The 271,832-nt window shown below is 41.8% G+C and overlaps 6 protein-coding genes across 14 annotated transcripts; 2 read left to right on the plus strand and 4 right to left on the minus strand.

Moving 5' to 3' along the window:
- Positions 1-33,142: 33,142 nt before the first annotated feature.
- Positions 33,143-61,389, minus strand: foxo1a (forkhead box O1 a). The gene is made up of 3 exons (XM_030108321.1): positions 60,490-61,389; positions 37,975-38,166; positions 33,143-36,918 (listed from the first exon to the last, which is right to left on the minus strand). Exons 1-3 carry the CDS (start codon positions 61,117-61,119, stop codon positions 35,719-35,721), a joined length of 2,022 nt encoding a protein of 673 aa, XP_029964181.1. The 5' UTR covers positions 61,120-61,389; the 3' UTR covers positions 33,143-35,718.
- A 3,377-nt stretch (positions 61,390-64,766) lies between these two features.
- slc25a15a (solute carrier family 25 member 15a) lies at positions 64,767-71,218 on the plus strand. 6 transcript variants are annotated; one of them, XM_030108567.1, is made up of 8 exons: positions 64,767-64,770; positions 65,087-65,159; positions 66,138-66,396; positions 67,847-67,987; positions 68,071-68,246; positions 68,331-68,489; positions 70,167-70,329; positions 71,163-71,218. In XM_030108567.1, the coding sequence occupies exons 2-8, from the start codon at positions 65,105-65,107 to the stop codon at positions 71,167-71,169; spliced, it is 960 nt and encodes a 319-aa protein (XP_029964427.1). In that variant the 5' UTR covers positions 64,767-64,770; positions 65,087-65,104; the 3' UTR covers positions 71,170-71,218. The 6 variants fall into 6 exon arrangements, 4 of the variants coding, with proteins under 4 accessions (XP_029964427.1, XP_029964426.1, XP_029964428.1 ...); XR_003932815.1 differs by lacking the exons at positions 64,767-64,770; positions 71,163-71,218 and adding an exon at positions 68,685-68,858 and having other exon boundaries at positions 65,014-65,159; positions 70,167-70,289; XR_003932814.1 differs by lacking the exons at positions 64,767-64,770; positions 71,163-71,218 and adding an exon at positions 68,685-68,858 and having other exon boundaries at positions 65,014-65,159; positions 69,993-70,256.
- A 125-nt stretch (positions 71,219-71,343) lies between these two features.
- LOC115400582 (erythrocyte band 7 integral membrane protein-like) lies at positions 71,344-74,494 on the plus strand. Its single transcript, XM_030108570.1, has 4 exons — positions 71,344-71,462; positions 71,586-71,789; positions 72,553-72,687; positions 72,781-74,494. Exons 1-4 carry the CDS (start codon positions 71,382-71,384, stop codon positions 72,970-72,972), a joined length of 612 nt encoding a protein of 203 aa, XP_029964430.1. The 5' UTR covers positions 71,344-71,381; the 3' UTR covers positions 72,973-74,494.
- Positions 74,495-76,269: 1,775 nt separating this feature from the next.
- Positions 76,270-94,013, minus strand: mtus2b (microtubule associated tumor suppressor candidate 2b). The gene is made up of 13 exons (XM_030107691.1): positions 92,034-94,013; positions 91,659-91,845; positions 90,798-90,986; positions 85,870-85,968; positions 84,359-84,558; positions 78,622-78,688; positions 77,866-78,080; positions 77,653-77,758; positions 77,487-77,560; positions 77,299-77,397; positions 77,090-77,209; positions 76,810-76,910; positions 76,270-76,534 (listed from the first exon to the last, which is right to left on the minus strand). The coding sequence occupies exons 1-13, from the start codon at positions 93,798-93,800 to the stop codon at positions 76,327-76,329; spliced, it is 3,432 nt and encodes a 1,143-aa protein (XP_029963551.1). The 5' UTR covers positions 93,801-94,013; the 3' UTR covers positions 76,270-76,326.
- A 7,719-nt stretch (positions 94,014-101,732) lies between these two features.
- On the minus strand, positions 101,733-122,032 carry LOC115401113 (high affinity cationic amino acid transporter 1-like). Of its 4 annotated transcripts, XR_003932866.1 has the most exons (13): positions 109,878-110,050; positions 107,864-108,273; positions 107,030-107,188; positions 106,741-106,954; positions 106,537-106,670; positions 106,230-106,452; positions 104,775-104,911; positions 104,537-104,639; positions 104,151-104,356; positions 103,920-104,071; positions 103,734-103,842; positions 103,021-103,651; positions 101,733-102,708 (listed from the first exon to the last, which is right to left on the minus strand). XR_003932866.1 is itself a non-coding variant. In XM_030109290.1 (12 exons), exons 2-12 carry the CDS (start codon positions 108,243-108,245, stop codon positions 103,488-103,490), a joined length of 1,983 nt encoding a protein of 660 aa, XP_029965150.1. In that variant the 5' UTR covers positions 108,246-108,273; positions 121,931-122,032; the 3' UTR covers positions 102,996-103,487. The 4 variants fall into 4 exon arrangements, 3 of the variants coding, with proteins under 3 accessions (XP_029965150.1, XP_029965149.1, XP_029965151.1); XM_030109290.1 differs by lacking the exons at positions 101,733-102,708; positions 109,878-110,050 and adding an exon at positions 121,931-122,032 and having other exon boundaries at positions 102,996-103,651; XM_030109289.1 differs by lacking the exon at positions 101,733-102,708 and having other exon boundaries at positions 102,996-103,651.
- Positions 122,033-129,388: 7,356 nt separating this feature from the next.
- On the minus strand, positions 129,389-236,675 carry gbe1b (glucan (1,4-alpha-), branching enzyme 1b). The gene is made up of 16 exons (XM_030108469.1): positions 236,501-236,675; positions 219,771-219,940; positions 214,207-214,322; positions 211,874-211,999; positions 209,641-209,776; positions 205,043-205,133; positions 202,337-202,546; positions 190,502-190,617; positions 189,145-189,272; positions 188,679-188,777; positions 177,919-178,029; positions 177,667-177,838; positions 159,448-159,632; positions 152,671-152,801; positions 143,581-143,698; positions 129,389-131,466 (listed from the first exon to the last, which is right to left on the minus strand). Exons 1-16 carry the CDS (start codon positions 236,596-236,598, stop codon positions 131,404-131,406), a joined length of 2,070 nt encoding a protein of 689 aa, XP_029964329.1. The 5' UTR covers positions 236,599-236,675; the 3' UTR covers positions 129,389-131,403.
- Positions 236,676-271,832: the final 35,157 nt, after the last annotated feature.

Raw genomic sequence — 271,832 nt, forward strand, 5'->3', positions numbered from 1 at the left:
GAGAACACGTATCCTCCCTTCTGCTTGATCATTTTCACCATTCATTATTTTTTATTTGATGGCGTTTCATTATTGCCCCCGTGCCCTCGTCATCCTAAACCGCCTCCCGGCTGTATGGTGTCTGATCACGTTTCCCTCATAATGATATCATTCATTGAATTTTCATGACCAAAATAATACAGTCATGTGTAATTTTGGAAATGCGTTGAATAAACGCAGTGTGCTAAAAGAAAACATTTGCTCCACTGTAAAATCTTTACGGTATAAACGCTCCAGGCGACCATGTGAGAAATAATGCAGTGCCATTATACGACTGGAAAACAACTTCATAATAGAGTGAGATCTGACATGAAGAGAGTTATATGTTGTTTTTAATAAATAAGATGCTGATACAAAAAGAAGTTGTATATTTACTTATCTGAGTTTTGCCTTTGAAGTTTGAAAAATTCAGTGTAGCCGTATGAAAAACCGTCTCTCGGTCTGAATGTTGCAGGTTTAATTCCCCATCTGTCTACGTGTCAAAGTGTCCCTGAGCAACATATATCTACTAAAAACACAGCTAATTTACCATGAAGTATAACACTAACATCAAATCACTCGTAAAATATATTTAACAATTATAATGAAGTCGACTATTTATTTCTTGACTTTATTCTAAATGATTATTTATGTAGTTCTTTTAAAAAAAGCAATCCTCCATTTTTTGTTTGTTTAATTGTCTGCATCAACTTTGTCAATCATAGCAATGCAACGGTCCCAACTGCCTCTTAACAGATCCACTTTATTTTTGACACATTTGTTCGGCTGCGACGCCACGTTACGGGTACGATTCCTCCACCGACGCTCCAGCCGTAATCTCTCCTCACAGATAAGACCCTGTCCCAGAGGAAGCTGTTAGGAAATCAGTGACGAGATAATGGACTTTGTGAGGCCAAACTGCAGAGGAGCACGCTGCAGGCCGTCCCGTGTTGATGTGTCATTCGTTGTGATTCGCTTCTTCTTTTTTCCATTCTGTGCCATATTCTTCACTGAACGCCAGTATTCAGCCAAGACGGCACGTGTTTATCCCCCCGAAATGTAATTTCTCAGTTATAATGTTCAGTGTGGTCTTATTCAATATTCTAAATGTGATTTCTCGCTGGATTTCCTCACGTCAGCTGAATTCTTGGTTTGAATTGAGCCTCTCATCCTGCTTCTCTCCTCACATCTCTTATTAGGCCCATTAGAATAAAGACATTAGTTATGTAATGTGCTCTTCATGCGTTGTGCCCGAGCTTCAAGCACAGGAGATACGGTCATCCTTCTTATTATGAAACTGAAATATCTCCCTCCTCGTATCAATACGACTCGTAATTATTCCTCCATATTGCTTTTGTCATGTTGAGAGGTTACCTCATGTCAAAACTGCCCTCTCTTTGGAGGCTGTTATGTAATTTGTCTATTAGCGCAGGAAGGGGAACACTGTGAAGTAGTGACCTGAAACTGGAGTGCACAGTAATTAATTTTCCTTTCTGATTGTCTGCCGTCCCCATTACCCTAATCAGCATTTCATTCACTGTGCTCGGCTTCACCAACTTCAGAACTCCCACAGAAGTCGCCTTCTTTTTCGCTCGCTTGTGATATTTGACACACATACAAACACACACACACACACACACACACGCAGTTATTAATGCACATCCATCTGGCGCCGCCATTGACAGGCCCACTCCCTGGCTGACCAGATGCATGTCCAGGTGGCCCGATAAACAAAGCATATCACAGACGCCAACCAGCGCCGCCGTGTTTGGATAGTTGTGGGATGAGCGGGAGAGCGCGGCGCTGACTGGCTCGCTCCGGCCCCGGACCGGCCAATGGCGGCGCTCGCTTTGCCCCGGCGCTGTCAGAAAAGGTTGGACCCCCCGATGGTGCCCCAGAATGCTTGTACAGTATTGCGTGTGGCGGCGATGCTTCATTGTGTAAGCTCTTCCTCCCAGCAGAAACATGTTTGCTTTGCTGGTATGAACACTCTGTACCGAGTCCCGGACTCGACACGAGCTCGTCCAGCCATTTCCAGATTCTGCCACTAATGATGGGGTTTTTCCTGTGTTATTGTTGGATTTTTTTTTTCTTTTTTTTGTTCATGCTGACATTCTTCACATGACAGACATGAAACGAGATGAATGTGCCAAAGAGAAAAACACCGGTCGAACACTTTAAAGATCAGCGGGTTTTAGAAATTTTTTCTGTTTTTCAGCAGAACCATGAACCTGAGAGACAGACCGACCTATTCACACTCACAGAATAGAGAACAAGCACATGTAACAAATTTGCCATGACTAATGCCGCAGTGAGTAATCCAACATGCTGTCAATCATTACTCACACAGAGAACAGTGTCTTCGCTCTCATTGGCCCACATGCGGCCGTGCTGTGCTGTGCGCTTCTTCAAAGCACAGTCCCGTGACTCGCATCCTGAGGCAACAGAAACTGGGCCAGGCTCCGTGCGAGTGTGTGTGACCGGCCTTGTTCCCGGTGGGGACGGGTCAAGCCGATCGCACACTGGCCCGTGGGGACCCCGGTCATCGTTTAGGGTTTGGCGTTAGAGCGATGTCCCCTAAAGGCACGGAGGGAGAGTGCGTGTGTCACTACATGAATGAGGGGGGGCGCTGCTGCTGTCACGGGGGTCACGGCCACAGACCCGGTCAGACCCACTCTCATGTGCCCCAGCTCAGGGACAGTAAACAGACGGGGCTGCGAGGAGCAGCCATGGCAGCATTCACACGCTGCTGTGTTTTGATGGCAGAGAAATGAAGCAGGAGGATTTGAACCAGTCACCAGTGGCTCTGTCTGCCCGCTGCTGCGTTCAAACTACAACCTATTCATGCCTGATCGAAATGCATTACAACTTTTATTACTTGTAAACCACCCAGTTTGTCCTACAATCCCAAAGTCGGTGGTTTGACTCCCATCTTGAACATCCTACATCCTGTGTTGAAGTGTCCTTGGACAATACATCAAACCCTAAGTGGCTCTTGGTGTGCGAGCGGTTTGCATAGCGTGTCAACTGCTGAATTAAAAGAGAGAAAAAAAACAGCCAGAAATCTAATACGTTATGATTTTTACATTGTTGGCTTTAATACATTTAAAATAATAATGATTACATCATTGACTGTTGACCCAGTTTGGGAAACATTGTGTCACTTATTTGTTTAATCCATCAGATACACACACACACACACACACACACACACACACACACACACACGTGACACTTGCCATGCAAGGTGCTTGTAAGTTACACTACTGGTGGTTGTGTGCGTTGCTCATGGACACTCAGTCATCTTTATATAAATCTATTTATGTTTAGTACCAATTAAAGATCATCGCCTTTCTTACATGTGTTTCTATTATTATTTAGATTTTTTTTTTTGTTTTACCTGCTTCACCTGATTTCTTTTAAAACCTCCGAACAGATTTAAATAACCCAACTTGTCCTGGATATAAAACGGACTCAGGCCCCACTGAGTCATGAAGTTGTGTCATCCTTATAAAAATAAATGAAATTACAGTCTCGGATTGAAGAGCACAACCCTCATGAAGTCTGCTTTTCTGTTGTGAAGAGGCTTTCAAATGGTTCATCGCTGCAAAGCTTCTTCTTTATGTCCTTCTCAGCATTTTAACTGTGTCGTCCAACTTTATTTCTTTATTCATTATAGTCTCCCATCATCAGTATTTACAATTTCAGTACTAATCTGTGAATGCACTTTTCTGTACATTTTCAACAAGTTCATGTTTTCATATTTTTTTTAACTTTCCATCATTTGAGAACTGAAGCATTTTGCTCCATTTCTCTTTTGCTGAAACCATCACGACGATGGAGAGGATACACAGATCCAGCTGCAGTGTGTGTGTGTGTGTCCTGGAGAGAGAGAGAGAGAAAGGTGATGTGGGGGTGGGGAGGTGGGAGGTGTTCCAGCAGCGGCAGAGAGGCCGGAGAGGGGAAGGACAGAGCCCCGTAGTTACTGAGTAACCCGGAGCAGAAGTCCCACGCTCAACCTTTCCCCTAATAGCCCCTCACCTTTCGAACCACGTGAAGTGAGCCTGTATGCTGACTCCCCATAGTGTGCACTGTGTGTCTCACGCACACACGCACTCAGTCACCAAGAAAGTTTGGCAAGGGTGAAAATCACAGCTATGCATGTAAATACAAGCATCGAGGGAAAATTCCCTGCGACAGCAGATCCATCTTCAAGGTGGAGTTTTGTCATTTTCACTGTATTCGCTGATCTCTCAGGCTTGAAAGGTCTTCTCCCATGGAGGTAAAAACAACGCCGAGCCGTCAAGACGTTGCTCGTGTGTGTTCGGGTCACCTTGGTCATAATGTATCCAAGAAAATCCTTTTACTGAACAGATTCATCTGACTGGAACGTTTGATCACACTGAATGTGACCTGACATCTCTGAAACGTGAGCTTGTTTCAGAGGTTTATTAAGCAAGAGTTTTTATTGACGAGCAACGTTATGTCAGGTCGGGTTGGGTTACTTCATCTGTGCCCAGACAGATATTTGATTTACAGTCCGAGACACAGACGACACGACGACCAGGACGGCCCGCCGTGTGCAATGATGCTCGAAGCAAAGCAAGAAAAGATGTAAAATGCAGCAAAGTAAATTGAAAGATGAATATAATTTGCACTTTGTCATCTATATTTTCTCAGTAAAACCAACCGTTTTCTCTGCTTCTTCATCCAACTCAGGTTTCAGGGGTGTTGCCTCCTCCTCACACTCCACCTTCTTCCTATATGAGGTCTTTATTTACTATGTTGTGGCTCCACCAACTGCATTTCATTACTGACCAACTGGCCGCTGTTCACTTCTCACCAATAAACAGACAGTTTATTAGAAACCAACCCACCTCTTTTCATGAGACTACAACTATATTTAACAAGGAGTCAAGCTATTAACTACTTTTTATCAGCAACAAATCATATTTTTACGAGAAACCAACCAGTAACTTTTATTAGAAATCGTCCAAGCAATCTGTTCTTCCTAGAAACTAACTGCTAGCAACAAAAAACACTTTTTATAATCACCAACCAACCATTTTTTACTTCCTCTGTTCTTCCTTGAGCTTCTAAACTAATGTATATATATTTATATATACATATATATACATATAATTTATATGTATATATATATATATATATATATATATATATATATATATATATATATATATATAAATTTCCTGAGTTTTGATTATTAATTTACTCTTGAACTGTAATTTTCAAAATCTCTTCCATCAGTGTAAAGGCGAAAATGAAAGTTATGGGTCCAGAATTACGGTTGTCTACGGTCGGATGGGGTAACGTGTGGGATTATGTGTCAGCGAAGAGCCGCTCCTTCTCGTCGACGCGGCTCAATGAGCAAGATGTCAATGGAAGAGATGAGTCACTCGCCCTACAACTCACAACAATAACATGTGGCATGAGTAGTGAAGTCGGAGCGGCCCGCTGGAGGTGGATTTGCGATTAGTGGCTTTGTGCTCAGTCTGGGAGCGGCTGTGACAGAACTGCTGGCCTGACACCATTAATCCGCCCCGGCCCACACGATCGGGAGACGGAGGTGGAGGAACGAGCTGGAGGGCGACGAAGAGCAGAACCGGAGCGAGCTGCGGCCCCGTTTGATCGCTCACACTCACATCACTGTCTGACCCGGGCCAAAAATACAGACGGCCAAGTCATTAGCCAGATTTAAGCTCAGTCAAGGGATATTTCCAAAATAGCATTCCTTGATCAAATTTGAGATGTTTTCTATTTTTGTTGTGGAAAATTGGAAAATGGGCTTGTTTTGCTGATCATGGTGTAAAGTACAAACTTTATTAGATCACTTATGATGGGACAAGGAACAGACAGCTCAGATTTCTTTTTTTAGAAAAAAATTAGATTGCAAAAGAATGAAAATATTTCTTATTAATTCTTGCAGTTTTTTATATCAGAGCATTTAAATTTTTAAGTATTTTAGCTCCCCGATTGTTTTACTATACTTACCTGACCCTGTACAAGCCGATCAAAACCTTTTAGTCTTGAACACATACAAAAACTTAAACAACTTTTTAAACACCAGAAATTAAAGAATCATTTAGTTTTCATCCCTTAAGCTTCAGAAACCTGTGATGCCTTGTTTTATCTGATGAGGAAAATTGTGTTTCTAGAGGATTTAAATTCCTGTTTCCATGAAAGATCTCGTTTTGTCACTTTTTCACTTTAACCTTGACTGTCGGAGGCCTTTGAGGTCTAGTTGGGCCTGACGCTTGAAAGACACAAGGTCAGATTAGCTTTTTTTTAAAGGGGCTGTATCATGCAAAATTCACTTTTTGTATTTTTTAACCTTGTTATATAGTTATGTACTCACCAAAAACACCCCCAAAGCGTTTTTTTCCTCCGTGCCTGCGTGTTTGAGCTTTCCTCGTGTTTCTGCTGCTCAGAGAGGCAGCCCCTCCCGCACCCGTGAAAATGCTCTGTTTCCCACGTTCACGTCACACGGTGAAGATGGCTCCCCTGAGTCCCCCTCCCGCAGGCCCTCGGCGTTGCCGCTTTTTCTGACTCTGATTACGGAGACAAACTTTAACCATCGTCTGAAAGCAACAGTCAAGCAAGAGCAAGAGTCTGAAGGGTCTGCTCTTGGTGAGTTTCTCACCGGAAAAGATGTTTTCACTTGTCTTTGCGTGTCGAGAAGCTGGAGCTAAAGAGCTAAAGCTAACCAGCGTATTTGTTTTGAAGCGCTGATTGGTTGAAGTACGCTGTCAGTCAAAGTCCACAGGGGGAGAGGCGGGATTTCAGTGAAATAGAGCGTTTTCTCTTCCGGGTTTCAGAATTAGCCCCAGAAAATCTTTTATTTCACACAAAATGACTTTTCCTTAGCGCCAAAAATAAAATATTACCATGTTAGTGCCATTTCTAGGACTTGGACTAGCTAAAAAAGCATGATACAGCCCCTTTAAGTAGTTCATTCACATTTGTGAGTGTTTCACATGAAGATCAATACAGTGTTCCCAGTACAAGTCAAGGAAGGAAGAAAATACCGAACAAAAATAGAACAGAATCTATCACAAATGATTATTTAGAACCGCTATGAGTAGACTAATCTACAAAACTTCTGAATCAAATTACTGTAACATTAGTGTGAAAGCAGCCAATACAACATAGCGTTGCTCTTATTTTGAAGGACACTTCTACACATCAATCAGATGAGGGATGTTTTTTTTTACCTCGCCGTAGCACCAATCAGTCTCAGAGGACAGTGCGACACAGGGCAATGGTGGCATGGAATTCATTACCACACGTCTTCATTGTTCAGAGGCATGCAAATATGTTTTGTAAAAGGCTGAGATTGTTTATACATACACGAGATTAAAATGATTAGAATATTTTTGTAGTAAATTGTGCGCAAAACTAATATTTTGAAGAATGCTTGCAAATGAGCTATTATATTTTGCTGAAGTATGTCTATTTATTTCTGAGAGATTTCATTGTTTTTTAGAAGAGAGAGCTGAGCTATCACATTTGTTTGTACTGTGTTATTGTATTGTGTTCTAGTGTTATTATGTTTGTGTTGTTTGTGTCTTTGTGAAGGTGTCATGTTGTATTGTCTGGATGAATGCTGTATGTGCATTCTGTTCTTTCGGATGAGTTGGTGTATTTGCCTTTGTTTAATGATGAGTTTAGACCCCAGGAAGAATAAACACTGATTTTCAGTGGCTAATGGGGATCTTAATAAATAAACAAATAAACAAATAGACTTTGTTTACCCAATCTACATGTTTATGATCCCATCTTTGCCAATATTCAATTATTAGAGTAAATAAGCAAAGAAAGACTAAAAAGTAACCTGAAAAGATAATGAAATGAAAAACTTTGGTGAAGTAAAAGTTGATTCATGTAAGTTTGTTATTAACTTAAATAACATTCATCAAGTCTGGGATCCATAGTTCCTGTGCTGGACCGTCCAACGGACTGTACTCAACATTGTCCTAGGCTTTACTTCTTATTGTCTCATGCTAGCTGTTGCCAAAGCTGTCCGTCCCTGGGAGAGGGATCCCTCCATACTGTGGTTCTCCCCAAGATTTCTTCTTTTCCCACTGGGTTTTTGGAGTTTTTTCTTGCCGGATGTGAGGGTCTAAGGCGGTGGTTGCTTCGTTTTGTCTCGTTACTGTGAATTTGACATATTAATATTATGCTTATTCACTGTTTTTATTTTTACCAACCAATGTAACATCTTGAAGCCCTCTGAGGCAACTGTTGTTGTGATACTGGGCTATACAAAAATAAATTGATTGATTGATTGATTGAAAGACATGTATTAATACAATCAATGATAATACAATAATGAATATGAATAAAGTCTGACTCATTGATACAATGACGATGTATTTCTACCATTAAATGAGAAATTAAAACAATTTTTCCAAAATATTCATACAAAAAATAATAAAAATACTATTTTCTTTGTAATGGTAATTGGTAGCTTTGAAATACATTACCTTATCAATGAATCAAAGTACATTAATTCTTGCTAGATTTGAATTGATTGTCAGGGGAATTGTTTCATGGGGAACTTTAAGGTGCTGTTTTCTGCCGCAGTGCAGTGAGGGATGATCAAGGTGCAGGAGCATGAAAGATTCTGATCTTGATCTCTTCATTCAGACAAATGTATAAAGGCATAAATCCTAAAGCAGCCGGTAATAAACCCCTCCAGGGAGCCGCCGATGAGCCTTGACAGTGGTTGTAGAGGGAAAAAGCTGCTGTGCAACACAGACGGCAACATCAACTAGGAAGGGGAGGGAAAAGTTAATGTCATATTCATGATCAATTTGTGTTAACAGGAGAGATTAAGTAGCTAATATTTATTTTATTCCAAAGATTCAGTCGAGCATATGACCGTAGAATAAGTTGGAGAAAAAGTTTGACATCCCACAAACACAGAAAAGCTTGAGAAACATCCAAATGCAACTCAGCAGCAATTTAATGAATGAGTGGAAAAAAATCCAAGGAAAAACACTTTTTCTATTAGAGATGTTGTGCGAAAAACAGCAGAGGAGCAGCATTTTGACTCCGTTGGCAAGAGAGAAAAACAACAAACCTATGAGACAAATGAGCGGTTTATAGGTAATAAGACTCACATGAGAGTCAGCTGCAGACCCGATTCAGCTGCTCCTCTCACACCCAGACACCAGCTCACGAAGCATCATATGGGAAACAATATTCTTTATTTTCTTAATGTGCGTAGGGCAAATGCAAGTTGGATTCGAGCTGTTTAATGCACTGAAACTTGCACTGCGACCTGCATCTGATCTTTTCATGACAGTCTGAACAACACAGATCCGATTTTTTTCAAATGCGACCCAGGCCACTTGGAGATGTGGTCCTAAATCCGATACGTATCTGATCTTTTGCCATGCGACTTCAGTCTGTACGGCCAGGTTGCATTTATCCGACCTACACATCACAATATGGGGCGCCAAAGACGTGTGTCTTGCCGTGAGAGTGTTAAAAAAAGGCGCTCGCAAACGTACATAGAGGTAGTTCTTGTCATCCGAAAATTATTAATGAACTCCGTATAGGGGTGTGCGATATGACGATATTAGATCGTTAAGGATTCTAACGTCAGGACGATCTCATGAATCAGAAAGATCGTTAAATCATCTATAGGGTACGTTCTCCTCCTCGTTCGTTTTTTCACCCATATATAATATTTTTTGGAGTGATTTTCCTGAAAGCTTCAGATAATATTAACTAAATGTTCCCTCTAAGCACAGTTATCTAAATACATAATAGATACATGCGGAGCAATGTTAATGATGGTTAAAAAAAAAACAAAAACCCGCATCCACAGTCAGTGTTGCATTCAAGTTGACTCGGGGACACAAAGGCAGCTAACAACGAGCAGAGCGCTGTGGAGCTTTTCTGACTGGAGCTACTGCTGGGTGGAGGCTGTGTCAGGCAAAGCTAGTTTACAGCAGCAGTACAGGATCTACGAGAGACCAGCCGCCATGGAAACACCCTAACAAGCTGGAGGAAGAGACGCCGACGTTGTTGTCTTATTTACAGTATGTATGCTGTGAAGCACCTTGTGGCTTTGTGTCTGTGAAAGGTGCTATATACATAAACTTTACTTACTTACTTACTTACTTACGCTAGCACCGACGCTAGCTAGCGAGCTAACGCTAGCGGTTCACAAGCTAGCATATGGGATTTTACATACAACAAATCAAAGACATGTGAAAAGACAGTGAACATATCATCAAGTTAACAGCTGAAACGGCCCTTTTGTCTGATAACTAGTGGGACGTCTTTGATTTAATGCGATTATGAGGCAGTGTATTTCGATGGAGACAGAGCCCTCTAGAGGCAATATAGCGCAACTGCAATAGAAACTGCAATAGAACAACAATAAAGTATATGAAAGTGTACTTTATTGTTGTTCATTACCTTGTACCTCATTTTGAAAAGGAGATAAAAGCTTAGATCTCTGAACAAAAACTTTTTCTCAAGCAGATGTATTATTGACTCAGGTTATAGACATTAAAGTTAAATCATTTTTGTTCTAAATTGTTGCCCTTTAAAACTCGTGTCCGGAGTTTCCGTTCGTTTCCAATGTATGTATCATTTTTTTAACAGAGCTTAAATGTGTTAGCCTGGTTCGATGCAATAATATAATATTAGCATAAAGCTGTATAAAAATTTATTTATAAGCCCCGCCTTCGTCTCATAGACCCCCATGTTATCCGAAAAAGCGCCGGTCAGCTTCAGCCAATAGACTTCGAGCTTCCACTTTGTCATGCTGTCAATCAACGTGTGGAGCAGCCAGAGAGCGCGGCCGCTCGCCCAGGCAGAGGTGAGTTAGCTACACGGCAGCCCGCCCGCTTACCTCGGATATATCCACTGTCTGCTGAACATCCACCGTAAACAGCTAAACATGGAGGATGCTTGCGGACTCGTGGCCCTCATGTTCACTCCACGGGTAATGAGCGTGCACAATTAAAGGGGCGTGGCTTGGTCACTCAGAAAGCAGAGGGAGGACGGAACCTCGAGACGTTGGATTACTCTCATTCTTTCAAAACTCCGGACACGAGCTTTAAGAGGTAACCAGCTAAGTTTTCATTTTTATTGACCCTTTTTAATAAGCTATTTGGTGTGTTTAGTTTTTGTGTTACAAAAGTGTACTCTATTGTTGTTCATTACTTTTTATTTTTGTGTTCATTGCACATTTTGATTAGAAAAAAACCTGGACTATTTAAATTAAAAGCAGTTTCTTTGGCTTGAATTGTCTTTTTTTTCTTTCAGGGTTTTACATGTTTAAATACATTTTATACGTTTTATATGTTTAACGTTGGGGGAAAAAACGGTCAAACTTGCAAATTAGTCTAGAAAAATTAATATAAAAAAGAATCGTGATAAAATCATGATCATGACATTGATTTAAAAAAATTGTGATAAGATATTTTTGCCCATATCGCCCACTCCTAACTCCATATCATTAAAGCCTCTCACATCACTGTCCCACCTCTCCTGGCTGCGACCCCGCACCCCTGCGTTTCTCTGGATGGATGTTGATGCCACTGCCCCACAAAACGCGATGGCCAAAAACTTGGCTCTCTTCCTTCTCAACCTTATTCTTAAAATCAGGTTGGAAATGTGCTTGCTCCGGTTGGACAACAATGTCAGAATGGTAAAATACGTCCATATTTACTTCCGCAAACACCGAAGCTTCTTCTTCTTCTTCTTTGGAATAATGGCGGCTGGCGACCAACAGCTTATTTGCATACCGCCACCTGCTGTATCACTTGGTGAATGTAAATGTCCTCTTCTGAGCACACGGGACACTTTTGGGTGGTATTTCAGTTCAGACGGGAGATCACATACAAGTTGCATTTTATTATAAATGTCAACGAACTCGCAAAAAAAAATCAGATTTCACAAAAAAAATCCGAATTGAGCCTTAAGCCCTGCAGTCTGAACGTAGCCTAAAGCACCTGTGATACGTCGTAAGGCCAACAAATAAAAAGGATCTTATAACGTCTGTTTTAATGCAGAAAACATGTTTGTTTGATAAATTGGACTTGTACAAGTGTTAGCATCCAGAATTTAGAGCGTCTTCCTCACACTAACAGGTGGACCTTAACTGGGGGAAATGACCATGTTTAGTAACATTTCTCAGCATTTTTTGTTTCCAAGCTAATAAGTAAATGAGTCCAACAATCCATAATTAAATAGTTGTAGTTTGAGTTTGTGGCTACTTGTGTCCCTTTTGCTCAGAATCAAAGTGTATGTTGCCTCTTTGCCTTATCGGAGGCCCTGTTTACACGACGGGGTTTTGCCCACGAGTGACCTTACAGGAAAACTACATCATTCTCAAAATGTTGCTGCAAGTAAACACAAAGTTTTCCTGCAACAAAAACACAAAATCAGTGCGTCTTCAGTCCCTTCTCAAACTAACAATTTGTTATTTAGCTATAAATTGTGAAATAAGTTAGATTTTGGTCAGTCTACAGTGGATTTTATTATATATTTATTTGTTTAAAGTAACATCATTGCTAACTTTAAAAAGCCACACTAGTGGAAAAAATAACAAAATATTGCCAGGGTTGAAATTTTCAGTGTGTTCCCTATAAAGAGCTAATATGGTACGACAAGGCTTCAATAAAGCAACTCTGACAAAGGATTAAAAATAAACTGCTTTATGTTTCTATTTTCAGCGACCAGTGAAGTGATTCCATTACTTTTCTGATTTCACAGAACCTACGAAGTTCCACTTTCATGCAATGATTTCCAGGGAAGCTGAATTAGATTCGGACTGAAGTAAAATGCATCAATCTGCATGTGAATCCAGTTTGAGGCTCGACTTTGCGTTGTTGACTCAGAAAATGAATCACGGGACGCGCCGAGGGCCCAGATCATCGGAGCAGCTGTCCCAACAAGCCGGGCGCTGGGGCCGGGGCCAGATCGGGCCCTGTTTTCACCGCGGGGGCCGGCGGAGGAGCGCAGGGTCACGTTCAGATCGCGGAAGCAAATCAGATCCACACGGAGCAAACACGCTTTGGTATTTAACCTGAGCACACAGAAGCAAAGAAAGGGTGTTATGATTGAATGACTGGGCTTAGTGGGTAAACTCTCCAGCCATTTCCTCCCATTCATCCACCGAAAGGTCTTGACTTTCTCTTAAGTGATATCTTGGCTCCAACATATCGAATTGTCCAGATTGATCAAGAAGTAGGAAGCCGTTTGACCCGAAATAGGAAATCGCAGTAGGAAGCTAGATAAAATTCAAGAAGAGGCTCAAGCTTTCACAAAACACCGTTCCACTCGTCCTGCTGTGTGAGTTATGACGTTTTGTGTTTTTTTTTTTCCTCCCCTTTGTCTGAGTTCAACATCTGCACAAGCAACACGCCAAATCATCTGTTTTCAAAAGTTTTTGTCTCACAACACTCATGGTAACAACTCAGAAGTCATTATTAGGGATGTTAAGCTGATCAAAATTCCCTGTCATGTTGGATCCAGAAATTATTCTCTTATTGCATTATTCTGTGTCAGATTAAAAAGAGGAGGAAGAAAAAAAGCATAATAATAAAAAGTTGTTTTGAAGGTTTAAATTATGGTTGTTGTGGAAACAGTGTGATTTTAGCTTGGCGCTCTGATACGTGGGTGGCCCGAACATGAGTCAGCGAATTAGACCACTCACATTGCATCTGCTGTCACGATATGAGACATTATGAACTCTTATGTATTTTTTTTTTTCCCTAATTCCCTGAAGCGAGGCCATATGGTCAGAGCCTCGATTTTCATGCTGCTTCAATCCTCTTGTTCGGTTTAATTTTCTCGACTGGTTCAACTAATAAATGAATGAGTGAGTGATGAGAACATTAAAATAATGTATTGCAGTTTATAAAGAAAGCAGAACATTTGCTTAGGTGGTGCAATTCAATAGTTCAACTGAAAAAGTGATTAAAAATATTCTGAAAATGCTAAGGTTAAGGGGTTCAACATTTATAATTGTGATTTTCAAGAGCAGTTCAGTGTTCAAAATAGTCACAATTGCTCCATTATGCTTGTTTTCCAACAATCAGACATGATAAACTCTTTATAGCCTTGAAATTGCTTTGGAAAAAAAATCCCCTGATTTAAAGAATTTGCAGGAAATACGAAGGTGTTGCAAAGCCCATTATTCTCTAGCCGGTGAAAATACTGCAGCACTAATGAGCTCTGCGAGTCAAAGAGGCAGCTGTAGCCTTCCACCTGCTCCCTGGCACGGCCACCCGTGGGAGCAGGTCTGGATCACACCGTGCGCGAAGCCTCGGGGCCTCGGGAGACGTCACGCTGCGGAGGAGCCGTGTCCAGACTTGCCGGCTTACAGTCAAACTGACTCCCACCTTACAGGTCAGGCCTGTTTTCCTGTCTAGCCTTGAGCAGTATAGGGATAATTAGCTAACTTTCAAGGATATGTACAACATCGGACTCAGTGTAACACCTGAGCCTTACTCTGTGTGTGTGTGTGTGTGTGTGTGTGTGTGTGTGTGTGTGTGTGTGTGTGTGTGTGTGTGTGTGTGTGTGTGTGTGTGTGGGGAGCTGTTTTAACCTCTACTTCCTCCACTTTGCATTGCTACTTTTTTAAAATGTGTAAAGGGAGCTACTTCGCAATATAACATCATGGAAAGACGCTAGTGACTGGTTGTGTTAATGGTAGTCGAGTTACTCGTGGTTAGAGAAGAACTAAGGATCGGATGCCTCATATTGAGAAAATAACCAGTTCAAGTTGAAACTAAGTAACTAACTTCCGCCTCAGGATTGGGATGCTCTTGGGGTTTGAATCCCCCTGCTGATTGGTTCCCACTGTGGGGCTCTGACCCAGGCTCTTAACCTTCCATTAAGCTGAGTGAAATGCAGAGAAATTGTTTTGCATTTTGTTTCAAATAAGCTTAAAAAAAACAAAGACAATTGTCAAGTTGCCACACAAGCATGATTCCAAATAAATTGTTTTTTATTACTCCGTAGACTTGAGGTAACCATTGTTTCAAAAAGAGTGACGACTCCTCAGCTCTTGTTCATGTTTCATCTTCGAAGCTGACAAACTGAGAGCAAGTTTGACTGAGAGGATTTCATTCCATCATATTCTCATGTCAAGGCTTGGGGGATTTCTGAGAAGTGATCAGGTGTGTTGGTCAGTTTGTAGCGAATGGTTGATCCGCAGTTGATCACGATCTCTATTAAAAAGTTGTTGGTTTCTGGTAAAAATGTTTGGTGGCATTTGGCTCTTTGTCAATTTCTTGTGAAAAAAATGGTTGGTTTATTGTTAGTCCTACTGGTTTCCACTCAACAGAGGTTGGTTTTTTGATGAAAGCGGTTGGTTAGTTTTAGTACCCTCTAGATTTTACTCAAAAGCGGTGGGTTGTTTTTTAGTACTAATGGTTTCTACTGAAAAGATATTTTTGATGAAAAAGGGTTGGTTGGTCATCGGGACTGCACACCGGTGTCGGCGTTTATCACTTGTGCCTCATAAAAAGTCGTGGATAAATGTCATGGATGTCTGGGCTGGGCCAGTTTGCATACACTCCCTACGTGTGTTCTGCTCCGGATAGTCTGATTTCATCCCACAGGCCATAAACACTGATTCAAGGGTTCTCTATTGGTTCTTAAAGTTTGGTACCTCTAACTTACGTGAGAACAGTTTTCACACTGAGGGTTTGGGGTGTGGGGCTGGTTTTAGGCTGTTGATCACAGTCGTTGGATGTGTGTATATGTACATCTTATCAGCGATACAACTCGGTCTGAATGTTGTGAGTGGGATGTAAACATGAAAGCACTACCAAAATAGGATAATTATACTTCCCTGCCTATCAAAACCCATCTGATGCTGCGAGCCCTGTTATTCCGCAGCTCCCCCGGAGGTTGGAGCCTCCCGGGACCAATAATGTCTGTCATGCATACTTTAATAGCGCCGCAAACCCGAAGGTGAGAGGCATTAGCTGACAGATAGTCGTGCGAGAGTGCGGCGGCGTTGCACCGCGCCTGTGGGCATCAGCTGGGAAAACAAGCCCGATAACAGATCAAACCCACATTCCTGGCTGCGCCGGGGGACGGAGCGGACCACCGATTCTCACACGCAGTGATAGCTGTAAGCATGGGAGTAAGTGTGAGGCCTTACAGACGAGCAGCGTCTCGTAGGACTTCCCATGCTTTGATACGTATCTGGTGTCATGGCCGGCTTCCAGCGTGGCCGTGTGAGCGTCTTTGTGAGAGGAGAAAACAAAAACATACACCTCACTGACTTTATTCGGTGTCAGTTTTAGGCGAGTCTGTTTTTGATCATGTGAGGAATGGTTCTGGGCCGCGAGGCCCAGGTGCTGACAGACCTCCCGCCGGGTCCGCGCTGCGCAGGCCCGGCCGGGCCCGGCTGGACGGCCGAGTGCAGGTTGCTCAGCAGGCTGTGTTGTCTCAGCCTTCAGCCGAGGGATGATAGATGGAGCTGGAAATGCTCCCAGAGAGGGGCTGAACACGTGTGGCGAGCCGTGGCAGGTGGCGAGCGCTGACTTGACGGCAATTAAATGTACAAATCTTTGATTAAGCTCGCGGAAAGGCAGTCATTAGCGCTGAATCGACTCTCTCTCTCTCTCTCACACACACACACACACACACACACACACACACACACACACACACACACACACACACACACACACACACACAATTATCCACAGCCTCTTTCTCACATTACCTACACACACTCTTCGTAACACTGACACTGATGTATGAGTGTGTCTCCTGGTGACTCATTCAGCATTTACGTCCCGAAGGTTACATTTATGTTTCTATTTCCAAATTTTGTCATAAAATGACATTAAAGTAGCATCAAAACATGAGTCTAAGTGAGTTAATATTTCTGTTATTGTTTGTTGAAAGCTTTGGAAACTTTAGCATCATGCATTTCACTCTAATACTGCACCTTATGTGTGTTTTACAACCTGTGTGATCAGTATACCTCCATGCAGTTTGTTAATCTAAATTATTCTGTATATATGTGTAAGTTGGAGTAAATCAGGGATGTCTAACCTACAGCCCACTGAATGAAACAGAAGCCTCCTCAGAGGGCCCAGTGCACCTCCACCTGTAATTCTTCACTGAAAGTAACCCTTATTCCTAATTTGTCCAAAATGCAGTTCGTGGTCCAGAGAAACTGATCATAGGTGGGACCACCAAAATGTTTAGTTCTTGTTTTTGTTTTTTTTAAATAATCTTGGGCTTCAAAGAAGGCAGATGGGGCCTTATATGGTCCCCCGGGCCACAAGTTTCTCAACAAATCTATTAATTAACTTTTTTTTTTTCACTGACAAAAATCTATGTGAATAATCAAAATTGTCATTCACTTAACAGGAGCTGATTTGGCATTCAATAACTTTCAGTATTTATATATATTTTTTTATTCCGTATGATATTCTATTGCGGTTTGTAGCTGGTTTTCATGGCTGCTTTACAAGTATACTGAATTATTTATTCAATTTTTTTAATCTATTACCCATTAATCCAACTTTGTACATTTAATTCAATATATTGTTATTATTAATATTATTATCATTACTCCTGTGTGAGTTAAATAAAGCTTATCATATCCTGTCTTCTCTGAACTTATTGATCTTCTAATGAGGCGTAGTGGACCAGGACGGGGGAGCATCCTCCTGTCTCTCAGAGTGAAGACGAGCCTCCACCTTTACTTACAGTGTTTCTATCACTCGGCTAACAAGACCCTTCAGAGCTGCTGCCGTCTCCCTGTGGGACTCAGAGTGGTAATTGCTCTCCTGGATCCAGCTCTCTAACGAGAGCGAGTCCATTTCTTACCCCCAGGTTTGAAACAGCCTCACCGTCTGCATCCCATAATCCCACTGCCACGGAAACAGAGGAATTCCTGCGGCTTTATACCTGACAAATCTCCGGTGAATCCGGTGGAGACGCAGGATTACTGAGGAGGAATCGCAGCTCAGGGCAGAACGAAGGGATCCAAACATCACAGAGGAACTCTTCTTAAAGTGTCTGACTCATAGCGATGTTACACATCCGATCGATGATGTTTACTGGGAACAAATTCATTATAATCATTGTTATTATTGTTATATTCAATTCGCTTTGCTAATGTTCACATCCAAAATAAATATTTGACCTGACAAAATTCATATAGAGTCACAAAACATATCTAAACTTTAAAGGTAATTTAGGGAATTTTGCTACATTTACTAAAACTGTGGCTTATGTTGCATTTATGGAATTTTAATTCAAACTTTGTTATATACAGTTGACAGTCACCGGGAATAGCAGTTCACCTTGCTCCTCTGTCCATACCAGTGTCCTCTGTGTATGTGTGTGTGTGTGTGGGGGGGGGTTCCACTGCAAAAACGACCAACAGCACCCACTAGTGGCCCAGCATGAAAACAACATAATTTTCAACATTTATGTTTAACGTTTCATTTCGCGAACGTTGCTGTGCAAACGCACAACTTTTCTAAAACTGCAACTTGCTAATTTTAATGATTTAAAATAATGTTAGCCCTTTTAACTATTTAGCACCTTTAGTTCTTTTAGCTGTTGGAGCTTGTTTGAGCAGTTTTAGCTGCTTTATTTGTTTTGGGTTTTTTTTTATGTGCTTTCGCTATTTCATTTGCTTTCTTTTTTGTATTTATTTTGCCAATTTCTCTCCCAAATTAAACATAGAGCTAAACCAACATGGGTACTGAAAGTAGATTAATGTGTCCACACCGAATAAGACTCTTTATTTTTGTTTGAAACTTTTCTTTACTTTGGATTCATTCATCTCATTGAGAGGAGAGACTGGAAACTGGAACATTTATCAAATAAACTGAAAGCAGAATTAAATCCTTCATTTATTCAGGTCACTTTTGTCACTTCAAATCTCTTTGAAAGATTGTTCCAGCAAAGCTAAAGGAGGAAACATAAAATACTGTGTGTCACAGACCCCTGTTGGAAGGTTCGGTGTAGTTTGTTTCTAATGAAGGAAAAGTCTTGATGTGGAGCAGCTCGTGGGAGTTTGTATCCGTGGAGATGTGAAGGTGCTCTCTACCTGTGAGTGTCCGCAGAGACCGCAGCACGTCCCGGCGGGCCGAATCCATCCTCAGAATTACATCAGTAGCTTCTGCATGATCAACGCCGTTAATGTCATGTTGTTAGTACAAAACTTAACAACCGTAAAACACACTGATACACGTCTGGATGACGGGCCTCACATATTCTACTGTAAAAATCTAAAGACCTGGTCTTCTGAAGTTTATGCAAAAGACACATGAAAACACCTTCTAAAATTTGAATTGACTAATATTTCTTCTTAGAATCAAATACAGGGATAAAATAAATGCAAAATACATGCAGAAATAGAGTTTTTGTTCTGTTCACTGACTCTTAGTGGCAACGTTTGGTGACCGGTGTGTTTAAGAAGAAGATCCATTTGGATTACTGAACCACACCAAATGAAAAATACATATTTAAAGTATTTGTTTTGCTCCTCTCTGCCTACATCACATTGTTGTAATGAGAAAGCTCATGTCAAGCAATCAATAGCACTTCCTGGGTCTTGTTTCATTTCCCCGTGTTTTTCTGCTCCTCCTCTCTTCTAAGAATACGCTGGCCGGCCCTAATCACAGGAACCGACCCAGGCTAGAGGTGCATGCCTTTGCACATGGCAGCACAAATTAAAATGTCTCCTGCCACCCGCCTCTCTAATTCCCTGGCACTATGCCCCGGCCTGTCCCGCGAATTACAACCAGACCTCCATATGGTGCAGCCAGCATGGGGCAGGCCAGCTTATTGACATGAGCTCCTCCCTGAACGCTCTAAGTCAATAACTGAGGAGCTCAGAACACACACATTTGGCCAGCCGCGGAGGGCTAACCTCATAACATTGTTAGAAGCAGAGAGAAAGGACCGAGAGAGGACTTTTCTTTCTTTCTTTTTTTTTTTTTTTTTTTGTATCGTATTTGAAAGAGACAATACAACAACACGGGTATTATCCAGGATGTAGGAAAAAGGCTAACACTGATGGAGACATAATATGACCAGTATTGTTAAATGTAATGCTGGGAGCATTTTACATCGATGGCCTCTTTTGAGTCCGTCATCAGCAACACATTTTACTATCGTTCTGGGATTTTTTTTTTCTGTGTATTTTATCATCAGTTTTCGTCTGATCTCTAAATTTACGGTAATTCAATAATGTACAGCCTGAATGCCTCTCAGATCCTCTCAGGATCACGATGATAATAAATAAAACAAATATTGCTAATGTGCCGATGTTCATATTCATCACTAATGCATATCTCTCACCTCTCTGTAGAACTGTCATACAGGAGAGCAGTTTTGGTCTTGAAAGTGATCTCAAGACTACATTTTCAAGGCCTTGGCCTTGACTGGGTCTCAGCTCTGTAAAGTTCTGGACTCGGTCTTGGGCCCCTCAATTCTCGGTCTTGCCTTGGTCTTAGGATGCTCCTCCTTCCACACCCGGCTCACCCACTCATCTCTGAGTTTAAGACTGATCATCCGTCTCTATAGAATCACCACAACGTCTGCAGTACTACTTGTATATTAACCTGGAAGACCTGTGGCCTTATAGATATCAGTATCACTTATTAGGTAAGCTCATCCATGGTGGAGTGGCGATGTCGTAATGAAGCCAATGCTGGCATCAGAAAGTAGGCCAACGTGTGATAAGAGGGAGTGGAGGAGCTATCGCTGATCAAACCAGGTTTATGGCTATTTATGACTCTGAGCTACCCATATTCACATATTCCAGACACGCAAGTGAAATGTCATGTGATTGAACAGTTTGTTAAACAGCATTAGCTTGTTCTGGCTCGTTCAGGAAAGGTTAAAAACCTCGACCAAAAGATTGACATTTTTAAATAAAAGGAGATTTTATTTCAGTGTTTTTAGGTAATCGTATTGTGTTTAAACACAAAGCAACTGCAGACTCAAGTTAAAACGCTGCCCTCAAACCAAGAACCAAAAACTGTTGTTGACTCTTTTATCAGAACAGAAAATCTGCAACCAGCCCAGGGACGAGATAAATCCTGCGGTTGCGCCACGGAGACGAGCAGCCTCCACCTGCAAGTCCGAGCCAGACTTTTCCAAACACACACGCAGCGTTGTCAGGACGGGCCGTCAGTGTTTGTCAGCCGCGCGGCGCGCTGTTGACGGTGTTGTTTTCAAATGTCCTGCCGATACTTGGCCCTCGCCCACATGTACCCTGGATGCATATGATTAGGCCGCCGCTCAGGTAAACGATATGTTCCTGGATAAAACGTAAACAAGCCCGAAACACCTTATGACACGCACGAGTGGCGGGGACACAGAATCAAATACACCGATGAATATTTGCATCGCCGGCTGAATGAGCTCAAGCTTTTGCCTCACACACACTGCCATTGAAGCTCATGACTTAATATCAGATAAAACTAAACCCGCGCTTTTACATGAATTAAACTACAGATCGCAAACAACAAAACTAAAAAAACTTAGACTTCTCTCTCGTTCTCTGGAAAGCTGCAAAACAATCACTCGGAGCACTCACGAGGAGGGGAGAGAGGAAAAATGTTAGTGGTTTTGTGGGAATTAAGTTACGACTCAAACATTCAAGCAACTACTATTGTTCCAAAACAGTAAATAGTACCGCGCCGCAACCTACAACCGAGGAAAGTACAGTTACAGCATCCTGTGGTTTTCATATTTTAGTCTCCGTGGAGGTGTACAGCTGCTATCTATTTAGACTCATGATGGATTTGTTTCTGAAGAAATACAGCTTTTCTTTTGTAAGGACAGATGACATGCTGGAGGAATTCAACATCTAAAAAATTTTGTTTCAGTAGGAAATAAGCACATTTGCATTGTAGGAGCATGGAAAGTTGGATCATTCCAGCCAACGTTTGATTGACGACATTGTCATTACTCATTGAAAAGGCTCATTTATGCTCCATGTGCGTCAAACAGGGTAAAACACCTTCATACTGCTGTATCCAGTGTGTTGGAATAAATATCTGACATTCAATTCACCAGGAGTTGTCACTCTAAAGTAACAGAGAAACAAAGAACACAACAAAGAAATAGAGAAAACTAACATGGCAAGAGATGCTGATATCCCAAAGACGACACAACCCGGGGCAGTCGTGCAGCTGAGACGTCACATTCTTCGAAAGCGTCCACCATTTCTGTTATTAGTGATTAATCTAAACAAAAATACATTTGAAATTACAAAAAAATTACATTTGAAATAAAAAAATGAAATGACAAAATTCACTTCTAACTGAGAAATGTGAAACTTTTCCAGTCTTGCAACTTCATAAGGTTTAAACAAAAAGGTTTTAATCTTCTTGTACTTACATAACATTATATTTTCCATTGTAAATGGTGTACACATGTTTTATGTATGTTAACCGTAAATCATTGACACTGCTGCTTTGATCCATACCTGTGTGTAACAGATATATCGGACTCAGAATGTGGATGGATGAATATCTGAAGTGAAGCATAAAGAAGCCTTCAGTGAGCAGATGGATAAAATTATGTTTGTAGAGTAAAAACCATCAATATCTTTCATTTTGTTGTGGCTAGCTATCCATGGTGGTGAATGCATTGTAGCTATTTCTACAAAAAAAAAAAAAGACTCTTTGTAAGATATAAATCATGCCGGTTGTACTTTAGGCCGGACTATTGAGACACCTTAGATTCTCTTTTGACAGACTTTGACAGTTTTTGATCCTTTGGTCTTGGCTTTTTTCTAGCAAGCTGCAGAAGTCCACATTCAGTACGTTGGTGAATGATGTGTATCTAATATCGCTGGACTCCTTCACTCTGTAAAAGCGATAGGAATCAGGCATTGTTGTGTTCACTGTGTCTCGGAGTGGTACGCCACCTTGTGGTTAAACTCGCAACGCGGGAGTAGACAGATTGGTGTAGATAACTCGCTGACTTTGGTAGAAATGGGAACATCACTTCATAAAATCATCTTATTGTTCTTGTGATTTCAGATGAAACAGACCCAAGTATGACACGCTTTAAAACTATTTTGGGTTTGTTTGTCACTGAGTATATTTTCAAAATAAGATGTTTAATTGCTTTTGGAGCTTTCTGAGTCATTCCACTTTCCCAGTGGGAAAATCGCTCTTTGACAGCACGTTGATGTATTTCTCCAGGTCAGAAGTTGGAACTTTCCCATTTCCTAGTTTCAGGAAACAGTTGAGTGTTCAGAAGAGTGTGTGCAATGTTTTTTTTACAGGCTTTGTGCAACAAAAAAGACCTTTATGTCTTTGTAAAGTGCTTTGCTTCCTGTCTATTAGACAGTCAGTGGAGAATTTTTTAATTTACTTTCACTTTTAATTAAATCTCACCTGTGTTTTTTATCAATCTTTTGTTAGTTGGTCTTTTGAAAGTGCTAATAGTCTATGCCGTGATTAATTCTGTGTTTGAAAGAGACTACACAAACAAAACCTGCCTCAACTCATTTTCTTTCTTCTCCCTGTTGATGTTTTTCACTCCGTCCGTGTCTTTTTGCTTCTCTCCCTCTTTGTCCTCTTGTAATTTTACCATAGAGACTTTAATGTTTACATCCTGTGTGCTTTTCAGGACCTTGTTTATTCTTGCGAGTGCCGGTGTGTGACTCTCTTACTATCATTCGGGAGGAAATACCATGAGTCGCGTGCCAGTCACAGCTAACCACAAACCCAAGCTGGGTGGAGAGGGGCATTTTTCATGTAAATCATGGAATATGGCTGTGGGCGAGCCTTCGCAAGGCTGAGTGAGGAGCCACAAATAGACTCCCCGTTGCATGTAGTAACAGCTTTGAGCAACACAAAGACAGACTGTAGTAACCATCGCCCGGGGTATCGCTGTAGTAGAAAGGGCTCCTATTGTTTGTGTGCGTTGCTCAGTTAGTCATGAGATATTGCTGGACCGTCGAGTTCAGTCCACGAACCAAATGAATGCCTTGAATTCTCTGAATGTTCGCGTCTTCGCTCGCAGCAGCGGCCGAGGCTTTGACCGGAATGACAGAAAACCCCCCCTAATGAACCCCGCTTCAGATGTCAGCCGGCTGGCTTTGACACACTTTGGTCTCCGACTGAAACGCTGCACAAACTCGTCTCTATTTCTCAGGATTGCCTGCATCACGCCACATTAACAGTGCTCTCTGGATTTTATATCCAGCGCTGCGATGACAGATGCTAAAGTAATGTCATAAGTGGGTAATGGGGCCGGCCTGAGCCGCCGGGACGTTTGACGGTACAAAGGCTACACGGAGCAGAGAGTGATGTGGAATGTAACTAACCTGGAAGCCGGAGTCATATGGGGATAATCGGTTCCAGCAATGCATAAATTACACAGTGATGGTCAGCAGCACAGTCAGAAACAATAAAGATAAAACGAAAGCCGGAGCAATGAAGAAATATCTGATTGGCATGTGTGTGTATTTGTGTGTGTGTGTGTGCGAGATGCCTGTTGGGTGTCTTATCAGTGTTGCAGGGGAGGTCAGGTCAGGACACAAATCACACCCCCAGGCTGGGCCGTCGCCTCTCGACTTACCCAGCAGTGGAGCTACATCTGTTTCTCTTTTGCTCATTCTCTCACTTTCTGTCTCTCTCGCTCGCTCTTTCCACTCCTGGGCGCCGCCGTTTCGTGGTGGTGTTTCCTGGCGCCGAAGCGGAGCTGCTCCGCTGCAGGTTCATGTGAAAATGATACAGGTTTTCCAGAATAATGCGCACTTGTGAAGAGTTTGTAATGTCAAAGTTATGAAGAGTAACCGTGTCTTGTTGAAAAAGTGTTCGAAAATTAAATTGGATCCAAGGGACCTGACCCACGGCCTGGCGACCCTGAATTGGATAAAGAGGGACAAACAATGGATCCACAGAGTCGGAAAATATTGAAAATCACCTGCAACATGAAGAAATTTACTCTTTTCTATAAAGGTGGCTCCTATTCCATCCATCCATCCTCTATGCCGGGGTTGTGGTGTGCTGGAGGCAATCGAGCTACACAACAGACACCAATGGGACAAACTGTGACACACTTTCACTTTCAAAGACAAAAGATCAAAGCAATAAGCGTCAGTCTATTCAAGCGAAGATCTCGAAAACGTTCAGTTTTCAGTTCTCCTTCACACTGCAGTTACAACCGCTGCTCACTTGGGGCGCTGTTGCCCAAAAGAAACGCTGGCGAGGAATTCAAATAAACAGAAGGGAAGCGAGTCCATCTCACAATGGCACAATTTCAAAACATTCTCCTTGTGGGTGGCCTCTAGCAACTGTGGTTACATAGTCGCCTAACGTTTTCTTTCAGTTAGCGCTGTTATCTCCTCAAAACGCTCTCTGCCACTCTCTTTGACTCACTTCCAGTATTTAATCTGCCTGATAGTCAGCTGGCATTTCACATTGTAAACAAACTACACCACAGGTCAACTAGCAAGAGAGCCGAGTCAATGTTTTTAATGGGACCAGAGTTGTTTGGTAGAGCCTGTACGAATGAAGCAGATTGAAGTGGAGCACAATTAACCTCACGTGTGTTTAAAATATGGAAGGAAAGTCCTGAACAGGGAAGCTCAGAAATCCCCCTAAATTGCCCAAAGACCTAATCTAATGGTGTGGTGGGAGAGCAAACCACTCCATCACTCTGTGTTCCTGTAGGTCTGCACTGTTTGAGGAGGGTCATCAATAATGCAACGCTGAGCTGTAGAGCCGAGCAGGAGATTGCCGAAAGACGCTGTAATGAAGACTTGCTAAGTTTTTGCCAGCAAAGTCACATTAAGGTCACAACTGTGTTGTAAAGGTGAGTTTGTAAAACCAGGAAAAGTTGTTTTTTTGAATGTATTAAATATGAACATTTTCAGAAGATACCCCAGAAAGAAAGTTGGAGTTCCTGGTATTCGAAGGTTATCAGTTTTACTTGTCCGGCCCACTTCAACTACTATACATGTTGCCAACTGAAATGACTTTGAGCCCCATGTTCCAATAAACAAGTGCAAGAACTATTCAAAGACTTTCTTTGATGGAGCTCTATGTCATATATGTTGAAATAATCCCAAAATGACACTTTCCTGAACTTGAACGTCACAGAATTGATCTCTTGTCATTGATTTTGTCAGGCAAACTGGACTCCATACAGCCAATTATTCACTTTTGATGTAGTCCAATGTATTCTGGTTGATCAGTGGAATGAACATGTTTTGTTTTATATATACGTATATAAATAAAAGTGATAATTGCCTATGAATATAGTGCAGAAGCAAAGTTTTATGGTGAGGTTCTGGGTTGCTTCTTTAGCCCATGGGTTACAAAGGTTTATGACCGACTACACATATACTTAGTCTTACCAGATGGCTGCTTTTGCCAAAAGGAACCTTTTTTGGTTTTACTAAAAGCAACCAAACGGGCACTTGAGAGAACCAAAGAGAGAATATGACTAAATCAAAGAGAGCCTGGCAAAACCAGATGGCTATTTAAGTCAAACCGAGGGACACCAGGGAGGCGCATGGGAAGGTGGTGGACACAACTAACCACACGTAGGATTTCAGGAAGCACCATTCAGTAGGTAATTGAGATAACGCCTGGTCTCACCAAATGAAGAATTATAGGGAGTTGCTTCAAGAGCTCAGAGAAAAAAACCTCGAGTGACAAACCAGAGGTGGTAGTTTGGCTGTTTAAAGATGTGTGTGCACACTGATTGAGTGCTTGAGAATACCAGAAGGGTACTCGCATAATTTGGAAATGCGCATTGACCAATCAGTGTGACTCCTACAGCTACCAGGTCGACCCAGTACTTACACTAACTAATGGATGGGCTCCATATGGCAAGAGAAGGGCGGCTCTGGAATCACACTGAGGCACTGAGTGGACATGGAAGTTTATTTAACTAGCCCAATGAAAACGTGGATTTACCATAGAACTAGAAATGGAGTCCTCTTGGTAGCAAATTTAGGCCCAAATGACGTTGAAACATTCAGAATCAGATTGCTTCTCTAACTGAAGTGAGTACAATCCAGAACCTAAAAACTGCACATCATGGCTCATTTAGGTGGAAAATGCAAAGGTGGCGGGTTTCGTCTTTTCACAGCAGCATGTTCAAAACAATGACAGAAATTTTGAAAAAGACGTAGTTTCCCTGTTGGGTTGCTTGTGAGTTTGGTTGTTTATTTTTGCATCAAAAGCACAAACACATGCATGCAGAGAACAATACATTGTAAACATTAACAATGGTAAGTACACAGACAGTGAACAGCTATCACAGCAAGCTGAACTGTTATTTTGGGTGATTCTCAACGGTAAATCTCTCAAGTCCCAGAAGAATATCTTCAGAAATGTCATTTTCAGAAAGTTGCGTTTTCTCTCTTTTCCACTGAGACAGTTCAGATGCATCATGCAGCGATATCTGGCTCTGGGTCAAACGTGCCTTTGCACCATCCTGCAACCATGTGGACCTAACGAAACTTGCTGGTTGCCATGGGGAGTTGCTAATTTGCATTCAAGAAGACATGAAGTCCAGCCTGAAAGAATTCCTGTTGCGTCTGTGATGCTGTTGAGATTTATTCTTTGGCGTTTTGGCCCAAAGCGTGTAACTGACTTTTCATGATGACGGTTGAGGCTGTAATATTTGAAGAATGTGAAGGCTTTTGACAACTGTGCTGAAGTGCATAATAAGCATGACTTTCAAGTTATGCAATAAGAAAACTAAAGGACTGTAGTTTGTCCAAGTTTCCCAGATTTGCTATGCTTTGTTGCAGCAAAGTCTTTTCTTATCTGTGGGAAAATGTTTCCATCATTGGAAATACAACAGGAGTTAAAACAAGTGGAATGATGAACTGCCTGACACAGTAATATTATGTTGAGTTGTGCAGGGTCAATTCCCAGCATGCAGCAGTCAGGCAGGCTCTGGCGGTGCTGGTGGCCCCTGGGCCCTGTCATCCACATCGGCCCCACACTAGTTACATACAAACCCCTTTGCTGGAAGTCTTCTGGGCCCGGAGTCTCTGTGAGACTTATTTGTGTCACCAACAACGCCCTGAGGACTCACACCTACATACCCTCCTGCTGCGTGCTCAGGCCTGCTCGATTTCTCATGAAACAAATGTAGAAAAGTACAGTAGACACAAAACACTCTTGAAATTATGCTTTTAGGGTTTTCGTATTCACAGTTTGCATTAAAAGTACTGGATGATAACACTTTGAGAACACTGTGTTGCATGTAAATGTTCTTATATTCATGCGTGCCAGGGTGTGAAAAGTCCCAGAAGGCGTTTTTTTTTTATGACAGATTTGTCTGCTGGTCGCAGTGTTCCAGCTCTGAATTTTGTGTTTGCAAATCCTACTCAACAGTCCTGCTATGCATTGACAACTTTTTTTGTTGTTTTTTTTGCTTTAACTTCTAGATTTCATCTCAAAACAACAGCAAAATGAAGGAGAAGTTGGGAACTGAAGGGTTGTGGTGGAGGTGGAGGTGCAGGGGGGGGCTAAAGTAGGAAAACACACAGGGCAGCAGCAGCAGCGAGCGTGAACTCAGTGGCATAATACTACGTCCTCACACTACATCTGTGTCCTGACACGGCCCCAACCGTCTAACCGCATTTTGTCTTGTGGAGCCCAGGGGAGCATAAGGATAGCATATGCCTTTGGCAGGAGTCCACGCCCACATTCCTCAGCTATGTGCTCACAAGGGTTACTCTCTGCCTCCCCCCACTCCCCCCTCTCCCCCCCTCGCCGCCTTCCCACCCTCCCCTCCCACTTCGCTCTGACACCAAAAACTTGGCCCACATTGCTGTGCACTGTAAAGAAATGCTCCCACTACTTCTTTTCCCCCCGGACACTGGGGGAGGTGAAAACGTACAGAGTGGCACATTTCAGACTCAGCCCGGGCCATTCAGCCGCTTCTCGGTAAACTTCAATCCAGGTGGATTGCTTAGCTTTATTATTCTCCGCTCGCGCATAAATCTTCTTCGGTGTGAAATTCAGCTTTGTGGGAACAAATAAGGGGGGGGGAAGATTTAATGGCAAGAAAGAGAGCTGAATGCTCAAACAAGTATCGACTGCTCCTTCTTAGCAAGATTCTCACCCAGGACTTTTTTTTTTTTCTTTTATAAGACGAGTCCCCTGTGGCTCGTCAAGTTAAAGGTTATCTTTTACTTACAAGTCAAAGTCAAAGACGGTGGGGCCAGGGAGGCGGTGCAGTTTGCTGTCTGGGGTGACTGAGTTCAGTGGTAGGGGGGTGCACAGTGCGGAATGTGGCTGAAAGAAAAAGCCAGGAGGAATCATTATAGGGAAGAAATGAGACGCCAGAATGGAGAGCAGAAAGGTTTTTTTTTTTTTTTATAAAACAAGCTTCTGCACATGGCTTACATCTTCTGTTCTGGGATCTTTTATCCTCCTCTCACAATGTGTGTGGCTTCATTTTCTTTTTTTTGTAAAGAGCAGACACTGAATGGCTTTATTCACTGTGTGAACCTTTTCATTCTCAAAATGTGGGTTAATTTCTCATAATTTCATTTGCCTTTTCTTTTCGATGTCCTCAGCCTACGTGGCGTCAAATCCAGCTAATAACCTTCTGCGGCTTCACAGGCAGATGTGTCAAGTGCTTCTCCGGGAAATGTCAGTCGCCTTATTAGTTAGGTTGAAAATGTCACTCCTGACCAGAAAACCTGCTAATCACCTCCCGCCACGGTGTCATGTGATGAAAGGAAGAATGACCCGTGCATACACTCACATGAATTATTTTGCTCTGAGTGATCAGAAAACAAATCAAAATATTAATCTTTGGTTTCAACATGTTATTACACTCAGTGTAATCTGAAGGGTCTGATTTACAAACATCCTGCATAACTCCTGCTGAGCTGCTCTTTCAGTTTTCGAAGGGAATTTCGAAGAATGACACCACGAGTGAAAAACGCGGAAAAAAGGTACATTTAAGTGATGATTCTTGGGAGTTTTGACAATGTTTTCAGAAGAACAATCTGCTTGACTGTATTGTTTTCATGTTTACAAAAAAATTAAGTTGAAGGACGGTATCAAAAATTCTGGAGCCTTACAGGAAATTTATCAGTTTGCATGTTGTGCATGAGCTCTCTTCTCTCAGTACCCTGGTTTTCTCTCACATTACAAAAACATACATATTAGCTTAAACTGGTTCTTGTGTGTGGATGGATGGAAAGTTAACATTAAAAGTCAATAAAATCCAGTTTCCTGCAGAGGACTGGATGGATACGCCTCCCTCTGGTCAGCGTGTCCACCTTCTACTAGTCTGTTGTTATTGCAGGGAGGAATCCCTTCACAGTGACTAACCTTGACAGGACACAATCGAAGGATACATTAGTTAGTCATAAATAAACATCACTGTTCCCTAAGCTTTAAACCAACCAATGATCTGCAGATTTCATGTATTGTGCCGTTAAACAACCTCTGTACTTCATTAATTTCAAGGAGCATTCAATTCAATCACTGTTCCAAACGTAAGTTAAAGTAAACACAGCGTAAAAAGGAGGGTGAATGAAGTTTGGCTAAGAAAAAAGCAGTAAAATAAGTAAAGTGTATTGTTTTTTTCAGACTGTGCAAATAATGTTTTAAATCCTGATTTAGAAGAAGTGAGTGTGTCAGCAGACCTGTAAACACACCATTATAATAATGCAGCTTGCTGAAAATAAATGCACCAACAAGTTCCTCTGAATCTAGTTTGGCCAGAAATCTTTTTACTCCTTACAATGTTGTTCAGATAGTAGCGGATGAGCTGATTCTGTTATTGTCTTAATGTAGTCGTTGAATTTCCGGTCTGATTCCATCATTACCTCCAGACTTCTGGCTCAATTTGATGACATAAAGTCAAGATGGGTACTGACCTTTAACCTTTCTTCTTTGGGACGAAGTGACTGTTGGAGGTATGTACAGCAACACTTTGCCACTGCACATCGTTTGTGTTTGGAGCATAAAATAGGCCCCTATGCAGAGCACTTGAGTTGCGGGCAGGAGAGGGGGGGGGCGTGCGCACATAATCGAAGATGTTTTTATTCGAATCTAAACAACTATCCAATCTTGAATGTTTAAACAATGATGTCAGAAATTTCCTAGTTTAAAAAAGTAGCTTGTATTTGTCACAGACTGTTGCTGATAACTTCAGCGTCTCCTGCTTCACTCAGTAGAGTAAAACAAAAAAAAAATTAAACAATAAGCTGAATTATGAAATACCTGACAGTAGCAGCCTGGAGTTACTGTGGCTGTTGTCTTCAGTCACCAGCTTGTTACACAAACTTTCTTTTAAGACACATATAATAAATAATTATAATTCTGTATTGCCAACAATTTAGAACCATTTGAATGTTGTCAATGATCGCTTTTCCTTAGAAACGAACATATAGAAGCACCGATTGTGAGTATTTACAAATGTTTGACAAGATCTCTGATCTGAAAAGAGCTGGATTGTGACTTTGGAACCTGAACGCCTCACAGCTGAGCCACAGTCAGCTGCAGCTCCTTCACTCCTGAGCGCAACATGATGATCACTGAACAACAAGATGAAGATAAAACAGTAAGTAGAACAGTAAACAGCCACGATAAACTGAGAAATTAAACTTACCAGAACAATGTTCCCCTCGTTCTCTCCAAGCTGCCGCTATGCCGCTCAGACACTTCCTCTCAGAACTGAACTGTCCTCAATAACTACCTTTCCCGTTCTGTCCCAGACGCTCAGCGTTTAAATAGGTTGTTCACTGACGCAGAGGGTTTCAAGGTGTTTCACAGGTAATGAAGGTGATTTCTGAGGAGATGGGTTTACTGACAGGTTAATGGATGGTGCTACTACCTCCGTGAAGCAGGTGCCTCAGATTCTCAAAATCATCTGGTGGGCCAGATATTATTGTTTGGCCTGCGGGCCACCAGTTGCTGACTGCTGCTCTATGGTATTTAATAAGTATCAGTACTCATATTGACAGCTGAAAAAAGTAGTGTTGGTGCATTCTTAGTATTGTTGCTTTCTTCTTCTGTGGTAGTTTTTTTCTCTTACTGCCCCAAAAGTCCAAATAGGGTTTTACCAGCAAGTGCATCAACATTAAACAAGAAATCGAGAAATGACTATATATGGTGTCTTACCTAATAACGAACTAAACACATCAAAAACTTGTATTTAAATGAAGCTGAGCCTGAGCCACACAGAGTTAATCTCAGGGCATCAGCTTCAATCAAAGGTCTGTAGGCAATCATAGCATTAGTAGACAGGTAAACTAGTTCTGCATGACATTAATTAGACATGCAAAATGACCTAGGACAAATAAACAATTAAGATTATGATGTTGATATCTTTGTTTTCATACTTCCAAAATAACAGCGCTCTTTTCTTGTTGGATCTAAATAATGCTTGGGGTTATGGAGCCGTTTCCACTGAGACTTTATCACTTTTAGTAATTCGTCTTTGATTGCTGTGGTTCTGATTTTTGCCCTGTTGTCGCAACAGATGAATGGATGAATAATGAAGTAAAATCAGTTTTCAACACAATGTGGGATTCAAGTGTTCTTAACCTGCAGAGCAAGAAACGCACAATTAATTTAAACCTTTCATTTATTGTCATTCAGTCAGTTTATTGCTATGTGTATGCTGTGAACGCTGATATCACAATCTATGATATATATCATATGTTCTGGCATACACTATGTTCAAAAGCATATTATTACCAATCAGTGTTCATGTGGCAAAAGGTCTACACTGAAAACCCCTTCAAAAAAAATGTCAATGACAAGTCTGGCACATCTTTCTTTTTACACAGAAGTACATTTATTTAGGTCTTAATACATTAATATTGAACAAGTTACATATTCTCATTGATTGCAAATCACACAGCGAAATTCCAATTTATTCCTGTAAATCTGTATAAGGCAAATGTAACAGATCGTTCTTTTAAAATATCTGATGGGAACTCTCCCTCTTCTGATGAGGAGCCCTTGGTTATAAAATGTCAGTAAAAGTGCAATATCTAAATTGGTCCAGAATCTGCATTTTCAGCAGGAATTCTCTGACAAATAAATATTGTTGTTTTTTTTTTTTTCCATTTTAAAAATGCAATAAATTTTACAATTTTTTTTTCAGTAATTTGCTTTTCTGATACTATTTTCTAAAAACCTTAGCTGAATACAATAAAAACGACATTGTCAGTTTACAAAAGCTTTAGCGTATCAATCACTGCATTATCTATTTTCTAAATAAACTTCATTTTTATCCCCCATAGAACTATCTGGAACATAGAGTTTCGACAGCAACGACACCAGAACATCTCACAGCGCTATGTTACAATAAAATATCTCTGTTAAAAGTTCAAGAAAAAAAAAAAAAAACAGAAAATATAACAATAGCAACATAAAATTAAGGAATACAATGCATAGATTCAATCATTTAAAAATGTAGAGATATAATTTACTTAGTACAGCTCTTTAAGTTTTAGAGTGAACCTACACGGATTCATTACAGTTTATTGTGACTTGAGTGACCGGCACAATTTATTTTATATATATGAACATATCACATGATAGAAACGCTAAATATATATCACTTTGACTTCAGAGAAAGGCAGATTTTGGCTATAGTACACTGTGGCATGTTCGGGTGAGAAAAGGCAACACCTGGCAGCAGAGCCAAACAGCAGCAGCGTCTTGCACGGCTCCTCTGCCTTTTTTGAAATGTTACAAATTTACTTTAAATCTCTTAAAACCTGCTCACTCTGTAGTAGCTTTATTAATCATAATAATAAAAAAAAAAAATCTTTGTCAGTGGAGTCAGTTCGTTTGGCAGTCTGGAGTCTGCAGGTTTTTATTGGAACCGAGAAAATGTTAATTAAAGAGCTTCCCCCTGTGGTTTGAGGTGAATGCATTAGCTGTGTTGGTGTAAATAAAAATCTGCATACTCCGAGGACGCCCGGCCACGAAACACATGTTGCTTCTGGGTTAACTATACAATTAACAACCATCAAGAGGCAGTTTTTTTTCATATATATATTTTGTTAAATCTTCAAACTACTTGGTCTTGGAGCCGCTATGTTTGCAGCCATAAACTTGTGTAATAGCTTCGACTCTGCATAATAAATCACAGACAGGCTTCAAAGAGTTTGCGGTTTGTAAAGCAACTGAAGTGGGGAAAAACGTGTTAGAAAATGCAAATATACAAGCTAAGACAAGATCAGATACTTAACACTTAGTGGCGCGTTCTGGGGAAAGCTAAATAATGACAATTAGAACTTTAAAAAAAAAAGCGTTTAAAAATGACGATCGGCGCTGTCGAGTCACACGTTACCGTTACGTTTGAACAGACGTGACGGTAAGCAGAGGTAGGAGGGGCAGAGTGAAAGCGGTAAAGCTGTGACTCCACAGCATCAGAGGGCTCTTCTGAACAAATAAACACAAAAAAAAGACTCATTTTATACTAAATCTGAAGAAACAGCAAGCAAATAGAAAGAGATTCTGAAACCAAACGGGGGCTGCTGCTCCGTACTCAACCCGTCGACGGGTCTTCCTCAGCCGGATAGAACGTCTCTTATCCACCTCGTAACATTCACAGCGCCGAGAAGCATCCAGAAAACCTCAACAGCAACAATTCACACTCACTTTTTTTTCTTCTTCTGGAGGAAAGTGAACGCAGGGAATTGAAGAGTCCACTGTTCTGTTCCTTTAAGACTGCTTGGATTTGAGAATATTCCGGACCAGAGACATCTAACACTACAAAACCCTTCAAAACCTGCAGTCAAAATCTACTTTGTTAGGCACAATAAATAGGCCCCTGTGGTATTAAGGTTCAGAGTGACGAATGACGTCCGAGTGCAGGTTACGCACCAGCATAAATCTATGTTAACCACAAATAACTTACGTCTCAAATATATACTAAATCTAGTAAACATCTACTGTGACATTTTAATATACATTCGTAATGTATGTACAAGAAATCAGAAAGTGTCATTATCATTTTACAGCCTGATTGATCTTAAGAATCGGGTCCAGTTTTCCTCTGGGAGCTCATTTCCGCTGGCTTGATTTTTGCTTCCATTCTGTAAACACTATTTACAATCGTTAAAAATGCACAACGAGACCTGATTTTACAAACTCTATGATTACATTATGTACATTCAGGTAAGTACGTCATTATGTAACATCACTCGAGGATTCTTTTCTGAGAAATCTCCCACTTTTTTTTTTTTCTTCCTCCCCTCCATGCCACGCCACGCGTCCGCAGGCCGTGGTCAGGTGTGATAACTCCAACGTATAAAAACACGGTGGACAGCATGAGTTTGTGAACAGATTGTGCTGCAGCTGCTGATGAGATGTAGTTGGCAGTGTCACTCTTGCGAAAAAAGAAGAAGAAAAAGAAGAAAGAAACGACTACATTTAAGAGTGTGTAACCTGTGTGTGAGTAAACCAGAGAGGGCTGTTTCCGTTTGGCTCTTTTGTTAAGGCAAAATGTTTGGCACTTAAGTTTGTACAGACCTTTAATTCTAGATTTTAAAAATAATCCTGATTCTTCCTTCCAGGGCTCCAATGGTGATCTGTCCACGTTTTGTATGAAACAGGAATGTTGACGGCAGATTTTAGTCTCAGATGAGCTCTGATTGTGTGTGTTTTTTTTAATTTTTTTTTTTTATTTTCACCAAACAGCGGTATCAAGTGAGTGAAATAGAGACTTCTTCCTCCCCCTCTATCCTGACACCCAGCTGTGTGTGGTGGTCTTCACCCCGTGCGGGAAACCCTGCTGGGCCACCACCGGCTCAAAGTTGAAGTCCAGCGAGTCTCCATCCATCAGGGTGTCGTGCAGCACCGTCTCCATGTCGAACTCGAACTTCTCGATGGACATGTCGTCCAGGTCGCTGGGCAGTTTCTCCGGGTGCGTGGGCGGAGACAGGCCCGGCCGGCCGTACCCGTTGGTGTTGAGGGGGCAGAAGCCGCCGGGGATGCCCCCGGCATTGAGGTGGCCCGACAGGCCGTACGGCATCTGCATGGGGCTCTTGGTGGGGGGCAGGCGCGTGCCGCCGCCACCGCCGCCGCCGTTGTAGCTCAGGGACATGAGCAGACGGCCGTTCATGGCCGGGGACGGGGCCCGGGCTTGGCTGTGCACATTGTGCGGGTGGGGGTGAGAGAGGGCGTGCGGGTGGCTGTTCCCCCCGCCCATCAGTTTGACCGCGTGCTGCGTGCTGCTGTACGGCGGCAGCATGCAGCCCCCGCCGGGCTGCGGCGCCACGGCGTCCACCGGCGGCATGAGCTCGCCGTGCTGGTCTGTGTCCGAGGTCAGCAGCTCCTTCAGGAGCCCGGCGGTGCAGCCGTACTGCCCCATGGCCGGCCCGAAGCCCGGCTTGCTCTCCGACAGCGTCTGCAGCGGCATTGACGACAGGGCGTTCATCCCCGCCTGGCCGTACACGCACTTGTGGTAGTCCTGCTGGGACTGGGAGGCCATGCTGGGGGAGCTGTACGACGGGTACCCGGGGCTCGGCTGCATCATGGGGGAGGGGGAGGACTGCGAGGAGCCGGGCGTCGTTGCCCCGCCGCCGACCTGGGAGTTGTTGGGCGAGAGCAGGTTGAGGTTGTCCAGGAGGTTCTCCATCACGTTCTCCGTGCTGTGTCCGAGGGAGCCCGTCATCTCCGTGAGACTGGGCAGCGTGCCGGCCATCTTGGCCCCGGGCGGTCCCGGGTAGCCCATGTGCACGTCCCCCTCTCCGAGGTCGTCCTCGGGCATGAAGGGCGACAGGCGGCCGCTCAGGGTGCTGGCGTTGGAGCTGGTCCGCGGCCTGAAGCTGTTCCAGGCGTCGTAGTCGTCGTTGCTGTGGGAGTTGGGGCTGCCAGGCCACTTGGAGTAGGAGCCCGGGCTGTCTGCGCCGCCGTCAGGGCCGCCCTGCAGGGACAGCTGCGGGGAGACAGGAAGGCTCTCAGTGTGCCGACAAAACCATGTGCGCCAAAGACCCGCAGCTCAACATACACTCGAGGCAGAAACCAGTGGAAATTAAGCACAGATCTGAGCGACACTGAGAAAATGCCAAAAGACGTCTTCCAAAAATGTGTTTTCCATATTCACATTCGGTCTTCATCACATGATAATTTGATTTAGTGTAATTTAGAAAGCATTAAATCATCCATCTGTCTGTCCTCTGAGCCGCTCTGATCCAAGCTGACCACCCGTCCGTCACACACACGTTCACATCTACGGCGGTTCTGGAGCCACTAATGACCCTCAAATGCATGTTTTTGGACGGTGGGATGAATTCTGACGGAGCAGAAAGGCGCATCAACATACAGACATCAAGCTGTTTCCAATATCTGCTCTTCATTCTGAAAAAAATGTCTCATTATGGTTTACTTTGACAGGAAACTCTACTTTTGACAACTTTGGGATTTTCTATGATCTATTGCGTCCCCACAAGAAGATCCCAGACTGCAGGTAGAAAACTAAAGAAATAAAGCATTTCATGGATTGTATTTTAGATGTCACTTTAAGTAATTATGATAATTTTGTTTATACTGAATGGTGGAGAACTGTTTAGCACGTTGGAGTCAAAAGACATTCTAGTTCAGGGGTCACCAACAGTTCAATTTCCCCTTGAGTGGGCGAAATAGTGCAATATTGAATTTAAAATTTAAAGTTATTCTTTACTGTGGTTCAGAGTATATGTGAAGAAAATGTCTATATTTTCACAAACCCAAACAATTACCACCAAAAAGTACTAAAACCTCAACATGAAGCTAATTTTGATGAAACCTTCTGGTGGAAAATACAGTGAAATGTCCAAAAAGAATCTCCTGTAGTTGATGCATTATGCGTGTTTTCACAAGCTCAACCTGACAGCATGGCTGTTGCGGGTCGGTTTTGGCCCACGAGCCTTATTTTTGACATCTTTGATTTAGCATTCTCTACATCATGTGATTTCTAATTGGAGTTTGCATGTTCCCCCTGCGGCCGACGTACCTTTTTCTTGGCTGCTCTCCCTCTGCTCTTGGTGAACTTGCTGTTGTTGTCCATGGAGGCGGCCCGGCGCCGCGGGGACTTGCCGCTCTTGCCTCCCTCGGGGTTGAGCATCCACCACGAGCTCTTCCCGGTGCCCTCATTCTGGACGCGAACGAAGCGGCTGTGCAAGGAGAGGTTGTGTCTGATGGAGTTCTGCAAGGAAAGATAGACGAAAAGAGTAGAAGTGAGGATCTGCAGCTGCCCTTTCCCACAAAACACCTGGGTTCTGCTGTATCACACGAGTGCAAATCCATCGGTGCAGCTGGTTCTCATTCGAAAACACCACGCAGAAAGGCGAGATTTTTAAGGTCACTCAAACTAAACACACACACACACACACACACACACACACACACAATAAATCAATGCACATTTACTCCAGTTTATACAGAACAGAGGACAACTTTATTGTATGTAAGGGTTCAACGTCACAAAAAAAATAAATAAATAAAAAAATCACATTCCACCTGACTGTGCTCCTCTTTACACCGGCGCAGAATCAAAGGGAGGAAGCAGACTAATCTTTCCTCCTTACAGACACATTAATGCTGTGCTTCAACGTTGCTTAGTGACACCGCCAGTGGAAAAACTAATTTTTTTGTGCAGGAAGCTAGTGGAGCGTTATAAAAACAGGGCAAACAAAAGATGTTGAGCAAATGTCTGTCAAACCGCAGAAAGTGAGAGTCTTTCCCACTTTGCTGGAACTGCTTCTGGGGGATCACTGTTCCTCGGACAAATCGCACCCGGCTTGTTTTTTTTTTTAGCTTGTTATGATTTTGTTGCTGCTATTATTATCCCTAAGTGCAGCTAAAATGACCGCCCAGGCTTTAATGTGTAGTGATCCCAGTCCAGACGTTACTGTGCATGCGTAAAGCTTGTTGTTTTGGAAGAAATGCTGGAAGTCCCGGCACACACACACACACACACACACACACACACACACACACACACACACACACACACACACACACACACACACACACACACACACACACACACACACACACACACACACACACACATGCACGCACAGCTTAGCATGCATAGTGGCTAACGTCATCAAGCCTGTTCCTGCTGTGACTCACCACTTCACATCTGGTTCACAGTCTGCCCTCTGTGCTTCCTTCACCTCTGCTTCTCCTCCTCATCTCAACCCTCTCAGCCTGAAGTCTTCAATCTGGTCCCAATCTGAGCTTCTCATTCAATCAGGAATATTCACTCCAAGTTTTTTTTTGTTTTGTTTTTTAACTTAGTCTACAAATCTTCAACATATATTCATAGTATTCTGCATTTGCCCGATATTGGGAGGCAAGTCTTACGACTTACAGTTAAAATCAAGTAACAAGGCATTTATCTTGACTTTGAGTATGAATTGAATGTGCCAGAAAAACAACTCCATCCTATCATTTTCCATAGCTTAATTCCAGTTTGTAACAAGCTCTTGTTAAGTGTGCAGTCCAAGCTGAGATAATTCTCATGATCTCACTTTGACATCATTGGAGTTATTTTCTTAAACTTTAAAGATCCCCTGCAACTATAAAAGGCCACAAGCAAAACCTCCAGCTGACTCAGAGAGAAGGAGTCTGTTATAATGTCCAGTAGAGACCCTGAAATACATCAGCGGCTTTGACAATTCTTATGTGTCACTCACATTTTCTCGTTTGGAGAAGTGTTTCTGAGCCTCACAACCTCGGCCTCGTCTACACAACGATGTTTTCAAGTAAAACTTTCGCAGCATTTTGGGTTTCTGTTTAAATGACAACAATGCTTGGGGCTACTGAAAATGCAACTTTCTGAAATCACATGCTTTACTGATGTAATTATTTAGACTTAAAGAACCAGTAAAATGCAGCGGGGTCAGCACTAACCCTAACCTGATCAATTTTATCTTTTAATGATTTTAACCTGCTTCCGTTCCAGCCATGGCTCTTTAATCACCCTGTAGCTCTCTAACACCCACAGTTTGACCATTTTTCCCTTCTTTCTTCCCTTTTCCTTGACTCATGTCAGCCTTTCGGGCACACGAGGGCCTGCATGAACACTGGTCCTTTACAAATGAATGCAATTATCTCTGAATCAAATGACCTGACTGGGCTGGTTTGCATGATCTGAGGTACGTGACAGGCCTTCCCTGATTAGCCTAGAAAATGCTTTCCTCCTCCACCGCCTCCTCCTCCTCCTGGACATCGGTAGCTATGACAAAAGCCAAGGAGCAAAGTCTGGTCATGAGCCTCTTTTTCCCATGACTGCTCAGAGTGCTGCTGATTTCAGCTGTGCAGCAATAAAGAATGACTGCAATGTGTGCCGAGACGCCGGGATGTCCTGTTACAGCCCTATATCATCCTGATGACAGGAAGGACAAACTCACGGCTAGAGTCTCTGCTCCGACTCCCGTTTCCAGTTTGGCTCGTCTCGCAGTTGAAAACACAGGGTGCGATGATAGAGGACATTTTAAAAGCCGTTTCAAAGCACTGATGCAGGAGAGGGAGCGCAAACTGAGGGTTATAAAATCCGCTCTGATGGGAAATACCAGAACTCGGCAGAACTCAATGTGCCGTGTGGGGAGTGTGGCTGAGGGTGTCTGGTGGGGCCAATGGAAAAGCCTCGTCTCCCACTGTGCGTGTGTGTGTGTGTGTGTGTGTGTGTGTGTATGTGTGTGTGTGTGTGTGTGTGTGTGTGTGTGTGCGTGAGAGAGAGACAGGGAGAGATTGCCAGCTCATGTTTTCAGTAGAATGGCAGCATGACCAACAGCAGCTCAGTATGGTTCTGATTTTCTATCCTTCAACGGGCGACATAGCAGTTTCAAAACACGCTACTGGAGACACACACACACACACACACACACACACACACACACACACACACACACACACACACACACACACGCACAGTCATCTGTTCGGGGACACAAACACACACACGTATGACTAGTAATCTTCGGGGTACTCAGATTGTATTTGACGAGGATTTATCTCTGGCCGCGGCACGCAGGAGTCTAAACATTCCAGCTAATCACTGCGTGCAAAGTTCAGTTGTAATCACAGCCAACTTGTTAGTATCTCTTAGGAAACAGCGAAGGCAGGATTCCCAGCCAGGCCGCCATCACAATCAACATTCCTCAGCAAGGTTACAAAACCGGCAATTTCTCAACCCTGATTATTGTCGCCAGAGGATGGTTCTATCGTGTGTTATGTAAAAATACGACCAGAATTCCATCTCAGTGCAGAATTGATTTTTAAAAAAATGATGCACATAAGTTTAGAGAAACAAAACAGGATTGAGAGAGAAGAGACAGTTGTGGCAATTAATATGGAAATAACGGGCATGAAAATGTTTTTCCTGGCATATTCACAAAGGTAGAGACGACAGCTCCCATAGAGTCTGACTGTTTGATTTGTTTCGTGTTTGACTTCGGATGGCCTTCCTGAAATAACCTGAGCAGTTTCACAGTCAATCAGCGAACGTCCGGCTACAACCTCGCTTCTCTAATCACTAATCAAATAAATAAATAAATAAATAAAAACAAAACCCGCAGCGTCCCAGTCTGATATTGTGTCTCTCGATCAAGCCGCGGATCGTTTTCTGTGTCGTTCCCGGGTCCGCCGAGAGGTGCGCCGCCTCCGTTCTCTGAGTCAACACAACGCAGCCGCGCTGGCAAAACACGAGGAAGTGACCACATGAAAGAGGCCTGTGACAGGAAACAGAGCTAACTTCCTGTCTCACAGGAAACATGGCGGTTGGTAAGCAGAGAAAAAGGCGAGGAATGCGGAGCTGCAGAGTTGCGGGCCAAGTGGACACCGCAGAATTCACACCCGCAGGGCCCCCACTGCCCGGGGAGTTTATGTTTAGCACCAGGCTCTGATGTCTGCTGCAGCGCCGTATTCATTAAATGAGAGTTGACTTTGTTGTGTGACCGGCTGTGTCCTGGCTGTAGGATGGGCGTCCGGGTGACGCGAGTGTGTCAGAGCAGGAGAATGTGTTTGGAGTGTAGGCTGTTTAAGAAATAGAGAAAAAGAGGGGTTGTGTGTGACAGAGTGGGCTCGGATCAGTTAGGAACACACTGTGCTGATTTAAACTCCCTCACTGGCAGCACTACTGAAAGGCCACACTGTTCGGTACATCAGACTCTCCTTCTCTTCACTTCTCTCCCTCTCTCTCTTTTTTAAAACTGTCTCCTTCTTGTATCTTCTCACCTTCTTCTTTTTTCACATCTACTTGTTTCCCACATCTCCTTTCCTTCTTTCACCTCTCTTCACTCCTCACCTCATTTTCCCTCTTGGTTCTCCCCCTGCTCCCTCCTCCTCCTCCTCCTCAACCTGTTTCCACACTTTACTGCTCCTGCTTTCTCTCGCGAACTGTAGCCCTGTAGGTGCAGAAGAAAAAGAAAAAAAAAATGGCAACAGTGTGCCAGACAGATGCTGGCACACTGACCGAGGCGCTGACGCTCTGCGAGCTGCTCAAATGTCAACTCGCCTAATGAAAAAATCCCCAGAAGATCGCGACACCACCTACATGCAGTGCTGCTTTCAATCAAGTGAAGCCACAAGCGAAACCTCAGCTGCAAAGCGTTTTACAGCAGCGGGGTTTTGAAGTGCAGTAACTCTTCTGAAAGCGTGCGGCAGGTAGAAACTCACGCATTTACCAGGCACGGAACAGATAAAGGTGAAAAATGCGGTTCCCCTGCACTCTTTCCACTGAACTCATTAGAAAATCGGTGCTGTCCTGAAAAGGCATTTTCACCTTCCATCACCCAAGCTGCAGGCTTCAACCAGTGGGTGTGTTCATGCAGTGCAAACCAGCTATTTTGTGTGTCATGTCTGCAGCTGCGACCGGGGGGGGGGGGGGGGGGGGGGGGGGGGGGGGGCAACCTATAGAGCATGTGCCCCGTTTCTAACCGCCAAAATAAGTAGTCCTGCAGCAGCAGCAGCAGCTCGGTCACGTCTGGAGGTTTGTGCTGACTACGGCCGAGTCGGGGCAGTGCGGTTCAGACGCAAAGTGTGTAAGCTTGTTATTAGCCGAGCACCAGCTCAGCATGTCTGCCCACTTAACAACAGCGTGAGGCTGAGCACGCAAGTCCAGGTGAGCCGGCGGCGCAACAAGTGACAGTGAGCTACCACTGACTGAGATCACTGGGTTCGTCTGCAGGTACAGTGGCTTTCTAAAAGCTGAAATCACTGAACGTGCAGGAATGAGTCTTAAAACCGGTCAGAACATACTAACATGCCAGGCTAACTCGCTTCAAGACAGAGAGAGAACGAGAGAGAGAGAAAAGGGACTTCCCAAATTGGAAAATTCAAATAAAATCCAATTATGCAGTGGTTGAAAATCTTTGAAAGTGAACTGACATTGACAAGTATATTTATTTGGTGTTTTTGCAGACATTTAGTAGCTTGATATGTTCCAGAAAGGACAGGCTATTTGTCAACTGGTTATAAGAGCAGGACTTTGATTGTTGAGGGAGAGAAAAGAGAAAAAGTACTCAACAGGATTTTTTAATTTAATGCAAGATCAGAAGTGTCAAACATAAGTCCCGTGGGACAAAACACGGCCAGAAAATGGCCCACAAGAAGCTTCAATCTGGACAAGAAAATTGTAAAAATTTCAAACAGAGCATTGATTTTTCAAACAAATTTCATGAGAGTAGCAGACACAGCACAACGCTGAGAAGACAGATGAGATATCGGTAAAGCTGCCGAGCATTTGACTCACAGCCATGCTGTCAGGGTGAGTTTGTAAAAACATGCATAATGCAACAGCTATAGAAGGAGGTTTTTTTTTTTTTTGGACATTTCACTGTATTTCGCACTAGAAGTTTTCATTAAAATTGCCTTCCTGTTGAGATTATAGCTATTTTCTGCAATTTTGCGTAAATATAGATGTTTTCATCACATCACAGGAGAAATAGAAAGTATCAATTTAAAGGTTATTATGGCACTGTTGTACCGGCCTGGCCCACTCAAGATGAAGTTGGGCTGTATATGTGGCGCCTGAACTAAAAATATGTTTGACACCCGCTTCAGGTAAAGTGGCAACTTCGTGCAGATCCGTTATTTTTACACTTCCGCTGATCTACAGGGAGTGAAGTGAATAAAGAAATGAAAAGTAATGAAGTATTTTCAAAATTACAATTACACAGTTTTGCATATGCATTCTGCTGAGGTTTTTTTCTCATCAAATAGTTTAAAGTGATATCGCTTCTTGGAATTGCAGACTGTTGAGGTCAATTCTCCACAGTCTACACCAATATTTAGTATTTATGATCAGTTAATGTGGCTTAATTTAATTATGCATTTCACTAATCATGACAAAATAACGTCTCTGCTGTGTCTGGGTCAGTTCACGCCTCCAAGGCTGAAGCTAAATGTGTCACAATACACTGCAATCACAGATTATATCATCAATTTGACCTATTTAAATAAATAGTGCTGATCATTAATCAAGGAAAAAAAAAACTATAAATAAGCTGAAGTTGCCCCAAACCACTTTTTTTCCAGTTATTTCACTGGGCAGTGTTCTAAAAAGATTGTGATATTTTAGTCTGCGCTGCTCAGCCTCAAGCATACAGTTGTTTTTATCCGTCGCTCAGACTTGAATGCAACAGCCAAAGCGATACACATTCACGTCACCGCTTTGGCCAAGCAATCTGAACAGACTGGGCTGAGTTTGCGTGTTTGCAGTTTGATAGGTTATCATCAGCAACAATATTGAACCGACCAGTGATAATCACTGACCTATTTACGAAAGTCAATAAAGCAAAGATCATAAAAGGGGATTGGAAATAAAAAGGCAGAGCACAGGAAATGTAAAGCCTCAGGCTTTATTATTTACACCCTCCGCTTAAACAGTCTGAAGAAAAAGGAAATGATTGTTGCTATTAATGTTGCGTAGCAGCGAGGCACAGCACCTCATATTGGACTGGTCAGGAAAGCATAAACATGTCACGGTTAGCAGGGATATAAAAAGATCTGTGTTTAACCACAATTTCTGTTTTTAAAAGTGGTCTGGGATTAAAAATGGAATCTGACCCTAGGATATGGTTGAAGCCAGAAACAGGTTGTTTCTGCCCTTTTATTCCACCCTATTTGCCTCATTACCGCCTTGCTGCTTCACCTGGCTCCTCTCAGGACTTGCTGCATGTACACTACAAGTCATACACTGGTGTCGCAGCAAGAAAGGGTCCCTTTCTCACCCGCTGACGTCAACTTCCAATAAATCAATTTGGCCAAAAGAGGGAGAGAGATGAGGCCCGGACACAGAGTGCCCAGTGTGCAGCTCCTCAAATTCACTTTAGAGCCCAAGTAGCAGTGTATGACTTCCAGGAAAAGGACCTCCGCAGAATGGCCATTGTCAGATGCTGAGTTATACGGCCATCATAAAATGCAGATGGGGAGGCAGAAAACGCAAGTCATGCAGGAGCAAATCTGTCTGCAAATGTATTTACTGACGGCCTCTTGGCAGGATTGCTTTTTCACAATCCTCTGCAGGCGATCTCAGAGCAGCCAACGCACAAAGAACTCAAGGCTGGAACTGGGAAGGTGATTAATTGAGTCGCAGAGGGTCTCGCAGACTAATGATAAATACTGTCTGCTGTCTGGTGAGAATCAGCAAAAAAACCAGACACTTTCTGATCTTTCATCACCTGACGACAGCGCGGAGTGGAGCGGCTGGAGAGCGCGGTGAGTGGCAGAGTGGCTATTAGCGAACTTCCTGCTGTATTGTATCCGCACAGGAAGAGCTGGCCGGCCCTGATACTGATCCCACAGAAGCGTCCAGTCTCTATGCAAAGCGCCGCAAAGTGAGGCTTTGGTTGGGTGACTAGACGGTGAAAACAGTGGAGTTCAAGAGCCACAACTTCCTAATCAAAACTCTGAAGTCTGACGGGGCAAAACAAAAGGAAAAAGGAAGGAATGGGGCCTCGTCCAGGTAGGCTGCTCCAGCAGGATCACCGTGGCGGGAAAAGCTCCCAATGTATCTCTGCTGGTACATTTGCACTTGCTGTGAGAGCCACATAACTTGAAGAGAGAATGAGAAAGAAAACATTTTTGTCTTGATTCATATGGTCACATCTCCAAAACAAGCAAAGAGTAACTATGATTTTAAACCTGGAACTGTATAATCAACAACTTAAACTTAAAAACAATAAATAAATGAATGAATAGAAACTTTTTCTGTGGTTAACCAACCATCACTTTAAAGTTCTGCTTGAACTTCCATTTATTACATGAAACACAACTTATTTTAACTTCAAATACATGTAAGGCCCTATTTCAGCAACATGTTCAAGTGGAAAAAAAAAAGTGTCCGTTTACACAACAACCATATTCAGAGTCACTGAAAACACACAAACATGAGTAGATGGACAATAGCGGCAACAGTGGCAAACAGAGTTTCATGACTCCCAATCCATTTTCTCGTTGGACTTGGTAGTTTATGAGTTGAGAGTCAGCCGTAATAACAATCCAACTCAGCCGTCTGTCCACAGGAATGTCCGTGTGCTCACCATTGTTAATGTTTATAGTGTATTGTTCTCTGAGCGCATGGTGCCCAACAAGAAAACTACACAGCTTTCAAAAAGTTGCCATATAAACGCAAAAATGATTCCTTTTCACTTGAAACGTCGTAGTTGAAACAAGGCCTAAAGCGATGATCCAGGTCAGCTGTGATCTTCACTGGTGTTGGTGAAAAAAAAAGAGCTCTTTCTTGTTTTTGTGTATTCACATATCGTAGATTTGGCTACATATATTCCACTAGATCTTCCATTGTTAATATCTTTTTTATAATCTGAGCACAAATGTGATTTGTTCCATGCTGTATATTTATTTAACAACGTCTCTGCAGTGATTTAAGGTGGGAGGACAGCCAGCGCTGTGTGATTGCCTTCTTACCTGCCAACATGAGGATTCTTCATAAATATTTATCACCGGTGTTTAATGCTTTCAACATGTTTGCCAAGTACACAGACAGGTAGCTCAGTCTGCAAGTCATATGAGGGTAATATCAAGGGAAAGGCCCAGAATTTACCTCTGGAGATTAAAGATACCGACTCACTGAATTCTCTTCTTAAGTTAGTTTCGATTTGGGTGCAGATGAAGAAAAAGCCGTTTGATAGCATCGCTGACTGTTACGGTCATTTCAGCGCAGTTATATAAATACAACCGACTTTTAAAGGAGTCCTTTAAAGTCTAGACGGAGAGATCGCATTACCGCCGCCAGCATCTCTTCAGTGGCTGTATTTAGCTTTTACGATTGATCTTCAAATTCTTTTGTTCGGTTGAAGCATTTCATGGCTGCATACCTGTCCGTCTGTCTGAATACGCTCCAATCTGCCCTCTCAGCTCCTCTGGAGACAGTTCGTCCATCCTACTAAATATGAAGTACAAATATATAAATGTGCTGAAGCAGCATTTCTAATGCTTCTGTGGTTGGACCAAACTGTCCTCAGAACAGCTCAAGGTGTATAATCATCCACTTGCGTACTTGTTTTCATGTTAAACTCCTGATCTTAACTTGTACTGTCTGTGTAAGCTTTATTTTTAGTGTACTTTTCGCTGCTGCATGCACGTTTCACCTGCTTTGATGTGTTCTCTGTGAACGAGGAGTGTGATATAAATAACTGTCACTGTTGGCCTCAGTGGGGACGCAAGCGATTAGTCGGCTAAGTGAATTATTATCCACAACATGACAAATTTTAAATTTAAACAGGGCTTCATTTATTTACTGCAAACAATACTTCTAAAAGGAAGTAAACAGGCAAAAAGACAGATTTTTTTTTTTTTCCTGAGGTCTTAACCATTAAAACACCGATTCATCAGATGCAGTACTTTGAGAGTAACTTGAAGGGAAGTAAAGAAAGATTTCCTGCAGGAACAGTACAAAGTGAACTTCAACACAATTTCAAAAGACCTTAATCAGCCAACGTGTACTTTGGCAGACTAACTGAGTGACTCACATGACATTAAATATTGCTTTTTATGAACATACGCTGTTTACGAGGGCTGCTTTCATGTCCCACCAGCCACTGGGGCTCTGTGTTTACATGCAGCGCGCGCTCTGTCTCGGTCTCTCGTGCTTGTTGATTTCCTGACTCAGATTTAAGCGGCGTTGCAGCTCATGTGTACAGACAGGGCCCGGGTTGTGCCGGCTAAGCTCACCATGCTAAAATATGTGCATGTGTTGCTGCGTGCAACACAATGTGCGTCTGTAAATGCACAGAGCTGCGCCTGTGGAGCTGGGGGGATATTTTTTGCCTCTGATCGGCACGGCCCGCTGGGCCGGGCCCGCTCGGATAAAGATGCAGTGTGTGGAACCACTGCTGGGTGTCTGTGTGGCGGCCTGCATCCAAACGCCCGAGCCGCTGCCGGACGGACGGGAGGTGGAGGGGTGTTTCAGCGGGGATATTTATAGGGTTGTCAGACCAGTACAAACACGGGGATATCCCTGAGTGCTTCTATGGCTAAACGATGGATGATTCCACCAAGAAATCCTCTCTCATATGCAAGATCTTCTATGATCTACACAGAAACAGTCTGTAAAAACGCACACATTCAGAAAAAATATGGCAATCTCTTCCCCTTCTTCTCAAAACTGCATATTTCACCAAAAAATGTCACAAAAATACAGAACATAAATTGAAGGAGTTCAAAAGAGGACGCTGCTGTCAGTACAGCTATTAAACAAGACTTTCATGACAATATTTGATTGCCAGCATGAAGTCACTGATCATCATAATGCGGCTTCAAACGAAGAAAAAAAAACTGAATAGCTTTTGGATCCTTTGTGGGGCAAATCCAATTTGTTTTAGTGAATAACTGGCTATAATGACTCCCCATGTCTTTGCATTAGAGCAGCAAGGTGGTGCAGTGGTTAGCTCTGAGGGCACTGAGGGCCTATTTACACATATCAACCACTTAAAATGAAAATGCTGAACCGTTGTTGAGTTTTGGGAGTCCGTGTACAAGACAACACTGCTCCTGGACGTAGTTTTGGTCATTTCCGTGTAAACAGGCACCGTTTTCAGAACACTGCTGAGTGATAGTGAAGCTTTTCTTCAGTAAAAACACAAAAATGATTTAATTTTGTCTTGTAAATTTTGCCTTAGCAAACATGGATGTAGAAAGCAGATTAATAAATGACTGAAAGTACTTTATTTTCTTGCATTTTATGCACCATTTCATCATCCTGGTATAAACTTAGATCCACTTGAATAAGGCTGTGATGCACTGAAATGTTTTATTGCTCTGAAATTAGAATGAAGAAGCACATTAAAAAATAAACATCATCACTGGCAGTGGAACGATTCTGTCCTTTTCTCTCAAAAGTTTTCTATATATCACAAGAAACGCATGACTGCATCTGCGGCTCGACTTTTCACCGCAGCTCATTAAAGATATCCTCGTGTGGTCTCAGACTCATAGGAGAATTTGTTTAACATTAAATCATCTCTCTGTTCACTTGTAATCAGCTGCTGTTTTTCAGCCTTGACCCTATAACAGTGCAGAATGCAGACGTTCCCTATACGTCAGTGAGCTGCTGTGATAAATAAAAGTCACATGAGGACAGCCCTCTTAAACTGCGGTCATGAAAATGTCCTCAAATGTTCTCAGAGTCTAAAGTTCTAATTCAAATATTCCCTGGACTCTTGGAAAATGATGGACTGGAACATTAATGTCAAGTCAATACCAAGAGAACTGGTCAAAAAGATGCAGAAGAAAGAATAAAATCACCAAAAATCCCACACATTTAATACAAATACCTAAAAATACCACTTCATTACAGGAATAACAGTAATTTGTAATCTAGAATTTTCACCTCAGTGAAAGCAGCAAAGCAGTAAAATGAAAATATGTTTATTTCTTTGTGCTTTGATATTTTCCCTTTCAAGTAACAGTGCTCTTTCTCTTGCCCCTAACTTACTTGCACATTATGTTTGTGTGAGGTTTGTAATTTGGGGTTTTACAAAAAAAGAAAGCATCCCTTTTTAAGCTGATATCAGTGATAACAAGTCAGGTGACGTGATATCCAGAGCTAAATTAAAAAAAAAACAAAAAAAAAAAACTTTTTCTTCTGTTTAAGTCGAAAGAGTGGATTTTATCTTACTATATTAGGAGATTTAAAATGTTTATAGAGGTGTCCAGCACAAAATCCCTTCCCAGCTCTGAGTGGAGGAAGAGGAAGAATGAAAGGTTAGAAAAAACGAGGAAGGAGTCACCAAACCGGGCATGACTCTCAGTGTCGCTTCCTCTCGTGACGAGTTCACACGGCGTGCTGCTGCATACCTTCAGCTGCTTTCAAAACGCTCACTTCCTGTCAGGCTCAGGCTGAAATGTGCATCTCTGAACAGGTGGAAATCATGATAGCTTTCAGAAACGGAGTTGCTCTGGCAGTGACGGCATCTAACAGTGTGTGGAAACACCATCATAACATGTTTTTGTTATTACTGCTGGGGTTGTTTTTTCATCACTTTTCACTTTGTTATTGTTTTCTTTAATTCTTTAAAAAATAAATTAGTGGCTGGTTAAAACTACTATTTTATTACAAGTCACTGAGCAACTGTAAGAGCAGAAGAGAAGAATTACGTTTTAATTTTTTTGGAAAAAAATGTATAAATCAGCTTTAGCGGTAAACCAAGGTCCCGTTTACTTGACATTTTCAAGTGAAAATGGAAAACTTTGGCAGTGTTTGGGGAGACCATTTCCATGACAACAGTTCGACTCTGTCTCCGTGGAAACGGAGGAAAAAACAACCTTTCTGAAATTCTGTGATGATGCATGCGCACCACAAAATAGTTCTTCTGCACATGTCGATGGACGATAACGACAACGGCGGCCTCCAGAGCGCCATTACTCCCAGTCCGTGTTCCCCTGGGACTTGGTAGTTTCATTATTGAGAGTCACTCTTTTAGTAATCCAACTTGGTCATCTGGCCATATGAATATTCATTTACTTCCCATTGTTAATGTTGCCATTTGCAAAAAAAAAAAAAAAAAAAAAAACCCTAAAAGCTCTGGCATTAACCTTAAATGACTAGATGCGCATTGAGGAGGCTTAAAATTGTAATAAATTCTATTTCACTTTTTTGTAAATAGTTAAATAATCTTCCATATCAAAACTCAGCAATAAGGATGTGTCTGGATGGACGTATCGTAGGGGGACGCATTATTTTCCTGATGTTATCTTTACTGTCAATGACTTCAACCAGAGTATGAATGAATCATTGAGAAAAAAGCGAGCACGCACAGGCTCACACGTCGAATCAGATCGACCGGCACGGCTGCATTTCCAAGAATCAAAAACAAAAACAATGACGGAGGAAGACGTAGATTCCACCGGCATCGCCCCAACGGCAGGCAGGACAATGTTTATGTCATGCAGTGAGAAAAACATTAGGAAAACCTTTTTTTGTTCTCTCTCTCTCTCTCGAGGTCAGATGTCCGTCATCACGCAACAAGTGAAACTCAAGTAACCTCTTCCCTCCCCTCTGCAAAAGGTTTCTGGCTATACAACACAAACAATGGTGCAGCGATGTTGCAACTGCAATGCAAACCTGGAGCGAACACTCCTGAGGGCGGATCGCTCGCTGCTGTTACGCACTTTGGCCCCGAAGGCGGGAACCCTGCCGTCACAAGCACAGTCATAACGACACTCCTTATTAAAACGTAGATTTGAGTTTCCACCCATGCCAGCCAGCCAGCCAGCCAGCCGGCCGGCCGGCTTCAGGGCCCCGGTGAGCATTCATGTATGTATGATAGAGGGCCTGAATGAGTATGTGATGGTGTGATAATGCCGGGCGAGTCTGACAGGCACCGTGTATAATCGCTTTAGGGCAGGAATTGCACAACAATGTGGGTCTGGGTAATGCCTGTGGTTTGGGGCCCTCAGCAGAGAGCGGGCCCATAAAAGTGTTCCCTCTGCTCACTCCTTGTGTCTGAGCAGCCCATACACACACACACACACACACACACACACACACACACACACACACACACACACACACACACACACACACACACACACACACACACACACACACACACACACACACACACACACGCTCAGTCTTGTATTTCTATCCTTGTGGGGACCGTCCATTGACTCCCATTCATGTCTAGCCCCTAACCCTGACCCTTACCCTAACCCTAACCCACACCACATCAAAGCCTAACCCAAAAGAAATGTTTTTGCACTTTTACTTTTTTCAGTAACAACAACATGGTCAAGAAAACACTGTTTCTCCTACTTAGGACCGGAAAAAGGTCCCCACAAGGCACGTCGTTCCACGTTTTGCTATCCTTGTGGGGACATTTGGCCCCGACAAGGATAGAAATACAAGAACACACACACACACACACACACACACACACACACACACACACAGGAGAAGCTGATGGCGCGCCACATTCATCTTCTGTGTGAAGAAACATTAAAAGGCTTTCACTTGTCATTTTAAATCCATGCGACTCTTCCTGACTCTCGCACTACAAAACACCTCTGAGGTCTTCCCCACACACACGCACACACACCCCAGCTGGAGGTTTTTTTTTTTTTTTCCAAATTTTCTGCCTGATGAGAAGTTGCGATAGCACACAGAGCAACAGCACAGTCTGTGAAACAAACTGCCATGCCTGGGCAAAACCCACTGCCAAAACAAACAGTCACGTGCTCTCGTCCCACTACTACCAAACCCTCAGTGGGAAAAACAAAACACTCTGATTCATCCCAAATGACTGTTTACCTGACAAAAGTAGCTGGACGTCAACTCCGCGCCTTCCAACTTTAGCGTGAAGCGGCCTGCGTGGGCCGAGCGAGGCCACGATCTGCGGCGGCATCTCTCTATATGTAACGTAGAGTCGGCGTGCAGTTACTCTGAAACGATACCTTTGGGCACAGAGCCAGAGGAAGGGAAGAAAGAAAAACAGAGAGCTGGCAGGAGCGCTCCAGAGCTGTGCCATGCCAGCAGCTCAGGTGGGCAGAAACACCCCCTGCGCAGACTGGACCTGATTTTAGTTTGCAAAATGAAAAGAGGCACTTTGTGGGATTTTCCGATGCGATTTACAGTCAGAGAGATGCTCATCAGGTGTGAACGCACCATCTGCAGCGCTAACCGTTTTACCGAGTGTTATTCAGCTAATATTCATAAAAACAAAAAAAAAATACACATTTTTTTTTGCACTAGGCCCATTTTAAAGGCCGATGTTCAAAGTGAAAATGCATTGTTTTTTAATTGTTTTAGGCCCCCTCCCAATATAAATGTAAGATGGATAAAATGAAAATAATAATAATAGATGGTTTGATGTATGTTCACAACTAAGAGAAGGCTAATCTAACCACATTTCATCCCAATGCAAACTGTAACCACTAATTACCAAATCTAATCAATCCAGACTCAAGATATTAAAAGCTTTCATGCTAATTTAATAAACATGATTTAGAAACCTTCTCTTATTACTTTTTCTTGGTAATGAGGTGGAAACCCTTCACAATGATCTGAATGATAACATCATCAACACTCGGCAGCTGCTTAATGACACTTTTTCGAAAGCTAATTACAAAATATTTCCAACGACGTTTCAACTCATTTCGATTTCCACCCATAATTGTTTGCTTTCCGAGATTCTCGGTGATAACGCTCACATTTGTGATGCAGGGAAAACCTCGACTCCAGCATGCGAAGCATCAAAAAGCACATCAACCCCCTGCAGACACGGCGGAGCCTTTTTAGATGTGCCAAGCAACAGCGATTTCAACCCGCGATTCATCGCAGTAGAACTTATTTGCGGGTTATCTCGATTCTCCATGTTGTGAAGGCATTTCGCTGGGGGATTTTCTGAACTCGGTCGCGGAATAACCTCTGTACACATAAAGGCAGAGGAGAAAAAGAGCACCGCGTGGGATCAGCTGCCGGTGTAAAAGCGACGTGACTTCATAGCTACAGAATGGCCGGCTCCATAAATAACGTGCACGTGGACCACGGCGGCCCCCCCGGTGCTCCGCGCTGACCCGCTTTCCCGCCTGGTTAACAGTTCAGTCTGCTTAAGGTTTGATTAATACCACAAAATGCTTTTAAATGGCGGGGAACGAAAGCCAGGAATGAGGGTCAGAGTGGAGCCGGATAAAAAAGGAAAACATGACATTGTGAAATAATCTGCAGGGCTACTAGTTTCACGCTGTTGCTCAATCTGATCACCACGGACGAGCAACATTACATCATCTGGATCACGTTGTTGAACCAGATGAAAACACCGAAAAAGACGGATCAGTCAGTTTCCCTTTAACTTAAAATAAGATTTTCTACCATCAAAAGTCCTTCATGGGGTTCAAATTTAGAGTAAATATACCTTATTTTTCAGTTTTTTTGTGATCATTTCGGCTGTATTTACTCAAATTTATGGGATAAAGATATGAAGCGTTTAAGGAAATAATTATGACTGCTGTCTGAGATGGAGCAGATTAGAGATTAGCGGGTGGTAATCCTCGCGACTCGCAGCTGCTTTTTGACACCCCCGGTGGGCCAAGCGCTGTGACTCAGCACTCGAGTGGTACGACAAGTGGAGGAGGTACAAAACTCAGAAGAAGATACGGGATTAACCTCAGCTGGGAGAGAAAAAGGAAAGGAAAAGAAAAGAAGAGGCCGAATATCACGCCACAATACAAAAGATATAAAAGCCTGCGCTGGAATGTTCCCTGTGTCAGCCTGTCTGTCTGCCATCGTGTCTGTGCATCTGCCAGCAGCAGGGCTTTAATTATGAGGCCCAGGTTATACGCACACACACACACACACACACACACGCACAGACACACACAGGAGACTGGAGTCCTACATATCTCTAACACAGTGCCTCACAGTTCCGCTGACTAACCAGTGGCACCAGACTTTGGCCTGCGGCTCCCTGATTCCAGTAAATGTCTTGTTATGCAACTCCTAACAAGTGTCACCCAGACTGAACTTGGAGCATTCTGGGTCTCTGCTGCTCTGCTCCATCTCTCTCTCTCTCCCTTCTGCTTTTTTTTTTTTTTTTTTTTTTTCGCAAAATTTTTCTGAAGTCAGCGAGCTACTTAGGATTTCACCGAGGGGGTGGCGGGATGGGGGTGTGGTGGTGCTCAGTAACCCTTCAAAACACCGAGTGTGGCCCTGCTTTGTGCCGCGGCAGAAAAAGCAGGAATGGGGAGGCAGGCGGCGCAGGCAGGAAATGGGGAGGAGGGTGAGGAGAGCTCCTTCAGCTCTGTGCCTGAGAAACACAGCTGCCCCTCATGTCTTGGGGCAGTGCCAAGGTTGGACTCCTCGAATGCCCCAGTGTGTGTGTGTGTGTGTGTGTGTGTGTAACTGGCAGAAACAGGAGGACTGCTGTTCTATCCAGCTTTCTGTCCTACTAATACACTTTCAGACCCGGAGAATAAAAAACAGCCTGTGACTGGTGAAAAAGTACAAGCAGTTTTGTGCTCACTCAGGATTACAGTGCCTTAATTCTCCCCTTCTGTATTTCTTTAAGCCATATTCCAGGAGTTCATGGGAAACACTCTCGGGGTCAAACACAGCCGATACATACACCTCTGCATCTTCTTATGAGAACAGTGCATCTTGAATTACAGAGAATTACAGCTAATGTGTCAAAATCATGACCCAATATGCCCCTGGAACTTACTTATTGATTAGATTAACTTAAATAATTTACCTATAATGTGGTATTGAAATGCAACAAGTGCTCCACTAGTGTCTTTATGAAACTGATTCAGATAAATCCAAAAGCTATAGAGCGACACTAGTGAGACTAAGTGTAACTTTTGGCATGCATTTTTGCAAAAACGTAACAAATGTATTCACTTTTATCAGCAGCCGATACTTCAGAACAATTTAAAAAACTTCAAAGTTTTCCCTTCTGCTTTATCACTCATTCAAAGTGAAGATTGTTTGATATTGCTCCAATATTTGACATAAAGCAGAGTGTTTTTAAGGGAAAGACGGCTCCAGAAAGTAAAAAAACTCATGTTTAATGATCATGAAGGTGTTTAAAAAGCCATTCTTGGCAAATTATTTTGTAACACATTATTGCTGGCTCTGCTCAGCAATATCAAGTCAATCGTAAAAAATGAAGTGACCAATAGAGGACATCATCAAAACCCTTCATCAGGCACAAAATGTGCTTACCATGTGAATAAATCAATAATCTTAAGCTTAAAACGGAGTTTTCTCTGACAAAAATAATGAGGAATTATGAACTACAAAAAAAAAATAATAATAATGAAAAAAAAGAAATAATGGATGCAGTTTTAGGAAAACTAATAATAGTAAATGTCATATTTCCAGATTTTTTCAAAGCTGCAGATGTTAAAGTAACTTTTAGCATTAAAAATGTGCAACGTAATAAGCATTTTTAAGATTACTACAGCCATGGACTCACATATTCCATTGGAAAAAGTGAAACTGAGCATTGATCATTGATGTTAAATCATTCCATAATCAATACAACATATTCTAATTACTGCTCATTAAGTTAAGCTGATCAAAATCCTTGGCTTGGATTTCCCTGTGAGCTTCGCCTCTCCTGCGTTTCCTGTAGCAGCTGCTGAGTTAAGAGTCAAACTGAGAGCGGCTGGAGTCAATAGGTGCACTCACATGGTAATGACCCTTGTGTCGCCTGCTGTACAATCTACTCAGACCTGCGTGTTTCTCTGCTTCGGCACAGTTTGTTTTGAGATCTGTGGGAGTGTTTACCAGCGTAGGCTGTGGAATTTCAGGTCAAGAGAGCTTCGTGTACAGCGAAATCCTGCAACCGAATTGATCCCGATACTGACATCAAAGCGTACCTGAGCTGTCCGGCTCCATCGGCCGAAAGCAAATATTTACTCTGTGGTGACGTACGTATAGTAGAGAAACACAAGAAAGAACTGTTTTTGGCGCTGATGCAGGAATGTGTGCTGCATTTATTTAGTGGTATTAATGTTATAGAATTATCCAGCCTGAAACCTGTTTCAGGTATTTCATCTGCGCGTAGACCAGCCGTAACCTAACATGACTCTCTCCTTTTAACAGCACCTGTAAATTAGGCAGCAAAGGAACATTTTCTCCCGAAAGTTGGAAAAATAAACAAGAGTAAGGATCTGAGCGTGTTTGACAGGCCAGATTATGACAGCTGGATGAAAGCATCTGAGGACCTCGAAAACTGCAGTTCATGCGGGGCCTTCCCAGTCTGAGGCGGTCAGTATCCGAGGACACAGGACACAGACATTCGTATGGACAGACAAGAACGCTGGACTGCTATTCCGAGTAACTCTAAACTCAAAATCTACCAGGTCCCAGGAGAGTATGGACTGGGAGTCAGACCACTCTAGAGGCCACCACTGCAGTCCATTTACTCACAGAACAGCAGTGTGTCCTCTGTCCACATGCAGACGGACAACAAGGATTTCCAGAAAGTTGTGTTTTCCCCCTGTTTACATGAAGACAGAATTTGAGCATTTTCGAAAAATTTCACCTTGGGGGCCCGTTCTGGAAAACTGTGTAAACGGCACCTGAGAGGAGTCCACACTTCTCCTGGTTTGGTAACAAAAAGAAGGCTTACATGATGGTCGATCACGCCACTATGCCTGATTGGTTAACGTCGATCACATTTCACAGATTAAAATATCATTTTCCAAAGGCAAACAGTCCGCTGTGAAAATGGACATATCAAAAAATTAACAACGGGCTTTTCAGAAAAGGTTTGGTGACACATCATTTGTGCCATCTGTTCTCCTTCCTGTTGGACGGCGTCCCGTGCCAGGGCCAGAGTCCAGTCCATTCTGAGAGCGGCTCCAAGCTGGTCCCACCTGGCACAACTGTCCCGAAAATTCACACTGTCACAGACGGCCGAGAAGTGTGGAGGCTGTCATGACTCAGTTCAGACACGACCCACTGTGGAGGATCAGGAGGGCCAGCTTGGCCCCGAACAGTTACAGACGGACTGATGAAGCCGCTTCACGAGAGAAGGGTGGATGAGTTCACCAAGACCAGAACGCAGCTAAATTACAGCTAATATTTAAAGGTGTCGTAGATACAAAGCACACTGACGCTTCTGTCAGCAGACTCTCTGTGTCTTTGAGTACAAAGGAAAAGCCACCAAAAACTTCATCATATGACTAATTCAAGCGGTGAATCAGCCCAATACTTCCACAGACCAGACAGTTTTGTTTTGTGCTGTCTTGAAGCCTCACAAAGGAAACACTTTACTTTCTTTGGTTTGAGATTTTTTTCAAGTGATTCTTGCAAACTCATAATCTGCTCTGCCACAAAAGAGTTTCATGTATATAATCAGTCATTTCCCCCCTCCTGCTGAGACAGAACGTAAAACAGCTAAAGGTCACATATGTGTGTTAAAGGCACCCAGACATGCACAGGAAAAATGTGCAGATTTCACAAAGACAGGCCCTCAAACAAAGAAACCAGACAGGGCTTGAGTGTGCTTATCAATACACCACAATGAAGACTGAAAACAAAAAACAATTGCTGAATATATACGAACTGATAATTGATTAGACCATCTGGGAAAACCTTTGTGCACCAAAAGGCAGCAAGTTCACTCGCGAATTTGCATTTTACATCATCATCTTCGCCACAGAGGCGTTCTCACTTTATCGCGCCCCGTCTTATTAAGTGAGCTTGCTCTGAGGAGACAATGTGTGATGGCCCCCTGCGCAGAGCTCTATGAATAACTCCCTTCGCAGCAGTGAATGGCACTTTGCTTTCCCACAGTATTACTCAGTTTACACCCCCGATATGGCAGGATAAGCAGCGAACCCAGGCGGCGGCTGCACACCCCTCAGTCGCCAAGCAGCCAATCGCACAAAAAAATAAAACTGAGACAGAAGCGAAGACATACCCGCTCTTTGTCTCGGTGGCTCTCCTACACACTTGACAGGATGTAAATGATTCACTATTGCAGGTAATGATGTTGGAGACAAGTAATTTTGTTATCTTAGCCTCTGGACTAGAATATAACAACCACATTACACTGTAACCACTGGGAAAAAGTGTTGGCCAAGCAAGTGTTTCGAAACCACTGAACGCAGCACAGCTGACACTCATGGTCGAGTCAAAGGAGCACTTTCACTTCATGTGGGTCTTTTATTTGTATCATATATTTAATCTCCTGCGAGAATGCGTTGTATTTTAACTTTGTTATTTGGGACGACTCTCATTAGAAAATTCTTTGCTCTAAACTGTGCTTGATATTCTCGTGAGAAACCCTACCCTGGCATTTCTAACAGTGCCACGCACTCCACAAATGTGCTTCGTGAGCTGCTGCGGTCCATGCAGTAATCATAAAATCACATATTGTGTTCAAAGCACCCTGCCTACAACTAATAACAAAGCCGTAGAGCAGCACATACGCACAAGCTTTGAAAGTATGAATGTGCATGACGAATAGACGCAGGGGAGGAATAGCTTTTAAGGCCAAACCTACTTGGGCAATATCACCACCCTAGCAACACATCTGTCCAGCGCTGGCTTTGTTGACTGTGCCTGGTCCACTACAATGAAGGGGTTTTTCCACTCTCATTTCGCGTCACTTGACATGACTGCATATGACAGCTTAACTCAGGGTTTGTACTCTTCATAAACACTGAGGTCTAGCAGATGAAAATTTAATTCACGCGGGGTCAGCTTCACAAAACAAAACAAAAACCCAACGTTTGTCATGAAAACAAAAGTCACGAGTGCTATTTTTAAGACTGTCGATGTGTCTGTTTTAGTGAGAATTTAAAAAAATGCTGTGGCATTTGTGACTGACATGAATGTGTCATATGTCAGCACATGACTCAAACATGGGAGGACAAAACACCCCACCACTGCTTTAAATTTCATGGGCAGAGCAGACGGCCTATAACAGAGGGAAGCCGTAATAAATCTCTCACTGTGTGGCTACAGGCTCAATATGATTTCCTGCTGGGAGTGTAGACTGTCATTAATTTATTGTCAGACACTGCTGAAACTATGTGTCTCCAAAGAGAGGTTCACGCCCTTCAATAGTGTGCAGTGGGAGGGACTGTCACACCACATCAGAAATGTTAAGGCCCCGCTTGTGTAATGTTTTGGACAGCGTCTGGGCCACATGAACGCCTCTGGTATCTCCTTACAACACACATATACAGATAAAAACAACCAAAAGCAGACAGAAGCCTCCATTAATCAAACATAATGGCTTTTTTTGTGTGTGTGCATTGAGAAAAAAAATAAAGTTTACTGAAACTTGGTTACATGTGATGGGAGCACAGGATGAAGAGCCACTTAGCTTTAAAAAACTGGTGAAACAATACCTTCATGATAATGAGAGGAGAAAGTGCTGGACGGTAGATGATGGAGATCCCTGAATCCCAAATAAAGTGACTAAGAATTCATAGAAAACAAGCCAGATATTTCTGGAGTGCAGCAGTGTAGACACATCAAAACTCCTCACTGGATAACTTCAGTGCAGTCTCAGTACAGATGAGGGTTGAAACTCACCTTCCAGCCTGCAGAGCTGTTGCTGTCCCCCTTGTCCTTGAAGTAAGGCACGCTCTTCACCATCCAGTCATAGATCTGAGACAGAGTGAGTCGGTTCTCCGGAGAACTCTCGATAGCTTTGGTTATGAGGTCTGCATAAGACATATTCCCCCACGCGTTCCGCCGGGAGGAGCTGCTCTTCCTCTGGGCAGCGGCTGCAGCGGCAGCAGCGGCGGCCGGGGACGAGGAGCCCACCGGGGTGGAGAGCAGAGGCACCTGCTGCTGCTGCTGCTGCTGCGGCTGCGGCTGCTGCGGCTGCTGATGCGGGAGCTGCGGGTTCGGGTGCTGCTGATGCTGCGGCGGCTGCGGAGCCTGATGGTTTTCCTGACACTGGAAATCAGAGCAGAGGAGGACGGGTTTCTGCTCCGCGAAGTCCTCGGTCTCCTCCAGCAGGCTCAGGTTGTTGATGAACTCGGAGGCGCCGGCGGCGGGCTCCTGCTTCACCGACGGCACCGGCGAGGACGTGTTGGAGTCGCCCGGGTTGATGAACTCCGGCCGGGGCAGCGGCCAAGTGCACGACCGGGGCCGAGACAGGGGCTCGAAATCCGGGTCGATTTCCACCAGGTGTGGCTGCTGGGCCGCTTCCGCCATGGTCGAGAGGTAACTTGAGAGAAGTGTCACAATGTCATGTAAATATGACGGACCACAAAAACACGCAACTTCGCCTTCAGAGTAACGTGAGAATAATCAGAGTTAAGTGAGGTCCGCCAGAGCGCAAAGTCTGCACTGGAAGTCACATCCCAAGCCGGTCGCAGCCTCCGCGAGCAGAAAGAGAGACACAAACGTGCGTGTGAAAAGGCCTTTTAGGTGAGATGTAGTAGAGTAGGCGCTCCGGCGTGCCTGTTGTTGTTATCCAGCGGTCCAGCCTGTTGACTCTGAGCGCAGCAGCATGTGAGGACTTACTGGAAGTATCAACTGTCAGCTGGCCCCGCCCCCCGCGTGACCGGCAGCCCCGCCGGCCAATCAGCGGCGAGGACGGACCACCGAACGAGACGATTTTTCCTTTTTTTAACAGCATTAACAACAAAACATCAACCTTTCTCCTAATACTGTTTTACTCTATATTTGGCACATTGAAGGAATAAAATAAACGTCTCACCTCTTTTTATTTTCTGAGAGTCCTGCATTATCTTCACTAAAATGTGCTATCGATTGCTTTTTATATTATTAATCAGTGTATTTATTTTTTATGTTTCATTTTTATTTATTATTAATGAGGTTACCAACAAATACACCTCAGACACAGGACAAACACACCTATGGGTATAATGTCAGGGTCATGAAATAGCCTCACAGTCTGTAGGGACAAACACACAATGACATTATTGTCATTTATTTATTATTATTATTATTGTTGTTGTGTTTTGGTGGGTTGGTCTCACACAGTGGAGCAGTAATTAGCTATCCTCACTTCACAGAATCAAGGTCCAGGCTGAAATGCCAGCCGGCGCTTTTCTGTTTGGAGTTTGCATGTTCTCCCATTGTCATTGTGAGATTATGCCCATAGTCCACAAACTGATCCACAAACCGGTCCCGACTGGTGACCTGTCCAGGTGTACGTCCACTGCCCATAGTTAGCTCGGTTTGGCTCCAAATCCTGGAACCAGGAACTAATGGGAATGCTTTCATTGCATTTTATTACATTTTTCAAGTATCACAATGTCATTCCCCGTAACAGATATTCAAAAGATGAAAACACAGTTATGTGGATTTCAACATTAAAAGAAGCCAATGAAATACCAGCTTCAACTGTATTGGATTTGTTCCGTACCATTGTGGTAATGCTCCGTCCATACAGTCTCTACACGTCAGTAAATTATTAAGCCTCAATTGCCTTGTTAAAATGTGCTGGGCAGGTCAAAAGTTGTTATTAGGAACAGTTAATCGATAACTATTGTGTGTGTCATTTATTTGCTGACTAAGTATTTGAAAATCTAGAGAAACTGGGCGAGGAGGAGGGGAAGCGATCAATGCAGGATTTTTCCAGAAGAACGTTTAGGAGGGTTTTAACTGTGGATCACTCAGAAGTGATGCATATAGTTTGATATATTTTACGATAGAATGTCTTAGTTTGTATTATTGACAAATAGGTCCTTAGATATTGATCACGTTCTCAAATGATATACTGGGTAATATAGTTTTTATAGGTAGAGTGCCTGTAGTAGAGATCACCAAAACGTCAAAGCATCAGTTATCATAATGAAACTGAGAGGAGGTTTGACTTGATAACATTACAGCACAAAAAAGAAAAATAAAACCCTGAAACATTCAAGTACAAGAAGAAATACTGGTTTTGGTATGTGTCGACACTATGACGAAATTACTGAGAATATGTCGGCCTATGAAAACATGCAAGTGGCTGACATCTGAAGGATAATGTGCATTTTCCAATGCAATTGGATGTAAATCCTGGAAGATGTACTGCTTGAAAAAGCTTGGATTCTAGTTGTCTGTTAGTTTTTCTACACCTTTCTGTAGCTCAAAATGCACTATGGCTATGCATTATGGATCAATTCCAATATTTGATATTAAGAAGGATGTCTTCAGGTGCAATTTTAGCAAAAGTAACCTGTTACTGACACCATCTTCTTGCACTTAAGAAAAGTGTGATTGAATAGATCCTGCAAGAACTTGTTGCTCCAAATCATCAGGAGTCAAAAATCCCTCATCCAGCTGTCTGCTTTTGGAGGAGTGTCAAACACATGGCCCACCAGCCATAACGGACTTTCCATGGACTCCATGTCATTTCGTGACTTTTCAGAGTTTAAAAATACAAAGAAAGGATCAACTTTTCTTCTTTTTTTTCTTAAAGTAACAGCTGTTTCTAATTTATTCACAGATGGATTGCAGGGCTTTAGCAAGAGCAGCAGACATGTCTCATCACTGAGGCGTCTGCTGAGAGATCTATAACAACCCCATTATTGGTAGTGAAGTAACATTAGCATCAAATCCATACTGTGATGATAAACTTGTAAAAAATTGCTGAAGGCTGCAGAAATCATGTGCCCAGCCTTAGCCAGCATCAGCCTTTTAATTGAATGTTGCGTTTTAATAATGTACTCTTACTTCTTCACAATAAAATGAGCCCATCTGAATAGATAGATGTGATTTATAACTTATAATGCTATCGTTTTATTTCTGCTCCCCACTTCCGATCATATGCGTTTCATGTGACTTCTAATAAGCACCTTAGTTAATATGCTTTAGATGAGCAATAAATTAGATCTTAAAGACCTTATTCAACCCCTAAAGCCCCAGATAAAGCAACATAACATAAAATAAGAGCACCAGTGTATTCGACAGATCTGGAAAAAAAAAAAAACACCCCTGAAAACCACAGCAACATTTTACATTAATTAATGATTAATGAACATTTTGATCGTGAACAAGATGTAAAAGTAAGAAGTACAAAAACCCGACTGAAAGCAGTCATGAGTTGATACATAGACCTTCTTCCAGCTGAAAGCCGACGATGCTGTGCTGGGATAGAAATCTGGGCTCTGCTGACATCTCGTGGTCATTTTGGGACATTATAACATGTCACGTTGTACTGCAGTAACCTGAAGTGACCTCACCTGAAATGGCCCACTTATCCAAACTCACACACACACACACACACACACACACACACACACACACACACACACACACACACACACACACACACACACACACACACTCACAGAGACAGAGACAGAGAGAGAGAGAGAGACAGAGACAGAGAATATTAAATATTAAAGTATTAAATGCCAGAAATTAACTGGAATCTCATCTATAAGTTATTTGAAATGACAAACTCTAATAAATAAAGTTGTTTAAATGATCTTTTTTTTCTCTCTTTTTTGTGCTTTTGACACGTCCTCGTGCAGTTGCATCACCTTTTTGGCAGTAGCAGATTGACTGGCCACCTGCACCAATCAGATCCCTGCAACCCCCGCCCCCCTCTGCAGTTTTCTCAAACCTTGAGGTATGCAGAGTGTGGAAGTCTGCAGATAAATCACCTCACTGAGGGGAATCAAAACTGTCCTGTTTACTCTGCTGTGACTTCTGTTACTTGAATTGTTTTTAATCCCCCCCACCATCTTAAGAAAATAAACAGTGCAAGGGTTTATTGCCACACTTTTCCTTCTGTAATAGAAACGCCTTTCTGCGCCTCTCCAGAATTCTTTGCGCGCTCCTCGTGCGTAAAGTACGCACGGCTCAGACTGGATTGCGTAAGTCGTGAAGAAAAGGGAAGAGCCGGTAAGACACGGAGCACACGGTTCTCTTTCATTTCAAAGTCGTGGTTGTTGGGATTGTTTTGTCCAGGTTTGATTCTCTTATGACAGCTTTTCGCGCGGGGGGAGGCTCCCGGAGCGAAGTGCTGCAGCTTTATAAATGTTTTATAGAGTTTTATTGGAGCGACACTGCAGCATGCAACACGTTAATGTGTCATCAGAAAATAAACTTGTTGGTTTATTGCACACTTTATTTCCTCTTGATAGCTGATTGATTGGTAGCTGCTCTTGTGTCTGAGGTTTATTTAATTACACCTCTCTGAATGTTTGACCATATTTAGGTGCGCATTGCTTCAACCATGGCTCCACACCCTGCCATCCAGGCAATCATCGACTTCTCAGCTGGAGCTGCAGGTGGGTTGAAGTTCAAGTTCTGAAGGATCAGACCTTAATGATTACCTTTAATGTCAGCAAAAGTGGAGAGATTACTGAAGATGTGCATGTGATCCAAGTTCTGGTAAAGAAAAAAAAACTTTAAAGCAACGACATCAAATATTGAACTGTGTCAATCACCACTTAGTAATTAACTGGAGCTATAAAAGTAGGAAGTTTCTCTAACAGAACGAGAAAGGTATTGGTTTCAAACATGCAAACCGAAAAGGATGGCTGCTTGTTCTCAGTAGAACTTTTGTACATTCAGAGTTGAGAAGATTGCATAAAGCATTTATGCACATGTAAAATATTTAATTAAGTTGTAACCCCAGTGACCCTGAATTGAATGAAAGATAAATGTTCTTATTTGATAACATTTCCTACTTGCATGTTTTTACTTGGGTGAGCCCTTCACATGTGACCTGCCACACCTGTTACCTTTCTGGTTTGGCTCTTATCATTTTAGCTTAATATTGTTACAAGTACAGTACATTCAGTCCAAAATGAGTGTTTTAATAAAATAAATAGAAAGCTAATCCTAATCTTACTTCTTTAAAATAATAATTTGTTCTCCAAAATTAAAAGGTAACTTGCATGTTGGGGGGGAAGTTTGTCATTTCCATCTGAGATTACTCCTCTTAAAAAAAAGAGAGAAAAAAGAAAGCAAAAGACATCTTACGACATTTGTGTCGTAAGTAACTACTTCACGGTGACAGGAGGCTGGAGTAACACGTCAAAAGTTCAAAGCTCAAACCCAGAGAAATAAACTCACATGGACATTTACAGGCAGTCTAATTTCCCTATAGGAGTTTGCATGTCCGTTTTATGTAATGAAACATTAAACAAATCTTGAATAATCTTCTTATGCCGATTACTTTTAATTTTCACGTATTTTACTGTATTTCCTGCTCATTCAAACCATTTGTGTGATTTCCACCTTACGCGCCTGTCCTGCCGCAGGTGGCACAGCGTGCGTCATGTGCGGCCAGCCGTTCGACACCGCCAAGGTCAAGATGCAGACCTTCCCCACCAAATACCGCGGCTTCATCGACTGCTTCGTGTCGACCTTCAGGCAGGTTGGAGTCCGGGGCCTCTACAAAGGCACGACCCCGGCCCTCATCGCCAACATCAGCGAGAACGCCATCCTTTTCCTGAGTTACGGCTTCTGCAAAGACCTGGTCTCCCTTCTGTCCGGGCTGGATAAAACAGCCGAGCTCAGGTTTCACATTTACATTTTCTTCTCAAATAAGTTGCATGTTATGTTTAATATCTTGTTTTTTCACTCTATGCAGGGGAACTTCAGTTCCTCCACAGAGTCTGTGTTATGATCATCATTACTATGCTATACTGCTTAGTGATTCCCAACCTCTCTCTTGATTGCCTACAATTTTTTACCATTGCATAACTTGGCGACCCTCCACATCCTGTGTAATTACAAAAAATTTAAAAATGGAGGCATGTCATAACACACTACAGTTGAAATACTGTTTCCTCATTATATTCTCTAATGATGGGTTTCTTTTAAACTTCAGCTCGCAGTTTCAAACTTTCATTCACCGGTTTTTCAGTTCTAATGTTCACTGCTTCTGTGAAGTGATATTCTGTGTAAACTCGTTTTATACACTCCTTTTTCCTTTTATCCTGGCGCATCGTCATTCTTTCTCGCATTGTTTACGCTTTTAATTTAAATGCATACATTTTGTGACATAAATTATCTAAGTTGTGATTCACCTATTTTTTTTAAGAGAAAACGGTGTTATACCCTTTAAAGGTGCTGTAGGCAGGATTCGGCATCTCTGCCATCTTGCTTAGGTTTACCTAAGCAAGATGGCTATTTGACCCATCTAAGATGGCGATTTGAACCCAGCACAGCCAATCCTGTCCTGTTTTCTCTGACATCACGCCCTTACGCAAGTCAAGCCCCTCCCACAACAACGTGCAACGAATGCCCCTCGACCAATCACGGCTAGAGCCTCATGGGCTCTTCTGATTGGTCAAATATACCTGGAGCTGTCGAGATTCCTTTTCAGCTCAGAACAGAGACAGATGGAAACGCTGCGCCCTCGCGGTAGTGCAATTATGCTACACTCCTAAAGGATTATCAATGGATACTCTAACATTTAATCCAAAGAAAACACAGAAAAATTAGCATTGACTAGCAAAATCCTGCCTACAGCACCTTTAAGTCAGGGGTGTCAGACCTATTTTAGTTCACTTTCAGCTCAACCTCACCTTGAGCCGTTCACACTAGTTAAATAACGCCATAATAACATTTAACTTTAAACTTTAAATATTTCCATGATGAAAATGTCTATATTTTCACAAAACCAAACAATTACTACTTGAAATGACTACAATCTAAACATAAAAGCAATTTCAATTAAACTTTCTGGTGCAAAATACAGTGAAATATAAAAAACTAAAAAACTGTTTTTTTCTAACTTTACTTGATGGTTTGACGGTCTGGGTTGGAGCCTCTAATGAACTGTTTTTTTGCCCACGGGCCTTATGTTTGAGACCCTCACAGCAAGAATACCAAGACTCGGTCAACGTGTGGGGAAAGTTTTCATTGAGGAGTTTTTGCTCCCTGATAGATCCCACTCTCCAACCTCTTACCCTGACTCTTTCATTGTGTTTTTTTTCTGTTTGTTTGTTGTTTTTCTCTCCAGTGACATCCAGAAGGCTTCTGCAGGGTCTTTCGCCTCCATCTTCTCCTCCTTGGTTTTGTGTCCCACAGAACTGGTGAAGTGTCGGCTGCAGGCCATGCATGAAATGGAGGAATCGGGCAAGATAGCCAAAGGACAGAAAAGGTAAACATGAGCACAAGTAGACACAAAGTTCCAGTGATCTTGGTAACAAGTGTGAGAGCATCACGTCTTCTTTGTCCCTGCAGCACCATGTGGAGCGTCGTCAAGACGGTGCTGAGGACAAACGGGCCTCTGGGTTTCTACCAAGGCCTGACCTCCACCATGGTGAGGGAGATGCCCGGTTACTTCTGCTTCTTTGGAGGCTACGAACTGAGTCGCTCCACTTTCGCGCAGCACATGGGCACCGACAAAGACAACATAGGTTCGATTAGATCGTTCGCTTCTGTTTTTTAGACATATTGGGATTCAGGATGTGACCGGTTGCTGTAAATACGTCTCTGTGCAGGCGTTCTTCCTCTCATGTTCAGCGGGGGATTCGGGGGAGCTTGTCTCTGGCTGGCGACCTTTCCAATAGACTGTGTGAAGTCCAGAATCCAGGTGCACTCCTTAGCAGGGAGACAAGACGGCTTTGTCAAGACCCTCGTGAAAATCGTTCGTACTGAAGGTACAGGTTACCTGTGATTGCTTAAAATAAACTTTCTGAATGTTTTGATAATATACAGGATGTGTAAAATGAATCACAGCCACAATCGACAAAGCTAAAGCTGGGGTCTGAAATGTGATGGAAGAAGTATTAACTTGTTTCACTGAGATGTGGAGTTTCACCTGTGTGGTTGCTTGATTTTCTCCGGTTCTGCAGGAATCACTGCTCTGTACTCCGGTCTCACTCCCACCATGATTCGCACCTTTCCAGCGAACGGAGCTCTGTTCCTGGCTTATGAGTGGAGCCGCAAGTACATGATGGAGAAAGCTGGTGCTTGATGTGGACGATCCGTCCCCCCGAAATCTAGAATATTCTGCTGAAACACTAAAAGTATGAAGGAAAACGAAAGATTAAAAAGAACGTTTTACTTTTGTTGGTGCTTTAATTCTCTGATCTATTCGTCTTGGTGATAGTATGAATGCACTGTGCTGGCCACAGGCATTTAAATACACTTGAAGCCTTTTTGAATATTTTGAGAGAGATCAGTGATGTCTGCTGAATAAAAGTCAAAAGTAAAGAGTTTTATCATTTGAACTTGAATCATTTCGTGCTGAGTAAATCATCCGTCTTTCTCTTTCATGGCTCTATCCTTTCCAATAAGTAAAGGCAGTCATGATCATCTACAGCTAAGAATGTGGGAGGAAACCTTAGAGCACAGAAAAAAACATGCAAACTCATACATTTCATAGTGCATGGATGAACGCTCGCTTTCATGATCAATCTAATAAAAATTCTGCTTCATTCACAAATTCACTCCAGAATCCAAAAGACGAGGCAACAATTATTCCCGAGTTGTAAACTGGATGCATTTCTTCCAAGAGCTCAACACTAAAGTCTGATTACTGAATCAGAGCTTACATAATGACCTAACCTTTTTGAAACCAATAAACTGATTTTTTTTCTTGTTACAATTATTAGAATTATTACTCATGTTTAAAGAAATGCTTGTATATAATGAGTTATAGATAAAACTCAATATACATATCTTGATGAATTTAGTGTATTTATAGAGTATATATGTGTTAATCAATAGCAGTAGCAAGTCAGTAAAATTTATATATATGGCGCTTTTCACAGATCAGCCATCGCAAAGTGCTTCACGGTGGTAAAAAAAAATCTATATAAAGATCACAGATATAAAGATAAGATGGACGATAGTAAGTAAGATAGATTTACTTATACTTGTGTGGTCTATTTAAATACATCTACTCTTGTGTTTGTAGCTGTATTTTGTATGTAGCTTTGTTGACATATATAGATTGATGTATAGATTTCCTCTGATGCGTGTATTGTGCTATTTCATATGTGTATTTATGTCATTTCTAACGTGAATGTATCCAGTCAGACCTGTGAACCATCTCTATAGGAGAACACAATAACATGATCACATCTTCTCCTCGCAGCACCTCTCAGGTTTCACCACTTGAATGCGGCTCATTATTTATTCATTGCCTGCACTCTCAGGTGACAGATCCTGGGAGGCACAAGACCTGAACTTTAAGCTTTCTAATACAAACAAACGGCCTCTGCAGCTCACATCAACTGTCAGCACCCACAAGGTGACTCCCGGAGTCAGTCTGTGTTTGTGTTTGTGTGTGTGTGTGTGTGTGCGCGTGTGTGTTTGTGTGCGTTCCTTAGCATCAGGTGCCACATCCCACAGGGACCGGCGGCAGGTAAACAAGTGCAGCTCCGCTGCTCTCCCTACATCGCTGGGGCGACCGAGGAATGATCTCCACAGCATCCAGCACGGCAGAGATGGTCACTCAGAGAAAACTGGAGATCAGCACAGAGGTCGTCGAAGGTGAATAACATTCATATTGCAGCTGTAATGTGTGAATATTTACTGTTACTAAACTGCTCATATTAAGGAAAATGTGTGACTATTCAAGGTGAAGTGAGCAGTAATGACATCGAGTTTCTTAACAGTCCCGAAAGAGTTTAATCTTAAAACTTGTTTAAACATGTTTTTCTCCGTGTTTCTGTTCTTCTTGTTTTTCTTCATTTATTTTCTCTTTTGGTTATTTATATTGAATTACATTTTTTCTCATACTCGTAGAACTACTCTTAAAAGTTGTGACTTTTTTTTGACAAAACTGGTCTTCTTTGATACTTTTAACCTAATGATTTCATTAAGTTTGACATTCAATGCATATTTTACAGTAAAGAAGGACTTAAAAGTGAGGAATCACTTAAAAAATATATAGTGGTGGTTGTTCAGGCTTGCATAACGATAACGCCTCGTGACTCAGGTGAGTTCCTGAGAGAGAATGATTACACCATTAGTGACAAATGAGCAGAAAGGATCCCTCATGATTTTCTGCCTCACTGCATGAATGTTGTGTATCACCCGGTAGATCACGTTTGATTGTCTTGAAACATCGCCTCCAATAACTTGAATTTAGAAATGTGACACCTGTGTGCTGAAGACGTTCTTCTCTCCCCATAGATAAAAACTCTGGGAAGCTGGGATGCTTTGGTTGGCTGCTGGTGATCATTTCCTTCATCTTAGTTATACTTATGTTCCCTGTCACTTTGTTCATGTGTGTTAAGGTAAAGTGTGTTTTCTGTGGCAGTCGTGTTGCTCCCTATCGCATCAGTTGACTAATGTTTGGAAATACTTTCACTGTCATGCAGATTGTGAAAGAGTACGAGCGAGCGGTTATTTTCAGACTGGGCCGGATCACAGACAGGAAGCCTAAAGGACCAGGTTTGTGTGGTTTTAAAGCTTAGTATTAGACCAACGTGGGTGTATAGGGGTGCAGGGATGGGTACACAGTGTGGGGAAATGGAACTGAGCATATTGGCTTTAGAGGTTGATCGTAGCTCTAACTTGACATTGGTGATTTTCCAGGGATGTTTTTTATTCTGCCCTGCACTGACGCCTTTGTGAAAGTTGATCTGAGAACTGTATCCTTCGATATACCCCCACAAGAGGTGAGCATATTCTTTATCTCTCTTCTATCCAGACGCAGAACAGATCCCGTTTCTCTTGATTATCACCTCATTGTTAAGAGGTCTGTACATTTTAACCGGATTTCCTTTTCTTTTCTTTTTTAGATTCTCACCAAAGACTCAGTGACGGTGTGTGTGGACGGGGTGGTGTACTTTCGAATCCACTGTCCCATCTCGGCTGTGGCCAACGTGTCCAACGCTCACTCTTCCACGCGGCTGCTCGCTCAGACCACGCTGAGAAACGCACTCGGGACAAAGAATCTGGCCGAGCTTCTGTCAGACAGAGAGGGGATTTCTCACAGCATGCAGGTGAGGAGTTGGGATCTGTTGAGAATGGAACTGGGAAATGGGAACTTTCTGAGGAAGCTGTCAGACTCCCTTCTCCCTTCTCCCTGTTTTTGCTTAAAAAAATAAATAAATCTCAGGAGATTCTATGTGACACTTTGCAAATGAGGAATTACTGAACTTGAAACTTTCCAAATTCTGAGCAGGAAAAGTGTTACCTGAACCCACTCTGTGCATTTAGTTGGACTTAGTGTGCATTCATAGGACAGGGGAACTTTTTGAGTGCTTATCTGAAAACTACACAGCTGTCATAACAGAGAGGGAATTTAACAAAGCGTGCAAGAAATGACCTGTGGTGCATTCAAGAGCACCTAGACGACGAAGAACACGTCTCTGAAAGTGGTCAAACCAGTGTAAGGTCTACAAAACTGAAAAACCTCAGAAGCTTCAATCTTCATTTCACACTTGTTCAGACGAGCTGGAAAAAAGAAATCAGAAAGCCTTTCAGGCTGCCTTTAGTGCAGTGTCTTGACATGGAATCTGTCTGAATAAAGTACAAATAAAAGAAATGAGCAACTGATTGAAAGTACAGGATATTACCGTTCTATGTCATATCAAGAAATTTAATATTCACTTCGCCATTTTCCACATCTTGTCACATCTTATTGATTTGTGTGGTTTGTCGCAAAAACTGGAATATTGAAAGGAAAAAGTGGTCAAGAAGGAGCTGCAATAAGTTTCATTGTATTTGGAACTGTTGGTTATTGTGACATACTGTCCCCTGCAGGAATCCCTGGATGAAGCCACCGATCCGTGGGGCATCAAGGTGGAGCGGGTGGAGATAAAGGACGTGAAACTGCCCCAGCAGCTGCAGCGAGCCATGGCGGCGGAGGCGGAGGCCAGCCGGGAGGCCAGGGCCAAAGTGAGGAGACCAGATTTCAATCAGACTTCAACTTTTTCTGGGGGAAAAAAAAGGCGAAGGGTCATTAGTAAACAAGCTGCGTCTGTGTTTCAGATCATTGCTGCAGAGGGAGAGATGAAAGCCTCCAGGGCTCTGAAAGAAGCCTCCCTGGTGATTGCCGAGTCGCCCTCCGCTCTCCAGCTGCGATACCTGCAGACTCTCAACACCATCGCCGCAGAGAAGAACTCCACCATCGTCTTCCCTCTGCCCATCGACATTCTGCACAATTTCATGGAGAGGAAGTGAATTTGGTCGGCAGCACTCTGCGCAGGAGATGATTTCAGAGTTGCAGTCATGATGATAAAATTCTATCATTGCTTGAAAAGTGAAACTGGCATCGCTGCTAAATGTGTGTGTTTTACTGCAGAATTGTTTTAAAGCTTATTTAAGGAGCAAATTTTGTGCAACCACAAACAGAATCTAAAATTTGAAGTAACATTTTTTTAATTAAATTTAAATCAACCAAATATATTTGAGGAGGACAGAGTTCAAATTCATCCATTGCCAGGGGTGTGAAACATAAGGCATGTGGGCCCAAATTGGACTGTCAGAGCAAAAATTTCAAGGACAATATACTTTTTATTTTAACACACTTCTTACAAGTAGTAGATATGACACAACACAGCACTGAGACTCGAGCTGACATATCAGGGACGTGGCCATGAAAATTAGCTGATACATTATTTATGCCAAACTGTATTTTACATCAAAGGGTTTCATTGGATTAAATTTTTGAGGTATCTGGCCTCTGAACTGAAATCTGTTTGACACCCCTGTTCTATAAAGCTCTTTCCAGTGAAATTCGTTTGAAATTCTTATTCAGTTTCACTCCCGGTGACAAACAGGAATCCAGTGAGATCAATCTACTGCAAATCAACACTTTATTGAAAGCCGATGAAGCAATGCCCTGTTAGGCTCCTCCCACTGAGGACACCCTCGTCTGACCTGCTGATCCCTGCAGTCCTGCAGTTTCTTCACGTCAGCACACCTGAGAGTCATGAGTGGCTGGTCATCAGGCGCTCTGCAGAGCTTCATGGAGATTCCATTCATTAACGTCAGGAGTGTCGAAGCAGGGAAACTCTGAAAACATGCAGGACTGAAAGAAGAGTGTCCATCTGTGATCGCTTTGATACAAACCAGGTCTTCTGTTTGTGGTTGCAACTTGTTCTGCTCTTTGAGTAAATTTTTGTTGAGCACTGAGCTGTTAAACCAGTAAAACTCTACTGCCATTCTGCTTAGCTGGGAGAATAAAAGAATCACGTCTTGATCGCTTCTAGTTGATAATCCACATGTCAGGAGTACACAGATTTGAAAACAATGAGACTTATCTAGAGATGAAATAAATGTTTTAAATATTGTAAAAGGATTACAGCTAATCCAAATATGACTTTAAATTTAAAATGGACAAATTCAATGTCAACCTACGGAATTAAATCTCAAATTATGACATTGAAATGCAGGCTGATGGCAAAAGCATGATTCCATACTTTCTGAATTTTTTTCCCCCTATATATGAATGCAAACTCACACCAAACCTTGCATTATTGTGTATACATATTGGGATTTAATACTTAAATACAAAGTGCAACATATACAGTGTCGACATTAATTCTCATCATTGACCACAATAGTTTTAAACAGCTAAGCTACAGTTGCATTTCTGGAGAAGGACAAATAAATAAAGATGTGATTAAATAAATAAATAAATAAAGTGCACTAGAAATGTCAAACAAATGTAATGCACAACCTTATAAAGACATGCTTTCATAAAAACTTATTCAAAGCGTTCCTTTCTGAGACTCTGATTCCGACCTTTGACTACATGTGAGCTGTAAACAATCAACAGAAAATACAGACTTTCTCTGACGTGAACTGTAAACAAAACCCGGGACTGTGGTGAGAAGGGACGAACATTCAGTAAATCACGACACGGTCATGTCCACGGGACACAGAGGCAATCAGTGCAATCGGAGAACCTGATGGAGAGAAAGCTCGTTTCCACTTTCTTCCAGAGCAAAAACCCTCCAAGTTAATCATCAGTCAACCTGCTAATACAGCTCACCAGCAAGGACTCCCTGCTACAGCTGATTTGCACTTTTTCCACTTTTGCTTGAGGGATTAAATAACTGAAATGCAATTTTATTACAATAATTTTGATTATTGCAATAAAATGCAATTTCTTTGAACTTTTATACATTTCCTGACTGTCCTAAGCTTTTTTTTTACAATAGTTCTACAAACTCATAAATACATGAAATATCTTGCAAAACATGACTGTTGCAATGAGTGGAGATGAAAAAAGCCACACAATTAATCCAAAACAAATACAGCAGCTGCTTCCCTTTGATGATGCTTAATTTTCCTCACAACCTGAGATTATTCTCTACAATGAGAAATGAGTTAACACTGCAATGAATGTTTTGAATAAATGTCCGTTTGAATTTCTTCTGAAACCATTAGAAATGAATGATGAAAGTTTGGGAGCCACTTTGAAACATTCAACAACACAGATGACAGCGAAAATTAAAGCCAGCTGTAAGAGCGCTGATAATGCACTCTAATTATACAAATGAAAAAACATGTATATTCAAATTCAGCATAATTCTGCACGTTTATGGCTGATTCTGCAATAAGTACCTCCAAACACACGATGGCTACAGTACATGGTGAACTGCTGTAGTTCATGACTTCCTCTTTGGTGGTTTCTGCAGATCCTGAACTTTGATTTTAAAGGAAATCATGTCTATTTCCCAAACTGAAGGCTTACTAACTTAGTCTGAAATGGATAATACGGTTAATACTTCTGTTTTCGTCAAAAGTAGGATTTCATATGTGTTGCCTCCTTGCATATCCACCTTCACACCGCACGTAATCCATAAATAATGTTGATTGGAACTGGAAGACAAACCATGCTTTAAAGAGAGCAAGTCATGTACAGATTTTACAACTAATAAAGAGTCCGCAGGATAGTTAACACTTTGTTGGCAGTTCAGTTGACTTACGAGTTGCTTTCAGCCGAGTACTGAAAGCTATAGTTGCTTAGGAAGAAAGTTCAATGCTAGTTGGCTTTCTGTTCATTAACACACATGAAGTACATGAACTCTTCCAGCATGAAGAGGTTAAAACAGCCCACAGGAGGATCCACGCTCTGAGAGTAACTCCGTGAAGGTAGATTGGTGGTTTTACTCAAAGTATTGCCTGTGCCCTGGTAGTGGTTGCTGGTGGGAGAAAATGGATGGCAAAAGGCGCTTCTTGTGTTTTGTCGTTGCACTTTTGACGTTTCCGAAATGTCTCGTTGTTCATCCGTCATCCTGAGCACCGGGTGGGAGGATGGGAGATGGAGGCGGCAAACTGGAAAACGAGGCACCGTGAGTTGGAGTTCTGCTCTCTGAAAACTGGAATGACCACATTGATTAAAAAAAGTGGAAGGGAACTCGTGTGTCCGCAAATACAATTCATGGGTCAGACATTGAAATTCCCGAGGGTCCGATGAGTGAGAGGGACTTCCATCCCACATTTTCAAGGAAATGAACATTCATGAAAAGTCTTCTGACATTGGATGAAATGAAAGAGTCTGATTAGTGAGCTTCGGCTGAAGCGTCATTGATGGTAGGAGTGCGGGCGGGCCGGGGAGCCCTGTCCGGAGGGCGGCCGGTGGACCGGGGACGAGCTCGGGGACATGCGAGGGCTCAGCTCGCCCGTCTGCAGGCGCCACAGCAGCTCCTCGTTGGTGCGGCTCAGACGCTTCTTCTCGTTGCTCTCCTTCTCCACGTGCACCTGCAGGTTGGCGTTTTCCTCAGAAAGTTGCCTGACAAAAAAAAAAAAATCATGGACTGCTGTGATAAAGAGGGAGCTGTGCTAAACTCAGGTCAGAACACGCTCTAGTTGTTAGTGCAGTGTAGAGGTATCTCATTAGCATGCCCCCAATCGCCTCCTATTATCCGTCTGACAGGTCGAACTGGGGAAAGTCACTGAGGTCAAACCTCCTTCTGAGACTTTATCTCAAGACATAACTGCATCTACATATTTTTACTCCGTTTTGCCTGCAACCTTTTTTTTCTACTGGCGAGGTGATGAACTGACCTGGACACGGCGAGGTTCTTGTCTATTCGCTCCTTCAGGTCTTCGTTCTGCTGCTGCAGCACTTGCAGTTTCTCCTCCAGGTACACATTCTTTTCAGCCTGCTCAAAAACACAGGTGGGAACGTGCACAACATTAAATTCTTTAAATTGTAGGGGAGGCATATTTCTCCTCCTCACGCAGACAGTGGCGCGCTGGAAGACTCTTCCTCTGAGATTAAAACAGCCTAAACCGAGCAACGCCGGTCATTTGATGCTAAAATAAGCAGCAACTTGAAGCCTACTATTTTCTCCAGTTCGGTAATCTTCAGCTCCTGCTGATGGATTTGCTGATTTTTCATCTCTAGGACTTCTTTCAGGCTCTTCAGGTCCTCTTCTATGTGTTTATATGGTGCTAAAGCATCCTGAAAAAACAAACGAACGAGAACAAAGGCTGTGTTTCAGTGGCTCTTGCAAACAGAGCCATTAATCTGAAGCTGCTTCTGCTTCTCACCACGATCTGCTCGTCCGTGCTCCGGCGAAGTGCTTCTTCAAATCTCTTGGCCCGATCTCTGAGGCTTCGATTCTGAAACGTCAGCGTGTCCACCTGGTCCTGGAGGCCGGACGGATCAGAGGCCATCAGATCGTGCTTCAGCACCACAGATAACAGAGCCGTGTTTACGTATGTGAGAAGCTGCTGACCTGCAGTGACAGTCTGATCTTCTCAAACTCCTCCTCCAGAGACTTCCTCTGCTGCTCGTGGGCCATCTTTAAATCTGACACGAGAAGTGAATCAGTATCATCTCTCCTGCCCTGCAGAGCAGTCGGTTAGTGCAGGAGGCCGGTGACGGTCTAAAGCGATGCTTACTCTTTACAGTCCTGGCGTGTTCCTCCTGCAGAGTGGCCAGAGTGTCGTTGTGAGTCGTCTCCATCTCCACCAGGGACGCCTCATGGCTCTCACTCATCTCCTCCAGCTGTGCGAACCACAGTCAGTTACGTTAAATTGGTTTTACATGAATCTAGCATCACATTCGAATCCTCCGGGAGACAGTTTGCTAAGTGCAGTAAGAAGTTTCCACACCTGCTCCTGCTGCTTGCAGCGCAGCTCGTCCAGCTCGGCCCGCTGCTGGGCCCGCAGGCTGTGGGTCTGCTCGGCGTGCCGCGCCTTCAGCCGCTCCTCCAGCGCTCCCAGCTCCCTCTGCTGCTGAGCCCGCAGCCGCTGCAGCTCGGCCTCGAAACGCCGCTCCTGCTCCTCCTTCTCCCGCTGCAGTTTCTCCCAGTGTGCAACACTGAAAGCTGGAGCCCAGATCAACGCTTCTTAACCTGACGGCTCGTCAGACTCAGGTCTTTGTGTGTGTAAAGTCAGATATGTGTTTCCTGACGGCATCATAAATGATGTAAAGTGAAAGCTTGAATCATGACATTACTGTGGCAAAAAGGTGAGATCATGTATGCATGTAAATAGTTAGATAACTACTGGTATATTTCCAAAGCATTCTTTCAAGCTTTACTCATTGAAAGTTGTCTCTGTGGTCAATAATCTAATAATCTGAGTTATAACTAATTCAAAACAATGAATCATAGCTGCTTTACACAGACTTTACCATTGTACTAAGTTTAAAACTATACATTTCTATGGATATACTTTCATAAATATACTTTTCAGTAATTGAAATGTTGATCAAAAAGCAGATTCTAAAGTTCATCTGTGTATTCTGATGAGTGACTTGGTAATATGCTACAGTCCATCATAATGTGTTAATGTGTGTGGAGCATCGAGGGCCTTCCTGCTTTCTATCCCCGCGGTGCTGTAAATGTCAGGGCGTCTGGCACTTACCCACTTCATCCCTGATTCTGGCGAGCTCCAGGGAAAGCTCCCTCTCCTTCACGATGGCACTCTCGCTCTGAAACGCACACAGACACGGGAGTGAAACACCTCTGACCTCAGCAGATGGACGTCAGTGACTCGGGTCAGGACAATAATAAAAACTCAAGCATCGTCATAAAGCTGTCATCATGCAGCTCAACGCAGCCTTTCATGTTAATTCAATTTGCTCATTTCTGATGTAATGAAGACGAAGTTTGTATGTCTGCAATCAAACTGTAGATGAATATGGGCCGATTCAACTTGGAGGGTAACAAACTCAAAGGGGGAGGTCACTGCTGTCAGTCCATAAACTCAGAGATTATGTTCTTCTATTTCTGAAGAGCTGTGAGACTGAACCTTCTTTATGCAGCCATGAACACAGAACTCCACATTTACAGTTTCCTCCCGAGCCTTTGCCCAGCCCTTCAGATGAGCTTCCATCATCAAACCCTTTTAAAAACTAAAGCAATCCACAGAAACTTTATATAAACAGCATAAATCAACCCATGAACTACCCTAATAAACACTTTAGATGTTTCAGATTAAATCAAACAGGAGAACTTCAGCTATATCAGCACCAACCAGATGAATTAATTCATGTAACTTGCCCCACTTGGGATGATCTTTCACTTAATAACAATCACGTAAAGCAGAGAATCCAGAGATTACGGATTTTAATAATATAATATAATCCGAGTAGAAATCTAAATAAAGGCACCATTTGTCAAACTTTCCCCAGACCTCTGTGAAAGCCAGTTTTCCTCAGATTTCATAGCAAGTGTCTCTAAAGAGATAAAAATAAATATAAATAAATAAAGTCCTTATAAAATAGCAGAAATAAATGCTTGTAATTTGACACCAGCCTCACAATAAGTTGTTACTGTGCCTGATACAAATGATAATTCAGTTACTACACCATTACACAAAGTGTTCATGTTTAATATAAACTGTCAATATCGGATTTTTTTCTGTGGGAAAACAAAATAGAAAGAGTTAAACTTATTATGATATGTACAATACAGTGGAGAAAAGGAAATATCAGTTGCACCTGTTTTCTCTCTGATGCCTGCATAGTGGGTAACAACTAGTCACTAGTTGTTAGTAATATTAGCAGCAATTTAAATCAAATTCTCACCTGCATTTCCAGAAAAAAGAAAAAAAAGATGTAATATATTTCGAACGTCTTGGACTACAATTCAGAGAGTCAAACAAAAGTGAGCAGTAATACGCTAAACTGAAAACCTCATGGGAGTCTGTCAAGGTCAAAATTAAGAACAACACACATTTTAACAAAGAGAATACCCTGACACGCAGCCCTCATCACACCCTCTGGTATCATAATCCACAGTGGAGCACACGCCAGACGGTTAAATGGCTATTGATCATCACGTCTCTAAACATACAGAGTAACGTCTGAGCTCAGAGCTGCTGAGGAGAAACTAAGAAGCCACAAGAGTCAGAGGGTAGCGGCTAAAAAATGTATGAGACCCCGAACAGGGTCTCTGAGGCGGTGATGTCAGGGCTTTATCTGAAACACACGGTCACCAGAAAGAGGCTGCAGCGGCCTCAGGAGAGCTGAAACACGCTTATAAATATCTTTTTGGTTCATCCGCTTCAGCTCTACCTCTGCTGATACCCATCAGTCCTCGGTCCTGCACAGACGTCCCCATGATGACACATTCTGGGTATGAGCTGCTTTCAAATTTTACCAACAAAGGAAGCTCACTTCACTTCAGTTCTTTTAATAGTGGAAAATTACCATGCAAAGATAACAAAAACAAGCAGTCAATAAAATAAATGATTGCTTTTATGAATCCAAAGTTCTGCACTGTTCTTTAAAATCACCAATATGTATATTTTAATGAAAAAAAAATACCAGTTTATCTTAAAAAAGTGAATTAGATGACACCATAATGATTGTTTTGGTATCAACGATTGCCCAGTAATCTTTGCAGACTGTCCTGAATGAAATATTTAAATAAAATGGCAAATGAGTTAACCTTCCAGCCAATGATTATACTACAAGGTGGTGTGCAGAGGACGGGTGGATGAAGAGAGGAGGAATCAGTGCTACGACAGCAAACATGATGATGGTTAAAGTACTGCCAGTCACACCAAACCAGCTGAACTCTGAGAGCTCAACACTGACCCCAACGCGCAGATGTGGCATTACTGAAATTCTTCATGTTGTCACTTTAATGAATCTAAGAATACTGATGTCAATCTGTGTTTATCAAAAGATTAACCACTTAAGAAGATCATATTGTTTATTTATTTATTTATGTTGCAGAAAAGATGCTTATTTACACGAGATATTTTTATCTCCAATAATCGGATAAGTCCAGTTTCTTTGGGACCTTAAAAAGCTTCTAATACGCAGCTCTGTTTATATTAGGAGTTTTAATCCTGAAGATATGAACACTTCAGTGAACATCTGGGAAAATGCCGCTGAAAGGGAAAAAACAGAAAGGAAGCGGGAACGCTTCATGCTTAGATGAGATAAAAATGATATTACAAAAAGATGGGAACAATAAAAAGGTTTTCCTGAACAGTTACAGGACTGTGACCATTCTGCATCAGCCAGCAGACACTCAATAAAGACGCAACGTACCCAGTGGAACGGAAAAGTTAATTGTATGTAAAGAGCAAAAAGGATCCCCGCAAACTAGACGAGCAAAGAAAGACCAACACGCCTGCTTTGACTCAGCATAATCATGCAGCTTGACGCTCTCCCCCGGCTCTGTCTCTAGGATACAAGTGGATGAAATGATCCAGGAGGCAAACACACTGCAACCGCCCCACCAAGCACACACACATGCGCACAACCATGCAAATAGAAAAGGCATCCCCGGTGCAGAAGCCAGCTGCAGGAGACGCCGCTTTTATTTTTTACCGTTCGGACCAGACAGCACAGAGACAGGAGATGGAGCCGACAGCAGCAGCGGCCCATACCGGGCTAGCAGATAGCAGCATCCCTCAGCCGGCCGAGGAGGCAGAGGGATACAGAGAGGAGGAGGAGGAGGAGGAGGGGGAGGAGGAGGAGGAGAGACGGGAAGACCGGAGCCTCACCTCGTTTCCTGGTCTGCGACCATCATTTATCCCGGCTGGAACAAAGACTGCACAGCCCCAGCCCAGCTCTGCCTGCCCTCCCCTGAAACCCCCACCAACACGCCCCGGATCGCACTCGCACGCATGACGGAGAGCAGCGCCGGGCTCCTCGCATCCTTCAGGAGAGGGATGGGGGAGGGAGGTGATCAATGAGTGACCAATTATTTGCTCTGTTACTGAGCTTCGGGAAAACTGGCAACACACACAGAGAGACATCACTGCTGGGATATTTATTCAGAGCGCTGATCGCATCAGTGATGTTCAGACAGGAAACTTTATTAAAAAACTATCCAAATAAATGGGATGATTGAGTTATATACAGTGAAATGTGCATACAAAAACAAAAAAAACAAAAAAGTGTCCCTTCATTTGTTGTAAATGATTTCATGCAAGCATTGAAAATGTTTATAGCAGTGTTCACTTATCCACTGTCTAACAATAGCAGTCATAAAACACTGCAGCAGGATTAAAACATGTATTATTCATTGTTACAGGGGTTATTTCTGTAATTTTAACACACATTGCACAAATGGATATTTAAGTGCACATTGAGAAAGAAGTTATTTGTGCATGTGACCTCCAGTCCTCCTCTCCTCGGACCTGGGGAGTATTCTCCTCATGTCAGGCAATCAGAAGCACTAAAAGCAGAGGGAGGTCCAAGCAAGCAGCTCTAATCTCATTAATCATCGCCCACTGTCGAGGAGAGGCTGTGGGTGGGGCCGGGAAAGAGATGAAATTGATGAAAAGATATCAGACGGCCAGAGCAAGAAAAGAAACGAGTGATCAGTTCAGCTCCGACAAGCAGAATACACTCCAGCTTTAGAAGCTGGATGCTAATGGCTGTGGCTGCCAGGCAACAAAGGCAATAATCCTAAATCTGTCTGAAATAAACATGATCTGAACCGAACAACAAGCAGCTGCAGGATGGATGCATGTTTATGTAGCATCCCATGCATGCAAACTCAACAGTATCTCACCACAAACTGTTCCACACACCGCCTCAGATTAACTGTGTCCAACGCACGTCTGCACAAAACCTCAGGGAATCCTCAGTACTCCACTTCAAACTGATAAATCCTGCAGCCTCTGTGGTTTTCATGTTCAAACGGTCACAGCAGCTTTAAAAGGCGACGCCTGGCTTCGCGAACAAAGTGCCGCTGACAACAAAAGCCAGATGCTACAGGTGCGGCGTGCCTGGAGATGTAACGCCGCCGAGCTGCTGCACTCGGAACATCACAAAGGCTTTCCCACAGCAGCAGCGCTTCACAGTAATGCTGCGAGACAGTTCAGCAGCTCTGAACGCAGCACACAGCACAGGACTGAGCACAGTAAAAGCTTTCAGTTTGGAACGATACAGATTAGACACTGCAGTCATTTTATTAGATAGATTCATAGAAGACAATGTGATCCAACAGCTCTGATTTCAATTCTGCCCTCAAAGTTAATAATAATAATAATAATAATGCATTGGTTTTATATAGCGCTTTTCAGGACACTCAAAGACGCTTTACATTACATTGCATTATTCTTTCACACCATACTGGGTGGTGGTAAGCTACTGCTGTAGCCACAGCTGCCCTGGGGCAGACTGACGGAAGCGAGGCTGCCAATCTGCGCCATCGGCCCCTCCGACCACCACCAACCATTCACTCTCACAACTTTCATACTAGGCAAGGTGGGTGAAGTGTCTTGCCCAAGGACACAACGACAGTTTTACGCCTGCGGGAGCGGGGATCGAACCGCCAACCTTCCGGTTATAAGAGTTAAAATGTTTAACTTAAATCAAGACTGATGGTTCACAGTTTTTTCAACATTTCTTCCTGCTTCCAAATCCATAACTGGGATGCCTGAGAAATCCAATGAGAGATTTGTACAATTCAGAGAATTTTGCATGTAGACATGATACATGATGTTGGTCATTTCAGTCAGTTTGTTGTCGGCATAATTTCACAAATAATTATAATATATTCAGAGGTGTGGCTTTTTTTTCTTCATGTGATGTACTTGTAGAAGAAAAATGCAAGATCCTGACATTTACATTTAGTAAATTGTGGAAGTACTTTTAGGAATAATTTCTGTTACTTTTAGCATTAAAATAACATCTTCGACAGAAAGGTAAATATGGTATAAGATAATTTATAGAACCTTCCTAAGGAAAAGGAAATAGGTGGAATGTATCCATGTATCTTCTAAACTGATTCATCCAGTTTAGGAGCGCTGGAGCCGGTATTGATTATGTGCTGATTGACCGGATTAATCAAGCTTGACTTTCTTTTAAAAGCAACACCAAAGGAACCTCCTCTGTGTTCAGAGTCTGATCAGGAAGACACAGCTTCACTGCTTCACCACAGTTTCTCCAAAAACATTTCGTTTGAAGGATGAAGTTTCAGAAGCAATGTGACATTTACATGGGTCAGATCACAAACATTGTTCATCCACATTCTCCAATCCCATTGCAATTTTAATTGGATAATTCCCATCTAATCAGATTGGAGCGGCAACACGACATGATTTTAATCAGTTATTGTGTAACCGGATTACTTCTGGTCCATGCAAATGCAGCTGGTGTAATCAGAGCGAACACCCTGAGGCCTCCTACCTGGTGGCAGAAGTGCTGGGTGGTGATGCTGAAAACATCCAGGCACAGCGAGGCCTTCTTCAGCTGGGCCTGGAGGGTCTGCAGCTGCAGGGCCTGCCGCTCGCAGCGCTCGCGCAGCTGCTGGATGAGGGCCCGGTCCAGCTCCTGAGCCCTGTCGGCCCGGACGCCGCCCTGGCCGGCCGCCGCCGGGCGTCCACGAACTGCACACAGGAGGAGGCAGAGACAGCTAAACACGACATATAAGTGGACGTTACGTTCATGTGAAACTCTGATTGTAATATATGTGCTTGAAGAGAGAACAACACTGGTCCCATAAAGTTCACCAATAAATCATAAACTTCTCCAGTAGGGCCCTCAAAATATTGCATAATACACCATTAAGTACGACTCTCCTGTTTTACAACAGGCCATAAAAACAACTCTTATTTTCCATACTCTAGTATTTCCTTCACTCTATCATCATAAATTTAAAAGAAAACATGAAAAGATACACAAACATGATTACGAAACAACAGAAAATGGGAACAATTTTTGTAATTGTAAATAAAATTTTCTTTACACATTTCAGTTAAGCAGTTAATCAATAATTTAATATCAACACAGAGATCACAATGTGGTCGTTGTGTAATAGTTGTGCAACATAGCATTATTGCTGATGCATAAAACTGCTGATAATCGACACATCTCTTAATGAAAAAATAAACATTTTATGGTCAGAGAGGATGATTTATTAGGATTTCCTGCTTTTCTACTGAGGTGATTCTGAATGAAACATCTGCGGGAAGCTCAGTGATTAATCACGGTGCCACGGCCAGCTCTGGGTTTACAGACCAAACCTCAGCGGTTTTTCTCTGCCCAAAGGGACAAATGGTCTCTCACTCAGTCTGATCTGGGTTCACAACAATCCGCAAAGTTTCAGCTTCTGCAAAAGCTGTTTTCAAGAAATCATATTAGATCATACCTGACTTGTTTTTAAACAGCACATAGTGTTGCTATTTTTCAAAATGTATTTATTTTCATTCATTTTAAAAGGTCTGAAATGATTTGATCCTATTCAGACATTGTTTTTAACAATAAGTTGTGAAATAGTCAGTCATTCTGGATGGATTTGAAATTCTCAAAATATGTTTTTTTACTCATACATGAACAACATGTCATAGTGTTTATAATGACTTCAAGATGTTATGAAAATAAAGCCAAGTATGTCTTGAAAAATAAGGGTGAAATACTGAGAGGTTTACTGAGTAACACAGGACAGTGACACATTAAAGGCAGAAGCACTCAGGGAGAGAGCCATTACATCAAAACAAATCAGCTCAAACTCTGTATAAAAGGATTTACCTGCATTCACCAGCAGCCGCTACTAATTCAATTCTCAAATAATTTTTAGGTTTTGACTAAAAGACTGACCCCCAGGCTACACCTTGTCTTTGCTCACAGTCTGCTTCAAACAGCTGAACCTGAACTGGACACAATGTTGAATGAAGATGATGTAAAAGTTCTAAACTCACCAGGAGACTGAGGCTTCGGCGAAACCACAGCAAATCTCTTCGGGGAAGACTTTGGTGACTGAGCTGCCTCTGTGTCCCTCTGCAAGTCTTTTCTTGAGACTGTAGGGAGAAAAAAAAAACACCTTTTAAAATGCACATATTTAACATCCAGGAGAAACATTTTAACTCAGGAATATTTTTAAATTGTAAATTCAAAACCTTTTATTCCCATTATTTCCCAACCAATAATGCTCCGCATGCTGCATGCTAATGATCCTTGACTGTGATGTGGAACATGTTTTGCAGGTTTGCATACACCACCCATCTAAACACTTCCACTCCATGATTTCCACACATATTAGTGGCAATGGTTACTTTGATGCCGTGGCCACTAGCTGGAGTTGTTGCACCGTTTGTTCAAACAGATTCTGCAGCAGGAAGCTGAAACTCCTCCTGGATCCTCCTGAGATACAGAGAGTGGCCACTGGATGGAGTTAAAGCCACAGATTCAGACTCCAACAGGGGAAACAGCAACCAGCATCAGACACAATACAGACGGAAAACACTGTCTGGCCCTGGATCTCTTTATTATGATGCAATATGCAGCAACAGTAAAGATGCTTTCCTGAAATACTCAGTAATAACTTGGGAAGTCAAGGATTTTTCTTCCTATATTATTATTTTTTGCCAAAAAACAGCTCTTCTCCAGGCAGCATGAGACAAACAACCATACAGCCTCTGCCATGAGAAGAATTATGAAAAATCTCAGCGAATTTCAGGCGATGAACATTTTTTGTTCTATCAACCCATGAAAACATACTAAAGTCCATATTGTAGGCTTTAATTTACTAAGATTTATTGATTCCTGCTTTGTGAGTTCAATTTTACTACATAAGTTGAATTTCAGAAACATACGGATTGTTTCATTACTTACACATGCACGTTTATGAACAATCTAAATTCACCTGTTCATTTTAAACATGTTTGGATTATGGGAGGACAAAAACTAGAAAAAAGCTCAGAAAGAACATGCAAACATTGAAAGCTGTGCTCCTGGGATCACCTTCTTGTGAGGCGCTATTGACTATTAAATTGTTCCACTTGTGCAATCATATGTTAACAATATATGTTAACATATGTTAACAATAATAAATTATTTTGAGTAGTTTCATTCACTTTTGCTTGCTGGTACGTTTAAACAAAAGAAACATTTGCAATAAGTTGCATGAAGGTTTCTTTTTATGTTTAACTCTCTTTAATCGGCCCGCAATGTTACAAACATGTAACTTAATATTTTATAAAAACCAGCATCGATTTATCATACAGGAAAAATCATGAACAGGCAACAAACTCACTAAATCATAGAAACATAATTTTAACAAAAAAAAAAAAAAAAAAATGAAGATATGTCAACTTTGTGAACTAAAGAGCTTGGATATAAAAACAAATGTGACATGATAGCGGCTTCATTATTGCTTCTTCTTGGTTAAATATGTTTTATTATGTTATGTATAATGTTTACTATTTATTATGTGTTCTTGTTTGTCGAGTTGCAGATTTCACATCTAGAATTAGAGGTTCTACACGTTACCTGCTGGCTTTTGCAACTCAGTAACTCAACGAGACTTTGTCTATAAATGATCACTTTAAAAATACTCAGGGCTTAATGTTGTCTTGCACTTGAGGGTAGAAATAGAAACTGACACCCACCTTCTCTATTGTAGTAAAAGATGTAACAGAGTGTGATCAGATCACTTGCTAAACACTCATGTGTGTTGAGGGTGAAGAGATAAACCCACTCTGAATATCATGACCACAGGAGGTGATTATCTTTATGAACTCTACCAGACATCGTTATTACCGTGATTTACCTCAGGATACCAGCAGATTATTCATCTGAGTAAATGACAGGAGTTTATTGTGTATTTATGTGTTGTTTTGTCTGCTTTTCTGCTAAAACAGCTTCAATGACAATGAGACAAATGTGTGCGTTTCCTTTAAGAATCAAGCATTAGCTGGTTCAGATATCCTCTAGAGATATTTTCTACACCAAGACTAGTAAAAAGCAGCCTGTAGTGAAAATCCTAATTATTCACGACGGTTGTTAAAAAGCCCCTGGCATTCATTGATATGAAAGGCTCTGATTCACAGATTGACGACAGTCTGAGCAGGAAAATACTGCAGCAAAAACCAAAAACATACTTATCTCAGTGCTTCAACTTTTCTGACAGGAAAAGAATCGGTCTTTATTAGTTAAAAGTAAAAATCCCCCCACTAAGTCCACACATCTGTCTTCAGTTTTACTTTGTCTGTCTGAGAGTCAGAAACTAGACAGCTCAAATTACTGATCATCAAATATTCAGCTGCTCAATCAATGGCGGTGCTGACACAAGCTGCATGTAAACGAAACACAACACCAATACAAGCAGAATCAAAATCCCAACACTCCTATCTGAGAATGTCAGATGAGGCTGAAATCACTGATAAAGCGCCGAGCTGTTGGAATATAACGCCACATTTCAGTGACGCTCGAGCCAGAATTAGAAAACGGAACAAATTCAGAGCACATGCGTTCACTTTGATGTCAAAATGCCCGAGGCCTGCGAGAAACCTCCGCCGGGATTAGTGTCTCCTCTCATTGCGGCAGAGTCTGAAACCACCTGGGACAGTCAGCAGGTTTTTTCTTCTTCTTCTTCTTCTTGCTGAAGTGCAGACCGAGCCAGAGAGGAGCGGATTGGATGAAGCACGCGGCTGGAGGCTGAGTCACGCTGCTAAACGCCGGTTTTGTGCATGAACATACTGCACAAATCCACCGCCTGCCGAAAGCTCGGCCGCCCGTGTAGCATTAAAGTATTAGGAAGAGATACTGGAAGAGTAACTGTTGCTATTTGTCATTTCTTTGTTGGCTCAGGTTCACAGAAAGAGATAAAATTGTACAACTAAGAAATGAGACAAAATGGTGCTTTTCTACAATCCAATAAGCACATGCTTTAATCCAAAGCAAGAGTTCCCACAATGCAAGCAAAAATTAGAAGATAATAAACTGTTAATAAAGTCCAAACTAAACTCTGACAGGATGTCGGGCTTTGAATTATAAACTTGTTTGTAGAAAAAAAAAGATGCTTTCAGTCAGAAGTGGGGTCAAAGGTTGCACGTTTATGTAGACATTTCTGTGTAATAGTTGTTCTGCTGGTTAGACACTCACACTGGTTAGATGGATGGATTAGTGTTGTTTTTCTACTTTCCCACATGTGCAACAAGACATAAGTCTACCAGCAGCTGCAGCAGCAGGAAGCTTGAGCTCATTTTTAATTATTGCTTCAGTTCGAATCAAACAACCACACTAAAAATCCCCACTTGATGAAAAGTGCAAGGATGCGGTTGTGGCTCAGTCGGTTAGTGGTTCCATCCTCCATCATGTCAAAATGTCCTCGAGGAAGACACTGAACCCCAAACTGCTCCCCGTGGAAATGAAGCACCTTGCATCCGAGCCGTCACTGTGTGTGTGAATGGGTGAATGGGTGAATGACAGCATGAAGTTCAAACAAACTTTAAATAAGATTATTTGTTGCAGAAGTTATTTTCAGAATTTTAGTATTATGTACACATGAATGACTTTATTGTCTCCAAATGCACTGTGGGTAAAACACATTCGACGTGTTCACATCCTGAGTTTGAAATGCTCCTCCAGCCTGAACTGACGGGAAAGATAAATTTGATGGGTCTCCTGTTGCCCAGCGTTCATTACGGCATCATCTCCCTCCTGAAAGGACTCCACGCTCACTACCAGTCCAAAACATCCTCCTGGAATGCATCCCCAGTGAGTGTGGCTGCATCGGAGGCATATGGCAGCAGCTAATGGAGCGCGGCCGTCTGCGCCAACAGCCTGAAGGGGAAGCATCGCCATGCACACTGCCAGTCATATATATGCTGTCGGGGCTGCCGCTGATCTGGGAGAGGCTCATCTCTCCGCCGCAGCACAATTAGGATTGTTCTGCTTGAAAGGATTACGGCTCATTTAAAGCTTGAGAAACACAATGACAGCATGTATCTGTGGAGATATAGAAGGAGGAGCCGGATGCAGATCCTGAGTGTCTGAGCTGACTGAATCACAAACACGAAGCAATATAACTGTGAGAAAAAGCCCGACTGGAAGTGTTACAGTGAAAATTTCTCCACAAGCTCTCATATCACACCACGCCTTGACTCAGCTGCTCAGCAGCACAGGTTTTAGGTTAATAATAAGCTAGAATAGACTGAAGCTGTTGACTGCAATTAAATCTGCAACACACGACAGCTGTTTTGTTGTTGTTTTTTTTCACAGCATGAAATCTCTGCCTGGAAAAGCAGCTTGATGGAGGCTTTGAGTGAAGACAGGAGTGTGTGGACACACAGCAGTCTGCTGTCCCCGGAGTCACAGCTCTGTTACGCTGGAGTTTTTTTTTTTATATCTGTTGGTCTATATTCAGAACTCAAAGCAAAAAGTTCAGTTGTTCCTTTGGCTTCAGCTCCGGCTCAAAACAGTGATACACTGATACACAGTCTGAATTAACACAATGATCGCTATGAATCTACACTAAAACAATTCCAGTATGTACCCTACCAATCATGCAGTTTTCTTTCTAAGAGATGAAAATAAATTCACAATGTTCCTGTCACACACAAGATAATGAGCTTCTCTATATTTTACTCTCTTGGCTTCATGTAGCTGAGGACTGCAGTGAGTGTTGGACTGAGCTCTGGGATCTGATACTGAAGAGATGCTGAGAGGAGGAGAGCAATTTTAGGATTTTTCTCATCAGAGACTCTGTGGTGCAGCAGCCTTGTGAGGAATGAAAGAAAAAATGAATTCCAGCCAGTGACTGTTATGTTCTCTGTACCGGTGTAACCTTGGTGTGTGAAATAATTTCATGGGTCTGAACGTTATAGAAAAAAATCTGAAGACTCACGCTGAGAGTGTCCGCTGTCGTTGGACTGGTTGCTGGACGCAGACGAGCCGCTCGAGGTGCGGACGAAGCCAAAAGCAGCCAGGCGTGCAGGTGGAAGGGCGGAGAAGCCCGGAGGACGGAGGCCGGACTGGCCTGATTTGAGCAGGAGGCTTTTGGGGGTAGTTTCAGGACCTGACCTCCTTTGCTCTCCTGGAGTTTGACAGAACGCAGCACTACATTAGCTGTGAATCTCCACTGTATACACACCAAGAATGAAGAGCTTCAAAGCAAAAGAAGCCCGATCTTTCCATTTTGATATTAGGAAAATGGATTACTCAGTCATGGTTGCAGCGTGACAAAGAATGAATAATTTCCTCTGCAAATAAGAGAAACCAAAAATAAATCACTCGATGCAAGATATTCTAATTACTCCATTAATTATCCACTGACAGCCATCTGAAAGAATAAAAAGAGACTTTATATCTCACTTTCACTCTCGGTGCAGCTGTAAAAATGACAGAATAGAACAAAACATCCCTTCAGTGACGACACTGCACATAAATAAGTAAACACCATATGTGTTTGCTGACTATATTACATTTAATAATGTGAAAAAATGCAGTGGTGGAAAACTGTGTGAGATACCCCACTATGGAATATTTTGCACTTCAAAGAGGTTAGGTGGCAGAAGCCGAGTCTAAGCATGATGGGAAAAATGTAAATCATTCAGCAAGCTGAAGAAGCTTACTGAATAAATAACTTCTCTGAAGCTCCGCCGGATTAAATGTGCACAGAATAGTAAAGTATGTAGATGGTGAGACATGAAAAATCATCCCAGATGATCTCGAGCTCAGTTTGAAACTCTTCTTCAGACCATCTCACCTGCCAGCTCCTGGTGGGCCGGAGCGGACCCTCTGCCGGCCTGAGCTGTCTGGCCCGGTGCTGACCTTTGACCGGTCTGCTGAACTCGAGGTTTGGCCGCAGGCTGCCTGGTGACCGCCCCTAACCCCAGCTGAGGTCTCAGGGTTCTGGGCGAGCGGTACACACTTCCTCCCTCCTGGGAAACATGCTGCAGAGGCAGATATGCAAAACAGCGGTCTACAATGGTCTGAGTGGAGTTTGCATGTTCTCATTGTGCGCTTGCACAATGGGAGCATGGGTAGAACATGCAAACTCCACGCAGCAAAGTCCCCAAGCCCTAAAGCAGAGATTTTACCAACTTGTGCCAATAAATCATTTCATGTGAATACTGCTCACCTCTTGGAGATACTTTTCAGGCATGTCTTCGTGAAAGCTGTCCGACTTCCCCCCGAGCCTCTGTGGGATGGTGCTGCCCGGAGGCTTCATCCCGCCTGGAGGACAGTACCCCGCCTTCTGCATCTCCTGCCGATACTTGTCGAAGAGCAGGTTGGAGGAACACAGCACCGGCGTGGATTTGGGTTGAGTAGCAGCCTTCGGATCTTTGTGAGGGGGAGGGATGGTGTACGAGGATAACCTTGTTTCGTGAGGGGCATCGGGGCCTTGCGGTTTGGCCTGAGGATTCTTGCGAACGTACGTGATTATTTTAGGTCGGACGTTCTTGGGCTTCTGAGGAGGAGAGGATCTTCTGGGCTCGGACTCTTTCTGTTGAGGCATGACGGGTTTGGGGATGCCGCTGCTCAGGCTGGTCTTACCAGGTGGTTTAACCGGCTGGCTCAGACCTCGGTAAGGGGAGTCGCTGCGCTCCAAGCTCAGTGCCCTGGAGCCCTGGACTTTGGCAGGAGAACCAGGAGGCCGTCTCTTGGGAGAGCAAGAGGTGTTCTTCGGGGACGCAGGAGACACCGATCGACTCGGGCTTACCCATGGCTTCCTCCTCTCCAGACTTGAAGAGCCGGGGACCACCGTGTGCTCCGCAGAGCCCGGCTTTTTTAAGGAGTTATCAAAAGAGAGCTGCTTCTTTAAAGAATATTCAAACGAAGGCTGCTTTTTGAAGCTCCTGTCAAAGGAGTTTTGTTTTTTCAGGGTGTTATCGAATGAGCCTTGCTTTCTCATGGCTTTAGGATCAATCGATTGAGCCCGCCTTGTACCTGTTTTAGGTGGGCTTTCATCAGCTTGTGTGCTTTTATCCATCTTAGTGTTACTTTCTTCAAACACTTTGGGTAAAGACTTGTGCTCAGTACTTCTTCCTCGATTACAGTCCCCTCCTAAAACAGGATTCCCTGCTTTGTTTTCCATGTTGTTGCTCTTCCTGTGCTCATCCCTGACTTCCTTGCATAAAACGGCATTACTCACGCGTGCATGTGAGCCAGCATCCTCCGAACGAACCGTCGAATTCAAATTCACGTCCACCTCCTTGTGCTGTATTGTGCTTTTCCTCGCTGAAAGGGAAGGGTGATCAGCCTTGCCTCTGTCAGAGACGATCTGAGAAGCCAGAGTCAGGTCTTCTGAGATGGTCGATTGAGGCCCGGAGGCAAACTGCCAGGAGTCGGTAATCTGGGTCCTTCCCACAGTGTCCGCAGCTGTGACCATGCTGGAAACGGTGGACAGACAAGTCACAAAGACGTCCGTTTCAGAGCTCAGCTCATTCCTGGATGCCTCTCTGCTCTCAGACACATGAGAGGCGGACGACTCCTGCTCGCTGGCTTCACGCACAACCGGCTTCCTCTCTTCCCGGCTGTTATCCGACTCCTGCTCGAGTGTGGCTGTGCTGCATGATGAGTGATGTTCTTGAAGCTGATTTCGCTCCGCAAGCCCCACAAAGTCTTCGCCGTCCTCCACCAGATAAGCCTCCAGCTCCTGGCACTCCAGCATCTCAAACTCAGCCAGCTCGGGGTCGTCGCACTGCGAGTCCGTGCCCCAGATGATGACTTTGTCCGGCTCCGTCGTCTCGCTCGGCGGCCCCAGCAGCGAGCCGGTGTCCCCAGTCTTACCGTCATCTTCCACCCGGATTTCATTGGCGTTGGCATCGCCGTCAGCCAGCACGCCGCCCGGCTGGTTATTGTTCCTCAACTCCCCCTCACTGAAGGGCTCCTCCCGCTCACACATTATGAAAACTGCTCCGACTTTACGGCACCCTCCAGAGCACTTTAAAAATCACTCATCCATGGCATCCACCGTGAAAAACTCTCCGCGCCCATCAAAGTGTCCTAGAGGCACAGCAGGTGCCTGTTCTCACAAACCCTCCCCATCTTCCAGATACCAAAATGTTGAATATCATGTTTAGTTTGGAAGATTGGTCTGGGTGACATCAGGGCTCCTCCTGTGTGAACACAACAGAAAACAAAGACTAAACAACAGGCTTGGTTACAGAAAATTTTAAAAAATATGAGCTCAGTGTTTCAGTAAACTCAGGTTTATTATTTTGAATTGCTCCAATTTTCTACTGTCAATTCTGTTTTGACAAAACTAGAATGAAAAATCCCAACACATCAAACAGTAGGCCTCTATCTTCCTTTTAACATCTTGGATTAGATTTTTTTTTTTTTTTTTACAGATGTTAAAAAAAATAAGCAATTTATCTCTTTTTTTGTTTCGGTCACTTTGGTCAGTTTATTAGTTCAGTTATAAATTGTTATATCAGCATTGTAAGTGTTGTAGAAATGAATAATATACATCCTTTAATATTCTATGATGCTTTTTCTGATTAATTTAGTGTTAAAAAAAAAAGGATAGCTGGGAACTGTGTGTGTTTGTACAGTATACTGACAACAGAGTGACCTGAGCCGGGGCAGAATGTCGTCCACTCTCCCAAAGCCATCCACAAAACTGCAAACAAAAGCTAAATCTGGGGCAAACCTCACTTGTGGGCAGTCATTTTTCCAAAATCCATTTCAGCCTGTCTGAAGAATGAGTCATTTTTAAAACAGAATCGAATAAGGACACACTTTTCTAAAGGACATAATTCAGCCACAGAACAGGAGATGAGAGACGACTTCAAACAAGAGAGCATTAACTTCTGAGATGAAGAATAAAATCCCACTTTCTCTGTAACATTTGCATTTAAACTGCTGCACGATTTGAAGTGGGGGTTACTGAGTTCAGCACAGGAATGGAGTTTCTTTTAAATCAGTGCACTGAACCGAAAAAAATGTAAATGTTTGCAAAAGTGTTTGAGAACTTAGTTGTACAGTCGGGAAAACACAATAGTGTCAATCAAACTGTGAATACTGCAGCTGTGAATGTGACTAGAAGCAGATTAAAGGCTGCTTTTCTGACTTTCAAGGGAAAACTGTTGTCATGTTTGACATTTTGTGGAAGCAGCAGCTTTTCCATTACTGAGAGCATCTGATGGGAATGATCTCAAGACTAAATGAACCTTCACAGAAAACAATTAATCCACAGAAGAGCTTTACAAAGGAGACACACATCGAACTGACATGATTTATTATGTAACACTGCAGGCTGTGTAATGACATTATAAGCCCAGAATAACATGGAAGGCAAGAAAGAACACACACATAAAAATGCTTTTGAATCGTGAATAAAACTCACGCACATGTTTGTGCTGTATATAGTTAACTGTGTTTGTGATTTTTTTTTCCTCAAATTTCTCTGTATGTGATGGAAATGGATGACCATTTAATAAATCCTCCACCAGTTTTGAACTCCAAATATTTGTCACACTGATTGTAAATACATAAAATTCTACAACTTCTTCACTGTTTGACATGCTGTACCAAGCAGGTGGATGTTAGGTCTGTTCATTTCCCCAATGTGATGTGAATAGATTCATTTTTTACATGCATTTTAAAGTAAAACAGACCAAATCTGACCTCCTGAGCATCACCTGGGCTTTCAGGATCTATGGATCCCATGAGGACCTCTAATACTAAAGATGGCCTGTATCATTGGCAGTGATGGGAGTAACTGCGTCAAAATAAATGGCGTTTCTATTTGTGGTTAGATGGAATCGAACAATTTACCTTTCCCAGCGTTACCATGCCATTATCATTATGAGGTGCAGCTCTATTACTGTAATTCACTGCTTTTTGGTTTTTCATCCTCCAGATTCCAGCTGAGCAACGGAGCATGAAGTTCATGTACATAAATGAGCAACCATTGGAGATGCAGCCATAGAGAGAGCCCTGGCGGCTCTTCAAAGGAAAGTAGTACAGACATCTATTGACATACATCTATGTCAATAGTCAATCGTAAGTATTCATTTAATTAATCATTCAACTTTAAAAGGAAGGTTTCTCCCTTTTAAAAGAGTTTTTCCTTTCAACAGCTGCTTATGTCATCTTCTAATTTGCATATACACTCATTTGCATATCTAGGTCAAATGAGATGATGATGTCATTTAAAACTGATACATTGTTGCAAACTCCTCAGTCAGGAAAGCTCTAAATGATGACATCATACAGAAAGAAGGAACCGTATTGGTGCAAAGTGCATCATGTGACGTGACAGAGATACAGCCACAGAGAGCCCTGATCATTCAAAAGCAGTTTTAAAATGGAAGTACCGTTATCTATCGACATACATCTATTCTGTTTTATTATTTTTACAAATGTAGAAATGCTATCTACAGCTAAAATTAAAATTTGATTGATTTCTTATCTCATCACCATTGACACTGTCAATGTTTATCACACAGCAACATTTGAATAATTTAGATTAATGTAGTGTTTCCTGTTGGTAATTAATTCTGTCAAGTGTCCATTTATTTCATTAACCATATGTTCAGTTTTATGGTAAATAATTGAACATGCATCATAACTTCCAAGAGGGGATCCAAATTCTTTGACATATTTAAACACATTTTGTTTAAGTAACAAAATAGTTACTTTGACAAGTAATTAGTTACTTTTAAAATATTTTAACTTAGTTAATAAATTATTTTTCTGTAGAAGTAGCTAGTAACTATAACCAATAATTTTTTTTTAAGTAACTTGCCCAACACTGATCATTAGTATCTACTATATAAATGTATCAGTGTGACAGGAGTTTCATATGACGAGAGCACTATTAGCCTCAAGTCAAACAATTTCCTCACAAAACAAATAGTAATAAAGTAGTAAAAATATGCCCCTAAGAGAGAAAAAGCTCTGATATTGCACCGAGTTTGGAAAATGAATTCCAGGTGTTTGCACTTCACATCACATTAAAGGAACTAGACTTAACGAATGCTTTAATGACGCTGAGTTGATCATTACTCAGACATGCAGGTGATCAGTGTGAAGGAGGAGGCTGCAGCCCTCTGAATGGATCAGAAAACTGTAGCAACACCTCATGCTGTGTTGCTGAGATGGAAAAAATTAACAGAAAGCTCAGTCGTTCAGCCTGATTCATGTTCAGGAACCGAACTGTTCTTGCACAGCACGGTGAGCCATTACTTGTTTTGTAGACAACAGTGATGAGTCCCAGAAGCCTTCATTATCTGAGAAAAACATCTCCATTGCTTCTATTTGTTTCAGATGTGTGACACTGTGAATAAGAGCAAAACCATCGCTCCTAGTTTATATGCTTGGCTCATCCTCATACTTCATCATCTCAACTTCTTTGAAAATGTGAGAATATCTGCTTTCATTCTGTACACTATATCATCATTTTCTCTTGTCCTGAAGCTCAGTGGGAGTCTGGTAAAGCGTTAGATTTGCTCACATATGCGATATGCGTGCACAGTGAGCCTTGACTCATCCTCTCTTCTCAAGCTGCAGTTTTCCCTCCATAAAAAGAAGTAAGCGGTATGAAGAAGTTCTCTAACAAAACCGGGACCATTGAAACTCAAGGTGAAAGGGGAAGAAAATTAAAAAAAAAAACAAACCTTAAAACCACCCTCATTTGCTAAAGCAAAGCTTAACTGATGAGCTTCTTGTCCACTCATCAGCTGATTAGCATGTCAAACTGACTTACAGCTTATTATGCATTTGATCTCCATTGGTGTCATAATAAATTCACTTACGCAGCAGGAAACAGCATCTAATTTCCCTTCTTGAGCAAACAAAACAGTGGTGCAGGGAGACCACAGAGTCTGACGCATGCTTGGGAGGAAACGACCACAGAGAAACAGGTAACTGCTTTTTCTTGGGCAAGAAATGCAAAGTGGGTTCGGGAACAGAGGTGTGCCTTTGCAGTGCAGTCAGGAGTAAACGCTGCATCAGCATGGCTCTGCAGAGGAAAACCGATGTATAGGATTGTTTTACACCTGTCTCCTCAGCGCTGCATGTCTGTTGCAGTCATGTCCCACTTAATGTTCCAGCATCAGTCACAAACTCTATGGAAGTAACCCTCTGATCACCCCAATGAAAAAAGAAATCTGCTCCAAAGAAACAATCAGAGACGATCTTCAGGACAAAAGCTGGCAACTGCTTGTATGATTGTTTCTGCTGCAGCCATAATTGCTTTTTCCTGCTTTAAATTGATTTTCTCCTCCACATCAGCTCGGACGCAGACCGATACACGGACGCCACAGTGCATCAGCATCCATCAGCGTGGCGACGACATGATGGAGACATTTCACTTGTTCCTGAGCTTTATTAGCTTAAATAAAAGCGCAATAAATAGTGTGTAAAACTGTCACTTAAAGCTTTGTTATTTCACGATTTATTAAACATTTTAAAAAGTAATTAATGCAATCATGTGAGGCAGTCAAAAACAAACCGCAACATCATTATAAATGACAGAGACTTGTGTTGTTTTCGATCTGAACGCCACCACAGTGAAAATACTACAAAGAAGATGTGGTTTCAGTGCAGATTTTCAGTTTTGATTTGAAGGGAGTTAGGTCCAAATCAGGCAATTGATGTTGGGAATACCAGAATACCTTTGATATGTTCTCTGAATCTGCAATGTCTGTTCAGCTGATCAAGGCAAAGGTGTGTTTTTTCCATTATTATTTCATAACACGGAGCAGATAAAGGTCTAGACTTGATTGAAGCTGGTCTGAAAATAACCTCCTCAGTGAGGAAAGCTATCATTAGGCCCATCAGAGAGGGTGAACACATTAGCTGTGGGTCCATATCAGCTCTTTGGGATGCTCTTAAAAGAAATAAAGCACTGCTGATGAGCTCAACAAGCCAAACAAAACAACAACAACACACAACACAAGTGAATGATACAGGGAGGTTGTTTTTGTTTTTCTTGCAGGCCAGTTTTGGCCGATGGGCCAGATGTTTGACACCCCTGAAATGCACCATGATATGCCTGAACTTTATAGGTCAAATTCCTCACATCTGATAAAGGTCTTCAGTTGAAAGAGAATATTTGATCAGAGCTGATAGAGAAGATTCACCACCAGGTGTAAGCAAGTAAAAATGAATAGAAGCTTCTCTGCAGCTCTGAAACGACATTTATAGGAAAGTGAAGCAATGATCAGCTTGTACCAGAGAGCTCTTAAACAATGAGAATAGAGGGTATTCCACAAGATCCCAGACGTATGGCTTATTGTCGTGTCTCGCTATAAGTCCGACATGGTTTATCAACTTTGCACACTGGACAAATCAACCTGATTTTGCTCTTGTTTTGGTTTGATTCACCGTTTACCCCTCACACTCTGACAGGGCTCCATGTGACCCAGAAATGAAGGATGATGCTACTCGACTCTACTGATTGAAGTGATATTTCTCACCTCTTTTCACCGCCTCATTATCCCTCCCACCCACATACTGTACAGCGGTGTTGTACATTAGTCCTGCCATCAGTCACTGTGCTCTGCTCCTGTCATCGCCCTTCCTCTGTTTGGTTCTCCTACATCTACATCTCCCGGCTGTTTCCCTGCTGCTGCCGCCGCTGCACTGCTCCTCCTGCTCCTGCGGTGACTCCGTAACGGCACGAGGGAGGATGAGGAAATTTACGCTGGTCCCAGCAACATGCTCCCCATCCCCCACCGAGCAGCAGCTCACTCTGCCACCTGCCTCCTCATATGGAGGCAAGACCTTCGCCGAGGCCCTCTGACGAAATCTGTGCACGACGGAGTGCGATAGCCCACTGGAGGAGCTTCTCCCTCTGTTTGAACCACGGAGCACAGATTAGATGCAGGCCTTCATTTCTCCACCAAGCTTCAGTTAATCTGGATTGCTCATGAAATATTGAAGGATGAAAATGGAGGCGCCAGTCAACCTCCCATTTTAATGCTTCACTGACTTCTTTGTGTTACCAAATATGGGCTACATAAGGTCTTACAGTGCTGGAGTGGCAGAGCTGAGTTCTGCACATACTGCTCAGTGGACGAACACCAACATTCAGGACTGTGGAGAGCATGAATGCAGAGATCTGCCACCTGCGAGCCTCCGCTGGAGGATGATTGGGATCTCATTGGTCCTCCATAGTTCCCCTGTCACATCTTACATAATGTAACAAAACTCAGGCCTTAAGGACGAGTGTGAACACTCAGATCACAGCAGCAGATCAGGTATGAATCACAGCACTGGTGCATCATTCAGCCTTCCAGGTTTTAAATACACCATCAAGTGCATGAACACACACATGATCCACAAACAGGAAAAAGACACACAGAAAGAGGAAGGAGAGGGTTTCCAGAAAAAAAAAAAAAAAAAAAACAGACTCTACATACACAAACACACACTCAGAGGTGAGGTTACATTTGTCTGCATGCAGCATATTAAAACCTGCAGCTGGAGATCATCAAAAAATGTATAAAATAATAATAAAGACTTCTTGCTGATCCCCACAAACAACAGGCTCATCCGCAGTCCCTCCAGCAGATGCAGCAGCAGTGTCAATGCATGCAATTCCCCCAGCCTCTGATCTGAGCCTGAAGGAGGGGGGTAAGACAGAAAACTGCCGCCCTCACGTGAGGGACAGACCCTTACCTGTGAGGTCCAGGTAATCCGCTGCAGAGCAGGAAGAGGTCCAGATTGAGCCGCGATGAGGAGGACTCAGTCTGCAGCATCGCTGGAAAAATCTGGGAGGAGAGGAGAGGAGGCGAGAGGAGACCCCGCAGCTGAGAGGTGGGCTCATGGCGCCCCCTGCCGGCCAAAGTAACTACCTGCAACAAGTAGAGCGAATCTGTTAGGATCACATAAAAAAAAAGTATTCTTTTTTTTAATTATTATTATTGAATTTTCCTAATTTCATGTGTGCATCCATATCATTATCATGGTTTTGTATTATGTCCTAAAAAATAGAAGATTTCCCGACTCACCAGACAGTCGTGAACGCACCATGAATATCAGTAAGACCACCGCCATCTAGTGGATGAGAGCTGGAATAACAACACAAATATATCATGCATATTTTTTGGTTTCCTTAAAAAAACGATTCATCTCTACATCACTTCTACATTTATTGTATATTTTTATTTAAAGCTAGTAAAATAATGTATCAGTGTTTGGTGTTCTCTACTAAATGATTGTGGGATGGACACCAAGAGTATATGAAAAAAAAAATAAATATAAAGGACATGATACAGGGAGAATAAGTGAAAATAAAGAAAACACAAGATATAAGAAAAATTAAGAGACAGGACAAAAGGAGAGACATAACTAAAAGAAAAAGAAAACAAGAGAAAAGAAGGAAAGGAGGAAGCATGACAAAGTTGAGAAAAAGAAGGAGAAAAAGAAGGAAGAAAATGATGAAGCGAGTGAAAGAAAGGTTAAAGAGATGAAATGGAGGACATAGAGAGATGGAAAAGAGAAAGGAAGGAGAAAGCCTGACAACGGAAAGTTAAGCAAAGAAGCTAGGGATGAAAATAGATGAAAGAAAAGGAAGCAGAGGCACAAAAAAAGGAGAATTGGGAGGTTGAGACAAAGAAAAAAAGAATGACAGAAGAGAGAATAAACATGATGATAAAAGAATAAATAACAAAAAGGAACAATTCTAAACAAAAAGATGAGGGGGAAGCAGAGAAGGTGGGATAAAAACAAAAACCTCTGAGAAAAAAGAGTGATTGAAACACAGGTGAGAAAGTAAATTCCAAAAAAAGAAAAACAAATATCTAAAAAGGAATAAAGATGTTCACAACAGAGAGCTTGTGTTTTTAAAACTTGAAGCATTCTTTATTTACAGCAAGAAATTTACAAACCCAACATCCAGTCATGATGCTACAAACTATTGCCATCAACTGGTGAAAAAATCAATTTAAATTCCTCATATTGCATGGCGCAAATGTTCCAGAATTAGTTTATAAAACTAATACAAGGACGCTTATCTCCTGAACTATGAGCTCTGATTAATTAACAAGTTTTCAACTACGTTCGACTTATTGATCAGGAAATGTTTTGGATAAAACTCACCATTTCTAACATTTCAACAATGAAACTGAGGCGGTGATTTTTGAAAAAAAGAAACGATCAGTTTGGTTTTTGTTTCTCTTAATAACAGTCCGCTATTCGCTTGTGTCTGGTACTGGAGCTGCATAAAAACTACATTTTTAATACAAGCTTATCATGCACGACGAAAGCGAATAGTCTACTCCACATGTAACTTTGTGACAGCGAAGGCCAACATCATTATAGCTCATATTAAAGCTGTACAAGTTACAGCAACTTAATAATTTACAAAAACTGTAATAAACAGGAGCAAATGAATTTTGTAGCAGAAAGTTTACAAGTTTCATCTGACCTATCCATGTGTCTAAAGTGGTATTTACAAAAGAAACTAACAAGAAACCAAATGCAACACAGTCTTCTTTGGTTATTTACAAGATATTTAGAAGTTCAGAAAAAAAGCTACATGTTTAAAAAGTGAATTTTCTTCTTATTTAATATCAGCAACAATCTGCTCATTAATGTCATTAATCTCGCTTGAGCTACCTGCAATACTTATTATAAGAAATGGGCACTTAGTGAATATACTGTCTACATCACTGCAGGATAAATCAGATGGACATCCGACTCTGAAAGTGTGACGGATAACACTCATGTTTTTGATCTGCAGCAACAAGTGACTATCAATACTTTTGATGGGAGTTGAAAGATAAAATCCATCAGTTCTCTCTCTTACACACACACACACACACACACACACACACACACACACACACACACACACGCTCAGTCTCGTATTTCTATCCTCGTGGGGACCTCCCATTGACTCCCATTCATGTCTAGCCCCTAACCCTGACCCTTACCCTAACCCTAACCCACATCACAACAAAGCCTAACCCTAAAGAAATGTTTTTGCACTTTTACTTTTTTCAGTAACAACAACATGGTGAAGAAAACACTGTTTCTCCTGCTTAGGACCGGAAAAAGGTCCCCACAAGGCACATCGTTCCACGTTTTGCTATCCTTGTGGGGACATTTGGCCCCGACAAGGATAGAAATACAAGAACGCTCTCACACACACACACACACACACACACACACTAACAGGTTACTAGAGCACCATAATGTGTTCATTTATGAAACAATCAGAGCAAAATGTTGTCTCCCAGTAACAAAAAGCTGAGTAACATCTGTGTAACTTTTTTCTTTGTAGTAAACCTTCAGCTTTGTGACACTGAAAGACAATTAAAATTCATCTCTGTTGGTACTTCCTGCAAGTCACACTGTTTTCTGTCAACAGCACAAGCTCAGAGAAAAGGACCAGAGGTGAGAAACAACAACTGTTCGTTTTCAGACCGTCCTGAGTCTACTGAGTTGACTGTATCATAGAGCAAATCTAAAATTCTTTACCTAAATATGAATTTTAAAAAAATACATCTCTTTGAATTGATTTGGGGAAACAGCTGATTGTGTACAGATGGGATGTTTTCACATCTGTTTGTAACTTAGGGCCCATTGATGATTTATACAGAAGCTAAAACCAAAAATTATGAAAAAAAACTCTTCAGGAGTCTTCATATTCATCTACTGGGATGATGTTGAGTTTTTTGAGCAGGTAAACGTCCTTCTCTCTCTCCATGGGCTCTCCTTCGATGGTGCAGGCTTCAGACCTGCTGGAAGTCGCTTCTGTGCTGTTTCGGAAACCGTAGCCAAAGTAGATGGCGAAACCTACGAATGACGGACATCAGCGGCTTAAATGAGAACGAAGCCATTTATTTGACACAAATCCAGTGTGGAAAATGTCTGTCACCTAAACACATCCAGATGAAGAAGCGGACCCAGGTCCCTCGATCCAGCTGCATCATCAGGTAAACGTTCACAAACATGCTGACGACCGGGACGAAGGGCAGCAGGGGCACCTGAGGAGGAACCGAGGACGTAAAGAGGGAAAGAACACGCCCTCTGCGCTGGATTTGATCATATTAAAGAGACTTACTTTAAAGGACAGCTTGGTTTTGCTCTGCGGTTGCCTGCACACGACAAAGGTGGTCAACAGACTGATCGCTACGATGATACAGAGCAGAGCCACGGACCAGAGCGCCAGCCCCCCGAGGACGGCCACGATCCCAAAAATACACACCAACACACCTGAATGAGGGAAACAAGCAAAACAAGTGAGGAAAGCAGGTTTTATTCACGAGTCAGCTGCTTTGTTTCACCATCTCACCGAGGACGGCGGTGCAGATCTTCACGGCAAAACCAGAGCGGTGCGACGGCTCGGTGTTGGGCGGAAACAGGAGGTTTCTGACGGTGAAGCGATATCCGGACTGCGGCAGGATGTCGAAGTTTCCCTCGTTATCAGGCTCGGGCATGTCCGGATCCTCCTGGGTGTTGGCCATCTCGTAGGTGCCGATGGGCCGTTCGGGCTGGTACCTGCGCGAGACAAGAAGGTTTTTATCATTTTGTGTGTGCGCGTGTGTGTATGTGTGTGTGACACTCCATTCCCCAGTGAGATGACATGAAGGTATAACACAGCTGAGCCATGTGATCCTCTGGAATCCTGTCAAACCTGTCAACTCTTCAGCATAAAAAGAGAAAAACTTGAGTGAGTACCTGAGGACCAGCACACACGCAGCCACCAGGGAATAAGCCAGCAGGGTGCCGATGGACATGAGGTCCACCAGGTCCTTCAGATCAAACAGGAAGGCCATCACAGCTGCAGGAGACACACACATTCATCAGGACTGTGGAAAACATCCATGCTTCATAATGAAATGCAGATTTTGTTTCCTCTACCATCCTCCATCCACAAGAGGGCGCTGTCACCTCAGCCCTCTTTTCAGCTACCTACCAGACATGAACCCTGCCACCAAAGTGGCGATGATGGGCATCTTCCTCTCGCTGACACGAGCCAGACAGGAGAAGAGCAGACCATCGCACGCCATAGCAAAGATAATGCGAGGGAGTGGAAACATGGAGCCAAGGAGACTGAGCCACAGGAGGAGGAAGAGGAGGAGAAGGAGGAGGAGGAAGAGGAGGAGGAAGAACAGAATGGAAAATGCTTCATCAGTCCCAGGGAGAAAAGCAAGAGATTTACAACTTGAGGAAATGTCTCTGCTTTCACACAAGTCCTCAACCAGGACCCCGGTTTAAGGCCCTGTTAACACAAAAAAAAAACCAAACCCAACAGCACCCACTAGTGGCCCAACATGCTCACTAAATCTTTTTTTTATTATTTCTGTTTAAATAGACACTGTCTTTTAACACCTTGCAGCGTCGTCCCTAATGACGCGTTTTCACTTGTAGCATCGTGTCAACAGGGCCTCGGTGGATTTGGTTGAGCAGTCGTGTTGAGGCCGTGCGCACCAGCAGCCGCCTGTCTCACACAGCAAAACGCAGCCAGTTAGGGAGCTCTGCTCAGGGCCTCACCTGACAGCACACCGGATATTATCGTGGCTACTAGAGGGGTTTTTTTTCGCGGGGTGAGCCGAGCCAAAAACCTGAAGAGCAGGCCGTCCTCGGCCATGGCCCACACCACCCTGGGCATTGGGAGCATGGAGCCCAGCAAACTGGTACAGGAGAGACACAGAGAAGCATGCCGTGCAGTTCAATGCACACACTCCAAATACTGTTAGTGCTTTTAAAAACTGGAAAAAGAGTGTTTTATCCTTAGCAGAATATGCTTTGTTATTACAGGTATTCATATGACTAGAATAAAGAATATATTAGAGTGCATATAGCTGCCACTCACTACTTTTACCACATAATTTACTTTGTAGTTCAGAAAAAAATCTATAAATTCGACAATATTTCAAAGGCAAACGTTTCTTCAATGTAAAGGTTTTCAAGGAATTATCAACATATGTGAAGATAAATTAAATGTGGTCTCAAAAATATTTGAAATCATTATTTATTATGATTAATTTTTACAGGTCTTGGATCAACAAAACATGGTCGTCAGTATTTTTTCCTGTTTTGAATTAAAACTAGTGATTCAAACATGTTTTAGGGCTAAGATACTTTTGAACATTTGAAAATGTATCACTTTGGGCTTTAGGATTGCATTTTTGAGAAAACGTAAGCTCTGCAAAGCACATTATTTGAGCACGCACAATTCACCAACCTATCTTTAGCTCCACAAGCTGTGTTTCAGTGTACGAGCCCCTTTCATGATATTGCAACCGCAGTGAGCACAAATTAGAGAATATATTAAAGTGCAGGCCTGGACCTGAGTCATTCATCTTAGAGCATGCTCAACATCAACAATTACAAGTTCTCATGCTGAGAGGCAGGCGGAGACTCTTACCTGGTCGACAGGGCGCATATTGAGCCGAGGGCCACGGCGTAAGTGGCGGGCATCCAGCCCACGTATTTAAAGGCCACGGGCAGAGGGCTGTTGACGTCCAGCAGGTAGTAAGGCATCATCATGGTGAGGGCCGTGGACACGCCGAAGTACGCCACGAAGCAGATGAGGAGCGAGGCCACAATCCCGATGGGAATCGCTCTCTGGGGATTCTTCACCTCCTCTCCTGCGCATGGAAGCATAACATTAGATCCAAGAGATGATAAAGCGACTGTGTGTGTGTGTGAAATATAAATGTATTGGCTCCCACCTGTGGTAGCAATGCAGTCGAACCCGATAAAGGCATAGAAACAGGTGGCGGCGCCGGAGAGGACTCCAGCCCAGCCGAAAGGCATGAAGCCACCTTCACCCAGAACCACTGCTTCAGGTACGAAGTCAGAGGTGCTGCAAGCAAAAACAGCAACACATTAAAAAGTATTCAGGCATGCCTGACTGAGGCACGACTTCCACGCACTTGGAGCTGGAGTTTCCCGCGCCACCGAGAATCTGCTGGCGGTTGAAGCTGGAGTTCCTCGTGCCGTTGAGGACTTCTTCGGGATCCACGTTCCAGTTTTCGAGGCTTCCTTTGACGAAGCCGGAGATGATGACAAACAAGAGCACCAGCATGTTGACGCAGGTGAGGATTTTATTCAGCTTCACCGACTCCTTCACTCCCACTGCCAGGACGCCTGCGAGAAATCAGAGTGAAGGAGTGAAAACAAAGATGAAACACGGCAAAAAGATCCATGAGAGCCGCTGCCGACCTGTCAGAAAGAGGATGATGAAGACGGCGAATATGTCCGGGTACTCCGCCAGGATTCCCGGGGCGCTCATTGCCATGTGTCGCCTGCAGAAGTCCTGGATGTGTTTCCCAAAGATCTCGTCGAAGGTGGCGCTCCACGCCCGGGCCACACTCGACGTTCCTGTCAGAGGAATTTAGAAGATAACCATGGAATAAATGTTTGTCTATTCATTTTGAATAATTAATTCATTCATTCATTCAATTTTATGAGACTTCTAAAATAGTACAGTCTTCTGGCTGATGTTTTAAATTTTATGTCATTAATAAAGAAATAATTATTTACTGTAGATCTTAGGGACCCGTCAGGTTTGTCTGTCGTTATTTCTAACGTACAGTGTTCTACTTTCATGGTTTTGAGTATTATTAATTCTTCATGTAGTTATCAATATATTCTGGTATATCCACAGAGCCGGGCGCCCCTGAACTGGATTGACCTTTATGATGGATGTACATATGTATCAACATTTCACTCTTTCACACTAACCAGCCTTTGAAATAGTCTAATTCAACTATTAGGTTTAAAAAAAATAATAATAAAAGATTGAGATGGTTGAAGATTTTTCTCTTCCTCTTTTAATGGTTGGTTAAATATTTGTGGACATGTTTTTGCATTTTCCATATAACATTTGCTGTTAGATCCCAAAATCAGCGCACTTTAATTGGGATAATAATGTCTTCAAATAGAAACCAGGTGAACCATCTCATCATGTGAAATACAACGTTTGCTGGTTTGTAACTCAATAATAAGATATTGATCTATATCCAGACCGATCCTCTCGGTTCCGAAGGTTCTTACCGATGATGTAGGAGAGGATGAGGTTCCAGCCGGTGATGAAGGCCCACACCTCCCCCACCGTCACGTAGCTGTACAGGTAAGCCGAGCCCGTTTTGGGGACGCGAGCTCCGAACTCTGCGTAGCACAACCCGGCCAGGACGGCGGCCAGCGACGCCATTAAGAAGGACAGCACGATGGCGGGTCCGGCGCCGTCCCGGGCCACGGCGCCGGCCAGCACGTAGACGCCGGCGCCCAGCGTGCTGCCGACGCCCAGGGCCACCAGGTCCAGGGTGTTGATGCACCGAGACAGGCGGGTCTCGTCGCTGCTGGAGTTCACCACCTTCACCCGCAGAAGCTTCTTTCCAAACTGCTTCAGCACCTCCGGAATCGACCTGGGGGTCATTCTGAACCCGAGGAACTTCACACTGCGCCTGTGGAGGAAATGAGACAGCACACGTCAAGGGGCGTTTGAAAACTTTACACAGGGGTTTTTCCCACGCTAATCAGTCCACGACTGCGTTGAAACACCAGATAATATCTCACTGTATTATTTCAGCACTACAGTATAACTGAGTGCCACAGGGTGGAGGTCCAGGTTCCAATAGCAGCCATTTACTTTCGTGTGGAGTTTGCATGTTCTCCCTGTGGTCGCATGAGTTTCCTCCCACAGTCCAAAGCATGCAACTGAGGTGAACTGGTGACCCTAAATTCCCCCTGGGTGAGAATGTGTGTGTAGGTGTTTGTCCTGTGATGGATATCTGGTGAGTCTTTATAAATCTGCAGGTACAGTTACACACATTTTTTTCTAAGTTTACTCTCCATCACACTGACAATAAATTCCTTTCTAAAATGTGTTTCTTATTGTTTTTCTTTTACCTTCCAACTATCTGTTTTTCAGTTTCAGTATGATTTCTTCTGGAATATTACATTTACTAAGAAAAAAAATCATAAACTTCACATTCAGATTTTTGCTCTTTGTTCAACAAATGTAACATAATTAAATGCTTTGAGAAATATTATGGAAAACAATGCAAAAAAATCTGCTAATTTGATCAAGATTGGTTAAAACACACCTCTGCTCAGTTATATCTGATGGCAGTAATCTGACATAAGACATAAAAGGAAAGAAAATCATTGTTATGATGGTATTTTGCACTGTAACGCTTAAACGCGAGAAAAACAGAATTCTAACTAAATGAGGAGTTTGTATATCCACCCGTTAGGAACAATGCATGAGCATGAGCCTCCCCAGTATACCTGAAATAAAACACTTAATGAAGCTCTCTGTTTGTACACAATCAAAACCGCCTCGTAAATCGTTCACTTGCATCACATTCAAAGGAGGAGTTGTTCTCCGATCGCCGTCCGGAACAAACAAGGTCGATACCTTTCACACGCTCACGGCGACATGTTTACGACTCGCAGGTCAGCTGTGAAAGTGGAAGACGTGCTACAGCAGCTGGTTTCCGGCATGCACTTGTCACATGTGAGGGAAAATGTACACAGTTAACACAACAAAGAGGCGTGTGTGTAAAGACACAACACTTTAAGCAGGTGTACGTTGTCTGCATTTCTACTGGAAGACTTCAAAGAGTTTGAATTTCTGAATGGACATGTCACCTACACTGAATGAAGGATGCTGAAGCACTCCAGCATCGTTCATGGTGTAAGCTCTGACTGCTTTAATTTCCTGCCTTTTCTTCATTTTCAAGAAATACTTCTTCTGGTTAGTAGTGCAAATAGCAATTTGCATGCAATATGCATAATTAGGTGAAATAAACAAGGAACAAATGACATTAAAAACTACAGAAATATCTTCAAATCTGAAGCCTGCATGAGTGAGGAGGAAACATCTAGTTCAGAAAGTAGATCAAAGATATTTTAGGACAGCATCAGTGGCCAAACTGTGCAGAGAGATCATGTAAACAGTGAGCAGTGACACAAGATAAAGCCTCTAAGCCCCACCTATAAAAAGCTAAACCCAAACAGAGACAGATAAAGATCATGAACCGTCACAGACATGCTCTGTACTCACTTCCACAACAACACAACAGTGGGTCTTCTGCCCTCTCAGAGTTTAGGGGTTCCTCTCCTCCAGTCCTCTGCCGAGTGGAGCTGGAACCACTTTCCAGGCGGCGTGAGAAGAATGGCGTTAAGAGGGACGCCGCGCTGGACATGTGACACAGATGCTCCTCAGCGCACAACCCATCCAGGTGTCCGGCTCACAAATAGAACAGCGGCACATCACATGGCTCCAGGAGCCGAGGTGACGGCCACCACGTGTTACCACACGACCCCCGCGGGAAACAGAGGAAGACGGCACGAATCCAATCGGTCCGACAGCAAAACACCTCACACTGGGATCACTGATTTCTATTCATAACTGATATGACAGCATGGGTGCATTTACGGTCGATCACAATGGATCTGAGTTGTGTTTCCAGCCTCAGTCATTAAGAGTCGTCAGAGATTTAAGTACAACCATGAAAATCACAAAACTGAAACACTTATGTTTGGTTTGGTTTATGCACGCCAACAGACAAACCACATGTTCTCATCTCTTTGAAAGTCAAACTTAGATTAATAATTCTGCAGATGGGATTGTTGAGAGCTCCAAGAGGATTTGTTTTCTTCGAAATTTGGCATAATGGATTAATCAGTCCATTTTTCATTAAAGATGTTTTCGGCATCAACAGAAAGGCTGAAATACTGCTAGCGCTAATCAATCACACACACAGCTCACACAAATCATTTAACAAGGAGAAAAACAACGTAGAGAAAAAAAAATTATATATCAAAATATATATCAAAGATTATTATTATTCTCAACATTTTTCAGCATTTGTAAAGTTTTATATAACAGAAGGTGATTTATAAGTTTACTCACACATGCACACAAAATGTAGATTTTCTTACATTGAGACAAACACCGACTTTTTTTTTTTAACTACTTTTCAGTAGAAATAAATCTAACTTCATATTTGTGCATGAAAAAATGGTTGAGTCTGTTGAAAATGGCTAAAGTGAGTGAAGTGTTTCCATATTTATTAAAATACAGGTAATAGAGGATATAATAGTTACTCCCCATCCCATGTAGTATTCCTTTTGATTATTTCAGCTTGAAACTGCAGCTGACTGAAAAGTGGAAAATTTTTCTTGGTCATGAAGAGACGTCACTGGATTCCAAACCAGTTGAGAAACAGTGACTCAGACGAGAATATTTCATTTGACTTCCAGAGAACCATCATAGTTTCCACTGGAGAAAAAAAAAATCAGATCCTTGGAAAATGAGTTATTAATCCCTGTTGAGTATTTCTATCAGACACATTTAGCTTTTCAGTAAAATATGGGACACAAAATCACCACAAAATACAAAACAAAACAACACTGCACCCAAACAGACAGACTCTTCTCCCATTAATCAGGAGCGAGCTGACAGCAGCAAACAGGACCTTCAAGGCTTTTTCCAGGAGAACATTCAGGATCAGAAGGAGACGGCGCGCAGTGCGCACATGACCAGACATGCAGACAGGCTAAAAAAGGCGTGTGGGCAGGGAAGGGCCCGGCCCTTTTCTCGGCCAATCAGCGGAGGCGACGCCGGATCATAACAGCGGCATGCGAGTCAGCCGCAGTCCGTCACATGCTCCACATTATCTGGCTGCACATAAACTACGTTTTGCTCCTTCAAATGACTTTTGGAGCGTGTCATAGTTTATGTGCAGAGAGACGACTGAACAGAGACGGAACAACAAGAATAAACAACAACTTATCCCTCTCCTACAGTGTTGGTATATGATATTAGCACCTGTGATTTATGTCTCTGTACAGTGACAGTGCTTTTACTCCATGATGACAATGACAACAGACTTCCATTTAGTCCAATAATGAATAGTGAACCAGCTGCCACATTCTCTACAACTGTTACACTTTTAAAAATATCAGTATTTCAAATTAATGTTTCATGGAGTTATTAGTCAACAGTTTGAAACCACAATTGTTTATTTTATATATATATATATATATATATATATATATATATATACAAAGCAATACAGTTAAAAAAATGACACCCATCAGTACCAACTGATGGACTTGTGATTGGAAATCAGAGATAACAAAACAAGCTGAACTCTACTATTTTCAGGGCTTTAAAGCTGGTGTCCACAGTTTCCGTTCGTTTCCAACGTATGTATCATTTTTCAACAGAGCTTAAATGTGTCAGTCTGGTTCGATACTACAATATAATATTAGCATAAAGCAATATAAAAATTTATTTATGAGCCCCGCCTTCTTCTCATAGACCCCCGTGTTATCCGAAAAAGCGCCGGTCAGCTTCAGCCAATAGATTTCGAGTTTCCGCTTTGTCGTGCTGTCAATCAAAGTGTGCACGCAGTTAGCTCCGCAGCAGCCGCTCCGCTTACCTCGGATATATCCACTGTCTGCTGAACATCCACCGTAAACAGCTCAACATGTAGGATGCTGTAGGACTCGGAGGCTCTCATTTTCACCCGACGGATAATAGCATGCACAATTAAAGGGGCGTGGCTTGGTCGCTCATGAGAGCAGAGGGAGGGCGGAACCTGAGATGTTGGATTAAAAAAAAACCTCTCTCTTTCAAAACTCCGGACACGAGCTTTAAGGCAACAGTAACCTGAGAGAAAATAAATGTTATTTACACTGGGACAGGCCCACGTCTACAATCCACTCAGATTACGCTGTCGTCTTTCTGCTGCCGGCTCAGCTGATCCTCTGCCTCCTCTACTGTTACACCAACACCTCCTTCTACTCCTCCTCTCCATTCATAAATCTGAGTGTTTCCTCTTCTCCTCCTGCCTGTAGCTCCAACATGTTTTGTCAAAAATATCCAGTATTTCTCCTCATATCATGTCCAGACCATCTGAGCTTGACCTCTCCAGCTTCATCCTCAGCCTTCATCCCTCTGATCTGTTCATTTACAGGGATCACTTAAATTAACATTCCACATCTCTTCACTAACACATGATGCATAAATGCTGCAATAGTTGCTCTTATTTGGAATAATGATTTTAAAGTTAAGGATTAAATATTGTAATTGATACTTGAATTGTATTGTATCTTTTGATTTCTTTGGCAAATGTCATAAAACAAAACAAAGGACGATAAATCTGCATGTATCATCAGTGCCATGGAGAATAATCTAAAGTGCAAAACCACAATAACTACAGATGTACAGAGCAATTGTTCTTGAATTAAAAGACTTTAAAAAAATTTTTTTTCTTCATCATATGAATTGAACCAGCGGAAATTTAGTTCCTCCAACTCCGTTCGGAGTATTGGGCAGCTAATGTCCTCCAGCCATCTCAGAGGCTTTGGTCTTGACTTCCGTCCACTCGATCTGCAGATTGTTCATGTCTCTCTTGAATGTGCTGCGCCAGGTGATGTGTGGTCGTCCCCTCTTTCGCCTGCCGTTGGTTGGGGTCCACGAAAAGGCGGTATTGTTGTGTCGACAGTCGGGCAAGCGCAGAATATGCCCAGCCAAACGTAGTCTTCTTTCGGCAACGATGCCACTTAAAGTTCTCAGATCGGCACATCAAAGTACCGTCTCATTTGTGCTGTGACTTCTCCAAGATATTCTCGTTATTTTTCGTAGGAAACGCTGATGGAATATATTTAATTGGTGTATAATTCTCGCCGTGCTTTTCCGTGTTTCATAAGAATAAATGGCTGTTGGCACTACTAGTGACATGTAGAGTTTGATCTTAGTCTGAATGTTGATGATGTTGCGGTTCCATTCTGAGTTTAAGCGTCTAAATACTCCTGCTGCTTTGCCGATTCGCACACCGACATCAAAGGATGCGTCACCGTCTCTGTCGATCAGGCTTCCGAGGTACGCAAAACTGAGAGACGTCTTCTACCTGCTCACCATTGAGAGTTATGTCGGCATGTATCTAAGTTGATACGCTCATTGATTTCGTTTTGGTGTTGTTTATACATAGTCCCACTTTTTGTGCATTTTCGTCCAGCGCATTAGTCATTTCTTTGAGTGTTCCTGTATTTTCTGCTAGCAAGGCAATGTCATCAGCAAAATCGAGGTCACATAGCCGTCGATTTCTCCATTGTAACCCGAAAGTCTCATCTCCCATACTTCTTCTTAAAACAAAATCCATAACAATTATGAAGAGGAAAGGGGACAAGATACAGCCTTGCTTGACTCCTGACAAGATATCAAAAGGAGCAGACATTCCATTCGGATTTTGGATGCAGCATGACGAACCTTCATAGAGAGCCTTGAACACGGTAATAAATTGGTCGGGAATTCCATAGTATGCGGTAATTTTCCAAAGTGACTGGCGATGAACACTGTCAAAAGCCTTCTTGAAATCTATGTAGTTGACATAGAGAGGCATTTGGAACTCGACACTTAGCTCGACTATATTGCGTAGAACGAAAATTTGTTCGCTACACGATCTACCAGTTCTGAACGCCGCTTGTTCCTCTCGTATATTGGCATCAACAGCATTTTTCAACCTATTTAGGAGCACTTTACGAAACACTTTTCCAGGCACAGAAATTAAAGTGATGCCTCTCCAGTTATTACAATCACTTAAGTTTCCTTTCTTCGGTACTTTGACTATAATGCCTTTTTTCCAATCCTGAGGTACTGCGCCACGTCTCCATATGTAATTCAGTAATTTGGTCAGCCAAAGGATCACGGAGTTCCCACCATATTTTAATAACTCTGCTGACACTTCGTCGATTCCAGGTGCTTTGTTATTTTTAAGGGATGTCACAGCTTTCTTTACTTCTTCTGTTGATATCTCTCCCATATTAACTTTGAGTGGGTTTGCTTCTTCGACAAGCCTATCCAAGTCGTATGTTCTGCTTGGCGATGGTTGGTTTAGAACTGATTGGAAGCCTCTTGATCTTCTTCTCTCATTAAAATTCTTCCATTTGAGTCTTTTATCGGCACACTGGAGCCACCTCTTGAGTTTCCAAGTTCTCTCACAATACGGTACAGTGTTTTCAAGTCATTCTTACTCGCTGCTTCTTGTGCTTCTTTCTCTCGGTCCTCTAGCCATTCGCGTTTGTCTCTTCGGCAACTGCATTTCACTTGTTTGTCCATTTCTCTATACTTTCGTCCTGCCTCGCGCCTCCTCTCTGCGCTCACCGCCTGGTCTTGGATACGCTTTTCTTCCTTCCTTCGATCAATCAAGTTCCAAGTCGAATCCTTGATCCATTTCTCTCTATTGCCTCCTCTGTGTCGGCCAATTACTTCTTCCGCGCATTTCAGGACACTCTCTTTGAAGTAATCCCATTGTTCTTCTAAGTCCTGAAGATTTATATTGCTTAGTGTCTCATATCGATTCGAAATGGCTACTTTGAAACGGTCCAGAACCGATGTATCCTTCAATTTATTGATGTCAATCGGTTGCTTGGATTCGGTCTTCCTTTTCACTTTGAGCTTAAATCGAATCTTGGCAATGACGAGGTTGTGATCTGAACTAACATCAGCCCCTCGAAAGACTAACATACTGTACTGAGGTTCTCCATCTATTGCCAATACAAATGAAGTCCCATTCACTTTCTGTGTCAGGGGATCTCCAAGTCTTCTTGTGGGTTAATTTATGATTAAAGAACATATTTCCCAAACATATTCCATTCACACTACATAGAGATACCAGTCATTCTCCATTGTCATTTCTATCATTGGATGTTCCATAGGGACCCAAGACTGATTCATAGCCTTGGCGGTCTCCGTTTAAACCTTGAAATCACCTAACAGTATCTTCACATGATAATTAGGGATCTCGTCTATCGTTTCTTGCATCTTGTCATAGAAAGCATCCTTTTCTTCATCGGATGCCACCTCTGTGGGTGTATATGCTTGGATGACAGTGACTTTGGAGTGCTGAGTTTGGAACTGAGCAGTGATGAGTTGATGATCAATTGGTTTCCATTCAATCAAAGCCCTGTCTGCATGTCTGTTCAGAATGATTCCCACTCCCTGGGTATGATGTGCCTCCTTCCCAGAGTACAAAAGGGTTATGCCGCCGCTTTGAATTTCCCTTGTACGGTCCAGCGCATTTTGCCACAACCGAGAACGTCAAGTCTATATGCATTCATTTCTTTAATCACCTGCGCCAGTTTGCCACTCTGATAGAGTGTCCGTACATTCCATGTACCAATTCTTATTTATTTGGCATTGAAAACTCGTTTCTTCGGGTGACAAACTTCCTCTCGGCTTTCATCTGCTACCGTCATATGTACATTATCAAGTGTGGAGTTTAATTTGAGCTTGATTAGCTGCTTCCGTAGCACGTTGAGTTTTTTACGAGATAGGGTTGCTAGCCCTAAGCTCAACCATACTACCCGGGGGGGACCTAGCACTTCCTTAAAGGGGCTGTATCATGCAAAATTCACTTTTTGTATGTTTTAACCTTGTCATATAGTTATGTACTCAACTAACTCTGATTACGGAGATAAACTTTAACCATCGTCTGAAAGCAGGCAGGAGCCTGAAGGGTCTGCTCTTGGTGAGTTTCTAACAGGAAAAGACGTTTTCGCGTGTCTTTGCGTGTAGAGAAGCTAGAGCTAAAGCGCTAAAGCTAGCCAGCCAATCACTGTTTTGAAGCGCTGATTGGTTGAAGTACGCTGTCAGTCAAAGTCCACAGGGGGAGAGGCGGGATTTCAGTGAAACAGAGCGTTTTCTCTTCCGGGTTTCAGAATTAGCCCCAGAAAATCTTTTATTTCACACAAAATTACTTTTCCTTAGCGCCAAAAATAAACTATTACCACGTTAATGCCATTTCTAGGGTTTGGACTAGCTAAAAAAGCATGATACAGCCCCTTTAAGAGGTTGGGTACTGCGGGAGGGAACCGCGGTTGTGCTGGAGGCGAAGATGGACACCACCCCGCAGAAACCTGACAATGTGAAAAACATTAAATGTTGGCATCAGAAAAGATTTAGCTTAAGGTTTTAGAGCACAGATGTCCAGTCCTGCTCCTGGATGATATTATTAGATTCAGGGAAACATCTAAGGCTCAGTTCATCCAGTGTTTCAAGCGAAAACGCATCTTTTTTCTTTCTTGTTTGCTTTTACAAGACAGTGTTTCAAAACAATGCCAGTTTACATGGAAATGACAAAAAGGATGAGAACAATGCTGTTTTCATCGGCTCTGCACCCGATGTTGTGTAAACAGGGGCGTAAAACATGCAGGAGGGACATCCTCCAGGATCTGGACACCGTTTCACCAACATATCTAAAGTTCTTCACAGGGTCGGTCAAAAACAGCATGCTTCCTAAATCCACGTCCAAACCTCGTGTTTCCTGTCTCTTGGATAAGATTAAAATGTAAAATACGTGGCGCAGCAGAGATAAACACAAGGTCATGTCGCACGCTGCATCATTATGAACAGACTGACTCGTATCAATAGAGTTGAAACCTTCAGAGCGTACTTGGAAAAGAAGCACTTAGAGGTTACTGCCTTTCACTGCAGAACATTTTGAAAAAGACAGTTACCAGGCTAAGGTTGATTCTTGTGAAGTTTCCCAGATATTCAGCGATTCTTCTCAGACTATCACAACAGCAATACGAACAAGACAAATGTTTACACCGAACAATAAGATGTCAAATAACAGTTTAAGGACAGACTGATTCAAAGAATAACACTGCTGATCAATAACTTCATTCCTGGATCCAAAAGTATTAAAGCAAAGATATTGATTCTCAAAAACACTCTCAAATTGAATTTTTTAAAAGGAAAGCCCCTTGAGGTTTAACAAGTTATTATAAAAAGCTCCTATAAATGTGAATTTATTGGACACAGCATTATATAACCTTCACTGCACAAACCTGAACACGGCTCATCTCTACAAACACTAAATTTATAGTTAAGTAACACACATGTTCTGCAAAACAGACCCACAACGTCGACAAGCGGCAGCAGCAGAGTGCTCAAGGACCATTAAATATAGAATCGCTGGAGCAGTGTGAGGAGGGAGCGCAGGTCAGGCGAGGACAGGGGTGTGAATGAAAAGCTCTGTATACGCTCACGTCCCACTACAGGAGAGTTCCTGAAAATAATTTGACATCATGAAAAACACACAAAGTGCAGAAATGTCCTGAGATTGATGACGAGCTGTCCGTCAGTCTGTGAACCTGTCCCGTCTTCACAGTCAGCGAGCTTCTTGGAGAAGTGGAGCTTTTTAAATCCCGGAGGACATTTAATCCCGCTTGTGTCACGGCGGCTCGGCGGTCTCGTCGTAGAAAGATTTCCATTTGATGTTAAGCTGTTGTAATTTCTGCCGCGGTTTTGGATGTTTGTTTCGCAGTGAGTAGCTTAGCGGTGGAGTTTGAAGTTTTTCTATTCATCAAAAGCTCAGCAGGTGACGGTCCACACTGGAGTGGCGACGCTCTGAAGTGGAGCAGAGCGAGGTGGGGATCGGTCTGCAGCCTTCTTCAGGAGGACTCTCTCTTCTGAGTATTTCCACTTGACTTTTTGCATACAGAGGACTGGATGTCACGGGCTTGAAGGGCTTTGTCTGGGAGCATGGTCCATTATCAGCCAGGACTGTACTTGGTATGCCGTGTCCGGCAAAAATCGACTTTGCATGCACGATGGCCGAGTTTGATACGCCCGTTCAGGAAAGTTTGAATATTAGTCTGTGATGATTAAATAGCCGTTGCCCTTGAGATGAAACAAGTCCAGGGAGCTGCAGGCACATCAGTAAGCATCATGAGCTCTTTGCTTCACTTGTATCTTTGTTTCTGGCACGTTTCACTTCTGCTTATCAGGCTTTCCGATGTCTTTGGCAGGACAGAATACTATCTTTTTACAGTTTAACATCGAGACGACCTTCGTGGAATCTGTTCGTTCTGTTCCATTACTGAGTTTTTTTTGTAGTGATTCTGTTTTTTCTCTACGACGGTGACCGAACCTGGAGTCTACAGGCCATTCCTATTGGAGGTTTCAATTACATTTTGAAGCTCTTTTTTATGTTTCTTTAGTTATTTTTCTTCAAAGAGTGTTCCATAGAGGAGGGGTAGACTTCAACAAGTTCACATGCTTATTCTTCACATTAGATGCTTTCAAGGTCTGTGGATGAGTTTAAGTCATGAACATTCACTCAATTCTTGATGATTTCTTGTTCAGATTCATCTTGATGGCCACACCATATCAAGCCACTGGTTTCCACCTTTCTCTTTGATCTTCCAGAATAAAACCGTGAGTACTTTTTGGGGTTTTAAAACTTTAACACAGGAAGTGTTTGTTGTGTTCCTTTCAGCTTGAACCACCCTGAGTCGTGTTCGACTGCAGCTCAGAGAGTATGATGCTTTGACTGGTTGTGTTCATATTTACTTGTCAAGTTCACCATTTCCATGACTTCCGTCTCTGCGGGTTTTGTAATGGCTTTAGAACTTATCGCCAAGAAAAATCTTGAACTCCAACTCCAACCAACTTCTACTTTTCTTCATATGGTTATACTTTCAAACTCTTTCCATCAGCCGTTCCTTGTGCTCTTGAACATTGGCTCTGAGGGCAGAGATTTCTTCAACATCGACTTGTTTTCGATCTAGTCGCTCAATGATGTTGCTCTGAAGTATTTCAGATTCTGAGATAATGCAGACAGATTGTCTCAGAAAATATCTGTCAAAGTTTGCTAAAAGAAGAGACCTGGTGCAGCTTTCATTCAGTTACTGGTTTCCAGGAGCTTAGTGACACATTGACGCTCAAACTTGATGTTGTCTTTACATCTTTAAAGACCAAGCATCCTCTTTAAGAGCAACCAAATAGTTTGAGCTGCCAGGAAAAGGGGGAGCATCACTTTTCAAGTAATATATCTCTTCGGTATGTTTTTCAGGTTAGCTGATCTCATCAAGTAGTTTGGATCCACTTTAGCCCCATTTCTTCCAGGCTCCTCCTCCTTAAATGCTTATGCATAACTGACACGATGCACAGGATCTGATTTGAAAAACTTACAAGAAGTTATTTTAATTTTTTCCATTCTGTATAAAATTCTCTAAACGTATCTGGGAAGCTGAATTTAAACTGGATTTTGTGAGAAAATATAAGTACCCCAAAACATCTGCTAAACTCTGCATTACAGGGCCAAAGAGTCACTTTGTGCAGCCACAGTAGGATTAATGGGATGAAATCCTTTTAAGAACTTTAGGTTCTCACAGGCTTTCAGTATGTATCTGATTTAACATTGTACATTATTTCAAAGTATTGGTCATTCTTTCTTGATCTTTTACAACATGCATTTCTTTCAATTTTGCAGTCGGTTATAAATAAGCCTCATAATATCTCTTTCCCCTGCTCAAGATGACACTGATAGCTCCATCCTCACAGCTGAAGCTGAGGCAGTCGCCATTATTGCAACAAGTAATTCAGTCTCTTGGTAAATCCTGATCACTCCTAGATCCAGCTCTGCTGCCGTCTGGTCTGGAGTCAGTTAATGTGGCAAAGTTACAAGACTCTGCTTTCAGCTGCAGGCCAGTCAGAGAGTCATCAAATCCCTCGTTCGGATGCTGAAACACAGATATCTCATTAGCTTCATTCTTGATATTAAACACTTCTACAACTTGTGGTTACTTTTCACAGCAGAGCTACTTTTCTCACGTTCTGCTTCGTTTTCAGCTCCGGTGTTCCAACGTGCTTCTTTTACATGGTTCATTATTTTCTCACTTTTGGTGGCTTTAAGGAACTCATACAACTCAACACAATGTTTTTTGTCAAGGTTTATTCCTGCCTCAAACACCAGAACTACTCACATTCTGTTCTCCTGCCTTTACATCTCTTCTTCACATAACTCTGATTAACTAGGGGTGTCAAACATAAGGCCCATGGGCCAAAACCAGCCCACAACAGGGTCCAATATAGACCCCCAAACCACCAGGCAATTGTAGTTAGCAATTGTAAACATTTCAAAGAAAACATTGATTTTTTTAAACACATTTCTTAACCATAGCAGACACAACACACCGCTGGTGGACACAATACATAGAAATCTGTGATCATGTTGAAAAAATGAATAAAACGGGAGTATAGGAACTGTGAATTTGTTTCTTTTCAGATTAACATGCAAGGCTCTGGACTAATGTGAATCGGGTGGAACTTAAAGAAGTATTGACTCCTGAAATTTAAGGATTGGGGGGAAAAAAAGTGGATTAGAACCAGAAGACTCTCAGTCATCCACAAATATAAATCTAGCAGGTCAAAACAAAATAGGGATATTCAAATGTTCCGTATAAATTACCCACACTTTAACACATGTTTGAATAAGTGTCTTTGTCAAGCAGGAATTTATGATTGCATCAGAAATACTTTTGAGAGACAAGTTTATTCATGATTGCCGATGCTTTATGGAAACATATAAATCCTAAAACAATCTATTTCGTTCTCTTCCTTAAGCCATATGTGACATCGCTGCTTTAAACATCCAACTTTCCATTTCAATAGAGCTAAAACAATTTACCATGCCGAGTTTAAAGGAAGTGCATAATAAAAGTGGGAAACATATTTACTCTAAACTTTTTGGGGAGGATATTTTCCCAACTTCAATTATGTCACTCAGCCATAAAAGAGCTAAATAACTGGTGGGTCTCCGTTTCCTAATAGTCTGGGTTCACACCAGTTCACCCAGACAACAGCTGGGAGTAATAACTACTAAAAATTATGAGGTGCCGTAAAAAGGCAACGTTTCCCTGCGCGCGCACCTCTCTCTCTCTTTTTTTTAGGCTGGGGGCAAAACGCGCGCAAAAGTGTCACTAAAATTTGTTTTACGCACCGGATCGTCACGACATAAAAGTTGGAGAAGTGAGGTTTCTTTGTGTGTGTGTGTGTGTGTGTGTGTGTGTGTGTGTGTGTGTGTGTGTGTGTGTGTGTGTGTGTGTGTGTGTGTGTGTGTGTGTGTGTGTGTGTCCAGCAAGGAGTGTGTTGCATCAGCCTGGACAGCGCTTCCCTCTGCTCTGCTTCCTTGAGGATTTCCAGCAGGACGCACATGGCTCAGGAGCAACCTCCACCTTTTTAACCTTCAACTTCACTGCCGACTGATACTGTTAAAACTAATAATAATAATGATGATGTTTTTAGGTTTTACTTACTTGAAAAAGATGTCGGTCAGCCACTGACAAAGCCCCCTCCTCTTCTAGTCAGCAGGACTCCACCTCTGACTGGATTCTCATGGATAAACAGAGAGAGGGACGCACGTGCACGGAGGTGTGTGCACCGTGCAAAGCAAGCCCCTTCCACAGAAGACAAGTTGTGTGAGGTGTGTGACTCCACCCGAGTGCATCAGGCTGTAGCCGCCAGATGGCGCTCTTTGCACGGGAATCGTGCACGTGCGTCTGTCTGAGGCTTCCTGGACGGTGATTAGAGGCAGCAGCAGCAGCAGCACACCCTGCAGTGTCTTAATTCCAGCCCTATATCAGTATGCGTATGTTGGCATCTTTTCCCCGCTGTTCCTCCTTCCTTTCATGGTCGCATTTCAAGGAGTCACAACACCGGAAGATTATGGATCGCTTTGTGAAGTTGCGAAAAGTCTCGGTGGGGGGAAACAAAGCTGTTCCGCTCCATCCTCCATCCAGTCTCCTGCTGTGGGTGTGTAGTGGCGTCGTGTCGTGATCCTCTTATTCCAGCCCGAATGTTGATACATAATACAAATCTACAGCGGGATTTGGGGCTTATCAATGTGAGGGCATCCAGTAGTATGCACAAAAAGAAGTCACAGGAGTGCCGGCTGAATGGGAGTTGAGGAACATTCAGGGCCTCTTTGATTTGACTGTAACGACGACATGCTCCCTATACATAATTGGAAAGAGGAGTGCTTTATACGCTGCCTTTATCTGACATTCTTAGATTTATGGTTGACTGCTGCTCACCCTGAGGGCCAATTGTGGCTCGCCTTGATAAATGGGAGTCAGTGGTCTTAGGTGATTTTGAAATAATGCAATTTCATTGGGTCTTGTAGAGAGAAAGGGTGAAATACTACAAGCTAAGCTAATGTAACCGGATTCAGCTTCATTTCACTCTCACAAAGACACACGGCCAGTCGATTTCTGGGGAGATCATTCACACCCGGTGAAATTATCTCAACCAATTTAATAAACACAAGCCCCAGGATGCTCTATTTTATTGCAATTTCTTACTATAAGGCGAGTGCCTCCCCAGCTCTGGTTATCAGGCGCTCTGGCACCGATGGGTTCCATTCAAGCTGTTTAATGAGAACTGAATAGACATGAGATACCAGAAGAATGCAGTTAATTACCTTCTACAATAGAAAACAAGTGGCACTTTGGGTCCTAAAGATCCGCGCGTGGAACCAGCCTCCGCCAGTGCTCTGCATAAAGATGAAAAAGCGAGTGTAATGGCAAAAAGAATAACGGCACACGCCGCTCACCGCCGGGCCTCCAAACATCCCGCCGCACACATTGATCTGCTCCTCTCCCTCGCTGACGCCACCAAGACGCCGCGGCGCCTTTTCCACAATCATATCAGTCACATTAAAAGCAGAGATTCAAATCTGTGACCCGGGAGGCCGAGGTGCTTTCTTTTCTCGAGCTTTTGATTCTGACATTTGAGGAATACTGCGGCATGGAGGGGAAATTCTCTTGTTTGCCAGATTGCCAGGAGTGAGATGATAAGAGCGATATCAATTACATCTCTATGCTTTTCTGTAAAGAAATAGCTCGATCACATGCTTAACCTTGCTTATAGCAAAAACACACACACACACACACACACACACACACACACACACACACACACACACACACACACACACGCACACAAGCGCTGCGAGCGCCATTCTAAAAAAGCGATATGCAACAGTAACTCCCGCCGCCCAGGCTGATTCCTCCTGTGTATTACCATAACATTTCAGTCACAGCAGCCCTTTTCTCTCCTGGAAAATAAATAACCACTGGTAATAAAAAGAACCTCTGGATTAAAAGTATACAAAAGCAGATTAATAAAGCTATTTGACGACTGACCGTCGTGTTCGCTCATCCACACAAACCAGTGATCTGAAAATTGGCTATCTTTGTACAGTTTTTACATGAACCTACTTTTACAGGGGTTTATCTTAACTCAAATCGATCCAAAATGATTGGTTATATTCTCAGTTAGCAGACAACATGCAGTCCCCGTACCATGTTACTTTCATCTTGAGTGCAGAGGACAAGTAAAACAGTGCCTTAATGACTTTCAGTAACATTCCGAACATACAGGATGAAAATATCCGTATTTTTACAAAACCAATCAATTGAACAAGTGGATCTCCAAGTGAATAAAAGGCTGATTGGCTGGCCCTGGCACGGTGAATATTTCATTCATAAATATCATTTTTAAACACGCATGCTTCTTCTTTCATTCTGTGAAATGACAGTGTTAACCACTGTTCCTGTGTGCCGCCCCCAACATGAACCATGTTTATTTGAATCCATAAATAATCCGGAGAAAAGAAGACACAGGAAAGAAAATACTACGAAGAGGTGCAAAAAGCGGGTTAAAAGTCGAATTGTTGGCACAAACAGCAGAGGAGTCTCCGAGGCTCCAACTATTAATAGCGTGAGATTATTGCTATGTGTTGCTAAATGACCTTCTGGGGGGTTAGAAAACCACCGACTGTGTGATTTGTTATAAAACAGGGCTCCCCGCTCTGCAACATGTGTGTAATAGTGCACAATCTCCTGTGATACTCGACCAGTCTTGAAGTTTCAGTCTGTTAATCGGGTGCTTTATTACATTTATTACAAAGGCATCTTGATTATTGGTCCATTCCAAATGAGAATGGAGACTTTGACGACACGTAAGCGAGCGAGGCCCCGGCTGGTCTTAATGGGATCAGGTCCCATACTGCGTGCCGCGGGTGTTTGGAACCGCAGGCCGTCGTCTCTCCTCAAAAACAACCGTGACAGCAACAACAACTGATCCACACACCGAGCGGGGAAAACAATGAGCGCTCCTCCGTTTATCACACTCATCAAGCAAATTCAGTCAACAACAGGGTTTAATGTGCCGAGCAGGAAAACACGCTCAGTTTAGTCTTCACAGAAAAGTCTGCCCATTTATTTTCTGTCTGTGGTCAGAGGGAGTCGATCCCAGCTGACCACAGGTGAAGGCAGGTAACACGAAGAACACACACACTGCTAAGACCAACACTTTCACCAAAACAAACAGTAGTATCCCACTAGTATCCCAACATGAAAACTACATTGTTCACTACTGTTGGTTCAGGCCACCGGCACCATTGTCTAGTTGCGCTGCTGTAGGTTGATTCTTGTCGCTTATTCTTGCTCATGTGGAATTGTCGGGTTTTTCTCTGTCAAAGCGCCTTGAAATGACCGCGCTGTTATTGGCGATGGACAAATAAAGCCCGATTGAATCGAATACATGAATGAATTCATATGTAAATCTGAAATTGTATTCGTGTTTGTTATTCGATGGAGCTCTTGCCCCATAAACGCACGTCTTTGTATTATTGATGGAGGAAATCCATAAATATACAGAGAGAACATGCAGACCACACACAGAAGCTTGTGCCTTTGAGTCCAACGGGGTTCCTCTCAGTGTGAGTCTACAGCGTTAACCACTGGGCCAAAAGCGTCTTCAGTCTGTGTAATCAATCTCTGCATTCACAGTGCACGGTAAATGTTGCTCGGCTGTGTAAAGTTTGCTTCTTGCTCGCTGGCACTTCAGCGTCGCGGCTGCAGCGGCGTGCATGTTGAAAAGCAGTCCTGACTGGTGCAGTCTCATGGGTCAGCCTCTGAAAACATCCTCTTTGTGCATGTCATACCCCCAATTCTGACTACGACTTTATTGAATTCTCCAGGATCTTCCCTCAGGCACTTATGTTCTTGTGAGAAATGCAAGAAGACAAACTGTTACAACAGCGAACACTCTCTTCAGGGTCACTTGCGATATCCTCCCATGGACTGAATAGCATAGACTGTAGGTCCTGCATATTTCATGACAGCCTTATCTGCGAGGGGGGCACCAAACAACAGAAAACATGCAGCAGAAATCAGTGCAGCTCTTATATTCTCTGCTGCTTCTGTGATGTAATTGCATTATGGATTCAGAGCTTTCTGAAACGTGTACAGACGACGTGCCGCACCGCATTATATTACACAAACCACCCATTGTGATGCAGCTTCAATGACTGCGAAGTCGCAGAGGGACACTTCTGGAAAAGGCCAGACACTTTGTTTCTAGGGCTGAGCCATAACATTATGACCACTGACAGGTGGAAAGGCCAGAAATCTACGGCTTGATCTGCAGCTCTGAAGCGGTGCTCCCATTCCTATCTATTAAAAGTGGTTAATGATGCACTAAAAAGAGGTTAAAGACGAGGCTCGATCCTCATATCCTAACTCATATTCCTGCAGAAGTTTAAAAGAAAGACGTCAGAATACAATATGCATCTTAGTTTTATGATATTAGGCAGGTGGCCATGATGTTATGACAGCCTCAAAGCATCCACCCAAACCAAGGGAAGTGCCCTGGAGATGACTGTGCAGAGAAGACACGCCGAATGAGGATAGAAAATATACCAAAGGAGGAGGAAAGAGGGGGGATAAAGAGGGAAAATATTACATTCTAACATCCAGAAAATGAAGCTCAAAAATGACCACAGAATTGAATCAGTGCCTTTGTGAAGCCGCCTCAACAAAAACTACATCCTGTTCTTCCCAAACTGCTTTTCATGGTGCAGATGCTATTAAGGAGCTGCTTGTATCCGTGCCAGCGTACAAAGAAATATAATCTGGTGTAAGTAGTATAAAGTGCAAATGCCTGGGAAATGGAAATTGAAGTATTATAGTGTGATGAGTTGTCTTTCATCCCCCTTACATCATGTTGTGGGAATCACTGCGCCGACTGCACTGGAGAGTCCTGCCTGCCACAACATTTCACGGCCCCCCCAGCCACCCGGCGGAAATGGAAACTTTGTGTTTGGCACGGAGGACGCTTCCGCTCCGTCGTCTGAGACTTCGGGGCTTTCCAGAGCGCAAGTATCAGAAAAGTGACTCACGTTAAAGTTTGAAACGGCTCTTAGAAACAAAAATAGTTCTGCGTTACCTTGAGGTGGCGTGGTGCCGCAGCGGTTCGCACCGTCACCTCACAGCAAGGTCACGGTTCGGCTGTGGTCCCTCGGCCTTCTGCATGGTGTCACTGGGCTGTTTTCTTCAGGTACTCCAAGATCCACATGTTTGAAGGAGCTTAAATCACACTGCAGGCTGATGTTTTGAACACCTGTTCGTTCACATTTGCTATTTTTTGGGCTAAATGTTATTCAAATGTAATAAATATCTAGTGGGAAGAGAAGAACTGATAAACAAATTACAATCTAAAGCTAAAATTCTGACTGGATGTCTTCATGAAGCTTTCACAATCTCATGTTGGGACGTCCAACATCAGGCCCGTGGCCCAAAAACAGCCAGCAATGGGCTGCAATTCAGCTCACGAACCCACCAAGCAAATTGTAAATATTTCAAATAAAGCATTGAATTTTTGTGCATGCAAAATCTGCAAAGTGCAGCAGATAACAATAGATGTTTCTTTACACATTTCATTATAGAATGCGTCCTTAAAGTTGCCTTTGTGCTGAAATTGTTCTAAATTTTGATACAAATTGATCAGATTGGAAAAATATAGACTTCTAAAACATATACTCCACGCAACAACAAAGAAACTCTGACTTTAAAGGTTAATACGCTATGTTACCGGTCTCAATTTGACGCTCCTGGTCTAGTGTCCTGCAAAATAAATTAATTAGAAAAGCTTCTTTAATCAGAAAATAGTTCTTATTAACTTTAACAATGACTGAAAGTTCCCATGTTTAGTTACTTACGTCCTTCAAGTCAGTTGAGATCCATCAGTTATATTAAGCATAAATATTCTCCTTCTGATTAGAGGCGTTTGTGGAGCTTTCAAATATTGTTCCACTTATGGTTTTGCACTGAAGCAATTATAACTGTATTTACTTCCATTAGACGAGTTCAGTGATTAAAATGTGTGTTGAATAATCACGCTTCACTTATTTTTTTTTTTTCTAATTGGGATTTCTGCACTACCCTTTGAGAACCTGGGTTAACTGGGGACTCGGGTGTGAATGTGTGTTGAGTCGACTCTCTCCGGTGGGTCCTGAGATCAGTTGGAAACGTGCACGAGGCGCACGCCATCTTTAGCCCCGTGTCAGCGGCCGGGACCGATTCCAGCTCTGCCGCCGGTGATCTGCCGTCCAAGTTTGGGTTGTAGAGGTCAGAGTCCATCGGAGCACATTCAGACTCACCAACCAAGAGTATCTGGATCATAGGAATGCACTTCAGTAGAGGCTCAGGGAGAACTTGCTAACTCCTCTTAGTCTAAGACTGTATTAGGGATGCACTGGTACCACTTTTTTAAAGGAGAAGTTTGAATGTAGTTGCATGGAAGTGTAATTGTTTGAACTTTTACCAATTATCTAGAAGACTTTTTTTTTGTTGTTGCATGTTTTGAAATATGCAGAGATGAAGATGAGTGGAAGATGGATGGATTTTTCATTATTTTCACCTTACAAACTGATTCGGTAGCTGGAGACCAACACAGTGACAGAAATCTAGAAATAGGATTTACATTGAAAGAATAATGTCTGACCATGTGGTTGGAAACTTTAAAAAAGCAACACAGGACATTACAACATGCAAATTGAGTTCACATGGAAGCCAAAATGTCTATGAAAACTGCTGTCTTCACTCATAAAAACTAACAAATCACTAAAATAATCATCTATAAATGTAAAAATCTTTCTATTTTAATGAGAACGTGGACTAATTATGCTGGAACAATGAAGTCTGACTAATTTCAATGAGTACAAGGTTGGTTTATGAGAGAGTGCACCATCAAAAAAGACAAAAAAACTATTCATCTTGTCTATAAAAACTAAAAAGTAGACTGCACTGATAGAGATTTGATGCTGTTTCATACTGAAATTTGTATCTGATGTGAAAGCATCCACTCTGAAGAGTTTTCTCATTGACCGAATAATCAGAACATGTTTTAATGAACTGTTTTACAAAACATTATTTCAATTCAAGGGCCACATGCTCTGTGGTGGTTTGGCGGGACGGATGGGAGCCTCTGATGAGGTGCTTTTGGCCCACGGGCCTTATGTTTCACACCCCTGCCGAAGACAGGGGAAACTAATTATTTTTTAATTAATGTAAAACTGAACGCATTGTGATTCAGTGAGGTTAATTCAGTTCACTCCGATTTAAATGAGCATCCCTGCTTGTCATTCATTGTTAAAGCATGTTGTATTTTCACAATCCTCAACTTGATCAAAGTTTTCCCTTCCTGGTGCATTTAGTTGGAGAACAGTGAGGAACGTCTCCTCTGTGGCTGAAGGCAGGTTTGTACATATTTGTGATGGACGGGCACGACACTTAAATTACCCCGGACTCTCAGACCTGTCAGGCCCAAAATGCAGTCGTGGCGTCAAGCGGAGCGTCACACGATCGCCTTACAGGAAGCCGAAGCTCGGCGCGACGGCACAGAATCAGTAATCAGGCGGCGGAGTCCTGTGGCTGGACAGACACTGATTTATTATCATTAGTCCTAACGAAGGAAATATGCTGAAACAGTTGCAGTGGATCACACATCAATATTACTTTTGAGAAAGGAAATGCAGACGATTCATTTTGGCAGCGGTGAAATGACAGTGACATGGGGTCAGATGAGGAATGATTAAACACTCCAGAAACCGCGTTGCTCCGAATGCATGCAGAGTGATCCTCTCTGTGCTCTCGGAGAGGCGGAGAAAAGGCGTTTTCATTACACACAAGAAAAAGAAATGACACGTTCATGACACTTTTGGCTAAACACAGAAGGATGGTCCTGAATATGAATGCGGTTTTCCTTCAGCTGCGGGCGAAGCCGATCACAGACCTGCCATATGCTACAATACACGGCCTCAATGGCGGAGGATCTGCGCTAATGCAGTAGGTGTGGATCACAGCGTTGTTGTCGTGGTCGTGGCAGCAAATCAGGGAATTTGCTTTCATCCGAGATGCTAAAAAAAATCAGCTCTTGTTGCACTTCTCTCAGTACTGCTGTGATAAAAGGTGCAGGAAATGTTTGAAATTGTCCAAAGTACAACCAATTCATACAGCAACAAGGGACTTTTTCAGACGGCGGATGGAAGCTGGGAGAACATAAAGGCTGGAAACAGACCAATTATCAAAGTCATTTGCAAAACACAATATTTTATGACATTTTCCTTTTTTTTTTCGTCGTTGCTGTTGTTGTTGAGGGAGGAAGATCAGCGGTTCCGTCATAATCTGCAGTGCTTCTCTTCGTTTATCAATAACCTCCTCACATACCAGCTCGGGCGAAGGCTTTGGGATTTCACTCATTAAATGCGCCGAGGACAAAAAGTCACGCAAAAAAAAGAAAGAAAAAAAAAAGAGTGAAAAGTAATTGGAAGAGGCACATGTCGCTCTTTATGTCGATACCTGTTTTAGCAGATCATTCCTGGGGGAACCAAGTACAGCTAATGAACACACTGCACATAAATCACATCTTCCAGAACGTGTGCGTCACAGCTCCGATACCATCGTTTCCCATCTTCATCGTCAACTTATCTGAGAACAATTTAGGAGTTTGAAGAGCTTAGCAAAAAAAAAAAAAAAGAAAATCCATTGCATAAACCCATTTAATGTGATGTATCGCAGGAGGCACCTATGCTTTATGCAAAGCGAGGAGAGACGATGTAATTCAGCTCAAAATGTTGCCTGTGCATTATACAACACAGTGTGAATGATCCAAATTAGGCGATTTTTATCACTGCTTTAGCTGCAAATTACTGGCTTAATAACCGAGCCATAAATAACCCTTAAATGCTCCCAGTAGCTGCATAAATTCAAACATTATAACGTAACAGTTTCAGACACTCATTAAAGGTATAATAATTCAAACCGGGTTAATACTTTGTGCAAATTACAATATATTTTTATACGAACAAAGTCACACAATGCAAATTAACAGAGATCGCCATTGATTTGACTGCTATTCAAGTGAGGCTGCTATTCATCTATATGCGTCTGTGACACTCTTTTTTTTTCTTCTATTAATTAAACAGAAAACAATGAAATCAAGAAAAGTGTTTTAACATAACTTATCTTGTGAATAATTTTAATAAGTGAATACTGCTTGTATTGCTTTCTTCTGCCACAGTTGCCGGTCGAGCACTTCAGATGACAAGCCAAATGCAACAGAGCTTATAAATGGCTGCTGGCGAGTGTTGGACGGACTCGGCGGGGTATTGAGTTTTAGCATCTCGCTGCTGGTGAGGTTGGACGCTTCCCAAATGGACCAATCTGTAGTAAATGGGGTTACACAGCGTCTAAGGTTGCAGATGGCATTTGAAAGCACACTAGTCGACAACACACCCCCACTGTCTTTAAAAAAAAAAAAAAAGAGGCTCAAACACAAAAAGTGGGTTTGCAAGGTTGACACTTTAAGATGAAGGTGATTGTTAACACTCAGTTTGAGTTTGGAATCCATTCTCAATCCTGGTCTCTGTGGAGACAATCATCCTCTAATAACAGTAATCTATCTCCTCGTTGGCCAGGACAATAGCAGTTCTGCAGGGGATGTAGACCTGAGAGAGAAAAGGAGACAAAGGGAGGAAGGAATGCAGGGAGAAGAGTCAGTTGACAATTGAAGATTAATGACGTTAACAAGATCGTTCATTCTGGAGATTACTGAATCTTCACGCTGATGTTTTTGCGGGACACGCAGGCATGGTCAGTCCTCACAATCAGCACGGTGGCTGCAGCAGCGAGGAGGAGAGGACGGGGGGTGTATTTAGAGGGGTATCCACAAACGCCACTGTCTGGATCGAAGGGGAGCACCAAGGTCAGAGAGGTGGTTTCAGAGTGTGACGGAGAAGCAGCAGCTGCTGCTGCTGCTGCATCCGGGCCTCTGGAGTCGGTACGTCAGCAGCCTGCATCCCCCGAACTTCCCGAGCAGGCACTTAATATGTCAGCATTTCATGTCATTAATGTGGTTTTCTGTTCACGGCTTAAACGTCCAAGTGAACAAACCAGCAGAAGAGCGGGGGCAAATCCTCCATCCCCATCAGCCCCCTCTGTGCTTTCCATTTCTGAACAGTCCAATCAATACAAAGTGTGTTTCGCATCATTTTTTTTTTTTTTTTTTTACACATTGGCTGGGCATCAACGGTAAATTTGGGACTTTGTGAAGAAACAATCTGCCAGGAAGAAAGAAAGCTACAAAACAAAAAGAGCCAGTAAATGTCAGATTCCTTAAATCTCTCTCTCCATATGCGCACACACTACAAAGAAGTCTCCGAGAGGGCAACAGTTTGGAGTGGTGTCCCTAATAAAGTCTTTGATCAATCCTTTTGATATTCACAGTGTCATTTGGAGGCGAGGAGCCACTGTGTACCATTAGTCACTTCAGGATTTATGCCAAAGGAAAAGCCAAGCAGACATAAATGACGCCGTATTTCCCAACAGAAAACGAAAAAAGCGAGCCGAGCTGTAAACAATTCAATCACCCCCTGAACTCTGCGAGCCGCCCCTCGGCATCGGCGGATCCGAGCTCGCCGCGGACGCGTTTCTTTGGCAACAGTTTGTCACCGGGGGAGTCGAGCAGCCCGGCGCCGATACACTGACACACACACACAGACATCGGTGACTAATTAAACAGTCACAGTGGGAGAGTCTCCATGCAGGAGCACCGCCGAGAGAAGGAGCGGCAGAATGAATCACTGCACCTGTTTAGACAAAAGCTACCACTGCGTCTAACCTGGAATATGTCAACAGCTTTTATTTCCAGCAAACAGATAGCAGCAGTGACAAAATCCACACGGGCCTGCGAACCGGGAGCCGCACCACGTCCCGAGTGTTGGCACAGCAATTAGTGGAAGGCGCTCGAATCACCATAATACTCATTATTATATACTGTACATGCATGGACTTTACTTAAACTGTGTGTCTTATACACACACACACACACACACACACACACACACACACACACACACACACACACACACACACACACACACACACACACACACACACACACACAGTCTTGTATTTCTATCCTTGTGGGGACCGTCCATTGACTCCCATTCATGTCTAGCCCCTAACCCTGACCCTAACCCTAACCCACACCACAATAAAGCCTAACCCTAAAGAAATGTTTTTGCACTTTTACTTTTTTCAGTAACAACAACATGGTCAAGAAAACACTGTTTCTCCTACTTAGGACCGGAAAAAGGTCCCCACAAGGCACGTCGTTCCACGTTTTCCTATCCTTGTGGGGACATTTGGCCCCGACAAGGATAGAAATACGAGAACACACACACACACACACACACACACACACACACACACACACACACACACACACACACACACACACAGAGTCCGGCACAGTCCAGGTGAAATGTGGTGAATAAACTGTCATATGTTTTACACTCATACAATATAAAGATACACAAAAAATATGTATGCTGTGTGTTCAGACGCTTTTAGATGTGACACAGTTTGATATAGAGTCAATGGGAGAAAACACTGACGTGTGTGCAGCCTGAAAACGCTACACTGTTAGCAGCTGAAATGATCCTGGCTGCTAATTTAAACAGAATTTAAACTCTTAACTAAAAGTAAAGCATCAGCTGAAATGAATGGAAATCACTCAACAAGAGTCAAAATATGGGATTATATTGTATTAAGATGAATGTGAAGCCTTTAATGATGATTTCCAACAGCTATACGGCTTTTAAAACACTAAGGAAGTGGCAATTTTCACTCTTTGTATTCAGGCTAAAGCGTACTAACTTCCTGAAGCCTTCAGCTTCAGCGAGAACATGAAGGAGTCGATCTTACAAGGACTGTAATAACTTATAACTAACATGATGAAAAAGCAGACATTCATCTAAAAATCCATTGTAAATATGATTTGTTAACATGAGGCATATGCGCATCACTGACTTGCTGATAATAAAGAATAGTTGCAGACATGTATTGTTCTGGATAGTTTCATATCCAGGTAGTTATGAAAAACAGTAGCAGTTCAAGATTTGGGCTTTCAGACAAATAATAGATTTTAGCTTGCGATTTCTCCCACTGAAGAAATCATGTGAAAAATAACAGCTGCATGTAAGCAAGCCATGTCAAAACAGTGAGGAAACGCGCTGATGAGTGAGTCAGCTGTTGTGAAGCGGCGTGTTGTGATTACTCATGTCTGCGGTGCGCAGTTAAAAACTGTTCACAAAAAGGTGAATTTGGTAAAAATGAATTGGATATTTAGCCCTAAGGACCTAACCTAAGGTGCATGATTCACTGCCTTTTCTATTTTGACTGCCGAGAGATACGTGATGTGAGGGGTTCTGATGCGCCGTCAGCAGCAGACGTCGGGTTGAACGGAGTTCACTCAGTTATCAAGCGGAGCATCTCCGATCCTCCCAACTCTAATTACTTCCCGTCCCGGGTTAACCTGGCTGATCCATGAATCATCAATCCATTAATCACACATTTCGTCGCTCGGCTTTTGTTTGCATGTGAATTTTCCAGGCAGGACGTCAGACGCCCGACTGTCGTCGGTCCGTGGAAGTCGGCCTGAAACGGGATTTATCTGGAAACGTCCACAAAGCTCCCGTCGCTGTCTGATTTGTCATTTGGAGTAGGTGTTTACCACTTTGCCGGCACTCAAAAAGCCACATTTCATATCAGGCAGCGGCAGTCAGATCCGGCATCAGTTACTGTACAACACAACGAGTGTTTCAAGTGTTCACATCAGAGGAGCAAAACAAAACGGGATGAGAGGAGAGGCAAAGCAGCCCGTTTGGTGAGCGCCGCATTAGGAGGAAAAGTTAGCCGGCACTCTGTGTCCTTTTCATGACTTCTTTTGTCTCACGGACGCTCCGGCACCGCCTGCTGCCGCGGCTCACATGTGAGAATTCAGATTTCGTGCTCTCCCTTGAAGAGCAGAATCCAGCCTTTGGGCTAATGCTCAATCTGATCAATGTTCAAACACACTGATAAAGGATTCATGAGGTGCTTCGCAGGAATATATCATCCAGCCCGTCTCCAGACCCTCGCTCCTAGCAAGGAGCGCTGCCTGGCGATCTGTGCACTTTAGCTCTCCAGACATGTCTCTGTTTGGCTCCATTACTCACTTAACAAGTATCAACTCCCTGTAAGCACTTCTGCACATGTAGGTTGTACTTGAGGCAGAGACCGGGGATCTGACTGGGTAACAACCCAAAACCTGAGCTGGATGGTTAGCCGAGGCTGAGCCCCTCTTTAGAAACGGGCTCCATCCGTTTCTCTCTGAAGCCTCAGCTTTTTTTTTTTTTTTTTAAATATATATATTTCTGTAGGAAACTGGAAAATCGTATTAAACAGCAGGATTTTATCTGAATCAGGAGCTCATAGCAGTCTGTCTGCTTTCAGTTCACTCGCAAAAACCCTTTTTTTATAAGTGAACCTTTGTGAGTCTGGAGCATAAATGTGAGTCAGAGGTTTCTAACAGTTTTACTCAGCTCATGTATACTCCTGTGCTTTCTTTTAAAGATATGAATTGGTTCACCTTTTCAGTTAGTCTAATAAATGTTATACTTTTTTTCCTGATCTAGTTTAAATAAAACTATAACTCATTTTAAATTAAAAAAGCAGATTTTCAAATTCATTGTCATGTCAAAAGATTATGATCAGAGACATGCAAGTTGATGAGATCAGGGACGGGATGTATCAAAGTTTATGTGTAATCTTAAAACTCCACATACTCTTTGATTTCTTCATCATGTTAACATTTTCTAGCTCCTCAGACACTCTGAACCCTTTCTGATTCCTTCTATTTCCTTTAACATTTTTCATGTAGTTTTGTTTTTTGGGGACATAATTAGACGTAAACTTGCTTTTATTATTAATTTACAAAAAAAAAAAAAAAAAAAACACATCAAGATGATGTCACTAGTGAGCAAACTCTGTATTTTTAACCATTAACCCACATAAAGCGCCACACGCAGGACGGGAATGTGAGGTGGAAGTGAACAAGGTCACAGAGTGTCTGGGAGGAGAAACACACTCAGAAACCTGGAGGTAATATAAATGGAAAACGACTATCAGATCCTTCAGAAAAGCAGACATGGCGGCCACAACGGGCCCGAGGTGTCCCGGTTAATGTTGGAGAAACTGTGAACCACATGCTGCCAATCACACACACACAGACACAGACACACACACACAATTTGGTTTTGCCCCGAGCTGAAAACATTCTGGGTAAAAAGTATTTGATAGTCCGGCAGATTACTCCCCAGGATGCCTCGGTGGCGTTATTGGGGGCATCAGCCGCAGGCTCGGAAGAGAAGGATAAGAAATAGCGTTTAATTATATCACTCGCAGCAGCGTGGGAGAAAATAACAATTAACTGCTTAATACCAGATCCTCCCACGGAAGTTTGACATATTTAACGAATGGAGTGAAATCACAAAGGTTTTAAAGTCTATCTGCAGTGGATGATGGGAACTTTCAGACCTCTGGTAATACGCTGAGGCGCGTCAATCACAGTCACAATGTGAAGACGTGAAGTTATCGTGAGAATTTTAACACTTTTCTCAAAATCCCAGGTGTCACTTTTGAGATTTTTCCTTAAAGGTTTGCATTGGATTACACACCAGGGATGAGCAGATAGCTGCACGAAGGGGCCACATGGAAAATCAGCACTACTGTGGAAGGCCCACATATTAATTGTCAAAATAGACAAATAAGAATTATCTCCCGATAAAATGCAGTTTGAGTCTCTATTTTAAGAGCTACTGCTGCACGTTTCCCCTGTCTTTGTCTTCTTATGAAATGTTCTTTAATTTTGAATTTAATGACAATTAAATATAACTATTTTTTTCATTGTTAACCAAATTTGTGAGGCAACAGCTGTATGGTCTGTGAAATGTGTCTGACACTCCTGCACGACTGGCAGTATACTTAATCTACTTTTTTTACACTTATTTTGTGGAAAAAAGTTTCAAACACATTATTTTCAGGCCACAAATTAAACTTTAATTCAATGCATTTGACATAAAAGTGACTTCTATTTACTCCCACACTTGATTTGTATTCATGTGTATTTTTCCCTCTCCGACGCGTTGCGTCTGAAACAAATGAAACGTACACACACAGTGTGAAGATGTGATGATTCGGGAGTAGTGTGCACGTGCGGCGTCCTGTCAGTTCAAACCTCCTCATCAACCTTTAGATCTCATGACAGAAATGTACATCTTTTGATCATTTTCCAGCAGCCGGGCACATCTCTCGCCCTTCTCTCCCCCTTCCTCACTTCAGCTTAATTTCTTTTTCTTTTTCTTTTTGCATGGAACTGTCTGAGGAGACAACCCCTTTGATGCAGGCAAAGTTTATCAAAAGGTTTTGAAGCAGCTAATTATTCATCAGCGTTTCTTAACATTACCTCTTTGACATTGGAACGCTCAAACAAAACTGCCTATGTGACATGTTAAAAAAAAAAAAAAAAAAAAAAATCCTTTTTGCTCAAGTAAGTTTTCTCACTTGGGGAAATTTCATTCAGTCTCAGACTATTTGAGTTTTTGTCTTGGAAAAAAAGAATTAATTGTAACCGCTGAATAGCGATAGACCTGGTCCTTGATGTATGAGATTCTCATGAAAAGCCCTGCTGAGTACATCAAGCTGTCAGTTCACTCAGATGAAGAAAGGCGCCACGTTTTTCTTTCCACACATAAAGAGAACTCTGCATTTTTCATCTCTCTCTTATTTTTTGTCTTTTTTTTTTTTTTAACTGGGAGTCAGTGTAAGCTGTTTAAACATTCAATTTTCATATTAGGCAGGAATGAAACTGAAAGCCTCGTCTTCTTGTATCATGGCCACTCACCAAACAAAAAAAAAACTCTCATTGTGACTCATCAGTGGCATCAAACAACTGAAACACTTGAAACAATAAAGCGCTTGTCAGTTTAGGCTCATGCGAAAGTAAACAAATGAACTGAGAAATCAGTCCAGGTGACTTTTGGAGATTTGAACCTTTGTTTCACTGCGATGCAACAGATTATCAAGATAATATGTTGAATTTCGTTTAAAACACTTGCAGTATTATTTTTGCTTTTTAAAGTTTTTGTAGTCAAACTGCATCTTCTACATGTCTGCAACAAGACCCATATTCTTAAAATCAGAAATCACCTTCAGAGATCACCATCACAGTTTCCTTGCTCTTCCGTTTTTGTTTTGAAGCGGTTGTGCTATTACCTTTGTAGATTTGTCGCTTCACAGTGATACCGGAGCTTCACTTTCCTCTACTCGTTTCTTTTCCCAGAGCTGCACCACAGCGTTGAGATCAGATCCTGGACCATCGGTTTGTATTTTTTTTTTTGTTTTGGTTGCTCTGCTATTTGTGGCTGTTGTCAAGCTGCGGACTGATTTGGGGCACCCATCAGATGCCTCCTTAATGCTGAAGGATAAGAATATAACTGTTCTGGGCACAGTGGAGATGACTAACTCTGGCCGTATCGCAGACTATATTTGCAGCCCGGTACCTGCTAAGAACCTCCTCCATGCTTCCCTGTTGCCTGCAGGCATTCATCCTTCCAGCGCTTTCAAGCCCTCCGGTGGACAATCTGCCTTCTGCCGCTGCAGCCGCACATTTCACATCTTGACTCATCAGTCCGGTGCACCTGGCGCCGCTCTTCTGCATGGCGTTCCTTCGTATTTTCGTACACCGGAGGAATGACGTTCTGGCTGCAGGCCCGCCGTTAAACAGCGCTTCTCGCTGGACTCCTCTGGACAGCCGATCGCTGCAGCGGCAACAGTCCTGCTGCTTCCTGCCGGTTCGGAGCCGATGACAGTCCTGCACACGTCTCAGTTTGGAGAGGAAGTGGGCTTAATGTGCTTTTATTGTCTTGCTGCGCTCAATCTACTCGGCCGGCCGCCGCGTCTCGTCGTGCCTCTGCAGAGGCTGCTGGGCGCCACATCTGGAAACACCTGTCTGCCTCCTGCTTTATCACTCCTGCCAAGTATTTTAAATGCCACTTCCTTTAGGTGACTTTTCACTGCCGCCACCCTTCTGCCAGGTTTGCTCCCCCTGCACACATAGGTTCAAGCTTCTAATGCTCGAGTTTATTAGCAGCTTGTTGGTCTATTTGATGAATTATGCACCGAGAGAGAGTTTGACAAAACACTGCATTGTGACTAAAATCAGAACTGAGGACTTAACATGATTTTTAGTGACAAGCTGATGCAGAGGATTTAAAACAAACATCTGAAGGGAAATCATTTTTATTTCTGACAATAGTTGCATATTAGGTGCTTCACATATTTCTGGATATCATATTTAGGCTGAACGGTTTTACCATTTTGTTCACAATGTACTTATTAGTAAACCTAATTAGATTTTATCTAGAACGTATCAATGACATGCTGTTTTAGCAGCAGAATAATAAATTCACATGATTTCATTTGAGGTAAAGACACTATTTATAAGTGCGTAATTGGCATCATTAAAAGTTAAAGATCTGAGATATGCAAGAAATTCTACATTCACAGCAACTGAATCTTCTCAGAGGTTTTGTAATTGAAGCTGTTTTTACGAAGGTGACCTCCAGTAACTATCATAAAACGATAAAGAGAGGAACTTGAAGCCTTTATTAACGGCAGAATTTATGTAGGAAGAGCTGAAACATTAACTTTTAGGGTGAAGTATTTGTCCCATTAACTTTGATTCGTGAGGAAACAACATGAGACGGAATAGTAAAGCAGATTTATTTCACAATCTCCTGTCAAAAAAAGGTTCGTACGACTAAAAAGATGTGAAAAAAGATCATGTATAGGATAGTTACCATACTGAATACAGCGTCCTCTGACTGAGCAATCGTTTGATTTTATGGGACAAATCCTCACTACTTCAAGTATTTAATTTACTTTAAATCTGCTTTTCTGCTATCGTTTAAATCAAGTCACTATTGAATCCAGCAATTATTAAATCTATTTTCATTTATTCAATATTAAGATAATGCACATGATGCTAAATCCAGTTTCGCCTCAAAGCCTGCCAGTTGTAAATAAGGATTTTTAGCTTCACTAATCAAACACGTTCTTTCTATGAGCATTTATTTTGAAACTGCAACACTAAAGAAAGATTTGTTAAGAGTCTGTGTGATTCTCTCCTGTGATGAAAAGTTGTTCTTTACCACTGACACTTTTTCCTCTGAATTTCACATGCGTTGCATGGCAGTCGAGTTGAAGAATCCTCAGGTGGTGGTGAACGATTCGATCATTTACACGGGCTCTGACGCACTTTCAGGGATTGTTTACATGACAACGATTTCAAGTGAAAATGCAAAACTTTTGAAACATTGTGTGGATCGGTTTACACGACAAAGTTGCTCAAAGCCACAGAAGGAAGTGGAAACGCTGCCACTACACGGGTTAAGTGTTTTACTGTCCATATTTGTGGTTTTATAGATGAGTTACCCAAACACTAACTAATGTCTGTGTATTCCCCAGCATTAATGTTCATATTGTAGGTTCTCTGCATGCATGCGTGCGTGGTTTCATGTCAAAAACAACCAACAGAGCCAATAAACGGCCTGGTGTGGTATAAATCATAGTCTTATTTTCAAAACATTGCTGTAAAAATTGAACATTTTTTCGTTTTCACTTGAGACCTCACATAAAACGGAGCCTTGGTTTCATATGTTAAGTCTGATCAGATAAATGTGTTTACATGATGTGGATTTAATAGGACTTCAGACCAGCTATGATGCATAAAACCACTGGTACTGAATTAATCCGGATGTTTTATAATGACATGTTTCTCCTGGTGAATTCACTGGAAGTGTGTATACGGTCGTCTGTGCGTATATGACAGATATGTGACCTGTCAGGGAGGTACTGAGGCTTCACCTCCAGTCAGATGGGTTCGGCTCCAGCGCGCTATAAGCCCGGGGTGTTCCACAAGATGGATGGATGGATTCTATGGTGTATAGGCGAAGACGCCTTCAAGGCCAGATTTGTAAACACGGGGCGTTGCAGTCGCGTGGCGTTCACCGCAGCCAACCCAAACCCTCGTGGTGCTCTCGGCTCTGCCGGCCTCCTCCAATTACGTGCCGTCTGGGTTTGAGGTGCGACGCATCGGCGGAGGAAATGAGAGTTTATTATCGCTCAGTAACGAGGAAGCTGGAGAACTGACAGGCCCATTAAAAAGACAGAAGGAAAGAAGTTTGTGCGGACTTTGAAAGCAGAAGTTGTTAAATAAAACATGGATGGTGTGGGCACCTTTTCGTAGCCCCCGCAGAGGCTCTTGTCTGATTATTCTTGTCATAACCAGGTAGGTGTGAGGAGGAGGAGGAGGAGGAGGAGGAGGAGGAGGAAAAGCATCTTTATGCAAGACTACAGTCTCACTGTGCAATCTCTACCGAGGAGCCAATAAAGGAACTACAGTCCACAGAAGGGTCCCCGCTCGCCGCCTCCCTCCCTCCCTGTCGGCTCCGTTCCTCTCGCTTCTTTTCATTCCTCATTAATCCGCGACGGTGCCAAAATTAGCAGATGACTTGTTAACTAAACTTCACATTTTGGCCAAGAGGGACGTGGGTGAAGAGCAGTGGTGTTGGAATTAATAAGAGTTAGAGAGGATTTAAGAGATTGTGAAATTTGTGTCCCTAACTGATGAAATCCAGGCCTAACGTACCGGACGCCGTCCGTCTGGGTGAGGGAGGACGAGGCCCTCCGACGGGGGTCGGCGGGGCCTTTAAATAATGCCCAACTGATGCTCTTAAAAGCCGGACGAGGTTGGCCAAACACATTTTTCCAAGCATTAAAGTGCTCTGTCCAACTTCTAATATAGAGGAACATCCTCTATCCAATAACGGCTACACTTTCGGTATCGATCTGAGGAGGTTCAAGCTGAGTTCAGATAAACAAACACCTCATCAGGTGCTACGTCAACCCTGATGCCCGGCAAAACAGCCTAAGCACCGCCTGGAGATCTTTAATAATTCACCAAACGAACCGAGAACCCACGGCGGGAGACGGTGACAGTGCAGTCCGCTTCGCAGACGTCAGTGTTTTCTGTGCATTATTAAGTGGACTCATTAACATAAGATCTAACGTGAGCAATCAGACGGATGCGTTCATCCCCGATCTTATTCATAAGCGTCTTATAAAGAAAAAAAAGAAAAAGAAAATTGAAGGCAAACATGTGCAGGATCCTTAAGCACTCTGCTTAAAATGCACATCAGTGTTTCTTTATATATTTCAAGGACAGACCTATTTCATGCTATTAGCCTTAAGCGGTCTCCATGATGGGAGCCCGGCTGGTTCACTCTCGCAGAGATTTCTCTCCCCTTCCACGACGCCTGAGAGGCGTGCACATGAAAAGGTAACTTCTAATGCAATGAATAATGCACAATTGTTTGCTGGGGAATCTGAAAGAGCTGCAGGTATCAGACTGACAGAAATCTAAATGACTCCAGGATAAGTGCACAGAGGCTAAATATCATATTCAGAAATGCAGCCAAAGACTGAATACTACACCCCAAATGTAGGCAGATCTGACTGTTTCCTTGATTTTTTTTTCTTCATATTAAAAGATAATCATGCTAATGAAGAAGAATAACAGTGCAGCGGTTAGGGGAGTCTCAGATCAGGGAAATTGAGGCTTTTTTTTTGTGTGTGTGTGTCAGCAGAAGCAGTCCTTTTTCATGCCAACACACTTAAACCTCATTAGAATGACTTTAAGACATCCTCTCAACACAAACTCCATTTCAGGCTAATTAAACTGATTTGTGGAATCAAACAGGGAACATAAAAAGGGCAAAACATTAATACGCTGACAGCTGTTTTATCACATTTCGTATCTGCAGCAAGCCGTTACAAAGTGCCCTTGTGAAAAAAATAAAAAAAAAAACACACACAATGCTACTAAACTACTCCGAAACTATGAACGTCCACATGACGAATTCACATGAGCCGAGTGGCTCCACGCTTGAGAAAGATTACATGTGCTTGGAAAATAAAACAACGAGCATTCTTGCAGTCACCATCCAACAGGATCCCACACTCCAGCCTCTCGGGGTATGAAAGTAAACCTCTCCACGTCCACGTTAGGATTTGTCACAATGACGAGGAAAATACTCCAGAGTCACTAATAGCATTAATTATGGCAGCTCTCAGGCCGCAGAGCAGCGTCGCGTAGCGGTCGGTCCCCTCGCCTCTCGGTTTAAGTCTGGGGTGTGTTTTCTTGTTCTGGGTTTTCTGGTTTACTTCCACAGAGCAAAAACGCGGAGATTCAATTTGTGGAAAATAAAATGTTTGTCTGAAGTCTGAATCCGTCACTTATCATTTCTGGATCCGTCCTATTCCTGCCCACGCCTCCTCTTGATGTTTTTCAGCTGCGAGCGACTCCTCCATTAGCTTACATATGTGCACTGCATTGTGGGACAATAGCGTCCGTCAAAAGCGCACTCGACAGTCATTCACGGCGCGCGCTGACATTTTCGAGTGTGCTTAATTTTGCCGGTTTGTCAGGGTGAATGTACAACAACCTCCCAATCATGGAGGGATTAGTATGCAGGACGGGAAGGCGATACGGGACAGGTTATTAGAAGAGCGTCTGCAAAAGCCCCGGACTCAAGAGCTGGAGTATACTTCACGTGTCGGACTCTGTGACATTCAGCAAAAGATGACCTTTAATGAGTCAAAACGGGGGGAATATTTACCAGCATGGAGTAGGAGCGTCCGTTGTAGGGCTGCTCCTCGGTGAAGAACTCGGTGTTGTGGTCCAGCCGGCCGTGACCTCCATACAGAGTCTCGTCTGAATCCAGCTTGATTTTATATCTGACAGAGATTGAGGTTAAGGCGCAGTAGCAGTGGGAAACTGGCTTATGAGATCCAAGACATAAGAAGCGCGGGAGGTGGTTTTATCGCCCGCGCTTTTGATTTGCGGTCTTGGTTTTAGCGACGCTCAGCTGGTTTATACTCATTGAAATCCTCACATCCATCAGCATTCGTCTCCTCCTCGCAGCACAGCAAAGTGACAGACAAAGACAAAATCACATAAATAGAAAGAGCGGTTCAGCCATGGCGCAACTTATCCAGCTTGTCTAATCCATCCAGCGTGCTGCCAGAATAATTAATTTAATCAAAAATCAGCAAAAAAAATAAATAAAAAAAAAGTGATCCAAATGAGTGACAACAGATACACAGAGAAAAGATCATAAAGATTGTTCTCTTCTCCGTCAGGACTTTGTCAGATTTGTTGTTTTTAACAGCATAACAAGGGAAGGGATTTATTTGTGTCAAAGATAGAACAAATCGCTCCAAAATGGTCTAAATGCGGTACCAAATAGCTATTCTAAGCATTTTGCTGAAGTACTAGAACAAAGTGTTTAGTTCAGATACAGAAGAAGAAGAAAAAAAACAAAACAGTATCAACTCCGCTCAAGTGGAAACCAAATAGTTCCTGCGTCCATCTTTCAGGCCAATTAGCCCATCCCAACTGAAACGCACACACACACACAAATATTTAAACTTCAGAGAAGTTAAGAGACACTATTTAACCTAACATGCATTTCTTTGGACACACACGGGGAGAACATGTAACTTCACACATCAGGAATCAAATACTGGTGTCAGTTTGACACCAATATCAACACCTTGCATTTCCCCATTTTCTAAAACTGATTTATCCAACGTAGTGGTGCTGGAGGCGATCAGAGTTGAAAAGAGGCAAAAAGTAAAGTACAGGTGATCAGTTCATCAGATGGAAAACAGACAATAACACACAAACTCATACTGATGACTTATTCAGATTCACCAATGAAACTAACACATACTATCAATAAAACTGCCTTCATGTTGAGACAGTCATTTTCTGCGGTAGTTGTTTGGTATTTTTTGTAAATATAGAGAATTTTTTCGCGGCTACTGTGCAACCACAACAAAAAAAAAAAAAATCTTTGACGGGTAAAATTAGAGGTTATTAAGTCAGTGCTTGACCAGTTCGGCTCACTCGAGAGGAAAATGGACTGTATTGAGAGTTGTGGACCCTGAACTGAAATGTGTTGACACCCCTGCACTAACACCATCATAAAACCAGTCATATAATAAATCAGTCATCCATCAATTGCAGTCCGAACACACAGGGACAAAAAAAATCCCACCAACACATCCGTCGGCAATTTCAAGTACCAGTTAACATCATATACGTGTTAGAGAAAGAAGGGGCAAGCATGCACAGAAAGAACATGCAAACACCAAGAAAAAGTTTATCTGCAAACTGTTCATCCCAATTTATAATCAGTCCTATGTTAGAATGTAAGCGTGATCTGCGGGTTTCGTTTTATGCTCGATCCCCTCATGTCCTGACACGACCTCAACACTCCACGCCACAAACCGTCACCTCCAAGGCCACCACTGGCCAAAAGCTTTTCCACAAGGGCTCATAAATTTATGCGTCCTTAGAAAAGAATACAAAAAGGCTGTGCATAAAACATAATATGTAAACCACGCCATACGCTCCACTGACAACTTCATTGCACGATCGCCGATTGCAGTAATAAATGTGCCATTCAACAGGGGGAGAAGCTGTCTGATGGGATGTCTAAATTGTTTGGAATAAGTTCCCAAAGTCTGTCTGCAGAGGCAAAATTCCAGAAAGACTTCTGCAAGAAAAAAAAAAAAAAAAGAAAAAAAAAAAACCCTCTTCGAGTTCTTAAATTGCTTGACATGCTCGCGGTCCCCATCTTGTTGCTTGACAGGAAACAAAAAGGATGTGTGTCAGAATTCGTTACAGGGCTGTTATTAACGTCAGAGGAAATATTTAAGACTCTTTAAACGCTGGATTTAGAATAGAAGAAAGTGCACTTTGACAAGTATGTATGTAAATATATATATATTTCATATGCAAACTCCCTGACAGGGTAAAAATTTAGCCGCGCTCATGCCTGTCAGACATCAAAATGTACAATAACGTCCATGGATATTGTAAGCGCCCATGAGAATCCGTGCAGATGGTTATTTAACGCTGTGAGCTGCAGAGAGCTACTGTAACAAACAGCAGCAGAGAGGGGGCAGGCATGCAAACAACCCTCTTTAATTGGACGGTTGAATGATCACCTTATCTCCCTGAAAGGCGACATTCCCGGGTTTAAAGAGGCATCCTGACTCGGCCCTGGAAGCCGGGGAAACTCTGGCGTTCCCGGCCTGCTCGTCGGCTTTGATGGCGATGATTAAAAAGACGTTACGCTCTGTGCATTGTTGCCCAAATCTGTTCTGCTCAACTTGCCACATTGACGCTTTATTGACAAGGAAAAAGTCGTTTGGTTTTAACAATGCCTATCAAAAACATGTCGGAAACATCCTTCCAAGCCTTAAAACGCTTGAGAGACTCTATAGGATTATTACTTGGATTCAGAGTTTAACGCTTCCGATGCAAACAATAAGAAAAAGCCTTTAAAAGTTAATTTACTCAACGCTGATTGCAATAGGTTTGTGTGAGCATTCCTATAATATCCTCCACAATTGATCTGAAGTGCTCTTGCTTTTTCCCGGGATTCTATATACATCGAGTGTGCACATGCCTGCAGCACTGAATGAGCTGGAAATAAGGCGTAGTTACAGTAATTCAGAGTTCCCTGGCAAACTTCTCTGCAAGGAAGCGAGCACCAACACAAATTGGTAGTTGGAGGCTTTGAGCGATTACGTCTTTGTTCGTGGCTACAGACGGCTGCAACAACAGCTCGCGGTTCAGCTGTAAAGTATTGTAATCAATACTGCCTTTGTGAATAAGGGGGACGATTAAAGAACACAATCAATTTTGCCCAATGAGCAGAAAGAAAGGAAGGCAGTCCGAAAGCTTGATGATTAGAGTCATTGATGACCTGAAAACAATCTTGCCATGACCACGATTGCAGACCAAGCCACCACTTAGTCCCTCCATCAGCCTGTCGTCTTTTTTTTTTTTTTTTTTTGGGAGGGGGTGCTTTATGAAAGTAATAGCACCCTGGTGAGGGTAAACAAGAGCTGAGTGAGTTGTGTGTTCGCAGCTGAAGAATGTGGCACGGCCTTGTAAACGCTCTAAACACAGAGTGTGGGGCTTTTTCACACTCCGTTTCACCTGCTTCTGCTCAGCTGGCTCAGCTTATACAGACATGTTAAACTATATTATTCCATCTAAATTTCATAGCTGAACATAAAACACATAACACCTAAAAGTGCGATGAGCCTCACACCTTAAATTCCAGCAAAGTTTAGTTTTACACTTTGGTTTTATCCATTGTTTTAATTTGGGGGGCGTCCAGCGCCGCCTTCTCTATTAAAATAGCGTTTGTTGTTTAATCTGAGGTTATCACTACATTAAAGACGGCGTCTAACAGCCCGGCAGCTATACAATAGGTGTGCCAGAAGGCTTCGTTGTAATAGTTCCACTGTGTTGTCAATACTGGACCAAGTGTATGATAATGAAAATTTATTATAATCCTAAACAATAAAGGTAAAATGTGGTCACCATCTGCTGAGGTATTGTTAGTGCAAGAGAGGAACAAAATGTACTCTGCATGGTGTTTGATATTCTTTCATGAAAAGACACAGAAGGAATACAAATCACAATCCAAGTGAAGCAAGGCTTCAGTGACTGATTTAATGATGGGTTCCACTTTATAGGTGATTGTTTGCTAAGATCTGAAGGCAGTAAATGATATTTACTCAATCGTAATTGTTTTGACTTTCAAAGTCATGGCAGGTCTTTAGATGAATCCAGTAACTACCGTTTACACGACAACAGTGTTGAGAGTCACTGGAAACGCATTTTGAGAACAGCTTCCAGGGCGGAGACGCTGCTGCTGCAGTAAATAATCCTTCTGCACATGCATGAGTAGATGGACAACAGTAATGTTTTCCTCCAGAGTGTCCTGACGCCCAGTCCAGATTCTCCTGGGACTTGGTAGTTTTTATAGCTGTGATTCGCCGTAACGCCGATCGAACTTTATCGCCTGTCCCTACAAATGTCTGTGTACTCGCCATTGTTAATGTTTACAGCTTATTGCTCTGTATGCATTAATGTGTGGTTTCATTACATAAAGAAACAGCGCTCACTCACAACCTACAAAAAAATATATTGTTTTAGGGGTTTCTGTCAATCTGTTTCTTGACTGACATGATTTTAAACTGAAGGCGCATTGTAGGGCAGGCGCAACCATAACCATACCATATGAATAAAGTGTATTTACCATTTTAAACTAGGTATTTTCAGCAGAAAGTTTAGGAGAAATGAGCTTGTGGCCTTAAGCGCTGGCTGCGTTTCGACCCTTCGCTGTCGGCTCAGGGTGTTACCGTGAAGAATTGGATTGTTCACTCACTAACAGACAGCCTGAGCAGCTTTTACACCTTCGTGAGACAGGTTAGTTTCGCCCTCCTGATGATGAATCCTTGGTGATTAGCTGTTCTCCTAACTTAGATTTTCTTTTGAAAAAGGATTCATTCTCAAATATTATGGAACAAGCCCACGGTCTATTGAGAGCCACCACTTCTGTTCCTGTGCTGCACCTTTTCAGGCTTTCCTCCTGTTAGTTTTGGGAGGATGATTTTTACCGAAAGGGAAGGCTGATGATTTTGGGAGGACCGGTTTAAAATCCTCTAAAATCTTTTGTGGGATTTGGCAGCCTGAACTGTAAAAGCAAACGTTTATAGATGGTGTGAGAACTGCAGTTGAGGGGAAAATCCTGATTTGTGATCTTTGGGTATGATGAGCTGCAGATTATTGTTTGTCCGTGAGGTACCTGAAGGATTTACGTATCCGTAAACCGAGTCTGATGGTTACTGGAATGAAATGACTGCAGAATGCTGACACCCTGGATGCTCAAGCTGTAGAGAAAATATATTTGGCTCATATCATCTGGCAAAAAGAAGAATTATTTTAGATCAATGAATAAATTTCCATGGTTGCGTGAAATCTTACCAAACAAAAATTAATAGAAAACTTTAGTTAAGTGTTGATGTAAAGCTGAAGTAAAATGAAATGTGTCATACATCTCACACTCTATAAGACTCTTTACAAAAGTAGATAAACTCTGCAGATCATTTTCCTCCGTCACACGACGTTCCATATGAAAACGCATTGTTTTTGTTTCAAAAAAGTTTCACGTTCGGCAACGTTTTGAAATTTCAAGTCCAGAAGAATATGAACTGGGAGTCAGGACACTCTGGAGGTCGTGCATCTACTCACACGTGCCCAGTCGCAGCATTTCCGCCGTCTCTGTGGAGAGGGTTTCGTAAAAGTTGCGTTTTCATCCATTTACATGGAAATGGAATCCAAATGTGTTCAAAAAGTTCCACACTTCAAAAAAAGAAAAGAAAAAAAGTTGCACTTTCAAGTGCGCTGAGCACCGTTGTCGTGTAAACAGACACCCAAACACAACAAAAGTTTGACCTTTGACAGCTGAAAACATCATGAAAATGGGGCCTGTTTTACTTCCACTGATCTGCAGGCAATCGGAAATGGATTGAACCATTCCACAGCAGATGGGGGTGAGTCACATACTCATAATGAAATCACAAAGGATTTCTTAAAACTACATATTGCACAGGGCAACTGTTTAGCCAGTGAAGAGACCCCGAGACCCCCACCCCGACATGATTTCCACCATGTGTGACTGATATCTGGGAGAGTTACTACATAATAAAATTCCTGGGCAGAAAGATAAAATGCAGCCCATCTTGAATCATCTTGCAGCACCTTTCAATTTTGTTAAAATAAGGTTGAGGTTTTTCTTTTCCTTGCACCTTATCTGAGAACATTATAGATACAAATCAGAGCACATTATTTCCACCTATGCATGGCGGCGGCGGCGTCTGGATCCTTGTTAGTTAAGGTCACTCCTGCTGCAGCCGAATTATTCTGAATGGTATTCCAGGAGGAGCTCAGACAGAAAGAGAAAGAATGATGACCTGACACAATCGCAACAGCCTATTGGCACGGTGTAAATCAAAGACCAATCTGCCCTGACAGGTACAGCTTTCATGACGGGATCCAACTGGGATTTCAAATACTCTAACCAGCCAGATAAAGACCGCTGCCTGAAGAATGTGTCCACCGCGAGTCAGGGAGAAAATGATAAAATAAATAAAGAAATAAGAAAAACACTGATGGTTTGAGTGCCTGTCCAAAAGCTTGACGTTGACTGCATTTTAATAGCCAAACATTTTTTTTTTTTTGGCGAGGTGCCTCCATTTGCTTTCTCGGCCGTCCCTCGTTGGGAGGGAGAACGCAACAAATTCAAAAGAGGACAATGAGAGGCAACAGAGATGCTTGTCTAAAAAATTTGAGGAGGCCAAAGAGTCAGCGAGAGATGAGAGATGTTATGTGTTTATTGTTAAGTTGAGAGAGCCGAACTGGAGCTTTGCGTGATGTCGCCGGCTCTAAAAGCCACAGCTGGTATTTATTTGTAATGCACCTGTGCAGCAGCAACTCATCTCACTGCTGTAGAGAGAGATATTCTTATGTTTAATTAACCATTATGGAGCTGTGCAGAGGTAGTGATACATGTTCAAACAGCACTGCCACCAGGCAACACCGTTCCTGCTTTTTAATTGAGAGATAATAAAATATACAAGGGCAGAGAAAGCAACTGAAGATCCACTGAACATGTGACACGAGGTATAAAAAAAAGCAACTCCATGGCGTTTCCTGCAGGCAGGAGAAACCCTCTGATATAATACGGTACTTGCTATGTTGCTAAAGGAAATGACTCCCGGTATTGGATCAGTTTTCACCGGTGCACAGCATGGTCAGCTGCATCTAGCTATTATTTCCAAATACCGCAGTGGTGTGGGGCTCCGCTGTGACTTCCCTGACCCTCGCACAGGTAGAAGAAAGTTTAAGTATATGACAGCTGAGTGTAATGAAAAAGCACTTTTGGACTCTTTGAGCTTGTCTTGTTTACCTCCTCTGCCTCTGAGTGGCACTTTCATCTGTCTTCTCCCCTAATTGGATCCTCTGCACACATTCCCATCGGAGGATCTGCATCTCCTCATACACACTGCACATTTACCTTCCTCACACACACACACACGCACACACACACACGGCACATTTGCCTTTATGTGTTTACCGCCTGCCTCTCTGTATAATGACAGCCAGAGCTTTGCCCTCACATTTATTTGCATTTCCTCTCAACCCACCCAGTGTCTGAGGCCTCTCCTTAAACATCAAAAGAAGCACCAGGAGGAAAAGATGGGGTTCCATCTCAATGAAAATAAACCCTCAAAAACGATGTTACAGACACTGTGCGGCGAGGCTATTAGTGCGCTGCCCAAGATTCACCCCATCAAGGCAAGAGCTGCAAACAACAGGCAGAACGTGCAATTACTGCACATCAAACAAGCTCGCAATTAACCCGCGATAATAAAATATTAGAGGTTACTTCTGTTGCTTTTTAATCAGCAAATACACTTGATTATTTCTCCCTCTCTCTCTTCACATCTGATAATGTTTTTGTCTTTTTTTTTTTTTTTTTAATGGCGGCTAACACTGACTAAAGATAATAGAAATTGTGTTTACGCTGTGTTTTTTTTAAGCCACTCACAATACAACGCCCTCATATTACACCCTGAGCAGCCATGTCAGGATATAATATATTAATCGGCAATGATGCAATAATGAGACAAAACGCGATGAATGTCCCTTGACATAATTTTGTTAGTGAAATCAACAATGCTAATGCTTGCGGACACGATTGCGATTTCTTTCTGCGGGCGATGGAGTCAATAATTAACTACCGGAAACTATTCGAGTACTAATTCTAGAGCGGTGATTTGAGCTGCTGGTTTTGAACGCTGCCTGAATTCTCCCCTTTACATTATTTAAGTCAAACCAGCAGCAGCAGCAGCAACAACAAAACAAAACAAAAAAAAAAAGCTCCACAGCTTCATGCCCATCCGGGGAAGAGTTGGCGTGAGCTACAGTGAGCCCCATAAGGGAGCCGTGTCCGTTATTATAAATACAAATCTGTCAGCTTCCTGTCCCCCTTCACATTCCTGATCATTAAGCCTGCTGTAATCACAACTGTGGGACTCATTAAATTCCTGACAGCCAATGCTGCTAAAGAGAGCGCTTTCTGAATCACTGGGCCCTGCTACTATTTCTCTCTAATAGCACAACACGAGTATAAACAACTGACTCATATTCTTCTCGACTGTGACTGCTGAAATTACATCACAAAACTGCTAGCCTCGGAGAAAACGCCGCCATTAAAAACTGGGGCTTTTTTTTTTTTTTTTTTTACAAGTCGCGCTGACTTTTAACAGCTCTGACAGTGTTTGGAGTCCTGATCCACTTGTCAGCCCGCAATCTCCGCGGGGATTTTTTTTTTTTGGGGGGGATCTTAAATGCCCTCGCATTGGAGTTTCATTTAAAGCCACGTCAAGCTTTCAGACTCATATCATCAGTCACAGGTTGGAGATTACAGGTGAGGCAGCCTTGATGTAAACCTGCCTCACACACACACACACACACACACACACACACACACACACACACCGCCAGCTGTGCAGCCTTGATGTGCGAGCGCTTCCGTTTCCAGCCTCCCCGCTCAGGAGATGTTTACCCGGCTTGGCTGGGATATTGTCACAGATTAGTCACGTTATCGTACAAAAGGAGTAACTAGCAGGGACATCGTTACTGTCGGAGGCAGTGCGGGCGTGTGGCAGCAGTGCCGTGTGACAGCAGAAGATTTAACCAAATGTAAAAAAGAAAAAAAAAAAAGAAACACAATACAGAGCGGTGACATGACATATGCTTGCTTAAAGGATACTTTCCTGGAACTTCGACACCCACCCTGTAGCCCTGGAAGCTCTGAGTGGGGTGGAAGTTGAAGATAAAGAGCACATTTGCCCTGTCAAAGACAACGACCTTGTCCCCTTCGTGCTTGGCGCTGACAAAGGCCTGCGGGGAGAAAGAAGAGAGAGAGAGAGAGAGAAAAGCTAATAAAGTATTTCTTCATGAATAGTCATTACCTTTCTCATCTTGGATTTGGAGGGAGTTATAATGGGGAGCGTTATATCAGTGGACGACACATTTACAAACAGGCCGGGAAACACTCGGGAGGGAAATTTCGGGCGGTGCCACTCATCGGCGGGAAGCGGCGGCCCGGGATAGAGCCGAGGCGCACGCTGTCAGCGTCAGACAGCTGCACATGATAAAGCCGCCACTCTCCCGTGGAGCGAGCTACTGTTAACGTGTCATTAGCAGAGATTATCAATGTCACCCTACCCACTATTTTTAGCGCCTTGTTCCCCGAGCCAATTTCAGGGCAGCGCGTTCGCGGCTGAGCGAGAAGATAAGCGGCGGCCTGCGACTGGACGGGCGGAGAGGACGGAGGTTAAGAAATGAGCTCTTTTAGTCCAAAACCCTGGAAATTTGAAGTCGTGCCAAGTTTCTCCGACTGCCTCGGCAAGGCAGGAGAAAATTCTAACTTCCTTCCATCACCTCCTGACCGGAGAAGCACATACATCCGATGCAGATTTCTACCTATAAATAAATAAATGTAAATGTAATCAGCAGACTTGGTGGTTATCTGGAATTTATTCTAATTATATTCACAGTATGTTGATGTTTGTCAGGAATTTTCAAAACCTTCATATATTAATTTCCGAGAGCGCAGGGAGAAATGCACCACCTTATGATAGGAAACATATGGCGGAGCTGGAGTTTGACTTTAGGTCTGAGAGCGGAAGTTTCTGTTTCTGTCATCGCCTGCAGCATCACTTTGACCTGAAACCGTTCTGAGTGAATCGGAGCCAGCCGATGAAAGCAGGGTAAATCCCTATTTTGGAAGTCGGCTCTCTGAAAGAGAGTATTTTTGAAAAAAAGAGAGGAAAAAAAAAACTGTTGAAATCCAATATTTCCGCAAACTACGATCCTTTACTCCCTCTTTGCTGCAGAAGCCAAGAAAAAAAAAGAAAAAAAAAAAAGGAAGAAGAAACTGGAATTCATTGCTGGGAAAGACCTTCTGACTATTTCCCATGCTGACTGTAAATATAGCCCAAAAAGGACACTTGTTTGATTACCTGGAACTGCAAACACATTTTCAGGACGTGCACTGTGGGGATTCATCTCTAAGCTCATAAATGTCATGTTTGGTGAAGTTATTTTTGTATATCATCAGAAAGAAGTCCACAAAGAAGGCAAATGGAAGTGTGAGAATTAGTAGATACTAAATCTGTAACAACCAGATCAGGGGCCAAAAAATCTGTTTGGGACAATCGTAGTTTTATTTTTCTTCCATCTGTCAAAGACGACTGGCAAGAGTTGTGCTTCAGTTATTTATTTATTTATTTATTCTTTTTAGTAAATTAGCTGTGATATCATTCTAAAAAATTGGATTTCATCAGGTTGTTAGACATTCATTAAAATAAACTATTCATTCATTTTCTGCCGCTTTTTCCCTTTCGGGGTCGCGGGTGGCTGGAGCCGATCCCAGCTGCTGTGGGCGAAGGCGGGGTACACCCTGGACAGTTCGCCAGTCTGTCGCAGGGCTGACATATACAGACAAACAACCATTCACTCACACATTCATACCTAGGGGCAATTTAGGGTGATCAATTAACCTACCATGCATGTTTTTGGACCGTGGGAGGAAGCCGGAGTACCCGGAGGGAACCCACGCACACACGGGGAGAACATGCAAACTCCACACAGAAAGGCCCTGAGCCCCGGCCGGTATTTGAACCCAGGACCTTCTTGCTGTGAGGCAAGAGCGCTAACCACTGCGCCACCGTGCGGCCTAAAATAAACTAGTGAAATGTAAATATAGAGATTGGCAGACATTCAATATTTAAAAAAAAAACAGATCAGGGCAGAAGCTCTGAGTAGGATTTCTAGTTTTATTCTTGTCAAATTTCTTTTTTAATTCAAATTTGTCAGTCATTTGAATGCATACTGTAAAAAATTAAATACAGCTCTGTGCAAATTTAATATGTCTGAATTTAGACAAAACATTTGAAGTAATCTTGCTCTTAAATTAGTGACTGTAGTTCTGATATTCAGTCATTTGCACAAAATGAACACTAGACATATGTTGAAGATGGAAAACACTGTCAGTCTTGGAGCTTTTTCAGCTGTAAAAACCTCAATAACGCTATGTTTAAAATATGAGAGAGTATTCTGTGTCATATTTGGAACTAGCCTGCTTTTTAGATCCACTCTGAGCACATTAAGCGTGTTGAGCACTGTAACAGGGTCCCGATCGGCGCTTTGTTTTCACTTGGTATCAGATGGAAGTAAAAGCCCGTAGTATCACACATCGCTGGCGTCTGGTGGTTGGTGTCTGCACGGTGCTGCAGGACTGCTATCAGCGCACAAACCCCTCAGGTCGCTGGAGTCTGTTTGCTACTGTGTACTGGTTTATTGACATTTCATCACAGCAGTACACCTCAAATAATGATATCTTTCGCACTACCGGGAGCTTCAGTTCATGTCACAGTTTGGCCTTTTGCAGCTCACAGACGTACATCTTCAAAACAAAAAGGTACAAAATCACACTTCAAACCCGAGTGCCTGCATATTTCTATTTTGGAATACTTTGCTGACACCTGGGAGGTGAAGCGGCGACGGATCCTCTTCTCATTTGGACTATTAAACATCACTGAATCCTCCCACTGCTGTGAAATATTGAACCATCCCAGCTAGAAAACATTCCTTCAAAGCACAATTACCTTGGCAATGTCAATGATGAGCTCCGCGGAGGATTCAGACTCATCTGGTTATTAGGTGAGAGCTCTGAGCAGTTATTGCAGCGATCACTGAGCGATGTTCTGACGTTTGGTGATATTGTATCAGCCCAAGAGAAAGAAGAAGGTGAAGCTTTCGTCTCAGCTGCCTGTTTGCTTAAAGACTGAATCACAGGGTCAAACCGAAACCTGAGGAGCTTCTTTATCATGTCAGGCTCTCGGCTGCTCTTTAATTTTATTTTGGTGGCTGTGAGTTGATTTTACAGGTTTATTTAGAAAACTGCCAAGGCTTTTTTACCGGGGTCAGCTTGTGTTGCCCCCTCGCCTCATCCAAACTGTGCTTTTACTACGAGTTAACATTAGCAGGATTTATCCAGGTGTAGCCATTAAATATGAAGACAAATAGATCCGTCATCACACTGTCTGTACAGACAGTGAGGTCAGGTCAGATACTGGCCACAAACTGCATCTGGAAAATATATGTATCTATATTTTTTCACTTTTCAATATTTTTCTAACTAAAAAACAAAGCTGCTGCCAGTGTTGGATTTGTAGGCAGTAAAAACTACTTATACTGTGTAGTTGTGGTACAATGATATAAAGACCGTACAAAAATGCATTAAACTTAACTAATATTAACCTGGATGCCACCTCAGTACAGAATAAACCAGTACATGATGTCGTACAGACACCCAAATCACAGTAAAGTCAAATAATGCTACAAACTGAACTTCAACTGGTCCGGGTTTGGACCGGACCCCCGCGGCGGTTCGGCGGCGGCGCTCACTCGGACTAAACTGGAAGGCCCACTGACGCGGCCCGAGGACGGCAGTCTCGCATCACGCTGCGCCAGATGGATTTTTATGATAAAACACAATCTGTGTTGGACCACACAATATCAGTTTGGAGGCATGTTGGACATGCAGTGAATACTGTAGCGCGACGGCGTCGCCTCGCCCATCTGTTGTGTTCATGTTTTGAAAACGCAGCGGAGTATAAGCTTTGGCTGCAGACACGCCGCTTTGTGCGTGTCTAATGCAGTGTTTTGCAATCACTTATTGACACTATCTAACACTATATTCGGTGTGATTTCATCCCTGGGTCCCATTAGGTGGCTGGTAGACGAGCGAACTGACAGCAGACACAGAGTATCTTTGCTTGGCGAATCAATCACGGCGCTGTCAGCGGATGTGTCTCAGTCAGATTGAGGAGATCAGTGCTTTTGACTGATGAAATTTCACCTTGTTTCCCCCCGCAAATTGCCAAGTTTTTATCGAGGGAAAATGCAAAGGAGGATGAGCTTCTGAAACTTTGTGTCTCGGAGATAATCACAATGGCTCTTTTGACTGCAAGATAACATTCATGAAACAAATAATGGATTGGTAACAAGAAAAAAAAAAAAATTACATTTCTCGGGTTTTTATCTTCAGTTTATGAACAAATTGTTCTTTTATGATCATTGTGGTGTTTTCACATTTGCTTCCTTTCGTTTCCTGCTCTCATGCTCCAGGCCTCACCCATCAACAAGCAACAGGCTCCTGCCCTCTCAGTGTTTCAACAGGAAATACAGACATCAGTGTTTCACTTTTATTGACATTAGGTATATTAACCTTCTCATATGAACATATATGCGTCAAGATATTTTGAATAAAGAACATTATGTGCATTTGCTTAAAACTAGTGTGAATGACAGTATACTGATGTTTAACTGAAAACACAGCATCCAAGAAGTTGTGACTAGCTGGGAGATTCATCTTAAACACACATTTCATGAAATAAATAGTGGATTTTCTTTTTTTAATTGCCAAGTTATACAGTCTCAGATTTAATTAGAATTTATTAAAGTGAAGCAAGGAACACTGTAGTTCAGTTTCTCAATCGGCAAATGATCTGATCTGAATCTTATAAATGAATTATGACTCAAACTACCTAAAATATGTCATTATTCAGTATGTCTAATATTAGAAATAACATTGACACCCTTTATTGTGTTGTAGCCAGTAACTTTACTATTCTAATAAAGAAAATCTGACTTAATTTCTTTTTTCTAACCATCAAGTAGTTGTCATAAACTTGACAGTTACTTAGCATGTATAATAATCAAACCCCTGCTATTGACAAAATATAATTATGTTTTTAGAAAATGACAAGTTTTTCAGAAAGGTACTTTGTAGTTTTCCTCATTTTTTTTATCTTTTTTTTTTTTTTTTTTTTTTATAGCAGCACATTTGTGTGAAACTTGAAAACTAAAGCAATGCAACAGAATTCATACCAGAGTATATATTGTCATTGCTCTTTGTTGTTTAACGGAGGCTTTAAATAAATTACAATTTGATGATTTCATCCTCCGGACATCTTTCCAGTCCAGTGATATTGACAACAATACATACAAGATGAACTTTCTGAGTAACTGAAGGCAGAGTCAAGTTAATCAAAAATAAATTAAATCCAAATTGCAAATGAATGAATGGAACTTTATGGGGCATTTTCAGTGATCTATAAAAATGGTTAATATAGGAAAACATATCCTTCCGTTTGACACGACACACTAATAGGATCTAAAGGAGCCTGACAAACATGACGTAATCATACTGATCGATTTGGAAGAAAATGTTTCAATTTTTGAGGGGTAAAAAAAAAAAAAAAAAGCATGGATGCCAAAGGGATGTGTTGCAGGGCTGTGTGAGTCTATTTGGGTTTACATTAAAACCAGAGAAAAAACCCGAGCAGGTCAGCGCCGGTGCCAAATGTATTCCTCCTCCCTGCCAGCGGCTTCCTCTGGGATCTGAATTCCCTCCCGTTTGGCCCAGAAGGGAGCAGAGGAACCAGCCAGGCTCTGCCTTTCCTTTGCCTTACCTCCAAAGCTCCGTCTCATCTCCTTCTAAAGGATGTAACAGCCTGCAGTAAGTCACAACACACTTTTTGACTGATAGACCAATATGCAGAAATTATCCTTGTGAACCGTGGCGTGTCTTTAATTATGCTCTCTGATATTTTTTATTACTCTGCTGCATTTGTCTGCGTGATGAGGAGGAATATGCAGGTCACAGGAGCGAAGGTGAAATAGCTTTCAATTGAGGATTGCTTTCCCTGGGATGTGAGGGAAGGCATTTTTGAATCAATTACACACACATACACTCCTAATCCGCGTCAATTCAGCCAAACTCTCCATTTGCATTTATTACTTTGCCACCTGCCCCTTAAGAGTGTCACATCAGGGACTTTTTTTCTTTATCTCTTATAACTGTCAATTACAGGTAAAGACTAACGTTTCTATTTAACTTGACAAACAACTCATCAGAAACTGTGTCGAGGCATGTTGATCAGATGCTGAGACTGACTGTCATGTGTGTTTGTGTCTCATCTGTGCACAGAGAGCAGAGACACACTTATAGTGGAAGGCCAGCCTGTGCAGATGAAGGTTTGATGAAGGAGTGAAGGCCTTGGTTCCCAGCCTTTGCTCACAGTTCCACTCTTTGCATAATTTCAACAATAAGACATGCGATTAATAAAAAACGTAAGTTGACAGGTAATGTTAGCCTTTCTGTGCTTTGGGAGATTTTCTTCCAAACAACAGTGCTCTCTCTCTTGCCCCGATTTTAAACGAGTTGTGACCAGACCATGCTCTTTCCCTGTGCGGTTATAGGCAGGATAATGGTTGAAAATGCAATAGTATTGTTGAAACTTGCTATTTAACCTGTGATAAAAGTCACAATGTGGGATTTGAGATTATTACTATTGCATTTATTTACATTTCTGCACCACACCAGTCGCTACCAAACCCTGCATTACAGGACTTTAACATAAAGGATAAAAAAGTTGGGGACAGCAAAGTGTCAGAGAGTGTGTGATGTCCTTACAGGTGGGGCGGCGAGCCAGCCGTATTTGTCTTCGGTCCAGTTCATGTCCCGGTCAAAGGCGTAGAGCTGACGGTAGCGGAGATGATCCATGTCCACCAGGTTAAACTGCCGCCGGGCGTAGTGGTAGCTCTGATTGTTGCCCTCTCTGGGGAAATCCAGCCACTCAGGATGGCCAAACTCATTTCCTGCAACACAGAGGAGCGTTATTAAGGAATGTACATAATGAAGGGAAAGGCACACAGTCTGAGAATTAGCATGGCGCACTCTATCAAGCAGCACTATATGAGCTTCTTTTCTTTTTGTGGTGCAATTTTAACAAGCTGGAAAAAAAAAAGTAAGGAGATCAAACAGAGCAGAGTCAGCGACAGTCTGTGACCTTTTCATCACCCCAGCAGAGGTTAGTACTTTCCATATTAAAACAGAGCCACGATGCTCCTGCAACGTTTTCAGCAACCGTGCTGTCACAGACCAACATGCCCTTTCAGGAGGAAGAGAGGAGAGAAACAAGAGAAAACTAAAGTGAGGAGAAAATCCCCTGACTTTCACCTTCTTTTATTTTAAATAAATGCTGATTTAATTGTTTAAAGTAAATTTACGTATTAAGAGTTTCTTCTACTTTAAAGGTATTGATGAAAACAGGCAAGAGTCAAACAAAGAAGAAAGATAATTAATCGGGATAACTCTGCTGGTTAATTGAATTTATAAAAACACGATTAAACTGAATCATTATCTTCTCTGATTGTATGACTCTATGCAATTAAATTACAAACACTTCACAACACGCTTCTCCACATCTACATATTTTTTCTCATTGATCAGAAAAGCACAACAAAGTCAAACCTATTGATGAACCGCCCTCACATCGAGGTAAAACACAAAGTTTGACACAACACACTCTGGAATATATACACTGTAGCGCAGTATAGGAGTCACAAATACTTCAGATAAAATATGTCTTGAATTATTATAGAAGGACACAATAAAACCTTACAATTGAATTCATATTCCTCCACCAAAGAGCTCAATTTATTCTTTTTTCATGTGTGCAAATTTAGTTACAACTACACTAATGCAGATGAAGCAACTTTCTTTTGCAATAACATTTGGTGCTTTGTAGTTTTCTCAAATGTGTCTTGTTGATAGATCACATGCTAACTCCTGGTGCTAATGTTGAAGAGGTTAATGGAAAATGGGTGCCTCAGCTGGTTACGGTCCACGTTTACGCAGCAATGATTTAAAGTGAAAACAGCTCATTTTCACTCTGTTGTGTGTTTGTCAACACGATGCTGCTCAGACTCAATGAAAACTGCACTTTTTGATCATGACTTTAAAAAGTACAGCTTCTCTAAACCTCTCTGTCTCAGTGAGAAACAATGAAAACTGAACTTTTCTGAAACACTGCCACTGAAACAACAGTGACTGTTGCGCCGCTGTTCAGTATTTACTGCACCATCCTCTGGGCAACAGGTGGAGACACGTCTCTTTCTGCCATAAAGATACTGAGTGGCTGAAAATGATGAAGACAGACAGCTTAACGGCACTTCAATGTTCACAGCGTACTGTCCTATGTGTGCATTTGAGCTCTCACTAGTGGCCTGACACCCTACAAGCAAACGATCTCATTTTCAAATTATTGCCGTCTAAACTTGAAACTTCCCTGAAACAAAAATGCAGGTTATTACAGGAGACGTGATGAGTGGATTAGCATTAGCCAGCATATCTTGTAGCTTGCAGCACACTTCAGTCACTTTTTTTTTTTTTTTCCCCCCAATAACTAAAATTCTGCAGGGTCTGTTTTATGGTGCAATAACTAGTCAACACTTCAGCAGCACATGTTCGTATCAAGTTCTGAGGGCATGAACTTAAAAGGCGGTCGGAGATATTGACAGAAATGTCACAAACTGTCCCGCGTCGCCCCTGCAGCCCTCATTTCCCTCGGTGTGCTTTAATCAAAGGATACTGTGAGCGGTTTCGCTGATGTAAAAACACTAACGCAGTGTGCACTTTTGGCCTTTTTCTTCCTCCAGCCGAATGCAGACGGCAGCGGCGGGGGGAGCCGCGGCCGCGGCGCCGCCATCCTGTCATTCCCGGGGATGAGATAATGAATCCGTCATCGAGTGTCACGACAACATCATAGAAACAACAGCAGGGATAATTGAATTCCCCGCAGAGAGAGACGCACAGACAGGAGACTGTAACAATAACTAAATAAATAAATGAAAATAAACAAATGAAAAAAAAAAAAAGGACGAGAATGAGAGTGATGGGAGAGAATTGGAATGGACGGCGACTGACAGTAGATTCTAATGAAATACAGTAGGTAGGTGTTAAAGAAGGAGCAAACAATGAGGGCAGAGAGAGAGAGAGGGAGAGACGGAGAGCTGGAGAGCCGGAGAGGGCCTTTTTGGTGACATCTGCATGAATAACGAGCCTCCCACACTGCTGAACTTGAAATGTTAAGGAGAGAATTACACCTCAGCGCTGGCAGTCAAACGCAGACTTTCTTCTCCGGCGGGAATCTGCACTTTACGCGTTTACTGTGAAGTCAGACGTTTTTTTGTCTTAATGTCGCATCTAAACCGTGTTTATGCAACCGTTTGTAACTCCGTGCGTTGCACAGATGCGAGTTTATCCAACACGTTAAAGTCAAAGATCGCGCCGTTCATGCAGCATGGCTTGATTCTCAATGTTCCTACAAACGACAGTACAGGTTAGTTCTTTTTTTGCTGCTTTGTCGTTTTGAGAAATATTGACAATCCTGAATAAGAGCATACACTTTTAACTCATTTACTGTTTCTGGAGAGAAATGCAGTTGTTATATGTTGTGTTGAATATTTAACTGGCATTCACAGTGATTTAAGGGAACATGTGACTCCAGATCAATGCACAGATCCTCATGGTGCCAGAATTTCATTCATCATGTCTCCATTATTATGATTTTTCAACACGCAAAACAAGGATGAGGAGCACTAAACTGTTTAGTGACTGCGTAAGTGATGGGAAGTGGGATAAACCACAGAGAATTACCAAAGAACACATGATCAAATAATTGTGTAAAAAGGTATATATCAGGTAGGTATTTAAAAAAAAAACCCTCTCAATCAATAAATGATCTGATTAAGGTTGGAATCTGCAGGTTTTCCCTAAATTAGATTCAGGGAAGAAGCTGCTGGGAGGGCAGATGGGATAAACGCCGCCTCTAGTCGATGTGTGAAGGATTATTACCTCCGCCAGGAGGTTGTGTAATCACGCCCGTCTGTTGGTTGGTTGGTCTGTTAGCAACATTACCGAAAAAGTAATGGACGGATTGCAATGAAACTTTGTGGAGAGGTGGGTCTTGGGCTAACTTAGAATCCATTACATTTTGGTGATGATTCGGATCACTGTCTGGATCCAGGAATTTTTAAAAGGATTCTTTATCATTGAGAGATAGGGAGTCTTTCACATCGTTGGGCAGGCCCGCCGACAGGGGGCGTGCGGCATGCGGTGCGGCTTGGTGACTGATTGGACCTGTGGCGGGGGTCTGCGCTCTCTGAGTGCCAAATTCTAGTTGTTACAGCAGTGAGCTGAGAGATTAAAGCTTCTTCACCTGCAGATCAGAAAAAGTAAAATACATTTACAAATTCAAGGAAATCAGCGGTTTCACACACTGAATGCACCGTTTGCTCGAATAAAGTAGTAAATTTTGGTTGAATTCCAGATTTCGGTCGTCCGTTCAGATCTATAATCAATTGGTGCAAGTTTGTCTTTCAATTTAAAAATGTGACAGCGTGTAGTCTCTGAGAACTGAAAAACAATTTTCCCTTTTTTCAGATGAAACTGACGACGTGTGACACGATTAGTAAATCGATATCGAAGTATTGACTTGAATATTAACAGCGAAGCGATGTATTTTTGAGAGATGATCGCTCTTAAAAGTTTGAGCCTCCTGCAGCTCTCAAGGGAAGGTCAAGGTGGATCGCTAAAATCGATTTTTACTTTTAGGTTTTATCATCACTTTATTTTAATCAGTTTTTTCCCTCTTGTGGGAGGCTCCACATTAAATTTTACACCAACGGGGGTCATCATTTTGAGATACGGCGGACATAATTCACCAGCAGTAAATGGATGCAACCAGCTCTATGAAGCTATTTTTTTTTTGTGGCGAATCTATAGAGAGCCGTGCAGAGACGGAGGATGCTTCGCCTGCATTAGATGACTGCTGTGATTAATTGTCTTGAATATTAAGATGACAGCGTGTACTTAAAGTTATGTGCACGATAGACTTCATCTCAAAGAAAAGCCAGCTTGGGTTTTAATAAACTAAATATTGCACGAATATCTCCCTAAAGGAACTTGTTTAAAGTCATTGTAGACACGACTCTTCATCACATTTTAACTTACTCGAGTCCCTTAAAAAGGATCTATGTTTTATTGAATACAGATGTCCGCTAAGCAAGTGCAACTGCATAAACTGACTTTAAGCCCCACTGTAAAATGCAACAGATACGGGAGAAGATATTTCTACATTTGACTGTATTTTACAAGGCTGATGACGCAAACACAAAATTGTGAGTGAGTACAATCTATGTTCTTTTTTTAAATAAAAAAATGGCTATATGCTGAGATTGGGGGAATTTTTGGCACCAATTGTGACACATTTTGCAAAAAAAAAAAGCAAAAAACAAAATTTCTCAAAACTTACACTCTGTGCCTCAACAAGGGAAAAGTTTGAGATTAAAACTGAAATGTTATCATGTTAATATTTCACCAGTTTGGCCCAGTCTAGACGAAATGGAGCTCGTGTTACTCTCTGAGTGCACGTTTCCTAACATCAGCATGTAGTTGCCCAACATACAAACTGCATTATTTTCACTGTTTCTGTCATTTCCGTGCAACGACAAACTTTTCTGAAACGAAAACACAAAAATGATTTGTTTTCACTTGAAATGACCGGGAGCAGACTGGGCCTTCAAAAAGCTACAGACAATAAAAGCGTGTGAGGATTCATATCAGCGTAGAGGTATGATGTTTGACAACTTGGGGGGGGTCACGGTCTTGACCTTTGACCGGGTTGAGATGAGACGACCCCCGACTGTTTCAGGCCACCAGCGCAGCAGGCACGTCTCCTCACAGGACGCTCTATCAGGTGACAGTTTCAGACTCTACGGTATTGATAGACCGTTTTTGCTGTACGACCTCTACACTCTGTCACCGCTGATGAATGATTTATAATGTTCGCGTGTATCAGGGTTTAAGGCAGAATTCATTCATTCATTCATTTTCTGCCGCTGGTCCCTTTCGGGGTCGCGGGTGGCTGGAGCCGATCCCAGCTGCTGTGGGCGAAGGCGGGGTACACCCTGGACAGGTCGCCAGTCTGTCGCAGGGCTGACATATAGAGACACACAACCATTCACTCACGCATTCATACCTAGGGGCAATTTTAGGGTGACCAATTAACCTACCATGCATGTTTTTGGACCGTGGGAGGAAGCCAGAGTACCCGGAGGGAACCCACACACACACGGGGAGAACATGCAAACTCCACACAGAAAGGCCCCAAGCCCCGGCCAGTATTTGAACCCAGGACCTTCTTGCTGTGAGGCAAGAGCGCTAACCACCGCGCCACCGTGCGGCCCTTTAAGGCAGAATGTGGAAGTTTATTCAAAAAAAAAAAAAAAAAAAGTTGGTAACAAGTTAACCTTCTCTGCCATGGATTTGATGAAGAATTACATCAGTGCCGTCCAACTTGCGAGCAGCCCCATCACGCCGAATAGGCTCATTCACAGAATTCCAAATGTGGAAGAGGCTGTGGGGAAGCGGTGTCGGAGCCCACAGAGTGTGACCTGTGGATTTTTTTTTTTTTGTCCTTGTATTCACAGAAAGAGGGTTTCGCGAACAAAATGATACGCAACTTGAAAAAGGCAGCTAAGAAAGGAAGGACTGTCAAGACTTCTTTCTGCAGAAAGAGCCTGACATTTACCTTCTGCAGGGAAAAAAAACAACAACAACAACATTCGTATTAAGATAAGCTTTCACTGTCAAACATCAATATGTGATGTTCACTGCATAATTCACTGTTTTGGATTAGCCCGGCGCGTCTCCGATATTTTCGAATTCCTCCATTTCCCAGAATGACTTTCAAAGCGCCCGGGGGAGACGGGCGCTCTGTGTTGCACGGTGTTGCGTACGCTGTGTGTAGGTGGTGGGAGTGAGACTTCACCGCACAAGCATTGTACACTTTTCGTGGAGAAGAAAAAGAGGGGGAAAATGGATCAATGCTGTGGCGTGCCATGCAGAGTTCAGACCGCAGAAAGACATCAAAGAGGCCGTTGTACTTCACGAACCCCCGACAACACGTCCACGACGGCTCGGGCTACAAACGCATTACACAGGTATTCAGCCGAGTGCCGTGTGTACCGGGGCCCGGTGCGTCTGGCCGTGCTGCAATTCCAGGCAAGTTGGAAGCGTGTGGCGGACTCTCATATGCAAAATTATTACTAAGGATTATATATTATTGAGGATTCTCAATAAAACATGATAGCCCAGCAAGCCGGGGCACAGACATCTCTGCAATCTACTTCTTAAAGGGGAGATTTTTTTTTGACAGACCCCTCGCATGACCCCGGGGACAGCGGTGTTGTCTGGGAAGTCGCTGCACCGTGTAGTCTTATCTGAACAACCGGTAAATGGATTGCTGTTGCTTGTACATCCATTCAGTGGCCTCTTGATAAAGCCTCGGTTAGAAATGCCGTGACTTCCTCAGGAGGGACGAATGCACCCAAATCGCCTGACTTTTTTTTTTTTTTTTTTTTGGTTTGCTTCCAGGAGGAACAGACATGAAGGACGTGTATAAATTTAAATGATAAAAATTCGGAACGTCTGCCATCATTGTAGGACCAGTGCAGTGCTGTGTGGAGCTTTCTTACATTCACATGAGAGAACCTTTGAAAACAGAGCAGTAGAATCACACAACCTTGGACACTCATTACACCGGCGGTCCAGAGTTCTGAACATACTTTGTACAAATTATTTTTTTTATGCGGTTACTTTTTAAAAAGTAGAGTAGTAACTTTGTTTGAATCCGTCTCACTCATCAGGGTCATATGAAGCTACATGCATTAGAGGGAGAAGATGCTCTGTAGCCTGTGTGTTAGCAGTATTTACACTGCTTCAGGTTTTTGTGTTACTTCAGGGTTAATTAAGAATTCCTCCTGTAAACAGGACTTCAATGAAATTGAAACACAAAAGCCACAAATACCTCGCAGAAGGACAGTAAATATAACTGTGCTATTAATCTCACATTAATCAGCTCCTTCTCAGTTAAATGGCAGAAATGGTGGTGGTATAAAAACACGGTAGCTTTTTAAAGCTGTATTCTCAACACATCTCATGAAAAATGAAGGCAGGCCGCAGTCTGAATTGTTGCTCACGACCGAACGTTTCTCTTTGTCTGAGGTTTTTCAAGAAGTAAGTAAACCACAAGGTCATTTCAGCCGGTCACAAAAAGAAATTCTTGTTTTGATTTTCCCCGTGTAGCACTCATAATGAAGAATAGAGCGTGAACAGTGTGCAATGAATGAGCTACCTGTCAGTCCATGTGACTTTATGTTTACAGCTCTGGGTTTGTTTGCAATAAGTCAGAGTGAACCTCCGATGGACCAGAACCCAACAGAAAAAAAAAAAACAAAACAAAAAAAAAACATCCTTTTTTTCACCTTTCGGTTCTGAATGAAACAAACACACTTCGGGTATGAACAGTTTTGAAATAAAGGAACAAAACAAAGCAGGGAAATATTTAAAGGAAGCAAAAAACTGAGCTCTAACATTTCAAGGTGGATTTCAGAGCAAGTTACCATATTTGATAACTTACTTGAAGTACCGGTTAATAATAAGAGAGGACTAAACAAAGCTTTAAACTTCCCATGTTTTGATAAAAGCACGGTTATGTTTCATCCCTTAGTCCCTTATACATCTGTTAATGATTGATGTTTTTATTATAAAATCTGATAAAATGTGAAAAACTGTTACACCACATTTAATCACGGAACCCATGAAGTGATAATAAACACAATGGATGTTCAGCATTGCATTGGTGGATATTAATACTAAATAAGACTAGTTTTTTAAGATTTTAAACTTGCTTGTAGACATTGTGGTAATTTGTTACTGTGGAGCAGTGGTTAACACTCTGATTAAAGTACTGGCTGGGCTTTTCTGAGTTTGCATGTTCTTATCAACTTTAAAGTTCATATTTGAATGTTATTAGTGCATCATTTTAATGGTCTGGTCCACTAAATTGGGATGTACATAGGCTCAGAAATAAAATGAGTTTGACACTCCTGGAATGAAGACTCCCAACAGTGGAAACAAGTATTGAAAGCCATGTAAAGGGTTAACTTGCGCCTTCACGTCTGTTTTCCTCCTTCATATTAATTGTGTGTTCCAGGGAGGGGAGGCTCATGCAAAATGCACACACGTATATGTCTGTGCATCCACAAACACACAGAGGTCAGCGGGAAAACGCGGTCTGTCAGCTCATCTCATCCCGAGACAGTCAGACGAGATGGAGGCCAGCGCTTTGATAAAAGTGCATAGAGGAGCAACACTTCATTACCAGAGGAAGAGCGCCGGCCTCTTCCTGCTATTTATCCTCACTTTCCCGGTGTTATTTATTTATAACGCGGAGCGGGGATGATTGGTTTCCTGAAGAAGTTGATTCAATAACCTGTGAAAAGGCTGCGACTTTTCTTTTGATTTCAGCTTTAAAGGAAAACATCGGACACACCTCCATTAAGTAATCATTTTCTTCTCCGCCGCGATAACGTGGCAAAGTTCCTCCCAGAAGCTTGCATTAATCACCGTGATAATCACCTTCCTCTGCCTCCTCGCGGCTGAAATAAACCAGATAGCACTTTCTGTTGGAGAGTGAGATATGATGGATTCTCCTTTTCATCCGCACATAAATAAAACCATCATAATACATCAGGGCTCCTATTATCTGACATGAGATACGGCGAGGAGACGCTATTATAAAGAAGAATTACTGACAATCATTAAAGCATAATTCCAACTTTTTACAACTTCTGACACACACCTACACACACATTCAGCACTTGATATGCAGTACCTGGATATGCATTAGCTTTAGTTGACACTAGTTTTGAAAATGATATATATATATTATAACATATATTTATATATTATATTTGTTATATTATTTATTATACATTTATATCTAAAACATATTTCTTCTGATTTATTTTGCACAATGGACGACATTTTTTTGAACTAACTTACAACAATACTGTAAATACCCGAATGCATTAAAAAAAAAAAAATCATGAAAACAAAAAAGTTGGTCAAACTTTATTATTTCTGGCCTCTTACCATATTGACTCTTTTTTTAAAATCAGGTATTACTGACAATGACTGCCATCCTGTTAGTGCAACAGTCAAAATGTTTAAAATAGCTGAATTCCTAGTTTTGAGATAATCTTACAAGTTGTACCTTCAACTGTAACTCTGAGGTTTTTTCACCTGAGCAAAGAAAAGGTGGAAATGTGTCAAAACGCTTGATGTTTAACGCTAATGATTTAATATATGGTAGACCCAATAACGATATGATTAATGGCGTTGGGCTGTGTTTACACGAGGTTATGTCAGACAGCTTTCCAGCGGGTACGTCCCATTACTCCTCTACACTGGCCTGCATCAGATAAGGGCCTGACAGTGACACAGTCCCCTCAGTAATTAGCAGCATGAGAAGGAGCCAAGGATCAATGTGTTTTCCATTGGCGGGATTCTGGCAAAGGAAGATCAATGAGGGAATCTGCGGGGATGGAAAAGGTGAGAGTCACAGAAGGTTTTAGATGCAAAAAAGAGAAGAGGAAAAAAAAAATCTGCAGACATGATGTAATGATTGTTTTCACTAGCTAGATTGATTTCTCTTGTTTTGTCACTGTGTTAATGCACACTCAGACTCCCAGTTTGCACCTTGAATGAGCGCTACTGGTCCAAGAGCAGAGGTGGGATTGGCACGTTCACCCAAAACCGCAAGCCTGAGAGCCCAGCAGGATTATGTATTTGAAATGTATGAGGAGAGAGCACCGGTTTCAATTCATTGTCCAAGGCTGCAGAATAATAGTTGCCTGTTGCGTTGTGGCTCTGGCTGAATGCGAAGCGGCGGGAGAAGTTTTTAGCTCAATAATTTAGACTGTAAATCTGCAAGGTTATCTTAAGTCTCTGTGAGCCCTGAAAGTCAGGAAGTGCGAGCACTTCCATTTTGTCCCTGCTGATATAATGATAAAACCACTGAGGCGTTTCATTACTGCCACGCCACTTGGCGCTTTAATGTCATTGACGCTCCAACATCCTTTACAGTATCCATCTCTCAGCACCTCAAATGTGGATGCTCCCTTTGTCCTCTTGCTGTGCGGTGTTTGCTATTGGCCATGAGTAAATAAATGGGTTTTTCTAGGCGAGGCACTTCAAATTGATTTGCTTGCTCAAACAATTTGCTCTTGCTCAGCACTGGCTAAATGACTCTGCCATCATTGATCTATTGACACGGCATGTCATCTCAGATTTACTTGATTTTTTTTTTGTGGGTTTTATTTTTTTCATCTGCGGCATTTGCCTAATGCTCGACTAATGGCCTGAACTCGGGAAAGTTCTCTGTGATGAACTTCAATGGGGCATGTCGCTCGCAGATGTAGAAACTTTCTTGCAGTTCTTCAAAATTGTGTCCTTCAAAGGGAATCTTGTGCGGCTGCTCTCACAAGAAGTTTGCAGAATTACTGAAATTAGTCAGACAGCTGCTCTTAAATATTTCCGTCTCTCCATTCTGAACACAGGTTTTCTTTTTATAACTTTCTTTCAGGGTGTACAAAACAGCTTTTCTTTATTGTCTGAGTAACCCTGCAAAGTCAGAATTCAGGGAGATGAACAGACTTATTCATCTTGAAGAGGGAGATTTTGTGTTCCTTTATGAAATTAACACTTGACGAGCTGAAAAAGTGTGTTTCAGCTGCTCCTTTCCCATCAACACAGCAGATATTGTTATCCAGGTTTCCTTTGACGTTTGTTTGACACTGAATGCTTCTCCCAAGGCAATCTGAGCAGTTAACCCACCTTCCTCTCCTCAGCTCCGATCCAAAAACAAACCTGTTCTCAGACCAGATTCAATACATAATAAGAATACGAAGGTTCAGTGGGGGAGTCATGCTGCGACATGCGAGAGGATATGAAAAGTACCTGCAAGTGAAATAGGTGATAGAAAGATTTCCTGTCTGGACTGTGGCAAACTGCATTAGCCAGATATATTATCTTTGATCTGTGGATTAAAACCGGCTCGCTGCCAGCAGGATGAGAAGGAAGAGGACCATTCAATAGGGGGATTTTACAGCGCTGTATAAGGCAGATTCCTACTGAAGAAAAGAATTTATACACACAGGTTTCAAAGTGAATCAAAATGCAAACACTATATCTTATTATCTATCAATTCAAACTTCATAGGCCACTCATACATAAATGTGAATATATAGTGTCTTAACCTGTACACTGGTAGACAGTCATGTCCTGCAAAAAAAAAAAAAAAGAAAAAGAAAAGAAAAAGAAAATTATTTTTCAGTATATATAAACTCATTTTGTAATTCTCATTATGTTATATTGGTTCATTTGAAAGTAACAGGAAGAAATTAGAACAAAGGATCACTAACCTGATAAAGGGGTTATTAAGCAGCTTTTAAATTTAGCCAGTTCTAGTACAGGAGTTTTAATGAGTGACAGGATGAGTCGTCCATTAGAGGGCTTGGACCAAAACTGTTTACTGTTTAGTACAGAACAATATACAAAATATTTTTACTCATCTTATCTAATCTGCTTTATTAAACATATGACAATGAAACATTGGGATAATTTCTGGTTTCTAACGTTTTTAATATAGAAGCTTTAAAACTGGCATTACTTAAATGAAAAAAAAAAGATTGTGATTAAAACCAAGATTGACCAATATAATTTTTGTTTTTTTGTTTTTTGGCCATATCACCAACAACGAGCCAGGCCTATACACACTGTATGTGCTGCAGGCGAAGAAGGAATAAAGTAAATTATATTACGTGCGGACTTTCCACGAGATAGCGGTTCCTCCGAAATTGAAGAGATTTCCCGGCGCCTGCCTGCTGAGGTACAGTACTACGTTCAGGAGAAATGGGACAAACAAGACAAGGAACCAGAAAACATAATGCCTCTGGCCAACAGCTGTCGCCAGCGCGGAGGCATAATTATGGACACTGTTGATTCTGTCATTCCCGTCTTTGTGGGAGAACAGCTACTTCTCGCCGCCAAGTGACAGAACTGGACTCAAGACGGTGACAAGAAAAACACATCCATTAAACCTACCACAGAGCCGGAAGAAAAGAAGAGCAAACTCTTGGGTTTAATACACCGGCATAATTATAAACGGAGCATATAAAACAAGACCATTTCTCACAAAGGGGTTACAACATTCCTCTTGAACTTTTGATGCCTGTTAAAACAGGGTCGGAGTAACCTCAGCATGACATTTAAAATAATGAAAAAAAAAAAAAAAAAAAAAGGAAAAGAGGACGGCGTTAAGACAGGTGTGGCACCGGGAGACATTACTAACGATGCGTGACCATTACACGGACCATCCCTGGGCCATTGGTATGCTGGGTGCTGGTCTCTAATCCGAGGGCTTCACCACACATCCAAATGTGAATAATTCAACAAGCCCTTGAGGTGGAGAGGGACAACTTTCCATAAGACCAACTGACTGAATCCACGTGAAAGAGGTTTGCTGGACACACTGCGTTACAGACGGCTGCAGAATCTATTCAGCCTTTTTTTTTCCCCATTATATTGACTGTTGGCTATGATTTTTATTCTGTTATGACTTTGGAGTGTTTATCTGTAGAGAGAGGTTTTTATCGATATTTCCCTTAAAAATGTGAAATTCTGAAAGCTGGATGGAGCAACAAGGCCGTTCTCACATGTTTTCCTCATGACAATGCGGGTGTTTCCAAGGTAATCAAAGTTAACCTGCTAGGTTAAATACAGATTCTTTACGGTATGAAAATGTGCATGATATTCCATGAAGTGGCACGGTGGAGCAGTGGTTAGCACTGAACATCCCGGTCTGAACCTACTGATGGAGACACACTGGCTGCGCTGGCTTCTCTTGGTCCGGGACGTCAAACACATAGTTCAGAGGTCACAAACCTTTTGAACCAGGAACCTTAAAGCTGATGCTGATCAGAGAAATACCTGATCACTTGTTCTTGAAAAAAAAAAATGCTTCAGTTGAGCCACGTTTCTAGGAACACAGACTGCAAATGGTTCTGTTAAAATGACTTCACAGTATCTGAGCAACAAGGTCTGGGCTCTGACTGAAGTTTCCTTTGTCTGAAGTTTGACTAGATTCACTGTTTATGGTCCATGCTCCGCCCGCTGCAGCATCCACTCTCTACTGAGGCAGGCTCAACTTATTTAAACACAACCAAAAAAAACACAATCGGTGTTGAAACAAACAGTGGTATCTTTGTTGCCTGAATGTAAAACACAGATTGAAGTGTGGATGCAAACCCGGGTCCCTGGTGTGCTTGTCGAGTGCTTCGTGCGCCTGCTTTCCATGCCAGCTCTGACTCCTGCCAACTCCAGTGCAGTTCAGGAATGTAGCATGTCATTCATTTAGAGAGAGAGAAACAAAAAAAACGCCTCTGAACATAATCCAGCCACTGTGTTGCATCTACAGAGAAGTGAGAAAACAATTCAAATGGAACTTTTTAGAGACGAGGTTAGAATGGCACACCCACAAAGTAAGCGGCTCCAGCGAATCTCTGAAGCTTGTAACTTTAGATTAGATGCGTTTTTTTTGTTACCTTAGTTTTCACATCAGGCTTCTGCTGGGGAATCGTCCAAGCTTCTATCGTGCACGTCCATTTATAGATCTGACTGGACTGACGAATGAAGGGGCTATTTGAGGCAACTCTCTGACCCTCTCCAGTTTCACGCAAATCAACAGTTCTTGATAAGAAGCCTCCTGAGATTTGCTTTCACTTCAGAGGTAAAGTTCAAACCGGCATTTTTTTCTTTGGTTCATTTCTCAAACTACACTGCAAAACAATAGAGGATTTGAAGGGATATAGAACCATAAAACATGTGAAGTGATTAAATGGTGCTTTAAATGTAGAAAAACATGCTGCACTGTTTTTGCTATTAAATATACTTAAAGAAGCATTAGATTACGTGCTTTACTCCAGCCCAGTGGTTTCTAACATGCACTCTGGATTCCCCCTTTGGGTGGGGCAGCAGAGATTACGGAGTCTCTGTTTTCTTTGAAGTTTTCAAAATTAAACTCGGACAGGTCAAATCTAACCACAAACACACACTTTTCAAGTATCTGGTGCTGATCTGAGAGGCTCTGACAGCTCTGGAGATGTCTGTATTTGATTTGCACTTGGTAAAGAAGACACTTTCTGAAAGGCAGAGCAGATATAAAAACAGTTCCTTCTTCAGTTTGTCAGTGGGACTAGGAATCCCCACCAGTTTGAGTTAACTGTCAGGTTTTAGGAAAATCAGATATTGGAAAGGGGGTCCTCAATGTTTTTGTCATTAAATCTAGGGGTGGTTTCAGGAAAGAAGAAGAGAGAAAGAAAGAAAAAAAGAAAAAAAAACCTGTTGTTCGGTGGTTTCCAACTTGGATTTCAGGAGCCTTTGGTATCACAGCAGAGAACACAGGAGAAGTACAAGGATTAGTTTGTTCTAATGAATTCAAAATTAGATTTGCATATGGTGGAAAAACAAACAAGAAATAAAAAAAAAATAATAATAACAATAACTGGACTCCACTTTGCAAAATGAAGACAACACTGCTTAATGTGTGTATTTTGAAGCTTCCTGGTTTTGCATGCTGGTCGATTCAGGCCTGTTTACCAGCGTTTCACACCAATATAATGTTCTGGCAAATCAGGCATCAGATTGAGGGTCTGAAGCTATTCTTAGAAGCAAGCAATGGGCTTCAGTAGGGGGGAAAAAAAAAGGTTGAGAATGACTGCCCTAGAGCCACGCACAGCTTGTAGCATCAAATCTAGTGTGCGAGGCTGACTTAATGAAATCATTGTCAAATCGACTTTTAAATTATTGTTTCCCCCTCATCAACTCTTGATGATTCTGAAGTTGCACTGATTGGTGCCACCGAAAAAAAAAAAAAAAAAAGAAAAACTCATGCAAGAGAAAGCACCAAGGGCACAGCAGAGAGCGCCTTGGCGCTATACTTTAGCCGGAGAATCAGATATAATTATTCTAAACTGTCCTTCAGCTGCCCACATGGGGTCAATTCTCTGACATCCTAATCATTATGAACTGCCCCGTTATGATTGTCCGTAGAGAACAGCTGTTTTGATTGTGCTCCTTCTCCCTCCACATCTCTCCACTTAGCGAGAAATTCACAGGGTGTTTTGTTCTCCTTCCTCAAGTAACACTGGTAATTGCAGTGAATGCGGCGTGATAATGAATCCAAAGAGACAGCCCGCTTGTTGTCGAAACATTTTGATTGTTGGCACAGAGAACGCAACCAGAGCACCGAAGTCACAAGGTGGAGCTAAAACGCTGTGGCTCGGGAGCACAGGACGTATTTACATTAAGGCGGTGAAAGGGAAAGTCAATGAAACACATTCCCTTTCCACCAAGGTCAGCCTCCACCATCATTAATTATCACTTTATTATCATTACCAGCAGGCTGTGCACCAGCTCCGACCAGCAGCTGAAAATGAGGAGCATCTCAGCAGCAACTGAGAATTGGATCCAATCGAGAGAAGAAGAAGAAGAAGAAAAAAATGAAATCTGATCTCAGACAGCCTTTGTCCTGATCCACCATCAGCTCTAGAAAGCCATGTCAACCTCATTTCAAAAGGTTCCTTTGATGCTTATCATCAAGTCTTGACTCGCTGGTATCTAGTAACTCCACAGACACGTTGCTTGAAAGAAAAAAAGATTTTACCCAAGGCAGAAAATAAGTCACAAACTACTTCAAGCACTTAAGTCTTTATGAATTTGCATATGTTTATGACTGAAAAGGTAAAATCTGTTTTTCAATCTTACCCTGAAGCTAAAAAATACAAAAATAAGTGAAACCATAGCTAAAAAGATAGCGCCTGGAACAGCATGCGAATAGCCTTATCAATTAAATATTTATCCTGGAGCCTGTTTGTGCTTGTTGACTGCGCAAGACTTGAACGGACAGGAGAATAAATGCGTATTTATATCTGAGGAGCGAACACTTAGGGATTGTTGTGTCCGCCTGAGGGAAGCGGTTCAAATTCAGGTGGAATACAGTACATGAGAGAGATCTGAAATCATTCCCCTTCACCGCTTTAATAAAAAATGAAGCAAACAGAGGTGCAGCCTCACAATCGTGACCTTGATTACCTTGTGAGTGTTCAGCATTTCAATGTCACCACATCCACACAGATGTGTGGCGGGATTGCATTGAATCAAAGTCTGAGCAAATGGCAAAAGGTTAAATAGTCAGATTTGTGTGGAGGAATGTGACATGATGCACAATGTGAGAAGTGAATAAGCATCACAGGCTTTTCAAGCAAAACATGGACGCTTTTTAATGGAATATGGGAAAAATTGTGACGTTGATTCTTTTGTAAATGTAAAGAGATATTGAACCCATTGATGATTTGACCAGTGGGTCAGACATCGGGTTTAATTAATTCACAATGACAGAAGGAACACATTTTGGCATTGGGTCAAAATACGAAGAAAAAAAACATGGAAAAATATGCGAATCTTGCAATGCTGCGTTCACTGAGGGCAATATTTACTGGCGTTTTCACTTTAAATACATCACACACTGATCTCCACCTCTGTTAAAGATGAAGTCGACCTGTCACTGTTGGCCTGAGGCTGACACCAAAGCCACCGTCTAACCTTAAAGGTGAGAAACAAACAGATGAAAAAAATAAAGCCCTCCACCCTGCACTCATCACACCTTCAGGTCTATATAAGGGTTCAGAATCTGGTAACAATGACAAAAACATTTCTCAGGAACTGAGACTTGCAACTTGTTTGAGGCTCACGCATTTACAATCTGCTGACACCCTTGCAGTGTGTGAAGCCGTCATGGCTGGATTTAAATAGCGTTCCGTTGCAGTCGGAAGAGAGGTTGTGGATGTCTTTGAGTCTGGCGAGGAATTTAAAGAGATATCCCAATACTTGAAGTCAATCATTGCCTAATGGACTGCCAATTTGACTAACATGCCCAGAAATTTCCACCCAAGAGCATTGTGTTTGATGCAAAAACAAGAATCCAACAACTCCAAAACTTTTAATACGTGGCCTGGGGGTAACTCTTGAAACTGTTGGCGTCTACAAACACAAAGATATTGCAAAAATTTCAGTTGTATGAACGGCATACCTACTTCTTAATGAGGACTTTATAGACAAATCAAAGACAGAGATGCTGGGCCATGATAAGACTCGACATGGGCAGAGGAAAGACCTCACACCAACTGTGAAGTTTGGCGCTTGTAGAAACCTCGTGGTTTGCTGCTGCTCGACTGCCTGAGGGTCTGGGAAAGCTTGATATCTTTAATTCAGCCATGAATTTTGCATGGATTAAAAAAAAAAAGGGAAAAAAAGGAAAAAACTTAAGAGAATATAAAGCCATCTGTCCAAAAGTTTGATATCAACCAAAATGGGATGTTTTAACTGGATAATGATCCAGAGAATCTTAAAAAGAAAAGTCCACCACATGGCCTAAAAGGACGAAATAGAGTGGTAAAGATGCAGCCAAGACAAAGTAAGTGGAATGTTCCTCCTATTGGAACACTGTGAGGAAAGACAGAAAAGGCAGAGCACGCATGAGAAAAGACCTAACCTCCTGCAAATGATGTGATTTCTAATGCGCGAGTGGGTGTAAATTTGCTCAATAATTGGTGATACATCACCTGCAACACCTACAGGAAGTTGGCTACGGAAGTCTTCTGAGACCGAGAGCTCTTACTTTATCCAATACAGGAAGGTAACGTCTGGTAATTGACATATTCATTCAATATCCTTTAGAAAAACTCTTGTTTCTTGTGCTTCTATTCAGCTGCGTTGCTTACATGACCTAGCACTGTTTGAAAGAGTATCAAATGTTCGATCGATCCCATTTTCATATAACTGCGCGTGCAACCGGACCCTTGATGCGGTATCACGTGGACTCACCTATAAAGTTGAGGTAGCCTTCTCCGCCCAGGCCGTGCGTGAGGAGGCGGATCATCTTATGCAGCTGGATGCCGCGGTCGATAACGGGGCTCATAGGAATCAGGGAGCTCATGTTGGAGTACATCTCCTTGTCCATGAGCCAGAAGGCCAGAGTCTTATCACCAACCAGAGCCTGAGAAGGAAGGAAGGTTATGTTTCATTATTCATCCAGGAGAAGAGAAAGAAAGAGACTGTAAATAAGACGGCGCCCACCTGATCGTGACTCTCTGCATAGGCTATGCACTTCTCTCCATACCGTCTGTTGGTCAGCGTGAAGACGATATTGCCCATGTCCCAGTCCTCATCTTTGAACTCCTTCAGGATCTAAACAGTGACAGAGAGGGGTTATTGAAAAAGAGGCATGATATATGTGCAACAGAGAGATCTATTCAGGCTCTGACGGATGCCTAAAGCTCAGTATTTCAGTTCTGGCAGGCTTTCTACCTTTCTTAAGTTTTCTCTGGGTTACACTTCTTTCTCAGATCAATCTCTGTTTTGACATCCCTATATCCGTGCTGTGAGTTATGTCTACCTTTGAATGGTGGTAATGGACTTTTTAATAACTTCACTATACAGCCCATGGGTAGTAAGGCATCAGCTCTCCCCACCTGAGATGGGCAAGGTCAGAGCCTCTCATCCAAACGGAGGGATTCAACAATAAATCCAGCCGTGGAATCAATGCCCCTCCGCCGGCCTGCCTACATGCACACTTCCTGCCAAAGGAGTCATTTTCAGAGGTCAGGAGGAAACAGGGGGTCACCAAAATGTGCATCCAAAGCACATCTTCCCACACACAGTGCTGCTGCACACAGAGCGGCACAAAACTGGCGTTAATCACTCAGAGCTGCACAAACGAATCCTAGCAGAGGGCAGAGTGAAAAATATCCATATGTTGTGCAGTGGGCACAGAGCAGATTTAATAAACCAGAAAGCTGAAAGAGAGCCACAGTATCAATATCGGTTCAAAACGGGGAAAAAGGAGAATTGATGCCCTCCAAGAACCCTTGGCAATAGACATGCAGCCTGTCTGACTGGTGGGGGAGTTGGCAAACCCATTTCAGTGACAGGCTGAAGTCTGCTCGGTGGAATTGGCCGTGACAGCTGATTGACATGTCAGGAAACCTTTATATTACTCTACAGAGCCATAATCCTTCGAGTAAAGAGAGTAAATTGTGCCGATCAATATGTCTGAGATGAACTGGCTGTTTCACCTAAATAGAGGCTATCCGGCGCTATACATCTCCATCTGTTCACATCCCCACTCCTTCACCTCAGCCCTGTGTGGCCACATTAGTCAAATCCAAACCTGCAGCGGGGCGTTTCTCATGCACATGAAGCTCCTCCTGACCCAAAGGTGCTTCCTCACATCCACGCGTTATTATATAGATCCTGATCACAATCCAGTTGTTCCTGTTGAGGCTCTGATGGGGAAGCTTGAAAAGCTTGAAAGAGAACTGACTTGACACATTTCAGCATAACTCATGAAAAAACAAAACAAAAAAAACATCCTCACAAACTGCAGCTCAGGTCGGGAAATTAGCTTGAATCAATACACATTCAGTCCCATTTGAAAAGAGTTCCTGTGCTAAAAAACACTCAGATTCATCAGCGAAACACTAAGCCCCTTTAATCTGTACTCTCATTTATCAGAGCATGTTTTATTATACTGTTCTTCACCGTTACGTTTACACATATCTTTAGGTTCTATATTGTCTTGTCGTTGTAACATACCTCATACCTTGATCAGATCTTCTTCAAAAAAGACAAAATACTGATATCCAACCATTAAAGCTAACATATTTCTTTAGCAATAAATATTATCATCAAAACATTGATCATTCAAATAAAATCTTGTGTCAATTCACTACTGATTTCAAACAAGTAGATTTATTTATTCGTGCAATTTCAATTTGGAATATTTATTAATCTAGAACAATAAATATTCAAAATTGAAAATGTATGAATAAAGCATTACATTAAGCATTATTTCAAGTATTTAATTGTTCCTGGATGATAGTGACTGATTTAATGAATATGTTAGAGAATATTAAAGACAATGGCGTTTATCCTCGGTAACCCACTAAGAAATAATTACACACTTAAGCAAAAGTAGCATATTGTTTAAAATAAGGCAGTTATTAATTGTATGTGTGACCATCCAGCTTTATATATCAAACTTTACATTTTTATGATGCCACTAATCAACACTATGATTCTTAAGCACTATGAGCCTTAAAAAAAAACAACCTAATGAATTACCAAGTCTATGAAGAAGCACATGAATACAAATTATTCTCGGATAATAAATTAACTTTTCTGATAATCAAGGCGCACTTTTCAAGTCACATCTGAATGTAAAGTATGCGATTAGGGGGGAATAGGCTGGTGGCACTGTGTACGGTGTGACAATATAAAGATAAATTACACTATAACGCCAAGTTTAAAAATGAATACCACTCCCCCAGCTAAATCTGGAAAGCAACACAGGCTGGAAATAAATAAATCCTCCACAGACGGCGTTCTTTTTTCATCACCGGCTCCAATATAAAAGCTAAACAACTTGAGCCTTGCAGGATATACCCCAGAGATCATCCTGGTTTCCTGCACATCCGCATACAATCAGACATTTTACACTTCCTTATGAATCATTACAATTCAATTCAACCACAAAAGTGGTCTGGGAGCAATTAATCTGGGAGTGGGACTGTCGGAGCGGAGACAGGAGTGAATGGGTTGACGACTCCTCTACCACCGGCTCACCCACATCAGCCCCGACCAGCCGAGCTTCCTGGCACCGCTGACACTCCACTTCATCAATGATAATGAGCAGTGCACAAATCTTACTTTACAAGCCTGCTGTCAGGAGCCAACCAGAGTGCCCAGATTAATTAGGCAGAGCCAGAAATAAAATTAAAAAAAAGAAGAAGAAGAAAAAAAAAAAATCTTGCAGTGCAGGATGAGGTCATCTGGCTGCCACCGCCGGGCTGCTGTGACGGATTCAACAGAATCTCTGCTACCATCAGGTGGAGGGGGCACTTTGTGAACTCCATTTTTTTTTCTTTGGTTATTTCATTTACAGTCTCACTTCAAGGGTTTTGATTTCATGGCTAAATGCTAAAACACGATTCTGAAAAATAGCTTAAAAAGGCAATATAGCTGAGAAGAAAAGATACTTGAGATGTCTAAAAAAAACACTCAAAAGCAGCTAAAATAAATATAAATGCAAAAAAAAGCATAACATTTTAAAACAGCTAAGAGGGAAAAAAGATAAAGCACGTGAAATTGTTTGAAGTACTCTAAAAGTTCAACTAAAATGTAAAAAAAACAAAAACAAAAAGCAGATAAAATTCCTTAAAAAAAACAGCTAAAATTGATTAAAAAAGTCAAACCAGATAAAGTAGATGAAATGGTCAAAACAACTTAAAATCAATCAATAATATAGCAAAAATCCTAAAATGGAAAAATGGCTTTAAGGAGTTAAAATCACAAACAGCAAAAACAACAACCATGATTTAAGATGGGTTAAAGCCAGGAAATGGGTAAAATGTTACTGATTGGCTTTTTTGAGAAATATTAGCAATGCCAGCAAATACCTAAAAAGACTGAAAATAGCCAAAGCAGCTAAAGCTAAAAAGGTAAAAACAGCTAAAGCCTTTTAAGAGTAAAAACAAATAGAAACTGGTGAAACGTCTTCAGTGACTAATTTATATATTACACAAAACAGCTAAAATGTCAAAAATGAAAAAACTTCCAAAGATTCTAAAACTCAAAATAAAAGTGATCCGAACACGTTAAATTGGTAACAAAGCTAAAGTATGTATGTAAATCAATCAATATGCACAAAGCCATCAAAATGGGGAACGAAAGCTACAACTTAACTACAAAAAAAGACCGGAATTTCTGTATTTGCTGAACTGTATTTGATGTAAAGTGGAGGAAAAAGGGACCGAAGTCTGGTTTAACAGAAACCTGTTGTTAATCTGAGGCTGACCCGAGCGTCCTCCATCTCCTCCAAACACATCTCCGTTCTCATGTATTCATACTTAGGGAAATTAATGAACTCTGCTCTGACGTAAACGTCTCTTCTCAGCTTGTTAGCTCACCTCACAATTTTGTGCCAAAGAAATCGTGCACCGCTAGTTAACACCGCGGAAGGGTGGCCTCAGAGAGCAATTAGCTCTCCATAATAAAAGAGGACAAAAGAGAGAACCTGAAGGGGGTGGGCGGAGGGCAACACCAGCCGAGGGGTCAGGGAGTGCGCTCGCCGTTTACAGCCGCGTGACGGAGCCGCCGACGTGTTTACGTAAACAAGACCGACTCCACCGCCGCTCGCCGGCAGCATGAATTTTATTAAGCCGTGTTAATTGAAAGTGTTTCTGGCGTGATGGACAGAGCAAAGTACGCCGACTAGAAATGGATTTTTTTTCCCCCCGCTGAAACTAATATGGCGAGAGCCGCGCCGGCTGATACTTTCCATTCAATTAAAATAAATGGAGGAACAGAAACAAAAATTGGGACAATTGACTCGGAGGTCGTTCGAGTTGAACCGCCGACGGAAGCGGAGGGGATGCCGAAGAACTCTGCGCACCACCTCCTTTCATCCGAGCCCTTCACCTCCGCCTCCGCCTCTAATTGTTTCAATTACATCTCAATCTATTGTAGCTTGAGGGAAGGGTGCTTGTTAAATTAGAGGGCTTTTTGTAACATTATCCATTAGGAGTGACAGCATTTTATGGTCATAATCTGATGGAATCATCCAAACTTGTGCCGTGCGCCTTATCTGGCCCTCTCATTAGGATATCTTAATTTTTCACAGTCTGTTGGTCCTCACAGCCTTCTGCAGCCAGTAAATGAGTCATATCAATCAGTCATGCTGAGGACGAAGCTCAGCGTGGGGCTGGAGCCGAGAAACAGAAAATTCATTCGCGCACACATGTGAATCTATAAATAAGCTCGCAGCTCCGAGGCTCGGGGTCTTTGTCTCGCTCTCCTTCTGTTTCTTCCTGCCCGTCTGTCTCTCCCTCGCCGTCTATCTTTCCCGAACGCCTGCCCTCCCCGTTCCACGCCTGCTCCGCAACCGCACACCTCACTGGAGGCTCCACTTCAGTCCATTCAAATCCCTCCCTAATTGACACTCTGTGAGAAGAGGCAAGGCTAGCCCTGAGTGCACTTCACTGACTATACCCAGGCATGTTCATGTGAACGCTCCCCTGCACAGAAATACAAGAATTTCAGTGCTCACTTGCTCTCCTCCGGCTTGATGATTCACGTAGCTGCAAGTCTCCCGGGGGAGGCAACAAATTTAATTGAAAAAAATAAATAAATATATAACGAAACCAGAGGACGCGTCTCGACAAATACTGCGCCGCGCGTCATGTTGTTTGGGGAAGTAAAAGCAGCAACAGCGTCTCCCGAGGATAATCCCGTGAAACCTCTGCCGCGCGGCGAGAGCGAGTACGGCGAAGAAGGTCAAGTCTGGGACTCGCTCGCTCTTCCTCCTCCTTCCTCCATCCTCACTTTTGGGCAAAACCCACCGCTGTGAGAGACAGACTTGATTAACGATGCATTGACTTCCCCCATCGAGAAACACAAGAAACCGTGGCGCGTGGAGGATGCACGCGGCGCCGAGGTCACACACCCTGCCTTGCTGCCTCCGCCGAAATATGAGTAAATAGAAGTTTCGGGCTCGGCTAGAGGAGGAAATAAAAAAAAAAAAAAGGCGCAGCTTTGCATGCATCTTACAACAAACGACTCTTTAGGTATTCTGCAGACGGCTTAAAAAGCCGGGGAAAGGGGGCCTCGACTTGCTTTAAACATGCACACATGCACACGAGAAGACAGGGCGCAACACAAATCAGGCACATCCACCCACCAGGAAACAGACACGCACGTCCCCGGAGATAACCTCCCGCCTGCCGGCGCCCGTACAAATGCATTTTTCTAAAGTAATATTTGCCGATTTCATAAAAACACTGTCATATCCTGACAGTAAATGGGGGGGGGCTGCTTTTATTAATGCTAGCCTTGGGAAAACAAGCAGTGAAATAAATTATGAGTTATGTCCTGATCCCCGGTGTTTCCAGCCTCGCCAGGTCGTCCTGCAGAGGGGGCATATGCTGCATGAAAAATGCCTTTGGGGAACAGGTATGTTTCTGTCAGCGCAGACAGGGAGGGCGGGGGGGGGAGGGACTTTTCCATAAATGCATAGAAAACTACTTCTTTTTTTAATGCATGTACTTTGACTGTGCTGCTCAGATTCAATATTACACAGTCACACACTTCTACACACGATGGCTGAGCAGTTATAAACAATGTTTTCCCATTGTGGGCCATTAAGTACTTTCACAGTGGCAGTTTGGGCTGAAGTGCTGAGCTAAAGGGTGCTTCAGCAGTTGTTTTGGAAGAACGGAGAATATTTTGGGGTCCAGGATTTCTCTCCGGTCTGCGGCGGCGGCAGCCAGCGGGTTCCGTTATCATCTCCACCCAGAGTGTTACATGATAAAAACAGGATTCTATTAGAGTGCCGATATCGAATTATAAAAGTGTCTGTTTTGGTTATTTCAGGAACATTAAAGTGGGCGTTTGTCTGATGAGACGCAGCTTAATGAAACTGTAAATCCTGATAACCATCAGCTATGCCTGCTGCAACCCGTCAGTCGCTCAGCGCAGACGTCCCTGCGACGCCTTTGTCTGAGTGTGGCATAAGCTACCTTTTATCTGGAGGATAGCAGAGCAGAAAGCTGTGCCTGAATCACTGCGGCCTTGAAAAAAAAAATGTGAAGAATCTCAAAACCTGTGGCAGTAGACAATAAAATGGCATTTTCCCCACATGTGAGGTTCAACGCTGGGCTGGGAAGAAGCTTATTTTATCATTTTATTGAGTCTTTATGGGAGCTATAATAGGTTTAGAGAGAAAATTTGTGATGCATTATATCAATACTTTCACACACTACGTCTATACTTTCAATCAGTATTTACTGAAAACGAGGAAGAAATGATCATGCTGTGAAAAGGCATCCCTCTGACCCCCAGATTGATTCAGACGCTGATAAACTAAAGTTAACAGAGGATCAATGGAGTTAAATTTGTAAATACATATTGGGAAATGTGAGAATTAACATACACTGTTCACAAAGCGGATGGGGTTTGGGGTGAAAATTTCCAGATGAACCTAAAATGTACCTTTAGAGGTGAACTTGATGTGACCTTCTCTAAGAGCCAATATGTACCACAGAGCCTCAATGACCTGAGGGCCGCCCTTCAGGAAGACTGGGATGTCATGCTTCGGCAGACAGTCTGTCCACTTGAACGACTTGACACGCTGTTGTCAAGCTGCAGTTGATGCTCAAGGCCACATGACAAGGCACTGAGACGCTGACATTATTTGTAGTGCGATATCCAACACTGTTGTTGGCTTTTGTTCTAAAAAAAAATGGTTTGAGATGAGGAAATCACTATTGTGTGATTCAACTTAAATGGCCTAACTTCATGATATAATGTCACTGCAACATAAACTTTTTCCATTTTCCATAAATTTCACCAGACAGTCAAATAACTTCTTGTGAGCAGTGTGTACTACACATATATACTCTGACGCCAAAACTCCAGTTCAAGTCTCAATAAGAATCACTGATCGGGAGAGGAAATTCACATTCTTTAAAGGTCATCCTCCATTACAATTCCCCAAAACTGCTGTTTCTAATGTCATACAACAATAATTGACCTTTTTATTCTTTAATTCACTGAGGATGAAATCCTGTTTACTGTCAGTGTCAATGAACGAAGGGTGAAAAACCTGCAGGGACCAGGCTCTCTCTCTCTCTCCTGGGAGGGCACCGTTTCTGATCTTTAACTATTTGAATTGTCCTCCTGGTTGGGTGGGAGGAAAAAAAAAATCAACAAAGAACTGAATTCAAACTGCAAAATAACCTTTGCTTTGACATCATATAAAGCTACCCCAAGGACAGACATTTGAGAGTGAATAATGAATAAAGTGACATGTAAAGGTGACTGTCTGCCTCTTCAAAGCTCCACTTAAGAAAAAAAAAAAAACATCACAAAAGAAACTTCAGCCCGGATCAGTGACGAGATGACCTTCAGGTTAGCGTTATTAAATCTCGTCTCCTGCCCTGCTCTCATGAAAACATACATCCGCGGAAATGACTCGAGGAAAAAAACAAAAAAAAAAAAAAAACAAAAAACAAAACTACTGGTCGGACAAAAAGGTCATGAATGAATATGAATGAATAAGTCGGATGCTTTTATTTTCAATAACAATTATGTGGCTCCCATCATTTATTCATAGCTCTCTGTTTGGATGGATAAATAATGACCTTCCCACTTGCACAGCAGGTAGGATTAAGGAAGGAGGTGAAGGAAAAAAAAAAAAGAAAAGAAAAATAAATTAGCTCTGCTTTAGAAAAAGCAAGATGGACTTTCTTCAGTTTGATAACACCCTCACACCCTTCTTCCTCCCTTTCGCACAAAAAACCTTTCCAGTATATCTTTAGAAACGTGAGGAAACTGGACATGAATCTACTTTTATATCTCACGTAAAGGTTTTTAAAGAGGTTTGGACACATTATTTGAATCCTTTATGATCTGCGATGATCTCTGAGTCAACACAAGCTACCAGTTCGCAAAGCTTTACAAAGAGTCTTTATCACGGTGTTGATCTCCTCAACTGCACTTGAGCTCACTGTGGAGTCTTTTGTAGGATTGATTGTCGCTGCATGAATCTATTCGCCAACAATGGACTCCTTTGTCACACAGCCTGGTTGAGTTTTGTCAACACAAGGCCAAAATGTAAGGAAATGTCACGTTTATAACTATGACTGCACAATATGTCGATACAAAGCAGGGGTGCCAAACATAAGGAACGTGGGCCTCAACCGAACCACAGGAGGCTCTAACCAAGCCCGCCAAAATACCAAGCAAACTGTAAAACAACAATTAACACTGAGAACCGAGCTGAGATATCGGTGGTGCTGCTGCCATGAAACCTAGTTACCCCATCAAAATAAAACTGGAAAAAACAAAATTTCAATCCACAAAGACATTATTAACAAACCACTGAAGTACTTACGTTTATCACAAACCATATTATTATTGCTATACTAAACATTGCATATCACATCTTCATTTAGCCTGCATACAGTCCTATCTGTCTTGTATAAGTGTTTATATGAAGGCCTCACCAATATTGTGAAATCTGCTGTTGACTCTTGTTTGGTGGATGATTAAAGTGTGAAGGAAAAAGACATATTGGTGATTGTTTTCCGGTTGCCAAACATGAGCACCAGCAGCATGTAGGAGAAGAAGAAGAAGAAGAAGAAGCAGCACACACGGCCACAATAGGCTGGCAGCCCCCTGTCATTGCCGTCACCCGCCTGCTCGCGTGTTGCTGTGGGACTGAATCTCATCGTCCAACCAGCCAACACGTTGGTCACTCCGGCACAAGCCAGCTGACCTCGCACTGCAAAATTTGGATAAAATTGATCTTGTTTTAAGGGAGAAAATCTGCCGAGGGTGTAAAGGCAAAATACGCTATTCTTAAAACCAGCAATTAAATCCAGCCTCTGTACGACTGCCAACTGTCTTATGATTAGAAGACATTCAGATCAAAGGGAGGAAAGTTGGACTACATTTAGGGAATGTTTCTTAGTTATCAAACAAAAACAACTACAGTAAGAAAGGAAATTCAGGTTCAAATCTAAAGCCAGAAATCAAGTCATGAATGCTCCATCTACAAGAAGCATCAGTAAACACTAAACCATCATGCGGTGTCATGTCAACACTTCTTTAACAGCAACTGCAGCACAGATTTCCAGAAAATGTCACCGTCAAGCAGCATTATCTGATTCAATTGTTCGACGGGGTCGAGGTCAGCGCTGCTAAAAGGTCACGGTCAGAAAGTCAATGCAAAGGCCAAGGAAGCGGTTTAACATCTGCAAGGAAAATAAATCCTGCGTGAGTCCATCTCAAAAAGAATCTAACATAGGGGTGTCAAACATAAGGTCTGTGGGCCAAAACCAGGTCACAGAGAGGCTCCAATCCGGTCCAATAAACCATCAAGCTAATTGATGAAAGAAAACATAAATTTTTCAGCAATTTTTGTTTAGGAATAGTGGACCTAACAACAATGAGACCTAAACTGAAATATCTATGATGTTGTAATCAACAAATTAGCATTAGCCTCAAAGCTATTCTGTTAAGGTGATTTTATAAAAACATGTATAATACAACAGCTATAGGAGATGTTTTTTGGACAATTCACTATATGTTGGTTCAGAAAGCTTCATTAAAATTGGCCTCATCTTCAAATGGAAGATATTTCCAGTGGCAATTGTTTGGTTTTCTGAAAATACAGACATTTTCATCATGTCCACTCTGCCCCAACAAAAAAAGTGTACATTTAAAGGTAATTATTCCGCTTTTTTACCGGTCTGGCCCACTCAAGATGTAACTGGGCCCTTAATTTAAATTTATTCGACACCTCCGATCTTCTATATCAAACCAGGTTTCGGCAGCAAACCCTGATTGCTCTGCTGCTCATTCCACAGATGCATCCTCCTTACTAATGCGGCATGTGAAAGTAAGGAAGCTTTCATACCAAACATATTTCTTTCCTCACTTCTTGCTCTCGGTTTCTACTCTAGGTTTATGGAGTTCGGTGTCCATTCAAGTTACGGTGGAGCAAAGCGAAGGGCGAGATTCTTAAAACGCAATATGGGCTCAGTTTTTTACCTAACATGCCCTGCCATTCCCTTTGACTTTCATCCCCTGTTCTGAAGTGGGCTCACTTTGCTATCTATTTGTGGCTTGTACAGAGGTTTCAGCATGAGCGCGGGGGCCTATGGTGTCTGCCAGAGTAGCGAGAGGAGGGGTGGGGGGGGAGAAGAAGAAAAAGAAGAAGAAAAAAAAGCATTAGAGGCACAAAAAGAGGCAGATTTAAAAGAAGTAAATCACCCTACCTGAATCCACTTGTCAGGAATAGCCATAGCCAGCCGGTAATCAAAACCAAGTCCTCCCTCCTCCACTCTTCTGCAGAGAGCCGGCATCCCTGACACATCCTGCAGAGAAGTCTCACTACTTAATATCACATTTTCTCTTTGTGTGCACAGGTTTCTTTCCCAGCCAGCCGAGATCACATCAATACCACTCAACAACTGACATGTGAGGGCGGCGGAATACCTGGATTGCGGGTTGATAAAAAATAATGACATCCCATTTCCTTTACAATTACCTCTTAATTACAGCAATGAATACGTAAGTAAGCTGCGCCTCACTAATAAGTGCTTTAATTAATAATAGCTGTGGGCAGTGTCACCGCAGAGTAAGGAGATGCTGAATGCGTGTCTGTGTGTGTGTGTGTGTGTGTGTGTGTGTGTGTGTGTGTGTGTGTGTGTGTGTGTGTGATCGAGCGTGGTTTTGCCTTACCTCTGCAACAGTGATGCAGTCGGGATAAAGGAAATGAAGGATGTGATTGGCAAGCATCAGGTAAACCAAAGAGTCTTCGTCCACCTGAAGGCCAAAGTATTCACTGTAGTCTCCCGAGAAGCCGGTGCCTGAGGAGGAGACGCCCACACAGTCAACACTCATCACGTCTCACATACACCCCAACTAAAAGTCTAAAAATCTTTCACTCCGCTGACTTTTTTTTCTTCTCGGCTGCTACTTTAACTCCACTCGAGACACATGGATGAGTTTTACCTTCAGTGAGGTTACAAAACAATGACACTGTCACAAAAAGGGATATGGGAAAAAGATTCGTATACGTGTAATTACAACTGCATGGTCTCTAATGAAGGTGACAGGTATCTAAACATGTCCAAGCAAAAACACTGAAGAAAATAAAGGGGCGTGTTCCAGATTTGATTGACATCTTCATCGGCCAATAGTACGTGCACTGCGGCAGTTTGTGAAACATTCGAGTCGTTTACTTGGTGCAGAGTCGACATCAGTTCTGCTGGAGGCAGAAAAAGTTAATGTGCTCAAGTGCAGCATGAGTCATCAGGCAGAAAGAAGGGATCGGATGTGAAAAACTCCAATAACATATATTTTTTAGAAATGCTTGATGCAGATGAGGCAACAAATGAACAAGTTGAGAAACACAAGGTAAAAACTCCAGTAATCACAAGGTTGCAGGTCCAATAAAAGCAGATTTTTCTTCCCTTAAATTTCAGTCTTGAAAATCCCTAAAAACAATCTCTCTAAATATAAAAAAAAATTCACAGGAGCCAAACTTCTTCCATTTTCTGGTAGGCCTCAGGCCATGACGATAACTACTAAGTTTTAGGATATTCTTTAAAAAAAAAAGAGAGAGGGAGAGAGAACAAACTAAAAAAAAATGAACTATTCAATCAAATCATTCTAACTTTTGGCGATGCACTTGTAGGGGAGGAAGTGTCAGCAAACACTGGAAATGTGACACTGTCTGGACTGCAAATGTGATTCAATGCTGCTGGGAAGTGGAGCCGTATTCAGCAGGATGAGAAGTAGTACTAGCATTAGCAGCAGCAATGTTAGTAGCAGGAGAATGGCTTCAGCTAGTAGTGTACTCAAAAAACACACAAACACACACAGACTAGCAATACTTCTTGTTAATACGATTTATTTCCCTATTAAACAGAGCCAGATTTGTAAGAAAATGCCTCTCTGAGATGAGTCATCATAAAGGAGTAATTCACTAAATTTCTTGAAGCGTTTGCAAGAGTTAATAATACAGGAGGTGGAATAAAAAAACGGTGTATATAAACTGTAAACTTTCTGTAACTCCAACTCCTGAAAGCCTCACCGATGCCGTGGTGATGGTACAGCATCGAGGTAACGCCGTCGAATCTGAATCCGTCGAAGCGGTACTCCTCCATCCACCAGCGCAGGTTTGACAGCAGGAAGCGCAGCACTTCCCAGCTGGAGAAAAAAAAAAAAAAAAAAAAACACACACACACACACACTCAAGGTCAGATAAACAAGGAGCTGTGAATTATTCACACACCTCATCACGCACTTTGGGCAGCAGAGATTAATTTCCACCGCGACAGGACATTCACATATTGATAATCGAAGCTCCGTCATGGCGGAGAAGCGACGCCGCTGACCGTGGACGGCGTTTCCATTAACTACAGGACGGTGTCGCTCACACCGCCAGCTGTCGGGGGGGGAGGCGTCGGCCGCTTGGCAGTGCGGAGTGGAGTTTTCCCCGATTTCCATCAGATCGCTCGCGTGACCACTGGGCAGGCGTTTTGTATAGCCGGGCCCCTCCCTGAGCGTTTCCACTGATAGGATTTCATGCCACACTTGGGTAAACAAACACCGTGCGGTGGAATCGAGTCCTCTTCTCCTCGGGGGGAGATAAATCATGCACTTCTACTCGCTTTGGCTTCATCCTCAACATGCGAGCGGCTCGTCCATCCCACAAGCGAGGGCGCCGAAAAAAAAAAAAAAAAAAAAAAAAAATACGTGAAAGCAATAAACACTCTGAATATGAAAGTGTAACTTGTGGTTGTTTTGTAGCCCGTGGTGCGTTCGAGAGCGTGTAAAAGTGCGCCTGCTGGCTGGGCTCTGTGCTCGCAGGAAGCTGGAAGAGGTGGACTCCATAAATGGCCCCGGTTCCCGTTGCTGACTGGCGAGAGTCATCGGGTTCTGAACAGCCACTCAAGGCAAAGTACACTCACACACACACACACGTACACACACCTCAGCTCTTCCCCCATTCAGCGGTGCGTCGCCATGGAAACGTCAGTTAAAAACTCAATATTTGGTTGTCTCTATGCAGTGTGCGTAATGAGCATCAAATGAAACACTGTACACACAGATGTCACGCTGGAAAGCAGCGGCGGAGCACCAAAGGATGTGAGACGGATGACACATCCGCCGCGCTGATTAAACGTGAACCGCTGCCTCTGTTTTCAGATTAAATTCTCAGCTCAGATGTTCTCAGCAAACTCAAACAATGGGTGCGCTGATATGTGTTTCTGTGTGCTGCAATACCTCTGAACCTAATGTATATCTTCTCCGGTTTGTCTCTGATAAAAATGGCTCTCCGGACGATCTGAGACGTGTACTTATTGTTGCCACTTTTAAAGTTAAATCTCACTTTTTATGGCCTCGACAGCAGCCGTTACCAACATTTCTAACAGCAGACTGGATGGTGTTGTGGTTCGCATGCTCTCGCTCCCCGGGTCACTTCGGGTGAAGCTTGGGGTTCATCCTGTGTGGAGTTTCCAGTTTCTCCCTGTGCGTATGAGTTTTCTCCACATGCAGAAGATGGGCTGAGAGGTGGATTTTGAAGGGACACTTTAGCTTAACTTTAGGATGAATTTCTGATGGTGAAATAACTGATTTTGACGAGCAGGATTTCCAGGTATACTAGATGAACATGTGACTTATGTGCAACATCCACAATATCCGTGAATTTCCCTCGGGATTAATAAAATATATCTGGGTGAAGCAATATATAAAAGTGTTGATTCAAAGGTGGAGCTCAACTTCCCACTTGTTTCCTTAAATTAGAGGTGTCAAAGACAAGGTTTCTGGGCCAAAAATTGGCCTGCAGCAGTTCAGCCCACCAAACCAGGTCAATTGTAAAAAAAGAAAACTGATTTTTTTTTTTTTAATTTGAAAAGGCAACACATCAAAGCTTCTATTGCTTGTAGTATTTTCAATGTAGATTATATACAGTGCAATAAAATTCTTATCTCTCTTTGCTTTCTGGTATTTTGTTTCAAGTCAATCAGTCATGAATAACCAGAGCTATGACAGGTTAACATTTATGATTCGAGCTGCACAACAGAATGAAGAAAAAGAGACTAGATTTTGTTTATTTACAGAGGAGTTCAATTGAAACCTGACCGTGTGGGTTTCACATATTCAGTAAATCCTAGAAAACTTTTCTTTTGCACCTTGAGGGGGAATTGTTGAACATTTCACCAAATTTTGTTGATTTTGTTTCGTTCTCACAGCCCTGAACCTGATGAAGTTTTACAGAAAGGTGCATTGATACGGATGTGTATGTAGAAAAATATTTCCACCATTGTTTGTTTTTGTAAGTTGCACTCATGCCGAGTTGTTTTCTGCTGTCTGAAGGTTTGATAGATAAAGGCTGATTAATTGAATGAGGATTTGGTTTTCAAGAGCATTTGTGGCTTGTCCCCTTTTAACCACCAGTTCACAAACTCAGTGTCATGAATTCTTTTTCTTTTTCTTTCAATGTTTCTGTTTATCAAAAAAAATCTGCTGCAATAAATGTAAGAAGTTCCTTTGAGTTGAATGTTTGATTACTCCAAAAGTTTATTACCAGTTAAAGTTAAATACACGTGAAAATTGATTCATTTATAATGATGAACCTACTGAGAAATCATGTTTCTGCTGCTTTTTATTCACCATATTTCTATATCTAAAATCGACCAAAATATGAAAATGGACCATATTTTCAACATCTTCTTTATAAATATCACAATGCTGGTCATCATCATCATCATCATCATCATCATCATATAGCTAATGTAAAATTTTGCAGCAACAAGAGTCCAAATCCTGAGAATTAGGAAACTTCCACAGAGACTTTGTTTTCTAGTTGCAGCACCACAGTAGAGGGCAGTTCAACATTTCTTGCTTGAATGATGCAATTTCATCATGTCAAAAGACTGGTGAAGCAGTGAGAGGACTCCGATTCATGCTTGAACAACACTTCCATAGCATCTCAAACTACAAAATACTACCCAAACACTAGACAACTCTTGTTCTCACTGATATTTCCAACGCTTTCAACAAAAAAAAGAAAAAAGAAAGAAAGAAAAGGAGTGGGATCATGCACTTATCCCCTGAACACTAAATGTTAAGGATTACATTCTCTCTGACAGGACACCAGATCCTGGATTCCTTTGTCCAAGAAAGCCATGACACAAAATACATTTAAATGCGTTCCTTTCAGTGCTCCATTCCTCAGGGATGACAGACACCAGCACTGTTTGACAGGTGTGAAGCCGCATGTTACATCCGCGCTTCCTCCTTCCCTTGAGGAGGAGCGCAGGGGAGCCTGGCATGATCCGATATAGCAGCCTGGCTGGGTGGTCACGCAGACCCTGTGATAAATAGATTAGGTCCTCCACTCCACTGCGCAGAGCCAACAAAGGCTCAGACACAATGTATCCTCACGGGACGGAGATAATAGCCAGTGAGAGCCAGAGGGCCCAGATGAAACCATGCTGCCACATTAGGACCCGCAATGCCATTCATCATCAAGTTCAATTACAGTGAGAAAGTTAGATCCCTGCACCACTTATCTATGCTGCTCAATGAAGTTATCACTCTGTCTGCAGCGCTAATGCAAAAGCAAATTGCAGATTACAGAGCAAAAATACTGCAGTGACAGTGGAACCTGGTTAAGGGAGAGCTACTGGAGTAAAGTCGGAATATTGCAGTTTGTAGAGCATGGTAAGGCAATTCATCATACGTGTTGCTGCTTTGCCTGCAAACACATGTTTTATTAAAAAAAAAACTGTCACTTGAATTTCATGTTCAGTTCCTAATTAAATTTCTACTTGATCCCAACTGTGCTCCAAGTAATACCATTCATGTCGGGACGCAGATATGGAAGCGCGCCGGAAGTCAACCGCACAAAGGGTCGCGGCAACTTGTCATGACGGCGGAGAGGAAGATTTAAGTCCTTGTTTTCCCAACATCACAGGTAAGCAGCAGATAAGACCAAATAAATTTAAGGAGCTGACAGGCCATTCCACCAGAAGTGTGATGCTCAGACGACGATGCTCGACAGCCTGATGGATGGCGTACATTTGTTAAACAAAACAAAAAAAATTCCTTGACATTGGAAGGGTGTAATTACACTCAAGAACTTCTTATTGTTTTTGTGGAATATATTGAGATTATTCAGCCTTTATAAAATAGACAAAGGATTAATCGTTTCGTTAAAATATCGAATATGGTCCGACATTATTGAATGCAATGGATTCGAATCTCGATGTAAGATGAAGTGACCCAACATCATCATCATCCAAAGTTCACCGGTGAGTTATATTTTATTTACATTGTGCATTTTAATATTAAGACCTATAGATTCTACGTAACATCCTCCGTTTCTGTTTTTATGCTCAGCAGCACTGGAACTCATTTTCCTACCAAACGAGCTCCAGTCTGGTAAAGCACTATTCAATTAGCTGAACAGCGCCGTGCACGCTTCAAATGCAAATATGTGCTCAGCGGTGGACTTGTGTGAAAATAATACATCTTTATTCTCTGTAGCATATTGTTAGCAGTCCTTCCAGCAGGCCGGCTGTACTGGCTGCCACGCTGGGTAAACTCTCGTCTCGAGGTCTGACAGACTGTCCCCTGTATTGCCGCGCTTTGTGTTAGATATCTGCCATTTGTCTGGCATTCTTTATGCTGCCTGGCAGCTCGCAACTCTTGCTTGGCATCCTAGGAGGGATATTCTGCTGCCTGCGAGACTGTTTGTATGTTTAGCAACCTGCAATTAGTATCACTTTGTACTTGCTGTCTTTCAAGAATCAATGGCAGTCTGTCCAGACAATTGCACCCCTTCACAGTTTTCTCCATTCAACCGTATTTAAGTGAGTGACAGGATATCCAAAAGGTGTGCATGCAAATAAATAATCACAGAGCCGCCGGCAGAAAAAAAACTAGCGTGCCTCGGCAAAACTTAGCTGAATCGTCAGCCTCTCCAAGAAGAGGAGGCTTGAGGGAGGTACTGAATAAGAACTCGTCCCCCTAAGCAATGGTTAATATGTGATTTCTCTGCAGTTACAAAAGTACTCACTCACTGTGTGCAATATTTCACTAATTTGGCAAATACAAAGCTTTGTGATATTAAAAATAGTGATGCCTCAGCATCACGGGAGAGCGCAGCTTCGACTGTGCCAAAACTCAATTTTCATCACTGGGAAGAAAAAAAAAAAAAATCCTTTCTCCTCAATCTGCAATTCACACACTTTAGAAGTTTCAGAGCTAAACTAATCATTCGAATCACAAAAAAAAAGTCACTCCACTTCTAAAAAGAAGCTCTTTGCACTTATTACTTTTTATGGAGGCATTATTTCCCACGTTTGTGGAGAAGTTTTAAGAGGCTGAGGGGCATGAAGGTGCAGAGTTCCTCGCCATTGGCTCCATCCAGCACCTACTGGAAACACCACAGGCGGCTCCAACCAGCCGCTATGCACACCTACAGCTAAGCTGAGCTCATTAGCCGGAGCTCACCAGAGGGGAAAAACTTCTTTTCCCCTTGCTGTGTGACTTGATGGGGCAGAGGAAATAACTCATGGGTGCTAAATACCGAAATGACTGAATTTAGACTGCGTTGACTTTTGGAGTGTGAGTTTATTGATTGGTCAAACAGTATCCAGGCCACAAACTGTGGGGGCTAGAGGTGGCCTAAGGTTGTAAATTCATGAATTTTCTCCCCCGAAAAAAGAAGAAGATAGAAATGGATTTTTAAAACTACTCCTGTGATGGTTTCTGCTCCTCTAATTTGAAATCTAAAACATTTCAGTCATCAGCAGAGTGATTCTCTTTTTTTACTGCAGGTTCTGTAGAGTATCTTTTTTTGTAGTAATTTTAAATTTAAAGTGAGTTCAGTTGGCTGCAGCTGAAAACAAATCTGATCCTGTAAACATCGGGCTCAAGAGAAAACTGTATTCCTCCTGATGGGGCTGATTTCACAGAGCACAGGGGGAAAAAAGTGAGAAAAGAAAAAACGCAGTGAAGTCAAGGTGGGATTTTCTGAGAGGGTTATTCCTCCCTTTCATTCACATCAGTCCTCAGAGCTAAATTATCTTTACATTTGATGCGATTAAAGGCTCCGCTTACAAAATGTGTCAAGTGAAAACACTTTGTTTATGCATTTCTATTTAAGAAAAGCCTTGCTATAACATTATTCCTGTTATAGTCAAACTATTAAGTCTCAGGAGAATATGGACTAGGAGTCAGGACACTGTGGATGCTGCCACTGTTGTTCTTACCCATCTACTCGTGCAAATGTAGAAAAAGAGAAAGCGCCGTAGCAGCTTCTCTGCTGTGTACACGGAAGGGAGACCAAGCGATTCCAGAAATTGCCATTTGAAGTTGAAGAGTTTTCAAAAAGTTGCACTTTCAGCAGCTCAATGCATCATTGTTGTGTAACTGAACACCCCAAAACCTAAGTGAAACTTTATTTTCATTTGATTATTTTGTAGGTTTTAGGTTGTAGGTTCCAGAATGACATGAACTGTTTTTAATATCCACAGATATTGAAATGCTTTTGTATTCTTCTCAGGTTTTTACTTTGTAACAAATGCTATGGCTGCTGGCTATGTAGACTTGAATTTTGTTTTATCATAGTTGTGTTTTAAATCTTAGTCCAATTTATTTTCACTACATTTCAGTTCTAAAACAAGAGTTTCAATCAGTTTTACATTAGCTTTACTGGGCACACATCTCTTTCCCATCATGAGCATTCAAACATAAAGATCTTCTATCAGTGGTTTTTGCTTAGCATCGAACATAAAAGGACCTGGGATGTTTCATCCTTCCGTGTTTGACTCTTAAATTGCAGTCTACTTATACTCTAAGGAGCAGTGATAAATGTCTATAAGCCCTGTTTGTCATCATTAAATCAGAATTTGGGAGCACGGTGACACTGAAACACTCACAGATATCATAAAACTGTCCAAAAAAAACAAACGCCATTAATAAATATTTGCACAGAACAAAAACCCACGCTTGGAATAATCTCCTCAAAGAGAGAAATCTTGCCAGTCGGTCATCAAACGCAGGATCGATCTGTGAACACGAGAACATGGAGACGACTTAAAACACTTTCAAAAGCCTGGCCCTGGGCCTGTTTTTCATATCTTAAGAATTCACACAAAGATTGATGAAAAATGGATGCAAATGATCCTGGGAGATGTGGAGGGGGGGATTATAGAGCGAGCCCACATCAAGCTCCTCAGAAGTCTCTCTAGTCACTAGTGATCTGCAAAGGCTCGGCTTCTGTGGCGGCCCGCCCCCTACTACATGCTGAACGGTGGGCTCCAAGCACACGGTCACTGTGTCAAGGTGACTCCGACATCTCCGCAACCGGCAAAGACGGCAGATGGAGTCCGAGTTACCGCTCGACACGTCACAAGTTTCTGTAGCAACATCAGCTCCGTGGGAACAAAATGCTCAACCTTCAAGAAAAGAGCTTCTTATTGCACAGTAACGGAAACTGTGCAGAAACGTTCACATACAATCTTTTCAGCAATAACTTGGTGGTTATTCATCATTCATCGCATTGAGTAGTGGACACAGAATAGCTGTCATATAAACAAGTAAACTAATAATCTCAAATTCATACTGTCAGGGTGATTTTGTGAAAACATGCATAAATCAACAGCTATAGGAGAAGATTCTTGGACATTTCACAGTATTTTGTACCAAAAGATAACGTTACAATTGGCTTTATGTTGGGATTGTAGTAATTTTCGGTAATAATTTTTTTTGAGAAAATATAGACACTTTCATCACAACAAAGAAAAACTTTAAAGGATGTTATGGAACTATTTCACTAGTGCAAGAAGAAATTGGGCTGTTTGTGGCCCTGGAACTAAATTGTGCTTGACCCTTCTGATCTGACTTCTTCAGGGTAGTGGTTTTGCAGTGTGTGGAGTGTACACCCCTCTAGGTGGGGCCAGAGAGCTTTGCTGGAGACCAATAGAAAATAAATAGGAAAAAAAAAAAGCACACTATAATCCTGTGGTTAGCCACTGCCACTCATGATGTGTCAGTGATTGGGATTTCACAGACAACACCATCAGTCATTGAAACCGTTGGAAAAAAACCTCCACCTGCTGTAAAAACAGCATCAGAACACATTTCCTGCTAATATGGTGTCACAAGGTGCACAGCCATCTTGAAACCAGACGTCGGGGTCATGGAAACTGCACTGAGCTTACCTGTGGGATGCTGACCTGAAGGAGCCAGGGTCTTCGATTATATCCGCTATTCAACAAAAAACAGCTCAGATTTTCGAGCCTCGGGGCCACTGGGAAGCATGATAACATCAGGTATGCTCAGGGCAAAATGCATTGATCTTTTGAATTTACAGTGTGAAACAGCATACTGGAGATGCAGTACGGTATATAATTCACACCTGAGTCGAGGTTTCATCTGTCCAAAAAAGTTATTAAGAAGAAAAAATAACTGCCATTAAGCCTAATTTTTCGAAATGGTATGGACTGACACAAATAATTTGATATACAGCAAATACGATATCACTTCATTCAACCCAAGGGTTTCCATAGTAAGCAGTAATTTGCTCCATCACGTCCTGCAAAGAGCAATAAGCTGCATTTTAACCACATTGGATTAGTTTCAAGCTATTTCTCTTCAAGAGACAAAAGGTTCCCGATCAAAGCACCACAGTTCCCAATCCAGACACAGTGGTCCAATCAGATATGTGAGGTATGATATCAAAGTCTGTCCCCCTGACCAGGGACTTTCAGTGCGGGTGGAAAATTTACTCCAGAACTTCATTTACACCCTGGTTTGAGAAGTTGAAACAAAAAGCTTCAGCAGCTATAGGGATTTCTTGGAACTCGCAGACCATCACTATAGTGTTATTTGCTAAGCACAACTAAGTAATGAGTCTTTGATAGAGGAAGCTAAAGGTGCATAGGAAAAAACAAATTCAGATTTAGTTCTAGAAGTACAAAGAAAAGTGAAGCATCACAGCAGAATTAGCAGTATTACTCACTGACATGTTTCAGGAAAGAGTTACAATTATGTGGCAATAATTAAAATGGTATCTTTACAAAAAAAGCAAAAAACTACATGAGTCATATTAGCTGCTGTTACCTGTACCACGGCTAAGCTGAATCGTTCTGCACACATGCAAGTAGATGGACAATAACAACAATCAGCAGCCTCCAGACTGGCCTTACTCTCAGTCCATATACTCATCAGTTTTATGTTTATATAGTTTTGTTCTCTTTGTTTGTCTGTGGTTTCATTACTAAAACAAACAACAGCACCCACTAGTGGCCCTACATGAAAACTGCATTATTTTCAGTGTTTCTGCCATTTCCCACAATGAAGCATTTCCACTTGAAGCATCGTGGTGTATCTAGGGCCTCAGGGTCACATGAGGTTGTACCACTATAAGTAGATACTTTGGTCAACAGTGTAACATCGCAGAGAGGACCATATTTACTCCTAAATACAGCTTAGAGTCACCAATGAACATCAAAATGCATGTTTGAGGACTATGGAAGAAAACCGAAGGGAAAACAAGCAAAACTCACACACAGGGCCCCCCCCAGGTCTGGACTCCAAATAGGGATATTTAATAATTCGAACCCTCCTACTGTTTGAAAGCTCTTGCTTCAAAGAGTTACTGAAACTCCCTTGCTGCACGACAACTACAACATTTGTTTGGAAAATTGCGTCCTTTTATAGTTTCAGTGCAGTTCAGTCGTGCTCCAACCAAGTTGGTATTCAGCAGCTGCGAGACCACTTCTTGAAACAAATGTTTGCGAAGCTAGACGCTCTTAATACCAAATGCAGACGCATTTGACTCAAAGGCAACTCAAGTTAACAAATTGGATAGCAGGAATCTATCTTAGCAGCATTCTCGCCGGACTGTGTTGAATGTTTTATGAGGGAAAGAGCAGGAGAGGAACACATAGAAACTGAAAATAGGTGTTATTTGATAAAGACGCGCGAGTGGAGGCAGAGCAGAGGAGGCGAGCGTGAAGCAGGAAAATGCATGTTCGCTTGGATAGCCTGTATCAGTCGGCTTCTGTCAACCTAATAAGAACATCATGGTCGGGCTGCGATGGCTGATAGCAAAGCGGCTTGATTAAAAACAGAGCGAGTTTCACAGTGGGTTCACGGCTTGCCTCCGAGGTTCATTTCCTTCCAAAGAGAGTAACAGAAAAGCTTGACACAAACGACATGTCCAAACATCCTGTGAGAGGCACACAAGACAAATGAACTGGCTATGACATTGCAAAGCTCCTTTGGGCTTTTACAAATGACTCCTCATATGCCTCCCAGCCGCGGCATATGCCGGCACCATGTCTAATGAGTGCTTCTGATATGAGGAGGGTTCAATAACTAATGAAAGGAGAACCTTGTTCTCCTATTATAGCCCCCATGCCTGACACTAAGCATTGTATAATGTATTGGAAACTGCTGCACACTGGCACACGCTTATTAAAAGCGAGTTCAAAAAAGCATTTGATAGACTCAGCAGTGCCTGCTCCTCTTTAATGTGTGCTGGGATCATTTTCGGGGGTGCAGAAGGGGAGAGAGTAAGAGAAGCGCCTAATTAACAGAGCCTACAACAACACCAATCAATAGCGGTGGCGTACGCCGAGCACCTGCAGAGAAGCAAAACAACATGGGGATTTATTTAACATATTCGCAATTAGCTCCCAAATATGAACATTATTAGAATTGTGCCAACACCGTAACATGAAGTTATCATTTGTGACAATAAAATTCAACACCTGCCTGACCGAATGTGAAGAAGAAGAAGAAAAAAAAACAAAGAGGTTGAAGACTGAGATTATCCTCTAATAGCTCACGCTCCGCCACAGGTATATCAGTTTCTCAGTGAACCCGACTTCATTGCCATTTTGTTGAAAGATGTAATGTGTCAGTTTCGCAATCATGCCTTGCGTTTGACCTTCAGCACATCATCCTGTATCAGATAGTTGGAGAAAATATAAAGCGTGGTCTGTCAGCTCCCTTATGGCCTCATTTATCAGCTTAAATGTTTCTCATACATGTTCATTTCAAATTCTGATTCTCTGAATCCGCCGAGCTCATTCATCAACCTGCTTCTTTTTTCCCTTTACATGCACACATTCACATAACAGCTGCAGGTTGTTTTTTTGTGTTTTTTTTTAACCCATATGCAACAGCTTAAATGCAGCTGTTATTGTCAATGGTAAGAGCATAATTAAGGAGTTGTGAATGCAGTAAACAATTCATTGCTAATTCTATACTGTACTTCTCTTTCAATTATTCCATTAAAAAACTTGAGAATTACCAAGTCGGGTTCTCTAAGAGGGAAGCTTGTCCACTTCACACTGAAAATAATGGCTTTCGAGTATCCAGGTCCAGATGAACTATGCCTAAATATCGAGTTTGTACTTCAGTGTGAAACCTTTTTTGATATTCGAGGACATAATGCACAGAGAACACTGTTATAACGACGAAGGCTGATGTGAAGAGGGAAGACTTGAAATATGGAGGAAAGGAGAGTTTAGAAGTTTCATCTGAAACTTTCTATCAGATCTCAGTGACACGTCGGGGAGTTCAACAGGTTCGCTTTGAAAAATTACACGACAAATTTACAAAATAACAGTAAAACCTAAAATTTAAATCTGTGAGCAAAGGGAGCAGATGTATTTTTAGGTGTGATTTGATCGGGAAGTGGGCCGGACGGGTAAATAACAGCAGTATAATAGAGGAATAATTCAAACTCTAAACCTTTGTCTTTGTTTTTGTGCAACACAGTTAAGTTCACAAGAGAACCAGCCGTACCACCAGAACCACACATCCTCTCCAGGGGTAATGACACGGATCTACAGACGTGCGAGCTGAGCTGAGAGCGGCGCCAGGCTGAAAGTACCTGGAGTAGTTGAAGAGGCGGCTGTCCCACAGGCTGTGCTCCCCTCTGGGCGGAGAGTGGAAGAAGCAGGAGTCGGAGCCGTCGAAGCGGTTCAGGCCGTCCTCCGTGTTCTTGGAGGCGTGACTGTGAACGACGTCCAGCAGCACCATGATGCCCATTGAATGAGCCACGTCGATCAGGCGCTTCAGCTCCTCCGGGGTCCCGTAGCGACTGTATAAGAAAATATACGCGCTTGTCAGTGACAAGATCTAGAGTTTCTTCTTAATTGACGTAGATTTGTAGGGTTACAAAGGATGGCAAAGTGGTTTTTCCAAATGTGATACTTTAACAAAGTATTTGCCCTTCTCTGAGAAGTCAACTTTTCCTCACATATAACCTGGAAACTGTGAGAGTCTCGAGCCAAAATGGCCGTCTGAGAGCAGGAGAGAAGGCAAGATCACCTGACCAAGTACATTCATTGAAAATTACAATCATTCTTTCCCTCACAGTGATCAAACATCACCAGCAGACCAAATCTGTCGCCTCTTCTATATTGAGAGTGAAACTAAACATGAAAAACCATGAAAGCCAAACTTAAAGAGGAAGCTTTGAACTTCTGAATTTCTATATTTTTTACAATTAAAAAAAAAACTGTTGACATGTGCCCAAAGCTTTTCTTCTGAAAGCGAGAAGCTCTTTAACCACTGCACTAATGTGTCATCTCCACATCTTTTAAGCTTTTCTGTGCTTCACCGAGAATCAATAACTTAAGGGAAAAGCATATTATGACAATAGGTGAAGTCTTCTGCTCGTCTAAAAGGATGCAGCCACATCAATAAGCTGTCTGCTAAATTTCAATCCGTTACATCAAAGTTGTAAAAAGTAAAGTGTATGTGAAGACTGGTCTGGAAATCACTGGTCTGAAGGACAAAAGTGGAGCTATTGAATGTCGACATATTGTCCCTTTAGATAACCCCGTCTGACCTCTGCTTGTGCGCTTTTGATCCTTCTAATCTATGAGTTAAAAACAATTTCACAATAAAAGGTTATTGCCAACAAGTTCATCTTTTGAGAATGATCATCAAAAAATGTATTACATTTATATTCTCTAAAAAAAAAAATAAAATAAAATAAAAAAAGCGGTGACAAATTCTGTGCTTGCAGCTGCAAGCACAGAATTTCTCCTTTCACATGTCTGTGATTCAATAAATCAGAGCATCATTCAGCGGAGCATTATTTCACAAACAGACTCAACTTATCTAACAGCTACCGGTTCAAGAACATTGGCTTCAGAGGATTATACCATTTGACAGATTTAGTTTCTCATTACTTTTCCGCCGTCCGTTATTACCGAACGCTCGGAGAAGCACGACTCGCCTTCATATATAAACACATACAATATGTGAAACCCTGCAGCGACACCCCATCTGTCCTTCCAGCTATCGCTACATCGGCTTCCTCGCCAAACAGGACACAGCGACAGGATTACTCAGCTTCCCGGTATTCAACCGCTACGGTTTTAAATGACAAGGAGATCAATCAAGGGTGAAATTACAATATATACACTTTGCGGTTTATGCTCTATTCTGAGGAAGGCACTGGAAACCCTGAAGGAAGATAAAGACTCAGACTAGTTCACCTTTATCTACGACTCCTTCCACTCTCTGGATTAACTGGAAATGTATTTACAGAGAGATTATTGCTGGTGTCAGACTTCCTAACCCTGATTTGAGGTGACTGAGTTGAGGAAGTTGCTTGCTCAGTTTTTTTTTTAAGAGACTGAAGGACTCATTCTGCCCTCCAGATAAGAACAATAAAAAGTTTGAAATGTGTTGAAGAGCGCATGCAGGTAACATGGTGTGAATGACAGAGAATACACCGTCGTCATGGATCTGGTTTCAGCTGGAGGGATCTCCAGAGCGAGAAGCCCTTGCGGGGCAATTATTCATCACCTTTTGGTCATAAAAATGTCTGCAGCCTTGTCAGATGAAGTCTTGTAAAAGTAATGATCAAATGCCGCCTCTTTAATCAACCGCATCACAATCTCTCAGCACTTTTCATGCAGCACGAGGTACAAGAAGATTGTCAACTAATTGAAAATGGTACTAATAAAAAGTGAGGATTGATGGAAGATATAACTGAGGAAACACAAGAAGCACAAATAAAACTCAATAAGAATGAATATGAAAGCAATCATTGATTAGCTTCAATAAGAAATAAAATAGAAGAATGTGTCAGCAAAAACAGACAATTATTTTATATAAATAACCTAGTAATAATATTAAAAACTTAATGATGGTCTATTCAACTTTACAGGGTACAAACAAAATGCCTTTACCTTTATCAGACCGTCACATTAATTACATTAACCTCCATTCACACTGCATGGACACTCCAATCGGAACATATTTGTTCACAAAATGCAGTCCTGCATTCATTCATTTTGTAAATAGAACGGGAACCACATATAAACAACACAGGAAAACACTGTTAATCATGACGTAGATCTGTGATTCCCAATCTTTTTCTTTAGCGACCCGAATTTTTTATCATTTGTAAAGTAGCCAATATATTTACATCACAGTGATGCATTTAAATACTATATGTTTACATTTACTATTATCTAAAGAGCAAATTGAAGTAATAGTATATAACAACGTACTATAACTTCAATACAACTTCCAAATGACGTTCTACTTTAAGTGCGTTTGTGTTTTGTATATTTACCTGGAAGCGGCAAAGAAACTGGTGATCTGGTATCCAAAGCTTGCATAGTAGGCGTGCTCCATGATGGCCATCAGCTGAATACAGTTGTAACCTGAATGAAAAGAGGAGAGAGCAGAAAATAAGATAAAAATCCTTGGACGTGACTGGGCTGTGCAGGAGATGTAAACGGACTCCACGTCCAGCTTTCACAGCCGGGGACGGCCATTTTTAACGAGGATGACTACGCTGTTGTGATTGAGCCATTAACACGTATTATTGCACTCCAGAAGTTACTTTGTCACCGCTGTAAAAACCATTCGGATTTTACAGTTTTTGAATCATTTATGATCATTTCCCTGCCTGTATCTGGAGGGGGGTTATTATTTATTCTCGATATGTTGTTTCTTCTTATCATTCCTCTTAATTAAACACCCACTGCTAATATCCCAAACATCAGTTAAAAATGCTAATAACTGTCACGCTGTGTTGACTTTTGTTTTTTTTCTTTAACTATTCGGAATAAAAACGTGAAATGCAAACATTTGTTTTAAACGGAGTGGAAGCTGGTGGTGATCCGTGCCAGCCTCACTGTACGTACAAGCTGCAGGCATTTCCTTTTTGACACAAGCTGCAGATCCTAAAGAGAAGCTGTGGCAACAGGGAAACACTCGCTATCAGAGTCAGGAGGTCATGTACAACATTTCAAAAAAGGCCTACCAAGAAAAAAAAAAAAAAAAAAAAAAAAAAACTTCCTCTATGAATAAGAGAACAACAGGCTTTTAAACTGCCACTGAGCACTCCAGAGGGAGGCCCTGCGGTTTTTCACTGTTGTGTGGAGCACAATTATTTATATATATATATCTCTTTTCAGGCGAGAGAGAGAGGAAAAAAAAAAAAGTTTGGTTTCTGAAGGAGTGTGACAAAGCACTGGGGTGAGAGGAAGTTTCGCTCTTTTTTATTTTATATTTATATATACTCTTTCAGTCAGGAAAATGAAATGGCAGGCAAAGGCAGCCGTCACAGGAGACGGCGGAGTTTAGCCTCCTGGAGAATCCTATTGTGCTCAATCCCTCAGCCGCTGCAGGTAGAGTCTTTGACAGCGTTTACTCTGACAGGTTGCTTACAGGATAACACCTCCAAGAAAACAGCATTTATCATATTCCTCCTGGTTCGCAGCGCCGCTCGTATCTGTGCCTTTTAATAACGTCAGCGCGGCGAGCTGTTTATGAATGAGAAGTAATGACGTCTCTCATAGCCGAGCGGCGAACAAACGCTTTCACTCCTTACCCTGCCAGTCGTCTGGGTTGAGGGCTTCAAACGAACGATGGAAAATAAGGACAATCACAGAAAGCAGCATCAAACTGTGAGATCTGTGCTACTTGTGCAGGATTTATGGAATTTGTAATACAATACATTCATTTTTTTTCTTGAATTTATTTTTTTTTTTTTGCATTCTTGCTTTGAAACCAAATGGATCAAATACTTTTCATGAATACATTTTGTTTGAAAGTTCTCAAACAGACATTAGGTTAATTTTCCAATACATATCAAATAACTGGAGCATTATGTGGTGGGCAGTTTACTATTTTTGTGGAAAAAACACAACAGGTTTATTAAAATTTAGGACAAATTCAACTTCAAAACCGTCCTTGTCTATGAAGCTTTGAATGGTCTCGGTCCTAAAATACATCTCAGATTTACTTGGAAAGTATGACACATCCAGAGAACGAGGTTTACTCAGTGTTTCAGAGTTTTGGTTAAAGCTGCGAGCACAGCCTTCCAGTCCTGAACAGAGTGGATAAAAGGAGGTGTTTTTCCAAAATCTATGTAGAATGAACCAGAATTTAAAAGTGAAAACTTGCATAGTCTGTAAAACAAAAAGAAACAAAGTTTTTAAAGGAGAAAACAATTAAGAAAACAACAGGGACGTTAATTTGGTCTCATGTGAAGCTGCACATCTCGTGTTGCTGCCTTAAAGCTAAAAAATAGGACATTAATGTGACAACTGTTTAAATAATGGTTTGCTGGTTTTAGTTTTTTTTTTTTTAAATTTATTTTAGTTCTGAGGCATCAGAGTACAAGAACTGCACTGAAGTAAATTTATCGATGAAAACTTGTTTGAAGTTTGAGTTGACTCATTGCAATGATCGTCTATCCACACGGATCATCTTGTGTAATTACACAGAGAATAGCTGAAAATGACAATAACCAAACATTCAACCTGTCAATTCGCCCACATTGAAGTCGAGGCATCTGAAAAGTGTGAGGGTCGTATTGAATTTATCACACCACTCCAACACATCAGGAGTGAGTCAGCGCAAGAAAGTCAATGTCTCGTTATATAAAAAAAAAAAAAAAAAAAAAAAAAAAGAAAGAAAAGGAAAATCTTCGGGCTCATTTTCACAAATAATAAATTCACTGTGAAAATTTGTCATGTAGATTTTTTTTTTTTTTTTTTTCAAGGTAAAAACATCTATGTTCCTCTATCTCACGTGAAATACTCAGTGGTATAATGTTTGCCATGTGCAGAAAAGGCGGCTTCTCCTGGTTTTCTGAGTCGCGCTCATGGAAATGGAAACAAGTTGTCAGGCTGGAGCCACAAAGTGCCGAGCGTTGCTGCGACTTGCGCCGGCGAGCCCCCTTTACAAAACACTGCCCAGCGGTCAGCGATCCCTCCGGGTCATGCCAGTAAACAGGGGGGGGGGCTGACTTGTTGATGTGGTTTTATGCAGAGGGAGTGTGACAGGCCTGCCATGGAAAATACAGCTGCTGCAGCACTCACAGCAGCGTGGCGTGTCTGCTGTGTTACGGACCGGTGTTGACACAGACACGGTGGGGGGGGGGGGGTTCAACACAACAACACAGCTGCCAGTGAAAAAATACAGAGGTATCGGGAAACACCACCTTTAATCCGGTGTCAAACATGTGGTACTTGGACCAAAAAACTAACCAGCAGGACCGCTCAATGTGGTCCGAGTGGTGATCGCAGCAAGAGAGAGTAGTTTTCAATATAATTACCTGCTGTTCTGAATTTGCCACTGCCACCAGGTCGTATCAACGGGCCGCCACACGCAAAGTTTTGTGCTTTCAGTGATGCCAATCGGCGTCAATGACATGATATGAAAGTGATTTTAAAATTAACACCACGTGCCTGCTAAAGGCTGCAAAAACTCTATGTATTGAGAAGCATTACAAAATTCCCACCAACCTTTAAACAATGGATCAAAGACCCGATTTGACTTTTGGAGAGAAGTCGCTACACTAAAAAAATACTTAAGAAATTCCATGGCCATGATAAACTTTCTTTTTTTTAGCTCATACAGGAAAAAAATGGACACTCTCAATATTGTTATTCTGGGATATCGGCCAAAAACTACAGCTGGCATATTTGTTATTTGCAACTGTAATTCCTTTTTTTTGTTTGTTTTTTGTGACCTTATTTCACATTCTCCTGTCGTGTATTTTTTTGCTCTTACGCAAACATGTAATTTTTTTTTCTTTTAACCAAAATAAAATTGTGTGTGTGTACATGTACTTGTAGAATGAATGGTACAGTAACGTGGTTCTGTTTTGATTATTCATCTAACATATATGTAGGCTTTGCATTTTCTATGTCTTTTGAAAAATAAAGAAAAACATTGAAAAAAAATTATCAAAAGGTATCCAGTATGTATTGTGCAAATCCTGGGCAATTGTGTTGGTATTTCTGTTGGCTTAAAATCCGTAACCTGACGTCATCCAGTGAGAATGAATACACACTGTCACAGAGATGTGACCGCATACAGCTTGAGATCATCTCTCCACAGAGTGAGGAATTTCACAACCTCCAACTTACTACACCGCACAGTGTGGCTGTTGCTACGTGCTACATCTACTAACCACCGACAGAACAACACCAGGAAGTGACGCAACCATCAGCGCTACACCATGGTTTCAGCAAAAAGTTGTTTTCAGTTTCCCAAGGAAGCCGAACGCTGGACCAGGTCTACACTACTCAGCTACTCCCAGACGCTCTTTAGATGCATGCACACTAAGTGTATATCTACATACCGTAGGTGTGTGTGTACACTGGATACAGGTTAATATGCATATATATTAGTGTAAAAGAGTTTTTTTTTTTTTATTTATTTATTTCTGTCTGCATTGTGTTATAGGTTCACATGTTTGGAACAAACAACACAGAGATCTTTTTTCTCTGCACCGAAAAGCTGCTAATATTTTTTGTCTTTTCATTGTTGGAAATTAGTTTATTTCTTGAACAGTGTTTCATATAAATGTTGTAACAGGTATCAAAGCGAGATACACATTTATGAAGTATGTATACATTGTGCTGTGTAGCTGCAGCGACCTTTAATAAAACCAACGAGGTTTCGACGTGTGGATAGTTCTGATCACTGCGCTCTCATTTCACTGGTCGAGACAATTCCAGATCAAATTGAATTGCGAGTGTCGTCTGGACTAAAATGAGTTTGACACATCTGATCTCCAGCTGAGTCAACAGAAAGTCTGACTGACACTCTGATGAAGATCACAGCAGCACCGTTGTTGCACGGGAATCAACAGGCGGCCAGAAAGGGAACAGAGCGATCTTATGGAAGCTATGCTTTCACACGTCTCACCCAGCTCCTTAATGCGAGGCAGCACGTTGGTTGTGAAGTTGTCGTACGAAGCGACTTTTCCCTCTGGTGAAGCGATGCCCACGTGAGCCTCGTATATTCGCAGGCTCGTGGGCTTCTTTGGTCGAGGGTGGATTTGCTGGAGAGGAAGCCAAAAAAAAAAAAAAAATCACAATACAGTCTGGCACTTTTTTTCTCCTGTTAAAAAGAAATGTATTCACTGAGCAATTATCAACCTCAATAACAAAGTGTGGGTTTTCTGTTTCTTTGCACCAATTTCCTGCCATAGACACTAATAGCAGCTCATGTTAAACAACAACAACGAAAAAAAAAAAAATCTGTGATTCATTCTGCCACAGTTACACAATGAGGAATGAGCTTTGCTTTGTGCAGAGAACATATTTTTTTGATGGCTACCCACGAGGCCTTGTAAACCCACGACTTGAAGTACATGATTGAGCCACTTGTAAGTAAAACAAATATACTGCCGGTAAGAGGGGCCCTCTAATTAAAATCGGTGCCAAATAACAAGGAAGTGATAAAGAAAGCAAGGTGGCCTTTAATAGCCTCTTATTGTTTTGTTTGAACACACTTGCACTAAGGACATGAAGTAGCATTGAGACACATTGAAAAACCTCTTAAATCAGCGGCACTGAGTACCCGCTTTTGAGAGTGGCCACAACAACTTTTACATCAGAGACGCACGGCTGGTTCAGAGTCTGCGAGCCGATGACTGCAACACATTAAAGGCCTGTTTACAACTGCAAAGTTTAAGTGAAAACACAACACTTTCACTGCGTTTTGGGTTCTCAAAATGTGTGTGCACAAAACCCGATGTCAAGAAGAACCACGATTTCCTCGTGGCATCTCCTCTGGGCCCATTGTGTGATAATCACCCGTTTTCCCCATCTAACATGGATTCTGCTTTCTCAGTATGGTGTAAAAAGGGTATTCGTTGTTTTCTTGATTTATATTCAGATGGCATTTTCAATAGTTTTGCCAATTTATCAACATAAAATGATCTGTCTTCAAATCATCTGTTTCGGTACTTCCAGGTCAGACATTTTGTTTCGGTCAGAAAGTCAAGCATTGCCTTTTCTTGTGCACGTTTGGCTCTTATCCAGTGTAAGATCAACCATAGGGTTCATTTCTCTAAGTTAAAATTGTCTAAAATAATTCCAGGGGTTGAGGACAAATGCTACCGTTGTTCTGATTCACAGTGTCATCTGAGTCATATGTTTTTCTTTTGCCCACGCCTGCATAATTATTGGTTAAGTTATTTTAATATACTATCCTCTGTAATGGGAATTGTTACACAGCCCTGTCCATTTATTGCCATTTTCGGCATTCCTTATAAGTCTAGGGAATTAAAACGGGTCCAAAAAGAAATTATTAGTTTTACCTCTTTGATTGCCAAGTGCCGCCTTCTTTTGCAGTGGAAATCTCCCAACCCTCCTTCTGTATCGCAATGGCTTACAGACCTCATGTTCTTCCTTAAACTTGAGAAGATTAAATATACGATGAGAGGATGTACTGCCAAGTTTTTTTCTAAATGGGAAGCCCTTACTTCATACTTTAAGGAATTGCAGGTCCTGCCAGATTAAGTGCTATTCTTTGTGCTTAAGCTGTATGTTTGATGTTCATCTGAGCCAGGGTGGGATGGGTATATGTGGTTGAGTTTCATTTGAGTATGTTTTGTATGGTTTTTATTTACTCATCTTTACTTTTGTTTGCCCTTTTATTCCTTTTTTTTTTTGTTTTTGTTTTGTAAGAAAAAAAATCTGGGGAATAAGGAAATTGTATGACACAACCACAACTTGTCATTGGATATATTTTCCAATATCTATATTTTTTGGAAAAAAAAAAAGAAGAAACAAATAAGAACCATGACTCAGAAGTTTTTAAAATAAGAAGCAGATTCAGCCCTGGAAGTTGTGCGAAAGTTTCACTTTTTTTGAATTGGAAAACAGATTTTAAAGACAAATTGACTTTTCTGTCATTACCTTCTTTAAAAACACGCCAACTATCATGATTAATCAATATTTTCCTACAAATTGAAGAACTGAAAAGAATGTTTGATCTATTTTTAAATGTTTGTGCTGCACATCTGTTTTTTTTTTCACATCCTTTTTCACACAGATTAAAAAGAAAATAATTAAAAATCAAGCGGAAAAATTATTAAGCGAAAAACAAGAAAGCAATCATTCATTTCTAAATGATCGGAATGAGATCTTACAGTGTATTGTTCAGGAGGATCCCAGTGAACCCAGTCATAGATGACAGATTTCTCCTCTCTGGTTACGTATTTGGCCCAAGGTGAGATCCGGTACAGGCGGTCACCCTCCGCGGTGTGAACGACCACCTGGGAAAAATAAGACAAATGAGCGTTATGATAATAACAAGGGCATTTTAAACAATGACAGAGAATGGACATTAAAAGCCACTTTGCATAAGCTGAGAGGAACGCGCCGTGCACTTCATCTAACGAGCGCAAAGATTATGGACATCCATGAAAAAATGTGTAGAAAAGAAAAAGGAGGAAGGATGAAGAAATACAAAAAAAAAAAAAAAACAAACTGAAAATCAAACTGCAAAATGAAGAAAAAAATCGAAGCTCTTTGCCACAAATCATCAGAGGCTTCGCGAACTCCCCTTTGATTCCTGAACGTTTCTGTCTGTGGGTGTATGCAATTTTACAGTCAGCATTTATTTACATCTTCCAGCCATGAAATGCTTACATCATAAAAACTGCGCTCCCGCTCACCATCCATAACGCGGAGAGATGGTGCAGATTGTTCAAGCAATAAACCAAACATTTTTCAAAATGTGTCACAATGACGACGGGATGTGCTGCAGAGAGCAAAGCCAGAAAGGAAAAAAGGTTGGAAACTGGGCTCTCAGAGCGCACCCGAGACATAACAGGGAGTAAACAGCTGCAGTATTGACCAGACGACTTGTTGCGGCGAGGCTGGATTGACTGGTGATTATGCCGTGCTGTATTTTTTTTTTGCGGGGTGCAGCTCTTTTATTGGGTTCAACAGAGCCGCTCGCCGGCCCGTGTTGAGAGGAGGTGGATTTGAGCCAGGGAGCAATTTCAAAAAAATAGGGAATCTAAATCATTATCCTTTGCCTCTCATCTATTATGCCTGCCATTCAGGATTGGATGGTGGTAAAATAAATATGGTTTGGAAATTCGACAAGTTACTTTGCCTCCATCAGTCAAATAAGAAAGCAGAAAGCCAGCGTGAGACTTGGAAAAACCCACCAAGAAATCGATCCTGCAGTGTTACCCACAGTATGTGTTCGCCCTGTTTTGTCCCCTGCAGAAATGGGCATTAGAACCCAACTAATTCTGGCGACTGTTGTGAAGTAATGACTGTTCCGATGCCACCTGCCTGTGAGCCGCTGGCCAGACTCCCCTCTGGGGTTTTTTCATTACGGCCGGGCCACCCGGGGGTTAGCTGCCTGGCTCCCCTTATGACATGCTTCACAGTTTATAGGATTAGGAAAAGATAGTTGGATAAATGGACTGGCGCAAAGCCTGTCAGAGTGCTGGTCCTTCAGACAAATTGTCCAGCATTAAGCACATTAAAGAGAAATCAGACTGGTGGACAGCCTGGGAGGGAGGGGGAACAAGAAAAACAACCAGGAGCTGGGCAAAATGGCGAGAAGTTAGGTGTGTATAAAGAAAAGGGGAGCGTTTGATCGCGGTTCACGAATCGCATCATGAAGGGCTCACTGTAAATACTGTACCCACAAAAGGGCCCCGGCTTGTTTATGGAGACGAACTGGGCCCCAAAACAAAGGGGTTCGGGAGGGCAGGCTGCTCTACATGAGAGTGATTGGAGCTGGGCTTGTGCTTCCACGAGGGAGTGCTGTGGAACTAATTCTAAAGTGGAGCTCACAGCAAGACAGCCATTCATAGGCAGCGGGGGTGCACAAGGAAAGGCCAGGTGCCAGCGTTTCCATCTGCTTCTTATCGTCCTTAGACTGACCTCCGCTGACAATAGGAGCTGGGCAGTCTGTCCGGGGCGCGGGAGCGTGCCAGCGATGTCCCGGTCCCAAGGAGAGTGCCGCAGCAATGCCATCCACTCGGCGCCTGGCGTCTCATTTCTGGGTTATTTCTCAACCGCGCTGTTTGCTTGGGAGACAATGCATAATGGGAGGTGCATCTTTTGCATTTAACCCTGATGAATTATTTACTAGAGCTTAAAACCAATCATGTACGCCCACTGCGGCCTGTGTGTTGCGGTGAATACAAACACAGCTCAGTGTCCTGAGGGATGCTCGCCGCAGATGGGGAGCCGAAATAAAAGCCATCAGTCGGGCTTCTCAGGTGTTCCCACTCTCCGCTGTGCAGATTGTGTACATACAGTAATCTCCCGTCTGCACCGCGAGGGTGACACGTCGCTGATGGCGCCACGCCAGCTTTTTCGCTCGCTTCATAAGACGCCACACATGACAACAAGTCTCCCACGAACATTACGGTGACAAGTCCCCGCGCCGCCGTGACGAGATGACACCTACCGAGGGCGTGAAAATAAGCATGAAGATGTTCTGTTTCTCTACCTTGAGTTTGGTGCGGTGATCCACAGCTGGAGACTTGTCATGCTTGGGCGGGAGAATCAGCTCCCACTTGCCGTATTCTTTCTTGGTGTAGGGGTGGGAGAATTTGTTCCACTCGTCTATGGGGAAACAAAACAGGATTTTCACACATTAAATTAAGCCATTTACCAAAAAAAAAAAAACCCGGACAAACACAAAAGCTGACAAGCAGCAAAAAAACCGTCCAAAGTGGAGAAAAGAATGAACAAATCAGTCTTTTTGACCAAATCATATCAAAATAAAGCAAAGAACTGCAGGCGTACTGAACAGGGTCCATTTTATTTACAAGAAGCCTTCTGTCAGAGGCTGCCGCTTACAGCAGTGATTCCAGACCTTTCTCCTGTTTTTTTAAGAGTCACTAAATGACTTTTAATATGTAAGTATTTTGCGACATAAATGTATTAAATGCTGATTCACCTATTTTAAAAGGCATAAAGAAATGTTAAACCCCTCAAAATTTATGGTAAGAGTGCTTTGTAACCACTCCCATAAATCTCTGGAGCCCCCCCCCCCCAAAGAGGGCCAGATTCCTCTGGTCGGGGTAGAGCAGGTCACTCTCAAATTTCAAGGTTATATCAGTTCAATTCCCCACCTTGCCTTGTCTGTGACTGAAGCCCAAATTGCTCCTAATGATGTTTAGGCACTTTGCATCGCAGCTGTGGAATGAGAACTTGCAAGTGTGCGCCATTCTGTGTAGGTTATGGCTGTTTGTAAGTGTCAGAAATAACTGTTGTGGCTATTTCAGTTTCTTTTATACCACCGTGTAACTGAATGCAAAGAATTTCAATTCTGGGAGAAAAAAAAAAAACATTCATCACCGCAAGACAATATTGAGCATTTCATGAAATGACCTCTTGAGCTCATTTTGAATTGGATTATTGCAGTCCGTCTCACTTCCGTCCATTCGTGCTTCTTGTACCGGCAGTCTGAAAACATTTGGAAAGTGAGGAGAGTTTTCCCTTTTATGATGCACCCAGTGTTTTCCATTGGTGAAAGGTGTGGAGCAGTTCAGCATTGATCTCCACTGCTGTGAAGCCATGCTGTTGTGATGAATGCGGTGTGTGGCCTTCCGTTGCCTTCCTTATAAATAAATATACCGGGCCTTCCCTTGAAAATACATTGCATGGATGGAAGCATATGCTGCTTCGAAACCTCTATACACTTTTCAGCATTGATGCTGGTCTTTCCAGATGTGTAAGCTCTCTCTACGCCAGAGGCACTAATGCAACCGCATACGATCAGAGATGCAGGCTTTTGAACTGGGCGCTTGAAAACAAGCCAGGTGATCCCTCTCCCTCTTTCAGTTTGTAGTACACAGCCTGTGTGGTTTCCAAGGGGAATTTGAAATTTTATTTTTCTGACCTGTGAACATTTTTCTACTTTGCTTCGGTTGATTTCAAATGAGTTTTGGTCCAGAGTGAGACAGCGGTGTTTTTGGACTTCTGAGTTATACGATACAGCTTTCAGCAGCGGTGGATTGTGATTGTTCACAGACAGTGACGTCTCGGAGTGTTCCTCAGCTCACACGCAGTGACTTTCAGCACAGAGTCACATTTGTTTCAAATGCATGTTAGGATCGACGGCATCCAGCATTGTCCTTTAGACATGTCCTTTCTGCAACTGCATCCGCTCAGATTGTCAGGACTCAGGAGTGTTTCACTCCAGCAGTGAGACGGAGGAATCCTGGTGAAATAGCATTAGCCTCAAAGCCAAGCCATGAAGGTGGGATTTTCTAACAACATGCATGTTAGAGGCTACAGAGTCACGTTTCAGTAGGAGTTCTGACTAAAAGTGACTCTGGATTGTGTGATTATGGTCGTCCCAGACGAACGACGGGAAACTGTGCTGCTACCTCCAGCTGTGGCTTCAAGTCTCTGATCTCGTGAGGGACAGTGGGAGGGGCTTATGGTGCTGTGGTCATCAGGGGCGTGCCGCCAAAGTTCATTTTCTGACTGTCAGAAATTTCATGGACACTGTCTCACTACACTGTGCAGTACGGCTGCTATGGCGGCTATGAGCGACAGCTACAAAAAAAAAAAATAAAACTAAATAATCCACCAATTGAAGATTTCACAATAAAAATGAAACAAAATCAAAATAAAACAAAATATCAAAACATTCAGACAGATTTTGGGTGTGGGTGTGTGTTTTTACATTAACGTGAAAGAAAGCATGTTATTGAAAGTCTGAGTATAAATAAATAGTCAGTTGGAGTCACGTCATTTCTACCGAAGACGGCTGGGACCAAGAAAGGAGGAAAAAAAAAGTCTCACTATTTTTCTAGCCTTCTTGTTTTCCTAGACTGCAAAATTCCTTTTCCTTCCATTCATATTGGCATTGGATACCTTCTGGATGGTTGTTATGACACAACGATGGAGTGTTATTTGGTAAATCAGTTGCATGACTTCAGTCTGTAGAAAGGTTGTATCTTTTTTGGGGTTATTTTGAGCTTATTTTGCAAATGATAAGTTCACATTTTTTACATTTTGAGTTTCGAGAGCCGGCTGGTTTTATTTTGTGTTGAAACTGGAAACAGTCAGATCTCACAGTCCTTTTAGAGAGTGAAGGTAATCGGTTACATCAAGGTTTATGAAAAAGTTTCACAATATTTCAGAAAATTAACTTGTAAGAGCGATAAAACCCAAAGGAGACACATTGTCCCAACCTTTGCGGAGCTGAGGTTTAAGTATGGATCGTACCATTTCCTGCATAGTTTTCTAATCATAGTTACACATGGACAATATTTGAAATAGGAAAACTAATAAAATAGTAATAACATGCTAAATTTATATTATGAACATAGTCTGTTTTATTTTTAAGTTTATGTTGAAAACTCTTCATATAATTTTCAAATGAAAACTAAAAATCTTCTGGGTGATATACTGGTCTGTGTTCGCGGATGATTACCAGGAGGAGCCTCCAACATCAGAAATTTGAAAGTCCACCTCAGGGTGGTTTTAATTAGAACTGAAACAATTAACAGTTTAATTCTGGTTTATTACAGCAGTGTGTTGCCACTTTGCCTTCTGCAAACAACAGCTTGTAGCCGATAGTCACCACTGTGGCTTTTCTTCTATTTCAATCTCCCCCCGTCGCCCCGGCGCCACTTTATTTCTCCTGACTTCCACAATCCATCTTTGCACACTTTCCCTCACTCTCCTCTAAAGCCCATTACATAATTCTTCATTGTTGTTGTTTTTTCGCCCCCTCTGCACTGTCTGCCTGTAAATAGTGAGTAAAGCAGCAGGCTCACTCATCTACGAGAGAAACTGATAAAATGTCCCTCTGCTGCTCATTGAATTTGATCTGTGACGGAGCGGCTGAGAGGCGTTACATTTGTAATCTGCTGACGCCGCACCGTCGATCGCCACTGACTGACAGGGCTGCATTAAAACACTAAACATTTATTATAAAGTGAGCACCTTGGCGCGTCGATTTACGCGGTCATTTTATATTCTCTAATCCATATCTGCTTGCTATTCATGAGCGAAAACAATGGCAGAGGAGAAAATGAATCAAAAGGAAACGCTCCAGAAGTGACCGACCAGCAGCTCTTTTCACAGGAGCGCCGAGCCCCATTTTCTCAACCCACAATTTATTTATCTCCTTTTGCTTAAACTCCTCTGTGTGTGTGTGTGTGTTTTTTTTTTCCAGTGTATTATGCATCCAACCTGCACCATATTCATGACCAGGGCTGCTGGGCTGTTTCCACATTTACTATGAAATTGAAATCAAATAATATGACTGAGCCGTGTCAAAATGTAATCTCTCACAGAATTGAATGTTGGAATTGAGCTGCTGCCCAAGGTCCTGGGAAGATAATTAAAAAAAGGAAAGGGAGCAGAAGGAAATGTGGAAGCAGGGAATGACGGAAACAGAACGAACTCGCAGAAACATAATGTATGGAAACAAACAAATTGACAAACATCAGGGCCACAGAATTTACAATTGTGTTGCTAATATGTATTTCTGTTTGTCTGCAACGGGTGTAGCTGAAAGATAAAGCTTTTTATTTTGATAATCGCCGTTGAGGACAGCCGAGTTCAGAAAGAGGACATTCATGTATTTTACTTTCTCTAAAGAGAACGCTGTTCAAACAATCAGTAAAATTACAGGAACTTATGAATGATTTCAATACTACAGTCACAAACTTTTTTAAATGGAGAGTTATGGAGCATGTAGATGTTTAACTGTCATCAGGTTTGTCTTCGTGGTTTTTTTAAAGTGTATTGAGGTCTTTTACAGAGTGTCAGCGGTTGTTTTTAATGCTGCCATTATGGGATGGCATGGACTTATAAAAGATATTGTTTGAGCTAATGCAACCTAAAAAAAGTAAAAAAAAAAAAAAAAAAAGAGCTGCATTTGTTGCATGGATCCATTTAGGATGTCATATTTGTAAGTGACGTTCATTTGTGGGATGAGCAGCAGAGGGGAAAACATCAGGCTTTCCAGTCATATCAGTTCTAAAGTTTCAGCTTATTTTTTAACAGCTTTGGATTTTTCTTATTAAAACAGAATAATTTATATCTGTCTAGTTATTTACCAATTTTCTATGAAAGTTGACATTAATTATATTTCATCACTGTAAGTTTAGACACAAAAGATTCCCAAGTGATTATTTGCCAAAACTTGCGTTTCACAATCTGACAGACAATCTCACATGTTCCTGGATTCTGTACCGAGCGAAAGAAAAGCAGCCCATCTCATTCAATCCTGTTAATAGCACTAAAAATGAATTACTTTGCTGTTTTTGCACAGCTCACATTAACAAGAAATAGCACCAAAAAGTCTATTAACCTGAAATTACTTTCAAAGTTGGGACTGGAGGGAATAAAGATTTCAGTGCAAACACTGAGGTTGCACTCTCGCAACAACTTTGCTAGCGATGATGAAATAACCAGCTACTAAAATATTAACAAACACTCCCACATTCAAAAAAATCCCCCTTCAGTATGCAAGTTTATCCTGTGTAATCAATATCTTCCACATTCCCGACTCCCAGGTTGGTTGATCAAAAGGGATGATACCCTTGTACCACAGTACGCTGTGCTTTTTTCTAATTTTTGGGCCCCTTTTGTGCTTTTGAGGCGAGGAATGTCAAATTTCTTATTTAATGCAGCAGGAAGATATGCAACCTTTCTGTCTGCATTGAAATCTCTTCCCCTTTTCGGGTCCCAGCAGTGTGCGTAACTCCAAATCAAAGTGTCATTTCTTTTTTAATATCGAAATGTATCACTGCTGCAGATTGATTGTTAGAACTACAGCTTCCGTGAGCCTGCCTGTGAGGCTAAAAAAAACAAGTTTTTCCAAACAAAAGAAAAAAGAGGAAAAAAGACTCTGATTGAGGGACCGAGGTGGATGAATATAGCGAAAAACTTTCAGCATAGTCCTCAGACTGTCAGCGAACTCCAGGCTCCTTTATATAGAAAACGAGCAGCAATAACGCTCAGTAACAACCCAAACTTCATAAGCACGTCACACCAGTGTCAAGTCGTCTGGGAGCGGGCAGCCCTCCTCGGGCTACTTACTGAAGTCGCCAGTCAGGAAGAGGGCCTCTGCAGCTGGGGCCCACTCTTTAAAGAGCAGGCTGTTGTCAGGCTGTCGCTGCACGCCGAAGGTCTTGTAGCTCCGCGTGAACTGGTCAAAGCCTCCCTCCGCCTCCTCCAGCTGGGAGAGGCGCTTCTGCAGCAGCGCATACCTGCAAACCAAGAGGAATGCTTACGAAAAAATCCACAACATCATCATTGTTAGAGCACATTTCCGTTAATCTGCACGGAAATTACTGGCGGTTGATTCTTCCTGTAAGCTACCGATGTCGAGTGTTGTGTAAACACGGTGAGTCGCATTATATTGATGTATTGTTTGTGCTCATATTTTAGGATGTACTTACAATGGCTTTGCAACATGCTGGCATGGAACAAGCCATCAATGTGAAAACACAGCAGGAAAGGATATTAATAAGTAATAACAAGCTAAGAATGCTAATTGCTGCCATTATGGGCTCATGCGGCTCCTCTCCTGCATCCTGTCAGCGTCATTGTTTACGACGACTGTTTAAACCAATATATTAAGCAGTGCGCTCAATTAGCAAAATAGCTTTCTCTGAGGAATTATGGGTGGAACTTTGAATTCGGCCACAAGCCAGCCAGTGAGATGTTTTCAATGAAATGTTTGCAAAAAACATTAAGTGCTTCATCTGTGACTTGGAACAAACGAATGATTTTATTATTGATTGATCTGTCAAACTGATTTTCAATAGTTGTCTGAGATTTGCTTGGAAAGATAGAAAACAGTCAAATGTCATGTTTTGCTCTATCAGACCATAATCAGAAGATGCTTGTTAGGCTTTAATTAGAGCTTAACAAGAAAAAAAAAGGACTGTTAATCTATGGGCAAGTCAATTTCTGTCTCTCTATGAACTTCATCCAAACTCACAATATTTTTGGCTAAATCAGAAGATTGACAGTTATTTCACAGTCTTCCTCAAACTATGAACATTAATGCTCAATACATTTTGTGGAAATCAAAAAAAAAAAAGCCAAAAAGCTCCTTTCAAAAAGAAAAATATATGCTATTCCTCTGCTTGGCCTGTAGGTGGCAAGTGTTTAACCGTATGCTCATTTCGACTAGAGAAGAAGAAGAAGACAGGAAGTGAAATCAAATGAAACTCCCAGAGTGAGCAAATAAATTGAAAAGATGTATTTACAGAGATAAAACACAACTGTATGTTATATCGACTATTTTGGCTTAAAATGCACAAACAGGGTTTTGAAAAAAAGTGCTGCAAAGCGGAACTGCTTAGAAAATAGAAGGATTAATAGTGCTTCTCACTCAGGTCCTGTTTACACAACATTCTTATGTGAAAACATAAATCCTTCATTGCTTTTTGGGGATCTGTTTATTAGCATTGGGCAAGTTACTTTAAAAAAGTAATAAGTTATAGTTACTTATTATTTCTTCAAAAAAAATTGAGTTAGTAACTGAGCTACATTATTTTAAAAGTAACTAATTACTATTATATGTGTGATTTAATTACTAAAACAACAGCACCCACTAGTGGCCCCATGTGGAAACTTCATCATTTTCAACATGTTGCACTATACATTTGAAACTTTCCTGAAATAAAAAACGTAAAAATGCTGCATTTTGACTTTAAACGTTGTCCTGTACATGGGGTGTTACAAAGCGTGTGGACAAGCTAATGAAAAATTGATGTGACCACCCTTTAAAATGCTACACACACACTCACACACACACACACCTGGCTGTATTTTCTCAAAAACACAATAGAAACTGCGTTTGAAGTTCTTTCTGTGTTTGAGCATATTTGCAACATGTCTAAAACACTGCGGTGCATGCCATGTGGCAGCACACAGAGCTGCATCTCAATGGCTCCATGCTGCCATTATCTCTCGGAGGTTCAACCTCGGGATGCACACCTGGCCCGGAGCATGAGGAACGTGTGACTACAGGCATGTCTTGTGAGATAAACCTCTGTCTGTTACCTTCAACTGCAAAGGACAGACTGACTACTTTGCAATTTATCTCACTTAAGTTCCTGCAGCCAAGCTGGTGTCCATATCAGATTCCCCCCGGTACAGAAAGCCTCTTTCAGCCAGCAGAGTTAAGTGCACTCCCTCCCCTATAGCCCTGAAGCCAAGCTCAGACTGGCCTATGAATGCCCTGGGGCTAGTGATGATGGGCTGAAGTAACAGTGCGATTTCTCAGCAGCTGCTCCCTGTGTTGAGAATAGTGGATACAGACACCGGTTGCCAAATGTAAACCTTTCAAGTCCTACCAATGCTGCCACATGCTTCCTTTGCCACTTTGTCACCATTTCAGGAATATGACGAATGGAAGGACAGAGGAAGGACTTGCGTAGGGCCGAGAGCCACTGTCACTTTATTAACAGGAGCGATACTCCCGTCTATTATTATAGCAAATGAGTTCCACGGGGGTGCACCAGAGAGACTAGAAAGCCCCAAACCCGGCAATGTGTGCATACAATATTCTCGTCACACCTCTTGTGTCTCTGTAAGATTACAGAAGGCGGTGAGGTCAAGTCAAACATGGCATACGAATTCTACCACACAATTCACCAGTGAGGATTTCTGTTGTTCAATCTACATAGAAAACAGAATTAAGACTTCAATTTATTTAGTCCATAATGAAAAATTACACAGAATAGGTTGCAAAATGTATTTGTCTTCTTCTGCCTTTATCTTGAAACGTTATATGAAGGAGGCTGTCAATCTTTTTGTGTAACTTCAGTGGTGTCACATTGTAACACCTTTCCTGCTACAAATTAAATAGGCAATGTGTATATCTACAAGAGATCTGCACATGGTATCCATAGGCAACATTTGGCTCTGAAACTCTTTCCCATTAGACTGCAAAGAGCAGAGCGCGAGATCATCCCATCACATATGGCAAGCTGCTTTTCTCTCCTCCACTGCTGGCCCTGACTTGCTAATGCAGGCAACTCTCTATGTTCCAGAGCACAACTACAGTTCTGTGCAGAATTACTGTTTTCAAAGTTACTTTGCCTTAAAATGTCGAAGCCTATGGTAAGCACAAAACGCTCATCCTACAGCACCATAAAAACCCTTTATCAGATCGGAAGAGTTGGTAGAGAAGAGGCGGTCAGAGTTCATGTTAATGGTCTGTCATACTGTCTGAACTTTGTACACCTTTCTGTGGGGAATTCACATTGCAAAGCCTCACACACAATGCAAAGCATTATAGCACCAACCAACCAACTAACTGGATCAGATGATATTTGTTGAATAATTTGCAAAAACATGCAAATGAGGGTTGTTGTTTTTTTTGACATTTCACTGTATGTTGCACCAAAAGGTATCATTAGAATTGGCTTTATGTTGAGATTTGATCGTTGTGGTACAGAGCATACAGTTGAAAAATGTCTATGCTTTTTTTTTTAAAAAAAAAGAAGAACTTTAAAGGGATACTTCAACATTTTGGCAAATTGGCTCATTTAGCGCAATTCCTTAGTCATTTCGAACAGCATACTTACTTTTTTTGTGAGGGCGAGCTGTTGTTTATTCAGAGGTGAGTCGGGGAAGGTTTATGGGACGGACACAATAGAAGTGAATGGTATTTTTGCTTCCCCTCGTCAAACTCATCAAATACACAATCCAACAACCCCAAAACACTTTGGTGGACACGTTATAATCCGCACATTCACTACGCTGTGGAACACCAACAAATAATATTGTAGCGTTACGTAGGGCTGGACGATATGGCCAAAAATTTTATCATGATATAGTTCATAATTTTGGTCAATACGATATAATTCCGATATCGATATAAATAACACAAAAGCCTCAGAAGAACTGTTAAGAATCATGTACATAATGTAGTAGCTGTAAAATTAGAAATTATTTATCCAGGAAGCTCCTCCAGTATAACATTTTAGAAATAAAAACTACAATAAATTAAAGGTTTACCTTTTATTTAAGAAATATAAAATCACTGTCAAATAAATGTAAGTTTCACCTTTTTCAATATAAATAGCTTTAACTTTACACTTAAATACAGTTACGTTATTGTTACAGATTCAAACGAAGGTGCTTCAACCAGGGAGAAAAATAAAAGTGCTCAGAATTACTGCAATAAACAGAAAAAAGAGTGAGCAACTACAAACATGAATATTACTAGGACAGGGAATTGAAATAACTGCCATACACTCATCTTTTCAATATTAATAGCTTTAACTTTTAAACTACAACACAGTTTTTCTTATAGATTTAAAGGTGCATTAAAGAGTTTGCGCGTTTTATGTGAAACAGCGCCCCCTGCAGGCCTTGGGCGTAATGCAGCTCAGTGAAAAACTCGTCCCTGTGGCTCCCATGCACGGAAGAGGGGAACTTCTTCCTCGTTCGTTTAGTAGCGCTCAAGTAAAATTTAAGTTTCTTTTACCTGGTGGGGTCTGTGCTGGAGCTGTGGCAGTGCTAGAAGCCAGTCTTTTCTTACTTTCTGGAAGATCCTGCTCAGTTGTTGCTCACTAAGCATCTGGCGGAGTAATGGCGGACAAAACGAAACCTAACCAGCCGGAGCGTGCATTACGTCATTCCTTTCAAATTCTCCCCAAAAAAATTCTAGTGCCGGACCGGCACTGCAACTGTCAAGTGACAATTTAGCGCTGTTAGAGGTACTTGTAACGAATATGTCAGGGCAGATTGTACACATCATTAAAAATGTGTAACATATTTATGGTGGAAAATAAGTATTTTTAAGGTTGTAAAACTCCTTAATGCACCTTTAAAGAAAGGTGCTTCAACCAGGAAGAAAAATAAAAGTGCTCAGAATTACTAAGGTTAAGTACAGAATTACTTAAGATTGTAGTGATTATGGTGACACTGCAACAAATCCCTGTACCGTTTTTTTTTTTTTTTTTTGTCGTAGTTGTCTTCACTGTTGCAGCGTCTTGTAAATTGTAAACGGCCCCTTAACCCCGCAGCACTACGGCTACTCAAAGAAATCAATATTGTTTCTGATGCTTGATAGACAGATACTTTTGACAAAAATGAGCTTGCAGCATATAGTCCACCTCACAGCGATGGGATGGAGGCGCCCTTTGTATGTTACTGACGTTTTGTTAAAGCTCGTGTCCGGAGTTTTGAAAGAGAGAGTTTTTTTTTAATCCAACATCTCAGGTTCCGCCCTCCCTCTGCTTTCATGAGCGACCAAGCCACGCCCCTTTAATTGTGCACGCTATTATCCGTCGGGTGAAAATGAGAGCCTCCGAGTCCTACAGCATCCTCCATGTTTAGCTGTTTACGGTGGATGTTCAGCAGACAGTGGATATATCCGAGGTAAGCACAGCGGCTGCTGCGTAGCTAACTCTCCTCTGCCTGGGCGAGCGGCCGTGCTCTCTGGCTGCTCCACACTTTGATTGACAGCACGAGAATGCAGAAGCTCGAAATCTATTGGCTGAAGCTGACCGGCGCTTTTTCGGATAACATGGGGGTCTATGAGACGAAGGCGGGGCTCATAAATACATTTTTATATTGCTTTATGCTAATATTATATTGTAGTATCGAACCAGACTGACACATAGAAGCTCTGTTGAAAAATGATGCATAAGTTGGAAACGAACGGAAACTCCGGACACGAGCTTTAAAGAGTTATTGAGACCGAAAGTCCGCATCTGTCAATATGTTGCTAACTTTACTGGACTGTTCAGTGAATGATATTCCTAATTCGTAGCCATGAATTAGTATTTTGTGCGCACGATTTATTATTTCGTGGCCACAAATTAGCTTGTGGAAGCTTATTCAGTCGCGTTTACATCACGAGTGCTCATTTTGGAGCTCAAACTTACTGCGGTGGAGCTTAGCTTGTAACATGAGCTGAGGACAGCCAGCTGTGGTGTGCGGGCCGAGTACGTGATCACTCTTGCGGCGCTTTCTGTTCTGCTTGAACCGGCGGCGCCGTGAACAGCAATTAATGATTGTGAAACGCATACTGTAATGCACTATATCGAAAATTTGTTCAAAACTCATATCACCGTTATTGAATAAAAATATACCGCGGTATATATTGCTATCAAAATTTTGTCCAGCCCTAGCGTTACGACATTGAAGCAAATACTGGAAACTACTTTTTCTTTTGAAATCACTACGCTCAGACGCCATATTTAGTAAGTAGTTCCGTCTTAGCAATCTTCGCAAAAACAACTCAATCTCGTAATATTGCATTAATATTTCACAGCGTAGTGAATGTGTGGATTATAACGTGTCCACCAAAGTGTTTTGGGGTTGTTGGATTGTGTATTTGATGAGTTTGACGAGGGGAAGCAAAAATACCGCCCACTTCCATTGTGTCTGTCCCGAAAACCTTCCCCGACTCATCTCTGAATAAACAACAGCTCGCCCTCACAAAAAAAGTAAGTATGCTGTTCGAAATGACTAAGGAATTGCGTTAAATCCGCCAATTTGCCAAAATGTTGAAGTATCCCTTTAAAGTATAAATTTCAAGGTTATTTTAGGTGATATCTCACCAGTCCGGCACGCTCAGGGTGAAACTGGACTGTAATATGCGGCCCCTGACCTAAAATGTGTCTGACACACTTACATCTAAACCCAACACCACAAAAATAAATACTGTTGCATCTCTTTATTGAACCTTTCCATTCAACCATACGTAAGGTCTTTATTGGAAATTAATGTTTTAATATCAAACTTCATAAACTTCAGTGTTTTTCCTTCAACTTGTGTACAACAATCACTGCATGTTTTGCGCCACACACTTGACAAGTAGTGTTCACAAGTGTGTTTCTAATAGCTTTAAACCAAACTGTGCTACAGAAGTGTTGTTTTGTTTGGCCTTAAAATGAAATCCACGATGTAAATGCTAAGAGATGCTCATAGAACCGTGGGTGGTTAAATATCAGGAGGTAAGCACCCACAGATAAGTTGTTGGCCAGGCTATTTCTCCACTCCTGCACTAATGAACAGTGGCAGAAAAACAATAACAAAATATAATTTAAAAGATCAAGTTTAGAAGACAGGGGGATGTAAATATGACATTTATTTCTGGTCTATTTGGCTTTTCTTTCTCTGTATGAAATGAAATTGATCTTATGACAATGCCCAAGACTTGCGGCTCAAAAAATATCAAGCAATTACTTAATCATTCTGGCAAGCCTATTTGGAGCTAAAAATTCTCACCTAAATGTGTTAAATCATCTTTTATCCACCTGAAGGCGGTGGATATACGCTTCTCCCATCTACATAATTAATGCAAGTCCAATATTTCCTGTTCTTGTAGTTCTGGTTCACTCTGCAGTTGCACCTCAGGGAGACATCAAGCTCTTTAGCGTCTAAATGCCGCACTACGAACGGCGATAAGAGAGGTGGAACTGATGCAAAACTCAAATTGGTGGGCCACATGCTGACAGGTTAAATGCCTTGGAAATGTAGGAAATGCTTAGAAACGCTCCAAGTATCTAATAGTTCATTAGTATAAGAGTCCTAATTGCATTGATATAGCAATTCTATGAGAAATACACTGAAAAAAATCAACTATAAGCCCAATGCATGTCTGATTGTAATGAATCACCCGCCTCCACCTCTCAATAGAATAAAGCGATAATTCAGTTTCACTGGGAAACACTGCAGCTCATTGTGAGGTAGCACACGGCCAGGAGACGCACCACTAATCCCTCTCGCTTGAAATTACAAAAGAGTTTTGTCCTGTACACTATTCAGTGGTAATAGAGCAGCAGGAGATTAGAGATGTGAGAAACAGATTGCTGGCCTGGATCTCTTATCTCTTGGTTTGGATAACTTGAGTTTTATCTGCAAAGATGGGAAGAAAAATGTCATAAGGCACAACTGAGATGTTGTGTACTTGAACATTACTGCCCACAGCAACAGGATCAACCTCTTTTCAGAGGGCTGTAAGAGAAATCTATATCAAAACAGAGTAAATCAAGGGATTACAAAAAAATAAAAAGTTCTTTGACATTTACTCTGCAGTGTTTTGTGTCTTCAGACTGACTCGCTGTTGGTATTCACCAAATTCAATGTGTAAATTTCTGAGATTGTTCCAAAGTCACAACTTGGGACTAAGACAGCTCCGGAGAGAAAGGGACACTTTGAGAAAGTGTGCCTAGATTAGAAGACCAAGGCCCAGAAGGCACAAAGGAAAGCTAATCAGTTGGCAAAAGCTCTATTGAAAATCAAAGTTGGGTTCAGGAGGTGCTTGAGAAGGTGGGCTGGTAGAGAGCTCATCATTGAGAGAACTAAGGCTCAGAGGGTGTTCAAGAAGGCAGACCAGCTGGGGGACATGCTCCTGAATGAGAGGAAAGAGGCTGCGAAACAGCTGGAGGAACTTGACTCCGGCTTTGAAGCACTGTGCGAAGCAGCGGAGGATCGATCATCTCCAATGGCAGAAGATCTCCCCTCCTCGAGGCCACAAAAGAAACAAACCCCGCAGGGGACTGAAGAGGAGGGGGCAGAAAGAGCCGAGCAGCATGACACCCAGACTGGGTGATCTGAAGACAAAAAGTCCAAGAAGAAAAGTTGGATAACCAGGCTCCTTCCACACCAGGCGCCAGCAATGGCAGACGACGACTTCTGGTGGCAGGAGGGCCTCTCTTTGACTCAAAGCTCTGGAGATTTTGTCTCATTTATATGAGGAAACTTCGGGCCTGGTTGAGAACATTTTCACAAAGACTCACTGCACTCATAATGTAACAAAGTCGCGGAGAGAAGCTCAACATGGCGTTTTTGTACCAACTGGTGCAAAGTGGCAGCTGCAAGCTCTTCAGCCTAACTGTACAATACTTCATTTTTAAACTGTAGAAAACTCAAAGAACTACCAAAGAATTTTAAAACAACTTTGAATGAAATCCAAACGACAAGCATTTACATAAAATATTTTTCTCCATCTTCATACAACTTTGCACGTTGGGGGGCTGCAATCAATCCCAGATGGGACTTCACAATACAAGGTAAACAGGTGATATATGATGGTATCGTCATATATGCTTTTAAGAAAAACATATAATTTCCACTTTTTTTCTACCTGCAGATTCCACCAGCAGCATTTCAGAGGCAGTTCATTGACTTTCATGATTTTTGAGCTTTTTTTTTTTTTTTGCCCTGTGGCCACCAGGAAAGCAAAATTTAGAGGTCATTAAAGCAATATTCAAACACGGATGGTAAGAAACTATGTTCCACATAATCTCCATCTTCATTCTCCTGGTTCAGCATGCGAGCACTCACTTATGTTCTCATCAAAAAGAAAAAAAAGTAGTATTAATCGTGGCATGTTGGAGGCTCTTATTTTGAGACGGGATGATAAGCCCCCATTTCCATGACAATGTCTCAGGTGAAAACGCATCGTTTCTGTATTTTTGAATTACAGCATTTTTGCGTATATACTGCAAGATTTTAAAAATGATGTACAATAAAGCGGCAGAAATGGTAAAAACAATGTTCTGCTGAAGGGCCACTCGCGGGTGGCGGGTTGTTTATGTGACGAAACCACACACGGAACATAAAGCAATATGCTAACATTAACGATGTTAGTACATCGACATTTGTATGGAAGGATGATAAAATTGGACTGGACAGGAGAATACGGACTGGGAGTCCTGCTCTGGAGGCCAACGTTGTAACTGTCTGTCTAATCGCACATGTGCAGGAGAACAATATACCACAGCTATGGTGCGCATGCTCAACAGCAGAATTTTAGAAAAGTTGTGTTTTCCGTCATCTTCACGGACACAGCATCTGAGCGCTTTCAAAAAGTTTCACCTTGGATTTAGTTTTCAGAAACCCAAATGTTTCCCATTTTCACTTGAAAAAGTTGTCATAAATGGAGCCTAAGGTTGTAGCTCTTTATACAGACAAGCCATATTTCTTATCTTTGAAACTTACGGTTATCTTTCATGTCATTTTGTCTTCATCACCTGCATGTCGCATTAAGTCCTAAAAGATACATCTTTTCATTAAATAATTGGTTTTCAACTCTATTCATTGCTTTTTCCCCAAAGGAGAGAAAAGTTTGAGGATTTCATACTCCAACTTACCATTTTACATCAGCCCAAGAGGTTTATAATCAGCGCGGTGAATTAATGGGCAAACTGTGACCCTGGTTTTTAAACATACCAAGAAAGAAACCCAGTGACTCACAAAGAGAATCCACGACTTATTTCATGTTACCAGACAAAGCATTTGGCTACTTAATACCCTGGAGTCTATAATTCAATAGATGGCAGTAAAAAAAAAAAAAAAAAAAAAAAAAAGCCTTAACTAAACCAGACTTGGTCAAATCTAAAAATACATCGGACCATTTTCCCACAGTGCATTCCTAATAGGCTTCAGCAGCTCTCCAGCAAATCATTGTAATAGTTTCACAAATATATCCAGACATATATACTGCTTCCATCTGCAGATTTATATAATAATAGAGTAGTGGATTTAGTTCACAAAACTTGCAACAACAAGTTTCTAATTCATCCAGATTTCCGAGGGTCAACACAAGTTCACTCAATACAGTCCGGTCCATTTCAGCCAATTCAGCTACCTGCCACTCCAACGTCTGCGAAAATGAATAAAACAAGGTGCTGAGCATCAATTTCCACAGAGTTTATGTAATCTTCATTAAATGGTAAAGAGCAAAAGGATTAAGACGGACTGGGTTAAAAAGTACAACAATGAGGAAAATGATAAGATAAAAAAAGACATTTATAACTTTGACTGAATCTGACAAACACGATCAAATTATCTGAGAAGAAATCACAATCAATTCCCTTTTCTTTTATTGCTACATGCTAAAATTAAACTTCATGAACTTTTGTATCAGAAATTCACAGGTCAATCGATGTGTAACCACAATGATGCTTTAAAGAAGAAAAACACTCCCCATCTCGATACGACATCTCCTGGTTGCTGTTTTTTTTCGAGTCATAATTACAAGCCTCTCAGAATGAATTCAAAACCGGTTTTGAGCTCCTCACAAACGAGCAGTTGAACTCCGTAACCCGTTCAGACGCTCTCTGTTAAACAATCGGGCATCTAAATTTAGAGTGCGCATTCAGGTCCGCTGTGTTGTGTATGAATGATAGTGACAGCTGAAGCACAGAGGTGTCAAGGCAGTCGGCAACAGCCTGGAGAAAGCAGAAGAAAAAGATTTTTCTGCTCTTGATCTGAACTCGCTTAAAGGGCTTCCTTCACAGGCCAGCAGCAAGGGCACTTTCAAATAATGCCATTAATGTCTTTCTTGACTAAGTGCACTAATGAGGCTAAAGAGTCAAAGCTGGGAAATTTGCAGAGAGGCTGATTGATGAAAGCTAAGTTTCCCTGCTAAACTCGCAGTTTTGTTGACCCTCAAAGCAAGGTGACGGGAAAACAAATGCTGGCAAAGCTGCTTTCAAGAAGGCGCACAAAAGCACTCATTCATTACTATACAACAGGTAGGGTCGCACGTTTGCTCCAGTCAGCCTAACAGCTTTTATTAACTGAGCATGTGTGTGTTATCTCCCTTTCCATCATTAATTCCTTTTTTAAGGTGGAGTGCATGCATTTCTAATCATCACCTCAGAGTCAATAATCAGCTTCGCTTTGCATGCATTGCATCATCATCATCACCACAAAGAAGAGACGGAGACTGTACTTTTACTTTGAGACGAGTTGTGATGACATACTCAAAACTCTTTGCCGTAATAAGCAGCGGTCCCAATGCTCCCCACTTTCATTTGGTCCAATTTAGGAGATACATGGTGCCCCGAGCTGCGAAATTCAAGCAGCACTTCCTGTCGACTTGCGCAACAGGAAGGGTAAATAATGAAGAATGTCAACAGAGCGCTGCTCATCGGGGCTGGAACATGCGCACGGCGTCAACGGTTGTTTTCACCATCAATCTCGAACGGGCATCCTGATGAAAAATAAAATAAAGACTTGCCTCAAACTCCAGAATAACTAATTAAAATGGAGAATCAGCTGGAATGGTTCCTAACGCCTGTGCGCGGTCGCTCAATCAGGCATGAAACAACGTAAAGCAAACCTGGGATATGGGCAGCCCTGAGCCATGACACAGCGGTGAAATCTAAAGAACCAGTGTGTGTGGTCAGAGGTCTCCTTCTGATATGCCAGCTGAATTCTTAGCACCGAGTCTCAGCAGGATGCCGCAGCCTGAGAAAGCTCTTGATTTCTGTGCCTGTGTTCATGATACGGTGTTTGGACTCTGGGCTTTTGAACACCGGGGGCTTATCAAGAATTAACCTTCACACAGCAGTGATCCTATATGTAAAATAATTTATGTGCAACTTTCATCAGCGGGACAAGTGTTTGAGACATGTCTGGGGCGCGGCGGAGCCGAGAAATCCCAAGCTGTGTCTGAGATGGAACTGACACGCTCATCTCTCTGCACGGCTCGAGCTCTGCTCACATGCCTCCAATACAAAGCAGGTGGTCCCTTACCTGCCACATTAGAAACAAGATGTGACACGGTAATGAAAATGGATAAAACTATATGGCCCCCTAAGCATAGTTTAAAAGCGCGGGTGTGGGGACGAGCCAACAGCGAGCAGACACCGTGGCGATGTGAGCTGTAGATCATTATCGCCGTCAGCTTGCAAGTCAAAAAATATGAAACTAATAAGCAAAAAAAAAAAAATCTGCAGGTGAGGCTAATTTGACAAGAGGTGGGGGATTGATCCGATGAATTACAATGTCATTTTGTGAGCCAGATGTCCTTCTTTCCTGAGGAGATTTTAAATATGATCATAAAAATCAAAACTGCGTCACAATTAACGTGACCTCTTTGTTCCTGAGATGACTGTGCACTTTTCTGACGGTACATCGCTTCATTGCAGTCTAGCTGTTTCTCAAGCGGAAATTTTGAATAATAAATGGAACAAAAAAAAAAGGACAAAAACATGGGACTGCACAGTCTGTTGACTTATAGAGTGTTGACACAGTTGGTACATGTCAAGGGCATATGTCTGGCTTCTGTATGCACAGACTTAAACCTTTTTTACTTTAACCCCAGGTTTATCTGAGGACACAGCTAGCAAATATCCTCTCGATGATCACCCACAAGTATTATCAGTATTACTTCAGCGTCCCTCGGGTGATCAAAGTGACAGACGATAAACAAGACTACGGATTCCTGAAATGACTAATTAGAAAAACTGCTGTCTATGAACTTTAACTCCAGCTAATTAAACCTGCTCCTGTTAAAGGGTTTGGGATATCTTGTCTCTCCAGTGTGTAATCATGCCCCGTGAATACATTTGGTAAGCCGACATCTCTGTTTCTGTCATGTATCATGCACAAAGGCGACAAAGAAATTTGAATGGAACGATGAAAGTTTGTGCAACATCACCAGAATAAAAGCACAAAAACACAACAGAAGCTGGTTTAGCTGGTGCACCACAACCACAGACCGACACAAACCAGCATCAATTTTTTCTCTAGACCTATAAAGTAATTTGTGTTGTTATGACTGACATCATCCTGAATTATTTTAAATAAAAACAGCAACTTTAAGGCCCCATTAACAGGATGTTTTAAGTGAAAGCGCATTTTTGTGTTTCCATCTCAGCCAAGCTTTGAAAATTATGCATGTTTACACAAAAAAAGGGCAGAAATGGTATAAATGAAGTAATTTTCATGTGACTAGTTGGTGCTGTTGGTTGTTTTTGTAATGAAATCACACACAGAGAACTTAATGGAATCAACATTAACAGTGCCGAGTACACGGACATTTGTGTGAACAGATCATGAAGTTATCATGAAGTTGTGTTTTCAGTGGCTCTGAGCATTGTTTTAGTGTAAACACAGCCCCAAAACACAATGAAAGCTTTGCTTTTTCACTTGAAAACAGAGGCTGTAATGGCCAGTTCGTACTTTGACCCCGACAATGTTTGGAGGTCAACAGGCTGCAGAAGCATTGTGCAATCCAGCACATATCCCGTAAGATTGCCCAGGATTGCACAGTATATATAAATCTGCACAAATTCATCAGACGTCTCAAGTCACCTTTGTTAAAAGCATCAAGCCCTGGATATATTAGCACATTTTTTCAGACTGACTTTAGAACAAGCATCCACTACCAAAAGGAAAAAAAAAAAAAAAAATGCAGGACCATAGTGTCAGACCAGCATACACCGGCACGAATCCAAGCTTTTTTTCTGACCTGAAAAATAATTTGTGTTGTTATGATTGGCAAAATTCTCAGTTGTTACTGAAGACTGTTTGAAGAAAAAAAAAAAATCTATTAAAAATTCACAGTCCAAAGAATGTGACTGGGATTTATGACTGATTTAATGGCGGACTGATGTACGCACAGCAAGGACCACCTCTCGCAGTTACAGCCGGCTATTTAAGACTTTGACCCCGATAGTGTTTGGAGGTCAAAAAGAGCCACGGGAGAATTGTGCAACACACCATGAGGTCTCCTCGTGTCTCACTCTCTGAAGCAGCACAAATAAAACTATCTGAGGCTCCAAGTCATGCAAGGTAAATGCACCCAACTCTGGATCGTTTTGCAATATTGACATTTAAATGAGCACCGTAATATTCCTATAACACCCAGAGACATCAAAGGAACAAAGAAAACGTGTACAAAACGGACTATTAATAAAGTTTAAAAGGTATAATGCTGGACTGTAGCATGCACTAGCAAGGAGTTCCTACTTTATTCAAACCTATATAATCACTAGTGCTGATTTGACAAGATCATAGATCAATATTGAAGGCTGGTTGAAAATCAATCGCAAAATATGCCTACTTAAAATTAATGATGTCAATCTATCATTTTTCCATTGATTTTGGATAACTAAAAGTATCATTACAACCAGAGGCATCAACAGAAAAAAATTGGGTGCAACTTAAGTTTATAAGATTTTATTACAGCAAAAAATGCTGGCCAATAACATCAACATCAGATTGGCAAAGGCCAGCGAAGAAATATGACTGTTCTCAAGGCTGAAAGAATGGATTGATTTGAAAAACATAAATGTATACAGAAAAAAAAATACAATCACATGTAAATGCTCACATGTAAAGCAATAGTTTTGGTTATTGCAGATTTAAGTGACTGCGAACTAAGACATTAAATGGAAAATTAATAAGTGCGCAATCAGATGTGGTCATTCCACAGGGTGCTATGGCTATTTATTACTGTGACCCAAATAATGTTTGAAAGTCAAATAAGGCTGCAGGGGAAGTGTGCATGACAGTGCACATTCATTCAGGGAGTGACTTCAATTGCAAAGTACTAATTCAGCATTTAAAAAAAAAATCTAATTCTGGATTTTGAAAGAATTACAAGATTGGGTTTATAATAACCATGTTTTTTTTCTTAGAAGGACACCTTAATTAAAGTTATTTCTTCTGAGTAGCAATATTATTATGGATGACTGGCTACAAGACACAAAAGTGAAAAAGCACCTAACATTAGATCACACATAGCAATCAGAGTTTACTGTGATTATTTTATTCTGAGCTCAAATCAGGAAGTGCTACTAATACTGGGATTATAAAAACTAATGTTCCTAAATTAGACTGACATGCTCAAGAGAGAAACAGGGATAAAACTAAGTTTAGACTGTGGGTTGATGTTGCAATGCTGGATTATGGAATAGACAAGTGCAGAATTCATAATTTATTTATTTATTTGCATTTATGAAGCTATGATTGGCAATATCATTATGGATGGCTGGTTAAACGCTATGAAAAACACTTTACATTGGATCCACTGGCAGATTGGTGAATGCAAAAGCAGAGGTAGCTCTCTCAAGCCACTGATTATTCTGTACTTGACACCAGCTATGTTTGGAGGTCAAATCAGGGTGTGTGCAACAAAGTGTTTAAATCTGCATTCAAAAGACAAACTTCCATGAAAGTAAATTTAAATGTGGGTTGATGTTGCAATGCTGGACAACAGCATAGATAAATGCAGATCTTCCTCTTCAAATAATTACTGAAGCTATTTTTGTTGCTATATTTGATAATACATTATTACAGATAACTGGTTGAAGACGAATTAAAAATATGGAAAAAAAAACACTTGGGGTTTGATCAGAAGTAGGTCAGATTATTTTGCACTTGACACCACCTGTACTTGGAGGTCAAATCAGGATGAGTGCTTCCTAATCTCCCAAATTCTTCAAATCTGCATGAGTGAAACAGTTAAATGATGCAACTTTGACTATTCATGCAACCCCCCCGGCTGATTATAGAATCATAGCAGCTCGATGTTTATTTTCAAAGTGCATAAATTAAAGTTTGTAATGAGGATCGAAGAGGGATTGTTGTCGTGTTGCAGCACGCAGACTGAGACAGCTCTCTGCTCCGAAGCACCACCTCACGACGCAGCGTGGACATCAGCTGACTGACAAACACGTCTCCAGTCCAGCTGTCAGCCGCAGGAGGAAGCAGGAGAAGATCAGCTCGTTTCTGCAGCCTCGCGCTGAAAACTGAGCCTTCATTCATTAATTTTGCATCAATCCGAGGGCGTCTTGTCTTTAAAAGAACTGTCGGATCTACTGTATGTTGCAGGACAGGGGCGGTGCTCGGGGGTACGTGGCTGTGTGCGACCTTTCCTCGGTCAAAATGTCAAACCAGAGCAGAGGACGAGTCTGTGTAAATTTCGCGTTTTATCTCTTCACAATGTTGTTGTATTTAGCGACACGCACAGCAGAGTGAAGCCGGGCTTCCGTCGCTTCGTTCGGGGCTGTTTTTAACCGACGTGAGGCGCCGTATGAGCCGTGTTTTACCTCCTGCCGAAGTCCCTCTCGTAGGTTTTGAGGTGCGGATCCATTTGGAGAAGGGAGTTGAACTCAGGAACGGAAACATTATCCGAGAGCTCTGCCATGGTGTCCCCACGCGGAACCAACGCGGCGCTGTACCGCACGGACTGAATAGAAGGGGAGACAGGCAGCCGGGGACGCGCATTAAATGTGTGCGGTGTGATATTATGTCCGGACACAGCAGCGAATCAGTGCGCTTTTTACTCAGCTCGTCCCATTGCGGAGTGATGTGTCACCTTTTAGAGTGATTCAGCCTCTGTGGAACTTTAAGGCAGAGCTTATCAAAGTGTGGGAGGATGATTCCCCCCCACCCACACGCGCGCGCGAGCACACGCACACATCGCTTTTATACCACCCTGCCCCCTCCTCTCCCCCAGATCACCAAATTCTCCGTCTGACAGTTCAGTCTCAGACTTCCTCAGTGTATTTATTGCTTTCATTTAATTTCCATTACACCAACAACAAAAACAGCTATAAAAAGTTGTTTTAACATATAAAAAAACTTTTCTCACCCAATTGTTTTCTTTTTAATTGCGTTCCCTTCTCAGAAATTAAAGTCAATGTAGATATTGATTCATCCCTCACCCCTGTTTGAATATGTAGCCTATTTTTTATTTTATATTTTCTATGCATTTCGATGTTTTGTCATTGTTGAATTCTATTGAGTTTTATTTATATAGTGCCAAATACAGCTGTAATCCCAAGGTACTTTTACAGGGAAAAAGCCATCAATTTCACATGAGCAAGCACAGTGAAAAACAAGAACTCCCTTTTAACTGGAAGAAACCTACAGAACCAGACTCAGTGGCGGTGACCTTAGGTTGAGCCTCAGAGGTGGAGACCGTCTGCAGAGCCTGAATCAGAGGTGGACTGCCCCCACCCCACAAAATAAATAAATAAATAAATAAATAAATAAATAAAATAGCCCACAATTACATTAACTCCAGTGTTCCATTTTGTTTCCTTTTTTTATCCGCCCTTCTGTTATCACTCTGTCAACTGCAGAAACCTCTATTGCATATGTAAAGGTTCAGATACACTATGTAAACTCTGGATATACCACCCAGACACTGTTGCCCAAAAAAACAACTCAAACATTTCCACATGACACTAAACTTATACATATACAAGTAATCAAATTAGGGGAAATATTTCAGTAAATTTTGTTCGCCAATGAAACCATAATTTCATTAATTGATTGGCAATTCATTCCTGACATAGAAATTGTCAGCAACACTTGAAATGCTGAGTCACTCAATGAGACTAAGTACAAGACATCTGATACGTATTGACACAAAGATGATTAAGGTATTGATATTTCATGGAGATTTACAAGGTAAATCTGATATGACATGATCTCATGTCGACTTTCCCTTCAGTCATGTGCAAACTGAGTGAATACCAGGTTTCAGACTAGATTTATGAGCAGATATTGACACACTGACTCGTGTGCATTACCACTACTACTATCCATCATGAAACCATTGCTGATGTGCTTGAATACAGAGCATAATGACTAGTAAACATATACATTGATTTAACTTAAATTGAGCCCCCCAAAAAGAGATTAAACCACTTCTGCCCCCTGTAAATTTAAAAATGTTCTGTTTGTCTCACAGATATTTGCCTTTAACCAAATAACTGAATTTAAATTATTAAAAGGAACTGAAACTATATGAAATTCACATGAGATGCAGCATTTCACTTTGCCCAAGGCAGATGTGCTCCTAACCACAAATAAATCCAAACTATGGCCTCTTCTTACATCTTTGGCAGCAACAAATGCGACTTAATACTCAAATCACAAAGAGCTTCAAACAAATAAAATGTATGATAGGAGTTTCTTCTCTATGGAAATAATGCATGTATGTAAATATGTGTGTTATTAAAAGGACAAAGCACTGACCAGCCGACTTGACTGGAATTATAATCTGTGCTCACAGTGATGGCAAGTGAAGATGGTAAAACAATGATTTATTTACATCAATCTTGACAAAATTATTGATCAAAAGCTCATCATTGTGATTAAAAAATATGAGGCCGAATTGCTCCACAACCTGACATTCAGCAAAGAAATAAAGTTACCTATTCCATGTAATGAATTGTGTTAGATTGGAACAGGGGTGTCAAACATAAGGCCCATGGGCCAAAACCAGCTCGCAAGAGATTGCCTGCAATGTCACCAAACACATGTATTAATTCGCAATTTAATCTATGTTTTGAATTCAAGGCAAAAATTATTTTTAAAAACAAATGTAAAGGTTATTATAACACTATTTTAATGGTTCAGGCCACTCAAGATGAAGCTGGGCTGCATGTGGCCCCTGAACTAAAACGTGTGTGACACCCTGCCCTGGATTACAATATTTGTATGTGCTAATCTCCAGCATCTGTGCAGCTTGTGGTACAGAGTTAACGTTATCTGGGACAAAAGGAAATGTAAAATTCTGCAAAGGTCTTAAATAGTCTGATTTAGACGTAATGTGCTTGTAAGATCATTGCTTTCAATGCCTTTCAAGGCCATGAAACAAATCTTTGCATTTGCACAGTCATCAATCCATCTTATTTATCATTTAGTCCTTTCCTACGACGAAACAGATCAATAATGCTATGCTTTTTAACTCCAGTTTTCTTCTTTCCATAATATAGGCCAAACATTGTCAACACTCATCACACTGGGTGATTTAATTTATTATTCTCAGCTGTTTATTTTCTTGTACATTAGCTGCCTCATCACATTGCATCTTTTCAAATCATATATCGAATACTATCAACATGATTTCTGTCCTCTGATCCCTCACGTTGCACGTTATCAACCCCGATCCTGGCATCTGAGAAACAAACTAAACTCATGTTTCATCAGTGATTTGTGTAGGAGCCTAAATGTTTGTGTTCATGTGAGTGGTGCATGGGCAGCAACTCATTTGCATAATTGATTCAAAGTGTGGTTAGTCAGCACATTCAGAGAGTAGATCTCTGCAGTTTTTTGACCTCTACCTTTTTTCGGTTTAAGTCTTATTGAATATTTTTGTTCTACAGTAGTTTATAAGAGTTTTTGAAGTGAAGAGTCAAAACCTGATGGCAGGGATATTAAACCTTGTAGTTCTGGGACCAGACACAACCCAGTTTAATCTTGAGTAAGCTGGACTGGTAAAACAGCATCATTCAAGCATTGAAATTCAAGCCTTTAAAGGTTTTTGTTATTGTGGCATGAAGTATACATCTTGGTAATGTATATATGTATATTCACAAAATCAAATAATTAGCATATTTTCCTATTTTCTGCCCTGACAGCATGGCTTTGAGGTTAGTTTGGTAGTAACGAGGTCGCCGTCTTTCCTGGCAGCATCACCTTATCTCAGCTGGTCTCAGTGCTGTGTTATGTTGTGTTGTGTCTGTGACTCTGAAGACATTTGTCAGAAAAAAAAATCAATGTCTTCTTTGAAACATTGAGAATTTTCTTTGTGCTTTGGCGGACCAGATCCGGATTAGACCTTCCTGAGGGATGGTTTTGGCCCACTAGCTTATAGAGTTGTCTTTTTGAATTTCTTTTGATTTTGGTCATATGGAGGTGGATTTAACACAGAGAGACACTGGATCATCAAGCTGTGGCTCTATGCTTTGAATATAAACCTACAGATTGTGGAAGCGTGTTGAAAACAGATTTTGTTTTGGCTATTTCAGACAAATGGGTGAAATATGTGGCTTGAATTTGAAAGTAGATGCAAGCAAATGCAAAGTGGTTAGTACTTTGGCCAGTTTGAATCTGGAGACTTTTCTGTTCTCATATTGAACAGATACTGCTGATCAGGTTAACTGGTCACTATAAAATGACTGTAACTGTGTTTGCCTTATGCTTTCACCCACAGCCAGGCAGGATCGGTATTCATGCTTTCAGAAGATGAGTGGTGGTGATGGTGAAGGACTCTCATCATAGTCAATACCACGATCTTAAGAATCGGCAGAAGTCTTGCAGAATTCCTCTGCCAATATTTATGACAAAAAATGAATTTATTCCTCAGATCAAACTCCAGTAATCATTAAAAATGAATTAAAATCATGTATTATTGGTGAACCACCACATCAGTTCTTCCCCATTTTGAAATTTCAGCCAGTATTTCACCTTCCAGTCAAAATGTCAAGACTTCTCGGGCTCCTCTTCAAAATTAAACAATCGAATTGACTGCAGCCTCCTAGAGCTTTTTATTTTGAACGCTGTCTTCACTGTTCCTCCTGAGCATCCTTCAGTAAATATCGAGCCACTCTTAATGTTCCAAAAATAAACATAATGTTATTTGGTTCTTCTGCATTTCTTATGAATGTGAAGCATAATCGAGCCACTCAAGACCTTGACTGAGGCTCTGGACTTTTGGCTTTGAAGGTTCGGTGCATTCAATATAATGAGGATCATCGTTTTCATGAAAGTAATTTTTTGAGTGACATTTTCTTCAATGCCATTTGAAGATGAAACATGATATTGTGCAGTTCAGGAGTTTTTCTTACAAAAGCACAACATTTCAAGTGTATGTCAATATCACTGATAGCTCAGGCTGTAGGATATTTGATTGAATTCATGCTCATGGATAAAGCGATTCACAGGCAACTATGAGCAAAGACAGGTTAAATGGTGGATCAACTTTCTCTGGCCTGGTTTACACGACAGCGTTTTCAAATGAAATTACAAAATTTTTGTTATGACTTGGGAGTCCGTTCACACAACAAAAATGCTTTGAGGCACTGGAAAAATTTTTAATAAATCTCTACCTACGTGCACGAGTCTGCCTCATCAAGGCAAAAACAGAGAGACTCAGGAAGAGGTTTTTCCTTCAGTCTGTCAGGACTGTGAACTCTGACCTCCAGTCAGCGCCTCTCAGACACAGACAGTGAAAACATGGCTGTGGGTGCTGCGGCATTGCTTTATTTGCACATCAATTAATTCTGCACATTCTCTGTGTGGATGCACACGTCCATTTTCACATCACCGCTGCATTTACTGTATGTGCATCCCATGGCTGTGACAATGTTGTCTGTTGAGTCCGTGAGTCTTGTATTTAGTCATTTCTTTATCTATCTTTATCTTTTTTCTGCCATTTTATCATTTGAAAAATAAAAACAGAAAAAAAAAAACTTGACTCCCAGTCCATGTTCTCATGCGATTTCATTATAGAAATGAACAACAGCTCCCACTAGTGGCCCTCCATTACAACTACATAGTGATCATGTTGTTGGCATGGAAACAGATAAAGTTTTCAAACTGTTGCCTTGTAAATGTGAAACCTTTCTGAAACAAAAACATGAAAATGATGAGTATTCACTTAAAACGCTGAATAAATGGGGCTCATGCAGCACGTTTAATCTGAATGAGCTTCACACTGTTTTCCACCTTCGCTCACAGCACGCAGGGAGGGTTTCCCCCTAAATGAACTCAAACAAGCGGTTGTTTGTTTTAGTGAGGTGAGATCATTGACCAATACCACACAGTGCAGCATCACATGTTCTTCAGGATGAAATTGACTGTTTGGTGTCTTTAACTGTTAACACAGCATGTAAAAAGTTGCACCACATAGTAGTGTTTGATTTATTGCTTTTTGACTGTATTTGCTTCATACTTGTCTGTCCCTAAAAACTGGGTAGCTATGAATAAATTGTCCAGCAAGAGTAGAACTGAACTTTGTGTAACGGTACTAACCTGCTGTTCAGCAGCGTCTGCATGGAAAGCAATCACATTGATTTTGGTTAAAGTTTAATTTGGGGAAAAGTTTGCTTAGTGTCAATGCCTTCTGTTTGCTAGATGAAGCTGTTTCTGGCCTGAAACTAACTCACACCATATAGTTTAGACCTCTTGTGGGATTGTAATCCTACAATTAGATGTTTCTACTTACAGATTCAGCTTCCTCCTTTAACTTTTTTTTAAAGATTCACTCTGTTTTAATCCCCTGTCTGAGGTCGGAATCAGCTCTTCCACAAACTGCTTCACAAAAGCAGTCGAACTTACTGACTGGACTCAAAAAGGATAACCTTGCTATAATTTAGATTAAATCCCCACTCAGAATATAGCTAATAAATATGCACGCCGGCTGAAGAAAGCAGCGTGGCTCTTGAAAGTGCCGTCCTTCTCACGGTATAAAAGTGTCCCAGCTAAAGGTCACAAAGTGAGTGTCACTCTAAAGAGCCATCTGTTGGTAATAGATGGAACAAGTGTGCTGCTGTCCACCCCAGAAGGTTATGCCAATAAATGTTGTCTCTGATTCACCGCAGGATCTTACAGGTATATGTGGAGAGACAGAGAACTCAATAGCAGCCACAGAGGGGGGAAAAAAAAGATATTAGATTTTCCTTGAAGGATCTTGACTTGACAAGCTCTGGCAAGGATCGGGTTGATTCTTATCGGTGTATGCAAAAAGAGCACAACAAACTCAAAACACAATATATGCTTCAGATAAGCTTCCCTTTTCACTTGCAAAATATATGCACTGCACATATTTTCTGGTTGTTGAAACAAATGTGATCTTTATGTATGATTCAAATATTCCCTACAGCTATAATCTTAATCTTAATCATATAATATGAATATTTTCCATTAGATTAGTCAGCTAGAATAGCGTTTTATTCACATTAAGACATGGATAATGGATTTAATAAGTACAGACTGTTGAATAAGCCTCATTATGTGAACAACATGATGTAAATAACATCAAACTCTGATGAGCCTTAAGCCCCTAAATATAACATTCACCTTCACATTCTGGATATTGAGTCTCATGTTTTTGTTTTATTTTTTTAACTGACATCTGTGCAACTAATACAATTATTTATGATCCCAATACAGGTTGAATATGTAGATTATTGGGTGGTCTGTGCCTTAAAGAGGCAGCGATACGACCCAGATCTGCACAGGTTAATGACACAAAAAGCAGCTGAGCTAAAACTACGTTGAAACACTAAACTTCTGAGGGTTGATTTTCACCCTCTGTGATGTCTTTCTTGCTAGTATTCATCTTGCTGGATCATTGTTGTGAGACATGAGCAGAGCTGCTACCACCATATGGTTCAGTTCAGGCCCCATTCACACGTTCCAAGTGTTTCTGCGATGGAGGCTGCTTTCGTTTTCACTGTCCTCCTCCTTACGCATGTGCAAAAAAATTATTTACTGCAGCTGTGGTGTGCATGCATTTTCTAAAAGTTCCATTTTCAGTTACTCTGAGCACTGCTGTCTTGTAAACGGACACCCAAAATGCGATGAAGGATTTCCGTTTTCACAGAGACAAACCTTGTCGTGTCAGTCAATGTTTGATTTGAAGCTGCATCAGATGCTCTATTACCTGGATTTTACCTGCTATTATGCTGGACTGTCTTGGATTCACTAAGTTAAAAAGCAGTATTTACGTCGTCTGTGTGCAGCTGCACAATATTATTTCTTCCTCTCACAGAGCTTACTTCTTCTCCTCTTTGCTTATTGTGCAGGACAGAATCAGACAGATTTTCACATGGCTGGCGTCGGGCGGTTACCCTCCACCTGACCTGCTCAGCGCGCTGTGGTACAGTATTGTTTTGCTCTGTGTTTGAGAAGAACTAATGGTCTGCTGTAGTTAAGCTTGTATCCATCTGACCTGCTGGCAGGTTGGCTCTGGGGTATCTTTCTGCTGACCCCCGACTACAGATGTTTTTTTGTGCTAGAGCCCTATAAGCTGATCATTTGCTCAGGTAGTGTGCGGATTGTGAGACTTTGGTTCTGAAGCATCGGTCTGCACGGCACACGGTTCTTTTTACAACAAGGATGGAACTTTTCTTTGTCAAAATATTATCCCTACAATCAGCTTGTAAAATTGTGACCAAGAACTTCTTCCACAATGGTCCGTGGGAATTATAGTTCTTTGAAATTTTCACATTTCGGCAGTGTTGGTTTTGGCCCACAGACCTTATGTTTGACACCCCCTGTTTCAACCACTCTGGTTTGTCTTGATATGATTTTTCGTGGAGTTGCGATCCTGTTTTTTGAATTATTTGATGTTATAACAACTGCCTGAAGAAGTGTTGATTAATATAACTTGGTGACTCATCCTTCTCTGATCAGTATGCATCAATCTGAAAATACATCCTTCATGAAACTGTGCAAAAAAAAAAAAAAAAATCAATCTCAAACAGCACAGTCTCCCTGCAATCAATACATTTTATGCTAATCTCTCACAAAATATTGCATATAGCTCTGTGTGGTTTTAATTTATTTAATCTCCAGAAGTTACATGAAGCCTGCAGATTGAGTCCTGAATATTTGTGGTTCCAGAACATCTCCTCCCAGAGGTATTTAACTACGTTTCCCACTGAAAAGTCACGATCGAGTCAGGACGGCATCATATCAGAGATGCAGAACACAACTGGATTGCCAGTTCTGCCTGACTTAATAGCAGCCGACACAAACAACCTCCTCATTCAGCTAAATTGATGCGACTACACAAGCATGCCACGCTGATATTTGTAATGAAAAAATACAATTAGTCTTTCAATACCTGTAATTATTCATCAAAGCATTGTTGTGCCTCCAGTTGGGAGAATTACTTTATAGGGTGATCAACCAATACAAGCCTCCTCCGAGGCAAAAACGAAATAAAAGAAGGAAGAAGATGGAGCATTGAGTGGGGATGTTGATGGATGTTTTAACTGTAGGACTTAAAGTATTTAAGAAAGAGAGACACAACAAAGAAGCTTAGCTCTCACTGAACAATTCAGAAACTAAGATTTATGTAAAAGCCAGTTGGATCTTCTTATTGAAAATCAAAGCTCTCTGAGAAGCATCTTTCGTCCCCGTTGTGGTTTTATTTGACAAGTCTATTAATGTGAAGTGCCAAAAATGCAAAGGAATGAAATGTGGTAAATTGTATAAACACAGTGGATTTTCCCAAAATTTATTCATTTTTAGCCTTGTTGTTATTAATCAAATAAACTTGCATGAACCATGGATAACAGAAATTTACATATTTTACACTTGTGAAAGGATTGAAAAAATAAACATAAAAACAATTGTTACCTTTCTTGCAATATTTTCCTTCCCAAAAGCAACACAAAGGTTTTTTTTTTTTTTTTAAATGCTGTTCATGTATCATTCAGACAAAGACGGCATTTGCATATAAAACCCAGAATAATTGCTTTTTTAAAAAACATCTTCACAACTGAGAAGCTTGCAGCTTGATGTGGAAATAAAATGCTAAATCAAGTGCAATGTTACTGACAGTGGTGCAAGAAAAACAGTAATATGCAAGCATAAATAAGCAGAGGAAAAGCAGAACGCGGAGAAACTTCACAATATTTAAATACGAGATAATACATGAAAAAACATGCTTTCTTTTCTGATGTCTTGGTCAAATGGCAAAGCTAAAAAAAAAAAAAAAAAAGGATTGATCACTTTACTGTGAATATAAATGAATAGTGGATGCAGAAGGCTCTCATTTAAATCCATATTCCCAGCCGGAGTTATTCCCTGACATAGGCACATTTTCCAAGGGCTGCAGAAGCTATGTGTGCATTACTTGATTAGGATTAAGATGATGTATTTTTGGACGGGCGACAAATTTTGAGTAGTACTTGCGGTACTCTCAGTAGATTTTCAGGGCGCGGGGATTGGAAATTACAGGCATCTCCGAAATCCAGCTGTCAGACGGGAGCAGAGTCAGCTCCTCGGTCTGTGAATACGAACGGGGGGAAAAGAGTTCTTTATTTACATGAATGCAAAATGCATCAATCAAACTAAAACAATTTTAAAAAAAAGTAAGGCAATGTCTTCTGGAGCTACTATGTTTATGCTACAGCATAATTAGTATACAATTTCTCTGGAAATGCTGCGGAAGTGAACGTTACCTGAATCTACATCAGACAACAATGTGCAAGCCGTGTTGTGGTTTACAGTCTATGAGGACCTGAAAACATGCACATCACCGTGCATTTCATCTGGCGGGGTATTCCACTTTAGAGAAAACCATCACTTTTCATTCATGCATCTTTGATACCTCTTTTAAACCCGGGAAAGGTCGCCAGTTCATCACAGTCCACCGAGAGACGGAGAGTCGCTCACACTCAGTTTACTCCCTGTTTACACAGCAAGGCTTTTAACTGAAAACATTATGGTGCACTTACATGACAGTGGCGTTCAGAGCCACTGAAAACTCAACTTTTTGGAAATGGTCTCAAAAGTGGAACTTTTCATCAACATTCTGGCTTTGTTTCTGTGTAAACAGGGGAAAATGCAACTTTGTGGAAATGCTTCGACTCCATCTTGTAGATGGCGGGAATACCAATACCGTGCATGGCCACCACTGCCATCATACATAGTTTTTCTGTACAATGTGCATGTAGAAGGACAATGGCAACAATGGCGGCGTCCAGAGTGTCAGGACCCCCAGTCCAGGTTCTCCCTAATTTCATAGTTGCCTGTAACAACAATCCAACTTGGTTGTCTGTCCTTACAAATATCCATGTCCTCTTTTCTCTGTGTAATTTCATTACAAAAACAGACAGTAGCACCCACTAGTGGCAACACATGAAACCTACATTGTTTTTAGTGCTTTTTACCATTTCAATGTTAGTGAGAGCTTTTCTGAAACGAAAGCGCAAAAGCAATGTGTTGTCACCTGAAATGCGCATAAATGTCATGAACACAGGTCCCAAAATCATACCTACTGTATGTTTGTTGACTTAAAAAGAAAAGCAGATTGCCCAGAGAAAGCCCAGCATGCACAGAGACAACTTGCAAACTCTAAACAGCAAATGCGCCCAAAGCTGGATTCAAACTAGACTTATTCTAACTGTGCAGTCAGAACACCAACCACTACACCTCTTAGTCCGATAAGGTTCATTAGGCCTTTTTTTGTATTCATGGTTTGGATTCATATATACAGGCCAGAGGTTATTTTGCCTACCTTGACATGTTTCGGCTGCCAAGCTGCAGCCTTCCTCAGAAGTGTCACGTGATGTTGTCTGGTCAGCCGACCAGACAACATCACGTGACACTTCTGAGGAAGGCTGCAGCTTGGCAGCCGAAACATGTCAAGGTAGGCAAAATAACCTCTGGCCTGTATATATGAATCCAAACCATCACTACACCTCTTGTTGGGCCAGTTATGCAACATATACATGATAAAATGCTTTGTTTGGCAGGAATTGTGTCCTTAAGAGACCACGCACACTCACATTCACCTCTATTGAGGGCACTTTTAAAACCACAAGTTGCCTAAAATCCAGGTGTTTAGGCTGAAGGAAAAAAATTGGAGTACCTAGGAAGCCAACATGCAAAGGAACAACATGCAAATTCTACACAGAAATCAACCCAGGGCTCTCGCCAGTGTAAAATAAGATTGATTCAGGTTGTGGAATCAAGTCCCAGGATAGTCCTGTGTGGGTTGTCTCTGGTGGTATAAAGCACCGCGGGCGTGAATGATAATGTCTATACCTTCACTGTGGCTCTTTAGGTGGAGCAGTCATCTCTCCGTCAGAGCGTCACACAGGTTCGATTCCACGTCTCTCCATGCCCACATGTCGGGGTGTCCTTGAGCAGGACTGTGAACCCAAATCGAGCTCCCGTTGGATGGATGGAGCGCCTTGCATGTCTGTGTGAATGGGTGAATGTGATTAACAGTGTAAAGCGCTGCGGAGACCGCTCCAGCAGTGGGAAAGCTCTGTATGAGTGAAATCTATTTGTGTGATGGACTGGCGACCTGTCCAGGGTGTAACCTCGCCCACAGTTAGCTGGGATTGGCTCCGGCGCCCTGTGACCCTGCACAGGATAAAGTGGTTCAGCTGGATGGAAGGAAGAATAATAATATGTTCTTAGTAGTGGTTAGCTCTTTCTTCATTGGGCGAATGCTGTGGGTTCAAGTCCTGGTCTGCTCTCGTGTGTGGTTTTCTCCCATGGTCGACCATACATGCCACTAGGTACGAATAGCAGTGTGTGCGTTTGCCCTGTGATTGACTGGTGACCGGCGCAGGTCCCCGATTCCCCCAGTGTTTGCTAGAATCAGCTCCTGCCCCCTGTGACCCTGAATTAAAGTGATAAACAGTGCTGTACCACTTCAATCCACACCTCTATTTTTTTTTTTTTTTTTTTTATTATTCTTTCATTCTTTAATTTCTATGTGTATGTACGCTGCTGGTCCCGATAAACAGATTTCATTTACATGTGAAAGCATGAAAATGACAATAAGGTCCTTGAATCTTGATGTAGAAGATGGATGGAAGGAATATGTTGTTGGCATGATAGAGAACCTCCATATGTTTGGAATCAAATTAGCTGTCATGGATCGATGTGCAGAAATACCACAATCAGTATAAATCCTTTAAAAGACGGATAGGCCCCCTCCACGAATGCCACCAAATGAGAAGGTTAACGCTGAGCAATAAAGGGAGGCCTGGGAGGACGGGAATGAAGCTAATGAGAGGCGAAAAGATTCACTCCAGCCTTCAATTTCAAGCATGGAGGCGCTGGGATCTCAGAAAGGACCTGAGATTGACACGAGGATAGAGATCTTTTAATGAGAGACATTAGAGGAGGTGGGAGCAGCAGAACACAAAGCATGTGCTGACAGTTACAATCCCGGCTTGTGAGGTGCGGTATATAAATCTCCTGAAACACACAGCACGATGTGACCTCCGACATGATAGGCGGAGACTCGTACAGCGTGCTCACGTGTACGGCGGCTGCAGATGCCACAAAAGTTCAAACTATACGGTAAAAAGGGGTTTCTGCCTCGCCGATGCAGGCTGAGGAAACAGGCACAGCCTGCACAGGGCACACTCAGTGCTATTCGGCAAAACTCATTTATGAATTTCAGACTTGTCAGCCCCTTCAGTAGGAGTGAATTGTTAACACCTGACCTCACAATATAACAGGCCAAACGCTTTAAATCAGGCAGAAGGGGCCCAGGGGACAGCATCAAAGAGGGCGGGCGAGGAGGCCGGGGTTTCAGCAGGGCCTAGGCGAGGGGAAGGCAGGACTTCTTCTGCAGCAGCAACGAGACCATTGTCAAACAAGGTTAGACAAAAATAATTACGTTGGCCTTTCTATATTAGAGAAAACACACTTCCCCATGACTAATTCAGCATGTGCTGTTATTAAACACGGGCTTGCCTGGAACTGCATAACAATGACATTTCCCTCCTCTCTTTGTGCCTTTGGAATCATAATCAGCCTAAACTGTTGTGATTCATTCATCATATTTTCCATATTAAAAAAAAGAATCAACTTTGGTGATTCAGTGATGTGCTATACCACTGATCCCCTCTCCAAACTGATATCAATTCAAACTTGGTACTTGCAGATACCGATACCGACATGAAGGGATACTGGGAGGATAACCAAGTCATCCGGCTGCATGTCTGACAGCTAAATTAACATGGTAAACGGTAAATGGATCTGACGTAAAGAAGGATTTTTCACCACATTAGCAGACCCCAGAGTGCTTTACACTGTTCATCATATTCACCCATTCACACATCAGTGAAGACGGCTGCCATGCAGGATTCTCAAGCTGTTGTTCAGTGTCTTGCTCAAGGATGCGTTGACATGTGGGGAATGGAACCTGCACGCTTCCGATTGAGAGATGATGGCTAACACTGATTAAAATACAGGCTTATCTAAAAATTTGATCTAGAGAGTAAACATTAATATTTGAACATGAAAATCAGTTTAAAACAAATTAACAGGGCATCAGAAGTACCAGTGTTTTGGTTTTCAGAAACATTTCTTCGTCTCCTCTGTGTGCTTTGGCAAATAAAAGGTAACTAAAGTTGATGTGATTTCGATGTTATTTTCCAAATATAGAATGTGTGAGTCTATTGATTCTGTTTAGTGGCGTTTGATACCTCTGATCCCTTTTCGAATCCGTCTTAACAACATTCATAATTGCCATCGCTGATACTGATATTGGGACAAATGGAAATGGATACTTTGTGTAAAGGTTTATGTGGTCGGAAAAACAAGCTGGAGATGAAATTACAGCTTCTGAAAAGAAGTCAAGACACTGCAGGTGAGCTCGGTCATCAGTTGAACCTCAAATGCGTTGATGTTGCATTTTTACAGCTGCATTAAAATCACCAATCAAACATGGAAGCCGTTTGCTAACCAGCAGGAAATAGGACTAAAATAGCTTTAATGTTGAAGAAAAAAACAACAAAACCAACAATTATACATAAGAATCGATCCAAGAACAGACAACTGTATCAGTCGCATTGATATTTTGGTATCGATCTGCACAACATTAATTCAGTCAATATACTGAAACACAATTTACATGTAACCCGTATTTTGACTTAACCTAAAAACCTTGAAACAAAAAAGAATATCTGGCATCATAAGTGCCCAATTTCCATTCCATCCTATTTTAAAGATGAATGAGGTTTCAAAATAAGAAATGATTGCGCTGCATTTGCATTTTGCTCGCGGTGTGCAGGCATTTATCCACAGCCTTTTGAGATCAAGCTATCAAAACAAAAACAATAAGAAACGACAAGAAACAAAAGTGAATTCTTACCTAATCTGAGCAGATATGATAGGAGATTGCTTTTTAAAAACAGATTTTGTTCCAGAAGAAGAAAGAAAAAAAACTATTTGCAAAGTAAAATGAAAGATGTATCAGAGTGGTTTGTTTTTCATTGATTTTTCAAGACAGAAATCATATATAGCATTTGCACGGCTCCTTTCTGGTGTCATCTAACACATCATGTCTGATTTTAAGACAGATGTCTCCCATCATGCAACTGTTTCAAACCAGTGAACGTCCGGTGGCCAGCGTGCTGCACAACCCTAGATATCTAGAATAACTAAGAATGACATTAAAAAAAACAGTGGTGCCATGAGAGTTCGCAGTCATGTGATCTTCTCGTTTGAGTGCTGTCAGAAATAACCCTTTACTGCATGAAGTAATGAAAAATAAAAATGTCAAATTAGCATGCGTTTTATTGGAATACTTTAGTGCATCTCTTGACATTGGGGGGAGTCAAGGACATTCTTTAATCAAATAAGTGTGTGTGTGTGTGTGTGTGTGTGTGTGTGTGTGTGTGTGTGTGTGTGTGTGTGTGTGTGTGATGCATGCAATAGGCCTGGCTCTTATGTATTTGTTAGTAACCCTACCCTAGGGTTAGGGTTGGTACCTTGACTCGCTTCAAGTAATATCTAATTATGTCGGAATTAATACAACTAATTAAATAATGTTAATTAATGAAGGAAAACTTTTCTGAAATGCTGCTCCTGCACATGCACACCACAGCAAGAAGTTCTTCTGCACAATCCCAAGTAGATGCACAGTAACAACGATGGTGAAATCCAGAGCGTCATGACTTCCAGTCCATATTCTCCAGGGACTTTGTCGTTTTATATTTGAGAGTCACCATTCTCTTCATGTATGTTGTTTTATTACAAAACAGCCAATAGCACTCATGAAAACATGAAAACTACATTGTTTTAAGTAGATGCCTTTTTTGTTGACGAGGATGTATTTATACCGAGCTCAGGCCAGTTTTTCATGCAGCTCATCTGGAAAATTAATTGCCCACCATTGCCTCAGAGACATGTGATATGCAGGATGCATGCCACTGCTTTAAATATTGTGATTCTTTTGAATTTAGTCATCTGCCCATAATTCCACTGAACACACTCATTATTACACAAGACAGGGCTAATTATTAGAAACTCAGAAAGTATTATCTTCATTAAAAGACTAGCCCACCATTCTCTTTTTTTGTCAGATTTTTTTCTGAAATAATAGTTTCTGCCTTACAAAGTGGCCATTAACATGATTTATACTTCAGCTGAGGCTAAGCGTGGTTAGTTTTTCCCCAAAAAAATAACAAATAAAATGAAGTCACAAATTTTTAGAGCAGCACAATTACAGCATCCATAAACAGTGGATTTATGTGGCCACTGGCTGCACATTGTTAGTCCATCCGACTGCTGAACTCCTGCTTTCTTTCTGTTCTCTGCTGCATTTTTACTCACTTTTATCAATGGCAGCCTAATGAACCTCTCCGCAAGCCCACATGCTGTAACTTAGAAGATTAGGGTTTTGATTTTCCAGCAAATTGACAAGTTTAAGTATGTTTCGCTTCATTCAATACAGAATATATTGATCACAGTGTTTTGTGGAGCTTTTAGGGATCAATGGTGGTACACATATAAAAGATACTCTCTGGATTTTAGTCTTTCTGAAGAAGTCAGTGGCTTTTAAGGATTTAGACAATGACTGTCAGAGAAACGCACCAAACTGCCATCAGACAAAGGCATCGTTAGTTTTCATAACATAACACTCAAACTGCAAGTTCTCAACTGCAAGGTACCAAATTAAAAGTGATTGTGAGACAGTGAAAAGTGAGTGTGATTGCACTTTTCCTCTGAGTCGATAAAACATTTACCTGGAGCTAAATTTAACCTGAAATCAGTGGGAGAGATACTTTGAGAGAAACGTTTGTTTTGCCTCTGAAGTTTGGGGTTGGGTGGAAGTTTTGTTATTTCTCTCTAACAGAAGTCAAATGCAGGAAAGACAAGAGAAGCAATGAACGGATTTAGGCCCTGTTTACCAACAGCACCTACTAGTGGCCCAAGGCGAAAAAAACGACAGTTTTCATCATCACTTGAAACACTGTTGTGGAAACTGGGCCTCAGTTTTTGGACATATGCGGGTGTTTCTTTTTAGGTGTGCGATAAAATTTGCAGCCGAAAGAAGAACATGAAAATGCAGTTTGTTTGATTATCTTTATTTGCGAGTCAAATTATGCTCCCATAACAAAAAAATTGAAAAAGCATTTGTGCTAACGCATTTTAATTTTCAAATTGGCCTTTGTGCTGAGGCATCTTTTGACAAATAAACATGCAAAAATAATTTTTTATTTCCTTTTATTTAGGTCACAGAATAAGTTTTGAAAAAAATTTAAAAGCAGTTTACATGACTGAATATTAATTTTATTAATGAGTCAAAAATGCTGTTTCATTATGAAAATAAAAAAGCATTTTCTTTTAATACATTTCAAATTGATTTTTGATCCATATTCACTTCTATATTACATTTCGTGACGCTGAAAATCTTGATACAAACATTGCAAAAACAGGTCATATTTTTAATTTTGTTTTATAATTATGCAGCAAAATGTTTTGTTTTGTTTTTTTTTAATCTGCAAGAGCAAAAATTGATCAAAATCTTGTAATAAAGTATGAAGAGCAACTCCTTTCCTGATACTCTTAGGGCAACATTGTTCATTCGGTTCGTAAAATTCTACTTAAACATGAAATAAATATTTTACTCCCAAAAAGCAGTCTCATAAGTAGGAATTGTGTATTTTGGAAATGCAGTGAAAACTATTCAAAGACCAGAAACTTTGCCATTTCAAATATCTTTAATTTCTAGCATTACACAAGAACAGAAAGAGAAGGAAAAAAATGTGACAATTTGAAATGTGAATAGATGTTTTGCATTCATAATTATGTAATCCAGTTCCCTGGATTCTATTGACTTATTTAAAGCTTGATAACTGCATACATCCATTTTCAAGCTTTTTGACACAACCTGTCCAGTTGTTGGTTAATAGCTTTGCTCAAATACCTGCAGTGTTCATGTGGGATTCACACCAGTGAACCTCCAGCTGTGAGCTTTTATCTTTAACCTACAGACTACCACTGCCCTGAAATGTATTTAAAGTACGAGCATACATAGTTAATGGGGAAAAAAAGCAAAGTACAACAGCTATAGAGCTTTAAAACACTGATGTTGACATACATAATGAAGAAGATAGATCCTGGAACTGAACCCTGTGGGATGCCACAAGTTATTTCTGGTAATTGAGGCCGATACAGTGACATTTGAAAGTACAAGCTCACTTCTCCAATGTCGAGACCGTTGCAGTACTTCAATGTATTTATCCATACACATATACAGTGGGGCAAAAAAGTATTTAGTCAGCCACCAATTGTGCAAGTTCTCCCACTTAAAACGATGAGAGAGGCCTGTAATTGTCATCATAGGTATACCTCAACTATGAGAGAAAGAATGAGGAAAAAAAAAATCCAGAAAATCACATTGTCTAATTTCTAAAGAATTTATTTGCAAATTATGGTGGAAAATAAGTATTTGGTCAATAACAAAATAACAAAAGTTCATTTCAACACTTTGTTAAATACCCTTTGTTGGCAATGAGGTCAAACATTTTCTGCAGGTCTTCACAAGGTTTTCACACCGTTGCTGGTATTGTGGCCATTCTTCCATGCAGATCTCCTCTAGAACAGTGATGCTTTGGGGCTGTCATTGGGCAACACAGACTTCCAACTCCCCCCAAAGATTTTCCATGGGGTTGAGATCTGGAGACTGGCTTGGCCACTCCAGGACCTTGAAATACTTCTTACAAAGCCACTCTTGTTGCCCGGGCGGTGTGTTTGGGATCATTGTCATGCTGTAAGACCCAGCCACGTTTCATCTTCAATGCCCTTGCTGATGGAAGGAGGTTTTCGCTCAAAATGTCACAATACATGGCCCCATTCATTCTTTACATGGATCAGTCGCAGAAAAGCAGCCCCAAAACATGTTTCCACCACCATGCTTCACAGTAGGTATGTATGGTGTTCTTTGGATGCAATTCAGCATTCTTTCTCCTCCAAACACGAGAAGTTGTGTTTCTACCAAAAAGTTCTATTTTGGTTTCATCTGACCAAATGACATTCTCCCAGTCCTCTTCTGGATCATCCAAATGCTTTCTAGCAAACTTCAGACAGGCCTGGATGTGTATTGGCTTAAAAGGCCTGTATCATGCTTCTTTAGCTCGTCCAAACCCTACAAGTCTGCCCCAGGGCAGCTGTGGCTACAATTGTAGCTTACCACCACCGAGTATGGTGTGAAAGGGTGATGTGATATTGCAGTGTGAAGCGCTTTGGGCTCTGTCATGCAGGGTAAAATGCGCTATACAAGTGTAGTCCATTTTACCATTTTTTAGTCCATTACAATTGGCTACTTCAACCAATCGGAGCTTCAATACGTCATGGATTAGCTTCTCTAAGGGTTAGCTCTTTAGCTTTAGCTCTTTAGACACGCAAAAATGTATTTTCCTGTGAGAAACTCACCAATTGCAGACCCTTCAGACTCTAGCTCTTGCTTGATTGTTGCTTTCAGACGATGGTTAAAGTTTATCTCCGTAATCAGAGATATAAAAAGCAGCAACGCTGATTGCCAAGGGCCTGCGGGGAAAGGGGGGGGGGGTCCTCCTCCTCAGTGGAAAATGCGAATCAGCTGCGTGCTGGTCAGAGGAGAGTTGGCGTGTTGTCTGCGCGGCGGTGGGGTGGGAGAACAGTGGTGGGGAGGAGTTCAACTTTGTGACGTACTTAGGTTTGAAGAATATCAAACAAGCTGTTTTCTACCCGAAGGGAGGGCCTGGTGTAAAGAGCAGCAGACTGAAAAAGATTACTCAGACATGCGAGGATGAAGGCAAATAACATTTTTGGGGGTGGTTTAAAAGGGAAATCAACTTTGTGGCATGCTTAAAACCTCAAAAAAAAAAAAAAGGATTTCGCATGATATAGGTCCTTTAAGCAGGGGGACACGTCTGGCACTGCAGGATTTGAGTCCCTGGCGGCGTATTGTGTTACTGATAGCAGCCCTTGTCTTTTTGGTTCCAGCTCTCTGCAGATCATTCACTAGGCCCCCCCGTGTGGTTCTGGGATTTTTGCTCACTGTTCTTGTGATCATTTTGACCCCATGGGGTGAGATCTTGCATGAAGCCCCAGATCGAGGGAGATTATCAGTGGTCTTGTACGTTTTCCATTTTCTAATAATCGCTCCCACAGTTGATTTCTTCACACCAAGCTGCTTACCTATTGCAGATTCAGTCTTCCCAGCCTGGTGCAGGTCTACAATTTTGTTTCTGGTGTCCTTTGGCAAGTCTTTGGTCTTGGCCGTAGTGGAGTTTGGAGTGTGACTGTTTGAGGTTGTGGACAGGTGTCTTTTATACTGATAATGAGTTCAAACAGGTGCCATTAATACAGGTAACGAGTGGAGGACAGAGGAGCCTCTTAAAGAAGAAGCTACAGCTCTGTGAGAGCCAGAAATGTTGCTTGTTTGTAGGTGACCAAATATTTATTTTCCACCATAATTTGCAAATAAATTCTTTAAAAATCAGACAATGTGATTTTCTGGATTTTTTTTTTTTCTCATTCTGTCTCTCATAGTTGTGGTATACCTATGATGACAATTACAGGCCTCTCTCATCTTTTTAAGTGGGAGAACTGGCACAATTGGTGGCTGACTAAATTCTTTTTTGCCCCACTGTATTATTAACCTTTACTTGTTCATATTAATGCAGTCCTAGTATGGTGTGAATCATTTTTGACTCAAGCCAAGAATTCTTTTACAAGTAAAATTGCATTCATAAATGGATGATTGTCTTTCAATCACTCAAAAAAAAAAAAAAAAAAACATGACCTGATTTAAATAAAACATAAGAGCTTATAGCTGACAATTATGACCCACAAGTGAGCTAAAATCTTTTATTTAAGCATGAGCAGTGCCCGCTTGAAAGTATGGACTGTTTGAATTTTTACTCTTCTTTTTCGTATTTTGGGTTACTTAATAAAAAGTCATCAAATGGCAGGGTGAAAGAAATATATTCGGGCTATTATTTCCACTCAGAATCATCACACTGGAGCTTTTATGAGAGAAACAGCATGTGAGGGTTAAGCAAAAGCCCTCTGATAGAGCAGCTGTAGAGAATATTAAAGTATTAAAACTGTGACCAAGTGGGCATCCACATAGGACTGGGGCCTAAAATTGAACCCTGTGGGACCCCACAAGGTGCATCGGGTAAGGAGGATGATAAATTGCCTACAGTGACAGAAACGGTTCTATGGGAAATGCAGTAGCTGAGCCAGCATTGCGCTGTATCTCTGATGCCCACCCTGTGCTTGAGGCAGTCAATTAAAATTGCATGATCTACAGTATCAAAAAGCCTCAGTGAGGTCTGAAGGATTAAGATTGAACATTCCCAAGCATACACTTTTAAAAGAAGGTCATTTGTTCCATTAATAAAACCTGTTTTAGTGCTGTGTAGCAATTCAAAATTTTCTTCTTTTTAATAAATATGGAAGTATCCCTTCATTTCAGCAACGTGTGAAATTTCAGACATTAAAACTTTTGAGTAAACCAGTTTAAAAATAACAAACAAAGAAAAACTATCTCTTCAGTTTTACCTTCCAGTGGTTGAAAGAATGTATTGTGCGCAATTTTTTCATTGTGTGTTAGGCGCCATCACGTTTGGCATGCCGTGCTCTTACAGTAGATTTAATTTCTTATGCCTGAAAAGACAATAAAGCCTCACAAGTGCTTGGGATCTCTTGTGTTTAACATTAAAAAAAAAAAGAAGAAGGAGAAGCAGTGCCCAGTGGTTCACTCTGCGGTCTGCTCCTTTCAACGGGAGTCAAGAGTTATGACAAGTCCGTCGTTATTCCATAAAAAGCACTTTAATAACCATCCGTTTATGTCCCCCCTTTTGCTCTCACACTTTAAAGACCCCCGTCTGCGCCCTCACATTTAAATTTAGTCAACTGCTTTGAATGAAGCCCATTACAAAGAGTTATATACAATGATCTTAGTGCCGTTCCATCATAGCACTGTGATCCAACACACGCTTGGATTTTGGACATTTTAAATGGTCTGTGTGGCCATAGGATGTGGAATTTTATCATAAATGCTTAAAGGATTAAATTCAAGGGAAACTGTTGGTCCCATAGAAGATGTATCATTTTAGAGACCGAGCTTTCTTCATAATAAAGCTGGGTCATAATATAAAATAATATAAAGTCATAATAATTTTCTTCCCAAAAAAGCAGTTTTCGTGACTTGAAATGGAGTTTAAGGTGGTTTATAAAGAGAAAAACATATTCATCCATCAATTGTCTTTAGTTTTATTTATCCAACTAAGGGTCACATTTTTGGGTACAAATGTGGGTACAAAACTACCTTCTCCCTTTAAGGTTGAGCTGCTAACCACAACACCACTGTGTAGCCCACTGTCATATATATGCATATTAAAATGGGATAATATCAATCGGGACACTGTAAAGAGTGAAAAGCAATAAGATCGCAATGATGAGGTGAAATCATAGCAGTAAAAGAAAAAAATCAATTAACCACAAGGTCATTAAAGTGGATTTTGAGCTGCTACTTAAAACTGTCAACTGATGATTCATAAGGACATTACATAAAAGAGGTCATGCCTCTGTTGTACAATAGGTGGCAGTGTTGAGCTATGCTAGTCCTGTCCTGGATTTAAAAGGTTCTGTTTTTCCTCTGATCCAGGTTATATTTAGCAGATACATCATGAATTCATTACATTCACTACACATTTCTGTAATAATATCTTCAGCCATTGGTATGAGTGACTCAATATACCACCTTGTGGTGCAAAGTGGTATTGCAAGAGTAAATACAATAATGACAGCCTGTCACAATAATATTTTTTGAAATGTTATCTTTCTGCTTACTATTTGAAGTAATGCTAATCAAAAAAGAGTGTTACTTATAGAACCATATGGAGTTTGTTCACTATGTTAGTGAAGACCATGTGTGGTTTTGTGCGAACAAACATGAACAGGAATTGAAGTAAAACACAGAATGCATGAATTAGGGATGCAAATTATCGAGTAATTCATTAATCGATAGTTGTTTCATCTTATCGATCGATTATCGATTAATTGATATTCGGCAATTTTTCTGAGAAGCTGAATTTCCTTCTGAATCAATAGGTTCCTTTCTACGAAAATGCTGTCTTTCTTATGAAAGAGAAAATGCAAATCATACTCCTTAATAAAAGATTTATTCTTAACAGAAGGGAACAACACATTCACACATGGAACAATGCAATGACAAGACTTTAAGGCTACTAGAAACATGAAAATGAAAAAGTGCACTGTCTGTTAGAAGCAAAACAAACTTCTCAAATAGTACATTAATAAATCAAACAAAAATGAAAGTAACGATTAATTGCAATTAATTTATTTTAATGGAGTAATTTCTTATCGACAATTTATCAATAATCGATTAATTGTTTTCATCCCTTGTATGAATGGATTAATGGATGAGCTGCTTCATGTTGCTTCAATGCTTTACAGTAAATAACATCATCTAAATATGATTAGATGACACCGGGGTGAGATTGACTGACTGTTCCAGGAAACTGTCTTTGTTGGTTTGTAACGTTGGCTTTGAGGTCAGCGAGATGCACTTAGTTGTGGTTCAGATCTCATTTGGAAAAGGAAGCTTCTCTCATTATCTCTAATATCCTTTCACATTTCCATTTTAGAAAAACTGATAGTAAAGCAAGGTTATGGGTATATTTTAATATCAGCAGTAACAACATATAAAACAGCGTGCACTTTTATTTACACGAGATCAAACGCTACAGCACATAAATGAAGCTACTTTCAACAGCCTGCCAGTAATTCTACCAGAACAAATAAAAATAATGAAGACTTCAGCATGAGAATGCTAAATAAAAAGTTTGTAAAAGGAAAACAGGACGAAGGTTAGAAAAAAACAATTTATTAATCCAATACTCAGAAATAATTTTTTAATCATTTAGTTATTCCTCACAGAAAAAGTTGCATTTTGAAGGCTGCTGACACCATAACCTTCAAATTTATTGTGTGCATTTTGACTCAGATATTTGAATTGATAATACGTGCAGGCCACAGTGCTGTAGGTATTGATGCGGGGTAAAGTGAAGAATGATTCCTATTATTTACATAGCAGGTATTCACTGTACTGTGAAGAACTAACTCTGGTTCTTCTAATCAGAGTAATACAGATGTGTCCCTTTATTAGTCATGAATAAATTCAGAAAATTCAAAGTTTTGAATTAAATAATTCTTTTTAAATTCCTATTCGTGCCCATATTTTTGAGACATGCCTCTGTAGCAAGGAAGCAGAGAACGATGCAGAGATTTCTTTGCCAGATATGTTTTTTTTATATAATCCTGAGAAAACAAAAGGTAAAAAGTAGCATTAAGCTCAAAGTAATGAAGTCAGAGTCTTATTTTTTTCATCAGAATTGTTATCAACTGGAATTAGAATGTGTGTTGCCTCAAATATAATTTCAGAAGATTCCAAAAAGTTACTAAAGTGAATGCAGTGGAGTCAGTCCAGAGCCACATACAGCCCAATTTCATCTTGAGAGTTGCACCTATAAAATAGCATCATAATAACCTTTTAATCTAATGTTTAAAGTTGTTCTTTGTTTTGATACAGAATATATTAATGAAAATTTATATATTTCTACTCAACTAAGCAACTACTATGGAAAATGATGATATTCTAAACATAAAACCTTCTGGTGCAAAATACAATGAAATGTCCAAAATGTTCTCCTGTAACTACTGTAGGATTAAAAAAATAAACTTATCTTTAGATTTTTTTTTTTTTTTTTTTTTTTTTTTTTTGTTAAAAAGAAACAATGCTTTATTTCAAGTTTTTTCAGTTTGCCTCGTGATTTGGTTGACCAGATTGGAACCTCTTGGGGTGCGGGCTTCACTCCATGTGCTTTATGTTTTACACCCTTGGAGGATGTTAATAAACTGGTTGGTTTTGGATGGAGAGAAAGGTGCATCTTTCAGAGCACTAACAGATTTATGTATTTCCTCCAAGACTGGTATTTTGAAGAGGCTCCAACTTCACATTTTTTTGTACACAATTCTTTAAAGGTACATTAAGGAGTTTGCACGTTTCATGTGAAACAACGGCCCCTGCAGGCCTTGGGTGTAACTGCAGCTTAGTGAAACACTCGTGCCTGTGGCTTGCATCCATGTACAGGCATGGAAGAGGGGAACTCCTTCCTTGCTCGAGTGCTTTGTGCTCGAGTAAAATTTAAGTTTCTTTTGCCTGGTGGGGTCTGTGCCGGAGTTGTGTCAGTGCTAGAAGCCGGTCTTTTCTTACTTTCTGGAAGATCCATCCTCAATACTGCTCAGTTGTTGCTCACTAAGCATCTGGCGGAGTAATGGCGGACAAAACGAAACCTAAGAAAATCAGGCCAGCGGGAGCACACATTACGTCACATCCTCTCAAATTCTCCCCAAAAAAATTCTGGTGCCGGACCGACACTGCAACTTTCAAGTGACAATTTAGCGCTGTTAGAGGTAATTGTAATGAATATGTGAGGGCACACTGTACACACTGCATTGAATATTTGTAACATATTTATGGTGGAAAATAAGTATTTTTAAAGTTGAAAAACTCCTTAATGCACCTTTAAGTATGCAGATTCTTTGAACACTCCTGTTTGCAGATGATGTCGCTCAATCTCAATTTAAATGTGTTTGCATTAGTGTTAGGATCACGTCAAGACTGGTGAAGGGATCCAGCTAATATGATGGACATGAAGATGGTAGATGTAGTGTGTTCCTAAAGTCAGGTGGAAGGATGTAAAGCTGGGGACAGTGTTCAACAGGTGCGAGAAAGGCCAGGATCATCCTCATCAAGACTGTCCTGGAGGTGAAGGAGAACTTGGATAGACTGATAAAGGAGGATGAAGATGTTTTATCATTGTAGCGAGTGTGTTCAGAAGATATGCTCCCCAGGAGGGAGAGCAGTTCCGCAATGAGCTGGATGAAGTGGTGCAGAGAGTCCCTTCAGGAGGAGAGATCTGTGACTGCAGCCGGCCTCGGCGGACGTGTTGATGATGGCCGTGTTGGGAAAAGGATGCCGAGGGTGGAGGAGGTTCAAGGATGCAAGTGGGGCGGAGGTGGAAGGAAGGAGGATACAGAGATGTCTGGAAGAAGACCATCCAATTTAGAATGTCTTGATATTTATCAGAATAAGAATTTAACCAATCAATATTTGGAATTAACAACACAATTTTGGCAAGATCACACAAGGAATTTAAATCAACTTCAGAAAATTTGTGAATGAATGTGTTTGATCAAGCAAAATCTCTCATCGAAATAGTTAATCTACATAAAATTGCAGTCTGCTCAAACTGTTGAATAGATTTGGTGACATTTCTTCAAAAATAAAAAATAAAACCAGAAAAATATTAATGATGATTCCATACAATGAATCAATACAAACACAGTAAACAACATATGAATAAACAAATGTGAATTTGATAAGAATTACCAGTTGTGGTTTTACTAAAAGAAGATATTCTTGTCCAATTTAATTAACACTAAACTCTCCAAAAATACTAACCTTTCCTTTCAAACTCCTCAATCTTATTTCAGATTTAGCTCCTTTTCCCCCCTCTGAATCAGAGTTTCCATTTATAAAACTGAAAAAATTGGAGGATCTCATCCAGATTTCAGCCACATTTGGCTGTCTAGCTTTCTTTCAGCCAATTATTGGAGCTGGAAATAGCATATAGTGTGCTTGTGAAACATCAAGGAACGTCTATAGGGCTTTTATCGTTCATTTGCATGCCATTGTTATGCTGGCTGTGTACCATCACACACATGAAGCTGGCTGCACGCACACCCATATGAAGCTGCTCTCACACAGAAACATATTTTCATGGCTCCGTTTCACACCTGAGTGGAACACCTGTGCCCCGAAATGTTTCTATTATTGTTGGCTTTCTGAAACGTGGCGTCAGATGTTGTCGCTGCCAGATGTGTTGACAGTTTGTCAATCACATCCACTGATTCCTGACAGCTGCCAATCAAAAGTCAATCAAGTTATTTTGCAGACTTCATGAAGCTTCTCTTATGAACATCTCTGATGTGAGGCATTGTGATGCTGGAAGTTACTGTTTTTTCGTTTTGTTCTGGGTTGTGTTTCTCTGTAATTCCTCTGGGTCACATAGTTGTTCCAACAAAACTATTGTTTCTGATAAAATAAACAACAAGATGTAGAAACATTGGAAACTGTTGTTTAAAAAAAAAAAATCTGTGCTAACAATAGAATCTCTCTCTGCACAAGCGAAAAGGAAAACAAAAATCTTTGTAAGAAATGAGAGAAATACTGGGTGTGTGTGCATGAATCTCTGCTAACAGCCCATAATGGCAATGACATTGTTCTGCAGATGAGGTGAGAGCGGCCCCATTAAATGTCAGTCTGCTGTTGCCTCTTCCTCTCAGCGCCCCGATAGGGCTCTTCTCACCGCAGACCTGTTTTGGAGTAATGCCACAGATGGTGATGAGCCTGTGTAATCCCTGTAGATTTCCACGGTTTATAAACAGCAAGACAAGCAGCAGGTCCCGCCGATCTGAACAAACACTTCTAAATCAGAGGGTGTTTATCATGCCTGTTTGGGGTGGAGGTTGTAATTATTGCAAACAAGAGCAAACATGCAATGAGAAATGGATTTCACAGATCTAATTGATTGGGGGAAGAGCAGTCGGTTTAGCTGCTGTAATCAGCTACCCCCCCCCCCCCCCCCCCTTCTCCGCCCACCCCTTAGCCATCACAGTATTGCACAAGCCTATTAGATTTATTATGGTTTATTGCACCTGAAGCTCATTCGAATGAAATGCATTCATAGTGATACAGGGAACATTTAATATCCCCTAGTTTAATATATACCATATAGATAAAAAAAAACTGAAGTACAGTTGGAAATGTTAATCATGATCTGTGTCACAGAAAACAACAGATCTGTGGCTCATAATAGTTGAGACACGAGGCTCACCCTGCATGCAGACACAGAGAGAGCGCATGGAGGTAATTGCCAAATTCCTTGGGTGAAAATCAAATGCTGCGCATGCTGAAGGTAACATCAGTGTTTGCTTTCTGTCTAGAGAAGAAGGAATCACAGCATTTTGATGTATTGCCTCAGCCCCCACCCCCTTCCCGTCAGGTGAATTCTTCCCCAATTTTCCAGGCAACAATGGGAACACAGAGAAATTGGTTTGATCCGTGACATGTTGACATTTCATTTGGAGAAATCAATCAAGATCAATGGGCAAAAAAAAAATGGGGGGCGCACGAGATGTGTCAAATGAAAGTGCAGAAATCAAAAAGTTTCATCTGGGAGGTTTTGGAATATTCATCAAGTAAATGAGATATATCAGAGCATTACACAAATCGCAGGAGGACTAATCAAGTTTTTTTCTCCCTTTCACTATTAGCAGGATGCAATACCCCGGGGAAATTATTATTATCTGCAAGGCTAGTTTTGTTTTCTGGTGCTTTAATGTGAAAAAAAGGAGAATTAACTGTATGAAAATGAGGATTCAGAGAAAAAAAAACAAACATGTGACATTAAAGAAATCCCTCTTTTGTCTGCTTCCAGCAGCGGATCACGGGCTTTATGTTAAGTATGCTTTTGTTTTTGTGGTTCACCTTGTTTTACATGTGCAGCGACGAGAGAGTCGTCTAAAATTAGCAGCACAGTTTGAGAAACAGCAGGTAGTGCACCCGACTAATAGACTCTAGAGGTGAATTAGCCATTAGCTGAAAAGGCTAATTCACCTCTAAACCAGATGCCTTTGTGAAAGTAAAAAGAAAAAAAAAAAAGAAACTGTTAATGGAACATGGTGGGAAATATGAGGAGAAAAGCCGAATTGATTTGACTAAATTCATTTTAGAGCTGTGTGGTAAAGGTAAAGTCAAATGAGGAGCTCTGTTGTTTCACTTTTATTGTATTTTTTTTCTTTGGGTGCATGTAGAATGTGGTTTCCTCAACGTTGGACTGAAATGACGTTGCTGTAAATTGGATTTTGCATCGTCTCTGGTCATTTTTATTGTCGGTTGCGTTCTCATTGTTGACATTGTAATTACTACTCTTCATGGTGAATGAAGACAAAAGGTGGGCCGTAACATCTGTACAGGACCAAGCACATAAACTTATTATTAGTATGAGCTTCAGCATCATGGGATGCATAGACAAGTGTATGGATGAACGAATATTATATTATAATATGAAGTCATGCTGCACTGATACAAATGCCAGAACTGAGTCTGATGCTGCACCGGGTAATCGAACTCATGAAAGCTCCTCAATGCAACCTGGTGTTTACGATGTGATGTCATGCATCGGTAGACGAGCGATGTCAGCGATCCTAAAATACAGAGTGTGACAAATGTAGGACAGACTGAAATGACTATGCTCTGCCAAAATATCAAGAAACCCGAACACTGGGTGCAAGATGAAAAGTGGGCAGTTGACAAACGGTATGAGGACCTGCAGCAACAGCTGGAAGGAAAGAGGAAGCCGAAAGAGATGTGGAAACAGCTGGAGGGACTGCAGAGATACGGCCATGCGGAAACTCTCAGCACCACCGAGACAACTTCTCAAGTCCAGAGCAGCACCGAGCCGAAGAAAAGGATGGCTCTGCTCAGAGACTGTGAGGAGCTGCAGGTGGTTCTTCTGGTCAACCTGAAAAGGTTTGCTGGAGTGGTGCAGAGGCAGAAAAAAAAAAAAGGACCCGAGGATCAGAAAAGAGCTGGAGAAGCTCAGTTCTTCACACCAACAGCTGTGTGACGAGTACGGAGGAGTAATGGCGGAAATGAGGCAGACGCCTTTAAGCGGGAGCTCCGAAAGCTCATCTTCACAGGCTAAAGGAGAAGCTGCAGCTCAGTGACAGTCTGAGAGCTCAGCGCCACACGCTCCTGAAGAAAAGGGAAGTGGAGATGGTTCCCCTTCAGCAGGCTGCAGCAGAGAGAGAGAACTGGAGGAGCTGAAAGCTCAGCTCTCCATCAACCGCCAGTCTGGTGTTCGTCTGTGGGAGAGGAACGTCAGTCTGAAGCCCGGAAATACGAGGAGGAGGAGGAGGAAGAAGAGGAGGAAGAGGAGGGAGAGGAGGAGGACAGTTCTTGATTTCTTTTTTTTTTTTAATTGAATTGTTTTGGTTTGTTGTTTTCTTCTTTCAGTGGTTCATGGCTGTTTTTGCTTGTTGATCAGTTTTTCCCATGTTTTTGACACATTGATTACTTTATTTGTTTCTCACGTTGCATAAAACATTGAATTGCATGAACTGATTTGATTGCCTGTTTGTGTAGCAAATGGAAAAATAAAAACATGCATAAAAAATATCTGTCATGTGTTCTGACGTGTTTTGAAGTTACAGCAGCTAAAAACCAAAGCGTCAGAAAATGGCGTGATGACTAAAGTTGCTGGCTTAATAATGATTTTCTGTGTTACAGCGCAATGAAAATGTCTGTAATTTCACAAAACCAAACAATTACGACAGCAAATGAATACAATTGCAACATAAAGTCAATTCAAATGAAACCTCTTGGTACAAAATATAATGAAAAGTCAAATAACTCCTAAAGCTGTTGCTTTATGCATGTTTTTACAAACTCACCCTGAAAGCTTCGTTCAAAGTGTCCAACATAAGGTCCGTGGACTACATTCAGACTGCAAAAGGCTGCATTCTGGCCCAACATACCACACCAAATTTCTTCAGGGCAGTGAACGCCTTGACACTGAGACCCGAGTTGATATATTGCCAATGCTGTGATGAAAGTAACTGGCCTTTAAGTCATGAGTTTGTTTCAAAAAACAAAAACAAACAAAAAAAGGATGATGCTACCGAGAAGTTGTATTTTGCACATTTCACTTTATTTTACACAAGAAGGGATCATTAATATTGACATCTTCCAAAGTGACTGTTCGGTGTTGCAGAAATCTAGACGTTTTTATCTCATAGAGTATGCACCGCAACAAAGAAAAACTATAAAGTGTAAAGTTAAAGATTATCATGGCACCACTTATGGGCCATGCAGGATCTCATCACACTGCAGGATCCTTTAGCATTTTTATTAGAAAGTCTGATCGCCAAAAACGTCTCCCTCCTGTTTGCTTTCAGACCCTCAAATTGCTGACAGGACGATAGAACAGCGCAGGAGATCGACTTTAGCACAGCAACACACTTTTATCACTCTATACGTCTGTTGTCTGACATAGTATTTAAGCGTTGTGCCCCAAAGTTTAAAATCTGAGAAACTCTGAAATTGTAGTTAAGTGTGAAATCCAAACATCAGCAGGCTGTTATATGCTGTATTAAATTGTCAGTGGGGGGAGTTCGCTTGACCAAAAACATCATTATACAGCTCTGGATTCTCACGGAGCGTCTAATAGCCTGAATGTGTTTCCTTACGTACCATCACTTATTTATATCAGTTTATTTTACTTTGATGTGAGCAAAGCTTGTAATTGCATGTACCTCAGTCATCATGTTTCCTTGATGAAATTTTCATTTAAACATGAATTATGCATTACTTATGCATAATGCACTGATGGAATTTCACTTTTTCTCCAAAACAAAACTCATGAAAGTATTTTTTCTAACCATATGCATGATGCTTATATATAGCAAACCTAAGGAAAAACTCTTTTTTTCTTCTTCTTTTTCTTTTTTTCCCCCACCAAACACCATAATTACATTTGCAAATACTACTGAGCTGCACGATACAAGATAAGCAGACCCCTGTTAAATGTGTTGACCACAGTATATTACAACGCCCACATGCATCACTCTGTTTAGGTTGAGATGTTTTACAGCAGTCTTTCAATGGTTTGCAAAGAGTGTATTAGTCATTCCTCTAAAAGCCCCGGGCAACAGTAGAGTTCTTAATACACTGGAGTGGATGCCAGCCGCCGGCATCAAGAGGAAGTGGTGAGTGTAGAGGCCTGTCAGGGAACAACTACAGTATTGTACTGAGGGAGAAAATAGAGGTGCGTTTTGAATTAGACAACATACAATCTTCTTTGCTATGCGCATAAATATTTGACTCGAGATGATCTTTTTTAGCTCGCAGAGAAAGAGAAAAGATCAGTTTGGAGTTGACACATCGGGACTTGATAATTGCTGGTAGTCCCGTTATGCAGTTTTGAGGAAACCTGAAATAAGGGGCGGGGGGGCTTTGAGTTATGGTGGAATTTATTTTAAAAAGGAGAAAAATCTTGACAGCAAGAAGCATTTATTCCTACAGCTGCTGAGACAATAATTCCCCTGCATTAGACTGCTCGGTGGTACAATACTATGTAAAAAGGGGCTGAAAATGTTCTATACTTTGTTGCAGAGTTTTCAGTAAATGGCAGTTAAAGGAAATATACAATGTGACGACTCTCTCAGAGATATTTTCTTAATGATGGCTGTGATCCAATAGCACCGAATTAACTGATGATCGTCAATGACTAGCCTCAACTTCAGCAACAAAAGCCCACAGTCATCGCACCAATACTGAATTTTTCAGTGTAAATTATATATATATATATATATATATATATATATATATATATATATATATATATATATATATATATATATATATATATATGTATATACATATACATATAATTTTTTTTTTTTTTTTTTACTTTTTTTGTTTGATTTCTACTGATGCTGTTGTAACACTGGAATTTCCCATTTTGGGATTAGTAAAGCTCTACTCTACTCTCTACCAACAAGGCGTTGGATTCATGGTATCTTATTATTGTTAAAATATATATATTAGTTTGCAATATTACATTTTTATCACCCTTCTATTTCTTTTTCTATTGCCTACTTCTTTAAAAAGACCTCATGATAAATCATCAAATAGTGCAGCAATGTTAATTTAATGGTGGTGTGATCAAGATTGTTGAAATGGATTCTGTTGAAATTGAAGTTTATAATCCATCAGTCCATCCATCGTCTGTTCCGTTTAATCCTGTGTCGGGGTCACGAGGCACTGGAGCCGATCATGCAGGATACATCAGAGAATTGTTTCATTATGCAAGATTAACAGATATCTCTCAGACATCTGGATTGACAAATCCAGTCTTTGATAAGAGGAACTACAAAGTTGGTTGATTCAACCCAGGCTTTTCTAGTCTTGATCAGTGAAAAAGGGGCGGAGTTTACAGCATCACACTCACATCAGTCAAAACCTGCAGAGCAGCTTACCTACACCAAGGAGCAGCAGATAATGATTAAATATGAAGAATTCAAAGATCGGGGCCAGAAGCAGCACAAGCCAGGAAGGAATGCTGGAAGAAAATTGTCGACACTGCTAATGAGTAACTTTGTGAGATTATACAATCGTAATTCATCAGGAAATATAAGCGGACAGCACTCTGATCACTCAGTTTCACTTGATTGTATCGCAGATGTTCCGGTCAGAGTGCTTCCTCAGTGCTCTTCCTTTTCGTTTATGTTTTCCATCGAGTTCTCTTGAAGCCCCCCCCCCCCCCCCCCCCCCCCCCCCCCCCCCGCCCCCCGATGAGCAGGGTTTCCAACGTCGACATGATCCTCTCAGAATGGACTAGTCATTTTCCAAGAGAACTGATTGGTTAGAATATTGGTCAAAACCTCAAATCTATGATAGCTCACCAAATATTACAACAATGTGAAATGTTAGAGGCTTTTATCATCCATCCGTCTTTGTTCCAAATAAATTATTCTTATTATTGTTAAAATATCATTATTCTATACAGCCTGTAATCATCACACTTGTTTCACTCATTGCTTAATAGAATAAGACCTTTCATAATTTCATAATTTGACATTTGTGACATTTATTTCAATCTATCTATTACACTTATTTTACTCATTAGGCTTGCCATTATGAACATTTTGCATGAGATAAATGTGACAATTATTCTTATCTCAAAAATAATCTGAAAACCAAACATCCTTAACTTTTGTCTCTTCTCACAACTGCCCATCATTTATATCGATGTCTTCGTATTGTGTATATCTAGTTCAACAACTAACAAAAAGTCTGAAAACCTTGGGCTTCAGTTCATCACATCACCTAAAAGAATTCTAACTAACGTTGTAGTGCGACACTGATCCCTGACTGTGTGCCGTGGTTTTCTGCAGTTCTGTCACAGTTCAGACTCACGGTTGTGTGTGTGTGTGTGTGTGTGTGTGTGTGTGTGTGTGTGTGTGTGAGAGGGAATGATGACAGAAACCGAGACAGAAATGGAGGAGGGAAGAGTATGATATCAACAATAAGATTTACTCAGAGGGGAGAGGCTGTAGAGGCAGGAGCTGGCACGTTCTAAAGATTGGCAGCATTGAACAGATGGTCAGGAGGAGAAAGGAAACATGACCAGGATGTGTAGTTATGCAAAGATAAGCAAAGGAGGTGCCGGGAGTGCTGATGAGCTACAAGGCGCTGGCCTCAGAATTTTTGTTTAGAACGTAGAGATCCTACCATCTAAACTTTTCAGTTGTTTTGAAACTCATTGTGTCTCTTTTACCGAACAGAAGCAGCCAGATGTGACACTTTTTTATAGCGATGTTAAAGCTTTATACATCTAGATGTGATCCGTCAATACATTTGGCAGATTTAAACAGAACGTTTGAATCATTACATCTGCTTAATGTTGACCCCCACTCTGATGGATGCCGATGTTTGATCCCCTCCCAGACATCATAACCGCCGTAACAACAGATGTGTGAGCGCTGGAAATTTCCTTTAAAGTGCAAACAGGGCTGTGCTGCACGCTCATGACGCTGCCTTTGTCACACGGCGTAATGACTGCAAACGACAGCAGCAGCACTGACCAGCATGCTAACAAAACGGAGACCGCGGGGCTTAAAACCTCACTGTTAATCTCGCGCAAGTCCATAACAAAGTAATTCTGGCCCCAATAAGCAGCGAGTGAGAAATCCACCACGGGCAGCTAAATCCTGAAATCAGCCCATTTTCCATGCAGTGGTCTGTGAGAACACCAGCTGCCATGGGCGATGGCGAGCGCGAGCCCCCAGCACAAAGCACGGGGCTCTGTTTGGATCTGCATCGCTCTGCGAGGCGGAGGGAGGCGCGGCTGCCGGAATATGTCCCCGCGCCGGTCCCACGGGGGCGCCGTGCGCCCTTGAAGAAATCCTTGGTTTGTAAAGTTAAGACAAAAGGCCAGTATTGATTCAATTACAGCTCTATAGTCCTGGAGCCGTGCAGTAATGATACAGTAATTACCATGCAGCGCTCCCAGCAAACCGATGATTCATCTCTCAGGAGAAGTTTCACGATGAAGTCGGTGGATTTGTGTTGTGCGATCGGGTTTATATAACTTTACAATTCCAATTAACCACTCATTAAAGGCGAGCTGGAGTGTGTGGCGAGCTCAAGCCCTCGCTGACGCGTAGATCGAATTTCGTAAACCTCTGAAAAGCAAATTCATGCAACATATTAGTGTATCTGCTGTGGAAGAAGTGTTTCTCAGTAACCTGCTGTGTCGCAGGTCTTCTCACAGCCAGACTGCAGTGGTCCAGAGCAGTGGTTCTCAAATTGGGGTCAGGGCTCCCTTGGGCGAGCGCCAGAGATCACAGCTCCGCCCGAGGCGTCGAACCACTCTGAGGTTGACAAAATTAGATTCGCACATCGCAATGAAAGCTAAATAAAGAAAATAAAAAAACTTTAAA

Source organism: Salarias fasciatus, chromosome 14, assembly GCF_902148845.1.
Source record: "Salarias fasciatus chromosome 14, fSalaFa1.1, whole genome shotgun sequence".
Classification (NCBI taxonomy): domain Eukaryota; kingdom Metazoa; phylum Chordata; class Actinopteri; order Blenniiformes; family Blenniidae; genus Salarias; species Salarias fasciatus.

Excerpts from the sequence above, each read along its gene's own strand:
- foxo1a (XM_030108321.1), bottom strand. The coding sequence starts at position 61,119 with ATGGCGGAAGCGGCCCAGCAGCCACACCTGGTGGAAATCGACCCGGAT. Across the intron at positions 38,167-60,489 it reads ACAGCTCTGCAGGCTGGAAG|AACTCCATCAGACACAACCT; the intron begins GTGAGTTTCAAC and ends CTTTCCTTGCAG. Across the intron at positions 36,919-37,974 it reads GGAGAGCAGCCAAGAAAAAG|CTGTCCCTGCAGGGCGGCCC; the intron begins GTACGTCGGCCG and ends GTCTCCCCGCAG.
- slc25a15a (XM_030108567.1), top strand. The coding sequence starts at position 65,105 with ATGGCTCCACACCCTGCCATCCAGGCAATCATCGACTTCTCAGCTGGA. Across the intron at positions 66,397-67,846 it reads GATAAAACAGCCGAGCTCAG|TGACATCCAGAAGGCTTCTG; the intron begins GTTTCACATTTA and ends TTTTCTCTCCAG. Across the intron at positions 68,247-68,330 it reads CACCGACAAAGACAACATAG|GCGTTCTTCCTCTCATGTTC; the intron begins GTTCGATTAGAT and ends GTCTCTGTGCAG.
- LOC115400582 (XM_030108570.1), top strand. The coding sequence starts at position 71,382 with ATGTTTTTTATTCTGCCCTGCACTGACGCCTTTGTGAAAGTTGATCTG. Across the intron at positions 71,463-71,585 it reads TCGATATACCCCCACAAGAG|ATTCTCACCAAAGACTCAGT; the intron begins GTGAGCATATTC and ends TTTCTTTTTTAG. Across the intron at positions 72,688-72,780 it reads GCCGGGAGGCCAGGGCCAAA|ATCATTGCTGCAGAGGGAGA; the intron begins GTGAGGAGACCA and ends TCTGTGTTTCAG.
- mtus2b (XM_030107691.1), bottom strand. The coding sequence starts at position 93,800 with ATGTGTGAGCGGGAGGAGCCCTTCAGTGAGGGGGAGTTGAGGAACAAT. Across the intron at positions 91,846-92,033 it reads CTGAAAAGTATCTCCAAGAG|CATGTTTCCCAGGAGGGAGG; the intron begins GTGAGCAGTATT and ends CTGCCTCTGCAG. Across the intron at positions 78,081-78,621 it reads CAGAATCAGGGATGAAGTGG|CTTTCAGTGTTGCACACTGG; the intron begins GTAAGTGCCAGA and ends TCTGGGCTCCAG.
- LOC115401113 (XM_030109291.1), bottom strand. The coding sequence starts at position 108,245 with ATGACCCCCAGGTCGATTCCGGAGGTGCTGAAGCAGTTTGGAAAGAAG. Across the intron at positions 106,955-107,029 it reads CATCATCCTCTTTCTGACAG|GCGTCCTGGCAGTGGGAGTG; the intron begins GTCGGCAGCGGC and ends GATTTCTCGCAG. Across the intron at positions 106,453-106,536 it reads CGACTGCATTGCTACCACAG|GAGAGGAGGTGAAGAATCCC; the intron begins GTGGGAGCCAAT and ends TTCCATGCGCAG.
- gbe1b (XM_030108469.1), bottom strand. The coding sequence starts at position 236,598 with ATGGCAGAGCTCTCGGATAATGTTTCCGTTCCTGAGTTCAACTCCCTT. Across the intron at positions 219,941-236,500 it reads GAGAGGGACTTCGGCAGGAG|GTATGCGCTGCTGCAGAAGC; the intron begins GTAAAACACGGC and ends CTTGGTTTGCAG. Across the intron at positions 152,802-159,447 it reads GCTGGCTCGCCGCCCCACCT|GCCTTTGTCAGCGCCAAGCA; the intron begins GTAAGGACATCA and ends TTCTCCCCGCAG.